We start from the raw sequence: 271,511 nt of genomic DNA, 5'->3' as shown, positions 1-271,511 counted from the left end.
ATTTGGTTGCAGTTTTTATTGACTAAAGATTTTAGGTCAGCACTTCTGGTGATTCACTGCATACTTTTATTATACAGTCAGAGGTCATTTTCTATACTTTCTCATACCACAGAATTCACTGTTTTCCATAATACTGCAGCAGAAACACGTTCATAGATGTTTAGATCCTCCCCAGACAAACCGATGCTCAAATTATAAAATAAAATTAACATAATTTATGTATTGTCATTGGCATTGTCATGCATTGTTGAGCATGACGTACATAATGTTAAAAAACCGCAAGCAGAACAACTATTGAACTAACCTGGACACTTGTATAAATGTACAATGAAAAGAAGTATAAAATTGCATAGAACATGACTTGCCTTAAAATGTTTTCAATGTGATTGTGTTCCTCTTGTGCCATGATTGTCATCCGTTTACAAAATACTGTCAAATTTGTCATGTACATGGAAATGGAAATGATAACCAAGGTCAATAATGCCTAAAATCAAAGGAAACGTGTATGTATGATCTCCTTCCCTTCCTTACTGACCTAAAAGCATTTATCTGCACAGTATGCATTGCCTCAAAACTACAAGTCTATCTGTAAGAGAAAGCCATATTAATGTGACAAAATGGTATCAGTCAGTTGTACCCTTTTGAGGCAGTGTTAGTGTAAAACTCACATCCCAGGATATGGCGGTTACCATGGTGATCTCATCCACTTTAATGGATGCTACAGAGGGAGTGTTATCAGGGTACCCAGACAGCAGATGGGAGACTGAGATGTGGCATGCTAGTGTCTTTTCTTATGTTTAGCTGTTTATGCATTCTTTCACATCTAAGCCAGAATGACACGCTGGAGCATCTGTGAATAGTAGCTGTGCAGCAGCATGTATGTACATATTATAAAGGTAAACAAAAGAGAATAAAACATGCATATGCTGTGAGTTCTGCATCAACTCCCAATGGCTTGGCACTAGTGTTAATATTTAAGATCTGAATTTTGCTATAACAGTGTTGTTTATGTCCTCAAAAACGTGATACAAACGGATAGCAGCTTATGGTGATCTGACCGTGTGCCATCAACTTGTGAAGCTTGTATCTATAGTGCGGTGCCAGCTGGACTTCTGACGCTTCTCCTACAGTCTACCACATTTAATTACATATCTCACTTCATTTATTTCTTTATTTATTACCAGTCTGTGCTCTGCAGCCTTATATCAAAACACTCTTTGTAAATTAAGACTTTCTCTATGTTTAGTAAGGGCAGAACCACAAACTTCATGCGTAATTGGAAAAAAATAAGTTATGTGGAATTGTCAAGTTCACAAAACTTAATTTTTTCAATTACGTGTGAAGTTTATTTACTTTTTTTAAGTTAAGTCAACTTAGCATTTTTTACAGTGTTTTCTCATCTCCAGAGTGTAAATGTGTGGAGGGAACCGCAGCAGCGCTAAAGCCCTGTGAGTGTGTGCGGCTGTCTGAGGTAAAAGCGTCTGAGAGGCTTTAGTAAGCTGACCTCGTCTGAAACCTAAGATACTCATACTCTGTGCTGTAGTTTCAACACCCACTCTCTCTATCACAATCACCTTATTTCAACCTTCAATCACATTCTAGATGAAGACTGTGACTGAAAGATTTCTGACACAGTATGGACACTCTTTTTGGCTTAGGATGAAATACATGATATGGACATTTGAGTTTATGCTTGTATACTTGTAAAAGCCATAGAGGTTCTTATGACAAATGCACAGAATTAAAGTCATGTGCAAAAGAAAGTTCACCCTTTTGAATAGAATATAGTTTTATAGGGACATAAAAAAATTCATAATAACAAGATGAACAACAACACATGACATATTACACCATAATGGTTTATTTAATAAAAACTAGGCCAAACTGGAGATGCCATGTGTGACAAAGTACACCTTTGCTGCTTCCATAGGAATTAAGAGGGTAAGTAGAAGTCAGGCACTGCTAATCAAATGCCTTTCATTTAATTGATCATTAGCAAGCGTGATCACCTCTATAAAAGCCGAAGTTTTGGCAGTTTGCTGGTGGATCATTCAGGTGTGTGTGTTCACACAATACCAAGGAGGAAAGATATCAGCATTGATCTTAGAGAAGCAATTGTTGCTGCCATCAATCTACAAGGCCATTTCCAAACAATTTGAAGTCCATCATTCTACAGTGAGGAAGATTATTCACAAGTGGAAAACATTCAAGACAGTTGCCAATCCTCCCAGGAGTGGAGGTCCCAGCAATTCCCCCCAAGGTTAGACCGTGCAAAGCTCAGAGAAACTGCAAAAAACCCAAAAGCTAAATCTCAGACTCTACAGTCCTCAGTTAACATGTTAAATTTGAACGGCCATGGCAGTATAACTAGAAAAAGATGGGACGAGTATGGCATGTCTGGAAGGGTCGCTAGGAGAAAGCTTCTACTCTCTTAAAAGAACGAACATGGAAACACGGCTTAGGCTTGCAAGGTTGCATCTGAAGAAACCTGAAAACTTCTGGAACAATGTCCTTTGGACAGATGAGACCAAAGCTTTGTCACACATGGCATCTCCATTTTGGCTTTATTTTTGTTAAATGAATAATGACACGGTGTAATATGTCATTTGTTGGTGTTCGTCTGAGGTTGTATTTACCTCATTTTAAGACCTGCTAAAGACCAGATGATTTTTTAATATGTCCTGTTACATAAAAACATACATTTCAAAAGGGTGTACTTTCTTTTTCACATGACTGTAGGCTATATGTTAAAGTCAAGCCTCAAAGATTATTGCTGTTTGATTGGTAAATTATATTATATTATAGAAACAATAAATCCTGCGCTGAAAACTGGGACTGCATTGCACTTACACGGGAGATCCTATCTGCAATACAGCACTAATGAAACACATGACTTATGAGGATTAACTGCCAGTTGTTCGTGATGGATCTCTTTTAATATAACAGCCAACTTTAGTTGCCACATTTCCATTATTAAGTCTGACAAGCCTTTATTAAGAAAAATAATTCCTTCTATGTGTTCACAACCCTCTTTGTAGACTTGTTTCTGACGGACTGACTTATAAGTATATTGCACAAAAGTTTTACAGTGCTGGAAAAGCAGTGCAGCCAGTGCTCAAATTGAGGGGGGGCTGGGGGGAACCTGGACCCCCCATATTAAGGACCCCCCATAAGAAGTAAAAAAAAAATAGACTTAGGGGGGTCCCTCAGATGGTTTTATTTTAGTAAAAATAATAATGACAAATCTGATTAAATGCATGCAATGGATACGGTAAATTTTGTGAATTATTTATTAATTAATTATCACAGTGTCACATCAATCATACAGTTGTTTTTAGGGTAAATACTACATTGGTAAATAAAGCTAGAATCACTGTTGGATGTACACTACTTTTCAATAGTTGAAAAGTATCTTCTGCTCACCAAGCCTGCATTGATTTGATCCAAAATACAGTAAAGGCAGTAATATTATGAAGTATTATTACAATTTAAAATAATAATACAATAAAATCTAATTTATTTCTGTGATTAAAGCTGAATTTTTAGCATCATCACTCCAGTCTTCATCACATGATCCTTCAGAAATTATTCTAATATGATGATTTGATGCTCAACAAACATTTATGATTATTATCAATGTTGAAAACAGTTGTGTACAATTATTGATCATCAAATCATCATATTAGAATGATTTCTGAAGGATAATGTGATTTTTGGATTATTTTATTATGTATATCTATTTTAAAAAGTATTGAAACCAAAACATGGCATAGTGTGCAGGTAAAGAGGACCTCCACATGCTTGTACGGGTCTTTAAGTGCCTTATGTAGTGCCCTGGTATATTTGCCATAGTTGCCCTTTAAGGTCTGCTGCTTTGTCACCCTCTAAATCCAGTATTACTTTAGTAAGTAATTTAAAAGAAGAATAGTAGTTTATCTCTCTGTGTTATATAACATTGGACTGAATATGTATGTATATATATATATTAGCTATTCTTTATCAACAGTTTTTAATAAATAGTATATATTTATGCGTATTATGATCAAATATATTGTATATTTTGTATAAATTGTATATTGCGAGGCTAACCAACTAAACAACCCCCCGCCCAAAAAAGTGAGTCTGAGTCATCGTGCTGTTTTAGCAGAGGGACAGCGAGCGCCGGCAGCGAGAACGAGAACATGGCTCAGAATTTCCACTTGCATTTATGGGACTTCCACTCTATCACTGCAGCCTCTATATTATTATCAGAGAAAACCTTCTTGTCTAAGTACTTACTCTGTAACTTGGTTTTAAGTGTCAGTGAAATGACATGAACAAGTGACACTTTTTAACAAGGTAATAGCATATGCATGCTGTGAGTCTTGATTTCACGTAAAATCCCTAACTGTTACAAAACTGTTACATGAGCAGACATTCACCTCATAGAAACAGAATGTACCTCTATTAATGTGTTTGGAAATAGATATTGCTCTGCACACATATTTAACTGGAAAATACCAGTAGCAGAGATAGAAGTTGTGTCATCAACTTGTTTCTGAAGTTCCGAAGCAAACAGATTTCAGTTTGGCTACATTAGCCAAGCAGGATTTTGTATTTGTGTGTATTTCTCATCGATTTGATAATGACAGGGATAAGAATCTCTTAGTCTCTGCCACATTTCCAGCTGAATCATGCTAAGAGGTGTAATGCTAACCTTTGGGTCTGCAGCCCACAGACTTTTTTGAGTGACGATGAGCCATACTTCAGGAATCTCTTCTGAATTTTGCGAACAAATCCTTCTCCGATAACATTTAATGAAACAGTGATGTATCTGCGTAATGTTAAATGACCGTTTAGAACAAAATTTACCTTGATTAAAATATTTTATCTTTTCAATATTTGAACTAAATCATGTTTTTGAAAATGTAAAAATGCAGAGAGTTTTGTTGATGGGTGGGTTTAGGGGTAGGGTTAGTGTAAGGGGGTAGAATATACATTTTGTACAGTATAAAAACCATTACGAATATGGAGAGTCCCCACAAACATAGTGAACCTGACATGGTTTGTGTGTGTGTGTGTGTGTGTTGGACACCATTCACCTTTATTGTATAAAAAGAGAAGCTATAGGACATTCTGCTAGATAACTCCTTTTGTGTTCCACAATAGAAACAAAGCCACTTGGAGACAATATGAGGATGAGAATATGCTGACAGATGTTTCATTTTTGGGTGGACTGTCCCTTTAAGAGTTAAGAGTAACTACAGCGGAGAACATCATCAATTACACTAAACTGTCTTCTCTAATCTCCCTAATGATATAAACCTCTGTTTTGTATTGTTCTGTATTGACAGATGTCATTGGTATCAGAAGACAGTGACAGAGACTCGGATATAAATGGACTGTCTAGCTCCGGGTCCAGTTGTCATGGCTACCATTATGCTGTCTGATGCTCAAGTACATTTTGTGTGGGAAATTTGTTCTGTTACCCGGTGTTCAAACCCAGCATGCTCTCTCTCTCTCTCTCTCTCTCTCTCTCTCTCTCTCTCTCTCTCTCTCTCTCTCTCTCTCTCTCTCTCTCTCTCTCTCTCTCTCTCTCTCTCTCTCTGTGTTCTCTCCATTTGTACAGACAGTGTTCTTGCTTCTGTATGACCATTAAATGACGTAGCCTACATTGTGTAACAGATGTTCCAGACATAAATCGTTTTTTGGAAAAGAAAGCCACTCCTGCCCTGCAAGAAATCAGTTAGTTAGATACGTGAGTGGGATTTTATTTATTTATTTGTCTATTAAGTCATTTAATCGTTTAGTCACGTAGAGAAGAGCTGAAGAGGTGGATGGACAGTGGAGGTACAGTCTGTAGAGCCGGTTGCCATGGAGACTCTTATCTAGCTGTGGGTCGGCCCGTCGGGGGTATTTCTGGATGGAGTAGCGCCTTTAGGGGAACCCTGGACGGAATAGGACAGAAAACTGGCTTATGACGATCAAACTGCCCCCGGATGAATATTGAGAGTTCGGATTTAACTGTTCTCCCAACACCTGTGTGATGTCCAAATCTGTCTTTGCAACTTACATTGAATAAAAAAAACAGCAATTCTTCAACTCAGAGCCTTCTTCTTATACCGCATGTAAGGGGTTAAATGACTATCAGTAATATGGCAGAGTCACTGCACTTAAGTTGTCGCCTGTGGGAGGTTCTGAGTCACTCAATCATTTACATTTCTCCTCCACACTCAAATACTCTGATGATGATTCAGGTGCACTTATTCCCAGCAGTCCACCTCTTTCAGCCGCTCTTCATTTCTGTCTATTTAAAGATATCAGCTACCTTTATACACATGATCAAGACATGGGGATTCTGTAATGACATTTCACTCAAATAATCGAATAAATAGAATACAGCATGATGCAGCACTTAATATATGACTCATCTGCATGCTAATAGAACAAGTTTGGTTTTCCTAAAAAAATACTTGTTGAGGGAAAAATAAGAATAATAAGAATAATTATATACCCCTCATATATACAATATATATATATATATAACTGTATGACTTTCTTTCTTCTGTATGAAGATATTTTGAAGAATGTTGGTAACCAAACTGTTTTGGTTTGCATAAACTCTCTAACCACTTTAGGAGCAATATCTGTCTGCATGCCTTCAAAAAGCACAAATCCATGCCCGACTCTCAGAGCATTGCATAACATGGATTGACTTCAGTGTAAATATAGTTTTAGAAATATTCAGAAGCAGCTAATAGATTTAAACAGTTCAAAAGGTATAGAGGAAAATCCAAAGGTGCCTTGGATGTTAACTTATGTAATAGCGACATCAGTGGAGAGTCTCGTCCCCTGCTGTGTTAATGTAAAGCCTGATCTGGGGCCACTTATTCGAGCACTCTTATTCATAGAGACTGGGGCCAGTTGCATCTTAAGATCTATGACCCACTATTTAGTCAAGGGGCAGTCAGTCTTAATTTTCTGTATTAAATTTTTACGTTTTTATGTAACTGACTTAAAAAAGTTATGAACAGTCAAAAGAAAGAAAAAAAACGATTTGATGACTAACTTGTATTAGACCAGTCTTGGCGGTTTATGCAAGGCGGTAAGCTTGGAGGTGGAGAGGGACATAAAAGCAGTAGAAAACACTGGATACTGCATCATCTCACTATACTTGATATAGCTCTTTTTCTCTCCACCTTCCTCAAAATCAAATTCTCATTTGTCAAATACACAATGTTACTCTAGGTTAAAAGTACACACTCCAGACATATTACTGTACATTTAAATACAAATAGAAGAAAAACAAATATTTAGAATAAACATTAGAAATATGTGGTAATATAAATAAACACATTTATTTGGTGAAAAATAGCTGTATGGGTGTCTACTATTAGTCCATACAAAATTATGTCAAATATAGTTTTAATAATTTCATTAATTTCCCTTCTTTGTGAGCACACTTTCTCAGATATCTACAACAATGCACTTCACTGAGGAAGATGATTCTGGAGGTGGACTTCAGCAGGGGTTGTGTGCGGGGCGGGGCCTGTGCAGATTGTGGGCGTGGTCAGATGAATGGAGCAGAATGTCATGCAGCTCTAACCGGCAGACAGCTAAAGGATATTTTCACACGGTAAGCTCTGTTTTCATTTCTGTATGCCTTCACAAATACAAGTGAAACACATATCAAGAATGTGATTGACAGTATAAGTTATCATTTGCTGTAAGATTTCACAGTGAGGTTTTGAAGGTTAACGTCTGTTTTAAAAAACTTTAGTCTTGCCGGAGAGAATTGACATCTTCAGTAACTTAAGCCCAACGAGAATTAAAATACCATTTCGGTTCCTAATTAATAGTAATGATTAATACTGATACAATAACTGTAAATATGTCATAATTACAGTTCAAGGACTGTTATCAGCTTCAGGCTTTTGAATTTGGATGGTCTTTACTTTTATGAAAGTGCGTGCGTTTCAAAACCTCGCTGCCTGCTGCTTAGAAAGCTCAGAAAGATTTGAGACACACAGCCAGTATTGATTTCATCTTTGCTTGCGTCTAATTTAGCCTAAGGATGTCGTCTAATCGCTCCCTGGTGTGCGCACTCTCTGCAGAGCACATAACGTTAGCTGTATGCTGGTGCAGACGCGGATAGTCCAACATCTATTTTTATGCGAAAAATACATAAAGAGGTCAGGCTTGTCTAAATGACGTCAGTGAGATATCACTCAGTCACCAGTCGTCCGTTATTTTTTCATTGGTGGTCAGCGTGACATCATTAAATACCGGAGAGGAATACCGGGAGACCTCAGAGGTTTTGATTTAGCGATGAGGATTTCCTGTCGGATGCGGCAAACCGGCATCATTAATCTGCAGATATTGTAACTGGTGAGCTTAAAATGAAATTGTTCGTGATCTGTCGAAGGGTATCGCTATATAGGTAGGTTTATAAGGATGTGTGTATTTTAGAACCGTTTTTTTTTCTCTGTTAAACGGAAAATAGACCAAACAAGCAAATAACGTTAGCCTAAAATGCAACATGACACTTTTTAAACGCATGCGTGTTTATGTGGTAAATTAAACTGCTATGTATAATATGCTGAACATAAAGTCTTTGTTAGTGTTTCTCGAGCTGTGTTTCTGCAGTGCCGCCCAAACGAAACGATACGCTCAAATGTTCAAGGGCTTCTCTTAGCGCGATACAGTTTATTTTCAAATAGCCTAACGTTACGTCTGTGTACTTTTATGCTGTGTAACACTCTTGTCCACTATATGAAACACATGATGGTAGAATATTGCTGTACGATATTTGTGTGTACTGCTTGTGTTTTTATGAATATCGTGGACACTGACTGATTGCAGCAAAAGCTCTCTGCATAAGTAGGCTAATATCCGACGAGCTGAAGTGCTGCTGTTCTTCATATCAGCACGACTGAAATGCCGTAGAGACTGTACGTTTGATATTACTTGCGTTTGATTAATTTCCCATTTAAATTTAATTATTATCTTAAAATGAAGGGCCACTATATATATATATATATATATATATATATATATAGCCTATAGTTATTTGGCCAATTTGTGTTTTAAAATATTTGATACAACCGATGCTCGTTAAATGATAAAAATATGTTTAACTAGAATTAAATTCGAATGGATAAGTATGTGACCCTTTAAAATACCTACATTTGTTTTGTTCTGTTTTATGCAAATAGTATCATAAACAACAGAACATGAGGATTCACACACTTAAAATACCAATCTCACTTAAATAGGCCTACAGATTAACAAAAATAAAGAAAAAACTGTGCGACAAGTACCCTAAATGCAGAGTTTCCATAAATTTTTGTGACACACGCACTCCACTAACTTCATGGAAAGGAAACCGAAATGGCAGAAAGTGGCATCCTGTTTGTTTTCTTTATTTCACAAAAGCACAATGTTTTTTTTCCCCTCCAAAGTTGGAGTTAAAAAACAGACTGAAGGATAGAGGGAGAGTCTGGTATATCTGCTGCAGGTCAATCACATTACATTAAACAGAGAGATCGCATCAGCCAAGCTTTTTTACAGCGGTAGTTTGACATTTTCCCACAAATTCTTAGAGATTAAACTTCCTTAGAATGCATCTATGCATGTTTGGAGTTGGGCCATCAGTTGGGCCATCATGGCACCCAAGCAGTTTAAAGGGGAAAAAAAGATTCAAAAGTGGAAGGAGGAAATTTCAAATGAAACGAAGGGAATAATGAACTTTGTGCACCCACCACTGTCACCATATGCTAATCAACTCTCACGCGCAAAGAAAATTACAGCATAGGCACAACACGTTAATCAAACCAATAAGTTTGAAAACAGCGGCTGTTGCATTTTACCGCACTGCGCTGGTCAATCTCTCAGAGTAACAAACCTGAATGCATTTTTATTTCTTTATTGGTTACCTTGTTTATTTTCACCTTTGTTTTGTAGAGAGCTTGGGGTGGTTCTGGAAGGACTCTATCTGTAAATTAAAGCCATGGGGAAGGATTACTATAAGATCCTTGGCATACCTGCAGGCTCTAATGAGGATGAAATCAAAAAAGCCTACAGGAGGATGGCCCTAAAGTTTCATCCAGACAAAAACAAGGATCCTAATGCTGAAGAGAAGTTTAAGGAGATAGCAGAGGCTTATGAAGTTCTGAGTGACCCAAAGAAGAGAGTGATCTATGACCAGTATGGCGAGGATGGTGAGTATGTTTGGTTCCATATACAAAAGAACTACAGCCATACATCTCAGTACCTTATCAGATTCTATGACTCATTATTGGGGCATTATCAGTTTTCTGGAAACAATAGTAGTCGGTGTTAATGGCATTACGCGGTGTTCGGCTGTACACTGATTATGTTACTTGGCCACCACAGCTCCACCTCCACTGTCGTTTTGCTTTTTAAAGAAATAAAAACCATTTAGTTCAGTTGGAAAGAGTTGACAAATATCTTGTAAAATGTGAGGTCAGTACCGCCACTCCCTATACATGCGTGTTTGTGAATTTGATCTCAAGCGATTTCAATACCCAGCATATTCATAGCGGCTACCTGATGCCCGCAAATTATCGGCCTATACACGGAGTACGTGTGATCGCCAAAGTGAAAAGCAGCGCTCCCCCTCCCCGGTGTTAATTACCAGTGTGAAAAGTTCCTAATCATTGGTCTAAAATAGTGCATTGTACTTCAACATATCTTTTCTAAGAAAACATTACAGATGCTACAACAAGACTTCATGGACCCAGGCACAGTTCTGTGTTTATACCAGATAGGACAACCCTTAAAAGGATCTTGTCGTGGCTCACGTGGATAGACCACTGTTCTTTATACACTGTCAGTGCAACTCTACCACCTCTGCTTTTTCCCAACAATCAAAATAACTCCTTCACACTGCAGGATGATGCAGAAAAGTTCTCTGACTAATGCAAGGACTATAAATATGGCACTGTTCCAAAATAAGAAAAATGTCTGTGGAAACAAAGAAGGATTTCAAATGTTCCCACTTATGCCAACTCCAGGCTAGATGCCAAACTAAGCATCGTTGCACTGAGTAGTACACCTTTGCCAATTCCTCCTTCACTGAAGTTACTCCTGAATTGTGCAAGGACTCCCTTTATGTTTTTAGAGTCTTTGCATAGCCTAATTCTTTTCTGTGCACCATGGCGTGGTTCCATATTGCTTGTAAAAAGAGCCAGTGGGTTCCCTCAAAAGGCTATGGCAGCAGCAGAGAGCTTATTTGGCTCTATTAACACACTGAAAAATTAAGTTTTTAAGTCTGTATTTTAAGATGAATCTGTTATTCCCAAATGACCCACTTTAATAACCATCCCCTCATTAGCTGTTTTGGCCTGAGGAGTTCGTTGAAATTACAAAGAATGAAATGGAAACATGTTTTATAAGATGTCCTCATTAAGTATAGAGTTGAAGATGTGAAGTTGCAAGATAAGTCAGCTTGTGTCCTGGTAGTTAGAAGGAGTGCATTTGTTACAAGCCATCAATCATCCACCATAACACATGGATGTTAATGTTTTTTTTTAACAGAACTGAAAAACAGTCAAAAAAGTTTATTATTGTTTGATCGTAATTGACCTGCTCTTTTTATACTTCTGTTTTTGTGCAGAGGACTGTTTTACAGTAAAACTCATAACACAGTTCAGACACCTGAGCTTAGATAACACATTCACCGTGCTATGGCCTTCCACTCATTCAGGATCATTAGTTCCCCAGGATTTGTTCTACTTGTTCTTTTCAGCCCATTTTTCAGAACCAGGCCACCAAGTGAAGCCAGCTAGAAATGTAGAAGACTGTTTGTTTAAGAGAGCATTTCTGTTCTTTGCCCAGCAATTTGAATCCGTTCTTTTTGTAACCAAACTGAGATAAAAAAGAGAAAGAAAGACTTGGAAGGTCTTCTGTTGAGCTTTACACCTCAAAATGGTGATGTGTAAACAGTTGCAGACTAAATCAAGTTCTATTCCATGCTACGTCATGGAGTACGCTAGTACTTGATGCAGCAGGACTATACAATTAACTCAGTTTCCAATTATAGTGTGTCTGTGTAGAGCTGTCAGAAATTCAGAAGTGGCCTACTCAGTATTTTCCTTTTTTTTAATTAAACAAATAGAAATTTCATATGAGTTTTTTGTGTGTGTGTGTGGCTATTTCACTTTTTGGCTGTTTCAAATAATTGTTATGCAAATAAATAGACTGTCCTCTTAGTAATGTCAAGGGAATGAGTCAAAGAATCATTTTGGAATTGACATACATTGGTATTGGTAAAGAGGTCCAACTGGGCTGTGTGTCAATGTACAGTACTTGCTTCTTTTGAGAAAAATTACACTTTACATTGAGGAATATACATTTATACTAGAGCCCGACCGATAAAGGATTTTTAAGGCCGATACCGATACAAATATTTGGTGATTTAAAAATCCGATATTCCGATATATCGGCCGATATATATATTTAAAAAAAAATTCCAGAAACGCGTAACAAAACATGAACAGATTTCCCTAACATTAGTTATTTGTCGTTATTTAAGAGTCCTCAGCCTTAGTAAAATAATATGATAATGCAGTTTAAAAATAAACTTGTTTGTTTTATTGTCACAACAGAACACAATATATTAAAGTTCTGATAAATATAATGTATCAAAATACAAACTTAAGATATGAAACTTAAAGTCCTTTGAACAAAAAAAAGTCAACTATTATTATTAATATTGACAGTAATAATTCAATTATGTAATAATGTGTGTGTGAAGAACTGATAAGATTGTAAATGTGTACCTTGAAATGCAATGTAGGCCTAAGTCGCTTTTCATAAAAGCGTCTGCCAAATGTCAATGTTACAAGCTACCTTATAATTACAATGTCAACTTGCTTATCCCTATGTGACTCGTTAATGCTGCGGCTAAACGAAGTCAGCAACGCACACTTGGATTTCACACACGTGTAAAAGAAAAGCTAACTTTTATGCACAGGCTATGTTTGATACTTTTTCTCTCTGTCTAAATATTCACTCCTCGCGTGCCTAACTTACATTTTACAATGCAGAGACTGGAACTACAGATATGCTAGTTATAAATACAGTAATCATTACTTTATTTAGGCAGAATAAGTTCGTTGTGATTTCCAAGCTCATTGATGTTAGCGATCTTCCTTGTAGAGTGCCCTCTGGTGGACAAACTATGCAGCGCCAACACTCATAACATGGTTGAAGGGTGTTTCGTCCGCTTTTATTTTATTTTTTAAATATTCATTTATCAGCCATTATAAATGCCGATACCGATAGTTTGGAAAATGCCTAATATCGGCCCGCCGATATATCGGTCGGGCTCTAATTTATACAATCTTGAATTCTTTAAATAGTATGCAGTAGGCATTTAAAAAAATATATTAGAAATATCATCACTGAAAGCTAGAGAGTTTCTTGAAACGGTCACAGAAGATGCTCACCTGTGGAATTGGGCAGAACTTAAAATAACTGGAAGTAAATGCAGAAAACCCTAATACATTGTCCCCCCTGTGTATTTCCATTCAGGTTTGAAAACAGGTGGCACAGGCTCATCTAGTGGACAAGGGACTACATATCACTACACCTTCCATGGTGATCCACATGCCACCTTTGCATCTTTCTTTGGAGGCTCCAACCCCTTCGATATATTCTTTGGCTCTGGACGCCAGCGAGGAACCACTAATGGCTTTGCAGACCATGGTGACCATGACAAGGACATTGAAATGGATGGAGATGATGATCCTTTCAGTTCCTTCAGCCACTTTGGCTTTAATGGTATCAACGGTTTTCATCATGGTGGAGGTCGAAGACATCGTAATGAGCCCCTTCATGGCGGCCGGAGGAAAGTACAGGACCCTCCGGTAGTACATGAGCTTAAAGTGTCTCTAGAAGAGATCTTCCACGGATGTACCAAGCGGATGCGAATTACTCGCAGACGACTGAACCCAGATGGAAGGACAATGAGGACAGAGGACAAGATCCTTAACATTGTCATCAAGAGAGGCTGGAAGGAAGGGACCAAGATCACCTTCCCCAAAGAGGGTGATGAGACACCTGAGAACATTCCTGCTGATATTGCATTTGTGCTCAAGGACAAAGGGCACCCACTCTTCAAAAGGGATGGCTCCAATATCATTTACACTGCCAAGATTGGTCTTAAGGAGGTATGTGGTCTTAAATCTTCACGTTTTTGACAATCAGTTTTCAGTCAATTTTCCACCATGTATTTTTACCCACAATATATTACGTTGTTTCCCAACCCTGTTACTGGAGGAAAACCAACAGTACACATTTTGGATGTCTTCCTTATTTTACCTATTCATTTCAGGTCTTGGAGTCTCTTCTAATGAGCTGATGAGTTGAGTCAGGTGTGTTTGATTAGGAATTGTTCGAAAATGTGTAGTGTTGGTGTGCCTCAAGGAGCAGGGTTGGAAAACACTAGCTATGTTTCCTTTCAAAGTTATGAATTTAACTTAACAAAATATCATTGGTGCAAAATATCTGTAATAAAAATGGAAGTTGCTACTATCGGGGAAGCCACCGTGGCTCTTTTTTTCCTACATCATAAATGACTTTTATCTCGGAGCCACAGACGAAACACAATAAATGCTGTTATGTCATCATGCATTTGGATACCTGGTGTTTGAGAGTGCAAACATGAGAGACACTTCTGGGAGGTCATTATACCAAATCATTCTGGTGACAGTCTTTGGCTCAGGCATTTCAGATCACACCAATATTTGGGATGCTGTATAATGAAATTGGTCTGCTGGTTAGACCAGTTATCCAGACACATTCACTGTTGACTTTTTTTGTTGCGCATAGAGGGATTTATTCTGTAATGTGTTTGCACTGTAGTTTACGAGCATGTCTTCTCATTGGATAAAAAATGATCCGCCTCAATTGAGTGCACATGTATTTTATGTGCATTCTCAGAACTTATGTGCATCTTGGCATTTCCATCCAGCGTTTTTTTATGCGGTATTCCAAAATGCGCATAAAATAGGTGGATTGAAAGCTACTGATATATTGGTTATTGGCCAGAAATTCAATATTGTGCATCCCTAATTGACAGTCAGCTTTTTGCACCTGTGGGCTTTTTCCCACTATTCCTTGACATTCCCTTACTGGCCGTCAAAGCAGACTGGGTTGTTTTATCAGTTGGCTTCTGTAGCCCAAGAATAGACAGACCCAGACTTAGATTAGACAGGTTTACGACAGTCTCCACAATGGACCACCCTTTGGCCTTTGTGCCCTCATTAACATGGACTTAAAGGGTAAATTAATGGGCTTCATTTGGTATCAAACCCCACTCCAAAATAAGTGCTGACCTTGTTAACCTGCACAGCTGCTAAATTTGGCTGCATTATTCTCCCAACGCAAACCACTGGTAGTTTTATTTTCCTGCAATGTCTGTGACTAGGGCTGCATAATATTGTTTCAGCATCAACATCACGATGTGTGCATCTCTGATAGTTCGATAGATAGATAGATAGATAGATAGATAGATAGATAGATAGATAGATGTCACATAAGCTTGTGATTTGATCGGAATCTTGATTCAATATCGATTCATTTGGATAAATATTTGTTACAGTAGCTACATTTTAATTTCTCAAATACAGTATCTCAAAGCAGTAAACATACAGGGAGCCCTGTCTGCTGGTATTATTATTAAAGGTTCAAATTAACAACTCAAATTAATATAATGCGTTTCTGACTGTCACATCACATCACATTTTTGTAATGAGATTTCATAAAATTTTTATAAAATTGACAGAATTTGAAAGCTGAGACTTTGTTTTTAAAGTAACCTGCTGTCATGAATGTCGGTGTCAGTAGCTGCGTTTCCATTACAGATTTACGCAAAACTTTTGCGATATTTTGCGTTATTATTGTGAAATGACGGCATTTCTCCCTCCTATCTGCTTCATTGTCTTGATAAATTGCGCAAATTGAAATTGCGAATTGAAAATACGCCCAATGGAAACATGTCAATTTCACAAAAAAAAGTTTTTACGCTCGCATGAGGTGATTTTTCAGCCAATTCGAAAAATATATATTTTGCAAAACTGCAATGGAAACAGTTTTTTCGCATTTTCAGGTCACCTGACGTAGATGGCACGGTATGTTTGGACAGAAAACGAGACAGATTTCTTCATTAAACTCATAAAAGACGAAAGTATTATGGGAATACTGGATTCTAAACAAAGAAATGCCACAATTTATCTAGACCTTGAAGCAGATGGAGAGGGAGAAACACCTCATATTTGCCGCTCCCAAGTGTAAGGGTCTTTCCTAGCCATTAATGCTTGGATAACATGTCTACATCTCCTTCCATTAAAAACAATGGCTAGTGTGGTGGCTGGGATATACATAAACCCACCAACATCCATCGCCATGATTTTTGGAATGGCGTTTTAGTCTCATAATTTCGGTTAATGGAAACGCCGCCATTTCGCAATAGTTTTGGAACGCGGCTACCGGCTAGTGTCAGTTGCGTGAGTCTCTGAATGCGTGAGAGTTGGCAGCCCTGCATTCTATAAGTATCCATTCTTTCCCAATTTATTGAAATCATCTGGTGAAATTGTTTTCATATTGCAATATATAAAGCAGAAAAACAAAATATCGCAATGTCAGTTTTTTCCCAATATAGTACAGCCTACCATATATCTGTGACCTTCCATTTCATTATGAATATATTCATATATTAATATTATTGTATAACATTATAATGTGTATATGGGTAAATGTACCTGAGCATGCCCAGTGTTGATCTACCATAGCTATAGGACTCAATAGAACAAAATCATGCTTGGTGACTGTAGAGTCTCTCCATGGCTCAAAGGCATTGCTGATTTACTCTCTCCCACTTCAGTGTGAGAGCACAGGAATGTCATGTTGCAGTGTCATACGCCAAAGCAGAGTCCTTACTTTGAAAAAGCGAGTTGAACTCGCCGTGAAGTTGAACCGCACATATAAAATTGCCATGTGACTGAGCCAAGCATGGTTTTTCGGGTTGCACATGGAACTTTTAATTTTCACGCCTGGAACCAGAAGTATTGCTGATAATATAGTTTGTTCACAATAAACAAGCAGATAAAAAACAATCATAACTGGAATTGAAAAGTTAGATTTTTGTGACTTGTATTTCTGTTGTATCGTGGCATACTGTAGTTGTGTTTTCATCATAAAAGTTCAGTAGTTTATGACAGCTCACAGTGATGCAGTGCTAGCCTGAGGGGATCCAATAAGAACCTCAGAATATTCTGCCCCAAGTAATTAAATGCTGGAACATGATGCTTTTCTAATCAGATTTTTAGGATTTTAAGAATTAAACAATTTTATATTAAACAGTTTCTTAACAATTTTAAGAAATGGCTTCTTCATAATCAACAATGTGAACATTAATGCTGCTTCCTCTATTATTATTAGGGGTGGAACAGTACATGTATTCGTATTGAACCGAAACGGTACGGGCGAGAGAGAGGAGGGGGGCCGATCGAAAAAGTCGTAAAATGTTTACTTATATTTGTGTGTGTGTGTGAGGCGCAGGCACAATCGAACAGTGGAAACATGAAAACATACTCCGTCATTTTGTTTATACGGGAATCAAGTGTTTAAGTTATGCCCCCCCGGAAGAAAATTTTAAGGAAAGCAAATATATTAATCTGAAATGTAGCAAATTAATTTTAAATTCATTCAGGTACAATTACCAAACATATAAATTTATTCATTTAATTAATAAAATAATTATATAAAACTATTGTCAGTGCACTACAAATAAACTGGTTCCGTGACCAGTTCCGAACCGTGACTTCTGTGTACCGTTCCACCCCTAATTATTATTAATAATAATTTCATTATAATTAGTAATATTTAACTCATAACAATGTCTTTTTTATCTTTCTTTTTTATTATGTATATATATATATAGTCTTTTTGTATAATATGTTTAATTGTATTTTACAGAGTTGTTTACAAGTTCTAGTTCTATTATTGTTGTTATGTTTTACCCTTTTCTCTAGTTTTAGGCCTAATAAGGGACTACCGATGAAAACTAGCCTTCGGGCTAATTTGGGTATATTTACATTCACGAATGATGATTAATGTACACTGTCCCTTTTCAAAAAAAAAAAAAAAGTTGCCTAGATGTAATGCGATTTTCATGGGCTGAACCACTGAGGATAACCACAGTAACTGCATATATTTATTAGTATAGTGACCTAGAAAACCACAGTCAGTTAATACTTTACAGTGACATCAGCAGAAATAGCCTTAATGTCAGTCTTGAGTGACCGTGAAGTGTTTCAGAGCACTACTGTCATTAACGGCAAATAAATGTTCTTGTTTTTCTGTTAACTTAACTTTTGACAACTTCTTAATCGGCAGCTCAGCCAAGGCAGTCAGCTGTCAGCTGTTTCAAACAATAATGTATCCGTTAGATTTCCAGCTCTGCAGCGTAGGTTCCTTTGCCTAAAACAGCATTTTGGCTTTTGTAATATGTCAACCACAGATCTGAATATCTGAAAAGATTTACAATGTCTGTCTTAAATGAGTACTATTGTCTGAGATGTTTTCAGAGCATTGATTTACTTTTAAAGGTCTTGCTCATTAGATGCCCAGAATGAAACTTGATAAGTGCCAGTGAACATCACAAACTGTTTTGCCATCTGGTACCATCTCATGCAAACTGATGGCAACTCGCCACACAAATTTCATCTGTTCTCATGAGACTGTTCTCATAGGAACATTGTCTTCATTTTTAAAATGTTTATTTAGAGATGCTCTTAGTGGAACCCCAAGGCACTGCTTTAATTTGAGCTCTGAGCTTCTTTAATTGCCTGCTGGTAAAGACCATGGGTTTGTACAAGAGCAAGACAGCTATAAGGTCCTTGTCTGCTGGTATAATTTCCATACCCAATTCACCTAGTAATTACTCCTCAGCAGTACTAAAGAGCCCTGTTAGCAGCGATGCTGAGGAAACGCAAGGCCACGTGATGATATCTGTATGATGATGCTGGATTATTCAAGACAGCTCTAAATGTGATTTTGCATCAAGTTAATTTGTTAATGTGAGTATTGTGTCTTTTAAAGGTGCATTCAGTAGTTCTTTACTCTGATACTAGTGAGAGAGTGTTCAATGCGATAATTAATTCCCTTTTACCCGTCCAACAAAAATAGAAGCAATTTGGGCATCACTACTAGGATTTTCTCTGTCGTCAACTCGTTCCACCTTGTGTATGCCATATTAATTTTGCCTTTGTCTGTCTTTTGGCTTCAGAGCTTTCTGCTTCTTCAGCCATACATGAACTGATTCTCTCCTTGTCGCTGCTGATAATTAAGCTCGATAGTAAGTGTCTACATAGAACATTGTCTAATTGTTTTTCTTCGCATCATCAAGCATCACTACGCTACTAGCATACAGATGTGGAAGCCAATGAACGTGAGGATTCTCTGATGTTTAGTAAAACCGCAGGTCATGTCATTTCAACATAGCGAAATACATTTAGGGGGGCGACATGCACCATACATAATTAAAACACTTTTTATAGAAAACATTTATGCGTATAGTCTACAGAATTGATGACACAAAACCACAATTTATTTCTTAATGTGTAAAACTTTGACCTAACCCTAACTACTGAATGCACCTTTACAGCATGCTGAACCTGTATGTCTGTGTTTACACAGTAGAACAATACAGTTGTCAGTCATTTGGAGGTCTAAATAAATAAACCATTTAGGGTATTAAAAAGAGAGTGCCAACTAAATTGTCAGGGCCTGAAATCGAATTTTGAGAATAGTTGCATTTGACTAACTTTTTGCCTGTGTCATCGTTGACATACTTATGGAATGATCTCCTTGCTTAGTGGATTTGCTAGTGTAGATGTAGCCTATATTTTTCACTAGTTGTAATGTTCTGCAAACTTCGTACTGGTGCCTCGACCTATAACTTGCAGTTTAAGGTGAAGGGGTGGCAAGTCCAGGCCTTGAGTTTACACAACTTAGTGGGCTGTATGAGTCTGCACAATGGTTGCAGATCAGTGACAAACCTTTTTGTCACACCTAGCTATAGACCATAAAAGAACATGTTTCATTTTCAATCTCCTTTAACAAGACTATCTTTGGAAAACATCATCATTAGCCAGAGTCAAGGAGATGCCTGGCACCTTGTCATGTTCAACTGTTTTGTGAGAGTATCAGCTACTCCCTTCTTTCCATGAATCCCCCTTCTCCCATCCCCCCAGCCCACACCACTGCTGTCTGTAGGAAGGAGCTGATGTCATTGCGAACACATTTTCTCGTCCCTTGAGGCAGCTGCTAAGCAGAGCTGTCTGGCAATGTTTGTGCTTGGTATTCACAGAAAGTTCATGAAATGCTCTTTCCAGTTAACCGTAGGCTTTTCACTGCATACATTTAAGCTTTAATCTTTAAAGTCTCGACTTTTTCCATTTCGTTTTTAATATCCTGATATTTAGTAACTTCAGCTCTGTTGGAAGATGAAAATGAACTAAATCTGACATAAATATATAAATACAGAAGGATCTTGTTCATATAATCCTATCAATTACATTTGTAAACTGTCTTAGCAGCTATATTTATTATTATTATTTTTACTAAAATCTGTATATCTATGCTTTTATCCGATGGTCCAGTGGGGTTCTTAAAGCTACAGCCCATCCATAATGGAAAGCGTGGCAAATCTGTTTACATTCATACACTGCAGGATTATATGAACAAGTGAAGTCATAAATTCTTGAATTATTTTAGGCAATAACTTTACGAAAGAGCTCAGAGCATCTCACTAACATCATGAATGCAATGCACTCAAGTACCATGAAATGCCAGCAACACAAACATATTCTCAACATATAAATCGTCACAAAATATTCTGTATCTAAGATTGCTTCCGCTTCCATTTTATTTACTTTTTTTTATTTTTTTTTATTCATTCAACAGACACTTTTATCCAAAGCAATGTACAAATGAGGACATTATTGTGATAGTATGGTTTGTGTGTACACTGATAAAAATGATCCTGTGGTGAAGTAAATGCTACAAAAAACAAAAACAAATGTAATTTCTACATTAAGTTAGTTCAGGCAAGAATTTAAAGAAACAAAGTAAATTCTATATTAGTGCTCAATTCAAGTTTGTAGAAATCAAAGTGTAAATATCAACGTAATAAAATTAAGTAAGACCTACTCAACTTTCTGATATTGGTGTTCCCATCATGCACTGGGGCATGCACAATTAATAATGTCACTTTTTTTGCTGTTTTCCAGCTGTATTTACACTCTTTTATCATTGTTAAGTTTAGTAACTTGTTTGGTGACATCTGGAGTTCATTTTCTACTCAAAATGATATTCATACTCAAATGATCCATCAAATGTTACCATTATTGTGTACCAAGTATTGAGGTTCGGGTGGGTACTACTGTCACAGCGCTGTGTAGATGATCAAAACGAAGATGAAGAGAAAAGTTAGTCTTTATTTAATCCAAAGGCATATATCAAAAACAGAGAGAGCTATATACACACACGTAACATAGACAATACCCCAACAAACTAAAGAGTCAAAGACATGAACTTAAATACTGATGACAATCCAATCAACAAAATGTACTTAAAACAGAGCATTGCACAATGAACTTAAAATGATTAAGTGGAAATTACTCAACAAACTCTTAACTGGCCCAGTTAAATGTACTTATCCTCTTGTGAAATTAATTTTAAAAATCTGCATTCATTAAGTAAATTTTACTTATCGTTTTTTTTATAGTTTTGTTTTGAAAATTCTTCCTCTTTAACAATTTGAAAGTGTTCCATCTGTGCCTCTGGACCTATGAAATCCTACTTCAGTCTCTTTTTTATCCATAGCAACTTCTGATTTGGGAATCACAATTTCATGTCCTCAGCTGATTTTTCAGTTGCTTCATTAGCTGTGTGAAATGAGAGCAGTGGCCAGAATTAGCTTTCTGTGCACTCAGCTACTCCATCTGCAGCATAACACACACACACACACACACACACACACACTTACACACTTTTTAATCAAATGTGAATGAAGTTATTGTGTAGATAATTGTTGATCAAATACATTTATTTAGAATTTTTTTTAATCTCATTTATTTGTTTTTCATTTTAACTAATTGAATAATCAGAAATATTTGTTTTCTTAAATTTTTTTAACTAACATTTTTTTTATAGTGACAGTAAATACATTTATAATGTTGCAAAATAAATATTTTTCAAATATTAAATTAAAAGTTTAAGTTAAATTTGTAAAACTTAAAATGTTGGGTGCATATTTTTTTATGGTAAAGTTCTGGCAACCACAGCTGCCGGTTTTTACTGTAAATTTCAGATTTTTTTTCACAGTGCACTATATATACACTATATGTACACTATATGTATATAAACTATATCTATACTTTACATGTGCTCTCTGTGCCTGTAACATCATAGAGGCATCTTACACCAGGTCTCTATGTCGCCATGTAGAGTTTGTGCTTAAGTGTTGAAATACCATCAGCGTCTCTGGTCCGCACTGACTTCACTTTGCTTTTTTGCTTTTTGATAGGCTTTGTGTGGCTGCACAGTGAACATTCCCACCATTGAAAACCGAGCCATCACATTGCCCTGCAACGATATCATCAAACCAGGCACAATGAAGAGACTGCGTGGAGAAGGCCTACCTTTCCCAAAAAATCCATCCCAACGCGGGGATTTGATAGTGGAGTTCCAGGTGCGCTTCCCGGACAGAATACCACCCCAGTCCAGAGAGATCATCAAACAGCACCTACCACAGTCCTAGAGGAAGTTCAGTGGATTCCCTTTATGCTTAAATTTTTCAAACACGTTTTCCTTAGAAATACAGACACTGATTTAAAGAGGGACAAATATGTCGCAAGGACCAGAGGCTCATTTGATATTTTGTTACAGTTTTAATTAACTTATTATAAAATGTGGAACGCCCAGGACTTTTTTTTTTAAATAATCTTTTATTATTTCCCCTTAACAGTTTTTATTCTCTATCAACATGTTGAAGGCAAACGGTTATAAAGAAAAACAAAATGACTGATTTGTTGGATGGAAGGTTAATATTTTTGGTGCACTGATGGAGATGAGGACAATCCAAAAACAACCGGCTGTTCTGAAATTGAATCTGTGTTATTTTGTTGAATTGAATCTTTTCCATTGTAATAATCGATAAGCTTGTTTTGAATGTTGATTATGTAAGACAACTTAAGTGTCGGAGACTTCTGGATTTTTGAGCACCAGCAGAGCCATTTGGTAACGATTTGATATTATTATATATAGTTTTTGAAGTACCAGGTACTGGCATTTCTGGTAAACATTTAGTGATGTGATCAAGGGATTTTTTAGGTCACAGAAATTTTGAGTGCCTTAACGTGGCAAAGCAGCTGTTTTATTTTCATTAGCATAGACACAAGGCGAGGGTATTATTGAAACAAATACTTTAATCAGATTATTTTGTCATTTCAGTACCCAAAAATAATATATTGCATTAACATCATTAAAGGGATAGTTTACGCCAAAGGATAAATCGGTGATGTAGTCATTGTCATGGTGCTCATAACGTGTCATTGTTTCTGTGGAACACACGAGTTAGCGAGCAGAATGTCCAGGCTGTTTTTCCAGATGATGGTGACCGCGTCTGTCAGGCTGTCTCTTAACCTTCCAAGTTGTATAGCTTTGTGTCATAACTGAAACAGACCAAAACTTAAGCCGCTATTACACCGCTGTGTGCCTCGCCTCTAGCGGTCTGTAAATAAAGAAATTGTGTGTTGTGGAATCACCAGCTCTGATTGTAAAAGAATGAATAGGAATGAGAAGAGAACGTTTTTTTTAACAAACAGAAAAAATAACAAAAATATATATTCATCATAGGCAATATCTTATATATCATATGTGTGTTTAGGTTTCAGTCATATTCGTCAATCCAAGTTATATTATACAATGATTTGGCACATCACACGTATCATACAAAACAAAAAACTTTGACCTAGACCGTCTTGGTCAAATGTCCTTAACATTTTATAATTTGGTCTGACAATTTTTTTTTTCTTTCTTATTAACAGTTCTTCATTGTTTTATTAACTGAGAGCAGGAAAGTTTCAGTGAAGAACATCAATTCTGGTCTGTTCCTTATGTCAGGATGTTTTCTGTCAGAATTTGACTGTCAAAATTGACTTTCATTGTATAGAAAAGAACAGCCGGGTCATTCTGCAATATAACTCGTTTTGTGTCCCATGGAAAAAGAAAATGGTGTGGGTAAGATAATTGTTAAAGCAAATTTCACTGAAGCAAATAGCTATTGGAAAATGCTCATTTGTTTATTTTAATATACACACCACCCCATACACTAGAAGAAACACAAGCATCCTCCAAAGTGCAGCATGATAGTCTCAGTATATTAAGATGAAAATATCATTTTTCATCCTATGAGCAAATGGAAGTGAATGAAAAACTGTTACCTAATGTTGATTAGCGTTTGAAGATTGGTCTGTGTGAAACTGAGAACTGATGTCAAACGTTTTTCTTTTTTGAAACACAGATCTTCATTGTTCAGTAACCACAGCTACAATTATTGCAAACTTTTTTAATGAAGTTATGAGGGTGATAATGAAGTTATAATATCAATTATATTGATTCGTTTTCGAACAGCTTTTTACTACAACGGTTTCAGTATTTTACACTTTTAACTGTGTGCAATGTGAGATAAACTGCAATAGTTGTCTGTATTTTAGTTTAGATTTAAAGCACAGAGCCTCCTTTCAATGGATTTGTGATGTACCATCTTTCTACTGTAACAACAGCATTTGAGTAACAGTATTTTCAATATAAGCAACAATTTTCACTTTTCCAGGGATCCATCTAGGATATCTCTTATACAGCCATTACTCTGTCATTCAGTTATTACTGTATTTGGTGATACATTGAAAGTATGGAAAATAGTTTCATTATGTACTCACAGGACTTTTGGACATCCAGTCACTGTTTTGAATTTGAATGTCAGATTTGAAATGTCTCATGTTTATGACTTCTGTCCTCATGTATAAATCCTGCTCCCTGTGTCCATTGGGAGGATAAATCAATGTGTTGATTTCCTGTGATTCAGAGAGAATCGGGCCTGCAAGGGTGTGTGTGTGTGTGTGTGTGTGTGTGTGCGTGTGCCATGCTGTTGATGTTGAACTCTTTTATTTTCAATAGCTGCGGTTTACATTTTTGGTGCTTTATGAATGATTTACAAGAACAAGTAATAAACCAAACATACTGACAGAAAAGGAAAATAATAATGATCACTGTTTCCGACTGAATGAATTGTAGACAGACTGACAGCTTTCCAAGTGACATGACGATGTTGGGCACACAAGGGAACTCCACAGATCAATGCTGGACTACAGTTTTGAATTTCTTGTTGTATTTAAAATTAATGTTCTAAAAGTATCATATTTAGGGAAAAACGTTTGCTTTTATCTATTTTAAATACATTATGTAAAGTCTAAGTGACATGAATAGAGAATGCCTTCATTATGCAGATATGTCTGAAAAAATGTCTCATGCCACATCGCTTGACTCAGAAATGAATGATCCTCATCCCTCTGAAATTACCCTGTGAATCAGACCATTCTCAGTCACCAAGAATAATGGACTCAATCAACTTCCTTTGTCACACAAAATGCATTATTTCACAAGTTAATTAACTAAAGGTGTTAATTCAATTATTTCTTCACAAAGTTGAAGTATGAATCAAAGTCCCGTTGATGTGTACTGCTGATAAAGTACAAAATCTCTCTGTGATCATTAAGCATAACTACACATTTGATGGTGCATGTCTCGATGGGTCTGATTATCTGTGTCACAGACATGAGCTCTTTTTAGGCTTTTTTCTCATTTGGTTTTCCTTGGGGATTTAAAAAAAAGTATTTGTTAAAGAGTGACCAAACCAAACATGTGAATCACAGCATTATTGCCCCTTTTTTTCAGTAAAATATTGTTTTTATCTTGCATTTGATCGATTTGATTGAGTCGTCATAGTTGGGTAAACTTCTATAGTGGTAAATTAGAGACGACATTGAATATATTTTTTGTGTTCCCATTTGCTCAAATAGCAAAAGTAAAACTCTGTAATAGTGTTTTCACAACTTTCCAAAAAAAATGGAGAGATTGATATAGGTTACCTTAATTGTCACTCAGCAGCGTTAACTATTTTTTTTCTAATTTGATGCAAAGGTAATATAATAATAAAAAAAAGTATAGTGTTATAAATGTACATACATTAAAAAATAAAATTAAAAAAATTATATATATATATAAAACTTAGCAGGATTTACGATGCTGATGACCATTAAACGCATCATCACAGTCTGTGAAAAGGGCCCATTGGTCAAAAAGACACTAGACTGATTCTCTGATTGATTGGTGGAGGGTTTTTTGGGGTTTTTTTGCTGAATCATGGGTAATGTAGTTTTTCCACCAGGAATTCCACTATTAAGCATGATTATTTAAAAAAATAAGTGGAAATAATGTGCACTGATGGCTTCAACAAAAGTATTTGTCATCATTAACAACCTCTTAGCTCACAGTAGGTATGTCTTCAACAAGTTTATAAGTTATTATTAAAAATGTGTTCCCATATGGAGAAAATTAGATTCTGTTGCACTCTATTCCTTCAAATTTCCTAGTCCAGTGACATCACAAGACTTTGTGACATTGTAGACATCTCTGATCAAAAATACAAGAGGACGAAAAAAAAAACTGTAAATGTTTGAGTATTGTTACGTACTTTAAGTAAAACGGCTGTTCTCCTTTAGGTTTTAGTCATCCATCTGTTAGTCACTGAGAGGAGAAACAGCATCACCATGTATGATATCACTGGTGCATTTTGATTTCCACTGGCACCTGAACATATGAAGTTCCCTTGATTATTCATTGTTACAAAGTTTTATCTGGATTGTTTGACATTGTTGAAAATACTACTGAGTTTTCTGAGTTGAGATGGAGAGCATGTCTGTAACCACCATAGACAGTTAGGGGGAAACATGGCCCCCAATTTTCAGATTAGTCTCAAATATTTGGAAATAGAAATTAGGCCCCTTGAAGTGCATAAGAATTTGTTTATTTTCTTGTCTTCTTTTCAACTTTTTGAAACACCCATGAGGCATTTCCTCAACTTAACTGAATAATTCATTGTTTGCACTCCCAGAAACGTTCCCTCACTAATACTGTGGCCTGATGTCACCCAGGAGAATTATGTCTCTCACTGATTAATACCATAATACATATTCATAAAAAATAATCAAGCAAAATTCTGAGGCATTCTGGTGGTATTTTGTCAGTGGGTCAAAAGCACATCTTATAAATATTTTAAACACTTAGGTGCAGAGTCAGTTTCAAGTTTGAATCGTCTATAACATTGGCATGGACTAGATGTCATTGGCATGGACAAAATGCTCTGATTTCTGCCAAACTCCTGCAGCTTTGCATCTCATACATGGGAAGCACATCACATCACAGAACAACACTGAGGCAAAAGCAACTAAATAGAAAAAAACAAAAAAAAAACAATTAAGGGGTTGTTTACACAGGACAACATTTTGCATTGCAAGGTTCCACATCCCACAATGCTTTTCCATTGTTTTTCTATGTAAACGTGCGCTAGATGGACATATTTGACCGTTGTGCTCACATCTTGTGTCTCTTTCAGCATCTTGCACGACACACTGATTTAAAAACACTTGAACTCATATTAAAATAAGTTCAAAAATAGAGTAAAAACAGTAATATTGTGAAATATAAAACAAACGATCCCCTGTACCTTGCTTTTGTCATGCCCCTTGTCATGCCGACTCACATTTTTAACTCGTTCTCCCCCAACATTAAAAATAAAGTTGCCAGCCACCCGCATTTTAGACCAATTTCACAAAGTTTTCATGGCCCCCAGAATATTTTGTTGTATGAATATCTGAACATGATATCAAAAAGAACAGAGCCTGCTTTAAAAAAAGAAAGAAGTTTTATTCTAGCTTATGCCTTCTTTTATTATATCAACACCTGAATATGGTAAGCAACATTTTGAGCAAAAAGCTGAGAAAATCGCGTTTTTGTCAAACTACATCCGGATCGGATTCAGAATGATGATCAAAACAGATGGAGGGGATTGAGTCCATTAACAATCCCAAAGCTTCACAGTCCTACAGCTCGTCCTGGCTGGGTCGATGTTTCATTCAGTAACATTAGGCAGTTTTGATTTATATGCTGTTTAATTTTGATGATCGCGTTATTTATGCATTTACTTACAGATATCGCTTGTTTCTGCATATTCTTCACATGTATTTTGATCAGGAGATTCAGTACTCTTTCAGAAGATGCGTAATAGCGCCCCCTAGCGTATAACAGTGACGGAAAATTCCGTCAATGGCGGGAAAAGAGTTAAAAGATAAACATGTTCCGTGTGAATGGCTCCTAAGAATGTTTTGTCAAAATGTCATTTTATTTAACTTTAATCAAAGCTTTCACATCATAATTTTATCAGTTGCCTAACAATATATATTTTTTCTCTAATTAAAATGAACCTCCCATTGCCACATAGCCTACCCAATGAGGAACAACAAACACTACCCACATTTATATGTATTACAACCGTTCAGAGCTACCCTCACTTTAAAATGAGCCATTGGTGCTATAAGACTGCAGTGAGTCCACAATCAAGAATGTTCTTCAGGGGTTTGCAGGGTTTTCCCTCTCTGTAAGGTGACTAAGACATTTCTTCTGCCTGACCACATAAGGGAAGTGGAGTGGGCCTTGAGTCGAGCGCGCTGCCAGGTCACAACACTTGGAGTAGTCATGAGGCAGACAGTAATAATTCGTTGGCTCTATATTTGTCCAGCAGGAGGGCCGTGACAGCTGAGAGCGATAAACCTGAGCATGCCAGAATGTGACTGACTCTAAACTGTTTTGATATACGGCTCCATTGTGAAAACATCCAGAATATAAACATATGCCTGACTCTCCATTCCCCCCAAAGCCACACTGACAAGCAATGACATCAATGCTGTTTAGCAAGATTAAATGAAAAAAGATTGTCTGAATGAATGTTCATCAGATAGCTGTAGCTGTGTGCAATGTGCATGGCTTTCGGTTATTTATTGTTCAAGCCTTTTAGGAAATGAGTAAACAAAGACTTTGACCTTAGGGTATATAACTCTGTAACTGTGTCAGTCTAAGTCTGCATACTGGAAAGGTAAGATATGAACTAAATCTTTCATTGTTATGTCAAATGTTTAATTTTGAATGTTCAAACTCACTACAAAAAGTAAACATTTTATTGTATAAATAGTTCATTTGTGTTGCACTGTGTGCAGTTAGTTTTGTGTTTAAATGACAATATACAACCATTAATACTAATTAATAACTATGTTTTTTGTTTAGTTAGTCTAGTTTTTATGATTAACAAAAATTATATTCAGGTAATTAGTTTGGCTACTCTGAAAATGTCTCCTTTTTGTTAGGAAAACGTGCTCTAATTAAAGCATGACAGAAACAATCACTCTCTCCACGGGTCAGCAGATGCCATCGGTGGGCCTAGGAACATGGAAAAGTGCCCCAGGACAGGTGTGTAAACCCTTTCCCACCCCATCATGTGTCAGACAAACCAGACATTAGCTGAAAAAACTGTCAATTTTTTTTTACTTCTGTACAGTATGTAATAGTAGCATTTTCTTATTTCTCCATGTTTGTTAGCTTCTTTATTATGAATTGATTGTGTCAGAACTGGATTGGATTGTGCCGTACTGTAGGTGAAGCAGGCCGTTCTAGCAGCGTTAGACTGTGGCTACAGGCACATTGACTGCGCAGCGGCTTACGGCAATGAGCGAGAGGTCGGAGAGGCCCTGACTGAACTACTCCGACCAGGAAAAGTACCTGCAGATAAAACTATATACATAAAACACATAATTTAGCTATAATTCAATATGAATCTATCATCAATACAGCTCACCATCACGTCCCACACATTGTACATGTACTATTTATGACTACCATAGTCCCTGAGACGAGAAGACATTTTTGTGACCTCCAAGTTGTGGAACACCAAGCACCATCCAGATGATGTCGAGGAGGCCTGCAAAAGGTCCTTGTCAGATCTGAGGCTCTGTTATCTGGACCTGTATCTCATGCACTGGCCAATGGCCTTTGAGTAAGTCATTGTGTTTCCATACCATACCTAGCTCTTGAATAGCAGAGCAATTTTTCTGAATGTCACCAACATACACTACCATTCAAATGTTTTTGAAATAGGTCTCTTATGATGCATTTATTTGATCAAAAATACAGTAAAACAGTAATATTGTGAAATATTATTACAATTAAAAATAACTATATTTGATTTTATTAGGCTATATTGTAAAATGTAATGTGATGGAAAAGCTGAAATGGTTCCTGTGATGGAAAAGCTGAATTTTCAGCATCATTACTCCAGTCTTCAGTGTCACATGATCCTTCAGAAATCATTCTAATAAGCTGATTTGGTGCTTATTATTATCATTGTTAAAAATAGTAATAATGTTAATTATACTTTTTCAGGATTATATTGAAATAGAAATATTTTGTATCATTGTAAATTCAATTCAATTTACATTTATTTGTATAGCGCTTTTCACAATACATATAATTTCAAACCATTGAATTATATTGAATTATAAATGCCTTTCTTGTCACTTTTGCTCAATTTAACAAAATTCTTGGGGAATAAAAGTATTAATTTCTAAAATTTAAAAAAAAAAAAAAAATGTACTGACCTCAAACTTTGAAACGGTTGTGCATCTGAACAGAATAAGTTTAGGTTGGGATAAAGCTGTGTAAGAGAATCAATGAAACGAGGCTGTATTGTGCAAACAAAAGAAGGAATCATTTTAGCAGAATGGTTTGATTGTTTCATGTATTTTTTTCATGTTTTCAATATGGTTTCATGCGTGCTACAAAATATTATAGATAGTGTGTTTTAAATACTTCCAGGAGAGGAGATGAGCTGATGCCGAAGAATCCTGATGGCACTATTTGGTATGATGACACTCACTACAGAGACACATGGGCAGCCATGGAGAAGCTGGTGGACCAAGGGCTGGTAAAAGCCATTGGCTTGTCAAACTTCAATGCCAGACAGATTGATGACATTCTCAATGTTGCCAAACACAAGCCAGTGGTCAACCAGGTATGACAACTGCACACCATAAGACTGGATTGTCTTTTCATTCATTTGCCATTGACAACTGATAGGCATTCAAAAGGCATTATTATTACACATCTTTATCTGTATCTATGTGGCTTATCCTTTGACATGTAAACTAAAACCATTATAACTATTCTATTTTTTTATTTATAAATAATAAATACATATTTTGAATATTTATCATTTAAAATGTTATAAAATAGCTTTTTTCTGTATTCTGTATACAATATTTTCAGGTGGAGTGCCATCCATACCTGGTTCAGACTAAGCTGGTATCTCACTGTTGGAGTCGAGGGCTGACAGTAATAGCATACAGTCCTCTGGGTTCTCCTGATCGTCCATGGGTTACACCTGGACAAGCCCGTCTGCTGGATGATCCAAGAGTGGTCGGTATGGCCAAGCACTATAACAAGAGTCCTGCTCAGGTCATCAACAGGTGAGGACGGTAAACAGATCCAAGAATAGGTTCACATTTACTGCTGAGAAGGGGTTCCTCCAGAACTCTTACCAAGTTTTATATTAGTATTATTAGTGTATTTTTGGGTACATGTCCATTATGCACTTCTGAATTTGTTTTTGTCTCATAGATGGCACATACAGAGGGGTGTCGTTTGCATCCCCAAAAGTGTCACTCCATCCAGGATCAAACAGAACATTGAGGTAGGTTAAAAATACTTTTTTCAATTTTAAAATACTTTTTCCTGCCCCATTTGAACATGCAGATAAAATAAGAGGTAGATTTTCCTGAAAAGCTGTGGCTCTTTGCTGTGACCCTTTTCACATTTCCGGGTTTCTCAGAAGGGGAAGTCGTCATAGTTGGGTAAACTTCTGTAGTGGTGAATGAGAGAATATTAAATATTATATTAAAAACATCAAATATATATATTTTTTTCCATTTGCTCAAACAGTAAAATAAAAACTCCCCAACAGTGTTTTCACAATTTTCAAAACAAAAGGGGGAAAAATATTGATAACGGCAGTCAGAAGAGAGAAAGATGTAAATTCAACCATTACTCCCACAGCCACGCTGTATTAGAAACACCCTCACCGCAGCGTTAACAAGTTTTTTGTAATTTGATGCAAAGGTAATATTATACTAAGTATAGTGTTATAAATGAACAAAAAAAAAAGAAAAGAAAATATTAACAGTCCATGAAAAGGATTGCTTTCTTTGTTGGGGCATCCACATCAACCAATCACAGCAACACTGACTCAACCAATGGTGGGAGTTTGGGGCGGGGCTATGATTTTGTCCACCCAATGAATGATGGGGGGAGTGTTCAGGAAACCTGTTTGAAAAGAATTATTAATTATTTTTGTGCATCCATTTGGACATGCTTGTGACAGAAATTCAACACTTCACTTCAGCTTTAAAACGTTAATATTCATCCTCCGTGACATTCTCTATGTATTAGCACATGCAGATTCACCTAAGCTCTCGCATCTCAACTTCAATGCATAGGTTATTTAACAACTGAGTCTACACACTTAACCAAATTACTAATATAATGCCTGGAGGGTTTAAGATAGGTCAGTCATCATCATTCTTGTTCAGAATGTCAACAGAAGAGAGGGCATACAGAGACACCTGGAGGACAAGAGCTGTAACGAGGAGAGAGTTAATGGGATAAGAGTTCACCCTGAAATGCAATGCTATGTTGTTTCAAAGAAATTAAGCTCAATATTCAGTGATTATCTTTCTGTCCACTGTTTCTCTCAAATTGTGCTCTCATCTGAGATTGGTTAAGAGACATAAAACCTGTCAAACCTGGTGTGGCACATTTTATGAACATGTTTAAATGAATGAGATTTGAGAGCTGCAGTGAAGATTATGTAAATGTAACCATTGTTCACTTTTGCACACAGGTGTTTGATTTTAAATTATCGGATGAAGACATGAGGCTCATCGAATCCTTCAACAGGAACGAAAGGCTTATTGTTCCAACTATAACGGTAACTACGAATAGTTAATTGCAAAAAAAAAAAAAAAAAAATCATTACTGCATTGAAATGTCTATTGTGGCTGAAAAAAGTTTGTTGCTCCACAGAAAGATGGACAAAAGGTTTGGAGAGATGCAGGACACCCACATTTTCCCTTCAGTGATCCATATTAATAAAACAGTGGAAAAATAAAATTGTAAACCTATAAGATCTAAAGGTGACATGTTTATTATCAAAGTTAATTTAAATAAAAATCTGCATTTAAATCACTGTTTCTTTTGAATTTATGTAGACCCCACCCAAGGTGTAATACACATGGCATTTTATATGAAACCAAGTATTTAGCATATACAACCATTGCAAGTACAGTGGTCATTGTCTGTACATGTGCACAGATCCCAAACTTCTACAAATTAAACACCACAAAAATCAGGTCCATTTCGTGAATTTTATTTAACATTTTTCAAACTTGTAATACATTATATGCTACATTCATAAAAAAATGAAGTCATTAGCAATTATTTTTTTCTTTTTGTTGTTTTTTATCATCCTTCCAACAGCCTAGCATTAAACCCCACCACTAAAGCCGTTCGTTTAGCTTGTGAAGTTAATGAAATCCCTATCGTGTATGGTTTTTACTGAAATTCACCCCCACCCACAGAATGTTAAGATCAAAGTTCTCAGAAATCATCCTTTCACAAACCAGAGCAAAACACAAGCAGCTACATGCTTTTCTCTATCAACAGAGGGGGGTGGACAGAAGGGGAACGAGGCGAATAAAAAACAAGGGGAATGGACTCGAAAGGAGAAGCAGAAAATAAGAAACAAAAAGCACAGTCCTAAAAACTTGGAATTTTTATTTTTCGTCTTTTGTACACGGAGGCCTGTACGAAGAGTGGCCTGTGAGGGTCAGCCACGTGGTCACATTTATCCATAAAGATCATCATCGTTGTCCTCATTGAAGACTGTGCCTCCGCCACCACCAGAGGAGCCCTGACTTGGTCCACTTCCTCCTTGGTTACTGGATGGGAATCTTAAATAAAAAAAAAAAAAAAAAAAATTTGAAATCTTAATGAAAGAAAACCAAATGACAGCATCCTGAGACAATGTTAAACAGTTGATGGACCCCACTGACTTCCATAGAAAAAAAAGAAAATAATAAGAAAAAAAAAAATATACTATGGAAGTCATTGGGGTCCATCAACCGTTTGATTACCCATATTCTTCAAAATATCTTGTGTTGAGCAGAACAACAAAATTCTTACAAGTTTGGAACAACTTGAGGGCGAGTAAATGACAACTCTCACTTTTGGGCAAACAACCACTTAAATATCACAAAAGCTGCCACTAAACACTATGATTTAAGAACCCACCTGAAACTGCCAAAGCCTCTGCTTTGCTGCAGGGTCTGTGCGAACATCTCATATTTGCGGATGTCGTTATCACTGACGGAGCGGCGGGCAAAGCGCATGGCCTCCTCGAAATGGTCCTTCCTAATCTCAGGCACAGGGTCATCCTCCTCCACTTCCTGAATATACAAGATCAAACCAACCAACATGTTAGAAAATCTAAACGGCCATACCAATTTAAATGCAGGAACATTAAATCAAAACACGACATAATGCCATCATCCATTTGAATTTGCCAACTAGGATGTTTTTTTTATTTATGTATAAGTAGTACTTGAATGGTTCGAGAAACACTACATTAGACAAACTGAAATCTCACCATTGCAGAAGGGTTGGTCTGCCTCTCGCGTTCCCGTCTGATCTCGTTCTCAATGGACTCACGGATGGCCAGTTTACAGGCCCTCTGACAGATCTCAGTCAAATCAGCACCTGAAAAGCCATTGGTCATCTTGGCCAAGAAGTCCAGGTCCACGTCCTAAGGAAGGACGCCATTTTAATACCAATTAATAAAAATAAAACCCCAAGAAAAGATAAACCATCCAACCTCACCTTTGAGATTGGAGACTTCCTGAGATTCGCTTTGAGGATGGAAATGCGAGACTTCTCATCAGGCAGTGGGATGTAGATAAGTTGGTCCAGTCGGCCAGGTCTGAGGATGGCAGGGTCAATGATGTCTGGTCTGTTGGTGGCCCCAATGATGAAGACGTTCTTCTTGCTGGACATACCATCCATTTCTGTGAGGATCTGGTTAATGACTCTGTCAGCTGCTCCACCACCATCACCAACGTTTCCACCACGAGCTTTAGCAATGGAGTCCAATTCATCAAAGAAAAGCACACAAGGAGCAGCTTGACGAGCCTGGAGGACAAAGAGAGACCCAAAACCATTTTAAAATGCATCCTTAATTTACATGTCAAAAAAAAAAAACAAAAAAAAAAACAATAGACCCATAAGAACTGAAAAGCATCATTTTTCTTTACATTCAACATTCAAAATAAAATAAACAGGATTGAGTTAGAAACCGCTTAGTCGAAATTACAAGATCACATACCTTGTCAAAGATTTCACGGACATTAGCCTCCGATTCTCCAAACCACATAGTGAGCAGTTCTGGGCCCTTGATTGAGATGAAGTTGGCCTGGCACTCATTGGCAATAGCCTTGGCCAGTAGGGTTTTACCACAACCTGGTGGTCCATAAAACAGCACACCCTTGGATGGGGTCATGCCAAACTTAAGGAATTTGTCTGGATGTTCCACTGGGTACTAAATAGGATAGAAAATTTAGTAAGCATTTCAAAATTCCGCTGTGTGAACAATTTATATTCATTTAGTAGTCAACAAAATGTGAATAAGACTGTGCTCAGTACCTGCACCAGCTCCTGCAGCTCTCTCTTGACATCATCAAGGCCACCAATATCCTCCCAGGTGATGTTGGGCACCTCCACTACGGTCTCTCTCAGGGCAGAGGGGTTGCTCTGGCTAAGAGCCCACTGTTAGGTAAAAGAACAAAGCAATAATGTCTTGTTACTGAATACAATTCTCACACTTAATTGGTTTGAATGTAGTAAGAGTTGCTTAGATAAAGATTCTTACCCTGAAGTCATCCATTGTAACAGCCAAGGAGTTCATAACCTCTGCGTCAATGGTCTCATCCTCCAGATCGATGAGGTCCATTTTCTTACGGATGGCTTGCAGAGCAGCCTCTGAGCAAAGGGCGGCCAGATCAGCACCCACATGGCCATGGGTTTCATTTGCCACCTGAAGACAAATGGAGGATGGTTTAAAAAAAAAAAAAAAAAAAAACTAAATTGTGTGAAAATGCACCCATTTGAAAGGGGCACTAGCCACAATGACTTGGTGCCCTAAATTAAACAAAACATTAAAAAGGCCATAGTTTTCATTTAGTGTGCAATGGGACTCAAATCCCTGAGAGAGCGATGTGTGTCGTATCGGTGAGTATTACACATCAAATCTCTTACGAGTGGACACTATAGATATAAGTATTGCAAATCTACTAGTATTATGATTCGACATTGCTATGTATTGTGATTTGTTTGCTTTTTTTTTTAGAGAGAGAGAGAGAGAGAGAGAGAGAGAGAGAGAGAGAGAGAGAGAGAGAGAGAGAGAGAGAGAGAGAGAGAGAGAGAGAGAGAGAGAGAGAGAGAGAGAGAGAGAGAGAGAGAGAGAGAGAGAGAGAGAGAGAGAGAGAGAGAGAGAGAGAGAGAGAATCGTGGGTGTATCGCCCCAGCCGTATTGATCAGTAATGTCTCTATTCCACAGACGAAGGGGAGGAAAAACAACAAAACGAAAGAGACACTGAGACATTCTGAAAATGCCTTCTTTTTGGGAGGGTTGCATTTAAAATCCACTTGGCTCAAAATTCTGAGGGGGCAGACTTAATGCGCATGATGCTTATGCCATTGCCTGATTAAGGAGACCCAGTTTAAACAAAAATGAATCACCGAGCACTGAATGTTCTAACATTCTCTGAAACACACCTGCTCCAGATCAACATCATCAGCAAGCTTCATGTTCTTGGTGTGAATCTGAAGTATCTCAAGTCTTCCAGTGGCGTCTGGAATGCCGATGTCCACCTCTCTGTCAAAGCGACCTGAAATCAAGAGTCAGGACATCAGCACAAGATGTTCCTATCTAAGGTGCAGTGCATGTAGCCAAAATAGCCTGAATATCAACTGGAAACATCTTTACAAAGCAACACTTGAGCAAAGAGACATCTACAAAGTGATCTCACCAAATCGCCTGAGAGCTGGGTCAATGCTGTTGGGTCTGTTAGTGGCTGCCATGACTATGACATGAGCCCTTTGCTTCAGTCCATCCATCAAAGTCAGCAGCTGAGACACAATGCGCCTCTCCACCTCACCATGAGTCTGGAAAAACACGATAGTAACACGGAAAAACATTTATAGTAAATGCTAATAAGGATAAGAAGTAAAACAAGAGGAAATAAAGCTTTTACAGCACTACGGCTGTCAAATTCAAATTTGAATATTTGTCGTATTTAAAATAAAAATAATAAACTATGCATAAATACATGCCATTTTGTTCATAATTGTTTATGCAATTTACAAAATTATAATTTACAATTGCTTCTCTGGATTTATTCATGAGAATGAACTTTTAACCCAATCACTGTGCTGCATTACACATGGGATCAATTAAATTGAGAGTGGTTTCTGCCCAGAACGCTGCGATGAGTTTAACAACGCTCGCAACACGGATCATATACGGACCGGAGCAAGCGAGTTTCAAGTTATTGACACATTTCATATACTCTAGTGCTATAAACATGGGCTTGCACCGTGTATGTGCACGTCTTCTTCCAATGAAATATATGTGCCAATAATGTCTTTCGAAAAAGAGTAGGGGCCAAATTTGCCCATAGGCCTGTCCATCATGGCCTCCTATCAGCCCCATATACTGATTGGCTTCATCATTCTCTCCTCTCCACCAATAAGCTGGTGCGTGTTGGGCGTTCTGGCGCAATATGGCTGCCGTCGCATCATCCACGTGGATGCTGCACATCAGTGGTTGAGGAGATTCCCCCCCCTTTAATGTGTGTAAATCGCTTTGAGTACCCAGAAAAGCACTATATAAAATGTAACAAATTATTATAATAAATTATTAAGGACACCTTTTTAACATGACACTGTTCATGACACTTTGTGGTGCATTCATATTTTGCTCATTGTGCCCTCTTGTGGCCTCAGAAGACAAGCCAAAAGCTTTTTTTTTTTCCTAACTGAAATTATGCCTTTCAAGTTCAAATATTACTAATATTTAAGTATATTTAAGTATAATTCAAATTTAGTTTCAGCCATTTTGACTATAAAGCACCCAAAAATGCACAGGATTTGGGGAGAGAAATGTCCTGTAGAATAGCTCATACAAAATACATTAAACCAGTATGTTTCCAAGACAACATTTCATTGTAATATTTTCTTATTTTTAATGTAACATTTATTTTAATTAACGAAAACAAGGATGCAGTGTCTTGTCTTTCACATTGCAAGAGCAGAAAGATAAAAAAGGCAAGAATTTGTATCCATGATTAGACTGAAAGCTATTAGAAGTTATTAGAATATCAATATGTAAAAAGTGTTACAGCTTAAAATATTTTACTGATAAATAAAATAATTTACAACTCAATCAGTCAAAGTAATGATTATTTGTAGAAAGCAACTGATGTGATTGCTTTTGTAATGGAGATTATTACGCTCAGTCTTACCTTCTCTCTTTTGGGAGCAATGGCATCAAGTTCATCAATAAAGATGATGGCTGGTGCATTCTTCTCTGCTTCCTCAAAAGCTTTGCGCAAATTGCTCTCAGATTCACCAGCCAGTTTACTCATGATCTCAGGGCCTGGGACAATTAAAAGAATTTACTTAAATTTTCCTCAGGGTCATAAACTTGCACCGATAAACAAGCATAAAACAAAACATCAAAAGCCATAAATAATTCATTTAAATGGTGTTCTTGCATCCCCACCATTGATGAGGAAGAAGAATGCTCCAGTTTCGTTTGCCACAGCACGAGCTATGAGTGTTTTTCCAGTTCCAGGGGGTCCATAGAGCAAAATGCCACGGGGAGGCTGAACAAAAAAAAGAAATGAAGATTTGTACCTCGGACTACAAACTCACAACACTTTGTGTTTAAATCTCATAGTGCAGACAATTACCTTCACTCCAATAGCCTTGAAGAGAGCTGGGTGTCTAAGAGGCAGCTCTACCATTTCTTTGATTTGGGCGAGCTGTTTCCTGACCCCTCCAATGTCATCGTAACCCACCTCGTTCAGAGACTCTTCCTCATCCTGCAAACAGGAGTGCAGACGCATTCATACACACCGTTCCTCCACAAAACCCATTTTAAACCATGACAAATCTTGAAACATCTACTCGCCTCTCTCTTGATAGGTTCCCCCTCACAGTGGATCACTGTGTCTGGGGCCACAATACAGTACGGGCTGGGGTCAGTCTCCACCACTTTGAACTCCACAGCACGCATGCCTCCTCTGACCAGAAAAATATCACCTATGGAAATCAAGCCAAACCAATGTTATTATCAAATCACTGAAAAAAAAAGATGATTTACACACCAATTACACAACCTTTAGTGACTGAATTTCATGCTGCTTTAGACAAACCACAAACTCTTTCTAGGTCCTTAAAGGGTTAGTTCACCCAAAATTCTGTCATTAATTGCCTTCATGTTGTTCCAAACCCGTAAGACTTTAGTTTAACTTCGGAACACAAATGAAGATCTTTTTTATTAAATCTGAGAAAATTCAGTCTCTCCATTGACAGCTACGCAACCACCACTTTGACGCTTCAAAAAGTTCATAAAGAGATCGTAAAGCTAATCCACATGAATTGAGCGGTTTAGTCCAATTTTTTGCAGACTCGATTGCTTTATGAAGAAAAGACTTCATTTAAGATTTTATTCACATGAACATTTATCAACGCACACATCAGTTATGATAAACAGAAGCTCAAGCTTGCTTGACGTGCAAGAACCAATAAGGTTCATTCTAGTGTGTTACGCAGCACGTTTGAGCTTCCTCGAAAAACCAATGAGATTAATTCTAGTGTTACGCAGCACGTTTGAGCTTCCGCAACAACCAGTGATGTTTGTTTTCATGCTTCAAGCAGGTTCGGTTGAGCTTCTGTTTGTGTGCACTGATCAATGTTTATATGTTAATAAAAGCCTAAATTAAATCTGTTAATCATATAAAGTGATCGAGTCTCTTCAGAACATTTGGACTAAACCACTCAATGGCGCTTATAAATACTACTTTATACGGAGGCAAGAGGAAAATAAAGGAATAGAGGAAAATAAAATGTTTTCAAAACTTTCTGAAGACAGTCAGTTCCTTTCAGACATACATTCATATAAACCCCATCAGCAATTACCATTTACATTTTTCTTCCTAGTTTTCTATTTTGAGCATCGTGAACATTGAGCGTGTTGTGCCTGGTACAGTATTTGCCTCTGTGTTCTCTTCTTTGCATCTGTCTTTAGCGTGTCCCGTCTCTGGCCTGTGTTAACATCCGGTTTATAGATGTCGCAATATTTCCACACAAATGACACTTTGGGAAATGATTGGAATGCAAGAGATCAGCCAAAATAAAATTAAAAAACGATTTATGGCTGGTCGACCAGTGAATGGCCCCTTTCGCACTGCCAGTAGCAACTCTGAAATGATGCAAGCCATACTTGTTGTTGTGACTTTTGACAGCGCTGAGAACGCCAGGGGCTGCAGCACTCCCATTCTTTGTCTTCGTTAGTTTACGATTTAACAGTCCTGTCTAATATATTATTAGATAGAACGGTTATACAAAGAAAGTAGATCGTATATGAAAAAGTATTAGTGTTTGCCATGTGGTTGATGCCTAATGTCGCTCGCTGAGCAGAAATACAAAATCATGTGTGGCTTGGTCCAAAATTGCGTTGGATTTGAGAGGCTCATCTATTACCGGTTTCCATGTTTGTAGAGTTAGTGGAGTAAATATATAGGCTATAATCTGTGTGTACAAGTCTTTTTTTAAAATGGCGGGTGCTGGTGTTTCACGTGCGTTCGGCCAATCAGTGTACACTTACGTCACTGGTAGTTCCTATTGTGCTGGTTTATTGGCCTACTCTGAAGTAGGAACTAATTTAATTCCCCCAAAAGGAGTTCCTAGAACTAAAATCGCTCCTAGTTCCTGCGGTGCGAACACGCCAAAAAGCAGGTACCGCCAGTAGTTCTAGGAACTATGAAAAGGTTCCTCCGGTGCGAATGTCCCTAATCTCTAGTAATCACTATTGTATCCACATGTAATATGTAACAATGTGTATATATGATAATATGAAAGATGACACTAAAATAAAGTTTCAGTTTAAATTTTTTATTTTTTTTGAAAGACTCTTATGCTCACCAAGGCTGAATTTATTTGACCAAAATTACAGTAAAGGTAACATTGTGAAATATTACAATTACTATTTTTTTTTTATTCTCTAATGATTGGGCAATTCAAAAGAACAGGATTTATTTGAAATACAAATAATTTGTAACAAATGTAAATGTCACTTTTGATCAAAGTCCCTATTAATTTCTTAATTTCTAAATAAATCAAAATTACTGATCCCAAACTTTTGGATGGCAGCTAACATACATTTAACAAAGATCTACATCTCACATTAATCCAAAAGTGAACAGAATAAAATAAATAAAAAAACACCATCTTATTACTATTATAATGAACACTGGAGGAAATGGTTACCTTTACGGATTGGCCGATAAGCCTCCAGGAAGTAAGGCTTGAGATAGACCTCAAACAGATTGCCTGTGATGCCTTCTACCGTGTCATCGATTGGCAGAACGTGAATGCGCTTTCCATACTTCACATCTGGACATGGCTGAATACTGAAAAGCAGAAAGGGGAACAAATGAATGATCCATCCTGCATTTAATAGGAACATTTTCGAATAACTAGTATTTGAGTCCTGTCAATCAGAAAAACACCCTAAAACTGTTATCAACATTATCAAGATAATTCAGTTAGCATATGCAGAGAAAGTTTAAGCAGAAAACAGTCTAACCTGATAACATCACCAAGGCGCACCCTGAGGTTGTTGCGGACCACCCTGTTCATGCGAACCTTTTCGTCAGAGCAGGTGTCATCGGACAGGACGATGCAAACAGTCTCCCTCCGTTTCTTGCCCTTCAACAGCACTGTGTCCCCCCTAAAGAGCTGGAGCTCATCCATCTTTGCCTGAAACGTAGAGAAAATGTGATGGGCACATGCAAATGGACATTTTTTATACATTTATAATCTGACTGAAGATTTTACCTGAGAGAGAGACACAACACTGTTGTCTTCATTGATGGATTCATCAACAATCAACCTATTTGGCCTGTTCTTCTGCTTCAGAATGGCAGTGGAAAGATCATCATTTTTGGATCTGTGTGGAAGAGGAACATTTTAAAGCAGTGGTTCCCCTCAGAGGCCCCCCATTTTCCAACACAATATTCGAAGGCCCCCCATATTGCTGTAATTATGACAATACTGCTCGTTTTAAAACGTTGATATTAAATTTAGCATGATAAAATTTGCGATTCAGGATTATGATGCATGTTCTTTAAAAAAACGGTTATTGGGAAAACGTGTTCAGCATTTCAATTATTTATATTTTTTATACATAAAATTAAATTGTTTTAATTCATCCTGTGGCAACCTTGGTTTTCTGAGGCTCTTCCGTGGAACAGAAAAGATGATGCTCGGCAGAATGACAGCCTCTCTCACAATTTGCTTTCACTGCATTCATTTTTTCTTTAACCATAATGGTAACCAAGGCTGTTATTGAGCAAAAACTTTTTGGAACAAAATGGGTGCGAGTAAAGACTACTCATTTCCGTGTGAGCTGTCCCTTTAACAATCTTGGCACTTCACAGGTGGTTATGTGAGACAGATAGTTGCTATTTTCTTTCTTTCAGTATCACTTGAGGCGGAAGTGAAAGATTATTACATTTCATATTACGTAGCCCTTAACATATTAACCTGTCTGTTCCGAGAGAATAACACGATGGAGTCTATGGATAAGTGCACGTCTGCTCACATGTACGTTTGTCAAGCTCAAGTTACTCTAGAGCTTTCCACTAAACACTGGACTGAAAGCCGTAATGATCCGCTAGATTTAGGCCGGGATGCGGTCGTAAGCAAGGCCTTAGCGTAGCGGATCCCGCAGAATACAACAATTTAAGCTGTACACTGTTTAAATTGTTTTGTTTTTTTAAGGAAAATAAAATAAACTAAACCAAAACGGTTATCAGACACATCAATAGGCAGAGGCCAACAGCGCGTGTGTAAATAAGCTAACAATGTACATACTCGAAGCTAACAGACAGCAAACGTTATATCTTTACATACTACTGACCTAACGTATACAATTAACTTAGCTTCATCACACAAGTCTTAGTTTTAGTCGTGTACACAACCTAGCCATATAATGTTCAGGTTAGATGGAAGTATGATTTGTATTCCTCTCAAGAGTGTGTGATGACGACGAGCGAGCTAGCAGCAGTTAGCCAACTCCAGCTGCCAATGACACAGCAAATGCTCCTGTGTGACATGTGAAGCCCAAACCGCTGAAACAGTTGTATTAAAGTGCTTATAAAAGCTCTGGGGTCTGATAAGTTACATTTATCATCTAACGTTTTAAATGACATATAATGTCAGCGGTTTTTGATTTGATGGCTGAAATATCTAGATCACGGGATTTGTCATCATCATCACCTGCTGCTGCTAACGTTCTATGCAAGTTACGAAAACGGTTAGCTCGTTTTGAAGCTTATTCGCGGTTTTAATGCCAAACAGAATTAGTATTTTTTTATTCTATGGACCGATATGCGGGTCGTTTAACGGTGTTGTACGTGTTTTTGTTCCGAGCAGTCGCCGGTGATGCCGGTGGGCCGAAAGCCTCGATCATGGGAGATGACTCAGTCCGGTTAGCTTACATGCTAAACACAGCTGATCACAGTCTCCTTAAAACTCCCGCAGAAGTTTTAATGAGTAAAGAGAACGTAAGTACCTAAGGATTAAAGAGATTATATCAATTAACATGTAAACTCGGATGAGAAATCTGTAGCAGTGTAAACTCGCTCTTTTCATTGATCACCATTCATGATGCGTTCGTCTTTTAGCTTAACGGCTAACGTTAACTGGCACTCAAAAGAAAACAAAACAACTATCAACAGACTACATAACTCATCAATAAAATTGTACTTACTCTCCACCCGAAGCCATATTGCTTCTCCCGCAAAAAGATACAAATAGTTTATGGAAATGAGTAGCTCTCTTAAGTGACCGATTCCAACCTTCACACTAGCTTTTTACCTCTGCACTGGATTAGCCTGCTAACATCAACTCTGCGGAGAAAAAGTTTCCTCGCCCATTTTGAACGTTAGGCCAATCAGAGAACACGTCGCGATTTCTTGCGTTGACTGATTGGCCCATCTTGGACCGACTGTGGAAGAGCTTAAACATAATTGGTATCTTTCACGGTTCATTGCGATTGGTTTATTTTCTGCTGCGTTGTGAATTGTCTCTTTTGGATTGGCTCGGGAGAGTCTGATTAAGTGGTTACTCTGCTGATCCGAAGTGTCAAAATGCCAACAACTCTATTGCCAAATAGGCAATGTTGGTTAGGTAATACATTTTAGAATATAAAATTTAGATAATTTAGGAATGAAGTCAGAAGTCTGGCATGGGCTTAATTGGTACTTTGGCACCATTTAAGACCGCATGTGTTCCAAATAAGCCTGCATCATTATTGATTCACAAAATATAAAAAATAATTGATTTTAAAGAAGTAAAACATCAATATATTTATTCAGTGACAGAGAAGTATAAAAAAAAATCCTTTTGCTAATGTTTGATTAGAGCCCTGGGTGGGATGGGTAGGTGTTAGTGGCCGGTGGTCTGGAGCCTTAAGTTGGTTTGACTGGAATTGTAGCTGGAGTCAAGCTGGAAGTTTGACCGGGTGTATCTCGAGAGCCAAGCTGAGTTGGGGCTCCATACTCGGGGCTTAGGGGGGCCTCCTAGTGGGCCCCCCACACCGGGAGTCTGGAGCCTTAAGTCGGCTTGGCTCCCGAGTTATGCCTGGTCATAGGTGGAAGTTTAACCGGGTGTATCTCAGGAAGGAAGCCGAGTTGGGGCTCCAGATTCTGGGGTTTTGGGTGGTCTCCTAGTGGGCCCCCCACACCGGTAGTATGCAACCTTAGGTCGGCTTGACTCTGGAGTTATGCCCGATCAAAGTTCCACAAGAAGTGACCATATCTCTGGAAGAAAGCTGAGTTAGGGCTCAATACTCCCGGCATAGGGGGCCCACTGGGTGACCCCTCCATGCCAGAAGTCCGGAGCCCCAACTCGGCTTGGGTCCTGAGTTTTCCCCGGTCAAAGCTGGACAGGAAGTGGCGGTATCTCAGAGCCGGACGGTCCCAGGGGCTCAGGACTGTGGGGAATGTAGGGTCCCTCTGGGACCTCTCCATGCCCGGAATCTCAAGCCTTAACTCAGCTTGGCTCCCTTTACACATAAAGGACTTTAGGACAAAACGGGCTCTATCTCATTTGAATGAATGTGTGTAATTTGTAGGCCTATCTAAATATAGTTGTAAATTAAGGTAGTACGTAAGGTAAGGTTAAAAGGGTTAGTAAGTTAAAAGCACACAGAGAAATGTTATCATTAAACACTTTCAGAAAATGTATCGAAGTTTGCAATTAGAGGGATTCCTCATTGAAACACATAAGGTGAGCTTAAATGGTTCCACAGTTGAGTAATGGTGAAAAAAGACAATGTTTTCCTTTAAAAATGTAAGATATGTTTACAAATACATGCATGGAGCTTAAATATACTGTGGACTAAGTATCATAGTAATTTTCATTGTGCCCACATTGAGAAATGTTAAGTTTTTTTCATTCAAGTTTAGCTTGTGTTGGCTCTAGTTTGCATGCGTTTTGTGGCACTGTACCATTTAAGCCCATCTTAAAAAAGTTAATTTATGAAAATAATCTTCTCTACAAAACAATTTATGATGTATTTATTTGTAAATTAATGTAAAATGAATCACAAAACATTTATTGTTTGCAGTTCACATGCTTAATTCTTTGGCAGTCTAGCCTTTCTGTAAGGCTAATGGTTTGACCTAGAGATTAGCTTTGAACGTAAGCTAATAAAACTCATCTTTCCATTTGAAGGAAAATTATATAAAATGAAAGTACAATTTGTTCATACACCAAAAACAATACATTTATCTCTTATTTATAATATCAATATAGTTACCAAAGAAATGGCTGAAAATTGCAGAAATGTGTTGATTTCTGAAGGGTCCCGAAACACCAAAGTTTTGGGGTGACTTTGTGTGAGGTCCCATGAGACAGCATGCACATGGGTGGGGCTAACTCAACATTGCCAAATGTGATTGCATGCAATAAAAAAATGCCAGGGAAGTAACAAATCACTGGACTGGTTAAAATAATGAGCAGCATAAAATATAATTTTCTCCTTTTTTTAATTTGACTTCAAAGTTGAAAGTGGGCTTAATGGGTACATGGGCTTAATTTACTGTTCAAATCAATGTGACCCACACTGGCATTATTCATTTTCAGTTCAAACTTCAATCAAACCAATCAAGAGGAAACAAGCAGTTCAGAAAAGAGGAAAACACACACACACACACACACACACACACACACACACACACACACACACACACACACACTCTATGTCTCAGATAATATATAATAAAAAAAATGTTTTTAATAATAATTATTTAAATGAGCTGGAATGCAGAGCAATGTGGTGAATGTATATATAATATTACTGTCATAATAAATAGGTGCGTCTGAAAAAATCTAATATTGTGGAAAAGTATATTTTTCATCAAGTTAAGCAAGTGACAATATTAATATATTCTACACTCATAACACGTAAACTAAAATGTTACAAGCATCTTTTAATGTAGATTACGGCCTATAGCTAAAAAAAAACCTCAAAATATTAGAATATCTAATTTCGAGTTTGATTAAATTGTGTCTGTTGTATAGCCTGAGGAAGGCTCTTAAGCCGAAACGCTTTTGTATTTTTTAGAAACTATTAAAGTTCCCCTTACCACGAGTGCTGTTGGTTTCCCTTTTGTATTTTTTATGAGTTTGATTAAATTACCATTCATACAGTATAAATACCAGATATCTCTCTGTCTAGTTCAGTACACACAACCAAATCATGGGGAAGACTGCTGACTTGACATTTGTCCAGAAGACAATCATCAACACCCTCCACAAGGAAGGTAAGCAACAGAAGGTCATTGCTGAAAGGGCTGGCTGTTCGCAGAGCGCTGTATCGAAGCATATTGAAGTTGACTAGAAGAGAAAAGTCTGGCAGGAATAACCGCAGCCTTGAGAAGATTGTCAAGCAAAGCCCATTCAAGAACTTGGGAGAGTCAGTGCACCAGAGACACCACGCACAGATGTCTTCGGAAATGGGCTACAACTGTCACATTCCTAGTACCAAGCCACTCCTGAGCCAGATATAACATCAGAAGCATCTTACCTGGGCAAAGGAGAAAAAGAACTGGACTGATGCTCAGTGGTCCAAAGTCCTCTTTTCAGATGAAAGCAAATTTTTCATTCCATTTGGAAATCAAAGTCCCAGAGTTTGGAGGAAAAGTGGAGAGGCACACAATCCAAGTTGCTTGAAGAACAGTGTGAAGTTTCCCGTCGGTGATGATTTGCGATGCCATGTCATCTGCTGGTGGTGGTCCACTGTGTTTTATCAAGACCAAAGTCAGCCGTCTACCAGGAGATTTTAGAGCTTCATGCTTCCATCTGCTGACAAGCTTTTTGGAGATGCTGATTTCCTTTTCCAGCAGGATGTCACACCTGCCCATAGTGCCAAAACTACTACCAACTGGTTTGCTGACGATGATATTACTGTGCTTGATTGGCCAGCCAACTCGCCTGACCTGTATTGTCAAGAGAAAGATGAGAAACAGACGAGCAGAAGGCCGCTATCAAAGCATCCTTGGCTTCAATAACGGCTCAGCAGTGGCACAAGCTGATCGCCTCCATGCCACACCGCATTGATGCAGTAATTCGTGCTAAAAGGAGCCCTGACCAAGTATTGAGTCCACAAATGAACATTGTACTTTTCATAACTTGAACATCTCTGTATTGTAAATCCTTTTTTGATTGATCTTAGGAAATATTCTAATATTTGGAGATACCAGATTTTTAATATTTTGAGCTGTAAGCTGTACTCATCGAAATTAATACAAGGCTTGAAATACTTCACTTTACGTGTAATCTAGAATATTTGAATTTTGAATTAAATATACACTTTTCCATGATATTAAAAAAAAATTATGCACCTATAATATACTTACATCATATCATGTAAGTTACATGCGACTGTGCGGGTTGAAATAAGGAGCATGATATAAAAATTAAAGGAATTATTTTTTAATAAAATAATTGTTTATACATTTCAAATCCTTTTCATTAGTGAACAAACTCCATCGCACACCTGTAAGTGATAGGTGCGTAGGATAATAAGACCAGGTGGATCGTTTCAACAGATAAGCAATTCCCGCACACTATCGTAACTTGCAAAGAAGTAATATTTATTCACACAACGTTTCGGTCACACGACCTTCATCAGGAGTACTAGGAGTACTCATCAGGAGATTACTTCTTTGCAAGTTACGATAGTGTGCGGGAATTGCTTATCTGTTGAAATCCTTTTCATTAGAAATGTTGTTTTCTAGATAATAGATAAAAGGGGTTAATTTCCATTCCAAAAAGATGCTAATCAGAAAATCCCCACTATTTTAGACTTATTTTGTTTAGCATGTATAAAATACATTTTGATTCCAGGCTGGATGCTTTCTCTTTTCATTCTGACAAGTGGAATGCAACCTTATTGGAAATGGTTGAATAAAATGTCAACAGAGACATTGTAGCATGAAATCCTGCCCTCGGATTAGCACAGCTCTTTAATTTTGTTTTAGGGATGACACTTCAGCTACAGTAGTAGGGGTATTACTATGCTACATGGTTACATCTGACAACACAATTAGGAAAAGGAAATTAAAACAGTCTTTTTTGTATGTAGTTATGCACCAAAAAAGATGACATGGTGCAATTTATAATAGAGAGCATCCTCATCTTATGTCATTACATTTTAGGCATGAATGTATTCGCCCATTTTCTTCTTCAAGTCAGTGAAGTCAAAATCTGTGTCCTCTGGCCACGCCTGCAAATACAGCGGTAGGTTTCTGTAACGCAAGTCAAAAAAATGACTGAACAATCATTACACCAGTTACAGAAATTATAGATTGCAATGATGTGTGACTTTAATGTGTAAAAGTCATAGTCTGACATATAACTTGTCCAATAGCTTACATTGACTTAGGTGTATCTGAAGTACTATGGGCTTCTCTCCAGTTAGCTGATGCTTCCTCTCTACGATCAAGCCTCCACAAGACCTCAGTTAGCCACATTTTAGTATTCTTACAACCTAGTGAAATTCAATTCCACATTTAAATTTGAGAAGGACAGGGCAATGTATCAGACTAAGCACAATTCACTATAATGAAAGCATATCAGCTGAAAACCTGGTGTCATCTGGAGACTGAGATGAAGATCTCTCAGGGCCTCCTTCAATTGACCCCTTTCCAAAAAGCAGCGCCCTCTACCAGCTAGTGCTTGTCCTTTTGCTGCTTCCAAAGTTACCATTCTTTCAACCATTGCTTCAGTGTTTCCAAGATGTTTTTGTTTCCAGTCTAAAAGTTAAAGATGAAACCATTTAAGTAATGATACATGAAAGAAGACAATAAAACAAGTTCACACATCAAATGTGGCTTCAGTAAGATAAAAATTGGAAAACAGCTTCATCTCTTGAATGCAGATCTGTCATAAATAGATACTGGATGAGAACCCTAGGATAAAAATATTTGTGTATAGTTAATTTTATCTCTTAAGTCTGCGTTTTTCAACCTGGATGATACTTCACAAACAAAGACAGACAAAGCTTAGTATGATTCTGCAATCTAGAAAGAAAGAGATTACTTACCTTTCTGTTTAATAAACACTTTCACCAGCTGATTAATCGCTCTGAAAGGAAAGAACAAGAGAGCATTTGCATAAAACATGATTTGCCAACAAAGCTAGGTACTGAATGAAACTCTCATCACATCGTACCTTGTGAAGTTTGTAATAGCCTCTTTGGTGTCCTTCAGTTTCCAGTGGGCTTGTGCTTGAAGGAGATGGGCCGCACCAGCCCATAATACAAAGTCCACATTTTCAAGTATGACATCGGAATCAGATTTTTGTTTTTCAACAGCATCAAGTAGCAGCCTCTTGGGAATGAAGTCTAAAGTGCTAGTGATGACCTCCTCGCAGACCACAAGAGCATCACTATACCTTTGAGCTTTCAACAAAGCAAATCCTGCTTCAAGGTAGACCACTGGGATTCTGGGAAAAGAAGTGCCATCCCCTGTGGATACCTGAAACACAGACAGGTTGTTGTCTCATATTTGATGAGGTTTGTGTCACTGATCAAGTTATTTTCCTCTTTATTACTGTGGAGTTGCTTTGAAACAATATGTATTGCATAAAGCACTATATAAATAAAGGTGACTTCACTTGAATCAGTCACATCACTTTGTATGCATTATTTCTGAATCTGATGCATGAAAAAGTGCAGTCCTTACAAGATCTTTGCCATCTGACTGCAGTGATGCCAACAGATCAAGATAGTGCTCAACACCATCTGAAATACTGATTGACAAAAATGATATATATTTTGTTTTTCTAAATCTGATTGAAATATTGGTATTTGATCAAGCATTGGCCCTTTTTGAGGGATCACTTGCCTGCCATTGAACACACATGTGTGAGCCAAAGTGTGCAGAATCAGAGAGGAGGAAGGGACTCTGCTAATGAAGGTCATCTGTTCCCCACCAAGCAGTGTAGCTGGAGAGACCAGTGAAGCACTAGATGAACTTTTATCAGCCTGCAGCTGGACTGCCTGTAAACAAAGCAAGAGAAAAGTATTGTTTAACAAACACATTTTAAAATGACACGACATAACATGCAGGAAATACATTCATTGGATTATTATGAAAGAATGTGAAACATCCTTTACTGTTTGAAGCGAAAGCAGAGTCTGTCTAAGGGTGCTTTCACATCTGTAGTCCGGTTCATTTGGTCCGGACCAAGGGCGAAAAATGATACTTTGTAGCATTTTTAAGGCGTTTTGGTTCCTTTTCACACCACACTGATCGCTCTGGTCCGAATCAGTTTATGAGTTGATAAAACGAACCAAAATGCAGTCACGTGACAACATCCACATCACTCGGAACGCATTTCCATAACTGCACTTCGTTTGGTCAGAATTAACGTGTAGACAACAACACGCCGCTGTTTACTATGGAGAGACGACTGCGTGGGCTGATTGTATCCTTGGTCATATTTTATTAGTTTGTCTACACCACTTTAGACAAACAATAATATTTGAGAATGAACCGAGGATGCGGCTCGAAAATATTGTTAATAATAATTTCTATCAGGCTCCGCACCTCCTAAAAACTCCAAATTTGTCCGCGAGCTGCAAACTGTCAACAAACATTTCTCCTCATCCTATAATGCACAGCGCAGCTGATTACGGCAACTGGCTTAGTCCAAAAATGCGCAGTTTTTTGGCAGTTGGTTCTGTTCGAGGTCGGATCACGTTCTCACCACAAACGAACCGCTCCAGAGTTCGTTTGAAAGCGTACCGAGACCACCTCTTCCAGGAGGTCTCGGTACGCTTGTTTGGTCCGCGTTTGGTGCGCACCCGAGTGCGATTGCTGCATTCACACCTGCCCAAACGAACCGCACCAACGGGGAAAACGAACTCTAGTGCGATTCAGCCGAACTAAACGAGGCAGGTGTGAAAGCACCCTAAGTGATGTTGGGTGACATCACTTCTTGTTGATGTTTAAAGTATTGTCAAACAAAACGGAGGCTAGCTAGACCCTCCCTCCTCCTCATCCGCGCACTAACCCCCCAAACCCCACCCCAAATCCTTCTCGTCGGTTATTGGCTGGAACGGTTTGTTATGTTTCGTGGTGCGGGTTATCCCAGTTTGTTTTTGTTGTTTGTGGAGCCTGGGCTGTCTGCAGAGACCGCGTTTTTTTACAGTGTGTTCAGGGGACATGCAGCTAGCAGATAGTGAGGAGATGTTTGCTGTATGTGACAAAAAATGTTTTGGCCTTAAAAACGTGTGACATCGCTTAGAGCACATTTAAATGTATTTGTTTTAGGTCTACTTTGTTAATGCTAGAAGACAGTCATGAGATATGGACCTTTGGTACTTATTTGTTTATTTATTAAGTTGGCTTGAGAGAGCCAATACTATATTGTTTTTAATATAGTAGTAGTATAGTAATATCATTAGTAATGAGTTGTTGTATGGTCAGTGTGAAGTAAGGACAGCAATTAATAATTTGTTATCAATGATATCTCAAGCTGTTAATGATTTTGTGTAAATGCACCTCTCATACATGCCGTAAAGCACAAGGTACATTGCATAAAATAAAATAAAATAAAATAAAATAAAAGAGTTAATAATACTAAGAAGAAGAAGAAGCAAAAAAGTTGTGTGCAGAATGACTCACTGAGTAAAGAAGATGCAGGGCCTCAATTTCTGCCTTTGAATTGTCAAGCTGCCTGAACACCACAGCACTTTGATAAAGTGCACTATGGCATGCACAATCCAGCTCCACAGCCTTCTGATAAAAGTGGAGAGCACAATGGGGCTGACCCTGCACGGACATAAGAAACAGAGCCTCAAGAGACTAATTATGACCCACCACACATGAATCAGTTAAACAAACTCAATTAATCAAATATAAACAGGAACTGATTCAGGAACTGTTGATTCAAGATTTGGTCTATTTAGGTCTATTAAGTTCAGGCCAGAGTTCACTGGATAAAGGATTGGACAGAGCTTCTTACCAGCTTAGCAAAACTCTGGCCTGTAAGAGTGTAAATCTGTGCCAAGAGACTTCTGGGACTTGGGAGGCCTTTAGCCTCCTGAAAAGCCTCAAGGGCCTCGGAATATTTCTCCATCTTCATCTGTTCCACCCCTAAACCAAGAAACACATTTTAGGACCAATGGCAGGTCTACTATTTATTGTTTTAAATTGCAAAGAAATTTAAAATTACATCTATATTGTGTCTTACCTAAATACAATATTTTATCATAAAACAACACTTACATGTACTGTATATTTCTTCTGACATTAATATAATGATCTACATAATGCATAAATAATAAGTTAGTTCAGACGTTTCATACCTTGACATATCACAGTGCAGATGTGCAAAAGATCCTTGAGGTCCTTTGCTGCCATGGCAACCATTAGTGCGGAGTCTTCTTCCATGCTCAAAGCAAGGTTTCGTGTTTCTGTCAGTAGATTCACAGGTGCTGAATGCTCTCTCTGAGAGGAGATGAGGATGACAGCAGTATAGCAGTCAAATATACATTCTTAAAATTAATGTGTTTTTTTTTGTTGAGATTATCTCTATGTATTAGTATTGCAAAACTCTCAACCAGAGGGTCGGACGCTTCAGCAAACTTCCAAGGGGAGTATTAACATTATATTTATTTATAAAGATTATAAGAACAATACCTTGTGTTGGTTAGTCTGTGTCAGAACAGTAAGAATTCTCTCTAACTGACAGTGCATGAGCCACAACATCCACTGAATCAGCAGAAGCTTGTAGACATACGGCACAATGGCTGAGGAGCCAAAAGTCTGAAGAACAGCCTCCCACAACTTCACTGGATCAGAACTGGACACCTGAGATCCTGCAGCCTCTAAAGCTACAGAAAAACAGAAAGATTGAGGGAACATAAAACATACAGCATATAAATCATTAATAATACAAAAAAACAATGCTTCAATTACCTCTTAATAATGTGTGGATGAGACTCTCCTCGACCTCACTGGGGTTGGAGAAACCCAACGAGAATAAAAACGTATTATATGAAACTGTCATTTCAAGTTTGAGTCGTTCAGTAGCTGCTGGTATTCCTGTGTAAACACAATATGATTATACACTTCTGTCAATATAACCACACTGTGTAAGCCATCAAAAGTAACACATGATGACAGTACCTTGAATTTTCTGAAGCAGTTTAAGGCTTTCTGAACAGCATCGCTTCCGAACATCTTGATTTGGCTCAAGGTTTACTCCGTTTTGCTGAAACGGTAAACGGTACGTGTATTTATGCGTAAGATAATTTTACTGTAAACGATCAAAAAGATATTTTGCTACAGTAAGTTACCTTCCAAGTCAATATTATGTTGTTATTCTCCTCACTCCATCTATCAACTAAACAGGGAATAGTAGACATGTCAAAGACTCGAAATATAGGCAGTCAACAGATACCTAACATTTCATGTGTACTTTATTAAATCAAAGCTCATGCATATTTCGGATTCGGAATCACTCAGTCCCCTTCCTCATCTGATTCGAACATTCCCTCCTCCTCTAAGTCTAAACAAATGATTAGTGATACAGCGCCACCTGCTGTTTAGGATGCAATAGTCTAAAACTTAATGTACACTGTTGAGAACGTTCTAGTGATCATTTCTGTTCATTTCAAATGTCACAGTTGTATTATTGTTAAAGTAAGATTGTTTGTTTAAATGCTTGATTGCTTATTTGTCAGCAGGCTATATCATCTCTGTGTGGGTCATTATATAGTGCATTTTATTAGGTAAAGAAAATTGTGTTGAATCTTAATGCCTTCACTGTTATGCCACACAATCTCTGCAGAACAAAAGAGCATTTCACAATTTTGGAGATGGTCCTCACTGCAGAACATGATATCCACGGGGAGGAGTCGGATCCAGATCCAACTCCTCCCACCTTACATATACCTAAACCTACCCATCTCCACCCCTTAATCCCTAAACCCACCCCTAAACCTACCAATCTCCACCCCTTATATCTGGATCCAACTCCGCCCCCCCCCGGATCTCGTGTACTGCATTGAGGTGCTACTGCAATTTTGGGGCGTTTTCAAACGGGTATAGACCACGGATGTATATAATGTTCTCTATATCAGTGGTATAGACCTTATTCTGAGCAGCACCAAGACAGGTATGAAAGCGAGGCTGTGAGGGATAGACTTACTGTGTTTTAAATGGCTGAAGTCCCCGACCCTCTGGTTGAGAACCACAGTTTTATACCTCATTTACAATCAATCAGCGGAATCACAAACTCAATATTTTTGCATCTGTGATTTTTTTCTATGTGGATTTGTATCTGTGAATAGGCACATCCCAAGAGATAATCAACCCAAAACTTAGGGGAATAATAATTTCTTGCCCCCATAAAAAAACAAAACAATCTCAAGACAAGCCTCAAGCCTGAAATGTTCTGTATGCACACTATACTTAGGTATCCCCCAACAAGATTAAGCACTGAGACCCAATACCTTCTCAGAAATTGACCCTAAAAGTGGAAGAATTTGACAATGTTTATATATGTATGTTCATGTACATTGAAATGTACTCTAGAGCAGTGTTTCCCAACTTTTTTTTTTTTTTTTTTTTTTTTGCCACGGCACATTTTTGATAAGTAAAAAATCTTATGACACGCCACTATAACAAAATTGTTTAAACAAGCATTGCTTCAAATGGCATATTATTAAAAGTAGTACTCACATTAAATGTGAAACTTGAGTTTAAACATAGTCCCTTTATATAAAGTCTTTGGCAGATAGGTAGGAACACAATAAGGTCATTGTGTGTGATATAGCCTATTTCATATTGATGTTGTTGGTGATAAAACAACACCGTCTTCATAGTTGTGCCTTTTTATAGATATGGTCAGACACTTGCACGTGTCATTATAATATTAACATTCTATGAAAAATGTACAGGCACGGCACATTCAAAATGGAGGGGGTTGGAATTATGAGGTTTGACTGACAGTTCGAGGAGCCAATGGAGTTATGAGGTTTAATCACCTCTTTTTAATGCTTTTTATTTGTTACATATTTGTAAAACCCACATACAGACGTAAAGGATGACCAATAGCATTCATTTTATAAAACAAAAATGACAAAATAAAGAGATACAAGGTTTCGTCCGATGATATAGGCTATTCTTATTTGTAGCATTTATTGTTTGGAATTCAATCATTTTCTACGCCACACCTGACAACCTGTCACGGCACACTAGTGTGTATACAATTATTGATTAAATAAAAAATAAAATAAAAAAATGTTCCATCTTATTTTTTTGTGATGGGGTACTGTCGTTGAGAAAGTAATACAAATAAACACTAACAATATTGCCAAAAATGATAGACACTGCACATTTTGTTAAATATTTAGTAAGTGATACAGTGAAGCGCCTCAAGGACACGACAAATGCTTAGTGTATGATATAAATAAAACATTATTTTATGATAAAAATTCTTTCATTCCAATGGGCATACCGAAGTATTTTGAAAAGCTTTTAACATTTCATTTTGGTGAACCACCACTTTAAAAAGTTTGGGGGACTGAAATATTGCTGAGTCCCTGGAATGACCACATACTCCTCTCTCTCGCTGTTGTGTTCTGCGCTATTCACATATTTTGAAGGATATCTTGCAGCTTATAGCACGAGAAGTCGAAATGGTCAAAAGAAAGATCAGACTACTGAGGGATCTTTAATATAGAAATCTTTTATAAACCATATTTAGCCTTCTCGTGCTTTAAGCTACAGGTCTTACTGTAATAATGGATGCTCTTCAAAATATTGATTCTGTGTTTAAGTTTCATTCACAAATGAGGAGAAGTCATGATATGACACTTTTATTTAAACACACACACACACACACACTAACACACTTTACACAGGTTCTTGGGATCCCAGACAAATGAAAGTTTAGTCTGCTCATGCAATCCCAGTGATACCAGCCTTTGCAACTGACACATTCAGTCTAAAATATAATAAAATGACATTTACAACAAACCTGTGTTATTAAAATGTTAAAAACACTGTCATGTCAAATCCAAGTAAAAAATAAACTAAAAGTTTCTGCTTTGTCTGGTGTACAGGGATATTTATAGGCACAAGTCCTCTCTGGAAAAGAATTAAGGCTATTAGTAGACATTACATAGTTATTACATGGATTATTCATCATGGCCTATTAAGATAAAAATGGAAATATATTTAAAATACATTAACTTGTTTTCATGCATGTGTGCAATTTTGGAAACATTTACATAACACATGAAATTCAAGTCTACCCAGAATAGAAGTGCTTCTACAAACTAGTAATGTTTACTTCTGCCTTCACCACAGGAGTTTATAATGAATATTATTATACTACCATAAATTTCGGCAAACTTTTAAAACGATACGCTTTACTGACTCTCAAGGTAAAACAGAAACATAGCCTACTTAGACGCTATTGGCTCGTTTTGCTACACCTCTAGCAAATCATTGGCTGTGATCATATCAAACCGCTAACACACGATCATAAAAACAATATAGCCTATTCAGCATAAATAACAATTAAGAATATAAGCTTAACTTCGTTTAACGCTGAAGCATAGGCTAATTACCTTTATGTTAGCCGAGGAGCGTGCGTTAATTATTTTCAGTCGCTTTAACACAATACAGGAAACTTACATGAATATCATGTAAGCGCCGCTCAGTCATCGAATGGCTGACTCCCTGATCAGTGTCCTGACTAACTGAACTAGGGAGCTGATTGAGACGCACCCTCAGACACCCGAATATTTCACAACACCGGTGTGGCGCAGTTTCTTTTCCCCCTCTTTTTTACGTTTATTTCCAAAAATGTACATGTAACATTTTAAAAGATACAAATATTTCACACATAATGCTCTAAAGAATTACATATCATCATAAAATATTAATAACATTTTAGCATTCGTATTGTATATGATGATGAACGTTGAGGATAACATGTGTCGCAGTTTCTCCAGAGCGGTTGAGCGAGCTGAGATGACGACACAGCTGTCCCACGATTGGCCGGATTCACCGATGACAGCGATCACGTGTGTTTTGTGTTCATTCTGACCCATTCTGACACCTTCAGTTCCACACTGATTCTCACAAATCTGTATTTTAACTACAGTTAATGCTCTTTTCATGTAGTCGCAATGTTATATTGTGTCATGCTTATCAAAAAAAAAAAAAAAACATATACTATAGGCTTATGTTGAACTTTAATCTTGTACAAGCAGACGCTGTATTAAGCAGTACATAAAGTATTTGACGAAAACGTCTCTGAAACGTCTGTGTATTTGACAAATATTGCATTTAATTCAGCTGACACCGCACGAGCGTCACTACGGGAAGCAAAAAGTGTCCCACTCCGTTTTCAGCTCCTCCCCGAGTCCGACTGCAAGCGGCAACTCTCGCCGATCGGTTACATCCCTCCGCAAGCGAAGTCGAGCACACCTTATGTGTCGCAGCATAAACTAAGATTCGACGTCACACCATCTCTCTTTCCCCCAGGTCCTCAAGCGGAGAGGAGCAGCGATCGCAGCGAGAGGCCGTCCTAGATTTGGGAGCCATTCGCAAAAATGGTATGATATTTCACCCCGTCATTCACTAGGGCATCATAAAATATGACTACAGCTCTATATTAAAACATTTGTGTACATTTAGGACGCATTTATTCAGTCATTTAGGCTATGCAATATTTTTTAATTCTGATGTCAATGACGTAATGACAACCTGCTAAGAAGATTCTCGCGTTTATAGCAACCTTGAACATGAATTATACGAGCAACATTTAATTTGTCTTTATTTAAAATAGTCAGGGAAGAGAATGACGCATTGAAATAATATACATGTATGTATTCGACGGGAGATAATAAAGTTTGCCATGTAACAGTTGTACTACGCATAATTGTAAAGCACAACCGCATGCGGTATGTTGGATCTTTGTTTTTAAGTAAAAGTATGCCTCGTATTTTGGGGATATGGCCCAGCACAGTGCACGCGCACGCACTGGAATAACGTTACCGCGATATAAATAGCGCGTTCACGCCCCCACTGTTCTTTCAATGCGCGTATTAAAGTTTCATGCGCAGAGACCGAGCAAGCCGTGCCTGTGGAGGGCTGCTGGGTGGACATAGTGTTATTATAGTGACCAGGTCGCTATGTTGTTGTTTTTGAGGGGGGAAACAACCCAACATTCTTATCAAGCTAAACAGCTTGCTATGTTTCCATCCACCCATTTTTAATGCGCATTTTGGGATATCCTATAGCATCAAAAACTGCTGAATGGAGACGCCAAGATGCGCATAAATTCTTAAAATGTGCATAAAAAAACTTATGCGCTCGCTTGAGTCGGATACATTTTTCATCCGTTAAGAAAACATGCGCGTAAACTACAATGGAAACACATTACCGAATAAATTCCTCGATGCGCATCAAAAAAGACATGTGACTTTGCGCGATGCTACGACATAACTGGACTAACCAGCGGAACGGTCTTTTTGCTCAGCATCTGAAATGGTGTTTTGGTTGTTGTGAAATGCCTGAGCAAGTCTGTCGTTAAAGTGGTTCGGTATAGGCCTAATTACCTTCGAGAAGAAATCTCTTACATGACTGCGTTCCCAAACAGCAACATGCACCCCCGAAAGCAAGATAAAATAACGTTTATTGGTTTTGGTCTGCGCGCTCTGAGACGCAAGTAACTTATACAGTGGCTTCTCCCACTTTTATTTAGAGCCAGACAGTTTATCAGGAAGTGACGATTTTGTTCTCTGCGACTCACTGGTTGGAAACGGTGCAGTATTCGCAAATATGTATACGATATTTCAATTTTGCGCACAAGTTAAATTCGCAACTTTGGCTGGAAAACATAGGCTGAGTGTATCGCTGGGCAGCGCTTGTGCTTTGGAGACGGAGACAGCAGCAGCACAACAGTCAGCGGACACCCAGACACTGCGCACTCATGGTGCATGCGGTGCTTCACTGCACTTGTGAATTATGATACATTTAAAAAGCGTTATTGAAATCAATATTTACTGTTATTATATAATTAATTAAGGTTGAAAGCATGATACATAGTAAATGCTAGTAAATATTAGACATTTCAAGTCACTTTACCATATACAGGTAAAAATAGGCATTTAAAATAGGTCTATATTAGAACGGGCTATATTAGCTTTAGCTATATAAGTATGAATTGCCTCAATTTATGGCGACAGTGATATTCTCAAAATCAAATATCACCATCACATTTAAAATTTGTTTAATTGTAATATTGTTTTAATTCACTGTATTTTACATCGCATTGTTATGAATGTTAGCAGCATTATTTTAGTCACGTGTCAATTTTGCTGTTAAAATGATTTTTTGAGAATATACAAAAGTTTTTAAATTATCTCAACAGCTTTAAAACTACTGATATTTTAAAAAATATATATTTATATGAAAGGTTGCCCCACCTGACATTTTTGGGGGTTAAAGATAAAACAAAATAATATATCTTATTTAAATGTACTACAAATGAATTCAAACTAAATAGGTTTTATAGAATAAAGTGGTATATGTCATGGATTTATGAACTTATTTTGAAAGGAAATAATGCACTTAGACACAAAAATATGCATGTCATGTCTCTGACCCATAATTCAATGGCATATGCAGTTCCAACTTTGAAACTTTTTTTTACTGTAAATGTAATCTAAAAAAAACAAACAAACATTTATTTAGCCTTTATTGAGAAACTAAATGCATGAGCTTAGTTACACTGTCACAGTTCCTTTTTGTAGATTCCCATCCTCTAATGAGCCAGAGGCATTCATTTGTTTTGACACCACATATTGTCCCTCACCCACAAACACTTATATTTACTCCACAATCAACACTTGACAAACTTGTCTCTGTTCCTCAGGTGAACTTTACAGTAGACCAGATTCGGGGGATTATGGACAAAAAGTCCAACATCAGGAACATGTCTGTGATCGCCCATGTGGACCATGGCAAATCTACTCTCACTGATTCCTTGGTGTGCAAAGCTGGTATTATTGCTAATGCGCGTGCAGGGGAGACCAGATTTACTGACACCAGAAAAGATGAACAAGAGAGATGTATCACTATAAAGTCAACGTAGGTATTCCTATTTAAAAAGTCACTATTTTATTATTAATCATATTGATGTCACAAAGAGCTATTGTACAGAAAGCATTTGTCAGTAGGATGAATTTTAATATTATATGGATGAGATCTTTTCACAATCTATTGAACTTTCCCACCATTTTTGACCAGTAAAAAAGGTACTTTTATTGAAAATGCACCACCATTCAAAATTTAGACTTGGTACGATTTTTAAATGTTTAAAAACAAGTCTGCATTTATTTGTTCAAAAATATTATGAAATATTATTACACTTTAAAATAACTGTTTTCTATTTAAATATATTTTAAAATGTATTTTATTCCTGTGCTGGCAAAGCTGAATTTTCAGCATCATAACTCCAGTCTTCAGTATCACATGATCCTTTAGAAATCATTCTAATATGATGATTTGCTGTTAAAAAAACATTTATTATTATCAGTGTTGAAAACAGTTGTGCTGCTTAGTTTTTTGTGGAAACAGTGATATAGCCATTTTTTCAGGATTTTTGATGAATTAAAGGAAGTTTAATTAAAATTAAAGGAAGTTTTTTGTAACAATGTAAAAGTTTTTATAAAGCTATGTGTCTCTTATTCTATTCAAACAAAATCGTCAAAGGAAACACCAAAATGACTTTTCACACTCACTGAAACCCTTTACATGTATATTTCACTTACAGGGCTATCTCTCTGTATTATGAGCTGAGCGAGTATGACTCAGCTTTCATCAAGCAGTGTAAGGATGGTTCTGGCTTCCTCATCAACCTGATCGACTCACCGGGACATGTTGACTTCTCATCTGAGGTGACGGCAGCTCTCAGAGTTACAGATGGTGCCCTTGTAGTGGTAGACTGTGTATCAGGTAAGGCAAAATCATTTTAGGATATCAAATTCACACTTCTGTTCTATAATTAAGGCAGTATACTTTCACAGACATGCATCAGGTGATTTTAGAGGCAATTCCCTTTAAAGGTGCTCTAAGCGATGGCATGCGTTTTTTAAGCTGAAAATTTTTTGTCACATACAGCAAACATCTCCTCGCTATCCGCTAGCCGCCTGTTCCCTGAACACACTGTAAAAAAACGCGGTCTCTGTAGACAGCTCAGGCTGAACAAACGGCAACAAAAACAAACTGGCCCAACCTGTACCAGGAAACATAACAAACAGTGTTCCAGCCAATAACCGACAAGAATGATTTGGGGGTGGGGGTTGGGGGGTTAGTGCGCGTGCACATGAAGGGGGGTGTGAGGAGTGGAGGAGAGAGAAGCATGAAGAGGGAAGTTAGCTAGAGGAGAGATGTCCTAGACAACGACTAACATTATAATTATATTCTATTGAATTTTGATATGGCCGACACAACACGACCAATGAGACGACGTTCCAATGAACAAATAGCAAAGAAGAGGGAAAAGGAGAAGGAACGCACAAAGTCCCGAATTTACATCGGAAAAGGGAGGGGACGGGATGAGGGGGAGGGAGGGTCGAGCTAGCCTCCGTTTTGTTTTGTTGTCAACAAGAAGTGACGTCACCCAACATCGCTTAGAGCACCTTTAATGTAACAAGAACATTTAACAATATTTGTTAAACCATACAAATAGTTTCATCATGAAACCTTAAGGGACACGATTTCTGTGCCGGACCAAAAAGTGATTTTAAAAAAAGGTGAAAGCTGACTTGTTCCACAGGTGTGTGTGTGCAGACTGAGACGGTCTTGAGACAAGCCATAGCAGAGCGCATCAAGCCTGTGTTGATGATGAACAAGATGGACCGTGCCCTCCTCGAGTTGCAGCTGGAACCCAATGATCTTTTCCTAACCTTCCAGCGGATTGTGGAGAACGTTAATGTCATCATCTCAACCTATGGTGAAGGAGAGAGTGGACCAATGGGAAACATTATGGTAACAGTTTAGACTGAAAAGTCAACTTTGAGGAAAATATTTGCTTTTATTTATGTGTTTCCTACTGCACACATATATACTCAAACGCGCATACCTAGACTAAACACGTAATATGCATGTGCACACCGTCAGAGTTCTCACAGGTTTGCGTTTTTGAAGTTTGCGCAGAGATAACTTTTTTTTCCCAAAATTTTTTTCAAGGCTTGCACCTTGGAACCTATTTCAAGGTTTGCGTTCTCGAGCCACCTGGCACTGTTGTTGTGCCAGTGAGCGGGCCGGAGTGCGTTAAGGGTTTTCTAGCGGTGTCGTGTTAGCGGCCCCTAAGTTAATAACTAATGATCTTTGCAACGGAAGTGAATCAATCAAAACTAACTTTAGCTGGACAATAACTTTATTCTAGAGCTGCTGTAAAGCCAAAACTATCTCTGTTACTTTAATTTCCTATTAAAGCTGCTTTGAAACAATCTATATTGCTAAAAGTGCTACATAAATGAAGGTGACTTGACTTGGTTTCTGGGGTACCCTAGGTGGATCCTGTGGTTGGGACTGTGGGATTTGGGTCAGGTCTCCATGGCTGGGCTTTTACTCTGAAGCAGTTTGCTGAAATGTACGTGGCCAAGTTTGCTGCCAAAGGAGATAAGAAAAAAACAGACCTCTCTCCAGCAGAACGAGCTAAGAAAGTGGAGGAGATGATGAAAAAGCTATGGGGAGATAAGTAAGTGTCTTGTGTTATAAAGAAGACATTTGATCACAAGGACACGAGTAAAAATTACCCATGGAAGTTCCAGTGTAAATTATGTGTATATATATGAAATCTCTTTAATTCAAAGCCATCCTTTTCAGGTACTTTGATCCCGCTTGTGGAAAATTTAGCAAATCATCAACCAATGCAGATGGCAAGAAGCTTCCGCGTACTTTCTGCCAACTTGTCTTGGATCCCATCTTTAAGGTTTGTTTGAATCAGTTCTTCTTGCCACTCATCTCCTGCTACTACCACTCATTTGCAATTACTCTCTCATTTGAACTCTTTCCACAGGTATTTGATGCCATTATGAATTTCAACAAAGAAGAGACCCAGAAACTGATTGAGAAACTTGAAGTAAAGCTTGATGCAGATGACAAAGAAAAAGAAGGGAAACCTCTACTTAAGGTACAACTCAAAATAATGACTTTTAATAACCTGCACCCTAATTAAACTGGTATTGTTGTTGACACGTGGTTTTTCGAATGCTTCCAGGCTGTGATGCGCCGCTGGTTGCCTGCAGGTGATGCTTTGCTCCAGATGATTACCATCCATCTTCCTTCTCCTGTCACTGCCCAAAAGTACCGCTGTGAACTGCTTTACGAGGGTCCTGGAGATGACGAGGCAGCTATGGGTGAGTCACTACATTGCGAGGTGTTCTACACTTCAGAGAGATGTGCTTTTTTTCTACAACTTTTACATATTCCTCCTTTGACTTTCAAGGTGTGAAGAACTGCGATCCTAAAGCTCCTCTCATGATGTACATCTCCAAGATGGTGCCTACCACCGACAAGGGTAGATTCTATGCCTTTGGTCGTGTCTTCTCTGGTGTTGTTTCTACAGGACAGAAGGTGCGCATCATGGGCCCGAACTTCACTCCAGGAAAGAAGGAGGACTTGTACATAAAGCCAATCCAAAGGTTTGCTGCTGTCATTTGCATTTACAGTATAAGTCATCTTCACTTGATTTAATTTGATGATCATTACTCAATGGTCTCCCCAGAACTATCCTAATGATGGGTCGCTACGTAGAGCCCATTGAAGATGTGCCATGCGGGAACATTGCTGGTTTGGTTGGGGTTGATCAGTTCCTGGTCAAAACTGGCACCATTAGCACTTTTGAACATGCTCACAACATGCGTGTTATGAAGTTCAGCGTTAGTCCTGTGGTGAGAGTTGCTGTGGAGGCCAAGAACCCAGCAGATCTGCCAAAGTTGGTGGAGGGTCTCAAACGTCTCGCCAAGTCTGATCCCATGGTTCAGGTGAATATCTTGGTGGGGTAATAAGACGGTATAAACAGAATTCAATCTTTCCAATAATAAATACAAGTTGTTTTCCACCTTTTGCTAGTGCATCATTGAAGAGTCCGGTGAGCACATTGTGGCAGGTGCTGGAGAGCTTCATCTGGAGATTTGCCTAAAAGATCTTGAGGAAGATCATGCCGGCATCCCTCTGAAGGTAGCGCTTGGATGAGAATACTAAAGAGTATACAGATATGCTTTATTCTATTCTTCTCCACTAATAGTTTTTTTACTAATTTTTTTTTGTTGCAGAAATCAGACCCAGTTGTGTCATATCGTGAAACAGTCAGTGAAGAATCAGACCAAGTTTGCTTGTCCAAGTCTCCCAACAAGCACAATCGTCTGTACATGAAATCCAGGCCCTTCCCAGATGGCTTGGCCGAGGACATCGATAAGGGTGACGTGACCTCTCGGCAGGAGCTCAAACAGAGAGCTCGCTACCTGGCTGAGAAATATGAGTGGGAAGTGGGCGAGGCCCGTAAGATTTGGTGCTTTGGACCAGATGGCACAGGGCCCAACGTCCTTGTGGATGTCACAAAGGGAGTTCAGTATCTGAATGAGATAAAGGACAGTGTAGTGGCTGGTTTCCAGTGGGCAACAAAAGAAGTGAGTCACGTTAACTCATGCTTGGACATTCATACAGTTGAGTTTACATTATAATAATGAGATACTTCAACAGAAACAATTTTGTGTCACCTTACCAGGGTGCACTCTGTGAAGAGAACATGCGGGCAGTCCGATTTGACATTCATGACGTCACTCTTCACGCTGATGCCATCCATAGAGGTGGCGGTCAGATCATTCCCACAGCCCGAAGAGTTCTGTATGCCTCTGTGCTCACTGCACAGCCAAGACTCATGGAGCCCATTTACCTGGTCGAGATTCAGGTATACATGGTGGATTCCTGGAACAGAAAAACTAGAGTGCAAACTTGATGCCGTTAATGTATTTTCTTTTCCCCTCCAGTGCCCAGAGCAGGTTGTTGGTGGCATCTACGGTGTCCTGAACAGAAAAAGAGGCCATGTGTTTGAGGAGTCCCAAGTGGCTGGGACACCTATATTTGTGGTGAAGGCATACCTACCTGTAAATGAATCATTTGGTGAGTTAACACTTCAGATTTGACAGCTTGTTCAAAATGACAGCAATAGGACATTGATGTAATTTTTATATTCAACAATAAATACATTAGTTATAGCAGTTAAACATTTTTGAATGGTGCCAAATGTTATACATTTCTGAATTATTATATTGTGGACATTAAAACAAGTCCTCAGTAACTTAGTGCCTATAATTCGCTTGCATTTTTTTTCTGAACAGGTTTTACAGCAGACCTGAGGTCTAACACTGGTGGACAGGCCTTCCCTCAGTGTGTGTTTGACCACTGGCAGATTTTGCCAGGTGACCCCTATGACGTAAACAGCAAACCTTGCCAAGTTGTGGCTGAGACCCGTAAACGCAAAGGTCTGAAGGAGGGCATCCCACCGCTGGACAACTTCCTGGACAAACTATAAACATCTGTGGATTCTATATAGTGATTGAAGCTATTAACCTTACCATGTTAACGTAATGACTCTGAAGTGTATGGCATAATGTTTACACAAATAAATAGACTTTAATTGAAATGAAATCAATAGCGCTTAATTTAAATATTCAAAGCTGCACAATCTTGCAGAAAATAAAATCTGAGCAAGTTAAACTTGTGTGGATGTGTCCATACATAAAGGACAGCAAATACAACAGCAATCTGGACATAATATTTAAACTTGAAAAATATATTTTTCCAGATGAACATGACATAATGCTTTAATCACTGTGTATTGATTTACATGTCTTAGGATGTACATGTATCATCTTAAACTGTACCCTCATTTGTGCAAAGAATTCAAGATTCTCAACAGCTTTACCTTTGCCATCATCAATGGAGATCCATGTCGATTAAAAACCTCAGCCCTGACCAAGAGGGACAATAAAAGCACTGTATCAACATTTACAGCACATCATTGTTTTGTTTTGTTTTTTACATCAAAATATATGGGCATCTTTGAATCAAAATAGTACACAAGTAACAAGGAGGAACTTCTATAAAAATAAAATAAAAACAAAACAAAAAAAACACACCTTCAGACTGTGTCAAAATGAATGCATGTTGTATGGCTCATAATCATAAGTCAGCCCATATAAGATGACTTCAAACTGCGTATCTATCAAGTAAGCCATTAATAATAAACGCCAATTTCTAAAATAACAATTTTTGTATTTCATGATCCTCATCCTATTATATCAAAACTTTTATCCATAATCTTAAAAGAACAATGAATGGCCTCATTTTCATTTCATGCAGTTGCTGGTTTTATGACCAAGAACCATGCAATTAGACAGATTACTCCCTTAGTTTTATCAACAATCATATTATAGTTTCTGAGGCGAATATGTTAGATGTGTTAAGACAGCAAAAACAACTTCCATATAAAATGACAGATCAAAAATAGGTTTACTGCATCAGCCACAGGGAATCTGATGGCCCTTGAGCAAATAACCACAAATAACCATAAAAAAAAAAAGACCTGTTGACTCATTCTACCTTGATATCAGACCACTAAAGTTTTTTGAAATATACAACAAACAGTTTTTATTGCTGCAACTGAAGTTTTGTAACAAAACATAATTGTACTGCTGAAATCGAAGAGACATATAAAGTGAGCTGCCGCTGAAAACCTGCTTTCGTTTCAACTGCAGAACTGCTGAAGCAACACACAATGGAGACAAGAGTGCAGTTATTGGAAGTGTCTAAGCTTTCCAATCCACTCCACTCATTTATGCAGTTTGTTTTGCTCTGCTCCTCCAATGAAATAGCTAATGAAAGAGTCATTGTGCAACCGATAGTTTCCCCAATTCGAGGGAAAACGGCTTAATTCAGGTTTGCATTTTAAAACGTTGCTGAACCACTCAAGATATTTCCTTCTGGGTCCTTGTCGAAACAAGATTCTTGAGGTCCATAGTCAAATGTCAAAATTGTTTTTACTCAGCTGACTTGACTTGAGTGTAGTTGTTTTGGTGACTGGCCAATAAAGATGCACCAGGAGTCAGTCTAGAGAGATAATGTCTGATAGGCCTGAAGATCCTCCCGTGATCACACCCGTCTCATGACTCGAGCTGCTGCTATGGGTTGCCGTCTCGTACTGTGAGGATGAGGAGACCAGGCTGGCGCTGGTGGTGGCACTCTGAAGGCTGCTGGAGAGATTGTCTAAAAATATGGGGCCTCTGTAATGTTGCTGAAAGAACAATAAAGGAAACTAGAGGTAAACAGCAGTGCAGACTATATAAATATGTATTCATGCATGCAATCTTAATATTTCTTTGTAAGAATGTTTCACTCATACCTGGGGGTCCCCTTGAATCAGAGAAAATAAATCAAGACCTTTGGGAAAGATGTGTGTAGTATGACATGTTAGTATTCCTGTAAAAGCTTGAGCATAAATGAAAGCATGTTTGATTGGATGGCAGACTGGATAAGTGCATACTTTGCATATCTGTGGGAATAGTGGATAAGGTTGAATGGTGGAATGGAACCGAGTAGTCTGCTATTGAGGAGGTCAGGTATGAGGTGTCCAGCGCCTGGACATTTGGCACCCGGACAGTTGAAGGCTGATAAGTCAAGACTCTAACACATGAAAATAGGATCATATGAAAACCAATAAACACAAAGCAACATTATCATAGAGAAACGTTAGTATTTGTTAATGTTAGTTAATGCACTGTGAACTAACATGAAAAAACAATGAACAGCTGGATTTCTATTAACTAACATTAACAAAGATTAATAAATACTGTAACAAATGTATTGTTCACTGTTAGTTCATAATAGTTAATACATTAATGTTAACAAATGAGACCTTATTGTAAAGTGTTACCATAATAATAATAATAATAATAATATTATTTCTGGGTAATAAACATTTTAGAGTGCAAAATAAATAAATAATAAAATAACTTTCCATTCCTTTTTTAAGATTTTATCAACTTACATTTTACATGCCCAGGTCAAGAAAACAACATTTTTAAAACTCCCTAATTTTTAGGTATTACCATCACCATGGGCAATTCAGTGTTTTTTGTACAGTTCAGGGCTCATTCAAAATATGGTCACAAAAGGGCAAGGCTTATAAAAGATGTACACAGAAATGCCTGGTCTGATTTGTATTAAATGAATGAACACAAACCCTTTGTTGTGCATCTCCTCGGCCTTTGACATGTAGACACAGCGCTTTTTCAGAGGAGGATCGCTATCCTCATCATCATCATCATCATCATCCGACGAGCTCTCTAGCGTAAGGTCAATTACGTCTGCCTTTTTTGTACTGCTGGTTTCTGGAGGTGGCACCACTGCACTTTGTCTCACTGTGACAGCACCTAAGGGGCCATGAAATGCTTTCAAAATGCATCAAAAATGGAAATCCTATTTACAATCAATTAAAACCTGGCACGCAGAGATAAAGCTCACACACTTATAAACGGTAATGAACCTTACAATCAATTTTTGGGATACATGGAGATGACACTTTCAACGTCTCCTTCTTTGGTCTCATTGGACACCAAGTCCCATCCTCCTGAAACTTGATTTCATCAACATCTGTGCAGTCATTGAGTATTTCCATGAAGAGCCTGACAAGTAGAGTGCCCAGTTTATTACATGCATATTAACTATCTCAATAAAGGCAAAAATATTCAGGGATTGTGGTTTAAAATGGCACCTCAGCTACAGTGAAAGTAATCTCACCCATCTATAATCAGACTCTCATATGTGGCTTTTTTATCACAGACGGGACAGATCCAGGTGGGCTTCTTCTCATTCATTTGCAGGTATAGAGCAGCATCAAAGCACTGCAGGTGGGAACAGGTGACAGCTCGACAGGGTACCGTAAGGCGCATCTTGCCAAGCTATATAAAAAGACGACTTATTTGGTCACACAAAATTCTTTTTTTTTTGCCATACTATATCAGACCACCAAACAAAAACTTAAACCTGTTGTTTAAAATGACATACATGAGTCAGTTAAGATCTAGTAGATGCAGTAACTTACTGGGCACATGAGTGAGACTCGTAAACTAGTTGTGGCGATTTCACTGTCGGGGTCTGCCGTGAGTTTTTCTTTAACTGTTACAAGAGTAAAGAAGGGGTGGATTTTGTACATTATTTCAATAATTCAGTCAATGAATTATATATAAGGATGAAGAAGCTAAGAAAAAACAAAGAAAAGACAATGAACACAAATTTGTCAAGTGTAATCATATTTATATTAATAATTAAGATTACATGGGTATCTTTTTTCTCATAGAGGAAAATGTTGCCTTACTTAACGCTCTGGAGTGGTCAGGGTTTCTGATCCCCTTCATTCTTAATCTCTGTAGTAACAGTGGGGAGGTCAGCTGCCGCACCAAATAAACAGACATGGAGTATGTCTGCAGAAAACAAGATGGAAGTACATACAACGCTTAGCATAAAGAATAGGCTGAAGCAGTGCTGTGGAAATGTGTATTGGCACTTTACATACCTTCCCTATTTCAGGTGCCCATGTGACTACTATCTGATTGGGTACAGCAGATGACAACCTGACCAGCGATGTGATGTTCAGCGGTCTGCCGGGTCTTTTCTGCTCAACACCATTCTTAGGAGGTGGTGCATATCCCTATGTGATAACAACATCAGATATTATACAATTATACAAATGTACAGTTTGAATTCAGCAAGATTTTTAAAAAAGAAATAAACACTTATTCAGCAAGGATGACTAAACATTTTTTATTCTTACAAAAGATTTATACTTCAAATAAATGCTAAAAAACAACAACTTTCTATTAAAGGTTGTATCAGTGATTTCAGGCCCAAACATAAATGATCACATTCATCTAATCTTTCCTAACGATCCGCTAGCTGCCCGCCCCATAAGCAGGCCGTCAAAAAAACGCGTCTCTATAGGCAGCTTAGGCTCTGAGATCTGCACACAAAAACAATTGGTTTCACCAACCACTCAAAACCAAAATAAATAGTGTTCCAACCAATCACCGACAGGGGGTGGGTGTTTTGAGGTTTTGCGCTCGTGCACGGCTGCATGCGAAGTCGGAGAACACAAGCTCCTTGGGCGCGGCAGCAAAATGGCTGCTCCGGGTGTGTCCGTTCAATTGCTGCGTTCCAGTCCAAAATTCTCATGCCCTTCACTGGCTAACTTCCCTCCGTCTCGTTCACTCGGATGTACGTCATTGCTTATGTTGCACAATGCCCACTACTGGCGGAAACTGCGGTGGGCTGAATTGGAACGTCCTAAGCCCTTGATCACTTGGAATCAGCTATGGAGTTGATTTATTATTTACATTTTTTTCCCTTTAAGAATTTGTTTAATGCAGCATCCAAATGTACATTAAAAAATATATATAATTAATATATCATAGAGTTGTCTGTTGTGGTGGTGATTAGACGAGATTTGTGGTGACGTCACAGTCGTACTGCATTGTGGGACATATAGGTGCCTGAAGTGTACATATGAAGTAGACTCGCTCCCTCGGTCAAAATCGAGGGAACGAGGGTCTGTCCATATAAACTTCCCTCATCCACTTCACAAAGTGGAACGCACTTCAAAATGGCGGCAGGGATTCCGCCGAGGGGAAGTGCTTAGGGAAGTTTGCAAGTGCGTGTCTAAAAGTGGACTGGAACGCAGCCAATGTTTGCAGTGTGTGTTGCGTGTTCACTACTCACTGCTCCTAATATGTGTGCCTTGGATGGGTTATATGCAGAGGACAAATTTCGAGTATGGGTTACCATGCTTGGCCTTCACGTCATGTCACTTAAACAGCCATTAAAACATAGTTTGAATAAGATGTACAGTATTACGGTCATCTTTTAAATTTTCTATGAGCAATGTTCCTGTTCAAATAACAAATTATGCATTTCATCAGTAATCAGCTAATCTCTATTTTTTTGTTTTTGGTGGTGAACTACGACAATTGTATTCAATATTTTATTTGTTGAATATCTCTTAGTGAAACGGAAGTTCAGAGAGTCTTTTCTTCCCTGATATGATGCATATTAGAGTGAAACTGCTCCTCGAACAAGAAAAAAAATGTAGGACAGGACTTGATTTTGTCTATCAGGAATTGATTGAATGGTTGTGTTAGAAACTAGGGCTGGGAATCACTGGGTACTTCACGATACGATACGATACACGATACATTGTTCACGATACCGATAATATCACGATATGGCGATACTGCGATAATCGATATATTATCAGTAATAACTCACAATATATATTGTTTTTTGGATGAAACACAATAACAAAAACAACTTGTGTCTTATCAGTTGCAACAAAACAGTCACAGACACTATTTTTGTTTTGCTCGCAAATGATTTTTTTCACTCGGGAGAAATCGAGTGGAATCGGTGATGATCGCATGGTCACGGCTCGCAGCGTGTGAGAGGAATTACAAGCCGAGCCGAGCACGTTACAAGCACCTCCCGACCTCCCGATAATTTTTAAACAAAATTCGGGGAGTCGGCCCGATTTTCACCAGCTGTCCCCTATTGCCAAATCATACACAACCACGTCGATGGGGCTATACCTCAGTGGCAGCAACCATACAGCGTGCGCATACACTGTCACTGTCTCACTCTCACACACACACACACTTTTCTCTCTCTCTCTCAAGTTTTTATGTTGAAAGGAATGGCTACTGTTCTCTGCTTTTCAACAAATCATTTGCACACACATTTATGTCATTTTTCTATCTGAAGCTTTGCCTGCATGCATGCAACATGACGGTCTCTGTGTTTAGCGCGAAAGCTCACGTGATTGCTGCCGGCTCGGGATAAAATTCATGCAGGACAGTCGTGCCGTGTACCAGCTGCTTTGACGCGATTATCAGTTAAACTGACTCGCAACGTGTGCAATATCTCACGACCTCCCGAGTGTCCGAACTCGCACTGTGTACCCCTGCCCTAACGGCTTTTAAGATCGATACTTGGCAAGAGCGCATCGAGAATCGATCGCAGGAGTAAATATCGCGAGGTATCGCCATATCGATATTTTGGCGCACCCCTATTAGAAACTAAGTTAGAAACAGTTAAACATTTAAAATGCCTCAAGACCTCTATAATTCATATACATTTATAAGAACTAGTTTTGGAAAACACATTAAACAGGTCTACATACAGGGAGGGGAAAGAGCTTTCCATTGACTTTGATGCACAGGCTGTTTGGATAATTGTCCTCTTGTGGACAACTGGTCTCTGCTAGACAAAACCTAGAATCAAAACAGAACATCAAAAGTTTAAAATTGAGATTAAGGATGCACGATATTGGATTTTGGCCGATAGCCGATATGATATACAATTATTTTTCCCTTTTTAATTCTGTTTTTTGAGTTCTGAGGTCTCCTTACCAAAAGGTTAATTGTTAAAGATAAATAATGTTAAGAAAGTTATTTTTGTAATAAGAGTACATTAAAAGCTCTGAAAAAAACATTAATAAAGTCTGTTACGTTTTTCCACCCCAGACGCATTTGTAACCTAAATATTTCATTTTTGGATTTAACATTTGTAGATTATCTAGAGTGCGGGTGGCATGACTTCAGCTAATGCTCTCTTCAGCTTCAAATAAAAATTTTACAATTATTTTAGAGCTCTTTGGATTCAAGTTATTTTCACCACCCATTTGATAAAATTTTATTACAGATTAAACTGTGTATAAAATTATTTAATTTACAAGTCTCATGCTTGTGATTTATGACATCAATTAGGCCTACTGCTTTATTTATCCAGAAGTATTTATTGAACAGAAGTAACATCAAGTTATTTGAGTATTCTACTTTTCATACGATAATATTGTGCATCCCTAATTGAGATTATGGTGACAAACATCTTTGTATATGCTGCAGAATCTGCTATACAAATGACAGTATAGGAAAAGCACAGTGAGTTGGTTCTTACCGCAGCTGAATTTGAACCATGTAGTCCCTTCTTCCACCTGGAAGAAAGTCCCTATGCAAAAGGTTAAGAACAACAAAGAGCCAATAAATTTCAGAAAAGGAGTAAAAGACACAAGTCACATTATTTAAGTCTCATTTAAGTCATTTAGTTCTTACCGAGAAATGCAAACTTCTCTCACTTGTTGTGGAGTCAATGCAAATATGAAGTACTTCTCATGATGAAACCTCTGAACGGCATGGGTCCCTTTAAAACACAAGTCATAGGGTGTATAGTTTTAAATCTAAGACACAGGCAATGAGGAAATCATGCACAACCCAGTTGTTCACATACACTACCGTTCAAAAGGTAGGGGTCGGTAAGATTCTTCAATGTTTTTTGAAGAGGTATTTTATGCTGATCAAAAATACAGTAAAATAGCAATTTTGTAAAAAAAAAAAAAATTCTACATTTTTAAATATATATATTTAAAATGCAATTTATTCCTGTGATGACAAAGCTGAATTTTCAGCATCATTACTCCAGTCTTCAGTGTCACATGATCCATCATAAATCATTCTAATATGCTGATTTGCTGCTCAAGACACATTGCTTAATATTATCAATGTTGAAAACAGTTGCGCTGCTTAATATTTCTATGGAAACCGTGATACATTTTTCAGGATTCTTTGATGAATAGAAAGTTTTATTTAAAATAAAAATTCTTTGTAGCAGCATAAATGTCTTTACTGTCACTTTTGATCAATTGAACACATCCTTGCTTGCTGAATAAGATACATTTCTTTAAAAAAACAAACAAACATTTTGACCCCAAACTTCTCAATGTTAGTGTACCTAAATCACACTGTTACACAAACTCTAACACTATTTTTCGTTTAAGTTTAAGGCTATAAATATATTAAATGTGCATTTATCTCTATAAAGCTGTATTCCACACTCTAATCAAAAGTTTATTCATTTATTTTTTAATTTCACCAAGCATGGAACAATCTAGTCATTTTGAATAAAATTACCTAAACTTGATGGTTTGATCAAGACATCCAGCACATCGTAAAATGGTAGGGCCTTCATCTGCACGTCCGGGTGGACGGGAGCCATAAGCGACGTGGGCTGCTGCATATTCATCATGGGCTTTAATTCATGTAAAACAGGTGAATCGCAGCTCACCTGCTGCTGCTGCAGGAGGTCTGAATGGCCGGTTTGCAGAGGAAGGTCTGAGCTCACAATGGTGGCACCACTGTCTATGTGAAAGTAGGATTTAATGCTTGACTTTAGAGCTGCCAAATCTTGAAGACCATCAAAAGTCCTTGGGTATCTCCGACAATACAGTTCCTTTATTTTGATCTGCACGGCAGGACCACAACCACTCCTTAGTAGATGCAAAGCCCTCAGCAATAGTTCATGCTTGCGACCGCTCTTATTCCTTCCAGCAAAACCTAACAGTACCTGGAGCTCTGAGACACGGAAACTTGATACCATATTCTGCAAAACAAATCCAGACAAGCCATAAAAGACTTTGAGACAGCAAACATGGAAAAGCATAGGTATGGGTTAGTAAGAAAAAACACCATCTGTGCCATGCTGACAAGTTTTGCACGTTTTGCATTTATAATAATATATTAATAAGAACCAAAAGGTGTAATTTGAAAGCAGATTAATTAATTAATTTCAGAATTATGTGTGAAGTGAGGTGACAACCCACCCAAATACACCCATTCCAGAAACCCCAGAGAAATAAGAAAATCTCAACTGACCCTTCATTACATGGTCCATGCTTGATTGTTCTTATGTGTTAATCCTTTTTTCTTTAAAAATCCTTAACAAATGACCGAAATGCATCTAAAATGTTGAGAATAATTCCAAGACCAATTAGATGAACATCAAGAGCATAACAAAGGACAAAACACAGATGTTCACTTTGATCCAGAGAGAAATTAACTGAACTGCTGAAAAAAAAAGCTGAGTTTATAGTTATGTGGGATGTTTCTGAGTAATTTACCAAACAACATGAATCAGTCAAATAATGGCAATATAATTAGTACACAAAAGCAGGTGTCTAACTTTCCTGTATCCAACACAGTCTACATTTGTTATTGCAGGATTGTGTTGGTGCTCATACTGAAGTACAACGCATTAAATTAAACTTTAGAAAGATGGTTTATGTACAATGCCAGTAAAACAAATTATCTTGAGAAAAATGTGGTGATGAAACGGTCACAGTGACAAAAATCAAGTTTTTCTTCAGGCTTGTAAATAAACATTGTCAATGTGCCCCTCTTTAAATGTTTAGCCTACTTCGCAATTTAATGTAAAACGTGCGTCCACTTACATCTATACACACACATTAGGACACACTGGTCTACACATCATTTACCCATGCAAATATAGGTTATACATCAAACTACACCTGTGAGTACATGTAGACATTGTCAAGTGCTCGGAAGCTAGCTAACAAAAGACCAACCAAAACAATTCGAGAAATTGTAACGTAAAAAACTTTTTACCTGCAGCGAACAGTCGTCAAGTTCAGTTAGGCATTATAATAAAGCGTTTTCATGCAGTAAAAGATGACAATGAAAGCAGTGACATTTTGAGGCTGTTCTTCAATGTTTGTGTAGCAGCTCGAGCGCTAAAAGAGTACGTTAGCTGGTTGGTGGCTAACAAGCTAAACACAATCCGTCTATCGGACTGATGTGACGTCTCTCTATTAACTATAAATAAACTAACCCATGGGCAGCAAACCGACCGGTTAAATAGCATATCAAAACGGTAACTGCAAAATATCTTCAGAATATGAAAAACGCAAAGAAGTAACCAGCTATCATTGCACTTTCGCCTACCCGTAACTCCTCAAAATCCGCCATTTTCTGGCTTCGATCATCCTGGCCAGTCCAGAGAATATCGGGTCACGTGACACAGTCTGGGTTAAAGGGGTCATATAATATTTGTTTTCTTTTTTATAATGTTATTATAATGTCCACTTATAATGTTAACTTTTTTCTTCGTCAAAACAGCCATGTTTAGTTTTAGTTTTGACCATTTCCCACGCTCTCTTTGACCGTTTATTTGGGCTGCTGTGTCTTTAAGAAGTTTTCCTGGGAAGAAGTTCATACATATGTGACTTTCATTGATTTCGGCATTTCGGTGAGCTGTTTACTTGCCAAGAAGCATTTTTAAACCAAGGCAAACAAAATGAAGTGCAAAGGCTGCGCATAAGCTGTATAGGTTATGCCAGTGGTTCTCAACCAGGGGTCCATGCACTCACTTAGGGCCTCAGCAGACTTCTAAGGGGGCCTCACGATGACTTAAAATGATTTTAAATAAGACAAAGCAGGCATTAAAATAAAAACAACAAAAACAAAACAAGGTATATCTTATTTTAATATTTTTTATATCTTTATCCTTAAGCCCAATTCACTAAATCACAAACAACGGGAAAAGTGGTGGGAAAACTTTTGGACTGTTATGCTATTTATGTATTTTATCATTTACAAAAAAAAATTGGTCTTATACAGGCTAAATTAGAAGTGTTTTCTAACAAGCTTCATTGCTATATTCTCCATCAAAATCTTAAGACGCAAAAAACAGTAGGCCTAATTAAAAAGGGAACACAAACGTTCTTGAACATATAAAGTTTGGTTTATTTCATCTTGTAGATGTCAGTGTTACAATTTTCCATCATTGGACATTTTTACATAGGATATAAGATTAGGCTTAAAGATCAATGAATCACAAAAGAAAGCAAATGTTTACCACAATTATTTGAAGATTCTGATACAATTTTCAATTTCACAATTGGCTGGTGAAGTTTTTTCAACCATCTTGTTCAGAAATATGAGAACACATCAGTTATGCCATACCATTATGTAGGCTATAACTAGTATTTAAAGGTAATGAATGGTAAAGGATCTGAATTTCACAAGCATCTGTCTTTGTTACTGAACTACTGATTTTCTGGATGACAGTTGCAGCCTGTTGTCCAGCAGGTGGGGCTCAGAGCAAATCTACCATAACCAGGTTCTGTTTATCACAGAGGTTTTCGTTCCTGATCAGTTTTATTTCTAATGCTTAAACTAAAAATCTTATGTTAGAGCTGGCCCTGGACCAGAACTGATGAGTAGTGCAGAAAGCTTGCCTTTAAAGTGAGAAATGTTGTAAATTGTGAAATTTATGACATGATACTGGTGATATTTACGCGATGAATTAGTTTCCTTGTATGTTGCCCTTTAAAACTTTTAAAACAATTGTTGTAATCCACTTGTTTATGTCTGAACCACTGTCAATTTTGGTAACACTTTATTTTACAATGTCCTTGTTACGCATATTACATGTACTTATTATAGTAATAACTAATGCATAATTACATGCAACATACCCTACATAGTAAGCAGATGATATTAATTAATATTACTCAGTACTTAATTGTATAATTACTATAACAAGGACACCTTAAAATTAAGTGTAACAATTTATTTTGATCCATGTTCCATATTCTGTTTATATGATTAGATTTATAAGAACCCATTTGAATACCTGCTGTACTTTCTCTAAAATCTGAGACAATTTTCTGACAGAAAGACAAAAATAATCTCTTTGTATTTCTGAGATATTATAGGTATTAAAAAGTATATAGCTAAAGCTGCATGACTGAAATGGGTTGTTAACTTGGAATGACTTTAACAATTTCTAAATCATTTTCAGAATGCTTAGATTAGTATGGTGGCCTCAAAGTTTTAACTTTCAACTGTTCCAGTGGGCTAACCTCAGTATCACTGCTAAAGAGATTAAAGCTACATATTTACATGACTCATTCAACTGCCACATCATTGAAAACTATACATCTGGACAGTTTCCCAGAGAAGTGCATGTATGTGCATGAAATAAAGGCAAAAAAACCAACAACAAAAAAAACGCTATCGATTAATCTTTCTAACCTCTAAATCATACATTTGTCATGTTGTTTTTAAAATTAAATGATTTTTTTTTGAACTTTCAATTGGGGCTGTTTTGCACCACAGTGGCATTTCCAGTTTTACCCTTTACTTTAAATTTATCAGTAGCTAACAGCTCAATCACAATTTTGGATTAAAACAAAACTTAATATCACAACAAATATAAGAATAAATACTATATCAGATGGCAATGATTGCTTAATAAGAAACTGTCAGTCTCAGTGAACTGTTTGTGGAGTCAAATTTTGTTTTATGTAAGAGACACTGTAATGCAATTCGAATAAATACAATTGGAAGTAAATCTTTAATATCTAACTTGTGATTTATGAAAACTGTGTATGACTCTGCTTTGTGCTGTTTCACAATACAAGGTTAGCCTATATATTTGTGATTGAAGAGGTTGAAGTGTGTTGAAGTCCATGACCTAGGTAAAGCGCCCATGGCATCTAATTACCCAGCCTTTCCCACTTGAACAACCTGCCATAAGAAAACACTCACACATACAGACACATAAATACCTGCCATAGAAAAAAACACACATAGAGGCGCACAAACACCTTAGCCTTTATTAACCTTAGCTCGTGTTATTGGCAGTACTAGACAGAGACAAGACCCCAATTACTGTTGAAATCAAAGTTGCTACCGTTAGGGCTGCGGTGGAAGCGTGTGGAGGTTATAGCGCTGGAGTGGCTTGTTAGTCCACTTAGTGCTCGTCCATTGGGACTCTCCGTTTCAAATACCTGTCTCTCAGAGCATTGTTATTCAAACGGAAAATCGAACAGCCCAATGTTGCTCTGGTCATTCTGGCAAGTACACACCATGCTGTGGGCAATGGTTAACAGTAAATTGTAATTTAGACTCAAGTTCAGACACAACACCATTTGTATGTTTGCCCCATAATCTGGGACAGTGTGGCATCATCACATGTTAATTAATTAGAAAAACTTAAGTTTATCTAATTGTACACTGATCAGACAGAGAGATCAGTTGACCGATCTGTTGACAGGAGTTGAAAAAAATGATAATGACTGGCTTGCTACATATTAAGCTTTGCTCTTAAATCACTAATTCCAAACCTTGTCTTAAAAGCTAATATAATGCATTTATCTGATGCATTCCAAATATAAAAAGCACAAACCATTCATTACCATTTGAAGAAAGGTACACAGGGAGGTAACAGACATGGGGTCTGGGCTTGGAAGAGCATATCTACATCATGGCAAGATACAACATATTTTATTTAGACAGATTCAGAGTGGCTTGTAATCTTGCTTTAGGAATTAATGCCCCCGAATGCATAAGTGTCACATGTTTAACAACAGATGCAAGGATTTTATTTATACCTATTAGGCATGCATTTATCCTCCCAGTTAAGCTTAAACAAAACCAAAACAAACATGGTTTAAATCTTAGACTGAAAGGATTATATCCTACCAAAATATTGGTAGGTTATTTCACCTGTCCAAACTCTAACGGTTTGCTTAGTGGGAAAGTATAGGCTATCATTCATTCACCATTTCATTCGTATACAACTTTTAGTGATTCTATGGACCAGCTCTTGCCATACATGGGAGACTGTCCATGAATTTTCTCAGCGATGATTTTTCTAGGGTAGGTCGCTAGGTCTTTAGCAAACCCTCCAAATTACATGGCTTGGGACACACACACACCTCTGAAAATTTCAAACAGCAACAAGATAGTGTGTAGCACATAACACACGAACAATACCTGACAACTGAAAGGAGCACAAAGTGGAACTTAAATTCACAGTGATAATGACAACATAAATAGGTGTGATGATAGAATGAGTGTCCATGATAACTGACAGGAAACTAGGAACTGATGAATGCAAACTAAAAGTCCATGAAAATGACAGTGCCAGCAACGAGCGGCCAGTTGGCTGGAGGACTGAGGTGATGCCAGTGTGAGTGAGGACCCCCATGGAGCCTGAGGGATGGAGGAGCCCGACAGAGCCATAGGGTTAGTGGGATGGAGTGCAGCCGACAGCCCTGAAATCTGTGACAATGGTGGAGCAATGATTGACTGGGGCGGAGCCAGTGGGACGAGGGAGCTGAAGGGACGATGGTCCTAGGTGGAGCTGAAGGGACGATGGTCCCAGGTGGAGCCGAGGGGGTGAGGAGCCAGGGCGAAGCCGACTGGTTGACAGTCCAAGATGGAGCTGAGGGCTTGGAGGGACGAGGCGGAGCCAGGGAATCCCCATGCCAGGGCGAAGCTGGTGACTGAGAGCCCCAAGGCAGATCTGGGTTGCGTGCTCCGCCAAAGGGCTGAAGGAATCCAGAGAAGGCAGGGTCTAGGGAATGGCTGGCTTCGGTGGAGCAAACAGGAGAAGAAGGTTGAGTGCGAAGACAGACTTGGTGATAGACAGGGATGGTGGCGACGAAGACAATTCTGTGCTGGACGGGACCAATGGTGATGAAGAGACATTAGTGCAGGAGGGGACCAGTGACAGAAGGTTTGCGGGTGGGAAACACTACCACCATATTCCAGTCTATTAGCTACTCTTCCTCTTCCAGCTCCACTAAAACTTCCACAGGCATGGATGTAACTGCCAGCTCACACAACTTATCAGACAGGGACAGGCTTCTCTTCCTAGACGGACTTTGCAGCTGGCACTGACTTCGTTGTGGGCTTTGGCTCAGGCATGATGTCCATTGTGGGTAATGGCTGGGTCTCTCGGTCTGCGATGGGTTCTGGCTCCCGGCTCCCTATCTGCGGTGGGCATGGTCGCTGGGTCTGGCTCTGGGGTGGTGACGGATGGTGAATGGGACTGGACCCTGGTGGCAGGATCCTCTTCTAGCTCGCCCGCAGTAAAAGAAGATTAGTTGACCCAGAGGGCAAAGTTTATGTGTTCGGCCAGCATCCAGCAGGAGTTTCCCCGAGGCATCACCAGCCGGATCTCATCATTCAGTCCGATCCAAAACCCATCCATAAGTGCAATGTCATTGCAATGGGTGTGGTACTGATGAATTCCTCCACATATTCTTCCAGGTCTCTACCTCCCTGAAACATAAAAATCGTGGCCCCATTCGATCTGTTAGAGCTCCCCATTGGGGTGACATTAATGGAGGCAAGATCCATCTTCATTTCGTTTAAGGTCCGAAATTCTGTAACATTGAAAGTCTGATGATGAAAGGGAGAGGCAAGAGAAGATCAAATATAAGTCCTTTTATTTAAATAAAGGAAACTCAGGGAATCCAATGGGTTGAAACAGCAATGAGACAGCGTGTAGCACACACGAACACTACCGGACAACTGAAAGGAGCACAAAGAGGAACTTAAATACACAGTGATAATGACAACATAACAAATAGGGGTATAAATCGGACTGCTCATCACAATACGATACAACATCGATTCTCTCAGCCAGCGATACGATATTTGCAGATTCCTCTCAAAAGTCTGCGATACGATTCAATTCAGGGCTATATCTATTGATTTATCGATATTTAGATATTATGTGCCAAGTTTACACAACCAGTTAAATTTTTACTCACAAATACAACCAAAATATATAACATGAATGTTTAATTAAACTGCACACCAATTGGGACATTTAAAACATAAGTGTTCATTTGAAAAAATAAATAATTTGTTCTTGTGAGTTTTCATAAATCATATTTTTATTTATTGTGCATTCCAAGTAATATCAAACAGCAGCTGTTTTCTTTATTATTTTTATTAATAACTCAAACAAAAAAAACAGGTAATGTACAAAACTAAAAATCATTTAAAGTATTTTTTTATATATATATTAAGTTTATTTAGCAAAAGCAGATAACTCCAACAGTTGGTTTTGGGCAAAAGCAAATAACTCCACATTTCATGTTTCAGAGTTAAACAAAACCAAGTAATTGCTATGATATAGAACACTCGGTTAATAACGTTAATCTCCTCAGCTGACATAGATGCCAGACAAACTCTATTGTTGTGATTTTTACACGCAATACAAGTTGCTTTTCCCTCACTACTGTAACATGCTGCTTTATCAAGGTTATAACCCCGAAGAAGATACCTCAGGTTCATCAAGTTCGTTTAAATGAGCCAGCCATCCTCGATCACTTACAATGGGTTCACACCGGACGCGAATAGCGCGTCAAATTCGCGCCTGCCGCGTCTATTTATACGCTTGACCACTTTGTGTGCATTCGCGCGTCAAGAGCGAAATTGACGCGCGTAAAATCAAAAGTTTGAAGCGAAATTTACGCGCGTCACGCGCGTCAGAGGCGAAAGTTTCGAAACCTGTTGGCGGCCATCTTTTTTTGGTTTATCGAGCATTAACATTAATCGAGAGAATCACCCCTCGTATATGCTCTGGAGAGCAGAAACAGCTGCGTAGGGGACATCGTCGCTGTACTCGGGTCCACCAAACCCTCCGGAGGGCTCCAGGAGGTAGGTTTGGTGGACCTAACGGTGAGGACGCTGACGAGGACAGCGTAGGCCGTATAAGCCTCGGCCTCGAGTGGTCGCTGCCTGACGAGCCCGCGCTGTACAGTCCGGCGCGAGGTTCACCCTCGCCCGCACCTAATCTGTGATTTATTTTTGTTTTCATAATAAATGTAGCCAGCCTTCAAAAGTGAAACCTGTCCTGTGATTTTTGTTTGTTTTTATACACTAAATTGTGTTTGTTGTCTTTACATTAGATTAATAATGTTTCATATAATCTAGAATAGATATGGAATAAATAGCATTCAATACAAAATGAGTATCTCTCATATATTGAAATCGAGTTTTATGTTTTTATTTGCTTTATTGTGCATTTTAGTCATATTACAAAATAATTTATTGAGGCCAAACATAAAATAACATTATAAACTGTCACTTCACCACGTGACAGCAGCATGCAAGCAGGCTCCTGATTGGTTAACGCGGCGCGAATTGACGCAGAAGTTCAGATTTTTCAACTCGGGCGCCAGACGCGAATTCGCGTCAAACGCGTGAATGCACAAATAGCACTAATAAAATCATTCGCGCGTAACGCGCTTAACGCGCCAGACGCTCAATTCGCGTCATTCGCGCGAACTTGACGCGCGAATGAGGCGAATTCGCGTCTACCGCGCCGCGCTAAACGCCTCATTCGCGCCGCAGGAATTTTTTACGCGCGTAACGCGTCTTTGCATTGACTGACGCCGGTTTCACACCGCAAGCGTCAGCGGCGCGTGAGCAGCACGTATTTTTTTCGGCGTCCATGTTATTCAATGAGTGCATTCACATCGCACGCAGAAGCGGCGCGGCAGCGCGTAGCAGGAGCAGAGCAGGAACAGCAGTGCAGCGATAGTTTCGGCGCCCAGTCTATTTTTAACGCGCCGCTTACGCTGAATTAAAGTGACACGCATTGATCATGGGCAAAATACACCGCAGTGTTATCCAAAAAGTGCATTGATGATATCTATTGTGTTTTAAACAGTCACTCAAATGACCAACAGCAATTTAAAAAGAAAACAAATGTCCAAAAACAAACTTGTTGCCCGAACAATAAAAACAAAGACGAATCAAAAGTTACATAAATGAAATGATTAATAAAATAAGCTTCTTGACAAGTCTTTTCTCTTAAATGTATTTGAAAACGAAATAAAGCAATGCCAACTTATCCATTATAGAGTACTCTGTCTGTACACAAGCCGCGGTTCAGCCGCGCGTGACAAACGCTGCCAGTGTGAAAGCAAAACGCGCGTGTCCTGCTCCTGCTCACCATACGCACTGCTCCTGCTCTGCTCACGCTCTGCTATCGCGTGCAGTGTGAAACCGGCGTTAACATTGAAATCACTCGCGCCTGACGCGCTATTCGCGTCCGGTGTGAACGCACCATTAGTCAGCTTTGACGAAACTCCTCTCAGCTAACGCGTCTTTCGAAGTGACTATAGCAGCCTTGTTACCTGACCTGAATAATGCGCGTTGATTCGCTAAAACGCACTTATAGGGTTGTGTTCACAAACAACAAGGGTGCTTGTCGATTTATGCTGTTAAACATGAACTCGCGATGCCTTGACAGGGGACAATAACGGCTTTTGTGACAAACGTGTTTAGGGTTCTATTTCAAATGACGAGATTAATGTTACAAACAGGCATTAAGGTGAGTAAACGAAAATGCACGCTTTGAAGTGCATAGACGGACGTTATGTGAGGACATGGAGATTGTCAAAATAAGGTACTTCATGTCGCTATTTTACGTGTGGCATCGATGCATATCGATATATGTGATGATAGAATGAGTGACCATGACAACTAATGACTGGCGGGAAACTAGGAACACGGGAAACATGTAGCCTAACTGATGAATGCAAACAAAAAGTCCACGAAAACACTGATCGTGACACAGGGCCTTTATTAATGTTGTTTAAAATGTTAAAGACAATGTTTTCAATAAAACAATTTTATGATTCATTAAAGCAACAATATATAACTTGAGAAATAACAAAACGTTATTAATGAGAGACTGCAAAAAACAAACAAACACACAAAAAAAAAAAACACTTCCAAACCAATAATATTTTAAAAATAAATAAACCTAAATAATTTATATTTTAGAGTTGTCGGGAATGATTTTGCAGAAAATTGAATAAATACGACTCACCTGTTTCATATAATTTTCGTACACAAAGAAATGTAGCTCCTGCTGTGGGTAGCTTGAAGCTGAAATTGTGACAACTAACAAGAAAAAGTTATGGCAAATCACTGACTGTTAAACAAAAACTTATTTGTTCATCTGCTTTGATAAGGTGTCCTTCATCCATGTGTACACTGGTGCCTTTAAAACACATTCATCCATACAGAGGAGCAAAGCCAAAAGCACAACCAAAACAAAGGCTGCATCTGAAGTTGCATACTTCCCTATATAGTAGGCGGAAAACAGTGTGACAAAAGGAGTAGATTCAGTCACAGATATAAACAGTCAAAGAAGAGCTTTATTGACAGCAACTGAGCAGATTGGTGATAACAGGTAAGTAGGCAGTTCAGAGATAGCCTACTTTAGAAGCAGAAAATAACTTGGTAATGTGAATATTTCTTGTCTTACAGGTTCAGCAGATCGTGGATGGGAAGACTGGTGGCTGATGGAACACACACACCTCGACTGGATGGGTCAGTTTGCTGGTATGGTTACTTACAGGTGTACACAGAAGACTTGAGGGAGAAGAAGATGCTGGAGAATGATTGCGAATGAATGGAAATTACCAAAGGAGAATATTGCTGGAGATCAGGTAAGTAGTCCACTTCATTGAAACGAGACCGGACATTCAGCTGAGACGAGGTGTGTGCATTTATGGCTGGCTTGATGAAGGTGCAGATGAGGTACAGGTGTGCGTGATTAGTATTCTGGTGAGGAAGCGCGCTGTGATTGGCAGGTGTGAGAGCCTGGCAGATCCGTGACAGATACTTATGCTATTGCGCTAGATAGAATATTTGCACTGTGTATGAAACGGAATACTTTCCTACTATATGCGAAAAACAGTACGCCAAAAGAGATCAAAGACATTACTATGTCAAAATTCATAGTAGCCTATTCGAAAAGCAGTAGGCAACAAGTACACGGATGACCTACTTTCACCGTGCATTCAGTGCACACTTTACTATTCCATGAGGCCACGGGAGAGGATTTGTGAATGGCAGTGTAACAACGCAATTGACACTGGTATATGGGAGGCCGGATGGGACGAAACACATTGAAACACTTGCACGTTCACATTAGACTTGCACAGACATGTGAAACACGGACGAAACAAAATGAATAATAACGAGATGTTATGTCGTTAAAATGATTTAGGCTATTTTTTCTCGTAATAAAGAGATATGTCCTTAAACTACATATTTTCTAGGCCTTATAAGGACATGTAGGGTGACTAGACGTCCCGAAAAATTCGGGACAGTCCCGAAATCTAAGCTGTTGTCCCGAATCCCAAATCCGGCCCTAATTGTCCTGAAAATTATACTAAAGCAAAATCTTGAGTAGTTATTGTCTGATAAAACATTAAAAACTGTCCGTGGAGGTTGAGTCCCTGCCGGCTGCAGCATCTTTTTTTGAAGTTCGACAAAGATACCGTAGGCGCGAATTTATATACATTGATAAGCCAGCGCAAGTTGCAGCAGCCGCGAGGACAGTGAATGTGCAGCCAGTCATAAAGAAGTGATTGATTGGTCGCGGCACTGTGTGCAAAAAATACTTAGGCCTAATGTCTGATGTCGGGTTACACAAAGCAAATCATCACAAAATTACTTCGTTTTCTTATTTAATGACCGACAATTTAGTTGTAATAATAATTTTGGCATAAGGCTTATTAGCGTTATAGCCTGAAAGGTCTGATTTACACACTGTTACAACAGTCATTGTTTTTGTTTTCTTTTCACAATGACATTTGAGTTCATGATTTTAATGTTGTTTTTTTGTGGCAGACTAAAGACTAATGACAGACTGTTGATCTTTGAATAAAAATTTGTTTGGTTCAGGTTTGAAATTCATTATCTTTTATTATAGGCTAGTCTAATGTCATATATGTTTATATTATTATTATTATGTGCATTTTTATGTTTTTATTTACAAACTTATTTATGTAGCCTATATCTGTCACAGTGTCTGGTTTGTGTTCCCTGGGTCACCACTAGATGTCCTCCTTCCCCACGGTGTCTGTCACTTTCTTGAACTACATTCCCCATGATTCCTTGTTTGTTCCCATCACTTGTGATTACACCCAGCTGTTCCCATTTATGTTGTTAGTGTCTGTGCATAAATACCCTGTTGTGTTAGTTCATGTCACGGAGTCATTATTGTATGTCACTCGTCTACACTAAGTTCTTGTTCTTGTTCTTGTTCTTGTTCTTGTTCTTGTTCTTGTTCTTGTTCTTGTTCTTGTTCTTGTGATGGATTAAATGGTTTTTGACACTGGCATGGACGACTACGATTCTGATTATTATAACTTAGACACTTGCATGGATGACGATGATTTGGACTGCCCTGAGTACTGTTGCTGCATTTGGATCCACCCATTTTTCCGCTAGCAATCATGACAATATCACCGCTTATGGGCGGGGGAATGGCTCAAATTTTCATTTGTTGGAAATATGAACTGAATTTAGAAATGCTTTTGAAATGAAAAACTTTGCATTTAATAAACAAAATATTTTTTTTAATGAAGATGGCGTTTGGAGTGGTAAAATATTTCCCTGTTCCCTGAATCAAGGGCTTGATATGAGGAAAATGTTTAACGTGTAATTCATGTGATGCGTTCATATTCTGGGCGTTCATCTGCTTTTATGTACATAGTATGGTTTATTAATAAGGTGTGTACAGAATTTGATCTTTTAATCTCACTGTCTCATTAAGCCATGTTAATCGTTTTTCACGTTAAGCTTTAGGATGTCCTGCTACTAATTGCTTTCAGCTTTTCTAACGTAGAAGTATGATAAAGGCATGATAGGCTATATACATTTTATGTGGATAAAGGCATATTCTGTACATGACTACACATGTCCTTATTAGGCCTAGAAAATATATTGTTTTAACATAACATCTTGTTATTACGAGAAAAGATGTCATTAAAACGACATAACATCTTGTTATTACGACATAATTGAGTGGAAAAAATAATATATATGTGGTAGCAATGCAGCACCGTAGTTTCATATATATGCGCAAATATATGTTTGTACGCGCAAGTGTTTCAATGTGTTTTGTCCGTGTTTCACATGTCTGTTACCCTGGAAATCCAGAGTTCTCGCGAGAGCACAATTTGAATTTGCTCAGCGAGTCACTCTGGCATTGACCTTGACCTTGTAGCCGAGCTGCACCAATCACATCGGTGTATCTGATATAGGCGGGCCAGAGGCAAGCTAAACAGATGACAGCGCAATCACGACAGCGATTGGTCGTAGAATTATCCAATTGCGTGCAGTGAGATTTTCAAATGCATGCTTGGTGCCGCCCCTCGAGTTGGGCGATTTTCATTACTCAATGCCAGACCCTTAATCTTTCGGATTTGGGTCTGGATTTCCAGGCTACATGTCTGTGCAAGTCTAATGTGAACGTGACTACACAGTGTTTCAATGTGTTTTGTAAGTGTTTCAATGTGTTTAGCAAGTGTTTCACATGTCTGCACAAGTCTAATGTGAAACCACATGTGTTTTAATGTGTTTCATCCCATCCGGCCTCCCATACTGGTAAGTCACTTGACAGTAACAACATGGCGGATGTAGTACGTCCGAAATTCATGCATACTACCCATATTCATGCTATATAGAACATACTTTTTTTTTAACAGTTGCTAAGTTCAAATTCACATGTTGTACCTACTCAGACAGTCATTGATTTCAGATGCAGTCTCTGACAAAAGTTACGCGGCAAAAAAAAGATCCGCTATCGGAGCTGCAAAGTTATTTGATGAACTGCTGTTCCGTATACGTGGAACGCTGGGCAAGAACTATCCATGTAAACTGTTTATTAAATTGTTATATTATGCATTCTATGACATCATCTCAAGGACTGGCAATAAAACCACCATTAAAATGGCTCTTTTGTAATGCAGTAATGGGGCAGTAATATTGTTCAGGACTGCATTTGTAAGGCAAAACAGAAAAATAAGCAAAGTACTAGCGTGGGCCAGCTGTGTTTGTTGGGATGTCAGCATGTTAGTGGCAGCACATTCATCATTGTGCGACATAGCTTTAGCTCTGCTTTGTGTGTTTTGGTGAATTTGCATTCTAAATGTTTCATATTATCTTCACAAAGGCAGGTGCAGTGCTGGCTTGGTAGGATTCAAACACCTAGTTTCACAACAAGCAGACATACAAAAAAGACGTTACCTAGTAGGCTATTCAGTGATTTATCTCTGTTGATTTGGCATCCAGAAACAGCGTGATAGTCATTGGCTTCTGATGTGAAGCGTGACAATCCTGATGACACAAAATGGAAAGCAGAACTATACATACAAATATCCACATTGACAACATCAACAGATTTTTCTTTGTTTCAAGATAATGTTTGGGCTACTCTAAACAGCCACTGACTTTCTCAATAAGCCATGAAAAGTCTTTTGTTATTTTGCTGAGCTGCGGTTTTGCCCTGATAAATTGTGCCAAACATGCCAACAATTAACTGAAAATATCAATGCTGCCATTTTACACTGCTTATTTATTTGTTTGTTTCATTTTTTTTAACCTATGCACAGAAATAAACCAGAAAATGCAGAACAAGGAAATCGTCATATATCATTTTATCATTTGACTGATGTTTGGTCAGTAAAATCCACTATAGACTATTATCAGTGGAACTATGGTAATCAATAGATGATTTGTGTATTGACTACATATCCAGTTTCCATAGCTTTTATCCCTATGGCAACTAGTGGTTTTGTGGCAAAACTACCATTTCCTTTCACATGAGAATATTTCTGATGGCTTTTTAAGTACCTACCTGACCATCACATGGTCAATTTTATAAGGCAGGTCATGGACTGTGACCTAGATAACTGAGGAAAATAATCCCATCACAATGCATTAGTGCCTGACGAGTCCCTTCTTAATAAAAGGAATGCACAACCCTTCCCCCATTATCTTTCATTCTCACCATGTCAACGAACAAAGAGATGGACATCCAGTCTATGTTCTTCCTAGTTGAAAAGGTCTATCAGATGAGGAAAAATCATCTGAATGTTTCACACAAATGGAAATAGCAAGTCTAATGTGAAATCTGATGTTTGTTGTTCACCATTTAAAATTCCCACATTTAAAAAGAAATCTTCAAATGCAAACTGGACTGTTTTACAAACAGATTAAAAAATCTAATGCTACAGAAATGGAACTGGAAGTTAATTGTAAAATAGACATATAGATGTGCAAAGGTTTTTTTTTTTTTAATTAATTTTATAAGTGTTTTTATAAATAAGTTATATTAATATGCTAATTTCCATACCACCGAGGTTTTTAGTATATCACACATAATGGATCGTTCCTCTCAGGTTGCTTTTGAAGCGACACTCCCTTTGAGCCTTTGAGTAGCCCAATAAATTTCATCTTCATCTTTCATCTTACCACACCCTTAGGCAAACATGACAAAAGATACAAGCCATCTGATCCAGGATCAGCAAAATACTTATACAAAATATCACTTTGCCTGAAGGTTTTTGTCTTGAAGGTACAATGCCATTGATATGTAAAAAGAAATGAATACGATTCTCAGAAATCCTTGATAAAACTGATCTGGTGCACATAAAGGACGACAATCCCGTTTACACTCTTGATGGGATAGTTCACCTAAAAAGAAAATTAAGTCATAAATTACTCACCCTGGTGTTGTTCTAATGCTGTATGTCCTTTTTTCTTTAATGGACCACAAATGGAGAAAAAAATAATTAAAAAGTCCTGCTCGCATTCATCCATATAATGGCAGTGAAGGCCAACCAGCATCAAGCTTTTTAAAAAAGATGCAAAAGTATCACAGAATGATCCCATGTGACACATGTTGTATATTCCCAGGGGTTCTGGGGGTATTTGATATGTAATTTAATATGAATATCCTGTCCTTTGTCGTTGGTCTTTAGTCCATGGCTACACAAACATGCACGATGCGAAGCCGTACACCGAAGACCAACGGCCAAGTTTTGAAAAAGCTTGATGCTGGTCACCATTCACTGCCATTATATGGACGAGTGCGAGCAGGACATTTAAAAAATAAAATAAAAAATTCTCCTTTTGTGGTCTGTAATAAAAAGAAGGGCATACAGAATTAGAACACCAGGGTGAGTAAATGGTGACTTAATTTTCATTTTAGTGTGAACGATCCCTTTAAAATAGCCATTTGTGGTTCCCCAAAGAACTGTTCAGTGAACAGTTTTTAAAGAACCATTTCTCCTTGGTGTGAGGAATATTTTAATAATCTAAAGAACCACTTTTCCCACCATAAAGAACCTTTTGTGCAATGGAAAGGTTCCATTGATGTTAAATGTTCTTTATTGAAGTAGACATCTCTTACATAACTTAATTAACTTTAGAAACAAATCTTTCAAATGTCTTGAGATCAATGGTGAATGTTTCAAATGATAAAGAAGTTATTCATATTTACTATTACCAGTATTACCAGTATTATTGGTAATAGTTTACCAGTTGTATAGTTGTATAGTTTATTATATATAATACATTATTATTTATAATAATAGTATTATTATTTACTATTACCAGTATTACCAGTACCATGCAGAAAAAAATACAGAAGCCAATTATGCCTCTCATAGTAATATGTAGTCACTATTGTTCGAGTTTTCCCTCAAAGAAAAAAGTTGTGAATAAAGTTTTTCTTTTATGAAATTACAAAGTTGGAAGCTAATTAATCAGTATTCAGAACATGATACCATCGCTGGTATATGCTGTGGTTGCTGATTGGTATTGGCAGCCCAAAGCCGGTGCTCTTAGATCAGCTGAGCTAATCATCTCTGACAGCCATGAGGTGATTCTAGTGAGGAATCCTGCTCCTGAGGTCAAAGTTCACTGCTGAATCAATGGTCACTAGGACAGCAGTGGATGAAAACAGCATCTTTGTTGTTGTTTCTCTTATCTATAGCTCATCAGCCAGTGTGTAAGATGAGTGAAAACAACCCACAACATAATCATGTGGCTTCATTTGATTTAGGTGGGTGAGTTTTCCCTTTCCTTAATCAGGAAGCCTCGAAGAAGATGGTGATCAATTACACCTGATAATAAACATCACTGTGCTGTCCATGAATGACAAATCATCATATTCATAATTAATCTTATTGACTGACATTATTCTCTTGCTGGAACAGAAGTTCAGGCACTAAAATGAAATTAGACAACAGGTAATATGCAGTCGGATTAGATGTTCTCAGATGACCCAAGGCAGGGTAATCTAACCTTTTGGACACATGACCAGTTTAATGCCCGTCAGTAATACTGGTCTAAATTTATAATAAAAAAAACTGAAATAAAGAACATCTCTGCTAACAGTCTAAGACATGACTGGCCTTTTGAAATTAAAGGATAAATATCAGATCGATCCGTCTTTACTGTTTTTAAAGCATTAGTTCACTTTCAATTTTTTTTTTGCTGAATTTACTCAGCCCGATGTCATCCAAGATATCCATGTCTTTCTTTCTTCAGTCGAAAAGAAATTAAGGTTTTTGAGGAAAACATTCCAGGATTTTTCTCCACAGAATGAACTTCAATGGCAACCAATGTTCGAAGAAGGTTCAAATGTCCGTCTCAATGCAGCTTCAAAGTCTCTACACAATTCCAGTCGAGAAATAAGGGTCTTATCTTGCAAAACGATCGGTCATTTTCTAAAAACAATATATACAGTGAGGAAAATAAGTATTTGAACACCCTGCTATTTTGCAAGTTCTCCCACTTGGAAATTATGGAGGGGTCTGAAATTGTCATCGTAGGTGCATGTCCACTGTGAGAGACATAATCTAAAAAAAAAAAATCCAGAAATCACAATATATGATTTTTTAACTATTTATTTGTATGATACAGCTGCAAATAAGTATTTGAACACCTGTCTATCTGCCTTTAAAATGTCCACCTCCACTCCATTTATTATTCTAAATTAGATGCACCTGTTTGAGGTCGTTAGCTGCATAAAGACACCTGTCCACCCCATACAATCAGTAAGAATCCAACTACTAACATGGCCAAGACCAAAGAGCTGTCCAAAGACACTAGAGACAAAATTGTACACCTCCACAAGGCTGGAAAGGGCTACGGGGAAATTGCCAAGCAGCTTGGTGAAAAAAGGTCCACTGTTGGAGCAATCATTAGAAAATGGAAGAAGCTAAACATGACTGTCAATCTCCCTCGGACTGGGGCTCCATGCAAGATCTCACCTCGTGGGGTCTCAATGATCCTAAGAAAGGTGAGAAATCAGCCCAGAACTACACGGGAGGAGCTGGTCAATGACCTGAAAAGAGCTGGGACCACCGTTTCCAAGGTTACTGTTGGTAATACACTAAGACGTCATGGTTTGAAATCATGCATGGCACGGAAGGTTCCCCTGCTTAAACCAGCACATGTCAAGGCCCGTCTTAAGTTTGCCAATGACCATTTGGATGATCCAGAGGAGTCATGGGAGAAAGTCATGTGGTCAGATGAGACCAAAATAGAACTTTTTGGTCATAATTCCACTAAACGTGTTTGGAGGAAGAAGAATGAGTACCATCCCAAGAACACCATCCCTACTGTGAAGCATGGGGGTGGTAGCATCATGCTTTGGGGGTGGTAGCATCATGCTTTGGGGGTGTTTTTCTGCACATGGGACAGGGCGACTGCACTGTATTAAGGAGAGGATGACCGGGGCCATGTATTGCGAGATTTTGGGGAACAACCTCCTTCCCTCAGTTAGAGCATTGAAGATGGGTCGAGGCTGGGTCTTCCAACATGACAATGACCCGAAGCACACAGCCAGGATAACCAAGGAGTGGCTCTGTAAGAAGCATATCAAGGTTCTGGCGTGGCCTAGCCAGTCACCAGACCTAAACCCAATAGAGAATCTTTGGAGGGAGCTCAAACTCCGTGTTTCTCAGCGACAGCCCAGAAACCTGACTGATCTAGAGAAGATCTGTGTGGAGGAGTGGGCCAAAATCCCTCCTGCAGTGTGTGCAAACCTGGTGAAAAACTACAGGAAACGTTTGACCTCTGTAATTGCAAACAAAGGCTACTGTACCAAATATTAACATTGATTTTCTCAGGTGTTCAAATACTTATTTGCAGCTGTATCATACAAATAAATAGTTAAAAAATCATACATTGTGATTTCTGGATTTTTTTTTTTTTGATTATGTCTCTCACAGTGGACATGCACCTACGATGACAATTTCAGACCCCTCCATGATTTCCAAGTGGGAGAACTTGCAAAATAGCAGGGTGTTCAAATACTTATTTTCCTCACTGTATATATATACTTTTTAACCACGAATGCCATCATTGTACCATCTCTGAGATGGTAAGGTCACGGAAAAAATAAAAAAAATAATAATAATGAATTAAAACAAAGATGTCGGACGATTTTGAAGTTGGAGGAGAAAATGAGATGACATTTTTCGCCCTTCCCTACCTTTCTGAACCGGAGTACACAGACAAATAACTTAGATAGATGACGTGACGCGTGACCTTTCCAACGTGATGGCGCAATGCGTGGCACATCTCAGAGATGGTACACAACAAGCATTTGTGGTTAAAAAGTATATATATATATATTTATTTTTTTTAGAAAATGACTGATCGTTTCGCTAGATAAGACCCTTATTTCTCGACTGGGATCGTGTAGGGACTTTGAAGCTGCATTGAGACGGACATTTGAACCTTCTTTGAACATTGGAATAGTTGGTTGCAATTGAAGTCCATTCTGTGTAGAAAAATCCTGGAATGTTTTCCTCAAAAACCTTCATTTCTTTTCGACTGAAGAAAGAAAGACATGGATATCTTGGATGACATCGGGGTGAGTAAATTATCAGCAAAATTTTTTTTGAAAGTGAACTAATCCTTTAAGTGGAATTTTCCTACAGAGTAAAAAGTGATCAGTTGACTTAACTTAAAAAAAGTGAGGAAACCAGTTGCCTTAAAATTATTAAGTAATAAACTTGACAAGTCCACATAACTTAATTTTTTTCAATTACGCATGAAGTTTATTTACTTAATTTTAAGGGAACTGGTTTCCTCTTTTTTTTTTTTTTTTTTTTAGTTAAATCAAACTATCACTTTTTACAGTGTATGACTTTTTAATGCAACTTAAAGTTTAACAAGAGAAAGTACATGGCCTGGTTTCACAGACAGGACTTAGATTATGCCAGGAGAAGGCCTTAGTTAAATTAGGACATTATAGTTTTATAAACATCAACGTGCCTTAGAAAAAACCATTACTGTTGTGCACTGACATATTTTACAATGGCACTGCTGTAATTGTTATATGGATTGAGACTTTAATGCATTTTATTGTTTTTAAAGTAAAAAAAGGAACTTAACAAACAATACTTTGGCTCCATTACACACTGGCCTCACAAAACTCTTCGTCTACCTGTCCTGAACTTGAATTGATGGTCTTCCTGACTTTATAGTACCTACATTGATTGTGAAGGTGCTTGTCAGTGATGCATAAAATTAACACTGTGTTATAGGGCATGGATTTCTGTCAGGCCCTGACAAGATAACCCATTATTGGACGACGCTGCTAATTTGTTTTTGTTTATTCCGAAGTGTAATGTAACACTCCTTGAGCCTCAATGATAACTCTATTACCTGCAAATCCCAGGAAAAACCATTGACAGACACTAATCTTGGCCCTACTCCTAATTACATCAGGTTCTTGGGTCTTAATGAAGCGATCTTTACTCCATTTTAGCTGCTTAATGCTGCACACCCCCCCTGGCATCATTAGTTTAATTGCCTGTGTTTGCAGTGCGGGATTTTGACCTTTGTCCAGCCGAGTCAACTTTTTTCTGTCCCGGTCTTTTTCCATTTGTTCTTTGTGGTTACTGTGGAAACGAATTGCTGATATTCGCTCTATAATGCAGAGCAGCTGTTCTTTTAAATTCAAGACCATTTGCTGTTTCCACTCAATCTCATTATGTTTTAATATGAACATAATGAGATTGAAGGCCGTCTTGCGCTATATACATCTTGTCGATTAATGAGCACTTGTTGCTCATTTTGCCTTTTGAGTGGACAACTTTTTAACACAATCATTTGTCAGTAAACATGGGCTGATCAACAATTAAGTAAGCTTTCATTAGTATTCCACTCTGGAATAAAGTGTGGATTTTGTCAAGTTCTTGTTAAAATCATTTGACATTAGCTTTAGATAAAAGCATCTGCCAACATATGCAGTACTGTTCAAACGTTTGGGGTCAGTAAGATTCTTTTAAAAGAAATGAATATTTTTATTCAGCGAGGACAAATTAAATGGATCAAAAGACATTCAGTAAAGACATTCATAATGTTACAAAAATATTTCAAACAGCCGTTGTTTTGAACTTTGTATTCATAAAAGATTCAACAAGAAAAACGAATTAAGCGGCACAGCAGTTTTCAACATTGATAATAAGAAATGTTTTTTGAGCAGCAAATCAGCAAATTAGAATGATTTCTTAAGGATCATGTGACACTGAAGACTGGAGTAATGATGCTGAAAATTGAGCTTTGCATCATAGGAATAAATACATTTTAAAATATATTCAGACAACAGTTATTTTTAATTGTAATAATATTTCACAATATTACTGATTTTACTGTATTTTTGATCAAATAAATGCAGCCTTCGTGAACATGAGACTTTAAAAAACAATCTTTTCTGACTCCAAACTTTTGAGCGGCAGTGTAAATAGGCATCAAATATTAGACTTTTTTCCAATAAGACTAATAATTACAGCAATTATAAGAAAAACTCAACTGGACATTAAAGTGGAAAGCAGTACTTTATTTCTAATTATGCTACAAGTCAATGGCAAAACAAACAAACAAAACAAAAAAAAATCTTTCACCAGTTTTTTTTCTTCTTTTTTAACCCCTGAGCACCACAATCCAGCTTTCCCATAATGCACTGGATTTATCCAAAGTGAATAAAAGGAAAATAAGCTTCATACACAGCATATAATAGGATCTAAAATCTACCAGCATAGCATCGTTGACATAGCTAAACAAGGTAAACAACATGTTATTCTTTAAGCACATGAGTGAATATTTTTTTCTTAACCTTTATTAAAATGATAGTCTTTTTATGAACAAATGTTCGTCATCAGTAAGCCTGTGAGCGTGGTTTCGTAAAAGCTTTGGTTATGGAATCACTCCGATTCATGTTTTTGCTTCACAGTCAGCAAGCACTCCAGAGTTCGTCCAGGATTTGCTCTAGAAATAAGAGCAGTCTCTTCATAAGCTGATCAAGAGGTAAATTACATCGAACAACAGGAATCAGACAATTGTGCATTGATTGTGCCCTCTGTAATTCCACATAAATATAGACTATATATTTCCATTAATCCTTGCACCTATACAACAACAAAATGATGGTCAGGTTTTCATTAATCGTTAGTTGTGCTAAAAGTCTGGAAACTGCTATTACATTCTTAGATTGCCATTTGTGCACTGAGACTAATTGAATATACAGCTTGGCTTTTTTTTGTTTTTTGTTGAACATTTTGATCCAAGTGGATAAAATCAAGTTTTGCTGCAGCAGGATCAAATGAAACCATTTCTCTGCTGTTTGAGATTAAAAGCTAGGAATGACAGTATTGGTTGGAAATTGTCAACCCAACAACATTGTCACATCTTTGGTATTTGTAAAAATAAGCCATGTTCTGAGCATGTCTCCACATTCAAATAAAGAGAGTGTGAAAGAAAATAATGGATTTTTTAAAAAAGTTTTTAGTTAGTTTTGGTTATATACTTTTTGAAAGCCACATTATGTTGTGAACAGAAATGATGACTCAAACACTGGCATCAATGGAACTGCTGCAAAACGTGAGCTAAAACACTTAATTAAATGCTAAAGGTTGCAGCTTAACTTAAGATATTTTTATAAGATGTTTTCAAATCTAATTCAAACATCTATTCATACTATAAAGAAGAACCTCAATCAGATCAATATTGAATTGATTTGAGCAGTTGTATACATAAAATAGAATCCTTCTGGTATTTTTATTTCCCTCCGTGCATAAAAAATGCCACTGACATAAACAAACAAGCAAAGCAAATGACGCTGTGTTGAGCCCAGTGTGGTCCAGCCTCTGGTTTTGCAGCACAATCCACGCAGGCAAAAGCGAATTTGGACCAGAAAGGCTATGATTAAAAACTGGCTGCTGTGAATATGTTGTTGGCACAGTCTATAACAAATGAGGTAGATGTGTGTTCATTATATATTTCCCTTCTTTGGTAAAACAATACAAAATAGAAAGAAAAAAAATCCAGTGATTTGTTGAAAAACAAAACAAAAAAAAAACATTTTTTTCAAGTGGCTTCACAATAAAAATAATAGAAATGAAATAAATGAGGTATATCTTGTTTTCATAATCTATTATCTGTGTACAGGTTTGCAGGATTTGTGAGGTATTAGGCTGTAATATGACTTTTTTTCTTTAAATAAATGTGATGTTGCTAAAAGCACTGAAACAGCCCAAGATTAAACATGAAATGAAGAGAATAAAAGTAATAATAAATACAACATGAAATTGTCTACTGAATCCTAAATAAAATGACACAATAAAATCCTCCCATTTCCTTATCAACAGAAAAGAGAAGGAAAAGAAATAAAAAAAAGTGTGAGCAAAAAAAAAAAAGAAAAGAAAAAAGGAGAACGGAATAAAGGACGAGAGGTGAACTCTCAAATGCAAGTGCATTGTTGAAAACTTGATGAAAATTGGATTCTATTCACAACAAAGATCCCACCTCATGATCTGATGCCTAAGATGAGCCATATTCAGCCTGTTCACGGCACATAATCTTCTTCTCAAGAGCCTCTCTTTTCTGGTAAGTACTCGAACATTTTATTCAGCTCACAGTCACACGTCACAATATCGTTTGACCCCCGACTTCTGAAACCTGTATTAACCAGTGTGACCCGTTTTTCCGTCTACTAAACCATTTAATGAACACTTAAAACACTTTGCAATAAAACCCAAGCTGAGGTGGTGGAAAATCATTAAACATTGTCGACAAGTGTTCCCCAAATAACTCACTAATCAATAGAATATATTTCGCCACGGCCACAGGCCAAAACCAGTCATGAGAGAATAAAGTACACTTAATCCTGTCTGCTTTCTTCAATATCAAGCTATACATGGCTGATCTTCCACATACGGCAAGCATTCACGATTCTCAGACTTTTAAAGATTGTGTAGATGGATAAAATGATGTTTTTTCTTTCCAAACATAAATTTAAGCAGTGATACAGTAAATAACTTTTCTCCCTGACAATTTGTATTCAAGTTAAATGGGATGTGCTTTGCTTAAAATCAAGATATTCATATTTCAGCTTGATTGAATTCATTATGGTGACCTTCCATTGTTGTTTTTTTTCTGATGGTTTGCAATGGCATTTGATATGTGTGATGGTTGTGATAAAACGGCATTAATCTAGTAGGTTGCTCTTATTCTCTTTGGTAATAGCTGATAATAGCTCTTGCTGTTTAATTCAAGAATGCAACGAGTAAAGATGAAGAGGAAGGACTCCTGTGCCAAAAATTAAGGATCTGTGTAGGAAAGTGAAGAATCTTGCTTTGATGCAACATTCAAGCAGGCCAGCGCTCAGTCTGAGGAACATCCCATCCCCTCGAGCGTCACACCGCTCCTTGTGTTCATGGCATTGTCACGCAATACGTTTTAGTCACTCCACAATGAATAACACGTCCTCAGAAGAACAAAATTACAAGCTGCAACTTGCTGCATATGTAAATGTAACACATTTCAAATGTGAGGCTATCAGCTGTAGGTGCTCAGCCTTTAATTTTAATGGAAGTTTTTTCGGTGATGGACACTCCTTGTCCTGATTGCAGGGGGAGGGTTAGAAAAACAGTAAAAAGTGTACATTGTACATTGAAGGAGACAGAAAAAACTGGTCCAACAGTATGACCTAAAGACCCTGCCTTATCTGACGTCGGGGGAGAGTTGAGCGAGAGAGGTGTTGTGGGCTCAAGGGGAGGTGGCTGGTCCGTGTGAGGAGGCGGTGGAGGAGGAAGAGGAGGACGGCTGCATCTGGGTGCTGAGCCCTGGGCTGCTGCTCTTTCCCTGAGAGCTGTGTTGGTGATGGACTCGCTGGCTGCCTGGCATGAAACCAATGGCTGGCTTACGGGCAAACAAGACCCCTGGAGTCAGCAGACAAATATTTAGTTCAAGTTAGATTCAAGGAATATAAACACCAAAACCACCCTCACATAACACAACATCAGCAGTTCACTTACTAGACCAATTTGTTGTTGTTTTTAAAATGCATTAAAAATATATATATTATTATGGGATAAATATTATGAATTATTTTTATTACTAATATTTTAACGCAATAATAGAAACCACATGTATAAGTCAAAAAACGTTCATCTAAAACATTTTATTTGTATCATTCTTACAAAAAACTGACAACACCCCCTTGCTCAGTCGGTTTCTATATTTTTGTGAGAATTTTTTTTAAGTAGCACAATTCTATATATGTATATTGAAGTATCTATTTTTTTGTTTAAATCCATATGAAAAAAATGTGCAGATGCTCACTAAAGAAAAGCTAAGATATTGAAAAGAGATGAAGACAATTAATAAAATAAATGACATGGTATGCTACATGAGTTTATGCTATGTGAATCAAATTAATCACTTAATTGCATATATAACAATATATTCTATCAATGTTCTGAGAATATGTGCCCAAACTAAGATAATTGCAGATATTATTATGGCAGGCAAGTAAATTATGGAATAGACATTATCAAAAGCGGCTTTAATATTTTATTTTTATGCCTCTGAACTTGTTACTGTCTGAGTTTGTCAATCTGTCCGAAGTAGACTAACAGTGCTTTGTTCAGTGTTATGCACCACGACAGCAGGATTTAAAAAAAAAAATCATATAATTTTGACATGTTAATTGGTTAAATTTTTAGCCCTAGAAAAATATTTGATCTGTATGTTCAAGGGCTGTACATCATTACAGGGAACAAACCTTCAGTGAAAAAAAGGATGCCACTTCAACTTGATCTCCTGAACTGTTCCCAGCAAGCTTATGAGCCATCTTCTGGTAATTACTGTCTCTCGCACATCAGGCACAAGCACTGTATCTAGCTAAGGCGGAGGGCCTTTCTCTCGGGCACGAAAGACAATAAGCTCCATCGACCTCCTGGCGCCCAGGCCCAATTTTAAGATATTTAACTTTTTTAACTCTATTGGACTTGCCACTTCATTACGATGGATTTTATAGCAAAGACATCAAATTGTGTGGAGGACTAAGCGAGGGGGTGCTGCTATAACTTATTGAATTTCCTGCCTGCAATTACATCAGCAAACGGCGCTCTATTTACCTGTGTAGACAACCCCATTTATTTCTATTGACATGTTGATGCTGCTAATGCCGTTGGTAGACAGGTTCAATGCAGTCTCTTGTCTATCATCTGTCAAGAGAGGAGCCAGAGAGCGAGGAAGAGAAAAACTCAATATGAGCATTTATAAAAGGAACACAAGAAGCAAGAGAAGCGTGCCACCAACTATCGGTGATAACTCATGAGTGACAGGATAAGGAGGGGTTTATTAAAAGAGTTTAAGGGGGGAGGGAGGTGATAACTGTCAAAAAGATGGGGCTTTCACTTCTCTAGATAGGGAACTGCACAGAATGTCTGTGCCATAAACATTTCTTCACTGCGATCAAACATTACACACAAAGTATTCAAGAGAAATATATCAAAAGGATAATTCTCCCTAAAATGAACATTCTCTCAATATTTATTCACCCTCGTTACAAACCCATAAGACTTTTGTTCACCATCAAAACACAAATGAAGACATTTAATGAAATCTGAGTTTTCTGTCCCTCCATCGAAAGTCTATTCACCTAAAACTCCACTTCAAAACATTCATAAAGAGATCCATTTGAATCATGTGGTTTCTTCCAAGTCTTCTGAAGAGAGATGATCATTTTATACGATGAATAGGTTTAATTTATTATTTTATTCACATATAAAGATTGATCAGCAAACATAAACAGAAGCTCAACCTTACTTGTTTGACCACAAGAACGAACCTCCTTGGTTCTTGCAGAAGCTCAAACATGCTGCGTAACATGAGAATGAACCTCATTGGTTCTTGCACATCAAGCAAGGATCATTGAGCTTCCGTTAACCAAATTGTAATGCTCTATGTAGGTTCGCTGATGTTTATATGTGAATGCAAGCCTAAATTTGATCTGGTGATAATTTCTCTTCATAATTCTTGGATTAAACCGACCGATTCATATGGATTTTTGCAAACGTTTTGAAGCATCAGAGATTTAAGTGAATAGACTACCAATGGACAGAAAAATATCTTCATCTGTGTTCTGAAGATGAACAAAAGTCTTATGGGTTTGAAACAACATGAGGTTGAGTAAATGACTGAATTTTCATTTTTGTATGAACTATCCCCTTTAAGTAGCAGACCATTAGATTCATTTTCTAAGTCAAAAAAGGGATAAAACACATGGGGATTCCTATTTCAAAAAAGTTAGCATCTGTCAGGACTTTCAGTTTTTACTCTGTCATTACTTTGAATACTTGTGTGCAGGTTACACAAAATAACCTTTAATATAATCTTTAAATTGCAGAGTATTTCTGTGTGAAAGTCCTGCTCAGCATTACAGAACTATGCTACATTGTCCCGCCATATAACGAGGCTCTTGGTTTTGTGGGTGGTATAAGAGTAACAGTCACGTAGAAGACAACAAAACATTACTCATGACCAGCCTGCAATCATGACACACTGTCATTAAGTGATGAAGGTGCACTGAAATCATTAACATCAGACAAACGGCCCGACAGAAATCACTTTTCTTCATCAGTAAAGTTTCACCATTTATTCACAACTAATTAAATAGATGTTTGTTTTTTGAGAACGTCTCAAACTGTTATCATTCTCTTTGACACAGGAGACACCTTATCATAGTGTCATAAAACAAAATAAAATGTGTCATTCATAAACAATTATTCATAAATAAAATGTTTTTCATAAATTCCTTCAGTATTGTTTTGAGAATGTCTCAATCCTCTCTCATAGGTGACCCTTATCTTAGTGTCATAAATAAATAAAATAAAAATGTGTCATTCATAAATTATTCATCAATAAAGTGTTATTCATTAATTACCTCAGTTTGGTGAGGGAAAATTGGAAGGTTCATGTTTTGTCATGCTATGTGTGGCAGTCAAACCCGAGGGCTGATCCTTACTCAGCCTAGAGTAAATAAACTCTTCTGCCCTAATCTACATTATTTGACCCATAATGCCCTCTCTCATCTCACTATTGACTAAGTCCACAGGATTTTATGGGTCACTCTAGGGCAGGGATGGGCAACTTCGGTCCTGGAGGGCCACTGTCCTACAGAGTTTAGCTTCAACCCTAATCAAACACACCTGAACAAGCTAATCAAGGTCCTCAGGATTACTAGAAAATTACAAGCAGGTGATTTTTTCAGGGTTGGAGCTAAACTCTGTAGGACAGTGGCCCTCCAGGACCGAAGTTGCCCATCCCTGCTCTTGGGAAACACTTCACTTTACTGCCATTTATATTATATTTACACACAAGTTTGTGTCTTACTTTTTTTGACACTAAATAAAAATAAAGAGATTTTTTGTAAAAACATATACAGGACAAAAATGAGAGATGAGAAAAAATGAGAACCATCTTTGGATTCCTTGCCCCCACCTCTGTTGTTCAGTTTGATGTTCATGGGTAGCTGGGTTGCCATGGCGAACAGATTCTGCTGCAATGCATGCTGCATTATCCTCTGCTGCTCCTCTGCCATGAGCATCACTTTCTTCTCCGGTGGCTCTCCAGACTCCAGCTTCTCCCGTAGCTGCTCCAACGCGGCCGCCTGTACAGCCGCTGCAGCGGCAGCCTGAGCCGCTGCAGCCTGGGCCGCACTGTGGTGGCTGGCCAAAGACACAGGGATGCCCACCCTGTTAGTCAGGCAGCTGGACAGCATTGAGTCCTCTGTGGGGCAAGATAGCATCATGAAGTCTTTGTATATGCGACTATAAGACAGTACTTCTCAAATATTTTCAGGTGGCAATACACTTTTAACAGAAAACCAAAAATAGTGGACCACCTAGTGGTGGAAATAATTATTTGATCCCCTGCTGATTGTGTAAGTTCGCCCAGTTACTAAGAAATTAAAGGTCTATAATTTTTATGGTAGGTTTATTTTAATGAATAGAGACAGAATATCAACCAATAAATCCAGAAAAACACATTATATAAGGTTGCAAATTGATTTGCATTTGATCGAGTGAAGTAAGTATTGATCCCCTACCAACCAGCAAGAATTCTGCCTCCCACAGATTGGATATGTGCCCATGTGAAACACAGATTAGTCCCGTCACTTTAAGAAAGTACTCCTAATGTCAGCTCGTTATGTGTATAAAAAACACCTGTCCACAGAATCTGTATCTTCCATTCCAACCTCTCCACCACCATGGGCAAGACCAAAGAGCTGTCAAAGGACATCAGGGACAAGATTGTAGACCTGCACAAGGCTGGAATGGGCTACAAGACCATCAGCAAGAAGCTTGGTTGGTGAGAAGGAGACTTTAGTTGGTGTGATTATTCAGAAATGGAAGAAATACCAAATGAAAAAGCAATTGCCCTCGGTCTGGAGCTCCATGCAAGATCTCGCCTCATGGGGTAAGGATGATCATGAGAAAGGTGAGGGATCAGCCCAGAACTACACAGGAGGAGCTTCTTAATGATCTCAAGGCAGTTGGGACCACAGTCACCGAGCAAACCATTGGTAACACACTACGCCGCAATGGATTTAAATCCTGCAGCACCCACAAAGTCCCCCTGCCCAAGAAGGCACATGTAGAAGCCCGTCTGAAGTTTGCCAATAAACATCAAATGATGTTTATAACCCCAAGAACACCATCCCTGCAGTTAAGCACGGAGGTGGAAACATCATGCTCTGGGGCTGTTTCTCTGCTAAGGGTGCAGGACGACTTAACTGTATTGAGGGGCTGATGGATGGGGCCAATTTACCATCAAATCTTGGACGAGAACCTCCTTCCTTCAGCCAGAACACTGAAGATGGGTCGTGGATGGGTCTTCCAGCATGACAATGACCCAAAACATACCGCCAAGGCAACAAAGGAGTGGCTCAAGAAGAAGCACATTAAGGTCTTGGAGTGGCCTAGCCAGTCTCCAGACCGTAATCCTATAAGAAATCTGTGGAGGGAGCTGAAACATTGAGTTGCCAAGCGACAAAGAAACCTTAAGGATTTTGAGAGTATCTGTACAGAGGAGTGGACCAAAATCCCTCCTGAGATGTGTGCAAACCTGGTGACCAACTACAAGAAACGTCTTACCTCTGTGCTTGCCAACAAAGGTTTCTCCACCAAGTACTAAGGCATGTTTTGCTTGGGGATCAAATACTTATTTCACTAACTGAAATGCAAATAAATTTATAACCTTTATATAATGTGTTTTTTTCTGGATTTTTTTGGTTGATATTCTATCTCTATCCGTTAAAATAAACCTACAATAAAAATTATAGACCCTTAATTTCTTTCTAAGTGGGCAAACTTACAAAATCAGCAGGAGATCAAATAATTATTTCCCCCACTGTAAATCTTGGGGAAAGTAGCAACTCCTTGAAACATTTACCATTATTTCACAGGTAGATGTTAGCCTGATAAGGCATTATTGCATACAGTACTTCTACCTGTTCCTATAGGTCAGTATTTTATGTAGTGTACAATTTACCCTTAGTTTACCATATATCTTTAAATAGCCTCACTTTTGCGATGGATAATTTTGCCAGGCTGCTGTTTCACATTTATTTAATTTTCTGCTACTTTGAGCTAATGTAAATATGAGCTGACTTTTCACTATCAAAGAAGTTAGACCAAACACTTACATAAAAAGTATAACAGTTGAGAAAACAATGCAAAAGCAATGCAACACCGTCTTTAAAGGGTTAGTTCACCCAAAAATGAAAATTCTGTCAGTAATTACTCACCCTCATGTTGGCTCAGGCTCACTATTGGCCAGCATCACACGCATCACATACATGACCAGTGTCGGCCAATAGTGAGCCTACGTTCTGACGTACAACCCAGAAGCTGTTACACTACGTGAACTCACTCAGATGCCCACACAGAAGAAAATGAATAGTTAAATAAAGTCGTTATTTTTTTTATTTTTTTTTGCGCACAAATGTATTCTCGCTGCTTGATAAACTTAAGGTTGAGCCACTGTAGTCACTTGGACTATTTTAACAATGTCTTTACTAACTTTTCTGGGATGGCAGATATTGATTACCTAGCAGCCTATGAAGGAGTGAACCAGCTCTCAGATTTCATCAAACATATCTTAATTTGTGTTTCGAAGATGAGCAAAAGTCTTACGGGGTTGGAACAACATGAGGGTGAGTAATTACTGACAGAATTTTCATTTTTGGGTGAACTAACCCTTTAAATCATGGTAATATTTTGAAATATTATTATAATTTAAAATGACTGTTTCTATTAAAATGTAATTTATTAAAATGTAAATTACATTTTAAAATGTAAATCCAGTGATGGCAAAGCTAAATTTTCAATTACTCCAAGTCTTCAGTGTCACATGATCCTTCAGAAATCATTCTAATATGCTGATTTGCTGATTTTTATCAATGTTGAAATCAGTTGTGCTGCTTATTTATATATTTTTTTTTCCATGATTTGTTGAATAGAAAGTTTAAAAGAACAGCATTTATTTGAAACAGAAATCTTTTTTTAAAATGATAAAAAAATATGTATATGTCTTTACTGTGACTTTTGATCAATTTAATATGTCCTTGCTGTAAAAAAGCATAAATCTTATTATGGGTGTAACGTTACATAAAACTGATGGTTCAGTACGGTACAGCAAAACTAAACATAAAATTGCTTTTTTTTTTATTAACAGTGATTTACTTAACAAATTGTGTCTCTGTCTTTAAATTAATTCAGTTATAAATAAAAGTTTCTTTTAAGGATAAAACACATTTCTCTGCTAATGCTGTAAACTATATAGGGAGCCATTAACTGCACATTACTATAATATTAAAGGTTAACAACAGCCCAAACTTTTAGTTTAAATTCAGTTGCAATTTATTTTTAGATACATAATCAACACTCAAATAACAACAAATTGTAAGCAAACATGTAAACTAAGGCAGTTTTTGCATTAACTTCTAAATTTAATTATATGTTTTTACTCCAATTCGTTGTTGAAATATAATCATTTACACACTGGCTGTCATTTTCTTGACAGACATTTGAAACCTAGATTAAATAATCAAGACACCACTAACAGGTTATGTAAAATATAATGATTATATAGGCTAAAATAGTGCATATATTTAGCGAAAGATTTAATTTCTCTAGCTGAATAACAAGCTGTTGACACTTGCCTGAGGTAAATGTAATGCTACATTGGATATTGTTTACAAGCTGTTTTATCTTGTCAAATTGCCCCTGACAGTTAGACAACATACGCTTTTCGGCGCAAATGAGAGCAGCTTTCTGGCAGAGCGGGAAGGAAGGATTTGAACAGAGAGATATAAGGCGCGGCATGTTAAGAGTGTTTTGGATTGCATAAAATAATAAAAGAAAAGAACAAAATCATGGTGAGTGAAGTGGTAGACAGTAGAAGAGGCGATTGGGATGATTTTTGATGAAACTTGGGAGGCGGATGGCCGTTACTCTTTCTTGCATCTTAGCATGTGGTGTGTGCATGTGTATGTGTGTGTGCATTTATATGTATGCATTTGTAAATGTGTGCGTGTATGGAAAAAAGTCTCCTAAATGAAAACTGTGCATCCCAGTGTCACAAAAAAGACTTTTATATATGTATTATAGTTCATTTTTCAACTTTAAAGTGTTTCTTTTGTTTGTGATTTTTCAGATTTTTCTAAATAAATGTCTAAATTTTGTCTATTCAAATTCTATTTACAAACTCACCACACACAGTAATGGCCAATAACTGTAATTTATTGAAAGCCATCTTTTTTTCTGAAAAAGATGACACCTTGCACTTGAAGACAGCACATTGTTTTAGAATTTTACAGTCAAAAAAACAAAATATGTGAAAAACACCTATTTTAGCTTCAGGTTCTAAATGGTTATCTGACATTAATTTTAATACTATAAACCTAATACTTTAAAACTGATTCTATAATTATTTTTTTATGTAAAATGGTTTTGCAAATGGAAAGGACGTTGCTCAATCTGAATAGAGCTTTTTATTCTACACATTAAGATTTAGAAATAACATCCCGACGGGGAAGTATAAGTATGACTCAAGTCATGCATTAAGCACTGAGATCTATTTAAAGCTGCTTTGTAAACACTATAAATACTATCAGATTTGTAAGGGTCTTTGATCCTTAAAGAGTTGCGTGACTTGTCCTTTTCCATATGGGCACATTACTGAATCATGAAGCAACCCATGTCCCTTTGTGTTTCATTGCTCCTGCTGTTGTGATGCGGAAACTGGCAGAGTGGGCAAGAGGAAGTCCTGCAAGCTGTTTCCTGTCTGCTGTGATGACCATTCACGTCAAAGCGTGAGTAAGAAGTGCACTGTTATTGTGTAAGAGAGATGACTTCTCCATTGGAGGATCTAGGTTGTAATTTAGATGGTCTGCAATAACATTCAATTTCCTGATGATGAATACCATTTTTCTTTCTCTTTCTTTTCAAAAATCAACAATTAATATAATACTATTAGTTTTAGTTGGTTTATAATGGTTAGATTATACCTCATTTAATTTTCATTTATTATTTTATTTATTTCTCCTTGATCTATATTATTTCATTGACACAGTAAAGAATTATTGTGCAAGGGAGGAAAATAATGTATGTTCAGCTGTATTGTTAAAAATACATTAAATTTCATCTTATTATTAAAGTATTTCAACAGAAAAAAAAACTTTTAAGTAGTAACAGAAGTATGTTGTGCAAAATGGAAATACAAGCACAAACACAAACACATACCATTCTTGATAACAGAGGTCTGATTCAGGTGCCCGCCGTTGGGCATGCTGGGCATGCTGATGTGGGGCATTTGGAGTTTGGGGGAAGACAGCAGTGTGGGGGTGCCCACAGGGGAGTAGTTGAAGAGGGTGGAGCCATAACTCTGTCTCCGCCCTTCACGACGATTGCTGTCGATAGCTGCCTGAAGCTCCCCGGGAGAGCTCAGTCCCCGCTTTTCACATTCATAAGGATAGAGGTACTTCATATACCTGTAGAGAACAAAAGACAGAACATGAAACACGTTCTGTGATGTACAACCCAATCACAATGACACTACAGCTAATAAACAGTAGGGGTGGGAGAAACAAAAAATGTATTCTCCTATGCATTGCGATTTTCTCTTAATCGATTCAGAGAATTTAACCGCAGATGCGAGATGGCACTATGTGAATGTGTCTATGTGTCGAAAAGGTTGAATTACAAGGGTAATCGTGAACAAATACATTTAAGATTGAAAGAATCAAAAAAAATTTAGATCAATAATCATTTTGGAATCGGACTGCGAGATGCCTAAAGATTCACACCTCTAATAAAGTGTTTGGACGCTAAAGTCACATTGAAAAAGATATGAACGTCATTGTATTAGATGCACCGACCGACCGGCCAGGGACCGGAATCGGACGTTTTTCCGCATGACTGGCCTGAACCGGTGACCGGCCAGTCTCACATCTTACCGATTCTGAGCCAGTCCATTTTGTTGCCAGCGGCACAGGCAATAACGTCAGCTGCGCGTTCTCGCTCTCTTCTCTGACGGCAAAGTGACATACACACACATCTCCTCTCACTCACTTGCTCCGATTAAATAGTGCTTGTATTACGCATAATTTTACAAATTCCCGCAGATTTCGCGCTCACACCAAAGAGCGTGCACCACTGATCTATACAAGTATCTCAGTCTCAAGCAGTTTGTTAGTCACAAGTACCAAAATGAGAGGCTTACTGCACTTAAATGGTCAAATACACACAAAATGATGTCAAAATGCCCATTTTGGCAAGTATTCAGTTAAACACAGTCAGTTTTGAAACATAATTAGTTGAGAAAGATAACGCATGTTGTGTAACAGTATACTGGATCCGTGCACAAACTCTTAAAGTGACAGCAGCCTAATATTCCTGCTGCTGTCTGTCATGTTAATAAAAGAACAAAAGACAAAGAAAATCACTCTCTGCTCTTGACTGAATATCTTGTGTAACTAATTGTAAGCATTAATCTGTATTTAATTTTTTACAATGAAAACTAACCAGTGTTATTTCACATTTGATTACATTAACATCTGAAGTATTTCTTACCTGAATATACTGTATACCCACTTAAAAAAATCTCTTTTTACTCTATTGCATTTATTTGTGTTGTTGTTTGAAATTTGTTTATTTGTTCTTTTTATTACTGTCTTTTTACTTGTTTTTTTATTGAAATAAAATTTTGCATTGACAAAAAGTAGATTTTTGTTTGTATATACTGTCAATTATAGTTTTTTGAAAGAAAATCGGAATCTGCAAAAATCGGTATCGACAGGTTATAGTTACAGAACAGAACTCATCTTAAACCTATGCATGTTCACCCAGATATCATTGAAAAACTTAATATAGAGGTCTTGCTTAAAGAATTCATCTGCATTACTCAGAAGCACCAAACAACATTTGAGTATCAAAAGGTAAGATGCAGGTTTTTGCGCTGCCGCCGAGTAGTGAAATATACAGTGTTTTTAACATTTATTTTTAATCATGAGTTCTAAGAAAGCTCATATAACTCTGTCCTTGTTTATTTGTATGTTATCTGTATCTGTATGTGTTATTTGGGCCGTTTAATATTAGGATTTTGTTTAAAATCCCCCACCGCGGCACTACCCCGCAACATCAGGCCCCCTGCACCTCCCTGATAAAATATGTTCCCACTGTATGCACAGGTGTAATAGCAGAGTAACCAAAGGTGTAGTTCATCACATTAACTTTATGTTCCACTAAAAGCTGACAGAAACAGAAAACTTTTGTCTTTCTTTTCGAACAGTATATCTATTGTTTTAATAGTCACCCTATTATATATTTAATGCATATATTTACTGTCATTTACATTTTTGAAAATAAAGGAGGGGGGAACACTACACCATAATGTAGTGAGTGCACATTCTTGCTCTCAACAGTGCTGTGAAATCTAGATTTCCTGCATTCCTCTGTTTACATAACCTTTTGTTTTGTTCAACAACCTTTTGTTTGTTCAACTGTCTACATAAAGAGCATTTTTTAAACAGGCTCATAACTGTTTTAAACATTTATAAGAAAAAAGAAATATTTCTTAAACACCAAATCAGCATATTAGATATGATTCCTAAAGGATCACGTGACACTGAAGAATGATGCTGAAAATTCAGCTTTGCCACCAACAAATTACATACAGAGAAAATGGTTATTTTAAATTGTAATAATATTTTACAGTATTGCTGTTTTTACTATATTCAAATAAATGCAGGCTTAGTTAACATAAGATACTTCTTTCAGAAGCATTAATAAATCTTACATTCCCCAAATTTTTGAATGGTAGTGTGTATCAATATATCAAGAAACTCCCCAAAATGAATATAATTTCAATACATTTGTGTTATATATTGTGTTAGATGAGGAAACCACTGGATAAACAAAAAGCAGCTTTAGAAGTTAATATATTGTCTACACCAATGCATTTTGCAATCAAGTGTGTCAATGTGCACACAGGGATGTGGGTTGTTCACACAGGAGTCTGACATATTTTTAAACATGGAAAATATATTTGGCCACTGTGTTGTTTTGTGTTTTTAGATTCTTCCACCATGAATGCTGCATTTGAAGTTAAATAGCGAGCCCTAGTCTTTATTAAATTCACAATGTGCTGATTCAAGAAAGCGCAATACTTACACAGCATTATTGTTCGCTTGATGGATCTCAATTTTGCTGAACAAATGTAGCCTATCTTTGTAAAACCTCTTTCTAACTTTTACCAAACACTGTAAAATACACAGTCTTCACTCTCTCTATTTTAAAAGCAGATAATTAAATTGGACAAGATAGACAAGAATCAACTGGCAGTTATCAACAAGTTGCTCTCGTCTGAAGTTATCTCACTCACTGTGTTCGGAGGGTGAAAGCCGCGCTGGTGATGGAGGTAGGGAGGTTCAGGCCTTTGGTAATCTCGCGCCATATTTTCTTATTGATGACTTCCACTAAGCCGCCTTTTTCGGTGACAAGCTTGTAGAGAGTGTAGAGATCCAACACCTGCTTGGCCATGATAGGAATCCGATTCACTGGAGTCCCTGCAGGAGCCAGGGAAAAAAGCACAATATCCACAATCAATGCCATTAACTCAAGCTTATTGACGAGCCTCTCGGCCGCTTATAAGGCCAATCAGTCAGGCATAAGTAAAACGTCCGACAGCTTCCCACTCCACTTAGCAAAAATATCACTTTTTGCCTTCAGTCAAAGTCACTGTTTCACCACCAGTGAAAAGAAAGATTCTGGCTTCCATGGCTTCTTATTTGTAGAACGAGTGTGTTTGTAATAAGAATAAAATCTCAATTAGTAAAAATTATTTCACACCGTATAGGCTGATCAACTAAAAAAACATTTACCATGATCTAATAAGTACCATAAAGCCCTGTAGTTGGAGATAATCATTTTGACAATAAACAGCAAATGGCTTTTAAAAATAAGAACAAAAGTTGCCAAACATCTAAACTCTCAGATGTCGATGCTTAAACACTGCTCTCCTTCCAATTGCCAGTTCATTTGCTGAATGAAAAAAAAAAAAACCTTGGTGATAATTTGTACTCACGATTTAATGTTAGGTTGTAATGTGTGAAGAGGATAAGCCCTTTGTGTGCATCTGAGACCGCCTGACCTCAAGATAATTAACCTGTATTTTGCTGATAGAGTTCTATTGTGCCCATTGGATTTGCCATAATAGCAATCAATACGCAGAGAAATATAGAGCAAACAACAGCAAGCCAAGCCACAGTCTGAAAAGAGCAAGGAGAGCAGAGCTATGGTCTATCAAGGTAAAAACACATCAATTAAGACTTGTAATTACGGCTTCATTTTGCCTCTCTGGCATGTGAACTAAGAGACACTATTAAAACTAAAGATTTATCTGCCTTCTCTCTGAGACAATGCTGGCATTAGATCTAAAGTAGCACAAATGTCTAAAACAATCGATTGATGTTTCTAACTTCTCCTCAAACTGACCACACAAGTCACTGAAGTAAAAGTAAGTATCAAGGGTCTTGATTTGAAAAAAAAAAAGAAAAAATTAAATAATTGTTTAGAGCAGTTAGTCTTCTAATAATGATCCAACACAATACCAACATTTTTATTGCACAGAAAAAATAAAGAAAAGGTCTTTAAAATCACACAGAAATGTATTAATATTAATAGAATATGACATAAAATAATAATTAATTGAAATAATATTAATCTCTGCAAAGAACACTTTATCTATATCCACTATATATCCCTTTATCTGTTGCAAGTGACATTTTGAGTGTACTGTATGTATATACACAGTAGTGGCTAAAATGTATGTATTTTGCCTTCATTCAAACATATTAAAATGTATTAAAGCTTTTTTAAGCTTACTGCATAGTTGTGCTAAGAGTGTAAAACTAATGTACGCTCTCTGCTTTCAATTGTTTGTGATAACACAATGAAACATGCAAAATTGTGCGGACTTTTTTTTTGTTGCTAAAATGAGATTCAAAGTTTGTACTCATTATTCCCTCCCTATAATTCAATCAATCACTGTGGCTGGCTTTCACTATATCATTAGACATTATTTTGTTGGTTTTAGTGAAAATGGCCAAGAGGAAGGAGCTGTCCTCTGCAACCAATGAGGATAGTATCAAGAGTGTCAAAATGCCATTGATTGAATTTCATAATAAAATGGACAGAATTTGAAAGCCGAGACTTTGTTTCTTATCACAAGTAACAAAGCACAAAGCTCTTTGCGATTATTCGATGGGAGGCCCACTACAAATAATGTTTGGTCAAGGGAAAAAATGGGCATCTGGCAACCCTGGCTTGAACTACGGGTCAAATAGAGCCTGCTTTTATGTTGTTGTTGTTTTTTAATTGTTAATGCATTATTGTCTTGTTAACTTGCCCTAAATTCAACACAACACACATTTTCTTCACACACAGTACGAGTTGCAGTCTGACACGTTTTTCCACCCCCTTTTGATTGATAGGATATAATCGGCCCTGATCATCGGCTGTTTTTAATGGCTGATAATAATTGCTTTTATCGGCCGATCCCGATTACTGGCCGATAAATCTGTGCATCTCAAGTATATATATATATATATATATATATATATATATATATATATATATATATATACACACATGCTTTATTTCCTGAAAGTATTTTTTGGTAACTCTTTAGTTTAGGGTCCAATTCTCACTATTAACTAGTTGCTTATTAGCTTGCATATGATTAGGATATTGGCTGTTTACTTATAAAGCACATATTAATGCCTTATCCTGCATGACCATATTCTTTTTCCCTTAATCCTACCCAATACCTAAACTTAACAACTACCTTACTAACTATTAATAAGCAGTAATTAGGAGTTTGAGACATACGTCGTAGTTAATAGTTAGTTAATAGTGAGAATTGGATCCTAAACTAAAGTGTGACCCATTTTATTTCAATGCATTTTTTGCATAGTAAAATAAAACCCAGATTTCATGATAAGCTAGTTTGCCTGTTAAATACCTCAACCAAGTTTAGTGTGCTCTTCATCCCAATTCAACAAACTCCTTATATTTTGATGGTTTAATTAAACTTGTATGGTAATTAAAGGCAAATATTGTACAAATATCCCCTTCGGTCATCACTTTTGGCCACTACTATGTGTATATATGTACGAAGTTAAAACACAATAATTCACAAATAATTATTTATTCCCATGCACAAAAGGCCAAACGAAATGAGGCTGGAGCAATAAATAAAACCTGACTATACAAAAGCCACCTTTGGACTGAATCTAAACCTGGATAAGCGTCTTTAAAACAAGATTTACGAGCGCTCGATTTCCGAGGTGATGTATTCATCTCCTCTGGTCCCCTGAATAAGATGCAGTGAATAAAGGCCAGTACAAGCTTTTGTCATCCCTAACAATTTGATCTGCTCATGCATCATTATGACAATGAGTGATTATGGAGTGCAGAGAAACACGTTTTGCCAAGCTCACATAGCTGCCTACTGTTAATTGCTCACTGGCTAAAAAGGTTTAATTGAAAATGTGCTGAAGGCAATAAGCCGGTGTTGGGGCCAATCATCTATGTGGCTGCCTTCATCAGCAGTCTGCGTTTTCATCATTCACTTCAGCCAGATAATGGAAGGACAACGTGTCTGCGATTGCTTGCTCTTCCGAAGCATGAAATGAAGGGCTAATTTGTAAACAGAACGGTAGAAAAAAATCTTTATCCATGTGTATAAAACAGGCAAATTGCACTGACCAACAAGCTTGAGTAAGTCCTCTATGATGTGTTTGTCATGAACAGTAGGTAGCTTTACATTACATTTATTCTTTTCGCAGATGCTTTTATCCAAAGTGACATTTAAGAAACACTTCACGGTTTGCAGTGTGTGTGTGTGTTCACTACTCACTGCTCCTAATGTGTTAAATGCAGAGGACAAATTACGAGTATGGGTTACCATACTTCACGTCATGTCACCGTCACTGTCTGCAAAGGCAAAGGGGCCTAAGGGGCCAATTAAAGGTTTGCCTATATTCTTTCCATTTTATTATAAAAAAAATGTCAATCTTCTACCTAGGTTAAAAAAATGTTTCACCCTTTGTATTGTGCATTAATAATGAGGTTCTATACACTGTAAACAAACGTTTTGCACAAGTTTACATAGACAAACTGAAAAGAAACACTTCATAAAGTGGCCCATTGTAGTTAATAGTAAGAATCTAAATCTATATTTTCATTCTAGATTATCTTAGCAGAATGGCATTTCCACACACTTCAGGGTTGTGCTTTGAGAGTGTTATCAGCCTGACTTCCTTCCAGGTAAATTAGAACTGAAAATACGAGTGAAACTAAGGTTGCTTTCACACAGGCAGTTCAGTTTCGAAACGGGGCATGGTTCGCATGAAAAATGGCAAATGTGAAAGCTGTCATGCGCACCGGGGTACCGAACCCGAGGCTACCTGAAGGAGGCGGTCTGTGTTCGGTTGCTTTGCGTTCGCGTGAATGTGAAAGCAACATGGACTCGGGTTTGCACAAGTAACCTGCGCATGCGTTTTAGCCAATGACGATGTATTTAGTTCAATAAAACACATACTGTATAAGGGATGATGGTGTTGATGATATACCTTGGATACGAGCGAGAGTGAGCCTGCAGTGTATTCGAGTATGGCGAGTGCAATCGGGGCAGCAAATGAATGGCAATCCGCTGTCTCCTCTAAAGATTCAGTTTGCAACGCACATACAGTAAACCCAAGTGTAATTTACTCTGCTGCATATAATAGCACCAAATTAAAAACAAACAAAATATATTGACCATGTTTTGTTTTCTATTATGCGGCGTGCATGTTTGTAATGACGTAAGATGAACGCAAATGCACCAGGGTTCAATAGAATCAAGTTGAGTCAAGTGTAAAACCAGACCAACACTGCGGGGGGCGCCGGGAACAATTGGCCTCGGACCGCAGCGAACGTGCCCGGTGAGAAAACGCCCTAAAAGACTTGTTCTTCAAGTGGCCTTTCATTCTCTTCATTAGTATTTCAGGTAATTATGAAAGCGTCAAATATTGATTTATTCAAAAGAAAGTGCTGATGCTGCCCTAAGATGTGATCAATTTATTGTTGCCTCCCTGTGGGAATCATGAATCAAAGTGGGAATTTATCAGTTTACAATGGGCAATAACACTCGCATTGTTCCTATTGCTTAAAGATCAGGGGTCGTAAATGAGCCCATCACTCCAAGTCTCTTCCACGATGGATGTATTTATTCTTTAGAAGCCATCAAGGCAACTTAAAAGAAAAGGATACAATTAAGTGATTTACATCAGTTGTTTAAATCTCATTTCTCTTCATATAATGAGACAACCATAGTAGAGCTAGTGTCAAACAAAGAGGGTTTCATAGCAGCAGCACCATAAAACAACAGTCTGTTTCTGAAAACTTCTGGAATCACATGATATCTCCATTTTGACAGAGGTATAATTTGCAGTACACGTTTCATTTACAGGTCTTAAACAGCTGGTCATAAATACTTCTCTCTATATAAAGCTCTCTGGGGGGAGCAGGGAATATCATCTACATTCTTCCATGAGCGGAGTTAAACACAGGACTGTTTGTGTTGAGCTGTGAAATAGAGGCAGCCATTTTGATGTGAAAAAAGATACGCCATCTCAGTACACACAGGGGCTTGCGACAAACGATTCGTATTTGACAGGTTATGATTGATGATGGCAAGGTCCGGGGGACACTGGGAAGGCCAATGACCTCTGGTCTCAGGCCAGGCCTACAGGGGACAACAGTCCTGGCACGAATTCACTCGCAGCGGGGGAGAACCTTTCGTGTATTGGTTTTTAATGTGTTCCGGACACATAGTGAAGCTGAGAAGATTTCAACCAAAGTTTTCATTTTCTTACTATCGTCAAGCTGTTACTTGATCCTGTGATGTGGAACTTCTTTCTGGGAGGGAAATCTTTTGCTTTGGAAACATTTTGCATTTGCAACTATTAAAAATTCTCTCTAACAGGAAAAACAGTAATATTGTGAAATATTATTACAATTTCAAATGTTTTGTTTTTAAATATATTTCAGAATGTAATTTAAACTTATGATGGCAAAGCTAGATTTTCAGCAGTCGTTATTTCCATCTTCCATCTCACATGATTCTTCAGAAGTCTTTTTTTTTAATTATCAATGTTGTGGAAACTGTGACATTTTTTTCCAGGATTCTTTGAAAAATATAAAGTTCAAAAGAAAAGCATTTATTTAAAATAGAAATATTTTGTAACATTATAAATAACTTTACTATCACTTTTAATCAATTGAATGCATCCTTGGTGAATAAAAGTATTAATTTCAATCACTTAAATTTTGGCTGTTCCTTAGACACAGTTATTGTATGGCTTAAAAATATAGACTCATTTGGATTACTTTTCAGGGCCATTTGAACTACTTAAATTACATTTTCTTAAATATGATAGCTCTAATTCTTCCCTTACTTTATTGGTAAAAAAAACAACAAAAACATGAGGGTAAATGATGATAGATTTTTCATTTTGGGGTGAACTATCACTTTAACCCTCAGAGAGTCTTCGGTCACTTCTGACCGAAAAATTTTCTGTTTTGAATTTTAAAAAATCACAGCTTCATCGGAAGGTTATGATACTTGGTGACTTTTATGGCATTAGGTATGTGTATGCAAAAAAAAATTGAGGTCATGATCCGAGCATGCTAAGTGGTCGTAAAAAAAATAGTCACACTCAGTGCCTTCGGTCAAAAATGACCGACCCATAGGAAATGAATGGGAAATTTACAAAAACACAAAAATTCTCTGAATTTTTGTCTGTACAATCTACAAATTGGCCACGATTCTAAAAAAAAGTACACCGCAGTAAAGGGGTGACACTCTACAACATCAAGAGTGCAAAAAATTCACACCCACCCACACACACACACATAGAAACACACTTTTATACACATACACACCAATAAATTCAGATTACAAAAAATCTGTTTTGAATTTTTAAAAATCACAGCTTCATTGGAATGTTACGAAACTTTATGACTTTTCTGGCATTAGGTATGTGAACACAGAAAAAAATTGAGGTCATGATCCGAGCATGCTAAGTGGTCGTAAAAAAAATAGTCACACTCATGGTCTTCGGTCAAAAATGACCCCCATAGTAAATGAATGGGAAATTGACAAAAACACAAAAATTCGCTACAAATCGGCCACGATGCAGAAAAAAAGTGCTCAGCAATGAAGGGGTGAAACTCTAAAACATCAAGAGTGAAAAACATAACATAATTAATAATTATAATTAATATATATATATATATATAATTAATATAATAATTATTAAAATTATTAAAATAATAATTAATAAAATGTTATAAACCTTGGCAAAAAGTATTATTTGAGAATTTCTAAAAAAATACAATCAATCCACATCTTAAAAGTAAGTAATTTGGTCCAAAAACAACTAGAATTCACAAGCATCTCCATTTAGAGCTATTACAGGCATCTAGTGGTAAACCCATGCAATAACATGATTTATTTAATTTTATGTTTAATAAATTGATTTATTTTTTTATTTTTATTTTTTTTCTGAAAGCCTAGTCTCTATTTTAACCGAAAATACCGCATAGAAAAATAAAAATAAAAAATAATAATAATTAAAAAAAAAACATTATTTTCAATGGCAAAAAATGGACTATAAATATTGCATAAATATTAATAAGTTCAATCAAATTGTCTCAAAATACTAATTTAAAAAGAATAAATATTATAGAACAAAAATAAATTGCATTGGTTTTTACTGGGATGGAGGAAGTTTCATTTTTAGGTGTCCGGTCACTTCTGACCGGGAAGGCACTGAGTGTGACTGCTAAACGAAGACTCTCTGAGGGTTAAGATTTGCTAGAACCATAAACTGTTTTTAATAAATGTTAAAACTCAAAATTGTTGCATTTTAGATATGTGCACAACATTCTGTGCCAGTCAACAAATATGACATTATTCACACTGCATGTCAAAATACTTTTAAGATGCGTGTCCTACTTGTATTCTGAAATCTTTGCTAGGTTGAAGCTCAGATTGCACAGTAACCAATACTTGTCAACGATCTAAATATGAACTTGGTATCACTGATCATTGACCTTTCCTCTATTATACTGTACTGCAAAAATGTACCTACCAAAATAATGGCAGGTGGATCTTTGCATCCAGTCATTAATCTTGCTCATGTCAAACACACAAAAAAAAATCAGGCTATTGATCGCTTTACAGACATTTAGTTAATATGCAAATTTAAGAGAGAACTGATGACAACAAAATGAATGGCCATAGACAAAAAGAGTAAGTGAAAGCCCTAAAGCAGAGGTTCAAAGCCTTTTTATCAGCTGAAACCTTAAGACATTAATTATTTACTTGTATGCCCTGATATTTTTAGTTATGCTAATCTATCAATAAATATAATGAATTTTAGACATGCATGTCTACAAATGTTACTATAGTTATACAAGTGTCCATTTTTATATATATTTTATTTATATATAAAACATATTGTATATATTTATGTTTTTTTTTTAAAATTAAGATGTTTCTATCACCATCTAATCAACTTCCTGCAATATTATCAACCCCTAGAGATTTGTGAACCCCCAGCTGGAACAAAAAAACCTAAAGTAAAAGGCAAAATCTTAATCACAACAAAACCTGCCTGATTACAGAATGTCAGTGATACAGATAGTATTCGCCAGGGAAACCTGTTGTCAACGTTGTCAAAGAGCTGCGATAATAAAGTTCAGGAAAAAACTCTCAGCAAGTACAGCTTTTAATAAGAGCTGTAATGTGATATTAGCTGTTTGTGTTTTCGGCTCAAATTGCAACATGCCATTAATCTTATTCAATCCAAATATGTCTTGAAATGTCATTTATAATATGCAGTATGTCGCCTGTAATATGATCCCTACCAAATTTTAAACAAGAAAAACCACTAACGATGTGCTGCATTGAACACCCATGTCAGTGAGGGCAGCATATTTTAAAATTTCACCGGAGCAAACGATTTTGCTCTAGTACAAAAAAGTACACTCAGGATTATCAAATTATCACCTGTCCCTGTTGAAGCACACGCAGAAATTTGAAGCTCCCGAGCGAAGGAAAATGGACCTATGACAACAACGTGTACAGTCAGATCTGAGGAATTTAACCACAGTCACTGACAAAATATCCCATAGTACTACTGTAACTTTGACTTTCTGATTGCCAAAAATAACATATATCCATATGCAACATCTATGTTTAGACGGTAGGTGTAGACTTGCAGAGGCACAATCTGTTTCTATACTTCGGCCTCATAAGCCCCAGATACCCAGTGACCCAAGAACCGCCCCGGTCTATTAGCATCTACTGAGTGAACATGTATCGTGAATCTCTGTCACAGTGGTCTCATCTCAGTTAACAAACAGCTCCAACTGTCATTCACAAATCACCATAATGAGTTTCAATACTTAATATGGAGAATGTTAAATGGGAGTTCCCATTCTATTCACGCTGTCAGTGTGATAAAACAGCTATGAAAGCCACTCGGTCTTTTAACACCATGGAAACATGATTGACAACACAACACAACACAACAGTAAAACAAGTACAGCAGGTAAACCTGGATTATGTGCTGAGAGATTCATTTATAGGCAGATCCATAACATAAAAAAAGCTTTATTCTAAAACAATAGGGCAGATTTTTTTTTTTTTTTTTTTAAATTAAAGTGTCAATCACAGAAAGCATGAACTGATAGTTAAATGAATGTTTGTTTAAAATACCCCAGGTGCTTTAAAAATTGTATAAACATTTACATGTTTTATCCAATCTGTATAAAAGTAAGTGAACCCTTGCATTAGGTGTTCTATACAGATCAATACAGATTTATACATCAAGCATAAGAACAGAGGCTGATTTAATTACAGTATATTTGATCTAATGCCTGAGCTGACGGGAAGAGCTTCACTTCGCTGCATTCAGGCATTTTTATGTGATGGCATCACTAGACTGGGTGACTCCTCGTTGGCTGTCTCAGATGGATTAGCCCATGGCGCAATAACAACAGCATGAACCGTGATAAAACCTGGCCTGCATTCCTGTCATCACAAATTCAAACAGATGAGACAGAGTTAAATGACAACTCAGTCCTCTCTGTCATCTGTTGCCTCGCAGGAAAAATACATCAGATATCATGTGACCTGTGACTGCATCAAACATTAAACCAAACCACCAAGTTCTGCTAAAACAAGAAAATCTGTTGCAAAGATAGTTTGACTAGTCAAAAATGGCCACACGTGATGTATAAACAAAGTATACTACAAAAAACTGGTATGGAAACTGTGACTGCTATGGAAAGCTTCAGAAAAGATTTACTGTGTATAATACTAACTAGTATTATTTTGATGATCGATTAATCTGACGATTTTTTTACGATTAGTCGAATAATCTATTGAATTATTTTCTGATCAGTCGATTAATCCTTTACTTTCCCTAACAATAAATAATAACTGTAACTTCTGCCATTAATATTTCAATGTTTTATTCAAACATTTTCTAGATAAAAGATTTATCTAAGTGCAAAGAATTAAAAGGCATCTATCAGTAATACAAATGTCCATGATGGCTGCATTCATAGTCGCTGTTTGGGATGAACTGAGTCTTGAAATGTCTCGTTTATTCTGCAGATGAAAGTATCTGCTTGAATACATATCTGTATGAACGGACAGCTGAAGTCACAACCACATTCTGCGACAGTATCAAAAATGGCGATGTCCATAACATCTGGAGGTTTTGTCACAATTGACAGTGTGTTATTAAATAACAGTCGAGTCCAATTGTTGAGGCTTGAGTTCATCCATAAGGTATCGAGTTCAGAGAATATATTACTATGACAGTCTTATTAAATCTTGAACTGTATATCATTAGAATAACTTGTGGCTCTATAGCTTCAATATTTGACCACTGTATATGATAAAAACAGTTAACAGTGACAGTAATTTCTCTCAGAAATACACATCAAACATGCAAAACCATACCAGTTATTGGTATTTCAAATGAAATAACGAGATGTATTCAATCACGTCTGCTCCTTTTTATTTGTGATCACATATATCAAATATAACATCCATTATGGCTTTTAGTCCAAAAGTGTGCACATTTGGGAAAAAAATTATGGATTCTCATGTTTACTTAATATTTCTTTATAAATAAATGTATTTATTAGGGGCCAAGCACAGAATGTGCGTAGGCACCTATTGTATCTGTTGGCATACCAAAAATAATTATTCTTCTTCTTCCGCTCTGGGAGTCTATGGCAGCCCATAGAACCGCTTGCGGGAAAGTTATGAAATTTGGCACACTGATAGAGGACAGACTGAACAGTCACCATAGCAAATTTGGAGTCTCCAACTCATTCCCTCTAGCGTCACCAGCTGTCCAAATTTGCACTCATGTTTATGCTAATAACTTTTGAACCACAAGGGCTAGAAACAAAATTCCTTTTTCTTCTGATTCCATAGCTCAAGACGATTCGATTGCACCCTATGACGTCATTTGAATTTTGAATTTTTCGAAAAATCTACTTTTTCGAACTCCTCCTAGTCCGTTTCTTCGATTTTCACGAAAATTGAACCAGATCATCTACAGAACCATGCCGACAAAAAGTTATGGAATTCAAGTTGATTCGCTTAACAGTTTTCGAAAAAACCCACAAACAAATTTTACGTAGCGCTTGCGAAAACAGACGTAAGGCTGTATCTCCGCAACGGTTTATCGGATTCAGACCAAACTTGGCACATGTCATCACAAGCATGACCTGAGGCTACATGCTGCGTTTCGGCGCAGTGCCACCTACTGGTCCGGAGATATGAAAAATGGCTATTTTTGCTTATAACTTCGGAACAGTTTGTCCAAAAATCATAAAAGTGGTCTCGTTAGATTCAGGGCAACATGTCGAGTCGACTGATATCCAATTTTACCATATCAGCCATTTTGATTGTCGGCCATTTTGAATTTTGTGCTAAAATGCTGTATTTTAAGAACGCATGAATGGATTGTTACGAAACTTGGTATGGGTCATCAGCACGATGTCCTGAAGGAGCGTGAGAAGTTTCGAAACAGCGCCACCTAGTGGTGATTTTTTTTTCCAAATGCTTATAACTTTGGGTGTGGTCGACTTATTTTCACGAGACTCATCTAATTAGACTCCTGAATCCTTGCCGAGTCCTACGATACCAAACATGCTAGGTTTCGCCTTACGGTTTGTGTAGCGTTGTGATTTAGCGCTTATTTGGCTTATTTAAACATTTGGCTATATCTTCGAAACCGCTTGTCCGATCGAGACGAAACCACCGTCAGAAGTTTGGAAACATAGGTCGATAGCTAAACGTCAATGCCCAAATGCAAAAATATTGATAGTAAGGGGTAGTAAAATCCAATCAAAGTCATGTGTCAGTCATTTTTTACGTGTTTTTTCATATAAATGTCTATAACTCCAAAGTGAATTGAGATATCTTCACCAAAATTGACACACTCAAAATTGGTCTCACTCTGAGGACACATAAAAAAAATTGTGGGACTGAGCCTCTTGGTGGCGCTATAATAGAACAAAACATGAAATTCCCATTGACTTCAATACAGTTTTGTGAAATAAAATGCTATACTAAACAAATGCATTGGTGTAATTTAATGAAACTCAGAATGTGCCATCAACACCATCCCCTGAAAGTACCCAACATATTTCGAGACAGCGCCACCTTTTGGTCAAAAGTTATAAGAAAATTTCTAAAAATGCTAATAACTTTTGAATAAATCTGCCTATTGAAATGCCCCTGGTATTAATAGATTCCTTGGGTCAAGCTGAGAACATAGATACCAAGTTTTCCTTATTTGGCCGAACTTCCTGTCCGCCATCTAGATTTACAGTGAGGAAAATAAGTATTTGAACACCCTGCTATTTTGCAAGTTCTCCCACTTGGAAATCATGGAGGGGTCTGAAATTGTCATCGTAGGTGCATGTCCACTGTGAGAGACATAATCTAAAAAAAAAAAATCCAGAAATCACAATATATATTTTTGAACTATTTATTTGTATGATACAGCTGCAAATAAGTATTTGAACACCTGTCTATCAGCTAGAATTCTGACCCTCAAATACCTGTTAGTCTGCCTTTAAAATGTCCACCTCCACTCCATTTATTATCCTAAATTAGATGCACCTGTTTGAGGTCGTTAGCTGCATAAAGACACCTGTCCACCCCATACAATCAGTAAGAATCCAACTACTAACATGGCCAAGACCAAAGAGCTGTCCAAAGACACTAGAGACAAAATTGTACACCTCCACAAGGCTGGAAAGGGCTACAGGGAAATTGCCAAGCAGCTTGGTGAAAAAAGGTCCACTGTTGGAGCAATCATTAGAAAATGGAAGAAGCTAAACATGACTGTCAATCTCCCTCGGACTGGGGCTCCATGCAAGATCTCACCTCGTGGGGTCTCAATGATCCTAAGAAAGGTGAGAAATCAGCCCAGAACTACACGGGAGGAGCTGGTCAATGACCTGAAAAGAGCTGGGACCACCGTTTCCAAGGTTACTGTTGGTAATACACTAAGACGTCATGGTTTGAAATCATGCATGGCACGGAAGGCTCCCCTGCTTAAACCAGCACGTCAAGGCCCGTCTTAAGTTTGCCAATGACCATTTGGATGATCCAGAGGAGTCATGGGAGAAAGTCAGATGTGGTCAGATGAGACCAAAATAGAACTTTTTGGTCATAATTCCACTAAACGTGTTTGGAGGAAGAAGAATGATGAGTACCATCCCAAGAACACCATCCCTACTGTGAAGCATGGGGGTGGTAGCATCATGCTTTGGGGGTGTTTTTCTGCACATGGGACAGGGCGACTGCACTGTATTAAGGAGAGGATGACAGGGGCCATGTATTGCGAGATTTTGGGGAACAACCTCCTTCCCTCAGTTAGAGCATTGAAGATGGGTCGAGGCTGGGTCTTCCAACATGACAATGACCCGAAGCACACAGCCAGGATAACCAAGGAGTGGCTCCGTAAGAAGCATATCAAGGTTCTGCCGTGGCCTAGCCAGTCTCCAGACCTAAACCCAATAGAGAATCTTTGGAGGGAGCTCAAACTCCGTGTTTCTCAGCGACAGCCCAGAAACCTGACTGATCTAGAGAAAATCTGTGTGGAGGAGTGGGCCAAAATCCCTCCTGCAGTGTGTGCAAACCTGGTGAAAAACTACAGGAAACATTTGACCTCTGTAATTGCAAACAAAGGCTACTGTACCAAATATTAACATTGATTTTCTCAGGTGTTCAAATACTTATTTGCAGCTGTATCATACAAATAAATAGTTAAAAAATCATACATTGTGATTTCTGGATTTTTTTTTTTAGATTATGTCTCTCACAGTGGACATGCACCTACGATGACAATTTCAGACCCCTCCATGATTTCTAAGTGGGAGAACTTGCAAAATAGCAGGGTGTTCAAATACTTATTTTCCTCACTGTACATTCAAAACCTACTTTTTCGAACTCCTCCTACACTGTTTGTCCGATTTTCACCAAAATCGAATCGTATCATCTCCAGACCGTGCCGAATAAAATTTATGGATTTTGTGTCGATAGACAAAACCGTTTTCGTATAGCGCAGCAGCAAAGTTGAGGCATGATGCTAATAGCACTATTCAGGCTTTATCTCTGCAATGCCTTGACATATTGACACCAAACTTTGTATGTGTCATTGTCACTTCACTCTGACCACATCACATCAGTTTTGTAACTGCGCCACCTATTGGTCGAAAGTGATAATCCATTAAATCATATTTTTAATTATTGTTTCTATGATTTTTCAGGCATTTTGCCTAAAATCCTCTTTAAATGTCTTTACTTGCTCATTGTTGCAGTTGGTCTGACACTTTCAGACATGTTGGCATGTCTTGTCGTCTTATTCTGCTTGGCCCCGGTAATGGCTGCTTGCAGCTATATTTTTCTTTATTTTCATTTTTCAGTAAATTATGATATCCGTCCGATCTGTCACTCATATTACGTGTCATAACTCCCACCATTCTATGACGAAAATCCGGTAGCTCTGCATTCTGTCCTCGTCACTAAACTAACAGATAGAAACGTTTGTAAAGATGAAACATCAAGCTAATAAATATGTGGCTAGTATAATATAGTACCAAAATGAGTGGCTTACTGCGCTTAAAAAGTCAAATACACACAAAATTGGCAAAATGGTCGTCTTGGCAAGTATTCAGTTAAACACAGTTTACGTTTTGGAACGTAAATAGTTGAGAGAAAACGCATGATGTGTAACAGTGTATTGGATCCGTGCACAAACTCTTAAAGTGACAGCAGCCTAATATTCCTGCTGCTGTCTGTCATGTTAATAAAAGAACAAAAGACAAAAAGAAAATCACTCTCTGCTCTTGACTAAATATCTTTTGTAACTTTAATTGTAAGCATTAATATGTTTTAAATTTTTACAATGAAGACGAATTATTGCGCCAAGGGAGAGTGACCAATAGAAACCGGTCTTTCATTCTGAAGAGCAGCTTCACTTGAGTTCAAGACATTTCAACCTGCAAGCAAAGGTTTTAGAGTCACAAACAGTGACAGCAGAACAGAGAGCAAATTTGTGCGCGAGTGATGAAAACTACACAAAGACAAACAATAATGTACTCGCACTGCAAAGAGGTTTGCTATTAATTACTTTATTTTTGTAATTAAAACAGCTTTAAGAAGACTTTTTATTTGCAATATTTTTTTTTATACAATATAATTATTTTTGCTCTCAAACACTGTATGTTTGACTGATTAAAAAAGACACAAAAGTAACTAATTATAATGGATTATAATTAGTAATGCTACGATTGCATTTTCATTTTACTAGTAATTTTGACTTATTAAAAGGCTTATTATGAGTTTATTTTATGACTATTTTCAAAATCTTTTATTTTTTATTTTTCCTCTATTAATTTTAATGCGGCATCTTTTTGAAAAGGGAAACAACATTTATTAAAATTAATTAAATTATGAATAAATATATAATATACTCATTTATTATAAAAAAAATAAAGTAATCCAATACTGTACATTTTCAAACACAGACTGCTGAATATCTCCCCTTCTTGGATGTAAAACTTGTAACAACAACAACAACATCATAGCACTAATATGTAGTGCATATGGACAAAAGCATGAAGTGAGCTCTGAATAGCCAGCTGTCACAATGTTGTGAGCAATTCAGTAATAATATATTGTATTACTGAAAATCTGCAAGGATTTTATTGAGATCCTGCCAAGTACCTTTAGTGTAATGTGTAAGGAAGCCAGAGTCACAACTGTTAGAAAAGCACATCATTGTTCATGGATTAAGAGAGCGTTTCTTGCTCAATTCTTCTTTCTCAGAAAACAATCTGCTGCATTTTCTGTTTGTCTTACAGACCACTGCACCTGACAAGTTCATAATAAAACTTTTCAGTCAATCATACTCAAAGCACATTTCAAACAAAAGTGGTGTGATATTGGCTGTATATGTTATATTACAGCTACGGCTTTTAATGTACAATAAAACGTAAAAAGTAAACTTTTTAACACTAGAACTGCCATGGCGGTCATTTTGACCGTTTTGAATTTTATATCTGCAATAACTTTGTTGAAAAAATAAATAAAATCCTGCTAGTACAGGGGTGGGCAAACTACGGCCCGCGGGCCACATACGGCCCGGCTATTTAATCCGGCCCGTCGAGTATTTAAAAAATTGTCTTAAGATCGCATTCATTTAGCCTTTTTCTTGCAATACTTTGCGTAATATATATATATATTGCGTTGCATATATTTGACAATCGGAATATCAGATATTGCATGCCATAGCTGTAAAAAAGGAAAATATGACATGAAAGCAGATCATAATTCATTCAGCGCTGTTGTGGCTGCGGTGTGTCACGTAACAAGCAATGACGCGTCACCATGGAAACCAAACAGACAGCGACTTAAGCGCATAGACTTGTTGCACGTTAATGTTTTTTCCTTTTTTGGAAACTCACAGAGAAAAAAAAATGTTTGGTAACCGCTTGCACACCTGTTTAGTTTTTCCTTTGATTTGTCTGCTATTTAGTTTCTTTGCTCCTCTGGATTTGTGGATGTATCCTGACTGAGTGATTCCGTTTACCGACCTTTATCGCCCGGTTTTCGGCTACGCTCCCCTGTCTGCCATGTACAGAACCCGTTTTTTTTTTCATTAAATGTTCTGATCTGCCTTTGCTTTTTATGTTTTATTTTATTATTCTTAAAATAAATTTGTATATTCGTTTATTCCGTTTTTTCCCACAAATGTAGCCTATGACTTTTTGAAGTGCAAATTGATTGCCATATGCAGTTTTAATAAAGTTGAATTAACGTAGCCTAACCTTCTGTCATTTTTACTCTTCTAAGTGTACACTTTCTAATTTACTGTTAGGACCATTAAATAATAATAAGGATAAACAATATTTAAAAAGTATAGGCTATAATTATCTAACATATGACTAATTAAAAATTAACCTCAAACATTTTTGGCGTATAAATGGCACGAGAAATAAAATTCGTGGTATAGATACACACTTTCATGAGATCGTGTTTCATAATCTGCTACTGGGCCGGCCCTCTGTCAAATTTTAAAACCCAGTGTGGCCCTTGAGCCAAAAAGTTTGCCCACCCCTGTGCTAGTACCTGACTTTTCCTAAAAGTGTCTGTATTTTCATTTAAAATGTTTTTCATATAAATTACACATAAGGCAAAAAAACAAATGAACATATTTACCTATTTCGGCCATAGACGGTCAGATTGACCGCACTGAATTTCGTGGTATTATTATACATATACCAATATACACAACAATAAAATGTGGTAGAAAATACACAAAACATATTCCACAACAAATCATTTAAATGTAATGATATTCAGAACAGAACAAGAATGAAAAAATAACTATAAACAAGCCAAAATGAAATAGGCTACTTTCAAGCGAAAGTGAAAGTAAGCGGCGTTGGGCTCACATAACTCTCTAATTAGAATCAAAATGTTTCAACATTTTGCGATGTATTTGGATGGTAAACTATTCTTTATTATAGGCTTTGTAGGCTACTTCACTCACGTTCCAATATCGATGGAAAAAATCATCCTCTTCACATGCACAAAATGGTACGAATTGTACTACTGACTATATAAACAGAGCAGTGGAATTTTTATATGTTAGGTTGACTATTTTATTATTATATTTTATTATGGCTATAATGAACAGGCTGCGATGTCAAGATTGCAATTGTGGAATATGGTGTGTGTGTGTGTGTGTGCGTTAAGGCGCGGGCGCGATCGAACAGTGTAAACATGAAAACATAGGCTGCTCCGTCATTTTGTTCAGGACATCTATGGATATTATTATTTATAGATGTATAATTAAACTTGTTTAAATGTACAGTTTGGTGTTGTTTTGTTTTTAAAAGATATCCTAATACAATAAATGCATTAATCTCTCAATTGGGTATTTAACATTAAAGATATAGAGTTTGGAATCTAGCGGTCAAAATGACCGCTTGCGGCAGTTCTAGTAGTTATGGAATTCTGGCACTTCTAGTGTTAAAAGTAAAAAGATCAATTTAAATGACAACTAAAAGGAGGAAAATCCTCTGAAGAACAGAATTATATATTACATATTCTATTCTATTTGGAAGCTGATGTATTACTTTGTTTACATACCCTACCATTCAAAAATTTTGGGCCAGTTACGATTTTTTACCGTTTTTGAAAGAAACCTCTTATGCTCTCCAGGCTGCATTTATTTGATCAAAAATACAGTAAAAACAGCAATATTCTGAAATATCACTAACTTTTTCTAATTTAGCATATATTATATATTTATTATTATATTTTATTTTATTTAGAAATATATCATCTTTATATTTGATTGTATTATGAAAATAATCAAACACATTGTTTGCTCACATAGATACTACAAAAGTGTAACAAGTTTACGGAAACCAAATCAACTTGGACGTAAACCAAAATTACAGTGAAAATACACCATATTACCAAAACAGAGGTTTTGTAACATATTACAACAAAAACAGTCCTGTGTACTTAAAATAGCTCTGTCCTGTCTTGGAAACACCATATTACCAAAACAGAGGTTTTGTAACATATTACAACAAAAACAGTCCTGTGTACTTAAAATAGCTCTGTCCTGTCTTGGAAAGTCTTCAAAGGCTGCAAACTTCCTCATATTATGCAAGGCCATTAATGTTCCTCTATTTCCTCTATAAAATATCGGAGACTGATGTCGACTAAAGCACCTCGGTGGGAAAAACCTATCCGATGATGTACCTCCCTCTTCAATAAAGCAAAAAAAAAATCATTATGCTATGGCGGCTAACATAATACCAGGATGCTGCCTTCCCCACAGTGGCAAGGTCATCCCCTCAGGGATGTTTTCACATAATCTGAGAGTAATTATAAAACAAACAGCAGAAGCCGTTGTTTCAGATAGCATCAGGGGCAGAAACACGCCACAGTGGCAGCAACACTTCAGAGAAATGGACGGTTCAAGCAGGAAACCTGAAAAAGCCTATCACAATAGTATCTACACATTCTCAGCCTTTACCAAAACAATAAACTCTGCATTTCTATTGTTGGCAAGACTGCAGATGGGTGCTTAGACATTTATGATGCTTTGTTTCCAAACACAGGTGGCACACAATTATATCAAACCTACTTATTCCAATTGCTCTTATGAAATGAGATCCTCGTTATATTAATTCTTTAAAAAAAGATTATTTTATTTATTTATAAAAACATTTTTTAAAAAGCTTGTTTTGTTAATTGCTTTGCTATGAAGATCGGTGAATAAAATTTTATGATATGGAATATGGCTACCAGCAAGGACTATAATTACCATATGTGAGCCTTATCACCTAAAGGCAACATGTGGTTTTGCAATGTGGGTGTGAAGGGGTGTGTGCTTCTGCCATTCGTGATCTGAATAGCTGTACATAACAAGACTCACCTCTTTTTTGCATGAAACTGAAGAGATCGTCAAGAAACTCCTTCCTCTTTTCATCATCGTCCAGTTCGTATAGCTGTGAAATGAAAAAGAAGATGCTTTTTTAGTATTGTGAGGATTTTGCTTTGAGTTATTACAGTTATGAAGTTATAAAATGTGAAGCATATGCATCTATCGTTAAATGCATTATATTAAGGCTGGATGCTAATACATCCACACCAGTGGGAAACCGCATGCATTTTAAGGGCGCTTTTCAATTTATTGGCATATCCATTATGTTTTCTCATCCTGTCCCCGCTCTCTGAATGGACATGCTCAAAAGAGCCTTTTAAAAGCCATCTCGTGAAGGAGAAGACTGCAACCTGATGGAAATATGTCCCTCAACCTTCACTTTCAATAAGTCTTAGGCCACGTTAACAGGCGGGCAGGTCGATACAGGAAGACAGAGGGATGACCTTTGGAAACAGCGGGGCACATGGAACAAGGCCCCGGAGATAATAACCGATCATTTAGGAGTGTATTAGCTGTCACCAATATTAAAGGACCAATGCAATCAATGCCTCGGAAAAAGGTACAGTGGGTTTAAAGTGTGAATACGACACAACAGGCTTTTACCCATATGTGACATTTCCAAGCCTGCAGCACGAATAAAACATGTTCTGTTCGAAATACGACAAGCAAACAAAGAAAATCGTATGAAAGCAGCTCTAAAATGCAGTAAAGTCTGTCAAGTTACCTGCAACTGATGTCAAAATCTATGCGCTTCATAATTTCAAGATGTATGGCAATAAAGGTGACATTTGAATCAGTCTGTTCATTTAAACAAATCTACCCTTGCTAAGTAAGTGGTTGTCCATATGTGTGGGTTTAATCTGTTTGTGCAGATCAACTGTGTGGCAAGTTGTTGAGCGACATAACGTAAACCCTAACGAAACAGGCACAGAACGTGTAACATGAGAATTCGGCTCCTCTTATTTAAACGCAGATGTTGCGCAAGTAAGACAAGAAAACATTCTGGGATAAATCAGGGAAAATATACATTCCAAAACCCAAATTGGTTTGAAATATTTGATCAAAACTAAAGAAACATTTTAAAATAGCATTTCTCATTTTTAAACGATACCAGGTGAATTTTTCCACATCTTAAATACATTGCTCACTTTTATCTATCCACCACTCTGCCATCTTCACTTGAAGTGCCAGGAGCTATAACAGTAAATTAGAGATTCATTAAGATTGAGGTGATGTAATTGTGACACTGTCACTTTCAGAGGTCATCACTAAGCTAGGGTGACCAGTAAAGGGGTAATTAATGACGTCTACAATGTTGCATTAAATATTAACAGATGGAAAATACATTAGAGCACTGCTTCACCTTTGAGTGGTCCATTACGGTCATATTAGGTCTATTCCCAGCATCATGACTGCAGGAATGCAGAGCACTGATGCATGTAGTCGTAAATCTAAATCTAGGTGTGACTGACATGATTTATATGAATTTGAAATCACTGATTATATGGCATAATCTATTTTGTTAAATTACATACAGTGTTGTCCAAAAGCATGTCACTGCACTGCTGAGCTGAGATTCAAAATCTAATTTATACCCGAAAAGGGACAGAAAGATTTAGAATTTAGTTTATAACGTAAATTATAAAATGAATCAGAAATATTAAAGATTCTCCACTATCTCTAGGTCACTATTTAAATAACAGATATTCTCAAACCATGCTGGAGAATATGATAAACAGGTTTTAAACAAACATGTGGAGTTCAGCTGCTTGAGTGCAAAGGGACAATGGGAGACAATCCAAATAATTCACTTTCCAATTGCATTTATTGTGCTAATGACATAATGTGTGATACAAACTGTGTATTAAATTATAAAAATGATAAATATAACTAAATCACTAGTGTAAGCAATTGTTCATTGATTTAAACCTCCCTCGTTATCTGCACACAAGTCACGTCTATGTCATTCATAAGCCATTCTGCCGATCCTTACTGATCAACTCAGTTGCTGAGCACATGTGTATGATCATTATAAAGCATCTCAATGATTCCTTGTAGTTTCGAATGACACAAGCTGCTTATAGTGTCAATCCCCCAAGGCTGCTGTTACACTGTGTTCACACCCTGACTCAACCTTCAGCAACTACTGGTTCAACATGTATGGACACAAAAATAAAATGGATGAATTACAAACAAAATATGCCAGTGACATACTTGCATGTTTTATAATCTAATTTATTTGCAGAACTCATCAAAAGCAGGAAACACAAAGTAAAATATGCTTTTAATTTTGAGCTCAGTATATCGCTCTTCTTTAAGTGTTAATGCTGAAAGAAGTATCTCGCCGGGATATCAGTAGAGGGAGCTCTTGACAACACAATAAATGATCACACACAACTGAAATGTTCAGCTTCTACCAAGACATTTTTACCAGGGCTTTCAGGACAAAACCAGACCTCTCCTGACTGACATTGAGGGGTCCAGCAAATCAGGGACACTGACTCCCAGATTGGGAGTAAGAAAAAAACCCTACTTTTTTGTGTTGTACAATTAATGTCCAAGAGAGACATGTTTCACAATCCTCAAATCAGGTACGTGGGCTGGTGACAGGGTGACATTCTTTGTGACTGAAAACACACACACACACACACCGCTCACTTTGACAAAAGCGATGAAGGGGGAGCTGGGATATGACTTTGAACCCAGTTAAAATGGAGCTTCAGGCAGTCTAGAGCTGTTACATGCCATACTAAAACCTGGAAGCTCAGCAGAGACCGACTGTTGACCTAAAAGTTTGGAAATGTTTTTACTTCTATACCTCGTGACCTCTGAGACACTGCAAATAATACACACTCGGTGTTATGCTAATGGGCGTGCTCATTCAAAAGCTTGGCTAGCAGCACAGATGTAAGGGGAAAATAAAGGCAAAGTAAAATAACTTAAGGTGTAAATATTAGTGCCCCTTTAAACATATTTTTATTATGATCTTTCCAAAGAGTAATTTATTAGACGCTCTCACAAATACCCGATTCTGATTTGTCAATCGTGGCATTCTGTTGTCAATTTTTTTTGTATTATGGCCCCCATTATCCACAAGTAAAATATTACAATTTCTACCTGATAAAATATTTTAAAACTTGGCATAACTATAAAAATGTACATTCATAAAATCTATAAAATGGCTAAATAGTTACAAGATTTCATCAATTTATATGACTTTGCCAGTTATAGAAATTACACTTTTAAAATAATTCTTGTTGAGGGGGTGAATAACAATAAGAACTATCTTGATTTTCAGTTGTTGTAGCTTATTTTAACACTTGCTTCCTCTTTATTTTGAATCATTTTGAGTCATCTTGTGGCCCCTGGCTGAGAACCAGTAAACTGGCAAAAAACTTCCTAGACTGGGCTAGTTTCATGGCTCTCAAAGCACTCTGCAGTCTCTTTATTCTCACTAAAATACTAATTAAAATCGATATTTCATGTCCATTTATTTTTTCATTTGGAAAACAGCTTACTGAAAAATTAGATAATATACACTATATTGGTCATTATCACAAAATAAACTCCTTCAAGATGATCTGATCACCCTGTGAGGGTATATTTTGCAATAATGACCTACATTATCCCTAATGTAAGGTTAAAACAAGAGTAAAAGTACAGAATTTGTTTCTTCAGAGTGCTGTTTATATATATATATATATATATATATTACAGACCACTGTCCGTAACTGGAGATTAAGAACAAAAAGTTAGACGAATATATAATTTTGAAGGTAACAATCACCATCTGTGCTAACAACAAACCACTAATTAACAAGCATCAATACTGGGGAAAAAATCCCATGACAACAGAATCGATCACAAGAAGCTCCCTCGTTGTGTGTGGCACTGATAGTGTGTGTGAACACGTGTGTGTGTGTGTGTGTGTGTGTGTGTGCACTGGGTGCCGGAGCTCCTGGGAAACTGCTGGGCTTAATGTGGCTCTGTGTTTGAATGTGAGTGTGTGAGAAGCACAGGCAAGGGAGCAGGAGTTAATTAGAGAACAACAGGACTGGTCACACTGGCACTGGTCCAAACTGGCCGACTGCCAGTGCTGCTTTCATTCCATTACACACACACACACACACACACACACACGCTCAGCTGACATAATGAGATGTGTAAGCTAATATGAAGAGCTGATCTTTGTCTTTCCTTGATGGAGTTCCTCCTAATGGCATTTGATCGGGTACTTGAGCTGACGGACTGGATTAAGTGGCAGTGAGTTGAGCATGTACTGGCAGAGCTAAGTGTTATTTTACAGGGCCAGTGCAGGATGCCTCTTTAACTCCCATGTGGGAGGTGTGAGAAAGGCCCTTCTGTGATGAGCATGGACCTTTGCCCAGACTAAATCAGATTGTCATGGTGTAATTGTGTACGAAACTGATTTCAAAAAGCTGTGTCGCACTTGAAATTACATTTACATTTACGCATTTGGCAGACACTTTTATCCAAAGCGACTTACATTGCATTTCAAGGTACACATTTACATTTTTATCAGTTCTTGCTTTCCCTGGGAATCAAACCCATGACCATGGCATTGCAAGCGCCAAAGCGGAAACCAGTTTAAAATGTAAATGTGTATTAAAATGTAAACAAATTAAAATGTATACATGTCACATCACATGTTGTATCTATTAAATGTTTTACAAGGTTGTATTACAGGCTAAAATAAACCACTAAATTGAGTATCATGACAATATTTCAGCTAATTTTCAAAAGTGTAGCTTTTCAAGTAACAAGCTACATTTTCAATGAATGCAAGAGTGAAATCACTTTTTTTGTCACACTGTATGGAACAGTGGTTATTTTTTGGGCCGCCTATTAACTATCCAAGTCACTCACTGCACCCCATCGAATAAAATGAATATCAAATAAACCTTACCTGAACATTATTGTGAATTATTATTCTATTATAATAAATATAATAAAATATTATTCAAATATTAAAACATTTAATAATTATAATAAAAATTATAGGTAATAATTACAATAACAACAACAATAAATATTATTATTATGGTGTCATTAAAAAGCATGTCATTGAATGCCAAAGAACATAATTAATTTTGATAGTGTTCACGTTATTTTACATATACAAAGTGTTAAAATATTTACAGCAATGACAGTCATTTTATTATAAATGATGCTGTTAATCAATAACAAACTCAAAGCTTTGCTTCAGAAGGCCTTTATTAACCCCCCGGAGTCGTGTGGAGTTCTTATATAATGGATGGATGCACTTTTTTGAGCTTCAATCTGATGGTTGCAATGCACTGCCATTATAAAGCTCAGAAGCGTCAGTGTGTTTATTAATATAACTCCGATTGTACTCGTCTGAAAGAAGAAAGTCATATACACCTAGGATGGCTTGAGGGTGAGTAAATCATGGGCTAATTTTCATTTTAAAGTGAACTAATCCTTTAAGCCTTATTTGGACGGGACTAGTTACAATTCTCATCACTCGACGTCTGTGATTTCATGTATCGATTTGGGCGGGACTAACACCCCCGTGTTTATTACAGAGGTCTAGTGTGTGTTTTATAGATGTGGGCGTTACAGAAGGTCATGTGCTGTTCTTGCGTGCATCATGTATGAAGTATGTGTCTTTTAATTTATTATTTGTTAATATAATTTTAATTTATTATAAAAACCCTATTTAAGTAAACTTCACGAGTTTATAGCAGCGGTTGCTACTCAGTACAGACAAGTATATTACTCTTACCTGACACTGATCTTAAAATGGACAGTTCGCAGTTTCCACGATTTGGCTCTATTTATTGATCCTTTTTTTTTTTTTTTGTCGGATACCATCTATATTGAATCAAAATGAAAGCATGCAAAAGACTGGTGTGTAAACGGTAGCTCAGGTAGGTCAAAAAACACATTAGGAGAAGCATCTATCATTCTCTCTCTCTATCTATCTGTCTAATTTTAAAATAATCTATAGTTATCTATTCATTCAGTTTCTTCTGTTTACATTTTCACATGTTCGGATTGGTCAGTAGCCATCATATAATGCAATCCTGGCTCAGAAATCAACCATCACTTCTGCTTTCATCAAGAGAATGTGGGGATGGTCCATTAACTGTCTTTCACCATTTTGTTTTACGGTGTGATTCGAGGACTAACGCTTTGTCCATGAGATTGCATAAGACGTCTGAAGCTACTCTGACTAACCTCAAATTCCACAGAGATTATCAGATGTAAAAAGGCATCTGAATAAGACCCTTTTTCAGTCTTTGCATCTGTTATTTCCTCACATCTGCTTCTGATAATTTTACCTTTGCCATTAATGAAATTCACTGTGCTAGTACCACAGATTGACCTCATGTAGGGATAAGAGAAAAAAAGAAAAAAGAAAGAGAATGTCGGCTGTCTGACAGAATTTAAGACACTTTAATGGCAAATCCCCATAGTGCAATTAAGGGATTAGGCTTAAAACTGCTCAGCACTCACATTTCACTCTTTAATTACAAGTGAAAAACACAGCAAATCTTCATAGTCACTCAAGCAGAGCCCCATGAATTATACATAATCTGACCAGGACATTTTCTGTATGTGTGTTTTCCATCAATAATTTAAATGTAAAAGAATGTAGCCATCTTTCAAAGGTTTGTATTTCCTTATGGCAGTACGCTGGTCCCGGATTACAGACAGTGGCTTCATTTCTATTTTCAAACCTGACCTTTGAGAGGAAGTATAGAGAACGTAACAGCCTGAACTGGCAGGCGCTACATAATGGATTTATCAGCTTACACATACAGTATCATACAGGGGTGATTGTTGCCTCTGTCTTAAAACTATTAAAAGTGAAAGAGTCATAAACACTATAGTGATGACTGAGGAGCAACTGATAAAGCTTTATTATACAGAATAAAATCTGAATGTACCCAAACTATACATTGCATTCTTGATTACTGATTAACTATATAAAGCAATAAAAAATGCTTTTGAAATCGTGGAAACTTCACAATCAAAGATTTACAGGTCTTTTGTGGCGCTTCTCTCTATCTGATGTTGCGAATAAGTGAAATATAAATATGTTTCGATATGCTGTTGCGGGAGTGGCATATCTATACTAGTCTCAGCTGCAGACGGTCCGTCACACACAAAACTTGAAAGCTTGCATGATCTGGCAAACTCTAATCTGACTGACTGTCTTTATGCACACAGATATTTTATCTATCTATATAAAGTATTTATCAACTTATAAGCTCTATGTATCTGTCACTTGTGCATAGGCATGTGACGCTATCAGATTTTCTCATTACAAAAATTGCTAAAGCTTTTATCACAGCATACGTAGCCTGTTGTTTTTAAAGGGGTAACTGTGTTATTTATGCCTTTCTGTAAGTGCCACCATGCTTCTCATCCATGCTGGGATTGTTTACATCTGAGTGCACATGCCTCTTTTACACAATGGTTTTAAAATTAACCAGTTATTGGAAACAAAGCATTCTAAAAACACATTCTTAAAACCTAAACTATTTGTGCAGTTTGACAGAGCAAACTTAACTTGCAAGTGTTACGATGCCTTAACCTGATATAGCTTTAACTCAATATCAGTAGTAGTAGTATCAGTAACTTAATTGCATCACACCATTAATTGAATGCGTCTTTCAATTATTTGTAAAAACAAAATGAATTGTGATTGGTTGTTTTACATCTCGGTCAGATGTGTCTTAGGGCTTGGCGCGTTTAGCTGTATACGTATTTTTTTGTTATCGTATTCACGTTTCACCCAGACGGATCTGGCGTTTTGGGAGCCTGAAACCGCTATTTTTTTAAACCGGGTCCCAGAGTGGATAAATCTGAAAACTACACCCTTGCATTTTCGTGTGTACAGCCAATGCGTATATTTTGTGAAACGACGATGTCATCACCCCACGTGTCGACCCTAGTCAGACACCGCTACGTCACGTAACAGCAACAACAACTGTGGACTTTGTGCTGCAGAAGCTACTGAGCCTCTTTTATTTCTTTATTTATTATTTTCTTGAATGTATTTTTTTTTCTTTATTTTACTTCATTTATTTATATTTTATTTCTTATGCTATGATGCTTGTCTGTTGTCTGATTAAGACATTTCATATTTTGTTCCAGGTCATTTATGGTTGTTTATATTGTTCAATAAAGTAAAAGAAAAAAAGAAGAAGAGGCTACTGAGATTATTGTATACAGCTTGCAAGCTTTATGGCAGAAAGGCAGCAATGCAAAACAGACCTTGTGCCACTAGTGAAACATCAGTTATTTTTTGTTCTTCACTTATGGCGCTTTTCCACTACACAGTACCAGCTCGCCTCGGCTCGACTCGACTCGGCTCTGTTTGGTTTTCCACTGTGTAAAAGTTGTACCTGTACCTGCTTCCAGGTACTTTTTTTCGTACCACCTCCGGCGAGGTTCTAAGCGGGCTGAGGCGATACTAAAATGTGACGTGAAAACACGACAGATTGCTGATTGGTCAGAGAGAATCGTCACTATTCACTGCGTCATCATTGCACGCGCCAGACGGAGTATCCTGAATAAAAAAAACAGCAAAAACAAAAACAAAAACATCCAAAAACAGCATACACTCGATTTCCTCCATTGTCCTGTGTGTGTGGGTAGCGGGTGTGTCTCGCGCGTCTCGCGTAGACGATTAAGTCACGGCAGTTTCCTGCGGCGTCGCTATGACGACCAGGTACTATTGTGGAGGTACTATCTGCAATGGAAAACGGAGCGAAAAGCGAGCCGAGCCGAGCCGAGTCGAGTCGAGCTGGTGCTGGTAATGGAAAAGCGCCATTAGGGGTAAAACAAAGTTTGAAATACCTTTGCAGTGATATACTGTTAGCAAATATCCCGATGCCGTCCACGCTGCTGAGAGTGACGTTTAGATAATATGTGCTGTGCGCTTTCCTCTCAATAAAAAAAATAAAAAGAAGATAAAAACAGAAGTTAAGAAAGCATATGATGTGGATATGTTTGACTAAACTCTGCAATTCAGCACTCTAGTCACGTGACATCAAGTTTATTTATATAACACTTTATACAATAGATTTCTTGTCGTGTCAGTGTCTCTTTCAGTTCAATTTCTACTCTAAAGCAGCTCTCCAGTGTGTTCATGTTTTTACTCGTGTCTGACCTCGATAGAATTTCACACAGCAACAGAATTTGGTTGTCAGTCCTGTATTTGGGTCCTTTATACGGTTACGTTCATACACAGTTCAGTTATTTAAGGGAGATACGACTGTATTCTATTACCGAACTCACACCAGTCAATTTTCAGGACTCACAACCGCATTCTCAGAAAACTTGCGCTGTGTGAACTGAACCGGACTGGACAACTAGTTGTCTGTCTGTCACGTCACACAGTGCGAGAGAGAGGCTCTGCGCTGCACAAACACATGCACCGTGTGTCACAGGCTACGCTTTTCACCCAGATATAAAAGCTGCTGTCGGTTAATGAAAATTTGAACTTGGACAGTTTTTATGGATGCTGCCATCTTTGATATTACTGTAGCTATGGCTACTGGTAAGAGAATACGGGTTTGACTCCTGTTGAACGTTCATACAGACAGTATTCAAGACGTTACTATAATTTGCTGTGTGAACAGGACATTTCAAGACTCACACCTGTAAGTAAATGCGGTTGTCAATCCCAAAAACTGACAGCGTTCCCGTAGCCTCAGGGTACACCTATCTATTACATAATCACCATGGTCAATGGTAGTTTGAAGGCGTTTACCAGCCAGACTGAACTTTTCCAGAAAGTTCACTTTGGCAAGATGTTTTGAACTCCTAAAATGAACTCCAACTTTGTTTGGCCTAATTTTGTTCGAAATGACGTCCCACCAATTCTTTGATTTTACTTGAAGTATATCAGGCTTTAGCTACGTTGAGAATACCTGTACCTATGACACCTCTACATTGTCTCTACATGTTGATGCTCATGAATCATGTGACCCTAACTCAGTGAACAACATAAGAAAAACCTCCAACATTGTGTTTATACTTTGTTGGTTATAATCAAAGTTTTCGCAAGCGTGCAGGACTCGCGCCAAACAAAAACTCTGCCATTCTGGGGAGTGTTGAATGGATTCTGTCTAACTTAAACACATCTGATTGGCCATTATGTTCACACGCTTAACATATATGTCTGTGATTGGTTACAAAGCTCAAAGCTGCAAAAACGTGTTGTAAATATAAACCTTTGACGCTCTTCACAGAGTGCAAACATACCAGTACGTATGCAGAACGGCCTTTGACGGGACAAAGATGCATTTTGGCATGCCGCCAAATTATTATTTCAATGAAGGAAAAACCTTGCAAGTGTATAAAAGAGCTTTCCGTTTACACGCACATGTATGAAAGCTGTGTGTGTGAGCTGTGTCTGGAAAGGTTGAAGGTTAGAGTAGTCTACCAACCTCTCCTACTCATTCATTATTTTTTCTAGTGTCGCCTTCAGTTGTTATACAATGACTCAGCCCTATTATTACCAGCTTTCCCTTCATCTTTGCTTCTTCAAAGCCACATGCCCTCTGGTCCTGTATAATACAGATTTAGTCACACACAAAATCATTTGTCAAAATCATCTTATTATTGCTGTAAAAAAAAATTATCATGAGAGATATACTGTATGATGTTTCTTGTTGTAATTAGCAACATAACAGACCTCTTTCACATGTCATTTCTCACCACTCCCTCAGAATTAATTACGACCCACGCTAACATATCATAAGCTCTTATGAAACCAGGTAATACAACATAACATTCCACCTGTCTCCCATTACCTATAAAAATGGGACATCTAATCTTGATAGATAAGCAAGCTTCTAGACATTTAATCCAACACTGGGTTAATTCAATTATTCAATGTGTCCCCATAAATGGGCTCAAAAGAGCTCCTTTTGAGTACAATTAATGTGACAAATGTGTTGGGCGTGTGTTTGATGGATGGCGTCCACACCCAAATAGTTTCTTTACATGAAAAAGAAATGTGTATAGGAGTCATGTTTTCAGATTAAATGGCTCATAACGCAAATCATAAACGGAAATCTGATGATAAATTAGCAATCACGGGTTGGGACTACACTGGAAAGATAATACAATGAGAAACAAAACTACACCACCTGGCGAAAAAAAAACATTACGTGGATGACTCATGAATGAAAGTTTCAGAGATACCAAAATTAAATGCAGATTATTAAAACAACTTAACCACTAATCATTTGCATCACCACATTCAGGCTTAAAAAACATGCCATTATAGGTTTATTATTATAGATGACTATATATAATTATAACTATATATATATATATATATATATAATTAAAGAGTTGTCGTTTTTTGTGGTATAATGTACCACATGGCTGAAACACAAACCATTTTTCTCAAAAACACTTACAACAAAAGCCATGCTGATGATCAAATTTATAGTATGTGTCCAGTACTAGTTGGGAAAATAGACAGAAAACAGGCCATGAGAAAATATATCATATAGATTTGCCTTTAAAAGCTAATCAATAATTGCATCATTATGCTGTAGCGATGACCCGCACAGCATAAACACAAAGAGAGGCTGCTGACATAAAGACTGTACCATTGATATATTGATCGGCTCCCCCAATCATTAATTTATGGAAAAATAGACTCAGCACGGTCTTGTGAGAGGGCTTTGTTTTATACTGGAGCTGAGGGGAAGCGGTAGGGCTCTGTAGTGATAATAATGTCATCTGCCTGCCATCATGGTCTTCAAGGTAGTCATGAGAAATAAAGGGCTAGTGGTTTGTGTGTGTGTGTGTGTGCGCGTGCATGTGATGGGGGAGCATTGTGATCTCTAATGCAGACATGACAGGAGAGGAAGAGAAGCTACATCTCTGGCCTTCACCTGTGTTTGAGCCAAGACAAGGGTCAGGCATGATTTATGCAGTAATGAGGATGCAAGGAGTCTTTCTGCTATCTGCATCTGCGTGAGTAAAGATGTCACACAAATTGCAAGCCAATATATGGGTCTAGTCTACCACAGAATATTGAAAACTATATTTTGATTAATTAAATTTATTAAATGTATTTATTTTACATTTTTAGTTTTTTTTTATTATTGTTGTAAAGTAATTATTTTGCTTGAATTTATCATTTGTAACTGAATACAATAGAAGAGTATTAATGTTACCACCTTTCATTTGTGTTCAAATAAAGCTCACATACACACACACACGCACACAACTAAAGTGATTCCCCTCCCAGTTCACACAAAACAAATCAATGTACATTAATACTTTATTAATATAACATTCTTGATAAAAAAAGAAAAGTGTTATAAATACAGCGGATAAATGACACAAATTAATATAATTCATCATATTTTGTGGGATAGTTTAATAATAATGAGATGTGAGTTGGGCAGACCCTTCTCGACCCAGTAATTCAAACACTGACTTAAAAAAAAAAAAAAAAGAGAGAAGAAAACCAAGTTTGTTTGATGATCTACATGAGAATCAATGGAAGGGAAGAGGCACAGTATGATCGGCTGACACGAATAGGCCACGCCCTGATCTCTGTCCAGTGACAGCCTCAGAAAACAATGTTGAGAATGCCTGTGTGTAATTTTGCCACCGAGCACATTTAGAATCCGATCCTACAACTGATAAGAACATTGCTACAGCTATAGGGGACTTAACAGAACATTCAGTTCTGTTCTGAGTAACAGTGTCTGTTTGTCTGGACAAGTGGACATATACATGAGGTTTCATTTCGGAGTTTGGCAGTTAGCAGTGGCGTAAGCTCATAGGATCTTGAATCTCTTTGGCCGTTTCCCACACCATCCCGTCATTAAAATGTTCTGTCCCTCATCATTTCTTTCGTCCAGTGACTGGGGCCCCTCCTCCATCCTGTTGTAATTGTGTGATGTTTACCCTCCAAGCCCAAGGCCATGTCTCTAATTATCCCCACATGAAAACTGGAATGTCCAGCACTGTCATTAAAAATAGAGCTAATACCCAGAGCCCCGCTAGCAGCAAAAACAGGTGTGATCGTTATAACCAAACCCCGAATCCTTTCCTATTTAACTTCACACTTTATTGTTGGGTCGAGTAAAAAAAAATCGAATTCCCTTCTTATACATTTGTAACTTTTGAAAGTTTGTGATGCTAACATGCTAGCTATTCAGTTTCACTGTACGGCAAGAGAGAGCTCCTTCTAGCTCAGGTCAATAATGCATGCCGAATGCAGGACTAACGAAGCAGGCAAATGTTTAATCATTGCATACAACACAAATGGCAGAATGAGGCCACATCCACAGAATAGTGCAAATGCAACCTCAGCAGAAGCACTCAATGGCCCAAACAATGAGGGCTTTCGTTCCCCGGCTGCATGGAAGCTGCTCCATATTTCAGTTTTGCTGATGCACAGGGGTCAGGTCTGATTCAAATGAGCCCCCTCCCCCTGCCCTTCACTGTATGTTATGGGTTCTATGCTCTGTCACAGGCCCAGATGCATGAATTGAGGTTTTACTTAAAAAAATTGCAGTTTGCTTAAAGTCTCTCTGAATTTAAAACATACAGTGATTAATAAATCTAAATGATTTGGCCAATAATTGTTTTCATCGTATGGCCTGATAAATGGCTTATTACATTTTTATAATACTTTATCTAATATTATTCAATCACAGAATACCCAATTTTTTTTTTTTTTTTTACAATTTATCATTTTAAATGCTTCAAGTAAATTTTGGTATCAAAATGTTAAAATACTGTCTACAATGTGAAAAATCGATATTAATTTTAAGACTTGCAAAATAGACTACATTTAACAGTGTCAGTAAATTACTTGTATCAAATATGACTTTAAAATATTTTAAAACATATATTTTAATTTAGAGCTAAGTGAGCGTTAGGCAGCAGCTAAGGCAATCTAAATGTTAAAATATAGAAAATGAGAATGCACAATTAAATATCCAATATCGATATGTTGTGCATCCTTAATGTAAAGTGACACTAAAATCACTATAACAATTGTACTGCATCAATTCGGGACAGTACAATGCAGTTAAACATTATAAATGACTATTTTAATGACTCCAATTCCAGTTCATTAGATTTACCGAAGAAGCTAAAACATTTGTGAGCATTCATCACTATTTTCAATTATAATAAGACTTTAAGGAGACCATATCACCATATCTTTTCATAAACATACAAAAGACATGACCAACTAGAACCTAAACCACATGCTAAATTATAGCCAGTTCCTCTGAATGACTAACCTGAGCAGGCACAAAGAACACCCTGACCAAATTAAAATGTTAATAAGTGTTCGAGAATCAACGATAAAGCATTTGATATTGTGATGTTGTTTCACGCTAGCTTGCCTGTAAAGAATGCAGGCTGTGCTTAATGTCCTCAGCTAATTCTGTTTCCCCCTCAAATGCTTCCTGTCCTGAATGAATGTGTTAGGACAAAAGAAAAAGGTTAACACTAAATGAAAAGCATGTGATGTCTGGACAAGTGTGGAAAAAGCATAGTTAGTAGTAATTGCTTTCCAAGAACACTGAGGATGTTAAAGCAAGTTTTTGACCTTACATTAAAGATCCTTCATCTTTTAGTATTTTCTGGGCATGTACAGCACTTCTTAAAGCTTTTCTTAAAACAGAATGAAGAAACCTGCATTAATGCAGTCACTTTAACAGTCCTACTTATTTATTCTCAGTCTTAATTCTCATGGACAGAACAGTGGAACGGCAATGTGCCTTGGAAAAGATCATTTGCTTTCGTTGCAAATGAAAAAAAAGATGCATGGGTTGAGAGAAACACTTCAGTCTGTGTGTGGGCATCCTGTTTGATTACTCAGTCTCCTTACAGTATATAGCAACTGAGAGGATAAAGTGAGAAACCGCTGTGATATGTTTTTCAACATTTATGTTGACAAGCATTACAGTCATGTGAAACCATGATAACGGTAATAAATAACGGTTGCAAAATGAAGAAGTGGGTAAGAAAGTGTCATTGCAGCTATGGCTACATCACATGGTTCAGTTGATAAGGGAGCAGCAGTTATGACCAAATTGGCATTTTTCTTTCAATAGGTGTTAACAGCTAGACAATTTTTGATTGCTGTTATCACATGAACGATAACATGATCAATTACAGGTTTTATTCATTAACACATGACTTTTCTGTGCCCTGTTTGTGCTAAATAAGAGTGTAATTACACCTTTGCCATTAATATGTTTATAAGCAACTTGAGGAAGAGTAAATGATGACAGCATTTTCATTTTTGGGTGAACTATCCCTTTAAGCTGTAGGAACATTTTGTGTCTGTGTTTTTTAACTGAACATGAATTCCAGTGTCTCAGTATTTGGTGTGTCTGCCTTTTACTTTATGACAAGTTTGTGTAACAGATCATTACTTTATTATTTATTTTTCATGTTTAATCCTAAAACTTTCTATGGTCTCAACTCAATTAGATATGTCTATAATATTCAAACACCTCAATTCTACAGTTCTAATAAAAAGGAAAAGGTTAACAAAATGACAGCATTCCCAGTATATTTACCATATACAACCCAGGAGCCTGAAAAACCACCCATCCCCCATTAGAGAGATGTAACACGTCATATGTCTATATGATACAACCAGCAATGCAGACGTATGGGGTTTTAACTCTGAAACACTTCAACTGGGCCCCTTTCATATAATATAAATACTCGTGGGGCAGAGCACCAATGAAGACAACGTTCAATGGCCTGCAAATCCCTGCATTGGGCCCCTGTTCACAAAACTATGGAGTGTAGTTTCTATGTTTAATGAGCAAAAAACCCTCCATAATATGTCTAAAAGAAATATTGCCCTTGTCGAATAGAATAACTGGAATAGCGCATATCCAAATTGTGTTATTGCAACCCTACACTCTGATTCCATAATCAAAATCACTTATCTTGTTTTTGTGTCATGCCTATCTTCATTTATACTGCTGGATACAGCTGTTCCATATGCAATATTGTATTTACAAAAAACAATAGTTAACAACTTGTAAAGCACTGAATCACTCTAAATTGTACACACTCTATTAAATCATGTTCCCAGAGCAAATATGTTCTTCTCCACTAATGTTTTAATTAAGTTTATACTAATGAGAGCCTATAGGCCATCAAAGATCATTTGCTGCTGTTTAAACCCAGTGACTCTAGGCATTATTAGTGACATCAAAGCCTTCCGCTTTCTGTACATACATGTGTTTTTGAGGCCAGTAACATGACAGCACAGCTAAAGCATTCATTCAGCCTGCCGCTTACCTTTATCTTTTTTTTAAGGGTTCACATGCAGCGTAGCTCTATCAGGACTCATGCAACTCAGATTGGAATAAAAAGTGTATTTTGAAATGCACATTTTTTTTTTTTAAATACATTTTCAGAAAAAGAGAATTCAATGCTTTTAAAGTTTACACGCTTACATTACAAATTCATTTGATCCCCTCCAGCCCAGTATAAAAGTCAACAGCCCATTGAGTGTGAGTGGGGCCATTGCTTTAGCAGGCAGCTTTAAATTGTCTAATGGTTTAACTCCTAAATTCAGAGGGTGGTTTAATGTGCTGTGATAAAATATTCATTCATGTGCCTCATACAGACCATTAAACCTAAAAAAACAAACAAAAAAAACCTGTATGTCTTTATCTGAAGTACACACTGACCTCTGCTTCACTTAATAACACTAACAATTTATACTCAAATATTAACCTAGCTGACCATAAATGAGTGGACTTTCATCATATTATGCACTGAATACATGTAAATGTATGCAGGAACAATCAGAATGGCTTCCATTTGATACTACTGGTCTAACACAACAATTAAGTCCTCCTGCTTTGTGAATCAGGCCTTTGAATAACACTTTTTCTGATTTTAATGCTAACCGAAAATATCAGGGACATTGTCTTGCTTCAGATGGATCTTCAAAATGCAGTTATTATTAACAATAAGCACAGCAATACACCATCACAATGAAAGCACATTTCATACATGAAAACTGCAGCAGAGCAGAAAGGACAATAAAGCTCCATGGTGTTTTGTGCATTCCTGTGACAGAGGTTTGAGCTTCATAATGACTTTATAGAGAATCACATCATTATAAAACATGCCTCACCTCATCACAATCGGTTCTCATGATACATACTGTTCTCTGGAAAGCCTTACATCAGTGCCTGATAAGAAACAGGGCTTTTTTCTTAGCCTGTCACCAAACAATTTTATCAAAAGGGAACTCAGCATGACCTTAACATACATATTAATGTTCATTTTCTGTGACAGGAGCAGATTTCAAAGTAAAAAACAAACTGAAATGACAAATTAATCCAAATGATTGAATAGCTGCAAGTACTTCAGGACAAACTACGTCTGAGTAAATTATTATTATTACATCACTTTAACCCAAAAAACACAAGTCATGTGTCTCTAATTAAATTTTAAAAAGGTGAATAAATCAGAAGGGCTGTACATTTTATCAAAATTTTAATATGCAAAATGTTTGTGAATATTAAACTGCAAAGATTGCTATTTAAATTCTGTGTGTTCTGTGTGTCTCTGTGAGAATAAGTGGTGTAGTTTCTGCTACACATGAAAAATGAAAGGAATCATTCAAATTTCAATAAATTACATTTTAAAAGATTAATTAAATTATAAAAGCTTTACGTATTCATTTGATTGACAACATTTTTGATGATACATTTTTGGGGTGGGCAATATAACTAAAATCTTGTATCACAATATCAGTACTTTTTTGTTCCACGATAACGATATGTATAAATATATATATATATAGTTATTTTTGATTTAAATAAGGTTTTTATGATATCACAAATAACTAATAGTAGCCTAAGTAAAAAAACTCTCAAACTTACTGAATACAATTAAACAGTCAGTGGAGTCAATTTACTGTGTAAATTAAATATACATCTATTCTTATTAAAATTACAAAAGTGATTCACTCAAGAGCAGTGAGAGATTTTCTCTCTTTTGTTGTTTGATTAACATTAATGACACGGACGTCAGCAGGTATATTAGGCTGCTGTCACTTTAAGAGCGAATGCACAGATCCAATTTACTGTTACAGAGTCTTTTTACATTCACTAAGGACATAAATGACAGTGTTTGCACGGATACTTAAAGATGGGCATTTTGACACATAAGTATGTGTATTTAAGCGTTCAAGCCCAATTAGGCGGCAAAAATAACTCTCAGACAGCCTTCAGGCACTATTATTGTTTTAACTTGAACAAATTATTAAATTAATGCAACATACTTTTTGGATTATTAAAATTTAATTTAAACCATTAAAACCAGGAATTTTTTTAAATGGACAACATGGAATTTTGGGGGAAAATAAAAAAGAAGAAACCAGATTTCATATGGCCCTACTCATTCAACTAAGATGTCTATCTTATTCCAAACAAGATGCAATTCAACAGAGGCTAACTGATAAACAATGATTTGTTTACTGTGCATTTTTGTATTTATTGTGGGAAAAAAGTATCCATTCAACACAATCACAAATCAGCTGGTAAAGGATTGTATTCTATGGCTGGGAAAGGGAATGCTTTAACTTTGTGGTCAATGCTCTGTGCTCTTAAACTATTTACCATTCATGTCTACACAGGAAAAGCTGGACATACGAATTCCTTATCAGCAGCCTAGATAATGTCTTCTGTGGCTGTGCAGAGGATGGAAACCAGTCAATATGCTTCTGTCAGCGTTGGAATGTGAGCAACAGTAATTTACTTCAGTCTAGTACCACATCGGCTATGTTAGATTGCAGAAAGCTGCTGGTACGAAGTTCCAAAACCAAAGCACCAACACACTGTGCTTGCCTCTATAATAATTAAAGCAATTCTGTTATCACAATACACATAATTGTATGGGCTTCTCGCTCTTTGTGTACATAATATAGAAGTTTAGTGTGGAAGTTAGCCAGAAAATAATATACATCTTTAATATACATCTGAGAGAAATGCTCACAGCATTAAAGATTAACACACTTAAGTACAGGAAAGCACAACAGACTTTTCTTCGACCCTCATGTGTATCTTTCAGCATATTTGGAGAGATTTTTAATTTCTCAAATGAAATCTAAGCCTCATTCACATGAATGGGAACAACTGCAAATGGAGGATGTAAACTGAGGCTACAGGATGAGACTGTGGCTAATTGCACTCCTATAAAAGCCCAAAACAACTATCCAGACCAGAGATTTGGTCAGTTTTCCCAATTCTCCAGGAACCACACCCACACACAGGCGAGTCAAATGCTGCCTGCTACAACCATAAACATGCCCCACATGCTTGATTGCTTCTCAGTGAATACTTAACTTAGCAGTGATAATGGAGGTGTCTAGTCTGGAGGTGCAAACGGGGGATGTGTGTGTGTGTGTGTGTGTGTGTGTGTGTCAGTTTGGAGAAAGAAGGAATCCAATCAGACTGACGGCTACCAGTGGTTTTTATTTCATGGCTTTGATGTTTACGGTTGGACTCTTTTTTCTTTTTTGGTAAAACTCAATGTAATTCCATTCTTTAATGATGTTGGCTGCAAAATGTCAGGCACTCTGACCCACTTCGCTCAGACCTTGTATTAAAAAAACTATGTCTGGATCTAGTAAAACTATCCTCTGTACAATACGTATGTTACAGGAGATTGTAAGGTTGCGGCTTTAAAATTCATAGTGCCTATGGAAAATGAAAGTTACATCTCACATTGTATAAAGCTTTCTGAAGTTTTAAATGATACCCAAACACATTGGAAGGTTCCACTAGAAACACTCAGGTCTTCCTCCCTGTCTGGCTCTTCAGCCTGCTTGTTTGAACACGCTCTCACTGCTCCTTATTAGAACACAATAAAAGACAGGAATGGAATGGGAGGCCTCCCCTCTCCCAAAAGAGCACTCAAAGCCCTGGAGATGGAGACCAGATAATTAGGTCTTGGTCTTTGATGCTCCACCATGGCAAAAGGTGAGTTACCGGCTCATTTGTAACACAAAAGTTGGCAGAGCAATGCAGGTTGGAGTAAAGCGAGGGAAGAACAACAAACTGAACGGTCATTTAACTGCATCCCATTGAGGGCCTGACACTGAAACTTCTGGAATGTAAAGGCTAAAGAAGTCCACTTTTACTTCTGTGTTACCCTGTGGTTTAGATGGTGTTGTAAGCCCTCAACTTCTGCTACCGCCAACCAAACATTCTGTTCAGACCACTTCTTCAGAAGTACAAAGATAGAGCACAATTCACAAGCAACTGCTGTTTGCTAGTAAACAAAATATGATTATGAAGAGTGGATTATTCACTGTATTAAGGTGTTTTATTATAATATTTACTATAATATGAATGATTTGGATAGGCTGTGTGCATTTAAATAACACACGTTTTTTGAAATATAAACATTTAAATGGTGGCTGTTGTAAAAACATGACGAATTTAATTTATTCAAACACATTAAATATGGAGGAACAGGTTAAGTAAATTTAGCTAAATTTATTTATTGTTTGATTTTCATAATAAAATGGATAGAATTTGAAAGCTGAGACGTTGTTTCATATCAGAAGTAACAAAGCACAAAAGTTATTATGATTTATTGGATGGTAGGCGTGCTACATAGTTTTGTTCAATCATCAAACCGAGAAACTGGTATTTTTAGCCCAGCCCTATACTAGAAACATTTTAATAACGATTCAATAGGTTGCAAAAAGTTGAACATGGACCAAAACACAAAAGTAAATCCTGCTAGTCCTGGGTAGAATTAGATTATAAAAAGACAGCACCCCATTTAAGGGCCTCAAGAGTGACTTTAAGACCTGTGCTGTTGGGGCCTTAAAATTTGTGTGTAAATCCAATAAACGTCAGAGTAGTAGTTAAGAAAATGTGCAGGGCTTTTCTACGCCGTAATCCTGTACCAGTCATCCGGTTCTTACTAGTATAGTACCTGAGATGTTCAAAGCATGCAAACATGAGTTGAGAAAACTCAACCAAATCCAAAAGCAGACAAACAAATCTGTGAAGCAGGAATGCAAACTGACAGGCATGCAAACAAATCACAAAACACCAAAAGCAAACAACTCAACTTGTCAGGTCACAAAATGGTTGTCTTCAAGTTACATGATAAAAACTTAATTTTATTCCATGTAGCATTTGAAATTTGATTTCTGATACATTTTTCTTAAAATGTTGTTTAAATTAAATAATAATAATTTTTACTTTGGTTTTTATGCTCTGCATTTTTTTCACAGTTGCACAAAGCTGCTTTGTTAGCATCTATTTGGATCTGTGTGTGATCTTTGATTTGTTTGCAAGGTTCAACTACACTGAATACTACACTAGACCAAAAAAGGCAGAGGGAAAGTCCAAATATTTCGCAAAAAAAATGAACTTTGAAATGATAAACATTCCAAAGCCACGCCTTCATAGCGCCCCTCTTCACTTGCTTCTAGTAAAGACAAAGACCAGCAATCCATAACCCTCCAACCCCGTGTGTCTCTGCATGTATTTACTCAGATGAACACAGAGGACTCAATGTTTTTCTTTTTCTGCCTCTGCTGACAGGTCCTTCAACAAAAGGAGCCTGCCATAGTGGGAGGTCTACTGTGGTAAGTGGCTGCCCTCGCCTCTGTGCTGTCAGCCTTAGCGACATGTCCGCTCGCCCCCTGACACCCGGGAATAATGATATTAGTGGAGGGTGAAGGAGACAGGACGTCAATGGGCAGATTTGTTCAATTTAACCCCCCTGACCCCGTTCGTCCCTTCAATCTGTCAGCCAGACCCTTCCCTCTCGTGCTAAGCAGCTACAAGGGGACGGGAACAGAGAAGGCAGAGGAAAGAAATAGAAATAGAAGACTAAAAAAGATACAGGAGAAGGCAAAAGCAAGCAGAAAAAGAAAAAGGGAGGAAAAGAAAATGAATGAAAGGACAAGAATACTGCTAGATACTAGGGACAGTTCACCAAAAATCATTATTTACTCGCCCTCATGTTGTTACCTGAATGACTCGCTATAACAAATCAAACTGAACTCATTGACTCAATAGTCTGGTCAAAACGGTTACAGATTTTCAGTAACGAATCATAACTTAAATGGTAACATTTTACGTTAAGGGTACATGAATTATCATGAATTCATGTATAAATTCATGCATGAATTATGCATTCATTCATGCATTAATATCTCATGAATCATCAGGAACTAACACGAGTTCAACGTTTCTCATTCATGACTTCATGGATGAACAACACCTTAATTAAAACATTAACTAAGAGGAGTACATCATCATGAATTATGATTTATTATGCATGATCATGATGTTTTCTTTGTTCACAGTTATGCCACCATTAATATCACATTGTTCATCAGTGTTTCAAAGGACCTAGTCAACACTTTAGTTGAGGGGCCACACACATGATGAAGTCATTGATAGATAATGCTTAGTTAATGATGACTATACTGTATTTGAATGTCAACAGAATTCGTGTGCTATGAGCTGTGATTGGTCTATTTTGGGTTCTGTCCAATACTGTATAGTCATCATTAACTAAGCATTAGCTATCAATGATTGAATGCATAATTCATGCATGAATTTATACATGAATTCATGGTAATTCATGTACCCTTACCGTGAATGTACCACTTAAATTTTAGCCTGTTCATCATCATATGACTTCAGAAGAATTTGAATAAAGTGCATGGTGTCATATGGACCACTTTTAAGATACTTTTATACATACTTTATACTTTTCCCATTTGTTATAACCACATGAACACATTAAAAGTTAATCTCCTTTAGTGCTCAACAAAATCAAGAAAGTCATACCGGTTTTGAACAACATACATTATGGGCGAGTAAATAATGACTGAGGTTGTCATTTCTGTTATCAGTCGTTCCTTTAAACATGTACAGTACCATTCAAAAAAATTGGGATCGTTAAGTTTTTTTAAATGTTTTTGAAAGAAGTCTCTTATGTTCACCAAGGCTGCATTGATCAAAATACAGTAAAAACAGTAATATTGTGACATAATATTACAATTTAATTTATTCATTTATTTCTGTGATGGAAAAACTGAATTCTCAGCAGTCATCAGTGTCGCATAGTGTGTGACTAATATGCTAATTTCGTGATCAAGAAACATTTATTACTATTATCAACGTTGAAACCGGTTGTGCTGCTTAATATTTTTTGTGGAAACCAAGATTTTGTTCATGGTTCTTTTATAAATAGAAAGTACAACAGCATTTATTTGAAATATAAATCTTTTGTAGCATAAAAATGTACTGTCAATTTTGAAAAAGTCCTTACTGAATAAATAAAATAAATTTCTTTCAAAAGAATAAATAAATAACTTACTGACCCTAAACATCTGAACAGTAGTGTAACTTTGCAGCATAATCTACCTAAACAAACTACAGTTCTGAATAAGAAAAGATCTGCAAACTTGTCCCCATACTATGACTTTTCGTCTATGTTTACTCAGTCAAATTTCAAGGCAAGTCAAGTCAAATTTATTTGTATAGCGCTTTTAACAATACACATTGTTTAAAAGCACCTATATTTATTTTATTTTTTTACAGAAAATCATGATGTTAATGTTTATAATATCTTAATATCTTATTAATAGCAGATTAGGGCTGAGCTATAATATTGCTTACATTTTGGGACATTAAAAGCAATCAAACATTTGAGATGTGCTATAAAATATATTTCACCATATGCGAGTATACTGTATATACATGGAAAAAGTATATATCCACCTTGAAACAAAATGTAAAAAAAATCAGGCAGTTGAGATTTGCTTTGCAGTGTATATAGCTTTATGTGAATAAAAGTTGGATATAACAAACTCAGCAAAAAAAACAAAAAAAGATATGATCTTCAGGATACTGTATTTTAAAGAAAATTTTGTAAAATCCATATAAGTTGTACAGATCTTTATTGTAAAGGGTCTAAACAATGGCTTCCATGCTTTTTCAATGAACCATAAACAATATTGCACATGCACCTGTGGAAAAGTCCTTAAGACACTAACAGTTTACAGGCGGTAGACAATTAAAGTCACAGTTCCAATAACTTAGGACACTAAAGAGACATTTCTACTGACTCAGAAAAACACCAGAAGAAAGATGCCCAGGCTCCCCGATCACCTCCGTGAACAAGCCATAGCCCTGCTGCAGCGTGACATGAGGACTGCAGATGTGGACAGAGCAATAAACTGCAATGTCCGTAATGCAAGGCGCCTAAGACGGTGCTACAGGGAGACAGGAAGGACAGCTGATTTTCCGTGTGTCCACGTGTCCCCTCAGACGTGTTTGAAAACTTGCAAGTGCCTTGGTGGAATAATGGAGTAACACCTCTCAGCAAGAACTGGCAAATCTGGCTCAGTCCATGACGATGAGATGCACTGTAGCACTTAAAGCTGCTGGCCACACAAGACACTGACTGCTACTTTTGATATTGCCCCCGCCCCCCCCTTGTTCACAGACTCATTATTCCATTTCTGTTCATCAAATGTTGGTGAAACTTGTTTAGTTTATGTCTCAGTTGTTTTATGTTCATACAAATATTTACACACAAAAAGAAATTTGCTGGAAAAAAAGCAGTTGAAAGTGGGAGGATGTTTCTTTTTTGCTGAGTATATAAGTTTATATATACAAGAAGAATGGAAACACAGAATACACACACACACACACACACAATCAAATGAAGAATCTGCTCATTGGCTATTCGAACAAAGCAGTGCACCTTGCTCACAGTGCTTTGTTTGCGTCCTCTCCATTCTCACTTTCCTCGTTTCTAAAGCATGAATCCTACTCCATGTCTCCAGACATCTGTAAGAGATTGTCTGCATGCTGCTGTAGCACCGTCAGCCAGCTGGAGCCAGGCCAAGTAAACGCTGCCAGAAAAGTCAGCAGGCCACGCGTGTGAACAAACAGTATGGAAAGAGGTCAGAGAAAGTGTTGTGTGACGCAGACCTTGGAAAAAGAGGGGGATTGAAGGGTGGGAGGGGGGATGACAGAGACTCTCGGCACATGAGCCTGCTTTATTTCCCCCATTATGACGGATGGCTTCTTCATTCGACGGCAGCTGCAGCTGCTTTTGGAGAAGCTGAGCAAACATGACACTATTGAAGAGGACTGACTGAGATAACAGCCAGAAAAAACCAGGAGCATGGAATTACAGTTATCTCACCACTCTGTTTGGCACTACTTAAGGCCAGAGATCGATATGGAGGTGTAGGACAAGAGTACATATGTAAATGTTCACTGGTTGACATTGTTCATGTCACATTTGTTTACTGTTGAACACGAATGTAATTTTACTGTTTATCATAAAACAAGGGCAGCTAATCAAAAAAATTATATATATATATATATATATATATATATATATAATAATTCAATTCAACTAATCACATACAGATATTTGCTGAGAAACCCCCTAAATAAAGATTCAAGTTCCGATAGTGGAAAATTAACTTATTGCAGAATTTACATACAGATGGGGAGCACTATTAATTACAGGGAATCCAAAAATCTAAAATAAACTTCAAAATCTTAAAACTTTCTGTTTGTTCCAGGTTTAAATTAGATTTAGGGCTTCTCAAATATGTAAAAACCCCATTTGTTCTAATGCCACTGAATACATGATATTTTATCGCTGTAAAAATATAATTCTTAAGCTTAACAAGGAACTGTGGTCGTTAAAACCCATTAATGAAACAATATCTCTCTGAGATCTGTAGATTATTAGCAGGAACTGATTTCTAAATTCAGCACTCAGAGTGGATTAGTCATTAAATGTGCTCTTCATGAGTGCCATATGGCTCTAATACACTTGGGTCCATGAACAGTTAATCAAAATGGTAGTATAACTCAGACCTCGCCGATGGAAATGCACATATCCGCCTTTAAACCAATATAAAGCTATGTGAATAAATCATAGGTAACCAACGTGAGGCAGTTGGAAACGGTTCTCTACGGACAAATAAATAATGCAAAACAACACGACTAAGCAGTAAAACTAAGATATCCAGACTCATGGATACATGTTCAAAAGATCAAAATGGCCCTGCATGAGACTTCAATTGGAGCTAACATGAACTATCAAAACTAACTGTGCTGTATGTGATGTTTATGTTTACTTGGTTAAAACGGTAATTGTTTTATGACATGAATAGTTGAGATTACTGGTTTTATTTATTTAGAAGTACTAATATCATTATTTCAATTCAATATATCAATATTTTTTTTATTTTTTTTACAATTTGTTGGAGAAACTGTATAATTTATATATATATTTGTATAATTGAAAGAACAGTATGCAGGTTGATGGTTCTAGTAGAGATCTAAAACTCCAAACAAACAAGGACATCAAATACATTACATATTACAATATGGCTTTATATTACACATTCAAAATGATGCCATTTAAAGAAAAAGTTGGGGGTCAAGATTTTCTAATGTTTTTGAAAGAAGTCTCTTAAGCTCACTAAGGCCGCATTTATTCCAGTGATGGCAAAGTTGAATTTTTCAGCAGCCATTATTCCACATGATCCTTCAGAAATCATATCTAATACGCTGTATTACTATCAGTATTGAAAACAGTTGTGCTTCGTAATATTTTTGTGGAAACAGTGATGCATAAGAACAGCATATATTTGAAATATATATATTTTTGTAACAATGTAAAAGCATTTAAATTGAATGCACCCTTGCTCAAGTTCTCAACAAGGAACACTGGAAACAACAATGATTTTCACTAGTACTGTAGTACTAAAGCAATGCAGGGGATGCAATTAGCCTGCACTACATGCTCTGAATCAACGGAGGGGCAGGACTCGTTATGTCAATCTTTTATTTTGGTTACGTCATCTGTCAACCGTCATACGTCAACTTTCATTTGCCCTCGTACTCAGGGAAACTGAATGATGTTGATAGCCAGTGCAGTGATATTGGGTGCTTACAAGTACCAACGAGCAGTAGCATCACTGCGTCTCTAGAATTTATTACCCGAGACCACCAGCACTAAGTTCATATCACTTTCACCCAGAGTAAAGTTGGGCTGCGGCCAACACTAGCGAACAAAGAGGGAGCCGGAGCCCTGAATAGATCTGTGATGGATGAGCTTGTGTTGACTGCTCTGTGTTATAAGATTTGGTGTTTGTGTGTGTGTGTAGTACAGGGAGAGAGAAAGCGTGTGTGTTTTGTGTATGTATGAGTGGGTCAGGAGGGGCTGGTGTTTCCCACAGCTTGTGCACGCTGAAGGCAAGGGGCTCTGTCATATCAACAGTGCAGCTCCTGTGTGAGCTAACCTTTTATGGTCTTTGACAGCCAGGCTCAAGATGGCTACCATACCACATAGAGCCATCTTTATTGACCAAATGCTAAAGCAGACCACATTACATTAGCCAAACAACCAATCCAACATCACTGACATAAGCGGTATTAGCATTACATGTAGATACTACACACAGAGGTAACAAACCTAAGCCAGTTCTACAATATGAGCCATCTAACCTTCTAATAACCTGTTTGTTTGGTTTAAAGGATTTGAAGTTTCATTTCTGTCCTTATTGCTTGTATTGTCAGCTCCGACAGACACATTTTTCATGTAGGATACAGTGAATATACCTCAGTCACGTATTGTTTGATTTAGCAGACCTTACAAGTGGGTGAAATGTGTGACTGGTGGCAGTGTGTGTGTGTGTTCATTGCAAGCTCTGCAATTCATACAATAATGCTGACGTTAACACAATGCCAGCAGAGTAAAAGATGATGAGGCAAATGACTGTGTCTACATGTCTAGTCAAAAAATGACTACTCCTCATTTTGTATCCCAAAATCCCCAAATAATTTGCAAGTATAATTTGTTAACCAGCAACTTTAATTTAAAGCATACATACTGGGCTGTGCATCAAGGCAAATTTCCTGAGTATATATACTGCGCTGACATGTGATCTGCATTGCACATGACTTCTAAAAGTAATTCTGATTTGTTTTGTGAAGTATTTTTTTCTTTTTTAAAGTTTAAGTTCACCTGAAAATGATATCACCATTGATTCACTCTCATGTCATTCCAAACCTGTAACTTTCTTTTTTATGTGGAACACAAAAGAAGATATTCTAAAGAACGTCGGAATACAAACAACATTGGATCCCACTGACTTCCAGTGTATGGACCACAAAAAAAAAAAAAAAAAAAAAAAAAAAAAAAAAACACACTGGCATGTTTAAAATATGTTCTTTTGTTTTCTATAGAAGAAAGAAGTCATACAGGTTTAGAATGACATGAGGGTAAGGTGATTTTCATTTTTGGGTGAACTATCCCTTTAGGTGTATTCCATCATTCTATAAGCTCTATCAGAAAGGCACACAACTCATCTAATTGCTATCTAGTTTCTAAATCTGTACTTAACCTGCATCTGCAATAGTTTAACTTCATTATAATAACCTAATTTATATAACAGATGATCACGAAGCACACCATAAATCAATGGACATATGGAGCAAGTCTTTAAATGGAAGGAAATCGCTAGCTTCATCCCATCAATTCCCTTCATATGTCACCGATCACAAAGGGACAATACACACCGTCACATCACAGCATACGGCCGAGGGGGTAACACATCCACTGGGCTCTTTTGTAACAAATTCTTGCCATACAACTAAGATGGATAAATAATTAAAGAAAAAAGGTCAGTCCTGAGAGAGAAAGGGAGAGAGAGGAAGGGGTTTATGAAGGGATGGAGAAGCAGAAGTGGGGAATTGGGGGGGGGGTTAAGCTATTAAATTTATGACTCAAAGTGCCACATCATCAGTGGGGGATGCCATTTCCTGCCAGAGGAGGGGGTCAAACCAGAATTGCAAAAGCAGATGGTGAAGATATCACCACAAATTATACCTCCAAACACAACTCAAGTTTTCTTGTTTAGTGTTTTGGTAAAAAAAAAATCCTATCTGTGTTGTTCATCTAATAGGTTTGAATGTTCAAAATGTAATGCTAACTAAAACCATTTCTCTTATTGTAAATATGCTGATATCAGTGGAATCATGATACCACAGACTAACTGAAATATTTAGTGTTAAAACCAATATTATCACAACTTTTTTAGCATTTCTTATTCAGGCAAAAAGAAGAAGTGCAATTAACCATAGTTCTTATTTGAAGACATTGCTAATAGCCATCATGCATCGCAAGTTCCCTTAGATCACTTATACACCATTTAAATGTTTGGGGTCGGTACATTTTTTTTTCTGTTTTTTTTTTTTTTGATGAATAGAAAGTTAAAAAGAACAATAAAAAAATAGAAATAATTTTGTAACAAAAGCCTTTAATGTCACTTTTGAATACTTTAATGCATGTTTGCTAAATAAAAGCATTAACACAAAAAAATCCTACTGACCTCAAACTTTTTAACGTTAGAGTATATACAGTATATAGTAGTAGTTTAAAGCACTACATAGTAGCTGAAATGTTAACAATGCATTTACTTGTTATAATCTTAACTATGTCTTTAGAATCCTTGTCACGCTCAATTCTCCTTGTAAAGACCATCTGGAAATGATCTGGTGAACAGCACTGGCCTGTCAAATTTACTGTTTATCATAAAACATTTGTCTAAGCAGATGATACACAGCAGGACCACAACGTATAAGCCAACAAAATGACACTGACAGAAGAGGACTTTAAGTAACAACTTTACAGCACTAGCTCTGAATTATTGAAGAGAGGGAATATGAGTCGTGGTCAGACTCAGCTCTGAGGAATCCGGCACATTTCTCCTGCAATCGACAAAGAAGTGGAACAAACATGAGCTTGTCAGAAATACACACTGAAGCTATGTGGAGACACAGTTGAGCGGTGAGTGATGAGGGGTGAAAGGTGAGCACTATATATACACACATCTACACACACAACACGCCAACGATAGACATCACACCTTCCTAAGAAATGCAGATCCATATAATTTACTCCATATATTTCAATTGACAAATGACACACTATCGTACAGGTTTTAAGAACGAGAGGATTGTTCTACCAATCGCCTTACGGGATAGTGTGTGCCACGGCTGATTTCACTAACCCTTTGATCTCCTTAATGATCAATGACCAAGTGAGGAATCTATGCACAGCAAGCCTAGTTTTATGGCGATGAGAGGGGGTGAGGTCTACAAATAGGTCAAAGGTCATCAGATTCTGCTTATGCTAAACAGAAACGAAGAGTCAGCAAGCTTATGCTAGATTTCACAGAGGCAAATGCTGATTAGAGAGGATCATGTTTCTCTGGGAGCCATCTTAAAGTGACAGTAACAATTTTTTCTTGATTTGGAAGTGTTACAGTTCTGACTTGATATTAAAGGGGTCATATAATGGTACATGCACTTTTACAAGTTGATTGTACTGAAATGTGTGTTGGCAGTGCCTGTACACAACCTTTTTTTTTTTAAATCTTCTTATATGTTTCCTCCTGTCTCAAATCAAGCTGTTCGATATTGTGACGTCACAATATCGACGCCCCTCCCACGATGGCTGATTGACAGCAGCGTTTCAAACACAGACCCGCCCTCGCGCCCTCGTGAGCGAGCTGTCAATCATAGCACGCGCCGACCGGCGCGTTCATTGTTGATAGCTGGAGTGCTGAGCAGAATGGCGTCTAACGATTGTGGTGTTCTGTTCTTGGGTATAATAACGAACAGATGATGTTTCTAAATCCGTACAGCTGAAGACGCAGTGGCTGAGTTTGTTTTCGAAGGGAATATTCCCCACGATCAACGTCAATGCTGTCATGTTTGCGCGAATCATTTCACCAGACTCGAGACTGCTTTACAAACGAGGGTCAGCATAAAGCTGTTTTTGCTAAGAAGCTGCTCCAGAAAAAAGGATCAGTACACTGTAAAACCCAACAAGTTAACTCAACTCAAACCGATTGAGGAAACTGATTGCGGCAAACCATTTAAGTTTAAAAATAAATACATATGAGTATTGTGAACTTATATATATTGATGACTGAACCTCCAGAAGAACAAGTGAGTGTAATGTTTTATTGACCTTTATATTAATCTTTATATTAATCTTTATATTAATCTTTGCAAATCGCTTGCACGCTTCACGATGAATGTGGCTATTTTTACACTCAGGGTACATTATGGCATGTTTTCTATGTACGACGTTCTCAATATAATTCATAATCCCAAGTTTATAATGAACAACGCGTTATGGTTTTTGTATTATTATTTTAAACGGTGTACGCACAGAACAGAGGGGCGGGGTAAGCAAAGCTCATTATCATTTAAAGACACATGCACTGAAACGGCGTGCTCAAAACAGAGCTGTTTTTGACCAGGTAAAATGACTGATTTCTTACAATACTAATGAGAATTTTTAATTAAAGTATATTACAAACTTTTAATTTAGACCCTAAAGAATCATATTAGCTTGTACAAAAATGACATTATATGACCCCTTTAATAATAAAACATAGTCTGACAATATAGATCATTTACAATATTGCTGCTTTTACTTTATTTGAAATCAAATAAACGCAGCCTTGGTGAACGTAAGAGGCTTCTTTTAAAACCATAAAAATCGTACTAACCCCAAACTTTTAAAAGGTAGTGTGCCTCGCCACGCAATTGTGTAGCAAGGTCGCTGTACAAGCTACTTCCTCTCTGCTATGTGCTGTAAATTTTTATTGGTCAGCGACCACCCCCTGAGGAGGGGCCAGATCTAGTGCACGAGCTAAGAAGAATTCAGTTCTTGTGCCTAGGAGGATCTAACTCAAACCCAAACTATAGAGGTCTTCACTGGATGTTTCTTTTTTCTCAAAAGGGTTCGTTATTGATCTCTCATCTCCCTTGTGAGCAGCCTTGAATAATCTGTTTCCCTCTTACTTCTTTTCTACACAGTTTATCATGAGCGCTGAGGGGGAGAATGCAAGGAAGGAAAACAAATCCATTATCTTGTCAAAATTCTATTTAACTTCATTAGGCCTCATCCTCTGAGAAGTGGATAATGTCTTTGGTTGATAACATTGACCACACTGTTAAAAAGCAGCCAATCATGATTGGACAAGTTTCGACCCCAACAGCTTCATCAATACACAAAAATGATGCATGACTGCACTTTTATTAGTATACAAAAAAATCATCTTACATTATCTGTGATTTCAGCAGCACAACTTTTACTGCTTTTTGTTCACTGTATAAACAAGTTGACAGACACTTGCTCTGTTGCCCAATTTCAATGTGCTATTTGGTCCGGACAAACCAAAGTGAGGATGTACAGCTCTCTAGGTCAGCTGTGGATCTATGGCATTATGAGATATATCTGGTTTCTATTGATTTAGTGAGGACTTCAATCAGAATTGACTGATTGCTTCCCCGTACCACTCTGAGGGAGGAAGGGCGCGAAATGATCTAGAGTATTACACGGATATGACTTTAAGCTCTATTAATCCAATTGTGCACACGTGTATATAAATTAGATACTAGCTGGACTGGCTATTTTAAGGAAACAATTCTCACCTGTGAAACAAATAGAGGGAGAAAAAAGTATGATTTTTTTGCTATCATAGCAAAATATCAAATCGGCATGCAATTCGCATCCTATGCAAGAAGTAAGGGTGCTCCAATCAGGATTTTTTGGGCCAGTCACCGATCACAGGAAGCAGTATCGACTGATTCCGATCACCAATAACAATCATGGAGTCTATATGAAGCCTTCTTTTGATCATATAGCATTATTTATATGAATGCTCCAATCAGTATTTTATTCCAATCAGGCTTTTTTAGACTTTTTCTAAAAAAAGAAATAAAGTAAAATAATTATGTCACCTAATGTTTGGTCACACAATGCGTTTTTGTTTTTACAATGGGTCAATGTTGTTGCACAATAGCAAACTTACAGTACAAGCCTGATTTCAAACTTTGAATTGGATTTACAAAAAAGGCAAGTAAACAAATAAACAAATTACAAGCAGTAGCACAAATAAATGAAATAGAATAAAGATACAAAAGAAAAATACAGTGCTTTAAGTACAGTGCCTAACAGTAGTATTCACATAAGAAATACTACAGAAATTTAATAAAGAATAAAATGTAAAATAATACTGAATAGTCTTCCCTGAATAAATTAAATACATAATAATCATTACAATTAAAGTTACAAAAGTTCTTCAGTCAAGAGCAGCGATTGATTTTTCTCTTTATCTTTTGTTGTTTGATTAACATTAATGACACAGACAGTAGCAGGTTTATTAGGCTTCTGTCACTTTTTATGCACAGAGTTTATGCACGGATCCAATATACTGTTACACATGCGTTTTCTTTCTCAACTGTTTACGTTCACTAAAGACATAACCGACTGTGTTTACGAGGACACTCCCCAAGACAGTAATTTTGTACATACCTTTGTGTGTTTTTGACCATTAGTGCAATTAGCCACAAACAGAAGAAATTAGTTTGATACTTGCGAGCTGTTTTTGAGACTGCTTTATGTGTGTACGCTTTGAGTGTGCAAGTGTTTTAGAGAGTAAGCAAGAGCTGAATGGTTTAAACACGCTACGCTTATTGTCACGGTTCTGTTTAGTTAGTTTCATTTTTATGGACTTTTAGTCTGTTATTTTCCGTCACATGTGTTTCCTTCGTTTAGCTTCCCGCCACTCATGAGTTGTCATGGTTACTGATATGATTAGTTCTCTTAGTTAAGCTGTTTCTCCTTATTAACCTTGTTTATACACTGAAAAAAATGATTTGTTGAATTTTAATTGAAATTAATAAAAAAAATTAATGTGATTAATATTGTTTTTTGATTTTATCTACATTTAAACAAATGCATTAAGTTGAACTTAATCCATTTTAGTTCAACTTAATGCATTTGTTTAAATGTAGATAAAATCAATTGAATGCAACCACTTACGATGATTTTTTTTATTCATTTCAACGAATCATTTTTTTCAGTGTACCACTACTTAACTTCCTTTGGAGCCTCAGTTCATTGTCGGTTGTTATTTGTGGACAGCACACGGTTTCGTATTGTTGGAGTTTCTTGTTAAATAAATCCTGTTATTCTTGTAACATGCCTTCATCTTCATCATCTCTGAATCAGCGTTACACTTATAGTGCAGATGCGATGTGGTGATGTGAAGACATTTGCACATTTTGAGAGAGAGAGAGAGTACAGATTCGCTCGTGCTGTTTGTGAAATTAAGCATTAGAGAAAGTTTTCAAATCACTAATTTGTCAAAAGTTATTTAATAAAGATGTATGAATTGAACCTCACCTTCAACATTCTAATTATTTTACAAGTGCCGGATAGAGACTGTGACGGCGCTGCTGCAAGCATGTCATGTAGGCTATGCTGTACCTCTCACGGCAAGTGTGTGTCTTTTTGCGTCATCAGCCTGAGATTGGTTTCTGAGATCGGCAAATTGAGAGATCGCCGATCGAGTGATTAGAAGCGATTATCGGCCGATAGCGATCGTTAGCCAATCAATCGGAGCACCCCTAGCAAGAAGCCCATTTTAAGCTGTCCCTTCCTCTGCGGAAGTGCTGATATTGAATACAAGTGGAACTGAGTTCCGAATAGAATGAAACAGAAAATGAAGTGTAATTGGTACCAAGTGTGCCGCACAAGCCCTGAAAAGTGAAGCCAAAGCGTCTCGATCGCCCCCCGGTGACTGGTCCTAGTATAGGTCATAAGCCCCGCCTCCCCGTGTTATTCAACGGGACGTGAGACCAACTAAACAAGTAAATTACACTTCAAATATCTTTTTTCCAAAGGTGGTTTCTTTCATTTGCTGTCGTTTTTATCACGCTGATGTAAGTTCAAGTGTCTGTTTCAAAAATAAGTTGGTTTTTAGTTAGTTACGTGATGCGGTGGTGTAACGTCATGATTGACAGCTGTGATTGACAGGTTCTCTGAGCGAAGTAGTCACTGAAGCACCAACGGACATTTTTTTCGGGATCTTCGGAGGACTGAGGAGATTGTATTTACTTTATTTTAACAAGCCTCTTGTCGTACTGCAATCAATTTTTAAAAAAGTGTGCAGAATCCACTCTCCCTGAGTGCATTCGGCGAGAGTGAGGGCGGAGCGTTGATTTCACGGCTTTACTTCCTGCTCACTACTGCGCAGGTCTGGTCCCGAGATCGCTACTGCGCAGACTCAAGTTCCAATATGTCAGCGCCATATCGAGACTCTGGCGGCTTCAGTTCTCATCAATGGAAGAGAGCGAAGGGGCGTTGTCCATCTTTTTTTACAGTCTATGACTGGTACACATGCGCTACAAGCATTCAATAGTCACTATCAGAGAATCCCGATGCTCTTACACAATATTGAAATCTTCCACAAATGGCATGGACAAAAGCAGCCTCTGCTCTTTACTTTTATTGTGACCTGAAGTTCAGAGTCCACTTTCTTTTTGCTCTGCTGACAGCTGGAATTTGATTGGTTCACAGTTTGTTGTTACCGTAATTCACATAAAAGGCAGCAAACAATCTGAATTTCCTTACAATCCATTTGTGTTCCTTGATTTCTGGCTGGAGTAACTTGGTCTTTGACGCTATACAGTAGAAAATATGGATATTTCTTGAATTCAGACGTGTTTTCTATGACGCCGTATATTTATATGGTGATAAACGCATCTCACTGTTTATAAATTAATATTAGTCTTGCTTATTGAATAAATCACTGACAACCTGCATTCAGTGATACCAAGCTATATATTATTTAAAGACCATTAGAAAACTACACTACAATAACAAGTACATCTCAAAAATGACTAAAAATTAAAAATAGAATTTACTGGACTTTTTATTTAAACCTCATCAAAACATAATAAATGTTTAAATGTAAAAAAATAATAATAATCATGTGTTCACTAGAACTGGCAAACTGGAGGAAATCAAACCTTCCTGCTTCTGAGGCTATGTGCTTGACGAATTCTCTCCAGAGGAAAACAAAACAAAACATCAAAACTACAGGCATTCAAGACGAATTTAAAAATACCCACATTATGTTTCTTCCCATTTCTTCACAAACCACATTTATCTGGCTGTCCCCCAGAGGTTAGTGTTAGTGTTTAATGTTGCTTTTTATTTTAAAATGTGAAAATATTTTAGGTTTCGGCCTTCTTTAACAACAGAACCAGATGGAAAAAACACAAACCCTTGTTTTCATTTCAAATATTTCATAGTTCCCTTCAGACCTGATAAATCATCTTTACAGCAACAGGAAAGGAATTGGGTGCAGGGCAAATTCTGTAAAACAAACAATCCCTAGGATCCAGTGGCATCTGATGCTGTTTCAACTATTAATTGTTCCCTGTTTTTTCACTGCCATGGCACCAGCAAGCAGAGGTTTCTTTTACTGACCTGCGAATCTTTTAGCACGGAGGTGTGGAAGTCAGTTGGAAGTCAATGACATCCATGGCAATAGTACTGAAATGGCTCTTGTTAAATGAGTGAAATGATCAACGGCTTTAAAACAGAGCTGTCTTCTGCATTAAAGCGTCTGCTGTAATTGAGGTTTCTTTCATGAAGGTGGGGAATGTTGTATCACATGCCTGTGGAATTCAGGCTCTAATTGACCCTTGAATTCATTGCTGGCCATTAAAAACAAAGCAGGCCTTCTATGCTGCATGTGGGTTGTGAACTATGTAGGGCACTGGCCGGTCAGTTGAGTAGCACTTATTCATGAATTCAGCACTGGATTAAATTGGACCTTGATAGTATCACACTTTGTAGTTAGGACAGACATTACTTTGTCTCACAAGTGGCTTGTTGATGCTTTGCTGCTGAATTAATTCTTCCTTCAAATAAATGAATCAGGTTACATTAAGTGGTTTCATGGAGTTTAAATAAAAAGTTTACGTTCGTGCATGTGTTCTACATCTACCTCTTTTAAAGGGATAGTTCACCCAAATATGAACATTCATTCATAATTTACTTACCCTTATAACGTTCCATATCTATATGACTTTATTTATTCTGTGAAACATAAAAAAAGATATCTTGAAAAATGTCTGCTTTTTTTTTTGTCCAAACAATTAAAGCCAAACCATACTAAAACATTTTTTTTTATTTTTTTTATTCGAGTGAACTATCCCTTTAAATGACTTGGGAGAGTTTGTACAAAGATTCCACACTGGTCTTTGTCTTTAACACTATCATCGAAACAGGCGAAAGTTCTCCAGATTGTCACTACTGTTTGGTTGGAGGGGTTGTTACATAGAGGCCTGAGGCCAGTAAAAGGGGGTGTGCGTGCAATTTGAATGAAGATATGAGGAATGGGGGGTGGGGGTGATTACTGACCTCCTGAATCAGAGAAGAGCCACCGCCACCGAAAGCAACACTCGAATCTTTCAGCTTCCTTCCTGGCCCGCTGCCTTGGCCTGACTGAACACATGTCAAGGGCAAAACTGAAATCACGGGCTGAGACGTAGAAAGAACTACATTTGACTCATGCTAATGAAGTCAGCAATGAAAGACGGCATTTGTTTTAAACAAAGTAAAGGTCATAACACAAAACATTCTGGTGTTAGTTGCTTTAGTACCAGACATTGTACTAACAGGCAAGTGAGTTGGATTAGCCATACAATTTTATATTTGCATTCATATTCTCAGACAACAGCCCTTTCATTTTTCTTTCCACCCCCATTTTACCCTTACATACTTCTCCCTGTCTATTCACTTTTTTTTCAACCCCAAAACCTGCCGTCTGTGCTCCATTATCTTAAAATCTCCCGTGGGATTAAGCAACAAGCTAATTTACTAATGTTACATGTGATCTTTAGCCCCATGTGTGTCTCTGAATCAGACTGAATGGGTCAGGCTGAGATTACCCTCCATCTTATAAATGATTCAACTGCTGAGGAAAAGGGTGTTACTACTAGCATTACACTAAGAGTTTACATAAACAGACTAAACTAACACAAAGATGTCAAATAGACTTGATCAATTTGGTTTCAAAATGCTATTCAGCTTAGAGAGCACAATCATCAGTTATAACTGTAAATATTCAATGATGTTCCCAGCAAATTTAAAAACGACACATTTGACACCAGCTCCTAATCGGGTGTGATGCAGAATAGTAACGAGCAAAAAAAAAGTTAAGTAGAATTCATTTAGTTTATTATTCTCATAATTTTTTTATCATTTTGGTCATTTTGTTACAATAGCTTATACATAGCACAGGAAGGCTTTACTTGAAACTGAACTAAATATACAAAAAAAAAAAAGACAAGTAAACAGTCAGTAATACACTAATAACAAATAAACAAATTGCATACGATAGCACAAATAAAGAGATTAGAATAAAGAGACAAATTAAATGAACAGTGCTTTAAGTTTTTCAAGTGGGTATAACTATTCAGGTAAGAAACACTACAGAAATTAAATAAAGTATTTAAATGTAAAAATTACACTAGATACTCTTCATTGTAAAAATGAAATACAGATTAATGCTTACAATTTGTTACAAGAGCATGGATTGATTTTCTATTTGCATTATGTTCTTTGATTAACATGTAAGACAGCAGCAGGAATATTAGGCTGCTGTGACTTTAAGAGTTTATACATGGATCCAATTTACTGTTACACAACATGGATACACAACATCAGTGCCAGATGGGCATTTTGACATAATGTTGTGAGTATTTGACCGTTTAAGTGCAATAAGCCACGGAAAAGAAGTACATTTGGTACTCACAAGCTGTATGAGAGGAGGCTTTATGAGAACGCCACTTGTATAGATCAGTGGTGCACGCACACGCATTTGGTGTAAACGTGAAAGCTGCGGGAATGACTAAAATTCTGCGCAAAACAAGCACTATTCAACTGGAGCGAAGAGAGTGTGAGAACATGCAGCTGGTATCGGTGTATCAATAATGCAGAAAAGTGGTATTGGAACCATTTCAGATATTTCAGTATCGATACATATCGAAATATAAATATTTTTGAAAACACTAATTCGTAGGGATGCACAATTTGGCCAAAAATGTTGTGATTATATATCAATATGACTAAAAAATATATTATTATTATTTTTACTAAATAAAATTTAAACTATTTATATATTTCCCTGTACAATAAAAAATACTATATAATAATATTTATGGCAGTCTTAATTTCTTCATTTTCAAACATTAAACTATCAAACTTTTATTTGGCAGGAACCCCTAAAACTTTTCTTTTGTTGACTACAGACGGTTTATCCAATTTTTTCATACACCCCATGACGCTTTGCGCAAATTATGGAGGTAACTTAAACTGTAAACAATCAGTGAAAGGTTCGATCTATGAACGCAATAATACGCTTTTTTATAAAAACTTGGTACAATGAAGTGACATTTTTCTACGCACCGTTCAACCATTGAACATTAAAAGGAAACTTAAAAGTGTAAGAGCATTAACATTACTACAACACACCATAAATAACCCCAAAAGCTTGATTCTTTCCGCAAGAATATTAAGGATGGGTTCAATTTCACTGTAGTAATATTTGTCTATATTACGTAACATGCGTTGTCTTGATCAAAAATGTTTTATTAACTTTAGAATTGACTTGAGTAATAATATTCAAACATGCTTTCCATCATTTTGACATAACAAATATTCTATTTACCTGCTGTAGAAACTTTCCAGTTAACACTGCTAATAGGGATTAGAAGTAAAAAGTGGAGACAATTACATTTTTAAAGCATCCGTGTGAAAACAAACCTGGAATGAAACGTGAGGATTTGGGGAGAAAAACTAGGGATTCTTAGTAAATTAAAACAGGAGAGCAGACCACAAATGTGCAGTATATGTTGTCTTGTCATACTATTAAAGAGGAATACAAAGGAAAAAAAGAAAATAATCAGAAGGAAAAGAATGCGGCCACAGATATTCTTATATACGCCACATCACATTAAATTACCAAGCGTTACGTTATTCTTCTGATGTCTGAAAATAAAACGGAAATTGTACACCTCATTCAGTCAAACTGGCTGATAAAGCTTATTTGTAGCGCAACCTTATTATTTGAAATGATTTGTTTCAGTCTTTTTGAGTAGAAGTTTCCTAAACCGAAAGTGCCTCTGGCTCCAATAATTCAAAGCGCAATAGGCTGTCAGGAAAAAAGTGGATAACCGCTTCTCATTGCAAGTATGGGAAGATGTCAAAATTATACAACATTCCCTTAAGCCAGATTACACAAATAGTCCTTCAGACAAGCCACCAACTAGTCAGTTTTGCAAATCCCTAGAATTAAACGCATCTTCTGGATGTGACTGTGTTACATCATGCAGCCGTTTTGTGCAGTGTGGTCAGACAAATTGCTTGCCACTGGACACTTGTTGCATCACACCTAATTAGAACACAATGTGTACTGTATGGACATATCTAAATGCTTGACCGAACCAATCAGACAGTAATAAACTCATATAAACACACACAAAAAATGTGTGTGTGTTTTGTGAGGGATCAATAGGATGGGGGGGATGTGCTGATGAAGCTAATCCTGTAAAGAGAGTATCTGATTCTGACCGTAAGCCTAAGACACTCAATGCTTGATTCCTCCCTATCTTTCATTACAACTCTTCACCTTAATGAACGCTGACACGTGAGGCCATATGGGCCGAGACTGATGACATGAGACCTCAGCTGCTGCCTGCTGCCATCTAATACTCACTGCACTGTATGTGTCTTACTGATACTGACACTGACACAAGGAGAAATGAAAACACTTCAGCACCAAAAACTAAAATGCAAAGCCAAAAGCAATATGATCTAAAAGTGTTTTACTGCTGAGCTCCAGCTTAGCCTAAACACACTGCAAAAGATCAGGCATTCCTTTACTGACCATTACTCTTGAACTGAAGGTAAAACGGCTCTGTATGTCCATTAATAGCTCATTTACTTCAAGTACCAAGAAAAATGTATGATGAACCTTGCACAGAGTGTGCAGTAAATGACCTTAAAACAATATATCACATGTATGTATAATGATAATATGGCATTGCTGCACTCAACATGAAATAATACAAAAAAAACCTCTGCTCAATTACTGCACCATATTCAAGCGTGTCAAAAGTTATCTACTGTACAATCTGTGAATGTTTCTACTGGTTCAGGTACTGTATATAGATTATGTATTTGAAGTGAACAGAACGTTTTGTTTATATCCTGGACATAATGTTTACACAGACTATGCCTGGCAACCATGATCACAAAGTGTATTGCGAAACCAAACCACAGTGACTGCTAATAAATGAGCAATGATATTCCCATGTTTTAGACAACAGTGATTGAAAGTTTCTCAGACTTAATGAAGCTAGGCGTACTTATCAGTATTTTCCTGATCTAGAACTGATAAAAAGATAACAAAAACATATTATTACTAGAATATTTCACTGCAAAATTCACAATTCACATGGGCTACCTCTGATCACTTGACTCCAGCATACAGGAAACCACGCAGGGCACATGCACTCTAAATTGTGTGTCCAAATGATGCCATGTGTTCTACAACTGCTTGAAATCACACCTCATTCTTCAGATTAAGGGCAAAAGCTAGTGTTGAAAAGCTATGGAGACCATTAACAGGGTAATGTTATGTATTACAGTGCCACGCAAAACAGAGTATACTTGTGCTCGGAGAAGGTGTCACTTCTTATAACCACACCATATTAGTATTTGCTGAGTTTGTTCACTGCCCTATGAATTTTGCAAGCTACACAAGAAAGGCCAAGTTTCCTGTAATTAAAAAGTGACATCTACATTAAAAAGGCAAGTTAAACAAATCCATCTCCCTGTACAGATAAAAATACAGATAAGCTGATAATTATTATGTTATGCAGTGTTTACCATTCATTAACTAGATTGTGGCGGCAAGCCAGTCTAATCTGTCCCGCCAGTTTCATAATGAACCAAAAATATATTTAAACTTCTCTATATAACATAAAAGGTCTTTAACGTTGTGTTTTGCACCATTGCTTTGGCAAAGTATATGTCAAACTAACTAAAATCGGAAGCACGATATGGCTTAATCCCCTTATCAAATTGTAAAAGGCTACAACTTAACCAAGTCTGTTTGTGCTGCATGTTTCAAAACAATGCGCTCACTTTGTTCATGCGATCAGCTCATGGACAAGTAGTTGCCATCTAAAGTGTTTAATTTAGAGATTTATATTTTTTATTAATTTTTAAATTATTTATTTCAAATTTATTAAATATTAGGCCGCGATTATTTTATGCGCAGCTTGTCAGTGCAGTGCGGCTGATCGGTAGTAAACGCTGCTTCATCTGAACACCAGAGGGCGTCTCACGCAGACACGCCAAATATGCCCCGCCGCAGATGTACGATAACGCCCGTCATTCCAGGAAATCCCTATCGCTGTAGCTGAATAAACAGGAGATTGAAATGCTTTGATTGATTAAACATGACCAATAAACACACAACTGCCTTATTCTGTGTAAGAAGCCACATCATCTCACAGAAGGATGCTCAACTGTCATTATGAAGTGAGTTTGGATGTTATTAAATGTTGTCTTTTGTTGGACAAGAGGTTATTAAATGCTTCTCATGTTTGGAAAGCTGTTTGACGCGTGTTGCTTTTTCAAATGCACGTTATAAGTGATTCAAACTCACAGTGCTTTCAGAAGAAGCAGCGCTTACAGAGCCGTACATCAATGACAAGCTGCGCATACAAAATAATCGCAGCCTTTGCGATTTCAAAATAGCGATAAGCCATCTCGATTTAAGTGCGATTACATGGAAATTGTGATTAATCGTGCAGCCCTAATTCAAATTTATATAAAGTGTATATATATAGCCTATATATCGGCCATCAAAAAAACATTAACGTTCGTCCACCACTCACTGAACGGCTCAGTTTACAGTGAATGAATGCAGTGAACTCCATCTCTGTATGTGCTGTAAGTTTAGCGTGCAATTGGGAACGCAGCAGACACCAGTTACGCTTTATTTTCACTTTCACATAATTTCTAAAAAACTTTTATGGGCAGATGATTACAGCATTTCACTTCATTTGTAATGAGAAGTGTTTGCTAACCTGTTTTCACAGAAACTGCAGTTTTCCACCAAAATAAAAGGTCAACTGCAGTTTCCTTCAAAATAAAAGCCCTATGGTAATCTCTTGCAGTTTTAAGTGTCGAAATTAGGACAAATGTAGTGTAATTACCCTACTGTAGTGTAAAGTAAATTAATATACTTATGAAATGTTCCTTTATTTTACAGTGCATTTGTTTTAAAATATATGGCTGTCATGGGAATAATAATAATCTAAAAATTATTATTATTATTATTATTATTATCATTATATTCTAATTGTTTAGATTTCTAAAACACCAGTGTTAAATTAATGTAGACTGAGACACTATATCACAACTAAAAAGAGGGCTGAGTCCCCTTTAAATTTCAGGTACAAGTCAATTCACCGTCTTTTTCCTTTGTTCAATTTGCACACTGAACATGGGTTGAAGCTCCTAATTTTGAACTCTCAAAATGAACCAGACTGATGAATTTAACTTTAAAATGTACAACATTTTCTTCCATGGCCCTGGACCCCCCCTAGAGGGACTGAGGTATACCCACCAGTCCCAAAATCCTGTGAGAAACACTGTTATGGACAATATTCAATACAAAATTATAGAATATATTATATAAAAATAACAATAAAACATACTAGTAATAAAATTAATAGTTTTACAAGTGAATTTTGGCATAAAAAAACATTAGGCTATAAGTACTTAATTATACAGTATTTATTTTGAGATTTGCTGAAGATTACATTTACATAGGGTAAAGATTACATAGGGTAATCTAAATGTAAAAATAAAGAAAGCATATACACAATTCATATGTCTAAATGATACCATGTGGTCTACAATGGCTTGGGTTGAGTAAATTCATCTATATCAGAGCTAAAAATTCAATATTAAAACTGGTATGATACTAATATATTGTGCATTTCAACTGAATACGATAGGTTACACCAATGAAAATATAACCTTTTTAATGATAAAAAAGCATTAAAATAAAAAAGACCCATTTCTCAAGATATACTCAAAAAGATGCATACATACGTTCGATGACCGAGACAGTGGCAAACACAGTGAAAGTGGAACGCTCTCACTTTGACGTGACACTGTTTTTGTTATTATAGTCAGTAAGCAAGATGATATAGCTCTAGGTGTGGGCCTGTGGTCAGTTCTGAATGTTAAGAATGGTTCATGTTCAGAGCAGTCTTATCAGATCTCCTCAATTCTAGCAGCTGATGACATGTCAAAAGGGATTTTATAACAACCCACCAATTGGACACAGCTAAAGGAGGCTCTTATTTATAAGGCAATCTAAAACTGAAACGACTGAAATTCTATTCAATATTTCCACTGACAGCACACGTCCAAAATGAACCTGCCACAGCTGTCGGAAGGCCTGGGTTAGCTCATACCACAGAACAGAAGGCTAACGATAGCGCTGCTAGGTAAAATCACAACCTCTGTGCCATATGGAGAATTAGCTCCATGCATGTGTTTTAGCTTGAGACTTCATGCTGGGGCACTTAATGGCTCTCAGGATCCCAAAACATATGAGCAAAGCAGAGCAATCAAACAGAAGGGGATACCGTAGGGGTGGAGCAGGCCTGTAAAGTCAAGGAATGTCTTGTGTTGACACCGGAGTTACTGTGTGTGTGTGTGTGTGCGTGTGTGCATGTGTCGATTTCAAAGAAGGGCTCCAAACATTTTTATGATGGTATTAATGGGCTTGAATTGAAGTGTGTTACTTGAGAAGACTTTAGGACTGGCCATTTAAATATATCAGTAGACTATCCGCAGAGGCTCATGGGTTAAGGCTGTTTTGGGCGCATATAGCCTCTGTCTCTCACTTCCACAAGTTTTTTTTTCCTCTTCACAAAAGTATCCAGCAAAACAAAAAAGTGCATATGTTTAAACCCCTGCCCACTGACAAAGTTTGTTTAACGACAAAGACTACTTCGCCTTCCTGGCTGGGGGGGAACCTTGTCTTCCTTTCAATGATTTCACAATTGCCTCATTTCCTATTTTCTCCAAGAGAAGTTTTGCTTAATCGTGAGTGTTTGAGTAAATTAGGTCACAGCTGGCTGCCTCGATACTCGATAATCTGCTTGGAACTGCAATTATAAAATGCAAACAGATTATTTTGAATTTGCACAGGTTTCAAACCATTACTTCTAGAGACTGAAACAGTTGATATGTCTCTTCTGAGCCTTAAAACAAACAGAGTTCAGAGTTTAGAGAGTGCTAATATCCTCTGAGGCAAAAAAAAAATTGTATATAAAAAAATTCCATTAGACTAATTTAACTAAAGCGGACTGAAGAAGGAAAGAGAAACCTCCTTTTCCACAAGCTTATAGTGAAACCAAACACCACTGCCGGGTTTCCTCCACCCCGTTCAGCCCTGCCCAGCCCCCTCTATGGTCCTGTAAAATCCTTGTTATGGGAAAAAGCCATTATGTGAGTTTTTTTCATGTTTGCAAAACATGGCAGAGAGAGAGACGGGGGGGTAGGGTGAAGGGGGGGATCAAACATACGCCCCGAAACCAAAGTGGAGGTCGGACTGAGTAATCAAAAGAGTGATATTTGCTGAGGGGAAAAAGTACACTCTGTACCTTTAGTGAGCATTTGATATGTGCTTCAAATAGGTTGAGATATAGAGCCTGCTGATAAAGCATATTTACTCTAAAGTGGAGCCAGTTTGATAAACCATACACTATCGTTCGGAAGTCTGATGTCAGTGTGGTTTTTCAAAGAAATGAATACTTTTATTCAGCGAAGATGCATTAAATTGATCAAAAGTGACAGTAAAGATTTTTAGAATATTATAAAAGATTTTAAGTAAAAAAAATCAGTTTCAGAAAACACAGTGCTGCAGAAAGCAATAACATTTGTGCAAACAAACACTAAATAAATAAAAGTAAAAGCAATAAATATTTAAGTGTACAACAGAATGTGATTCTCTTTGTGGACACACACACACACGTTTGTCTGGCTAGACTGTGGTGAAGTATGCAGTTTGTTCCTATTTCGTAATGGCTTGGCTTCGAGCCGACCCATACGCAGCCTGAGAGGGATATCCCAGCGTTATTGGGAGGGAGCCAGGTTGGAATGCCACCAGGTCTAGTTTCCTGCATTCCTGCCAAAACTCTACGCAACTACTTGCTTTCTTCCCCCTCTCCCCTCACTGTTTTTTGACAATAAACGGCCATATGGCAACCGGTCAAACTTAGTCTCTTCCGATCCTTCCCTTTCTGGCTCTCTTTCCTATCTATTCTGTTTTCCTTTGTTGAATGACTCATTTTTAATATCAGTGCAAACAGAATAGCTTAACTGAAAGAGAAATTAATTCATGACAAAGTGCAAACAATGTTACGCATATATAGCTTTTTTAAGACCTTATATTTAGTTTTCATAATTGAGTTATTTCGATCTTTGGGTTTAGTTTTAATTCCGAAATATTGTACAGAACAATTTGAGCTGACTTTGAAAGTACTTTCTATCTTTAGCGTTTTAATTACTTTCGTAAATAGAGACACCAGGAATTTGGTCACACAAGTTTAATGCTTCAGTCTATTTTTACATTCCTCAAAACAGCCATTCTTATTTCAAGAAGGCCTTTATAGCATTTAGACTTTTTTTTTTAAAGTGTTGAAAACAGGCAGTACACTGGCTCCAGTCAGTCTGCCAAATGCCATCGGCATCCTTTCATTGTTTCTGCATTTCACTTGATTTGTCCAAATAGCGATTACAAAATGCATATCCTAGACTTCTGCAAAACAACATTAATTGTTATGTAACACTGTTTTTTTTTTTTTAAGAAAAGATTGTGGTTGGTTGGTATTAATCTTACATGATAAATTAAATTAATATAATATAAATTAATCTAAATTAAAACCAAACTATCTGTTTACATGATGACAACTGCAGTTTAAATTTCTTCTGTTGAATTAGTTTGAGATACTTTTGATGCACAATTTTCCTCAATTTCATCAATGTCAATCAAAGCAGATGTCTTTATTCAAACTGCATTGTATCCCTTACGTTAAGCCAGTGCTTACACTAATGCAGACACTAATGTGCATGTCTCATTTGGCCAGGTCTCTGAATGATCTATCATAAATAAGGAATGACAAGTCCATCCAGGCTCGTTCCGTATAGATCTGCGTTTGCTTAAGAGCCTCACTCTCAGTGTATCACTCTAAATTATCCCCTGAGAATACAGTGGAACTAAACTGCTGCAGCATAACTCAGAAACATTCTCACTCGCACATAAATAATCCTGAATTTACAGTTGTTCTAGTTGACTTTGAATAACTAAAACATCCAGTTGCAATACAAAAATCTGATTTAAAACAGTCAAAACCAATTGAAGCCACACTAGTATTTTGTGCTCACACACATCAACAGCAAAGACTCTAATAAAAACACATTTGTTCTTTATGTACTCTGCAAAAACACTTTTAGACCTAAATTATGAAATGTTTATTATTTAAATAATTTAAGCAAGTATTTAGGCAATTAATCTTTCTAAATCCAAAGTAGTCCAAAAAGTGTAATGTACTAACTAAACCTATTACTGCAGTAAGTTTGATTTTACTTAAAAATGTAATGCAGTGATTAAACTTCATAAGTGGGAAAAATTTACAGTGCAGGCTGTTTGTCTATGCATGGTAATGATGAAACTGGACACTAAAGCAGCAATTAAACACGATATTCTCAATATATAATGTCAATGTATGAATCAAGAGTCTGGACTGTATAGTTTACATTGAGATCAAGCATTAAAGTTCTAGCACTGCCATGTCGTTTCCTCTGGAAAGTTTTTTTTTTTTGTTTATGATGACGACTAGCTGTTTTATGAAAGATACTGGGACTTCAGCAAGTAGTTTCACACAGGACTGAACCCAATCTCACTTCATGCTTTTAAACTTTCTACATTAGTAATCACCATATGGTTCACCAGAGTGCACATTCAATGGTTATTAAAGTGCATTTCTAGAATCTCACTCATGGACATACCTGTTTGAACTGTTCCTCATAAGTCCATTCGTGGTGCTGCGATTGTGATTGTGGTGCCAAACCACTCGGTGATTCAGCCTGTCCTGGACCTGGATATGGAGGCTGGATTCTGGATAGATGTATCGGGGTACTTTTTGGAGACTGCCCCGCACTGGGATAAACAGCATGGCGCGGTGGGTAGTGTGCTAGGGGTCCTTCCAAATCTTCATCCCCTCCACCCTCGTTCAAACTGTCATCTTCATCCAAGTCGCGCTCTTCATCATCCATGCCGCGGTCCAGGTCTAGGTCAGCATCATCATCATCATCGATGTCGGAGTCGGCTGTGCGCTCATTTGGGTGGCCGGAGCTCGAGTTCGGAGCTCCCGCAGCGAACGCTCCCCTGACAGCTGCTTGATAGTGGCGGAATGCCAGAGCTTGTTGATGAATCTGCGACTCCACCATAGACCTGATGTCTTTATCTTTTTCGGCTTGGCGGATCTTCTCCTCCAGGGCGAGTCGAGCCGCCTGCTGTCGCTGCAGGTTCTCCATGACCGCCTCAAGCTTCATCCCGCCGCCGCCGCTCGACTGACTGTGGGCGCTGGAGGAGCTGACCAGCAGAGGAAGAGTGCTCGCCGACGAGAAAGCGGCTTGCTGTGTGCAATACAATACAAATGTTAAAATTTAGCTGGAAGCGTGGTGCGAATTATGGGGGTTTAGTGGAGTCAGACCCCCGTTAATTAGGACTTGAGCCCCCTGCAAAAAGATGCCAAAATATTTTGTTGGGGATGGGGGAGGGGGAGTAAAGTAGGCTACATATTTTTCATACAAGTAGGCTAGTTGGCGTTTTTAGTAAGTATAAAAGTTACATTTTAAGTTAGTTAGAGCACGTATTTTCACCTATCATCAAAAAAGACGGTAACGAACAGAAGGTAGGCTATATAAATAGGCTTCACACACACTCAATCAGTTTCAGGCGGTAGCCTACAATAAAACGTAAAAACATTTTGTATAATTTTATTGTAGTTTTTCATATCAGAACTATACAAAAACTATAATCTACAAAAACTAGTTTTTACTTTATTTACCTAAAGTATTTTAGGTTGTTTAGCTTGTGATAAACTAGTGGCGCCAAATTACAATGTGCCCAGACAGATTGATCACGAAAATTAGCCTACATTTCATAGATTTAGGAGACGTTCTTTAAAATGTATATGTAGAAAATATATGTCAAAATTTATTTAAAAGTATGTCGAAACTTTAGTTGAAAGTAATTTCCATAGGCTACTGGTTGAAATAGTTATTTTACTAAACAGCTGTCTACTAGTAGGCTAGCCTAAAAAAGGAAAAACACTGTAGGCCTATTTTTTTTTATATAGAAAAATACATGACTGGTGCACATTGTAAAAATCTTCTCATCAATGTCCTAACTTTCTTTCCACCCATTTAACTTGTCCCGTAATTTATTATTTTTTACTATTTTTTCTTCATTAGCAATTAAAGTAGGCTAGTTGAAAAACTGAACTCATCACTGCAGGTAACTTAGGCACCGCTTTAACTTAATTTATGCAGCAATTCAACTTTTCAATTTAGTGGACTAATTTTTATGTTCGGATGACATTACCGATCGAATCAGTGCAGCAGTTCAGGATAAAATAACTTTGCATGTAACTTACTGGGTTAGGCAAGAATCGTGGTTTCCTATGGAAATTATTCCACTAACAAGATCAACTTGTACATAAACCTGACGGTCAGCATCAATGAAGCAATGTCACATTTCTGATGCGATGTGCAAAAAACCACCTCGAACTATTCAATGACAGAAATATGACAATGTATAGCCTATTGCTATTGACGGTACAGTAGCTATAGGTCGAAGGGCTGTGTAGGCTAATGTAACGTAATGATTGCATGCGGTAATCTATAAACAGTTTATAAGTGCACTAAAGATCGAAATACAATATTTAAATTAATGTAGCCTACCGAGTAAACAACTCTATATTCTAGCCGAGGAGCAAAAGCGCGTGCTTACCAGTGCAGATTTAGTTGCTATGCTTGTGTTGTCAACCATGCTTCTCCCGTCAAATGCGACGAATTTGCTCAAAAGTGACCTTTTTCCCCCAAACAAAGTCAGAAGTGGTTGTATTCCCGTCTCAACATCTAGATCTGTGTCGTGAAAGCAAAGAAATAGCTCTTTATGAAAGCGGTTTCGCGACGCGCTCGCGGTCTCTGAGCGATTTGGCAACAAGTGGCTGTAACTGTAGCGAGAATGACCTCTGAGAACTAGAGATCATCAGATCAGTCCCTCTGCCTCCATCTGCTCTCTACACGTCAATAGACATGGATATAAGGCAATCAGGGCAGGGTCTGCACTCAGCCAACAGAAATACAGCTGAGCAGCTTCCTGCGCGCGCTTCTCTTCAAATACTACACTTTCAACTTCATTTGAAACTAATTGAACGCTTTAACAGTTCATATTTAACACGAATTCTCCGACTGAGAGCTGAAAGTGAATAAGTAGAAAGAGCTATTCAAAGGTCGAAGATGGTTTTAGCTTTGAAACGCAAATGATTAAGTAGGCTATAGCAATAATTAGGCTATAGCTATGATCTCACTCGCAAGATGTTCTTCAAAACATATGCGCGCATACATTTCTACATACTATTTATGTGTTTCTGAACAAGAGTAGCGAGAGACTGTTGGAAATTGGTCAAATACTTTACGTTTGTTGAAAATGTTTATTTGTATGATATATAGCTGCCTAGTATAAACGTATTAAGGAGTCACTGAAAATAGTAAAATCCCAGATTTGATTTTAAGATGTGCAAGGCAGTGAATTAAATGCAACTGTTTTATCATTAATGTAAAATGCAGCCAATGTTCATTCATCATACAGAGTAAAAGTCAATCTGTTGCATTACACCAGCATCTAGACAGACTTAAATAGTGCTGATAAATATCGAGTGTTATAGTCTTCTGTAAATACACCCTTCTGACTGCAGAACATGTAATTGCCATTCGCCCTGCAATTATCCAAGATTTGTAATTATATGAACCGATAAACAGACTTACAATTGAATTCCATATAATTTCAGAAAAGTAGGCCTACATTAGTCATTACCACAGTTTTTAGGGTTTTAAACAATTTTGTGGTAATGAAACCAAAGCCTTTGCAGCATCCTCTGAATCATGGCTGTAAGATAGAGAGAGAGAGAGAGAGAGAGAGAGAGAGAGATAAACAATGTTTGACTGTCATACATTTGATGTCTGAATAAGTCCAGATAGCACTGAACAGCAGGTAATTTCTCCCATGACCCCACTGCTCTCTGATTATGATGAAATATCCCATTATCTTTTGACCCCAATAACTCCTGCAAGAATCCTGTGTTGCTTTATGCCCTCGAACTGTTGAGCAAAATTGATAATCATTCCACGGTTACAATCCATTCAAGTTAATGCAAGGCTAAGGTCTTGAACTGACACTGATTAGGCTAGAATGATGGTTAATATGTTTGACACAGTGAACTGTGCTCAGAGAAATTTCTCAATGACAGGATTGAAATCACACACTTTACACAATCAATAAATTATAATGTGTGCATATCTTAGAACAAAAGTGAGACTTTTCTATTATAACTAATAAAAAGAAGATACAGTATTTGGGACACATGCCAAAGATCTAATGCAATTAACTTTAATTAACTTTATCTAATGCAAAACCTAGACTATCAAACTGAGGTTACCTTTGTCAAAGTTATGTAAACATAAGCTCTGTTCTAACAATGTGAGATAAACTTCTAAGTGGATTAAAATAAATGTTAACCGTTAATGGTGTGAAAAAAATTGTTTAACATCCCCACCTGCTGTTCATGATCGGTAAATACATCAAAACAATATTATAATTTAAGAGCCATTACTGAGCTATATGCTCTTTATACTTTAGTAAGAAATGAATGCCAAATTTTAAAACAGGATGAATGTAGTGTTCCACAATGCTAATGCTATTTATTATCATGACATTTTTCATGATCCAGTTTCAGCTATAAAATGACTTGCATAAAACTTACTGTCAGATTATTTTTCATGGCACTCACATCCTCAGAAACACTTAGCTAATGAAAACATGGAAGTGTTTGTGCTTTGCATCAGCTCTAAGACAGCAACTGAGTGAATTCAATAATACTAATACATTGGCTGGCTTAACAGATAAAGCACAATGGTGTGATTGAGAGGAAAAATAGCAGCAATAACAAAATTACATCAGTGTAGCTGAATCACTTATTACATTCATCATGACAACAAAATCATGACTATATTCAGAATTTAAGTCATGAATGTGCCATATGCAAAGTAATAATTTTCATGCATTTTTTCTTCGGCTCACAATAGGTAAAAAACTGTATAGCAAGTTCAGAAATTCTCAAAAGACATACAGAATACAGGTAGCCTACATCACATTTATATCTGAACAAATTCTACCCTATCTGACCTTGGTTTGACTTTAGTGAAAATCTAATTTGTTAAAAAATCAAGCATAAATGTTAAGTAGGGGAGTGCGGGGCACAACGTAACACGGGGCTAGTTGTAACACACTTGTTTTAAATACTTCCACTCATGCTAGCATGACGAAACTTGGTGTATTTACTAGTTGCCATATCAACACTATAAAAAATTGCGCCAAAATATATATATTTTTCTTTTGGAAGATATCCATAGACATTTATTAAACCATAGCAAAAGTAAATTTCTTACTCAAGTTAATTTTTCATCTATATTTTTTGTGTTTATTTAAAATTAGACAAATCTGATATTATTTTAATCTCCAATATGTTATTTAACAGTTGAGATTGTTCTTTAATGCTTCACTAACTAGCAGAAGACACTAGCAGGGTTTAAATCCCAGTTGTGCAGGCGGGGCATGTTGTAACACTGCGTTACAATGTGCCCCTATTAGAAATATGCTATTATATTCTGTACTTTTATTAATTCTATTGAGAAAACATGAGAAAAAGGTGAATAAAGACTGAGAGTCAATGTTCAGAAATGACTAATTATTTATTTGTTTTGAACTATGTTGTATAGCTGTGTTTTTCTGTTCGTAAAACTCAAAAATGAGTTTATATTTAATTATTAAAAAATGCCATTATTTTATATGAAAAAGTTAATAATTGTATTTTATTTAGAAAATATTTTAGTTTGTCTTGTATTTTTTTTTTAAGTTCAGATCAGATTTATTAGATCAGATAACATTTTAAGCTGTCATATGGTCATGTTACAATGTACCCCACCTATGGGGCATGTTGTCACATTTCACTTCCATTCTTTCGGGGTATATCAAGAAAAAAGTATATACTGTATTAATAAAACAAAACCACATAATTGTACTAGACATGTGGGAAATTAATGTGGGAAAAAATAAATACTCTGAACCATAAGTAGATTTACAAAAAGTGAGAAAGTCAAAAAGCGTTACTTTGTGCCCCGCTCTCCCCCATTTCAAAAGTGTTCAAATGTCTTTTTTTTTTTTTTTTCTTTCTTTTTTTTTAAGAATACTGATCAAATTAGTGTAAAGAACCAACGTAAAAGAGAAAAATAGAAGCATTCCATGCATTGGAAAGGCTATGCGAGTGATTTGCTCGCAGCACCTGAGAAGCTCAGAGTTGGAGTAAATCACTCCGCAGAAGTAGCAGTGCTTCGCCTTCTGAGAATATAGTTCCAGTATGTATACGGTTAGAAGATGGCTGTGTCTCATGTGACCTTGTTATTCGTACACGCTGTGACTATACAAATCACAACATGAAAATAGGAAAATGTTAGCGTTATTTTCTGTCACTTACTGGGAGCAGTATGCTAGCTGGAGCCGTTTACCTCCAGTCTTTGTGCTAAGCTAGGCTAGCGGTGGGTACGTCAGACAGAGTTACGGCACGCACGGAGATGAAAAAGGGTATGTATGGACTTATCTAACTCTGGGGGATACGGTGAATAAGCTAAAGTCCCAAAAAGTCAGCGTGTTCCTTTATCGTAAACATATGTTCTCGTTGGTATTGTTCATTGAAGCTACAGAGTAGAGACAGAGTGTGAGAGATCAAGCGAGCGAGTGTACAGCATTTACAGATATAGCATTTTCCTTCAGCTCAGTCCTATATTCGTAATAAACAATCCGTTTGAATGTCCCCTGGTATATCTTGTTGTTTTAACTCCGGTGTTTCAGCGATTACTAATCTTAAAGGAGCTGTATGTAAGAAATGTATTTCAATTAATCATAAAACGGCCCTGATATGTCACTAGACATTAAAAAATCATGTTCATTTCAAATACTTATATCACTGACAACAGTAGTCCGGCCAGGATATTGTCATTTAAAAAGTGAAGTTGCAGCCCTCAACTGATGTTGATGTTGTCATCTTGTGTTTTGGCCTGATGCTCCACCCTCCACCTATCTACCAATCACAAAGTCAGTTGTGTTTCAGCATCCGGGTTGCCAGCTCTGCTCTAGTCACCACAGCTACATAGCAGCCTACGTTCCTGCTGGATCCTGCAGCCTATCTGGCAACCTCGAGTCAGGGGGGAGGGGGAGGGGATACACCGCTCTACAGTAATTTGAAAGTGATTGCAGTACCAGTTTTGGCCACAATCTTACATACGGCTCCTTTAAAGTCCAACTGAAATCAAAATTGACCCTATTTACTTTATTAGCGCATATTACTAGTCTTGTGGTGAAAAATTAATCCGTACAAGTTAATACACAGAAAAAAATTGTTTGCCGTCGTAATCTTTAATCAAAGTCTGAAAAGTTACTTCCGGTCTGGAATGGCTGATGATGTAGGTTTGACGGCTTGGGTTGGGAAACGCTTAACCACTCCCCTCAAACCGTTAGTCTGTTATGAGCAGAGATGGAGAGGAGGAGCACTAGAGTAAAACCCTGCCCTCTGTTCAATCTTCCGTTTCACTCAAGTATAGGTCTCTGCAGGACAGTAATAGGAGTTACCAGATCAGTGGGTGAGGCCATAAACAGAGGGGCGTTTTTGACCGTGTTCTCTGATTAGCCTACGTCACAGTGTGGGTAGGGTTTAGGGGTGGGGTTAGGTGAAGGCCATTATTTTCATTGCATGATTTATATACACCCACCAGTTTGAAAACACCCACAAATTTAAAAACGCCCACTTTTGTTCCGCAGAGACCCCATACTCGTTTCACTGGGAAATACGTCACAACACTGGAGAAAGGTCGTTTGCAACTTCCGGTTCACGCGGACTTTAATACCTCTGATTGGCCATTGCATCTCAACATATCGTGTGTGATTGATTATAGTGCGCAACGCTGTAACCCGTCTAAAACACGTAAAAAGTATGATGCAACAAAAGCAGATCTAAATTTAATGCCCCAAGCCGCAATCGACACTAATTTTCATTTTCACTTTATTACTAGATTTAGTTTAAATGTGCAGGTGCATTTTTGTTCCAATTCCCCGTTCATTTTTGACCCTAGAGATGGGGTACCTTCCATAAGATCATCTCTCACTGCAAATCAAACCAGCTATTAGGCTAACTGAAATAAAATCATGCCAATCTCTAGGTATGGTGAAGGCTATGTGATGATGTGGGGCTATTTTAATTCCAAAGGCCAAGGGAACTTCATCAGGATGCATAGTATCCTGGATCCATGAAGTAACTGGCCTTTAAAAAGAAAAGTCTGCCTGCCTCTATGGGAATTTAACATACTGTAGGGGTGTCCTGACTTAAGCACCCTGTATTTTAAGGAAGAACATTTATTTATTTACGATACATTATTCATTCACAAAGAAAATTGGTGTCCTTAAAGGTTGGAGTTTTCCTCATTTTTTAAATTAAGGCATTAAGATCAATTTCCAAAAGATTATTTTTTATTTCTCTTTTTAGTCAACTTTAGCATGGGTGTGTTCACTTATGCTAAGCACTGTATTACAGCAGATAAATCTACCTGTTTAGAGATTATAAGCAACAGCTGTTTAATGACATACATAAACATGAGAGGAAGTCAACATGTTGACCAAGAGCTGCATAAGTTAACAGTTGGAAATGGAACAGCAGATGATTATGATAATTATTGTGGGTCTTTTTCTAATGCATTCCAATTATTATTTTGCATTGAATGCAATGTGAGTATCGATGAATCACATTTAAAAAAAAATTATCTTATCAGTTCAAACTACATGATTTACCTATATGATAATGAACACATGAATGCATTATTTTATTCATAAGTTTTTGAAATATTGTTAATCAATTTCAGCTAGTGTTTTCCTCCTTAATATTATGTCCAATAACACAATTATCATACATACCTGTGTGTGTACTTCTGCAAATGTCTGGAACAAACTCTTAATTGATGTACAGTTTGATGTCATTGTGTTGAAAAGTCTAGCTACCATAATTACAGCTCCTGCCCTCTATGTGGGTGCATTTTATTAATTATTAATAAAAGACAGCATTATTGCACTGGTGTGTTGGAAAATGCAGCCAAGGCTATTTTAAAATAAATCAAATGTTTGTAATTAAACCTGTCCTTAAGGTGCATGTGTGTGTACAGGTTTGCATGCATCCCTTGTGTAGGCCAAATGAGTTTATTTTGCTCAGCTCCTCTGTGCATATTAATGTGGTCACCAGGAGTCGATTTTATATGCAATGCTGAGGAAAAAAAAAGTTAAATGATTTCTGTTAATCCAGTGGTCAAATGCTTTGTGGCCACCTGACAATATATATATATATATATATATATATATATATATATATATATATATATACAGTGAGGAAAATAAGTATTTGAACACCCTGCTATTTTGCAAGTTCTCCCACTTGGAAATCATGGAGGGGTCTGAAATTGTCATCGTAGGTGCATGTCCACTGTGAGAGACATAATCTAAAAACAAAAAATCCAGAAATCACAATATATGATTTTTTAACTATTTATTTGTATGATACAGCTGCAAATAAGTATTTGAACACCTGTCTATCAGCTAGAATTCTGACCCTCAAAGACCTGTTAGTCTGCCTTTAAAATGTCCACCTCCACTCCATTTATTATCCTAAATTAGATGCACCTGTTTGAGGTCGTTAGCTGCATAAAGACACCTGTCCACCCCATACAATCAGTAAGAATCCAACTACTAACATGGCCAAGACCAAAGAGCTGTCCAAAGACACTAGAGACAAAATTGTACACCTCCACAAGGCTGGAAAGGGCTACAGGGAAATTGCCAAGCAGCTTGGTGAAAAAAGGTCCACTGTTGGAGCAATCATTAGAAAATGGAAGAAGCTAAACATGACTGTCAATCTCCCTCGGACTGGGGCTCCATGCAAGATCTCACCTCGTGGGGTCTCAATGATCCTAAGAAAGGTGAGAAATCAGCCCAGAACTACACGGGAGGAGCTGGTCAATGACCTGAAAAGAGCTGGGACCACCGTTTCCAAGGTTACTGTTGGTAATACACTAAGACGTCATGGTTTGAAATCATACATGGCACGGAAGGTTCCCCTGCTTAAACCAGCACATGTCAAGGCCCGCCTTAAGTTTGCCAATGACCATTTGGATGATCCAGAGGAGTCATGGGAGAAAGTCATGTGGTCAGATGAGACCAAAATAGAACTTTTTGGTCATAATTCCACTAAACGTGTTTGGAGGAAGAAGAATGATGAGTACCATCCCAAGAACACCATCCCTACTGTGAAGCATGGGGGTGATAGCATCATGCTTTGGGGGTGTTTTTCTGCACATGGGACAGGGCGACTGCACTGTATTAAGGAGAGGATGACCGGGGCCATGTATTGCGAGATTTTGGGGAACAACCTCCTTCCCTCAGTTAGAGCATTGAAGATGGGTCGAGGCTGGGTCTTCCAGCATGACAATGACCCGAAGCACACAGCCAGGATAACCAAGGAATGGCTCTGTAAGAAGCATATCAAGGTTCTGGCGTGGCCTAGCCAGTCTCCAGACCTAAACCCAATAGAGAATCTTTGGAGGGAGCTCAAACTCCGTGTTTCTCAGCGACAGCCCAGAAACCTGACTGATCTAGAGAAGATCTGTGTGGAGGAGTGGGCCAAAATCCCTCCTGCAGTGTGTGCAAACCTGGTGAAAAACTACAGGAAACGTTTGACCTCTGTAATTGCAAACAAAGGCTACTGTACCAAATATTAACATTGATTTTCTCAGGTGTTCAAATACTTATTTGCAGCTGTATCATACAAATAAATAGTTAAAAAATCATACATTGTGATTTCTGGATTTTTTTTTTTTAGATTATGTCTCTCACAAGTGGGAGAACTTGCAAAATAGCAGGGTGTTCAAATACTTATTTTCCTCACTGTATATATATATACATATATATATATATATGTATAATCAATTATGAATGATTTGCTGCCATTGTGTGAATAAAATGTAATCATGTAATTAATAAAAAGTAACTGTAGTCTGATTATAAGTATTTTAAAACATAATGATTATTAGTACTTCATTTTTTAAATTTGATTATATAATCCAGATTACATGTAATCTGTTACTACCCAGCACTGTATGAAGAGTTCAGATGCAAAAGCCTCTAAGTGCCATCTGAAATTTTCTTCTAGAATGATCATTTTTATCAAGCTCGTATATTTAAGTTCAGTAATTTCACTTAAATGGCAGTGCAAATGACCTATTAATTGTCATTTAAGCTTGATAAAAATGATCATTCTAGAAGAAAATTTCAGATGGCACTTAGAGGCTTTTGCATCTGAACTCTTCGTATATAAATAAACTTGACTTGATTTATTTATGTGCAAATGTTTAATGAGAAAAAAACTACTGAGTGCACCTTGAAGAATTGCTGTTTCCTTGGATGCCTTTGAGTGAAACAGCCAGTAGGTGTCTCAAAAACACATCTGTAGCTCAGCAACAAGTCAGCAGAACTCATTAGAAAGGCACACACACACTTACAGGTATTAAAATGAGATGAGATTAATTTATAATAATAGCTAAGACAAGAGTTGTTTTAGATCAATTTTGAGACTGGATACAGTACTTCTGGAAAGATCCACTATTAATTTGGAGACTATAGTTATCATCCTGATTATGGATTTGTAGTTATGACTTTAGATTTGTCTTAGATTAGACTTCAGATTAGCTACTTGGGCTTTAGATTTTTTTTAAAGTTTTTTTTCTTTCATAGTGTCATAATGCACTTTCTGAGTGTTTCTGCTTGCAAATTAACTGATGGTGAGAGTCAAAGTAAATAATTTTATACTGAACTAATCTAACAACAGAGCAATTACGTATGTGTCTATTAACTTTACAGATAACCTTACATTTAACGAATTGAAATACTTTTCAATAATGTTTTATTTATTCAGGTTCTTTCTGTCTAAAATTAAGTAGCAGTTGAAGACTTTCAACGTTCAAAAAGTGGCTTTATATAGGAAGCAAGAGGCAAACATGTTTTTACACCATTGTAAATTGATGACGCAAATGCAGTTTGCTGTTGCTACATGGTTCAAAAACATTTAACAAATTAAAAGGAAGTGTGAGAAAAACAGCAACCCATCCACTCAAAGTTTACAGTTACCTTTAAAGCGAGGAATGAGGTGGCACTTATGCATGACATCCGCTGGCTATTGGAAACCATGACTTTGCCGGCCTTGAGCTGGAGACATTAATAGCATAATCAGGATTAATGCAGAACACAGCCCTTTTACTCACACTGACAGATGGCTTCAATTACGTGAGCACTTTAATACATTTAAGAGAGTCATAAACTCATCGATTAGATTAGCAAAACTCATAACAAGCATGGGTCTATTCCAGGAATTACAGAAAAATTTATACATTTTCTTAGGGAAAAAAGAGGTACAAATCTGAAAATGTAAGACTTTAGGATTACAACACACTCTGAAACATTTTTACACTCCAAAAAATTTAGTACATTTTAAAGCTGTGAAATCAATTAAATATACTGTATGAATTGAGTAAATGCAAGTAAAAAAATTAAGTAAATCTGAGTAACTGCATCTGGTAGGCTACATTACCAAATAAAATTGAGTAGAAATAATTTAGCATTTAAACATTTAATATTATATTTAATATTAACTTTTTTTATTTCCTCTAAACCTTTGTAAAATAGTATTCCATACAACCACCAGTATACATGACATTGGCCTTTATTGTCGATGAGTAAGTTACAGCAATACAGCATATTTTACACTGTTTTAACATGTATACAATATTGCCTACATTTAAACTCATTTAACAAACATTTTAGAAGTAAAAATGAAACATTTAAACATTCAGGTAGCCTAATTCAAGTGTAATCAACCAGTCTGTTATCCAATTTCCACCGGATCATCGCTGGTTCTCGTGCCGGAGACGGACTCGTGCTCTGCGGGTGAACTTCGAACTTCAGACCGCCGAATTAAGTGACCGAATTAAGTGACTTAACTGAATTAAGTAATATTTTTGATCAACAGATCAGTTTAATTCTCCATCCTCAAATATATTGATAGAAATTTCACAAATACATTAAGTGTATTATAAATAAATAATTGGTTAGTCAAATACTAAATTCTTTTAGTGAAAAAAACTTAAAAATAACTGTAAATTTTAGATAAACTCAAACAATCAAGTAAACGATATTCAGAGATTTTATTAAGTTAATAAAGTTAAATATTACTGTGATATTTACTAAGCCACAGAATTATTTTTTAGAGTGCATGACTTACACAAGTATAGCATGTGGAATTGCACAAAGATAGAACATAAACAGAATTATCCAAGTTTTAATGGCTATGGAGCATTTTTGGAAACATTTTCTGATTCAGTAACCATAGCAATCCCGTGGGAGAACTACACCCAGGACCACAGAACAAAAGACACTCTCAGCATATTGCATCTCAGGAAATATGGAGTCTGATATTTATGTGGGAGTACTAGGTCTGCCAGGACTGTCGTTGTACTTTGGCCATTAGCTAATTACAGGGACGTACTTCACTGCAGTTCTCTGAATGGATCTTTTAGTTGCTGTTATCTTTATATCCGTTTGGTTTATTCAGCCAGAATGTGTAATACCTATGGGGGCAATCATAGGAGCTGGGATTCAGAACAGTCTCATCGACTGAAGCCACAGACTCAGCGCACCATTTAGCAGTGACGTGAATAAGAAATATTACATCTGGAGAGTTTGGCTGAGCCATTTTTAATCTGCCGCTAAATCTGTCCTGCTATAAGGCCTTCTTATTCTGAAATGTGCTTGCTCTTTCTCTGAGTCATACCATTAAATGTACACTTTTGTTGCATTATTATTTATACATCTTTCTAAGTATTATACAGATATGGTTATACAGAGCAATACTATACATAGTATAATATACATATACATTATATGCTATACATATAATAATATTTACTAAATATAATATAATATAACTAAATTACATCAATTTTCAAAAACCTGCATATTATTTAGTCAAATCTGTGATGTGTTGGTCTAATTCTACCACTAGATGTCACTGTGATAGTGCTTAAACAGTTGAATAAAGCTTAACGTTTGCATAGATGGATATTGTTGCAGGCCCAGACAGAGAGAAGAGATAAGAAGATTATTGATTGAGGATTTAATGTTTATTTAATGACTTAATGATTTAAATTCTTTAAATTAGTTTATAAATCTCTTACATGGACATAAATACCATCATTTGGAGTCAATTTTGGTTTTACATCACAATGGTGAACTATGATGAGCTATCTGCTAACATTAGTCAGAAGTTTGTATTAAGAACATTTTACATGATAAGCGGGTCATCTTGCTTATGTTTTTCAACACATCAAAGACTGATATACCCACTGCTGACTACTGCTTCAGCTCAAACATGTTGCATAAATGATTATTGTAAAATTGCAGTGTTGCTTAAGTGTTAGCTAATAAACAAACAGCAAGTTTTATTTCACCATAAAATTATAGATTAACCAAGAAAAAATATCTTGTGGGAACCACTGGTGTGCCCAAAATCGTTAACTCATTCACTATTCCCTTTACAGTGAATATCACATAGTCCACACTACAGATATGGAACATTTTGTTCCTTCGTCAACCCAAATGCAGTAGCAAGTATGTATAGCCTACTTGTTATTGATGCCATGAAGTATGATTTTGGATTTATGTCATTGCACTATAATGCAACAGTAATGACTAGATTACTGTATGAAGGCTACCACAATCAGCACTTGATTGATTACAACTGGTGCAAACTGCTACGGCTAGATTTCTAACTGGGACTAAAAAGGGTTATTCCCCCTGTTTCACAGACCAGGCCTATATATTAAGGCTATATAGTGCTAAACTAAAATGCCGTATTGAGATGTTTTAACTGAAAACAACTTGCACTGACATATCTTAAAATATATCAGTGCCATTGTTTTGTCTCAAGATGCACACACAGTAAAGTTTTTTTTCTAAGGCACGTTTATAAAAACTGCTTAAATGTCCTAATTAAACTAAGGCCTAATCCTGGCTTCTGTGCCTTTTATTGCTGATTAGGCATCCGATTTTATTGTTGGGTTATAAAACAATAAATATAAATTGTAATTGTAATGTGTGAACACTATATCTTGATCATTTAACCCAGACTGAAGTTGTGGGCTGTCATGAATTGCGACACTGTAGCTTTAAGGAGGGGGCGGGCTGCACAGCGATGACGCAGGAATAATAATGAAAGGATGCTTGAAAATTCCTCCTAGACTGCAGCGTGTGTGGTGACCAGCCACTTCACACATCCTAACAAGAGTAATTACACAGGCAAGCGGAGAGTTAGACAGAGACTCAAAGAAGACTCCAAACAGGGGAAGAGAGAGGGGCTCTGGAGAGACTTGCAGAAGAAACATAACTCACTTATAAACAGAGAGAGTGGGACTTTGCCATACTTAAGTTCAATTAAGGATACGTCTTAATTTATATAGCAATCTACTTGGTAGAAAAAAGAAAAAAAACTTTAAAAAGCGTAGGCTCTTTGCAAAAAAAAAGAAAAAAAAAGTTATTCGTTCATTGATGTCAAAGATGTCATGTTTCATATCACTATGTCTGTCCATTTGGGTAGTACTCATGATGCCTGGCAGGACAAGTGCACTGAATGACAACATCGACGTGATGGTCGTGTTGCCTCGCAACAACACATACTTGTTCTCTTACCAGAGAGTTTCTCCGGCTATTGAGTACGCGAGAAAAAGCCTCGAGAAATCAGAACTGTTTGCAGGCTTGAAATTCAATGTGAGCTATGAGAACTCCGGGTGCGGGAATGACGCTCTCTACGCGCTCGTGGACAAGCAGAGAGAAGAGCGTCCCGACCTGGTCCTCGGTCCGGTGTGCGAATACGCGGCCGCGTCGGTGACGAGAGTTGCAAGCCACTGGAACATCCCGGTGATCTCAGCAGGTGCTCTGGCCACCGGCTTCAGGGAGAAAAACAGCGAGTACTCGCATCTCACACGAATCGCACCAACTTACCTGAAAATGGCTGAGACGTTTCTGGCGATATCCAAAAATTTCAATTGGAGAACGGCATATTTGATTTACGAAGATGATAAAGACGAGAGAAACTGTTACTTTACGATTGAAGGTGTTTTTACAGTGCTTACAGACTCCCACATCGCCACAGATCACGCTGTGTTGAGCTCGCACGAGGAGAGAGTAGACACCGACGAGATCATCAAGTCCATCTACGGGAGCGAAGGTACTCGTTCACTCGTCCGTCAATTACTAAATGCTTTACGCAAGCCGTTTTAACATTTATTCCTCAAGACGAATTAATATCCATTTTGTTTCTGTACACTTTTTCTTTAGCTTCAAGTATTTTTTATTTTATTTTAATACTTATAGATACTAGTATGTATTTAGTTAGTCACTAGTAGCCTACAATAACCGAGTAACAAGTTGCAGGTCTTGGGCATTGAATTGCATGGGGTTCTGAAATTAAGTAATAGTATTCACTTCAGACTAGTATGTAGCCTATTCCAATTGTCGCTGCTGCCTATTTCTCATTTACTAGTAACTATTCATTAGGTGCTAGTTTTGTTTTCTTCTATAGCCTACCAATAGTATGTAATCCGCCTTTACAAGTAGGCTACTCCTGATTAATAGTTTTAAGGAATAAAACGGCTTGCCATAGATGTCAAAAGTGTCTTACATACATTTGTTAAAAGCACAATCCCCTGGAGAAGTTTCTTGGCAGAACAGGATAATTTGCACAAGTGGAATGGATGGCAACTTGCTGGGTTTGAGCCTGATACTTTTCAGTTACTCTAAACAGGCAAAGGTCTCTGAAGAGAGAAAGACACCTTTCAATTACTAGACTAGATCTTAACTATTAGACTACACCACAAGTGGTAGTAATCCACTTTGATACTAAATAGCCTAGATAAGACTGCATATTTCCAAATGAAGGAATTTCAGTATAACATGATGTAAATGGGAGACATTTCAGATTTGGTGACGATAAAGGGGTACTTAAATGGTTTGTACTTTAGGGGTACATAACGTAACTTACAAAATGTTTAGAAAACGTAGATAATGGCTTGAAAAAAATTCTGAAAATTCTGTGCAGTTAGATTTCTTTTTCACCAGTGGCTGTTCTCTGCAGTAAGTTGTGACTCACTTCTATTCACAGGTCAAAAGGGTGGATTTGCAAAGTATTGCTCTTGGTCAACACATTTCCTTATGCTATTAAGTCTCTTTTAGTTTAAACTGTAACATAGTTTTTACGGAAGTGTTGTATAATACCAAATGATAATGCATTAGTAATCCTAACAGCAATCCCAGTCTGGAGCATGTTGCAACAGACCAATATAGAACAGAGCAATATAGAACATATATACAAACGTGTTAAATGCAGATATTTTCCTAACTAGGGCTGTTTTGATCCTTTCCTGATCTCCTCAAGCTCCCCTTCTATAAAGATGGGTAAGAGGTCAGATGCAGTCCATAAGAAAGCCTGTGGAAAAAATGATCAGAATTTTGACAGGCAGTCAACACTGAGCAAGAGCTGTAGGAATTTTGGGGAGCAATTGTAGGCTTTAGCACTCCCCTAGACATCCTCAAGCACTTTTTAACAGCTTTTCTCATGGCGGGTAAAGTCATGCACTGTCTGCCTGGCTGATTCTCAATAACCAGAGAGGATACACCCTCCCTGGAGCTCACTCTGCTACTATTGGTGTTGGATACATTGTGGCTCTAAAAGATATGCCTGCTGTGAAAACTATGAACTGTCTGCAGTTATCCTTCTGTTATCCTTCTTTCAAACATCATATCTGTCTGCCCCAAATCTGTGGCATTTCACAGAAAGTCTCCTTACTGATCCTGTTTCATAAACAGTGCATTTCTCACATTCCTAGCAAGGATGTTGTCGATTTTAGAAAATATACACATATACCTCAATACAGGGCCCTGTATCACTTTCTTTCCTAAGACAGTCCTGTGCGTTGAAATGAACATCTTACGTTTCTTAAGCTAATGTTGCATATTGCGTGAACGCTGGGAATTAAAGGAATGTTTCACCAGTTCTGAAAATGTCAGTATGGAATGACTGAAACGGGGTAAGAGGTTAATGCTGTCTTGGGGCTGTTTTGACACCAACAATGACAGGGTAACAGCTCTTGAGGCCTTTTATAATTCTTTCCTTTTTCTACCAGTTCACAGCAGCTAGAGGTCCTCAACATGTTGCGATCCCTCACAGCGGCTATAAATGTACAAGTATGGAATGCTCCTCGTATAATGACATATACTTCCTTTGATCTGTCCATCACAGGCCATGCAGAGATTTGAATGTGGAATCTCAGTGATGGGATGCATTTTCCAGGCCACCACCCAAACACTCAGGGCAAAATTTGACATCTGTTTCAAGTGTCTTCTGAAGGATAACATTGAACTGCACAATTATAGTCACAGAATACACTCAGTGTCAATACACAAGGTGTCATTTCTCTGCAAAAGTAAGAGTATTTTATGAGAAATACTGCCATTTTTATATTGTTTACATTAAACAAGCAGTGTGGCCAAACATTTTTCAACTACAGTATGCACAGTTTTTTTTTTTTTAAGGATGTGGGTATTTAAAGCAACCTGTCCACAGGATCATCACCATTGGGGGACTCTGTGAGGGTCAATCATTCAGTCTGCTTAATCTCCGCTTCTTTTCTTACACTCGACTGCAAGATCGTATTCAGATTAGCCTCAATCCAACAGCTGATGGATAGATCCAAGTCCCCGTCATAATTTTTTTCCTTTATGATAATCTTTTTCACTCAGATGTACATCAGAATACTGAAGAAAAGATCTGTCGCTACTTCCGTAACATTGCGACTTTAAGCGACAGCGCTGCCTTATCATGTCAGCATCTGCTCTCTGCTCTTACAAAAATATATAATATAATACTGTTACAGTTTACCAAATACCAAATACAGTTTTATTTGACATCGGCATCAAAAGATATGGGAATCTTTTCTTCTCTCTTTTAAAAACTGGTAAGCCTATTTATTTGGCTATCCTAATTATGCATGATTATATGGTTAGTTGCATTGTATTATTGGGATTTAGCATTGCTACCAAAACAGACCTGTGACCCACCAGGTGAGAACACAGCCATAGAGCAGCAGTTCAATGTTTTTAAGGAGCTTGTAATAGTACTAAAGCAGCCATTTTTCCAAAATAAAATCTACCAGAATTGGTCTGTTTCAAGAAGGGAACATCACGCAAAAAAAAAAAAAATATATATATATATATTTTTGAAAGCTTTGTGACAAGTGACCAGATAGTTGGCTATAACCCTATGAGCATAAAAGTTTGTGTTTATATTACCATCAATTTCTGACATAAACTGTATAAATTAGCATATATTTGAATGCTAAGTGATGCAGCCTGTTCCATGAGGTAGATTGCTGGCATTGAAATTAGTATTCCAGGCATGGTAGATGCTTCATTGTTTGCTCATGAAAGGCTGCAGTGGTGTAAGTACTGTAGTAGCGAGTGCTGATACAGTACAGATGGCAAATATGCTTAAATGTATCTGGGTGTCAAAATAATAAATTACATTATGAGTTTGTACATATTTTATCTACTTGTCACTACTGATTTCCTTTTTGTTAAATATCATTTTAACTTCAAAATGCAGACTGCAACTGTGTTCAGTGGTCAGTGACACAAGCATGTAAGCAAGTTGATTTATGTGGCTGCTTATAATAACAGCATTCATCAGTATCTACTCTTTCACACAGTTTCTCATAATATCAATCCAGTACAGCTTTATAGGACGTCATTGGGATATTCTCCAGCGCCCGTGACGCCTGATTTGATTCATTGGCCATTGCAATGCCCTTGTTTTTGTTGTTGTCAGTCTGCGCTATGCAGTTTTGAACCTGTTGCACAAGGCTGCGGTGTGTCGGTTGGCACAGCTGAGGCAAATGTAATAAAATACAGATAACTTTAATGACATATGGCCAAGCCTGCACATGAGCGCTGATAAAAATAAATAAAAAACAGCACGGGAGTGTTTTGTGCTCAATATCAGGTACAAATCGGGTATAATTGAAAGATGAGTGTCAACATTGGTAACAATCCGCTTGTTAAGTCATGACATAAGAAATACCGTTTTCGGGTCCAAGCCTCTACTAGTTTCAGCTAAGCTTTTAAAAACACAAGGTGTACAATACAATCTCTGGGCTCACAGTGTCCCGGACACCAATATTTTAACGATTCATAAAAGATGAATCGCTGGCCATCTGAGATTTCGGTATGGAGATAAAGGTTAGGATTAAGATGTTTTTGGCGGTATCACAGCACACCATGAGTTTATATTAGCACCATTTGCTGTTTGCTTTTGGCATCTGATAGAGTGTTTGGACACAGAAACGACACCTAGCTGTTGAATGTCTAACATTTAAAAGATGTAGTAGCTGTAATCCCTATTATAAATACTACTTTTTTTAACATCATATCCCTAGTGAAAAAAAAAAAAAAACTTAATTGTATTTGAAATATATTCCCTTTTTCAATAGTACTTTGCAAAAATACTAACAATTGTTTTTACTATCTTTAATATATGCTAATATGTATATTAGCATCATGCTTTTACCTATTTTCACAATACAACTTTTAACACACTTTAAAATAATTGTACTTTAGTATATTTTCTAAAAATATATTTTCTAAAAATATACTTTAAGTGAAAATTCATTTCATCAATTTATCAATCTATTTTTTAAAAGTGTATTTATTTGCACTTTATTAAAAATATATTTTAGGTATATTTTAACTGTGTGCTGGAAATGATCATCATAACAATGCATTGAAAGTATACTTTCAATATACATTATAGTATACAATAGTATTTTTTACAAAGTATAGCTAAGTATTATTTGTTTATTAATGTGCATTTGTTATTGAAGACAAAGTGAGCAATTTGTAGTATTTGGAATAAGCCAAAGGTATTACTGAGTATATACTTTTTACTCAAATATAATACACTTATGGTCGGCGCCGATAGCCTCGTGGGCAAGTGTGCCGACATGTAGCGCTGTTGTGCTTCGGGCGACCCGAGTTCGAGTCCTCACAAAAGTTCACTAAATACACTTAAAGTTATGCTTTACTACAATTTAATTACAACTAAAATATACTTAGTACAAAATTAGTTGTTTCAAAATAGCACACTTCTAGTTAACTAATCATTAACACACTTGAAGTATACTAAATTAGTCTGGCTGCAAGTATATTTAGCTTTTTTTTTTTTCACCAGGGATGTCTAAGCTAAACGTACCGTATATCTATTTTGTCAGATCTCCTCACCGATGCTAAATGTCAGAAGATAACATTTCAATGAGGATGGAATACGGTGTTGCAGTGTTTTGACAGTGAATGACGTGAGCACAGAAGCACAAACTGGCTGAGTGGTCCTCAGGGAGTGAATTTACTAAGCCAGACATATGTCATTATGGCCCTGCTTATTTTGCATTATGTGCCATGCTGCCAAAGTTGGACAGAGGGGCAAGACAGTAAACCCTTATACTATGTAGCGATATAGCACAAGTTTGCAAAGCGATATTATTTCCATGTGCACGTTCACACTATGCGTCTATATAGACCCCCAGGTGCATTAAATGTGGCACAACCAACGGTAAGTGTGCCATGTGTTGCCCCTTTGCATTCCTCAGCTCATTTGTAACTAGTGTCAGTGGGAAAAATCCAGATTTTTGAAATATTGCTGGCTGGAGCTGTACCCCATGGAATCGCTGGAAAGCCAACACAGGGCCTGTAGTGTGCTGTGCGCTCTGTAATTAAAGGGTGCTATAGTGCAGGAATACTGAGGTGAAGTTTGTCCCACTCAGCTGAGGATATTTCAAGCAGCGCATTACACTGACTGAGCTGTGGGGAAAGTTCCAATCCTCTGAATCTTCCTATTTATGGGACACTTTGCGAATATTATTATTATTATTTTTTAAACTCTGTTTGCTTGCTTGTTTGTTTATTTATTTTTTACCTCCTTGCTCCATGGGAATATATTTCATACCTGAGACTGTGTTTCTGTAAGACCAGGTCTAAAATAAGCTTTTCTATGATACTTAAAGGCTTGTGCTTACATAATCGAATCAATGCCACATGTTCTTGTGAAGCTGGCCAGTAGCAAAAAGGTCATAATTAATCTTAAATGAACAGCACTGAACGTGTTCTCAGGATAAAGACGATAATACAGTAGCCAACCTTAATGTGCATGTTGGAATCATGGTCTTTAAAACTCTTATGAGGACACAGTGCTTTATTTTCTCTGCTATAATTAAAAAGGGTAAAAGAAAAATGATGATTCCGGTTCTGGTGCATACAGTATTATCATATTAGGTCTCACAAGCCTTTACATTGTACTTGTGCCTTTACTTGTGGTTCAGTATGTGAGTCAGATTCATTGAGAAACAGCTCCAACTGTGTCATAAGTTGTGATTCATTAAAAAGAACCAGTGTTTTGCTCTGGAATTGTTTTATAATCAGCAAAAAGAACCTGCTCAGAAGAGTCGTTTGTTCTGTATGTTTCGTGCTGAATAGTTAGGCAGGGAACACTTTCAGAGTGTTTTAGGTCTGTGTACCGTCGTTATCATTGGAAGACGCGTGCGAGAATCGAACGCAATAAAAATCATTCATTCGCGTTATTTTATTTTGTTTATTATTTTCTTGGCTCCCCAACCTAGACATAAATGCCTTTTGACATAACTGTATACACATAACCCAGGTGGCAATGATAGCTTAAAGTTGTTGTTTTGAATGGCAAATAACACTCTGTTCCTTGTTGTTTTGCAGTGGTGATTATGTGTGCCAAGGCGGACAAAATACGAGAACTCATGCTGGCATTTCATCAACGAAAATTAACCACCGACAGCCACATCTTCTTCAACATCGAGCTCTTTAACTCCTCTTCCTATGGTAAAGCTGTATTCATGGTTGTTGTGCACTGATTATAGAGCTTATCTCTATTCTCAAGATGAGCCATAGTCAGACAAGATAGTCCTGTGACCCTGTTGCACAATGAAGCTATCTGCAGGTCTTGTGCTTCATAGAGATAACATTCAAGAGATATTTGGCTCAACACAATAGCGCCTGGATATTGTCTGGTGTGCAGGTCCAGGATGTTCCACTGATGTTCCTGTGTATATCTAAAAGCCCCATTGTTGCAGAAAAAGTAACAGGGTAGATATTTTACCCATTGTCATTGAGGTTTTATCAGCAGAAACAGGCAAAACATGCTTGTATAATGCCCTTATCCTGAGAGACATACTTTTCTATAGCAAATCTTGCAATATGTTCATGTGAACATGAATTTATTACAATAAAAACACAATATTATTTCACAGGGGATGGATCCTGGAGGAGAGGAGACAAATTTGACAATGAGGCCAAGGCTGCCTATAGCTTTCTCAACACTATAACATTGCTTAGGTCCACTAAGCCAGAGTTTGAAGACTTCTCCATGGAAATGAAAAAGTCACTACAGCAGTCGGGCATCCCTGTTTGTGAAGACTGCAGTGCTGTACGTGAGTCTTTGAAACTAAAATAATGTTAAAAATATACTTTAGTATTCAAAAGCCAAATATAAGATCTAAAGACCTTTGTTTCTTTTTTATCTGTTCATATTGGATATTTTATTCACGTTTCACCTTTTATTTTAACTTTATATTTTTACATAAAGTTAATTATTTAAAAAAAGTTATATATTTAATTTGTATATATATATATATATACAATGGAATATATATATTATATATATATAATATATATTATAGAATATTTTATATATATATATATATATATATATATATATATATATATATATATATATAAATATGCAGAATCTTCTTGGCTATTTTACAACACACCATCCTTTTGTCCACTGTTAACAATATACAGGCAAATCAGCCAGTCAGTCAGTCAATCAATCACATTTTTCTCTTTTCTTTTCTCTTATCCATTTTGTGGCCTGCAATATTCAGAGAGCTGCTGATTCTTTTATTCACACAGTTTAAAGTCAGAATACAGTGCATTCACACTTTAAGTGCTTTTGAATGGAGTGACTTGGCGTTCCGTATAGGCCCCATATTTTGGTCTGGCTCTTTGTCCCCATCATGTCAGCTTCCTTTGAAAAGCCATCAGAGTTTTCTAAGAAAGACAGTGGAAACTGTCTTTCTGAAATAAATAATTGTGGACGAATTGAAGTGCCAAGGTTAATAACCTCAGTGGGGGCCCTGACACTTCTGACTGGCTCAATTGCTGTATCAACTGGAGCCACAAAAGATGTGAGCTGGACCTTTGTGGGGGACCACTACCATATAGAAATGTATTTAGACACAGCCCATTCCCTCCCAAATATGAATGTCAAGACTTCAGTGTGCCAAGCACAATTATTTCAATGTACGAGTACACTTCCCAGAGAAGCCTTACCTGACAGAAGCACAGGCTAATGTGATGTTTCACAAACTTGGCCCTTTGCTTGTAGCTACCGCTTGTATCTGCTCAGTTTTTTTCTGACGGCGGTGTTCATGCGGAATTAATGAGCTGGATGAAGAATGCTCACTTTATTCATTAAGGAAGGTGATACATTTTTTGGAATTGGCTTACAGTGAGTGGTGTTCTTATGAGCATCTGCACAGATTTAAGCAATTCATACTAGCTGCCAGGAAATGCAGCCATACTCATTTGCAAAGAGTCCCCCATATGCATAACGTAAATCTTCTGGATAAATGACAGTTTCCACTGTTAACATTCTAGAAGCTTGGCTGTATAATCCAGCTACAAAGTAAGACCTTTAAAAGATTCGTGAAATATGGATATTTAAAAAGTGCCGTTTTAGATCCAAAGGTGCTGTCAATCATATGTCCTTAGTGACTAAAAAGTCTGTGAAAAATGCAAAGTATTTTTATGCACTGATGACCAGTAGGTGGGTGTGTTGGATTACCACAGTCATTAGGAACATGTTTTATGTATTCAGTATAATGTATTTTATGTTTTATGTGTTTGATTGGATTTCTCCAAAGTTTCTTCCATGTTTTCCACTTGCAAAATACTCTCAGAAGAAAAGGTTTTAAAATTATCTTAAAAACAGGCAACATTCTTCAGCATCATTAACTGTTTCTAGTTGAGAAACGTCATCTCTTCAAAAGAAGGAAATTTGTGAATTTGGTCAGACTGACATCTGTTGAAGAATGTCATCTGTTGGCCCAAATAGTTGTCATCTGTTGGCCCTCAGGTTTATCTGTTACTTATTTTCATCTAATTTTGGCTCGCCCGTCGTCGTGCGTCACTGCAGATTATCAAGTTCCAGCATGACAAAACCATTGAGGCTCAAAAAATCTCTAGAAATTCTTTTTGTCGAGATTTAGCATTTATAAAATACCTATCTTCTCAGGTGTGTATAATCCAACCACAGCTTCTTAAATCAGGTGATTTGTGTTAAAGTCGAGCAATTTAAGGTCAAATTCCAGTAATGAGGTTTTAATGCTTGGTGACTGACTCTAAGATGTATATTTACGTCTGTTCTTGAGTAGAACTGCCTCAAAAGAGGATCAGTGAAGCAACTAGGCGCATTCATTAGAGATGATCGAACTCAATACACTAGACTGCATATGAATTTTAGGCCACCCATGATTGCTTCTTTCCTTTCCTTCTTAACAACCCTTATCTAGAACAAGATATGCAGTCAACCACTTTGCTGACCATTAAGGGTCCCTAAAACCATCTCACAGGATCTGAACACACTGTGGCCGATTGGTTAAACTGAGACAAACAAAGGAAGTCACAGACTTATTATAGGCAGTTCATTCCGCTTCGTCTCCATTTGATCAACAGTGGAGGGTTTCACTGTTTTCAGAACAGACCTGCGATAACGACCAATATAATTCTCTCATGACAGCCTTTACTTTATCACATCTTATAATTCATGCAAAATAATGCTCAAGGAATGTTTGATCAGAAAGAAAGGGGAGCTATGGAGGACTAAATATTAAAATATATAAATGAAGAATACATGACTCAATGAGATGAAATGTATTTTTGAATTGAATATACTTATCACATTTTCATTAATCTACTAATTGAATAATTAATTTCTGCATGTATTTATTTTATTTATATTGTTTTTGGATTTTCTTCCTCCAGTATAATAAGAGAACTAAACACATGTTGTTGCCTCACCTGTTGCTTTAAGCAGTGCATTATAATTTAATTGTGGTACATGGATAAAGAATAAGATCTTTATATTTCTGTGAAGATTTTCACAACAGGTCATCACAGAATATATACGACTCAGTCCTTGCAACTGGACTCTGATTCTTATCATTTGAAGAGGTTTCACCAATCATATGAAAGGCTTCATCATGTAAGGTTTTCGAGTGGTCTTCAATCAACGAGAAAAAGTTATTCTGCAGCGACTGAATTCTAAATGACTACAAGCTCTTCACGTACAAAATAGATGATGTTGCTAATAAGCATTGCATTGCATTTCATTATGAAGAATATGAAATATTCATAAAAATATGAAAATAAGTAAAATCAAATATTACATATAGATATATATAAGTGAAAGAATTCATATTAATTAATAGATATAATATATCATTGGAATTAATTAATATATATAATATTATTGCGGAAATTATTAAATCCAGTAAGCTAAAAATAAATGAACATCATTAAACATCATAATAAACATAATTTCCCATTGGGTCATTTACATTTTTTCCTTTCATTTTTCATATTTGTTTCTCCATATATGGTGTCTTAAAAGTTCTGTTCTGGCCTTTCTGTCATTGCAACATATCTGGTAGTGACAGTGAGACTCCACTGGGTAATTTTTTCACCAGGGTGAGGAAACTGACATGCGGTTGCACCTTTTCATGCCATAGCCTGAAGTTAATCAGCCCAAATAAACAGAAACAGGCTTACGGGTAAAAACAGTGAGTCCAGTGAGCCCTGAGGATGAGTTACATTCACTCTAATGATGCAGAGCTTGTTTGGGTTTAATCACTGCAGTTGGGCCAATTATGAATTAGTCCCCTTATGGAGTTTTCTCTCCCCACCCAATAACTATGGAGCAATGTAACACATAAAAAAATAAAATAATAATAATTATATATATATATATATATGTGTGTGTGTGTGTGTGTATGTATATATATATATATATATATATATGCTATATGCTTTATAAATAAGAAACTGATTTTAGTTTTATGAGATAAACAAAAGTGAGATTAAGATTAAGATTGTGAGACTTAAAGTCAAAAATAGCCAGGCTAAATAGGTCATAGAAAAAGGGAAAAAATCTTAGTGGATTTATTAATTTTTGTATAAATAAATCAAAAATATTTTTTTGCAAGAAATAACTTTATCATTTAAAGATGCTGCAAACTGTTGAAAACCACAAATCTCAACAAGGGTGACAGGCCTTGAGACCTCTCCTTTAATATCTTAGTTAGAATAATAGAAATTTCATCAAACTATCTTCTATATCTCTTTCATATCACATTCTTGAACTGAGATGGCATCAGTTTTACACAAAATGTTAGCAATAGTGCCTGATCTTAAATATCAGCAGGGTTTGTTTCGCAATGAGAAAGCATGACATTTTTTGCATGAGGAATGTTTTGTCCGATACATTTTGTTGCTGAATCACAAGCTGTGCTCTGTATGAAAACACGGCAGGGTTTGTTATGCTCTGAATGCTTGGAGATTTCACCTCTGTTCACGCTTCCAAAAATGAATATGTATATAAACAGTCATATGACTATATCAGCTTTTCCTGCTGTTTCACTCTTATTAGGCAGTTGAGGGTGAATGTAAATATACAGTAATCTTGGCAGCCGGATATCGAATCTCCCCCGGGCTGCAGACTGACTAAGCCCCAGGTTTTACTATTGTTTGCCTTGGGCTGCGCACATGCAGCATGCGGCTCTGTGGCAGGAACGGACCATTAATCCGTATTAAAACATGAGCATCTACTAGTACGTGCTTTTCAGTATTCATGGCGGCTGGGTAGCCCTTATTATTTTTTAATTGGTTAACATTTCATTGAACAAGACAGTACTGTTTATGGATCCTTTCCATCTTTTTCACTCTTGATGTTAGAAGACTCTGCATGCAGTTTTTCATTCATTTGCAGTTTAACTAAAATATGAAGTTGATAAATGAGCTGCTCTTGGATTCTCTCATGATAACCTTAGCTTTATCATATTTGTCTACTAATGTCTTATAATTCTGTGTAAATAAAATTTGGCCAACATTTCTTCAGAAAGCAAGGAGAGTTATAGAGGGCTTTAATTATTTATTAAATAAAAGACTGACGAAATGTGAAAAATAAATGGACGTGTACTGTAATAATCCACAGAAGCAATGTATTCAAAATTTGTATAAATTTAATCATCAACTGTATTATCTTAATTTACTCATTTATAAAACCATTTCTTAAAAATATTGAATTATGTATTTAGATTTATTCATTTTATTTCTGAAAAATACTATGCTCTATTTGAATAAAAATATTGTTGTAGCCGATAGCCTCGTGGGCAGCACTCCAACACCTAAGTTCTAGTTGTCCTTTCCTGATCACGTCCCCCTCTCTGTCTACCCTATTTTAATAAAGACAAAGACATCAAAAATACATCTTATTAATAACAAGATATTAGAATACAAAATACAATTCATATCAAAGAGAGTGTAAATGTGTGAGCCCTGTGATGGACTGGCCATCCGTCCAGGGTGTCCCCTGCCTGTGGCCTGAAACGCTGGGATAGGCACCCTGCATCCCCGCAACCCTGCAGAGGATTTAGGGGTTTGGGGATGGATAGAAACATTTTTATCACTTCTCTATTTCTTACTCTAATATGCTTATGAAGGGTTAAAGCCTGGATATTGGCCTTTTTCGTTGATGAATAGAGGTGTCTCTCTCAGAAGCAAACATCATTTTGATTAAGAAATTGCTGTCTTCACCTAGTATTCCTCAGACCTTGCTCTTTTATTGCATTGCAGGTCAATATGTTTATGGAGGGGTTCCATGATGCTTTGCTTCTGTATGCAATTGCCTTGCGTGAGGTGATGAGTAACGGTCTGACGAAAAAGGATGGACAGGAAATCACACACAGCATGTGGAACAGAACATTTGAAGGTAATTAGGGGGAAAAAATGCTGTGCTTTTCCCCGCAAAAGTACTATGGATACTGGACTGTGACAGACATAATTTGCATTTTATAACAAAAATTATCGGGAGCTGTAGTTCTAAAATGCAAATATACACTCAGAAGTGGGAGAATTGACTGGTTCAATTTTGTGTTAAAGTTCAGCGACAGAGAAGGTAAACAGTGGCAGCAAACTCAGCAGTAATCAAGTGAAAAACCTTGCACTAGCCAGACGGTGTCAGAATAGGATGGTTACATGAGAAAATAAACATTACACTTGCATAACCCTTTGGTTAATCAGGCTGATTTTGCATGTGTGCATCTGGGGTTGGGATGCAGCATTAAATTAACATAAGGCCCTGAATGTGTTCACTGCATAACAGAGCACGTTCTATGAATTGCATTGATTTTATACATGAGACTTTGGGAGTACCCACAAAATATAACATTACTTGCAAGGAAGGGATTTGAAACAATATAACATGATAACAGTATGCACACTCAGTTTGTAGTATGATCAATTTCCTGTTTATTTAAATTATACAAATTATGTTAATTGCATAAGTACTCTATCAATAGTCACAATAGCTGCAAATTACATCTTTTGACCACTTTAACCTATTTACTATCAACGGACCAATACACTGTATACACTTTCATTTAAAAGTTTGGAATCAGTAAGTTTTTATTTTTTAAAGAAATTAATACTTTTATTCAGAAAGGATGCATTAAATTGGTCAGTATTGACAGTAGTAAATGCTTTTCTTTTAAACTTTCTGTTCATCAAAGAATCCTGATTTTTTTTTTTACGGTTTCCACTAAGAAATGTTTCTTGAGCACCAAATCAGCATATTAAAAATAATTTCTGAAGGATCATGTGACACTGAAGACTGGAGTAAAGGACCGTTCACACCAAGAACGATAACTATAAATATAACAATAACTATATTGGCGTATTGGCGACACCAACGCATGATATTGTTCTGTTTATTCTAAGCAATGCAGTTTTGTCGTCTTCCACTTTAAATGCGTGATTGGTTGTCAATGTTTTTATTGTTCATTAGGTGAAAAAACTGTTCTGAAAGTGATTCTAACGATATTGTTAATCTTTGCCATTATCATTATAGTTGTGGCATGGACTCTGCTATTCTTTTACATTTATAATGATTTTTAGAACTATATCTTTATTGTTATTGTTATCGTTATAGTTATCATCCTTGGTGTGAATGGGCCTTAATGGTGAAAATTCAGCTTCATCCATCACAGGAATAAATTACATTTTACAATGTATTAAAATAGAAAACGGTTATTTTAAATTGTTATAATATTTCACAATATTACTGTTTTTCACAGTATTTCAAATTCATGCAGTCTTGGTGAGCATAAGAGACTTCTTTCAAAAAAATAAATAAAAAATCTTACCGAACCCACATTTTTGAACGGTAGTGTATATAGCAATTTTCAAGAAAACATACTGTATAAATTGGTTGGTGGTTTGGAAACACTTTTGTCCTTTAACAAATCAACATCCTATTAAATGATATTTTACACTCTAAGCTTATTATTAAGAAAATAGTAATGCATATTTTGTGCAAAAAGAACAGTGGAATCTGAACACCGACCAAGTCCCATTTTATTCCCATTATTATTATTCACCACATTTGATTCCCATTATTGTAGTTGCGAACAGAGGGTTCGCCAGTATGCGAGGGTTCGCCAGTATGCTTGCCACTGTAATTCATTAAACTTCCCTTACAAAATAGGTGCTCAGACATGTCTGCAGCCCAGACCTGTCTCAATGACCACAGCAAGACAACTAAATGTGAAATAACAATGTTTTGCTCTGCCAGAATCATCAGGAACAGGGTCATGTTTTCCTGTTAAATTAAATAATATTTTAAACATCTCAAGAATTCAGGAACACAGATGTACAGATGAAATTACCATTTCTGCAGTTAAAGCCAACAAAAATGGCAGGAGGCGGATGAGATTTCCTGTTGTATTGCCCACCCGGAATTTGCCGATTCTTGCTGGTGTTTTCCTTGGAATGTTTGACTTTTCAAACTAATTAATTTTCTCATTTTTCACATTCCGTTATACAGGCATTGCTGGCCAGGTGTCTCTAGATGCCAGTGGTGACCGAAATGGGGATTTCTCTGTCGTTAGGATGACAGACCCAGAGGCAGGAACGCACGAGGTATGCGCATGTAATCATTTCTGCTTTATTTGATCAAAAAAGTCAGGGCAGTAAGTGAAATTCAATCATTTCAAACTAATTTGCAGGATTTGGTTTACTATGTTTGTGCCAGAATTATGTCTGAAGTAAGGAAAGAGATGTCTTTTTATGCCTTTAGACTATCATGAACTTTTGCACCAATGGAACTTTCAAAACCATGCCAGGCTTTAAGAGGGAATTGTTCTCCTTGCGAACAGCACCAGAGCATCCAGCCCCAAAACACATTGAACCATCATGTAAATTACCTCTACTTCTTAAAGACTGACACTTTTTTGTAACAGCATGATATGCACATGTGTCATATATTTATTATTATAATTTATGTGCAGCTTTCCTTATAAATGGTTTCATTTTCTTTTCTAAGCAGGTGGACTAGGTGTATCGGCAGTGACTGGGCTAATAGTAGGGGGAATTCTAGGAACAGCTCTCCTCATGGCATTCTACTTCTTTAGGTAAACACCAAAAAGATTTTTTTTTCTTTCATAAAATAGGTCAATGTATTAAAGTCCCCCTGTAGTCAATAATTGTATGCCTTAAAACTCATCTTTGTTCACCAAAATGACACATTAAAAAAAAAAAATTCCTCTGAAAAAAAAAAAAGTTCTTAAACGGGTAGCCCAAAAATGTCTACGTCTGTATCGCTCTCTACAACGTCGAACACATAATGGTAATTAATATGATTAGCCTTTTACTTGACTACGTTATCAAACAGCTAATAATGTGTTGCACAAACCATGTTCCCGTTTGCCATCTCAGTCTGCCTTCTAAAAATCAGCATCCTTACAAATATTTTGAACAACTTAGAACATCAGTGGAGAAAGGCATATAGTTCATCATAACACTGTCAAATACATCATATACATAATTCACCCGCTATATTGCTAAATGTACATTATTTTTTATATTGACAGAAAAATATACCAGGATAACCTGGCTTCTCTTGAGACTCCCCTGCTTCAGTGCATAGTTAATGATATGCTAAAGCCCGTCCGCATGTTTACGTGATTGGTTACAAGGTAGTTTGTGATGTAAGGAACACCGGCGATCATAAAAACTGCGTATTTGAGACTGTATTTGGTTCGCTGCAGTTTTAAGGAGAAAATACTCAGCAATGGTCTCAGTAATAATAAATCTCAGTACTCTGTTACTAACATAACCTCAGTTCCCTGAGATAACGGGAACGAGTATTGCGTCAAGACACTTTGAGAAAACTCCTTTTTCTCTAATACTGAAGCCTTATTGAATCACGCAGTAAAACTGCACAAACCTATGGCTGTGCAGTGAAACTGCAAGAACATATGACGCTTGCAAGTCACCCACTCGCTTGACCGATGCTAAGGATAGCAGGAGGGCGGTCTTTAGCGAAAGGGGGCACAGCTCAGCCGACTGGAGTGGCTTGAAGGGATGGCCCCTGAGGTCCCTAAGGACCGTAGACAGGTCCCATGTTGGAATAGTAAGGGGACAAAGCGGGTTCAGCCTTTTGGCCCCCCTCAGAAAACTAACAACTAAGTTGTTCCTGCCTATAGACTGGCCGGCCACAGGAGCGTGGTACGCTGCTATGGCCACCACATAGACTTTGAGCGTGGAAGGGGTACTCCCCTTGTCTAGCAGCTCCTGCAGGAAAGACAGTACCCACGAGACATCAGAGGATGTCGGGTCTTCACTCCAGACTGCACACCAATCAGAGAAGACAGACCACTTAAGGTTGTAGAGCATCTAGTGGATGGGGCGCTAGCCTTAGACATATTGTTTAGGACTCTCGTGGGGAGGCCCGTAGGCTCCCGTTGAGAGGCCAGACATGAAGGGCCTACAACTCGGGTTGAAAGAGGTCGACCTCTGCCCTTCCGAAGATACTCCAGATCCTGTGAACCATCTGGGGATGGAGCATCCATTATCCTGAGGTCACATTGCCCTTTCGTTCAGTCTGCCTCGATCTGAGTCCACCTTTGTGGTTTATGTTGGACACCACAGCCATGTTGTCCGAGCAGACTAAGACATGGTGCCCTGTGGCGTCTGTGAGAATTTGTGAGCAAATTGAAGCGAGTAACCTCGATTGATTATGTTCAGAACCCATCCTGACACTCCGGGGATGGCCTCCCAAGCCTTGGCCCGGGTGGCTAGGGACTGAAGTAGTTCGGGTGACAGGCCGCTGTGCTGGGACAGGGGACTGGCGCCCGTGGTATTGGGAAGAGGAAAAGGGCTTTCTTTTTGAATGTTTGTTTTTTATTTTGTTCGCAATATATAAATATATGTTCATCAATTGCGTGGGTGCGTGAACATGAACGGTCACAATGCTTGCAACAAACACATCGCCTCAAACACCCGGAACTTAACAGGGGGTTGGAGGCAAACTCTAGGCTTTTTGGAGGGAGGCTCTCCTCTAGGCTCTAGGCTCTCTAGGCTCTAACTCTAGGCTCTCCTCTTCCTTCCTGGAGGATCAGGGCGGATTCTGTGGCTCAGGATTCAGCCTTATTTTTTGACAGGGCCTCTGGCGCTTAGGAAAGGGGTAGCGCTTGGTGGAGCGGGAGTGCTGTCGAGGCTCAGGCTCTGGCTTGAGCTGAGCGGTCGAAGGCGCAGGCTTCGCGGGCTGCTGAGTCAGCACGCTTCTCTGGCGAATTGAAGCTGCTGCAGAGCTGGAGGGCTTGGGCAGGAAGTGGTGCATTGCCTGTGACGACTTCTGTGCTGCGGTGGTGTCGGCGGGGGGGAGTCATCCTCTGAGCCCAAACAATCCTCCGTGTTAGAAGCCGCCAGTGACATGTTGTCATCGGGGAGATCCTCTTCAGATCCCCCAAATGAGACCAGGTCACTTTCTCCAGAAGAGGCAGTGGAGGCAGAAAGTGAGGCATGCGGGATCTGCGCTGACGTGAGCTCACTCGTTCTTTCTCCTAGGTTCCTGGGAGGAAGAGAGCGGGAGAGCGCGAAGGGCAGAGCCGCTCTCTGAAAAAAAAAGCTAGCGCCATAGGTTTGCGCAGTTTCCCTGCGTGATTCAATAAGGCCTCAGTATTCTGAGAAAAAGGAGTTTTCCCAAAGCGTCTAGCAACGCAATACGAGTGAACCGTATCAATAGGGAACTAAGTGCCCAAATGTTTATTGAGATAATAGAACGTTATTAGTACTGCTTATACTTGACATCTAAATTCATGATATTGTTCTTCATCGCTCCTCAGGAAGAATTACAGGATAACCATTGAACGGAGAACACCTCGAGAAGTGTGTGACATCGGAAAACACCGTCAGTTGCGGGAAGACTCCATCAGATCTAACTTCTCTGCAGCGTAGTCTGCAGTCGTAAGTCGACTGCTGGGGTGTTCGAATTCGGGGAAGGTGCATCTCAAATGGGTCTGTTGGCTCATCAAACACCATTCCAGGAATCCAGAAATATTTATAGACATGCTGTAGTGTTTTTTCCTTGTCAATTTTTCTTGCTCTTCAATTCGTAAACTCAGGAAAGTTGAATTTTTGGAGGAGAAGTGCCCGCAAGGCTTCTTGACTCTCTGTAAAGAAAAAGGGTCTTTGTTTATTTAGCTACAGACCTTTTTTCCCTGAAAAAACTTTTTCCCTTTTTTCCTTGTAGAAGCCTGTCAGTTTTGTAGAAAAGAGTGGGCTAACTTGAGTCCTGTCAGCTGCTGGGCCGGTGGGGAGAAGCGGTTATGAGATATTAAGAACTGTTAGAGTGAAACTCAGAACTTAAACTTACTTAAAACCTAACACTCTCCCCAGTGATCTCGGCATCACTTTACCTTCCTCTTCTTCGATTAGAGAATGTCCAGTAGAACACACTGATAAACATCCATTCTTTCTTCTTTGTAGACTTGGTTAGGAGGCACTGATGAATAAAAAATTGATGTGAACTTTAAAATGATGTTCCTCTCTGTCAACACGTATCTCAACAAGCTTTGATATATCAAATTTGGCTGCATGCTGAAACTGAAACACTGAACTGTTTTTATTTATGATTATAAATTCTGATTTTCTACAATAGGTTTTAGTCCCACTAATTATAATAATCGAATATAATTTCAACTCTCTGTCATATCTTGATTTACACTGCTATGTACAGTATCATACATGCTGCTGGGTGCCTCATAACCAAATGTTGTCTGATGGGTGTTCACGGTTTTGGCTTCAAGATTCAATTGATAAAACCGACTGTTGTAAAACTTAACCAATCTAAACTATGTCCATTCATGTCAAGATGTTTAAAATAGGAATAATTTCTGCTTTTGAAACTTGTCATGCTTTGATAGCAGCAAAAAAGTCTACTATAGACCTCCTCCACCATTACATTTTTGTGTCAGTCATTTTGTACAGCCCACTTTATATTGTTAAACATCACACTTTTTGAATGCTAGAAAGAGTATCAAAGAAGAGATGATTCTGCTCAAAACATGCCTAATTCTTCATCGTCCTGCACTTTGTTGCATCTGTTAAGGTGAACTGCAGAGGCAAGCAATTTGTTTGGTTTAAAAAGATAAAAAGGATGTTGTGAGAAAGTTATTTAATAGATATATAGATATGTCACAACATGATTTCATACACAACAGAAGCCGGTCTACCTATCAAAGAAAGATTTTGAAAAGCTATGTTCAGTTTATATTGCACATGTACATTTTTTAACTTTATGTCTTTAGATTGTCTTTATCAGGAGGTGGTTATCAATAATCTATCAGTTTAATAGCATATTATAAATAATATTTTTTAACTTTTGTGATTATTCAGTAATGAGGATGAGATGTAAATGTGAAATGTCACATTTAAAACCACCTCTATGGTGTGCGCGTCAAAAAAATATAGGGTTTTATTCAGGCTTGGTATGATGGCAATTGTATACTGATGTAAGTAAATGTATCAACATAAGATGTGATGTTATTTATTGATATTTTTGTAGAGGTTTCATTTTTCTTAGTGTTGATTTTAACATTGTGTCTTGTGTGAAATATACAGAATCATTTTTGTAAACAGTATATCTGCCTTGTCAGAGCAAAATTTATCTGATAAGTATATTTACAAGGCTTTGCAAACACTCAGAAGAATTGTAACTTATTTAGATTGATACATATTGACAAATTAAAAAGAAAATTTATGAAATGAAATAGTTTCTTTGTGTTTACCACTAGTGCCTCTCATACAACTTGCAAATGGTCCATTCTGGGTAGGCCGACTTTAGTCGCAGCACATCTTTTGCTCTTGTAATTTAGTGTCTAAAATTCATAACCAACAGTGTGGATATGTTTTCCGTGAGCTTGTGTCCATTCAGTGGACCAATGGACTATCATAGCTGTGGTCTGAAATTCCTCATAGATCTCCAAGAGAGTGTGTGCAAATGATCCCAGACTGCAGAGACACTATGTGAACACAGGTCATGTAGCCAAAGCAAACACAACTCACTTCCTTTGCTGCTCATCACAACAGGTGTCTCACACAAACCATTTTTCCATTGCTAGTCCATCTATACAACTCCTCCTGAACAAATTTTAATGCTAAGGGATTGTTCACTCAAAAATGAAAAATCTGTCTTCATTTACTCACTCTCATGTCATTCCGAACCTGCATGGATGTGTGAAACACAACTGATGGATTTCTTTTTTGGCTGAACTGTTCCTTTAAGATTCTCCTAAATGTTTATCTCACCAGACACTCCTCAAATTACCATCAAAATTATGAACCAATAGTCCGAAATCATGACTCTTAATGTCTATTGGAGTACAGTATGAGTTCAAACACACTTCAAAGAACCATGAAATCCAAGCTGATACAAAGTCATTCTTTGACCTCACATCTGGCAATGGAAAACCACATGGAAAAATTCCTTGAATGCTTCTTAATCAGAAGACTACAGACTACGAGGCTGAACCTGTTGACTAAGCAAATACCCTTTAACAGAGAAGAAAATGTACCTGTCTGTATACAAACACACTACAGCTCAAAATCTTAACAAACTGCTATTGTAATGCTTTTCCTTTTTCACATCTTGTTACATTGTCCTAGTCTAACACAAGGGAAGCAGATCTATTTTCAGCACACTTTGATGGAATGCATTTTTCTTTTTTTTCTTCAGAAATGCAAAGGTTTCCTGTAATCGTGTTCAAGTGTTTTCAAGAGGAATCCATTATTCAGTGCCTCTGCCATAACACATGTTGTAGTTGCTGGAGTGAATCTTAAATATTAGTACAGTGTGTGTCTGTTGCAGGAAAGTGAATGACCATTTGTAGTGATTTATGAAATGATCTTGTAAAATTCAGGGATATAAAAGCTGTCCGTTAACATTAACATTCAAGGATATTGGTACAGGTTTTTCCTTATGATTTTTAGCGCAATTTTCCACCGGACAAAATTGCGATTGTTAACTCATGATTTCTGTTCTGTCTGTGCGCACCAATCTTGCACTTCTATCTACTCCTCAACCAGACCACCTAGAGACTTCGGGTTTTCGGCATTATGTTAAGGAAGGTCTAATCTCGGGAACGCACAAAAAAAATCCAGGAAAAGATTTACTATATCTTAGTGTTGTGATCCCATGAGGTCAGAAAATTGCGCTAAAACACTCAACGAGTTTTTATTACTTGTTTTGATCCAATCACTTGAGCAACAAAATTAGTCACTAGTAAACTTACGATATAAAATATTTTTGTCACAAAACATGTCTACTTTTGAATGAAGGAGAAAGATGGAGTAGTTACAGCATTTGCCAGCAGAGGCTAACTGCCAAATCTTGACCCCTGTGAGAAATCTAGCATTCTTTTTGACATCTGAAGACATGACTTTTGTTAAATATGGCATACAAATCATATATTATTACTTTTAGTATGTAAAACCTGACATACTAGTTGTAAGTGGCTGTTTTATGATCTGAAGTGATACCCACTCATACTGTTGTTTAATATCCCACACCCAATCCATGGCCAGAGCAAACATTTTTTTCATTCCTTAAAATGAGTTGCTTTCTCTTGTGAAATCGTATCAGTCCTTTGTGACATACCACTGATGAAGCTTGAACAAAAGTGTCAATAAATGAATGCAACAAAATATTTCTTGAATGCCTTTACTGTAAAAAAGAAAAGAAAAAGAAAAGCCTGTTCATTTTAATCAGTTTAAAGTATAATGATGCATGCTAAGATAACTCATTAGAAACTTGCAGGAAAAATACAACCACGAAAGTGTTTAAAGTGTCTTTTAGATTCTTAAGTTCTGAAGAAGTTCAAGAAATTAAAATTTTGAAGAAACCTGATGCCACTTTTAAACGGCATGTTATGTTCAGAAAACTTGTTTTAATGTAGGTCTTAATGCACAACTGAAAAGAATATGAAAACATGCAGCAAAGTTGTTGGTGCCAAATCAAATTAATACATTTAAGTAAATTCATTCTAAATAAACTGAACTAGCAGCAACCATATACCAAGTTTTACACAACAACTTCATATTTCCAAAAGAATCTCATTATTTTCCCTGAAGAATTAAAATGCATATGAATATAAGCATGATATATTTCAGAACATGCTGTTGCATATACTGAATACTAGAATTATTTTTAGGCCATGCAGTTATTTTGTTTAAACATCTTTTAAGCAGATGCTTTTAAGCAGATTCAATAAATAAGTTGTCTAAATACTGATCTTACATTCCTTCTCTACTGCACATAAAAGCACGCTTAAAATTCTAACAGCAAGCAGCTCTGACATCCATTGACATCGCCTCTAAAATTCAGATTAGTGGTCAATCAATTTAGTTTTTACCTTTGGCTGAATATTTGATTATCATCAGTTTTAACTCCATTAAATTAAATCTATATCAATTATATTCTTGAAATCGTAACAGTCTTGAACTAAGCCTCAATGCAGAGGCTTAATTATGAAGAAATGCTTTATAAAACCCTTTACATAACATTTTTATCAGAGTAACAAACTTCAGCACTCAACGGAATGCTCTCCCTTATTGCACAATTGCATGTGATGTTGGATAAATATTATTATCCAGGCGGGATGTTGTGAGGGATGCTTTCATTAAATTTACTCAGTGGCCAGATTAACATCTGTGCTGTTACAAACAATACAGCTCTCTGAAACAGCCTCAGTATCAACACTGCCCATTGCTCTTCCAGTCCTCTCAGACTGCTTATGACCCCTGTGGCCTTAGTACGTCCTCACAGAGACGTCAGAGTTTCCTTATCAGTTGTGATTCTTTGTCCCAGAGCCCCCTGTTTGAAGTTCATACACATTTAAGTCTTGAAGCAATTTCAGTCTTCCTTCCTCCTTGATGCAGGGTTTCCTTTTCATCAGTCTTGTTCAACTCTGATCAATTTCACTTTCCTGCTACTCGGCCGTGCAGCGCTGTTGATGTTCAGGCTGAGGAACAAGCCACTGGGACTTCTCACAATGACCTTCTAAGGTCTGTCACAGTCTTCTTGAATGTTTTGACTGATGTTAAAAACTGTTTGCAATCAAAACCTCTGTGTTAATCTATTAATCATCTGCAAAATAATCTGCCTAAAATAACTTGCTTTATGTGTGACGATGCAAATCTAAATATGCTCTTTGTTCAACATTAAAAGGAAAATATCAACATTTCATTACATTAGATTTGGTTAGAGAAGTCAAGCTAAGCAGCAAAGCATGAAGTATTATGTAATGCAAGCATTAAAATACCACTTGCGATCCTGTTTCCATAGCAATAGAGACATTTGAACAGTCCAGAAATCTGTCTCAGACCTTTTTTTTATTTTATTTTTATCAGAATGAGTTGATGGAGTGGAGTGGAGTTAAAAGGAGAAATGCAATCTCAGTGCAAGAAACCAGAGCCAATACTTCAAACCTTACTGTGACTAAAAAACAGCACTGATGATGTGAGGACCCCTTACGGAACAACAATATATGGGAATATACTGCAAAATATAATGCGATATATTACATAATACATTTCCATATATGGGAAACTAGTGCTTATATTTTTCAATATACTGCAATACATGCATTGACCAGGTATGTCTATATATTAATGAAGATGAAGACAAAAATAGCATTACATGTAATATTCACAAAGTTGTATCCTTTACAGTGTACATATATTGCACATACATGTTCCCATATAAATGTGAATGTATGTTCACATATATATACACACACACATTCACAGAATGAGTTACATCAGATTTCTAGTTCCCAGCATGCTTTGCTTCTGACTGTTAAAGGAGAGTAAATGTGTAAATTGAATGTGTTTTGCGCAATATTAATATAGGGGGAGATCTGTTAGTTTTTAATGCTCTATTATTTTTTTATTTAAAAAATGTTTTATGGTATGTCTGAGTTTTTGGGGTTCCCATTGTGCTGAAGAGTAGAGCCTGTTGTTCGGTTGACGATTGTCCGAACACCATTAAGACTTTAATTGCTACATTTTATAAGCAATGTCTGTGCACTCCTCAGTGCAGTGATAGTTTCTTGGCTAAAAACTTTAGTACATGCAGGTGTGCTTGTGCTATCAACTAGCTTGAAAATATGAAACAACTAAAAAAATATAAGAAATATATTACATTATATGTTTCTCTATAAATGTGTTTATGTTGCATGAGAAAATATATCTGCAAATTATATTACATGTGAAGTACCATATCTGATCACATATACATCTATATATTATGAAGAATATTACTGAATATAAAATTACATACATTATGATATATTAGTAAATATATTGCATCCACCATAATATATCTAATGGTAAAGAGAAAAACTACATGATAAATCAAAGTTCATAACAAGCAGCTTTTCAAAAAGCAGAGTTCCACACAGTGTCATTTGCACAAATACAAAACACAAAATGATGTAATAAACATTAATTTACCAACATAAGATGTTGCATAAATCCATATATAACTGATAAGAAAAAACTAAGAAACATAATCATTAAAATGAAAAAAACATCAAATGTGAATTGAAGTGTACTTCCAAAAAGTACACTTTCTCCATATATACAGTTAAAATTACATAACTTACATAAATTACATAATTTACAGTGTAATTTTAGGCAGAAAAAACAGTCCATTAAAGTCGTCATAAAATGAAAGTCGTATTAGTTTTTTTTTTCCTTTTGTGACTTATATTCAAGTGAAACGGCATCTTGAACAAGAAAAAATTTAGGGCAGGACTTGATCTTGTCCATCAGGAATTGATTGGATGGTTGGATATGTAGCGCTAATGTCCAATGAAGAAGAAGATGAAGAAGAACATAACACACAGGGTTTATTAGAATAATCCGAATACAAAACCAACATGCAAAACAGCGTGTAACACAAGACACGAACAATACTGGACCAACACTGAGTGAACAGGACAAACTTATATACACAATGGAACCAAACTAACTCATAACGATGTGTGACCATGGAGACGAAAGACAGGTGGGAACTCGACCAAGGGAATACATGTGATGAATAACAAAGAAAAAGTCATTTAAACGAAACTAAGAATGAACATAACCTAAAAAAAAAAACCTAACGTGACAGGATAGTTGTGGTTTGCTATTGCTGTGATCTCATGCCCTCACACCATTGAACACGTCATTAGAGAAGAAATGTTGTTGCAAGAGGGAAGGGAAGTTATTTTGATTAAAGATTACAAGGGCAAATGAATAAATAAAAAAATAATGATGTGCTTTACATTTATAAAAAACAATTCAATATTCTATAAAAAACAAGAATTTTCAATTTTGATTTCATGGTGACTTTAAATTTGACATCATGATGTTATAAATAAAGTAATCCAATAGGTGGTGACAAGTGACTCTCTTTAAAGGGTTAGTTCACCCAAAAATGAAAATTCTGTCAGTAATTGCTCACCCTCATGTTGTTCCAACCCCGTAAGACCTTCGTTCATCTTCGGAACACAAATTAAGATATTTTTGATTAAATCTGAGAGCTGGATCACTCCTCCATAGGCTTCTAAGACATTATAACTTGCTGGCCCAGAAAATTTATTAAAGACATCGTTAATATAGTCCAAGTGACTACAGTGGCTCAATCTTAAGTTTATGAAGAGACGAGAATACTTTTTGTGCGCAAAAAACAAACAAAAATAACGCCTTAACGCAGTTATACTACGTGAAAAAACTCGAGGCCCAGAGAGAAGGAAATTAATAAAGTCGTTATTTTTGGGGGGGTTTCCGCACAAAAAGTATTCTCGTCGCTTTATAAACTTAAGATTGAGCCACTGTAGTCACTTGGACTATATTAATGATGCCTTTAAAGGGGTGGTAAAACACGATTTCACTTTTCTAAATTTAGTTCGTGTGTAATGTTGCTGTTTGAGCATAAACAACATCTGCAAAGTTACTTTCAAAGTTTAAAGCAAAGGGAGATATTTGCTTTTAAAGAAATCAATTTCTAAGAACTACAAAAAACGGCCAGTAGGGACTACACGACATTCCTGCGGGCTTGCTGACATCACTAAGCCCAATATTTACATAAACCCCTCCTCCGATGAAGGATTCGCACAACGGCTAGTCCTGAAAGATGGAGCAGTTCCAACTTTAAAAACAGAAACTGTTTACGGGCCACAACCTGTAAGTATGATTTATTTTTCGTCGTTGTGTTTTCCTGTAATAGTTCGTATTGTTAATTGTACGTTGTAGCAAGGAAGTAAACGAAGGACAACGCTGTTTGGCTCCACAAACCAGTTTGTTAAATGCTAACGTTAATTCATACTTATCCGACAAACACATACAAACTTCTGTTTAATGTCACCAGCGCAGCGAACTTGGAATGTTCGTGGTTGTTGTCGTTTATGTGATCAGTGTAAATTATTCTTTGATTATAGCTTTTATGTATTGTTTATCTACAGGCATGCTAAACATGGTTTTGTGTTTGATTTGGCTACTGTTGTAAAGCCAATGTTTAGTGTTCGTATTGGATTAATAGTTCAGGCGACAGATATTTAGCTACAATCGTTCTAAATATACAAAAGTAACAGTGTCATATAGCGATCTTCAAAAAACATACCTTTCTGAAACGTCCTTTAACAGCCGTTCTTGAACAGGTTCTGCTCGATCCTCTCCACTAACATTCTCTGTGTCTGATTCGGGCTCAAACTGGTATGGCAATATTGACGCCGTTCTTTACTGAAGCACAAACTACCGGTAAAGATAAGGGGGCGTGATGTGTCCGAACAACGTGCACTTGGCGGTTAGCAAATCACAACACACTGGGCCAGCTAACCAATCTGAGCCCATTGTGTATTTTGAAGGGGGGGGCTTCATAGAAAGCGGAAATCATCCGACCGTTTTTACAGGGAGGGACAGAGCAGTGTAGAATAATGGTTAAATATGTGAAAAATAATGCGAATTTTTAAAAACGAAGCATGAACACGTGTTACAGTGCACCCCACAAACACAATCAAGCCTTCGAAAAAAGGCGTTTTACCACCCCTTTAATACATTTTCTGGGCCAGCAAGTTATAATGTCTTAGAAGCCTATGGAGGAGTGATCCAGCTCTCAGATTTAATCAAAAATATCTTAATTTGTGTTCCAAAGATGAACGAAGGTCTTACGGGATTGGAACAACATGAGGGTGAGTAATTACTGACAGAATTTTCATTTTTGGGTGAACTAACCCTTTAAGAGCGAGTAATTTAATCATTCACTTAACCGATTCTTAGACAAACACTTATTCAGTCAGGAACGAAACAAGTGACTGGTTTTAGGAATAAGTCATAAAATCATTAAAGGGATAGTTCGGCCAAAAATGATATTTAACCCATGATTTACTCACCCTCAAGCCGTTCAAGATCCATATGTCAATCTTTTTTCAGACAAACACATTTTCAGTTATTTTAGAAAATGTCTTAGATCTTTCAGTGGTTATAATGTGAAGCAATGGGGTCCAGCTCCTCCAAGTCCCAAAATGTGCATGCATCCTTCACAAAAGTAATCCATCCGGCTCCAGGGGGATAAACGAAGGCCTTCTGAAGGTAATCCGTGCGGTTTTGTCATAAAAATATACATATTTAAAACTTTATAAATGAAAATAACTGGCTTCCGGTAGCGGTCGACGCGCGTTCACAGAGATGGATGCGTCGTGACGTAGAACGAACGTGACAGCGCAGCCAGAGAGCAGAGCAAAACAAAACTCGACGTTCGTTCTACGTCACAACGCTTCCTACGCTACGTCCTACGTCATACGCCAGCATCCATCTCTGTGAACGCGCGTCGACCGCTACCGGAAGCCAGTTATTTTCGTTTATAAAGTTTTATATTTTCATTTTCTAAAATAACTGAAAATGTGTTCATCTGAAAAAAGATTGACATATGGATCTCGAACGGCTTGAGGGTGAGTAAATCATGGGTTAAATATCATTTTTGGTCGAACTATCCCTTTAATTCAAACAATTTGTTATAAAACATTGATTCATTCAATAATGTGTGTTTCTCGAAGATGGTTGATTCTGTTGTGGCTTTGTTTGAAACTATTTTCGTTGGCAGAGCAAAAAAACAGTAACTTGCAATATTGTGTCTAAAATGAAAATGACTCAATACTTATTTCTTTGTTATTGAACAGCAGCATAAAAGTTTCTTAAAAAAAGGATTAATTTAAGGATAAGAAACAAACAACAATGTGCATGCGCCAGTCTGTGTCTGAACGTATGGTTTTGTAAAAATGTGCAGACAGCAGTATGATGGTTTTACTTTATTAACCGGTTAATTCACAGTTTGTTTAAAAAATTTCCATCCTAGACCTCACTTGACAAGGAATGAAATTATAAAAACTGAAGCTCCTATTACACAAGCAAAGGAAACATTTTTACTCGAATTTGGCCTACTTCCAAAAGATCTGGATGCACGTCAAACCACGATGGTTCTCAGCTGTGTTTCCGTCTTTCATTCCCTTTAGGTACTCCCAGCACAGATTTCAGTAACTGGATAGACTTTGAGAAATACAGGCCACACGAGACGTGTTTGTAGTTTTAAGAATTAGCCCTGTACGTTTAAGGGCAAGAAACAGGAGCATAGTCATCAGGCTCAAAAAAGATCCTAAATCCATATAGTAGATTTTCATGTGAAATGTGTCTGGTCCTTTACCTTTACAAATTGCCTACATTTCTTGTGACATACATCAAAGAATATGGATGTATTGACAGCATCTAAAGTGTTTACGTATGGATAGCCTTAAAAATATTAAAATCTTTATGAATCATCACTATTATATTTATACGATTAAGTTACATTTGACTAATTTAGCCTACAGAAATTTTTAAAGAATGTATGAAACCGTTATGTCAAATTAGGTAAATGTGCTGAATAGGCAATGACATTAAACATATTTAATTAATGCCATTGATTTAACTCAATAAAATTAACTTATTCATTCCATGAATTTTAAAATTTAATGACCAAAATTCGTAAACATTTCTACGTTTTTAAAGTCATTCATACATAATGTGTTAAGATGCTGTCACAACGTTAATAATGTAGCTATGTTTCCATGTCTATGCAATCATACAAAAATGCATGTGTACTAGAATCAAACTTTACTTGTGAAAATGCTGTCCTGTCCTGTCCTGATGACATTATTTATTTGTAACACTTCCAACTATTGATCTTCTTACATGTCCTCTGTTAATGTAGTGGACGTGTGGCATTTGTGGATAAGAAATATTCATAATAAACCTAAACCTACACCTAAGCCTAAATCTTCAGGTGATGAACAGGGTTGCGTTTCCCAAAAGCATTGTGAGAAGTAGATTGTAGAAACCATTGGTGGCAATGGTTCTATGATGTAGCCTACTTAGGCTCACAATGCTTTTGGTAAATATAGCCTAGCTCTGTGGACATGTTGCTGGGCAACGAATTTAGACAAAGGGCAACGAATTTAGACAAAGGGCAACTAATTTGAGAAGTACTGTGTCTGTTATCATAGTTTCTGTTGGACAGGCTTTTGTGTCAAACCAATAAGCCCTGTTTAAAATCAGCATGTATCCAGTCTCAGTTCTCTCAGTTTGCCTAAACATAAGAAGCAAGACCTCAATTAAATAGTCAACAATATATACTCATTTCAAGCACTCACATAAAAAATAGCTCTTGATCTGAAGTTGACAGACTGAAGAATACGGCACAACTCATTCAGCAAACTGCATGTTTTCATTTGTAAAACACAAAAATTCAGATGGCTTATTTTCTTATGGAAAGGACTTCAGACGAGGAAAAGAAAACATGGGAATTATATTCATAGCAATGTAATTTGATTTATGCCCAAATGTTCCATAGAGAGTCATGCAATTCGTGTCTCGGTACTCAGCTGGGGCTGTTTTCAAGCTTTGAAATGTTCTTTTAAAACATGATCTTAATTCAGAGCAACCAGCACGCCACACCATCAGACATCTCGTGGGTACAGCAACTCTGATGTCAAACTCCATTTGCTTCAGATCATTTGAGAATTTCATTGAGGAGTGCTCCCTTGCTCTCCTAAAATACTTGAGAGTGAAGCCTGGGGGGAAAAGACCAAGCTTTAACATTTAAAGCAAATAACATCTGACTTTAAAACTGCATTATGGGATGAAAATCCGCAAAGTACTCAGACTTTAAGAATGTGTCTGATCCACCCTGTTTTATAGCCAGGCTGTGCTTTTTTGTAGAATGAAGTTCTGGAAGGTTTACCTGACACATTCCCACGATGGCCGTGGTTTGGATTTTATTAAAAGTGCATGGGAACCGCCTGGGAGTGGTCAAGATGTTTCAATTAAATTACATCCATACCCTTCTTTGTCCCCAATTATTAATATTTATAGCAGGGGTAGGGTGGAAGCACAAAACTGGCCCAGCCTTAATCACAATCCCATGTAAATGAAAAAAGTGCCACTGACACTTTTGGGCATGATCTTGCTTAGAAGTTTCTGATTTATTTCTTTTCAGATCAGTCTGTGCACTTTAATTCAAATCTTTGGTTATACAACATTTTAGACTACACGCAATTCCCCAGAGTCCTCTCTGAGAATATCTTCGAAAACATTGCACTTTTAATGAGGAATCAGAGTACAGAAATACAATGCCTTCTAACTAGTGATTATCACATATAGACTTACACATATAACCAGATACCAGTGTCCCCCCAGATGACACAACATACCCCCCTAATTGTATGGTCATTCAGCAAACTTACGATAGAGAGTAAAAGCGTTATTTCTGTGGACTTGGCCATTCATGTATTCCATAACAAAATGTCTTGAGCAGCATTTAGCTCACAGGAACACTAATCTCTACAATGGTAACTTTAAATAGCATATTATCTTCAAAAATATGAATCATAAATGATGCCTTAAAGTTAGGCGGAGTGTGTGTAAGGCTGGGCAAGGCTTACCTTCCCCTGGCCACGGACTTGAGACTAGTGTGAAATTTTCTCACTCAAACCACTGACTGCTGCTGCTTCTGATTGCTTTTATCGGGAAAAGCTGCCCATAACTACTGGTCTAGGATTAGTTTTCAGCGTAATATTAGTACATTGGCATAACATATTTGTCAAACGATCCAAAACGTATTTGTGTTTGTGCTTTAAAGCAGGGACTTTCAACCTTTTAGGACATGCGCCCCCCATGTTTATCTATTAAAGGAATCCATTATCTATTTCAGTAAGCACTGTTTCTGCAATTCCTGAAACGCCTCGATTTCTAGTCTTGAGTTTTCTTCCGGGAACATAAATGTCACAATATTCCACATTTTAATACTTCCCGCCCAAGGAATATGCAAAAAAAAAAAAAAAAAGCGCAAGGCCTGGTTGAGTTGCATTAGTATTGTGTTGAATCTCACAGTTATGGTAAGGGGTGTGACATTACCAAAACAAAATCAAAGTAGTTGACCAATCACAACACACTGGTCCAGCCAACCAATCAGAGCACATTGCACTTTACGGAAGGAGGGGCTTCATAGAGACAGGAACTAAACAGAGCATTGATGACAGAAATTTGTGAAAAATAATGTGTTTTTTTAATGTTCAAGGATGAAAACATTCTAGTAGACCCCAGAAACAAAATCAAGACTTTGTATAAGGGCATAATATGGCCTCTTTAAAATACTTTTTGAGTGTGGGGCAACTAAATGACATACAGTGTTTATAGGCCACACATCCTTATTAACATAATTTAATTTAACATAATTTAATCACCAATTTCAAAACAAAATGGGTTTTCAAATTGTGGATAAAGTACAAAAAGCGAGCAAAGGCCACTTCCTTTTTAATCACCAAAAGGAAACACATCGCTCACTTTAGTGTAGCAGGATCTCATTGAGTTCCCTATCTGTCAGTTCCGTTCGACGTTATGTTCAAGACTGACAAATGGGGTCTCACTTGGGAGCCCCAATCACCTCTGAGTTTTAGAAAACATGGCTAATGGATTTGAAGCCCTCTTTCTGGTGGTCTACGGCACATTCAGCGGTGTTTCACCAGCAACAGTACATGGATAAGTGCAATGATTCCCCTCTGGGCATTTCAGCATAAACAGCAGTTTCCCTAAAAGAGCAAAGTGGACAGTGAGCATATTATAAAGATGCTTTTCCATCTCTGTGTTTCTGGATGCAGTCGTTTCCTGTCCACATCTGACAGCCACGATCGTTGTCTCACATGTCTGGGCCAAGAGCACTGTGAGAATATGACAATGAATATATATGAATATGACCATGCACAAAGCAGAGCCATGAACATGGTTAACACCCTGGGAGATCTGAGGGTTACGGTGGAAGCATTTCCACCGGGCCACTCCCCACGGCCCTCCCGTTCCTCTAGCATGTCATGTGCTGTCGACCTGCAGAGTGATGGTGTGGGTCCTTCTCACAAGGGACCCATGTCATTCAGTGCGCTGAGTGAGGACCAGATGCCGATAGCTGCATTGGAGAGCGGGCTATTGTCCTCTGGAGTGGAAGAAGAGGCTGAGCTTCCCCCTTCGGGGGTGATTGCTCATGCCGAGTCGGATTCAGAGTTGATGGCTGGATGATTGGCTCCTGGATGCGACACGCGGTTCACAGCCGCAATCCACCTCAGTGCTTTTCTCCTCAGAAGTGCATGACGAGGTTCAGAAGTCATGGAAGGGACCTTTTACTGCCCAAAGCCGCTTCGCAGCCTTCTACACTCTCACTACCCTTGATGGTGGGGCCACCAGGGGATACGTGGAGATTCCCCAAGTGTAGCGTGCAATTGTGGTGCACTTGTGCCCGCAAAGTGCCGCTACCTGGTGTAAATGTATGTGTCTCCCATGTGACTGTAAGACGACGACAGCCCTGGCTGCTAAGGCTTACAGTGCCGCTAGACAAGCTGTCTCTGCCTTGCGATGGCCATCCTGCAACTATACCAGACCAAAAGCACTGAAAGAACTGCATGAGGTTAGCGCCATCCCAGCAATTCTTGGCAGTCCAGAAGCAGATGGAGGCCTTGATGGCCCATCCAGCCCCGAAATGATACCTCCACCACCAGGCCACCTGGTCCCCAGTCTGCTCGTCGCCGAGGGCGTCCCCCTGCTCTGGGGCAGGAAGGCGATGCAGCTCGTCCCTCAGGCTGCTAAACCCTCCAAACGTCCATCGAAGCAGACCTTGTGGCCTGCGTATTCACAACGAGTACAAATAGCAATGCAGATTAAGACTAGGTGATTTCTTAGGCAGATATTGACTTCACCTGTGCTTCACCCCAATATTTTTTTTTTGGATCACTTTTACTCACAACATGCTATCCGGCAACAAAGGATTCCATTCATTATGCTAAGCTAGCGGCGGCGCGGCCAGACTAAGACAATGCATGCACTGAGACAAAAATGTGTTTGCCCACCTATCTAAATATAGGGGAGACGGTGAATAACCCCTATTTAAAAAAACGGTGGCGTGTTCCTTTAATAATGAGACATTTATCTTTAAAATGATCATTTGTATTTTTGTAACAAATATTTAACAATAAAATAAATAAATATCTTATAACAATATTTTACATTTTTTAACCTCCTCTTTATTCACAATTTAAAATTCACATATAATTTGTTTTTGTTTTGCCACATGTTTTTCATAATAAAAATAATTGGGGAAAAACATCTGTGACTATCATGTGATGAAAAATCCTGTCTGAACTTTTTTGTTGTAGTTTTCACATAATGTAGCTGTTGTTCACGCATACATGTTTTGAAACTGTCATTGTAATTTCATAGTGAGCAGATGATTGGTGCTGAGATAGCAGCCTATTAATATAAGCAATATTTAGAACAGCATGTCAAGAGTCATTTTTGTTTATATGCTGATTAAAGTCTGCAGAAACAAATCACCAAATCTACAGAAAATGTGTACAGCCTGCATAAAATTGTACTTGTGATCTGGGACTCCCCAGTCAGACAAATCATAATATTTGTAAACAAAGACATTTGCAACTCCACTGGGTCGACAACTATCACCCAGCAGCCAGTCTACACAGGAAAGAAGGGACAACAACTGGGAAATGTATAAAATCAATGCCCTCTTTACATTGACTTTCCATTCTAAAACGAAAAAGATAAAAATTTTATTTACTTTGACTGGCCATTCAATAAATGTACAGTAAATTGCTTTAGATAAAAAGTATCTGCTGAATGACATGTAACTGGAGTGATAACAGGTATGTTGTTTATTGATCTGGGCAGCAAGTAATACGATATTTCAACTGCATGTTCAAATCAGGGATGATAGTGTTGGAATGCTCAGTCAATCCAGACAGTGTCAGAAATCTGCACTGACACGACCAAATGTTTCTTCTAGATTGTGATGTCTGTGGCTGTACAAGCAGCCAATAGGAGATTAGGATAAACAGAGAAATGAAAATTAGTCATAATGGCCACAGTGTTATTACATAAAACATCAGCAAATGAGTTTGCATAACCTGAAGTTCAGAGTAAAATGTAATGATTTGACATGAAAGCTGTAGGAATAGCCACCTAAATATGCATATATGATGAAAGAGCAATAAAGGAGCTTAGAAACGAACACAGAGAGTTGCAAGCATAGTTTTTAATTTGAGATTGTGAGTGTAATATTTTTGAATTTGTAGTACCCAAACTGTAAAACAAGGAGCAAGGAATGGAGGTGAAGATGAGGATATATGTGCAAGAGGTTTATTAGAAATACAAACAAAAGACCAACTAGGATCATGGGGAGCACAGAGAACAGGTATCCACATGAAAACAACGACAGACAACGGAACAAGCAAGCACAAGGGCTATTTATACACAGGGGGTAACAAGGCAAACAAGACACACCTGGAAACCATCAGGGACCTAATCAACATTAAAAACTACAAAAGTACAAAAAAACTGGCACCGCAAACAGGAACACAACCTTCAACATAAAAGTCCCAACACGCCACAGGGAACATGTAACATAAACATGTTAATTGTAATTTAATTTCATTCAGATTTTGACTAAGTTAATTATACTATTTGACTGACTTAAAGAGAACCTATTATGCTACTTTTTACAATATGTAAAATACGTCCCCAGAGTGTGCATGTGAAGTTTTAGCTCAAAATACCCCACAGATAATTTTTATATCAAGTTAAAATTGACACTTTTTGGGGGTGACCAAAAACGCGCCGTTTTTGTGTGTCCCTTTAAATGCAAATGAGCTGCTGCTCCTGGCTCCCTTTCAAGAAGAGTGCGGAGCTTCAAGAGCTAATTCTCCGGGATACCAGCAAAAAAACAGGACAATATCACGCAATAAAATGTCAGAAACTGTCCTAGACAGTTCGGTTCGAACCGGAGTCGGACAATGATGCCTACAGAGCCAGAGAATATATGCTGCGTGGAGATAGGACAGGTATGGTTTAGTTTTGTTTATAACTTATGTTGTCACCTTGCTTTTCCACTACAAGCTTGTTGTAGCAGAGTAGACCCCATCCGAATGATGGCCAAAACTTTACTAATGAGTTTATTGTTTATTGTACATCACACAACCAAAGATGGAGTGTCATCATTCATTATCATCAACATACACAGTGAATTACACGAAACCACTTGTTACAACTAACAGTAGACAAATATATACAGACTTTATGCCTTTTCAGGGGGTGCTTAATAAACTGGTAAACTTTATACCCGTAAAACAACTCCTATGAACTGTAATAAAGTATGCGCTCTCCTTTTCATTACTGCCATGACCAGTATCGCTCCGGAGATTATAAGCTGGATCACGAACATTTGGTACTGATCCATCCTCGAGTAACAACTTTTTAGCAAAGCCTGCCTTGTATTTCCCCTCGTTCACAAAGCAGTCTGGAGTGAAATGATTTGCGCAGACATAAACAAATTTAGGTTTTATTTTGGGGCACATTACCTTCAAAAATAAAACTAATCCACTGCATCCTCAGTGGCTCAGATGTTGGGAGAAAATGAAGACTCATATGTTCACTCTTACATCCAACGACAAAACACCAGGATTGCCTATGAGACATTGTTGTAGTTACAGCTGCTCCAGCGCTGAGAAAATTACAGATAGTGTACAACTCGCTGAGGGTGGAAACTATGATAATGCAGGACTGTCGGTCAGTGGCTGTGGGCGGGGCCTGAGCAGTATGATGTCACACTGCTCAGAGAATCAAAACGGCATGTTTAATGAGACTGCTTTGGTTTAATGGGGATTTAAAAAAAAAGGAGTGGGTGGATTTTTTATCATTGTAGGGTGATTGTGTTCACACACTGCCAACACACATTTATGTCCAAATAGCAGGGTTGAGCGGAGTCTGTTGCCATGGACGCTCGAGGCGGTGTGCTGGAGTGAGTTGCCGGGAGACAGACGAACTCACTGCCAGCCGCCTGGGTGCTGGAGCCTGCTGCCATTGGCCATGATGGGGAGGAGCAGGGAACTTTGTTACAAAAATATATTCTTAAAGTTTTGCAGCCCATCCTTGACCTAAACACAGCATCTTCACCACAATGGGAACCCCTGTAAAATGCAACATATCAGAAACCCCTATAAACCCCAACATAACAAAACATTAAACACAAACACATCTCTCCCTATATTATTCCTGTGCAAAAACACACAAAACAACACTTCATTTTAACACTTACTCTCCTTTTACAGTCTGTTGCAGCGCATGCTGGGAAATCTGCTGCAATTTGTTCAGTTTAAATTCAGCGTAAAGGGATGGTTCGGAGTAAAATCAACCTAGGGTCCTTTGCACCATGACCTCGAGCCAAACAGCCCCCCAGAAGCCTTTTTTTTCCCTTGGCTGAACATTATTAAAGTTAGAGCTTATTTAGAGAAATCAGCCGGGCGGCTTAGTGCAGGCGCTAACGGATCCAAGGATGTATCTCTTAAATTACCCCACTAATAATGCCCAGAATGGTACAAAACTTATACAATAGTACGAATAGGTTCTGTACACATAAAACGAGGCACTGGAAAGTTTGTAAGTACATCAGGAGTTTATTTAAATAACACTTGCCTGACGGCTCATGCTACTGCTAACCCGCACGTCGACGTCACTTCAGGGGTTTGGGAAAAGCACGTAAAAGTCCTGGCAGAAAGCGATGCATAAGGATGTAGTGTAGTGTTAGACAGTATTCTAGGTTATTACATGAGGAAGTTTTTTGTCCAATAATTATAATCTCGTTTTTTTCAGAATTAAGTAGTAGGAAGTTGCTAGTCATCCAGTTTTTTATATCAGCTATTCATTCCATTAAATTTGTGAATTGGTAAGTTTCGTCAGTGTGTGAAGAAATATAGAGCTGAGTATCATCAACATAATTGTGAAAACTAATGCCATGCTTCCTAATGATATCTCCCAAGGGTAGCATGTAGAGAGTGAACAGCAACGGTCCTAGTACTGAGCCTTTTGGTACACCATACTGAACTTGTGATCGATAAGACATCTCTTCATTTACTGCTACAAACTGATAACGGTCAGATAAGTATGATTTAAACCATGCTATTGCAATTCCACTAATGCCAACATAATTTTTGAGTCTATTTAAAAGAATGTTGTGGTCGATAGTGTCAAATGCAGCACTAAGATCGAGTAACACTAATAGAGAGATACAACCACGATCGGATGATAAGAGCAAATCATTTGTGACTCTAATGAGAGCTGTCTCAGTACTATGGTACGGTCTAAATCCTGATTGAAAATCCTCGCAGATATCATTTCTTTCTAAAAAGGAACATAGTTGTGAAGATACTGCCTTTTCTAGTGTCTTTGACAGAAAAGGTAGATTTGACATCGGCCTGTAATTGACAAATTCTGTAGGATCGAGTTGTGTTTTTTTAACAAGCGGTTTAATCATAGCCAGCTTAAAAGTTTTTGGTACGTATCCTAATGACAAAGATGAATTAATGATATTAAGAAGAGGATCTATGACCTCTGGAAGCATCTCTTTCAGTAGCTTAGTCATTATAGGGTCTAACATACATGTTGTCGATTTAGATGATTTAACAAGTTTAGAAAATTCTTCCTCTCCTATAGTAATGAATGAATCAAATTTTTCCTTAGGGAGACTACAATGCACTCCCTGATGCGATACTGTAGTAGACGTTTACTTAGTGTTGTTTAACTCCAATAGAGTTAAGAATGTATTTAAATGCCAATTCCAATGCATCTTTTTCATTATCTACATGTATATTAAAATCACCAACAATTAGGACTTTATCTGCAGTCAGTACTAACTCAGCAAAAAGTCAGCAAATTCTTTGATAAAATCTTTATGGTGCCCTGGTGGCCTGTATACAGTAGCCAGCACAAATCTCAAATGTGATTTATCATTTACACTATATATTGTTACATTAAGCACCAACACTTCAAAATAATTATATTTGAAACTAGACTTCTTACTAATTCTGAAAATATTACTATAAATTCCTGCAACACCTCCACCTTTGCCTTTCAGACGAGGTTCATGTTTATAACAGTAATCTTGTGGGTTGGACTCATTTAAAGTCATGTAATCGTTTGGTTTTAGCTAGGTTTCTGTCATACACAGCACATCTAGATTATAGTCTGTAATCATATCATTAACAATAAGTGCTTTTGAAGTAAGGGATCGAATATTCAGCAACCCAAGCTTTAATCATTTGCTCATTTGTATTACATTGTTTTTTTATTTGTAGAACATCAATTAAATGTTTACCCTTAGATGGGTTTTGAAGTTTTTTGTATGTCCTAATTCGGGGAACAGACACAGTCTCTATATGATGATATCTAGGTGAAAGAGGCTCTATGTGATGGGATTTATCTGACCTTGGTGACGTGAGACAGCTAGCAGACAGTCGGTTTAGCCAGTCTGTCTGCTTCCTGACCTGAGCCCCAATTCATATTTGAGCTCTAACACTATGTGCCATATTACTAGAGAGAAGAGCAGCACCATCCCAGGAGGGATGAATACCATCTCTTTTCAACAGGTCAGGTCTGCCCCAAAAACTTTTCCAATTGTCTATGAATTCTATATTATTTTGCGGACACCACTTAGACAGCCAGCCATTGAATGAGGACAATCTACTAAGTATCTCATCACTCCGGCGAACACGAAGGGGGCAAGAGCAAATTACAGTGCCTGACATCGTACTTGTGAATTCACACACCTCTTTAACGTTAATTTTAGTGATCTCCGACTGGTGGAGTCGAACATCATTAGTGCCGATGTGAATAATAATCTTAGAGAATTTACGATTAGTATTAGCCAGCACTTTTAAATTTGCTTTGATGTCAGGTGCTCTGGCTCCCGTCAAACATGTGACTATGGTGGCTGGTGTCTCTATTTTCACATTCCGTGTAATAGAATCGCCAATAACTAGGGCACATTCAACAGGATTTACAGTGGGTGTTTCACTGAGAGGGGAGAACCTGTTTGATGTTGTAATCGGAACGGAAGAGCAGTGTTTTGTCCCGCGTCTACAGCGTCTCACTGTCACCCAATTGCCCTGCTGCACGGGCTCTACTACAGCCAGACCCAAACAATGTACAGAGTTCACTAAGCTAGTCGCATCCAAAGCAGTATCTAAAGCCCTTGCACTCTTACAATTAACCTTGGTTAAAGTTTGGATGCGAGTCTCTAGTTCTGAAATCTTCCCCGCCAGCCTGACTATCTCCCTGCATGTTACATGAAGTGCAAGTGACAATAAGAGGAGAAGATGACATGACTCACCGTGTTTGTTGACTGATCCTACTCACCTAAGGTTTGATGACCTCGTAAAAGGCGCGAGTGTACGAGAGAAAAAATAAATAAAAATAAATAAAGAGTGCACGGATGGCACACTAACAGGCTAGCGAATTACTAGCGTGTTGTGCTAGCAATAACGATTTAGATTGAAGCTAGCGATGTCAGGTTAACGTGTGATGTTGAGTAAGCTATATTTAGCAGTATAATCAACAAGGAATGATAGTAAATAATGATTCTAAACAGAAAGATATTCGAAGCTCACAGACGCAAACCAACGCAACAGCAGGAGCAGCAACGAGGCAGACAGGTGATTGGGGCTCTGAGTTTTAGAAATACGGCCAATGGAATTGGCGAGTGGAATTTGCCTGCCGAGCAGTATTAATTATTATTCGTCACCGACATTTTTTCACAGATGAAAATGAGACGATAACTAAATAAAAACTAGTTTTGAATGACAAAAACAATGACGAAAATCTATTGACACTTTCATCAACAAAAAAAAAAATTGGACTAAAAAGTTAGGGAGAGACAATTTGGGAAGAGATCCAGTCAGCACTGATGTCCTGTGTGTTTGGTATATGCACACATTTGAATTGTAACATGCTGATCTACCCGGCGGGACATGAGTTGGCATGTGCTTGATGCATGTCTCATGAAACGTTCAAAAATGTAAACGTCTGGGAGAAAGAGAAGAGCATACATATGGATAGATCGGAATAAGCATGACAACACAAAAGAGTATAAACAACATTCGGTACTATTTGGTACGGTTTTCTGTGCTCACACACCCGAAGAACGCAGCCATGCACACAGAAAGCAGCGTGCAAGTACAGAATTGAGCTCACTTTCGCGCCTGAATGGACAAATACACACAACATTATGTCAAAATGTCAGTTTTGGAGAGTATTCATGTAAACACAGTCGGTTATGTCTTAAGAGAATGTCAGCGTCAGCTGATAGCAGAAACTCTATGCCTATGTGGCCTGCCTGAAATTAAGCGTAGCGTCAGTTCTGGCATGTCACGTTAGTCAAGCTCACATCAGCTGACACTCAGCTGATCCACATCTATAGGAATACAACGCCTATCACTGTAGCTCCTTCAGTATTATCAGCAGCTATCGTGTTTCTTAGGAGCTAATTAAATGGTGAAATTCGGCAGGCAAACCACATCATCTCACAAGGAATCGTGCAATCGGGAATTTAGCAAGAGGAATTCATTCCCCACAAGGATTTCACCTCAGATTCATTCAAGTTCGTGAATGTGAGATTTTCCGCATTGATCATAAGTTGCCTGATTTGGAAGTGACCTCAGTCTGCATTGCTGCTTGCATCGCTGCATTATTGACACAGGACTCGATGTGATTCACACTGCATTCATCTCTGAAAGTCTTCACGAAGCTAAGCTAAGTTCCTTTTAATGCTCATTGCTAAAAGCTATCAGGGTATTGGCAACATGCTTGTTGCTAATGCAATCCATGTTGCTTGGGCTTATCTAGTCTGTTTCATTAAAATGCTCTTGCTAGACTTGCTAGATGCAATCATATTAGCTATGTGCATTACTTATCTGTTGTCATTGGCAACTGCTCGCTGCACATGCTGTGCTTTTATCATTATGCAGAACAGATTCAAGCAGCTTGCGGTGATAGTTAGGAAATAACTTCATGGTGCAAACGGAATCATTTCTGCTGTGGCACAGCTCTAAAAAGATAGTAAACAGTCACTATTCAGTTGAGTCAGTTCAGTGTTGATTCTGTCGGGTATCAGACACGCTTGGTCTATCTAGTTCTTGGAAACACAGCGTTCTTAAAGCTATAGTGTATTGGAAATATACTTGCTCTAAAGGCTATCTGTTGTTATTGAAATATGCTTGTCCTTAAGGCTGTTTGGTAGCTATTGGAAACATGCTTGTGCTTAAGGCTATCTGGTTGCTATTGGAAACATGCTCAGATTTTTTTGTTTAAAGGGGAGCGTGAACAAAAAAGTTTGAGAACCACTGCTCTAAAAGCTGTTAGTGCTATTGGAAACATGGTTGTTTTAAGGTTATTTAGCCCAGTCTTTATTTGGAACATGGCTATGTTTTAGACTTATATCTGGTGTCATTGTCACATGCTGTGCTAAGTTTATCCAGGTATCAGCAAAATGCTTGTAGTTGTTTCAGCAACATCAGTACTGAACTGGTTGCTAATGCAAATGTTATCGAATATATGCTTATTACTTAGCCTTCTAGTATTATTGTGCATACTGTACTAAGCGACATGCTGTGGTAATCAAAGTGTTGTTTTAGGCTTATCTGGTTGCATTGGAAAAATGCTCATTCTTTATTCTAACCAATTATTGCAACATGCTGTGTTAAAGTTAGCATATGCTTGTGGCTAAAGCTTATCTAAATTATTGGTACATATTGTGCAAAATACACATTAGGTATGTTCACAGCAGAGGGCTGTCATTCAACACTAATAACATCGTCATCATCTTCCCCTCCACAACCAATGGAATTCAGTACGACGGGAGCAGAAACCATTTTCATGAATGAGGAAGCACACTGTACTTCATTGCTTAGCTGCCCACTGCATATGACTCAGAGCTACAGGGCGTATGCTTCCCCTACCAAACTACACTAGTTTTAATACTAGTCCTATGGCTATATAACATGCTTGTTGTAGCAGATTTTGTTGCCGCTAGTCTGAGCTATTGCTGTAGGGTGTATGCTTCCCCTGCCAAACTACACTAGTTTTAATACTAGTCCTATGGTTATATAACATGCTTGTTGTAGCAGATTTTGTTGTCGCTAGTCAGAGCTATTGCTGTAGGGTGTATGCTTCCCCTGCCAAACTACACTAGTTTTAGCAATATTTCTGTCATTATACAACATGTTTGGTGTACCAGTCGTTGCCGCTAGTCTGAGCTATTGCTGTAGGGTGTATGCTTCCCCTGCCAAACTACACTAGTTTTAGCTATAGTTCCGCAATTATACAACATGCTTGTTGTATCAGATTCTGCTGCTGCTAGGGGTGTAAGCTTCCCCCAATAGATCCCATACACTGTTAATATTATATATTATATTATAGCATATAATAACGCTAATATTAGTCTCTCTATTTATCCAGAGTGTGACGTTTCTTTTGTTTAATATTCATTGTATTCTATTTATACATATTTTTGTTAAGGACTTTTATTTTGGTGTTGAGTCCTCAGAGAAAGAGGATGATGTAATGAGAGGGGAGGAGTTTTGGGGAGTCAAGGAGTTTTGTGAGGGAAAGAAGTGTGGTATTGCTCTGCTCCCCAGTTCTAACACACTGCTCAATAAAAGTTATTAGCCGTCAATATTTCAGGGCCATCGTCTTTATTGAGATTAATCCATGGACAGCCAAACCCCACGCCTTACACCGAGGTTTACCGCAGTCCGCCGGATCCAGGCTGTATCCAGATCTGATGAAGGACCTGCGCCTGGACACGATGACAACGCAGTCCTGAAGTGTCAACTAGTCTCTCCCCCCTGTTGGGGGATTGTGTAGGTTTGTGCAGAGATAACCGATAATCGTTTGCACCTTGGAACCTATTTCAGGAAGTGCGTTCTCGAGCCACCAGGCACTGTTTTGTGCGGATGGGTGGCCGGAGCGCGTTGAGGGTTTTCTGTTAGAACGGTGTCCTGTTAGCGGCCCCTAAGTTAATAACTAATAATCTTCGCAACGGAAGTGAATCAATCAATCAAAACTAACTTTAGCTGGACATTAACTTTATCCTAGAGCTGCTGTAAAGCCAAAACAATCTCTGTTACTGTAATTTCCTAGTATCACTGTAACGCTGCTTTGAAACAATTCATATTGTTAAAAGCGCTATATAAATGAAGGTGACTTGTCTTGACTAAATTGGCTACAGCAACACGCTTGTTGCAATGTGTCCTTGCTTGCTCCAGCTTGGGTTGATGCTTCCCCCATTAGATTGGATCTATAGCGTTCAACATATGCCACTAACATCAGGATGTATTAACCATTCTATCAGCATCAGTCGTGTTGAGGGTAGTGCGAAAAAAAAAAAAAGGCATCCAGAAAATTCACTGTCAGTTTGTGTTGATCATTGGATATTGGTATATGGTTTTGTTTTGGGGGGTTATTGCTGCTCTCCCTGCTCTTATCTAGGCTGCATGGATGCGCAGGGAGTTCTTGCCCAGAACAAAAACATACCACCAATCCTAACTGTATGCAATTGCCAATCGTATTTGAAGATAGTGGTCCTGACATAAATTAAACGTAGCTTCAGTTCTGGCAGGTCACGTTAGTCAAGCTCGCATCAGCTGACACTCAGCTGATCCACGTCTACCTATAAGAATACAACACCTATCAATGTATACATATATAAGCGCCTTCAGTATTATCAGCAGCTATTGCGTTTCTCAGGAGCTAATTACCCTCCTCCATCCCCAGCTCCTCCTCTCGTCAGTCAGTATGGCATTCTGATTCCCCTTGAATCAGAATAAATTCTTGAATTCTTGCCCAGTACAGAACCACACCGCCAATCCTAACTGTATGCAATTGCCAATCGTATTTGATGATAGTGGTCCTGACAGAACTAATGCTGCGCTCAATTTCAGACAGGACCACTTTGGCAAGTTACTTTGAGTTTATTAACCCTCTGGCGGTCGGCGGTCACGCCGGCGTGACAATCAGTGCAAAAGAGACTCAAAAAAGACAATTAAAAAAAAAAAAATGTTATACATCATTCAAAACTGTTAATGTCTTCTTTTATTTGTGTACACTCATAATAAAAACAAAATGTTGTGTTTTTCATAAAATAAAGAAAATAAACATGATGCGCGTTCTGTCGTCTCTCTCAATGTGAAGTTCATTCTGAAACGCAACAGAAAATGATCTGTAACTCAGTGAATGCTTGTCACACAGACTTGAGACATATGTCTTTACAAAGCTTGAAGTCTCTAGTTTTAAATTATGTAAATTATATCTATCAAATATTCTCTGTTTAAGTAATCCGTATGAAAGCAATGACATGTACAGTTTCTCCAGCTCGTGCCCATTAGCTCTAATGTGACCACACCCACACGCCCCGTGTAAATGCCCCATCACCTCAAAAACAAAGAATCAGAGACTTCAGTAGGTTACTCCTCTGCTTTTCATTGAGTTTGGAAGACACGTTGTGTTTGTGCTGTGCTGTTTACCTTGGATTTACCTCAGAAGACTTAGAAGAACACGATTTGAAGGGAAGAAATTTGCACTCACATAATAGTAAGCTTGTCATTGTTGCATAAACTTTACATTGTAGCTACTAGTTAAACTGGTGCCTGACTAAAATGGAAATGACAGGTATGTACTATGTTTCAGGAATGGCACAAAGTTATGTGATTGTTCAAGTCTCTGTCTTTAGATCAGTGTGTTCAATAATGTGCTTTTTTGTCCTTGTATATTTGTATATTTGTATATTTGGATTATTTGTATATTTGTATATTTGTATATTTGGATTATGTTGTGTTGTAAATAAATCCAAACAATCAAAAAGCCATTCTTTTTTAAATCTCTCCTCATTCTTTGTTTATAGTTCCCTCACAATCCCACCTGATAGGGCCATTATGGGAGGGTCTTTGTCTTTCTCAGGTGTGAAACACATCAGTATTCATAAAGCTTTCTTACACAAAACATGTCTTACAAATGTTAAATCAATATATTGTTTTATCTGAATGAGTACGCAGGATGATTTTCACATAGTTTTGAAGCAAATATTCTAGGCTATGTGATACAATTTTCAAAAGTCTTGTGAAGAAATAATCAGTATGGGTTTCATGACCTTATTTCAGTGACAATATTTTTTTGTTTTTTTTTCACAAACCATGAATAAAAGTCATTATCTCAAAACTACAAACTTTTACATATATGCTGCTTACATATTTTTGTAGCAGAGTTTGTGCTGAATACAGTGTAATCAGACTTCAGCCATGAAAATGTCACAAGTAACAGAAATAAGCACAAATGTCAGAGCATGTCAGAACACCTCCAGGGCCCAGAAAACACCTCAGACCCCAGAGGGTTAAACACAATTTATATTTGGCGGTATGGTTCCTTATGGGGATTCTTGCTCCATAATTAATGACATACAGAGCTTTAGCATTAACACCCCAAACATGATAAGAGGTAATAACTGTCCGAAGAAGAACAAAATGGCAACGTGCAGTATCACAGACCAAAACAAAAACAAACATTCCAGCCTGGAAACGCAATTTCAAAGTAAAATAATTGGCTGTAGAAGTTTTTTTCAGAGAAACGAGTATGTGAACTTAGAATGTTTCCTCAATATATGCAAACATATTATGTTATTTTTATGCTTCAGTAGAGTAAAAAAGTTACATAAAGCACCTTTAAGTAGCGAGGGGTGTTCATACCTCGCTGGGGGATTAAACAGCAGGCCCCTGCATATATAGCAGCAAAGGGGTGTTCTCGCAAAACAGCAGGCCCCTTTTTTTTATTCTTTTTATTTTATATATATTGTAGTAACCTGGCCCTTTAAGTCCCTTAACTACCTCTACTGTGTTCTTGTTGCTTATTGGTTGTTCAGTTACACACTCCTTAGTATGGAGTGTGAAGTTACGCTGGTAATGTCAGCTGTTGTTATTAGAGGTAGCTCGCATGCTCATCGCACGTCGGAAAACTGCTGTTCAGTGCCGGAGCAAGAGCGCCTATCAGCTACATTGACTGAATATAAAGTCTGAGTTCATGAATATCACAATGTTGGTGAGTGTGCTGTGAACTGAAACTTACATCTGTGTCAGAAGAAGTTCAGTAAAGCTTGTGAAAGAATCTCTTTGCCATGGCTCATTCCACCCACGTTTCCATGTGCATTAATCTAAATAAATGGCACGACAACTGGTGTCAGAAGCGGGGATTTATCTGGATGTGTTTGAAACTCTGTGAATTAACCCAGAAGAATATCGGATATTGACAAAATAACATATATGACGTTAGTGGATGTTGCAGTTCATCCTTCTTCAAGACCAGGCCGGAGGTGTGAGTTGGCTGACATCATCGCAAACGATGAGAACCGTGTTGACTCAACTACACTGAACTGTCAGAGACATTAAGAAAATCAAATGCTCCTGGAGGACATCTGTCAAAATAATTGACTGTAAAAAAAAAAAAAGAAGATATATATCATAGAAAAGCTTGCTATTTTTGATGGTAGTGCGGACTGGCAATCATTTCTAGTTCCATTTGAATGGCAGGCCAGGAAGTATGGTAGGAGTGGAGCACACAGGGTGGATTATTTACACGAATGCCTGAGGGGGGCAGTAATTAAGTATGTCTGTTCACTTCCTGAGCATATTCGTGAGGACTACACTCTTCTGAAAGAGCAGATAACTCAACGTTTTGGTCAACGAGACCCCCCAACCACAAATAGAAGAAAGCAGGGAGAACTCTGCCAGTTCAAAGAGTCGGCGGCAGAGTTTGCAGAAGAGGTACAACATTTAGTCACCTTAGCCTACTGGTGTGGACCTCGATCTGCAAGACCAACTTGCCACAGATTTCCTCCTCAAGGGGCTTCGCAACCAAAAGGTTGCTTATGAAGTAATGAACAAGGATCCTCTTTCATTAGTGGAGGCTCAAAGACTTCCAGAGGCCCATGAGCACAATTATCGAGCCACCATGGGGCGTGATGTTGATGCAAAGAGCAGTGCCATACGTATTTCCTGGGCAGATGATGATGACATGTCCGTTGAAACTCCAGCAGCCTCACGCAGGGTGCATAGGGCGAGATAAGACAATAAACAGCGGTTTGGATGCGTTGTCAGAGCTTTAGATAGCTCTTTAGTGTTCACTGGAGTCTTTATTTCTTTTTTTGGGAATTTTGTGCAGCATGGACATGAAAACTTTGGGTGACTGTTCCCACAATAGCTGCAAACATGAAAACATTTACAATTATTACGGTATAGACATTTACATTGAAATTATAACAAAGAGGAGTTTGTCTTTCGGGCTTCACCTGTTCTGGCGCCAAAGCGCTAGTGTCGTGAGTTGAAGCGGTCTTAGGGCAGAGAAATGCAGTATGGGAAAACGAACCGCAAAGTGAGCATGACAGCACTTGGTGGCCCGTAAAGTGCCTGCTAATGAGAGCAAGATAGACCACGGACCTGTCTAGTCGCTTATTAAAGTGTTTTATGTACATTGCCGCTTTAGATGAAAACTAGGTATTCGTAAAATAGTGTGCCTCCATAAGACATGTTGAGATCCGAAATTATGGCTAGATAGGCATCTAGTTCCTTTCTCCTGTCTGGAAACACTTTGCAGATGATGTTTCTGAACACGGCGAAAACGACGTTAAATTTGACCATAGTTAAACTTTTAGTAAGTCTTGGGTCACTATCTTTTAGAATGACTGATATATCCCTGATATAAGTCTGCCCATCAAACATCCACCGCTTGGATCCTGTTGTCCATGTCGGAAAGGGATCCTTGGATTGACAGCAGCACGGAGAAAATCCTGTCATCTCCCTGTTGTGCTGGCGCTTGAGAGGAATGAGATGATTTTGCTTCTTTTGGAATTGGAGACGCCTGGTAGGTGGAAGTATTCCTCCTTTTCTCTGTGGCTTTACAGCCGGTGGCTCGGGGAAGAGAAGGCACTTCATTGGTAGAAAGGGGCTGCGGGTCTTGATTGACTTCTTGTAAAAAGTTCAAGAGCTGATCATGGCTCAGATTTGGAGGAGCTTGTACATTGAAGGAGTACAAAGTGGACAAGATCCTTTCTTTGGGCCATTCATTGATGGATTCCTCACTGCTATCCTAGAGCTGCGTCTCACTAGCTGGGTTGGATCGAGGTCTTCAGTGTGACGATCCTGAATTTCGTCCGGGGAATCGTCAGAGATTTGTCCTAGGATATCTGAAGTTTCCATCATCAGGAGCCAGCAGGTAAGATGTGATAGAAATAATGTAAACGTAATTTTCATGCTGAGGTTAGCTGTATTGCAATGCTTGCGAGCAGTTTGAGCATGCTTTCCGAGCAGTAATGGCATGTATATATATCCTCCCGGTCTAATAGGTGAATGGTAGTGGTTGGTGCAATTTATCAGCTGACCGCGTCAGCTGATAGAAGCACTATGCCTACGTTGCCTGCCTGAACTAATGCTTCGCTCGATTAACAGATATTTTCTTCAGGATTATGTAATGGGTTTGGAAATTTTAGAGAAATTCTAAAATAATGCATTACAATTTAAATTAAAGCTGCAAGCAGCGATGAAAGGGCCCTCACACCGGTGCTACCTCCACCAAGTGGTTTCAGGAAAACAGAGCACGATAGGCAAAATGCATTTAAGTAGGTAAATAGAGGAGGACTATGTCAAAGTCATTTTTATTTGCCACATTTTCTGCTGCCCGCTGGTGGCGTCATGACTATGAACTTGAAAACGTCCAGTTTTTTTAATGTATTAAGAAATTTTGTTTCTTGGTTAATGTGAATGTTAAAGGAAAATTCCATTCAATAATTTTGAAAATGTTTTGAAAACATTATTTCTGAAAGTTTTCTGAACATTCAAAACATCCGTTTTTTTTACGAATTAAGAACGTTTTTTTCTTGGTTACAGGAAAATTCCATTCAGTCATTTTGGAAAGGTTATGAAAACGTAATTTCTAAATGTTTTCTTGACGTTCACATTACCCTGTTTCTATTTATGTTTCTATAGATAAAATAGATGTAAGCAATTAATTTCTTACAGCTACAGGTCTGGATTTCAAAGTAACAGGATTTTTAAGTACCAAAAACTGTGTTGATACATTTGTTCAGAGTGTTTACATTTTTCCAGAGTTTCTAAGTGCATTAAATATTTGAATTACAAAAATAACAGCTAAGACTTTACTTTAAGATTCACATTTTACTGTAGTAGTACACACAATTTTGTACAAGTCTCTGGGAAGTACACAGTCCAAACAACTGAATCATAAAGAGCAAAAATTACATTTTCTAAACCAAAAATACAACCCCATCACAAGGGAAAAAAGAACACAAACTCAAACATAAGAGAGAATGACAATGAGAGAATTTAGTTTAGAATCAGATGAAATGATGTTACTGAAGGGAAATTCAAAGTCCTGATTGATTAGTGTAATGCATTAGGTTCAATCCCAGCTAACAAGGAACCCAACAAACACAAAACTTTCCCCTAACGTTCCCATATGGTTCCCATTTGGTTATTTTTTTGGGAACCAAATAAGAACGTTCTAGGAACGTTCTCTGTAGGTTCTTTTTTTATAACCTAAAGAGAACTTTACAGAACTTTCCCTGCAGGTTATTTTTAGGTTTTATTTTATATTTTAAAGAGAGCTTTCCAGAACGTTCCTTGCAGGTTAGTCTAAGGTTTTATTTTTTATAACCTAAACGTCCCATAACATTCACTAACGTTTTTTAAAAGTTATGTATAAATGTTAGGACAAAACGTTCTTAAAACATTTAGAAAAATCTGGACGTTTTGAACGTTCAGAAAACATTCAGAAATAACGTTTTCATAACATTTCTAAAATTATAGAATTGAATGTTCCTCTAACTTCACATAAACAAAAAAACTGATCTGTTGTTGTGCCAATAGGTTAAATCCTCCCAGACCGCGCCTCATCCCCTCCAGGGGATCTCTCTGTGGTTCTTTCTGGTCTGCAGAGAGCTCCCTTTGAGCCGCTTGAGTCAGACAGTGCTCCTGACTGAGCTGACTTCCATTAAGAGGATGGGGGACCTCCAAGCATTTTTGGTAAGGGAATCGTGCCTTGAGTTTGGATACGGCCCGGATGCATACCCAAAGTTCCTACCCCTCCACCAGGTGGTGAACTTGCAAGCACTGCTCCCGGAGGAGGCAGACCCAGCCCTTGCATTCCTGTGTTCCGTTCGCACCCTGCGTGTTTATGTGGACCGCACGCAGAGCTTCAGAAGCTTGGAGCAGCTTTTTGTCTGCTTTGGAGATCAGCAGAAGGTAAAGGCTATCTCCAAACAGATGTTGGCCCACTGGATAGTGGATGCCATAGCCTCAGCGTACCAGTCCCAAGGCAAGCCATGCCCACTTGCAGGGCTTGCTTGGCTTGGAGGGCTCACTCCAATCTGATGTTGACGACTCCTGGGCGCTGGCATGTAGAGCCTCTTTGACAGACATCTGCAGAGCAGCTGGCTGGGTGACACCTAATACATTTGCAAGATTCTACAATCTATGGGTGGAGCCGGTTTCTTCCTGTGTGTTGGGTACAAACACGTAAAGTGTGGCAAGGCTGGCTCTGTGTCTTGCTTGCAGCACCATTCCCCTCTAAGGGGGGGATACAAGCTCCTTCTTTGCTCTCGACGTCAGTTCCTCACTTGGCGAACCCTGGATTGAGTCAGTCGGTCAGCCCTTGTACTGTGCTAGATGCCCCATATGTTGTGATTCCCCCTTGGTAATCCTATATGTGTAATCTTCCACGGTACAGTTTCCCTTTCAGTAAACCTGTGTCTTTCCCTTGGCAGATTCTGCTCTGCCCCATCTCTGCATCTGTAGTTGTTCCATCCCTGTCTAGGAAGGACCTACCGAAAAGATCTTCCATATGTAGCACTGTCAGTCCATATGTGTATGTGTTTCTAATACTCAGAGGTGATTGGGGCTCCCATTTGAGACCCCATTTGTCAGTTGACATAATGTCTACGTTCCTTCCACCAGGGAAGGAGGGTTACATCAGTAACCAAGACATTTCCTGTACATAACCTATGGGATGTTGCGCATGCATGGACAATACAAAATGAACGAATCACTTTCTGAGACAACTTGTTCCCGAGTCATATTAAAGATTTGTTCAAAATGAACGAATCATTCATGATCAACCCATCACTAAAATTTGCGTTTTGAAAGAACCGACTGAATTAATGTTTTAAGGATTCACTTATAAACACAGACACCTGCCGAAACCTACTGGCATAACAATCTAATATGCAAAAAGAGTCCACCACTAATGCACAGACTAACGGTCTGTCTGGATTGTGCAATAATATAGCCTATAATCCATTTCACATGCCAAGAAGTCCTATCTTGAGGTTTGAGTTTGCATGAAATTGTTTATTTTATATTTACTTAGACTAGTTTACTTAAATGATTAATTTCTCCCTCAGATCCACATATCATCATCACAGACAGATGTGCCATAAAGACAGCGCTGTGTTTTACAAAGCACAGAAGAGAGTCTAAGCATTTTACTGGCTTTTAAAAGAAACATAAGTCACTGCTTGCGTGAGCCTTTGTACAAATGTTATTGTGTGAACTATCAAAAGGCTTGTTTTTCCACAAATATATCAATGCTAAAGGGAGGTGCTATTCCGTGAGATCCCTGGATGTTTCAAAATTCAAGACAACTGGGAATGCTCAGAAGTAAGTTGCAGTCAGGACAGCCTGTCATTTTCAGCATTTGAGTTGGACTCACAAGAGCCGATTGAAAGATGGTTTCAGATGCAATGTGGTTCTAATTCACACAGCCTGGGTTTAGTCATGTCTGAGAATGGCCTTTATCACACACAGTATTCAAAGCCTTTGCATGCCAGACATGCCCTTCCAAATGTGGTCCAACAATTTCTGTGGGTAATTTTAATACCTTTAATCAACTATGTTACAGTTTAACCCTGTATTGACTCTCTAGACTGATTTTATCAGCAATCTCAATACATGGACTTTAAAAAGATTTGCACACAACCTTTTCAGACCTGTTCTAGTTCTTCATGGATGAAAGCAAAACCATATGTTTCTCACATTTCAACCTGGAGCTATTTCACTTTACAACTAATGTGCTTGACTAGTCCCACATAACCATTTCGTCCACTGTGTATCAAGTCATTGATATATCTTAAATACTTCAATATGAACAGCATAAACACACTGTTGTATCATTATCTCCTTTTTATTATATACTTGGATCATCATTTATTGTGTATTTCTTACCCTAATTGATTTTCTGAAAGGTGGGAGCTTGTCCATTTGTACATTTTACCATTTGTATTACTCTTCTTGTCTGTGTTTGCACGTTTCAGACAGATCAGTCTGTGTATTAGTGTAGAGGATTTTCAGTGACTTCTGCAGGTTACCTCAATTCAGCAGTTGCTGGTGACCAGTGACCATACTTATAAGTGATTCATTAAATCATTAATTCCACGGATTTGTTCAATCACACTTATTTATAACACACTTTAGAACAAAACAAGTGACTGTCTTTTATGAGTAAATCACTGAATAATTAACTAAATTCATTCAAAAACCATGATGAAATGAAGCTAGCGCAAGTTCTGCCAGGAAGACTCAATCGTTCGCGTCATTAATTACCTCCTCATCTATCCAATTATATCACTTACTGTAGCTTAAAAGGGCAGCGCTTACACATGTCTGAGTTCGCAGATGCTGTCACTCCAGTACCTCCATCCTCCCCGCCTCCACCAAGATGGGATCTTTCCTCCAACTCCTCTACTCAACCAAGCTGGGTCCTCCCTCTATCAACCCCAACACCATCAGTCAGGCTATCCCTTCCATCCTGAAGACTTCAGATGTCTTTTCCTCCATCCACCCCACCACCACCAGATGGCCCCTTTCCTTACTCCGCCGGGGGGTGAGCGGCGCCCCCGCCTTCGTCTTCAGGCGGGACTCGCAGATTCAGTACCCTCTGAATGCGAGTTATGAACGGGGCCTACGCCAAAGAACCTGATTGCTTGCTGAGCTCCTAAATAAATGTTATTGTTACAGTATTAATTCTCCCGAGTCTTTCTGGTAGAAAGTGTTTTACGTTAGTGAAACTGTATATGTTCCATGTCTGATTTGGACTTTTATGGTACTTCCTGTCTTGAGTGCCATTTTTTAGTTCATTGTGGTTTTCTCGATCGTCCAATGTGGCGGTGGCGAGCGGTGGCATCCCAAGCCCGGTGGTCTCAATGCTTCCAAGCCAGGTGGTCTCACCACTCCCCAGCCCGGTGGTCTCAAGTCCACTGGACTCTGCGCTCCCCAGTCCGATGGTCCCAGCGCCGGTTGTCTGTCACGGCCTCAGTAGCAGTTCCTGAACTCTCTGCGCCATCTGTCAACTCTGTTATGGCCACGGAGGCCGCACCTGAACTTTGAGAGCAGAGTCCCAAGGAATCACAAAATTGCTTAAATGTTGAAGGGTTACAAATTTAAGAATCTATTTCAGATATGCTTCCTTACATAACATCACGGTGAAGAATATTGTATTTAGCGTTTAAGGTTGAGATAATGATTCTGCTCAGCAAAGTTGCAATTCCTGTTTTCTCCTTATTGTCTTTAATGGCTCTGGAGTCCCAGTTTCACTCAGAGCCACAGCCCAGACATTGAATCGTTGGGCTGATTGGATTAGCACATATGCGTTTGAATGGTTATGCTGATTGGATTGAGACTGGCAACCTGCTGGAGTCAGGCAGGTTCCTTAACCTGTATACTTAATTTGCATGCTTTGTTCAACCTCAATGTAAATCCCTCCCCCTAAATGTCTATAAATTTGCAAGGCAACTCTCTTGAGTTAGACTTGGAAGAAAACTACAGACTTGGAAGAACACTTCAGACAACACACAGTGAAGATCCCAATAAATCACTTCTGCTTATCCCAACGTTTCCTGGTCCTGCGTCGATCAAAGAAAACTTTCCAACAATGTGATGATTAGACTTTAACCCTTTAGAACCTGAAGCTAAAATAGGTGTTTTTCACATAATTTGATTTTTTGACTGTAAAATTCTAAAACAATGTGCTATCTTCATGTGCAAGGTGTCATCTTTTTCAGAAAAAGGTAAGCTTTCATTTAATTAATTAAACACCAGCACTGAATGTTTCAAAGTAAAGACGCGGTGCTGTTGCGTGTTTGCAGTTTGCAATCACCAAATTTTGATCTACTGCTGAGGAATAATAAATATTTTGTATAATTTATGTTATATATAGTATGGAGCTGTAAAATCGCATTTTGGCCAGAAAAGTTTTTATGGCATTTTCTTTTCATATTACCTCTGTATGCCTATAATAATGTAGTGCAGTGTTTCCCAACCACTGTGCCGACAGGTTGTCAGGTTTACCATGGAAAATAACCAAATTTCAAAAACTGTGTAAAAATAAATACAGAATAAGAATATATAATCGCTGTCAGGCCGAAACCTTGTGTCTCTATAAAATTTATAAAATGAATGCTATTGGTCATCCTTTACAGCTATTTGTGGGTTTTACAAATATTTAACCAATAAAAAGCATTTAAAAGAGGTTGTGACTAAACCTCTTAAATCCATTGGCTCTTCAAACTGTCAGTCAAACCTCATAACTCCACACCACCTCCATTTAGAAATGAAGCATATACTATATAAAACAATGGACGTATTGTCTGTGACATCACCCGTAGGTTTCTGAAGAGCATTTTTGAAGCCCAAAGTGGGCGGAGCTGGCTGTCACCATCTTGGCAGTGCGTGTCTCCCGGATAACCGAAAATGGGCAAAGAGGCGGGACGTGGGCGGAGCTGAGGTGCCTGGTTTTATACATTCTATGGTATTTACAGGCCTATTTCCTACACATATTTTGAAGGAAATGTCAACAATTAAAACAAATACTTCCAATATAGTCTGTGTAAGTAAAAGTTACGCTATATAAATAAATAAATTATTTAAAATAAATTGAATTGAATTGAAAATAAATTGAATAAATTAATAAATCAAATTATATTAGAATTTCACTCACTGGAGCCCAAACTTCATGGACGGTCTGAAAAATAATAAGGCGCCCTGTACAGCTATGATCAGCTGTTCGGCCGAGCATTCAATGTTGTTACGCTGCAAGCTGATGGTTCGTTGCTGCCGCGCTCTATCACTCGCACACCATAAAGAGCAAATTGTTTTTTAATGTTTCAATTTCGTGATTAAAATGACACAATTTGGAAGCGGATAATTTCTTCACAAACAGCTCATTATGACTCAATGTTAGAATGCTGCACCTACACTCGATAGTGTGAATAAGATCAGCGCAACGCAGACCACTGCATTGACAGCGTGAAACATATGATTTGTCTACGGCCAGGGCTCAGCGGAAGACAGAAAATGCCGGTCCAGCGCTGATTGAGGAATTCAATTTCGAAAATAAAAGACAGTTTGACATCTTTTTTCTCGCATCTGTGAATTTATTTTTTAATCATTTGCTCTGACATGAAGCGAATATATTTGTGCAGGAATTTCTCGCACTATGAAAGCTAACCTTGCGGGAATGGTTTAAATTATGCGCAATCCCCACATTCCCGCACCGAAATTCAAGCCCTGAAATGGCAGCGGGATGTGTAACTCTAGCATATGGCGCATATGTCATATAAAGTTAGGCAAGGCCAAACAGCGTTATCCATGTTATTGCGATTGCATCGCTAGAGTAAGCTAATAGTGAAACTGATAGCGTTTTTCATTTAATTACAATATGAGGACTGACGGTAAGCTATAAAAATCTGCGTTTCTGTGTAGGTGATGACAACCATCTTGACAGCAGCAATCAAAGCATCGCTAATTACGGTAGACCTTAATTTGAGATAGTAAATTTGTTCCTAATCAAAGGGAACACTCAACCACAGAACAGCTGGGTGAGTTTTGTATTGGCTTATTGGATACAGTAAATTAAAACTTCAATAGGCTACTATTTTATCACCCAAAACACTCCCCTCTCTGCTGTATATTCATAACCAATTATTTCAAAACCAACAACCAAGCCACATAAACAATGCCATTGGCACTAGTCTACATTGCAGACATGTCTCTTAATGCACACAACTTTTCACCTTTTTGCACAATCTTGAAAAAAGTACTATTGTTGAAATTCTCTGATGAAGCAAACTTCAACGCACCCTTATCCACTACCTGCTAACGTTAGTGCACTGCAATGCAAGTGCAATGCAAGCACACTTTGCAGTTCCTCCGGAAATGCATTTTTCTAGTTTAAACGGATGAGCTATAAAAAAAATCCCCCCCCCCCCCACACACAGTTGTCATGAAGGGCAAAATTAGCTATATAGACCAAAACCACTTTTTGTATCAGACCTAACAAATTATTTCTACTGTAAAGTTGGGCATTTTAACATATATCATATATCATATATCTCTGCTCATTTGCAATGCAATGTAATATAAAGAACTGACGTTTGAGTAAGTACAGTGTTTTCTTTACTCAAAAAGGCAATTATGTAAAAAGGGCAAAATAAAATATAGCACAAAGGCAAACATTGCACCTAAATAAAAAATTTTTTTAAATGAACACGGGTATTGTACTTCCTCCTACATGTGCCTCACTCACAATAGTTTTATGTTTAATAATAATAATGGTTTGATGCATTTGTTCATGATCTCATGTCAACAAGAAAAAAAAGTCAACAGGTATCAAAACCTGTAAACAAGTTTGTTTGTTTGTTTGTTTGTTTATCTGTCTAAGCTGAGTGGCAATTTGTCATACAAAGAAGAGGGACTTCAAATTTGCTGTTAAATATTAAATAAGACATTTACTGTTTTAAATATTAAATAAGACAATTAATTTAGTGTCATGTTATGTCAATCAAATCTTAGATAGTACTGTTTTTTGTTTGTTTGTTTTTTCAGGTTTGAGGTTAATTTGCACAAATTGCAAGACAAATTTAAAACATCTTCATTCTCTCTCTGAAGAGGCATAATTCTAACATTGTGTTCTGAACAGACACCAAAATATGACAGGGCTTCCTCAAAGTTTAACCGCAATCTATATAGCTTTTTAGTTTGCTGAAGTCGTATAGTTATGAAAACATTTAAGCCTAATGTAGTTGTTCATGGAGGTGCGCGTATTTAGAACACGCTGGCCAATATGTTTCCATTTTCAGTACAGCTAGACAGTTCAGTTAAAACAGAGAATTCCAGAAAAACCATAACAGGTGTATTTGTATAGGCAAATCTGACTATCATCTTATTTCCACAGGGATGTGTGGCCCAGATTTTTCCAGCCTCTCCATCATGGTCCACACGCAAAAGTCAAATCCTCTTATATCGAAAAGGATCTCTAGAGTAGTAAAATGAGAGTTCAGACACCCAGCCTGATATCTGAGAGTCTGCCCATTGGCTCCCAAGATTAGCCGCCCATTAACTGGCACATGGATCCCTTTAGGCCAAATATGTCAGTTCAGATTTCAGTTTTTCCTTTTGACAGCATTTTAATCTTTACTTTTAAGCATACTGCAGCATTTTTTACAAGGGCTACTTGGAAAGACATTTATTTGCAGTTGTAATAAAACAAATCAGAGGTTTTTCTTTGAAATTCAACAACTTTGATTTTAAAACATTGTAAACTTAATTATTTTATTGGCTAAGAGTTGACCAAACGTTATTGTCGCAACACTTGTGAGCTTTTTTGTCCAAATGACCTTTCAATAGGAAGGAATGCAAATCTTCATTCGATTGACAAAAATAGGCACTACTTTCTGCCCTGAAGCTAAACTATGCCAACCTCAAATTCCCTTTTGATTGCGTACAGGTGCCAGAGTCTCTGGCCTGGGAGCCATCCTGCTTTAACACAATCAGAACCAGAGGATCAAAGATCAGAGATAAAAACGTTTGTTGTTAGCTCGCTGCACGATTGCAACAAACAATCCCCCCCGGTGCCCCTTAAAACCATCAAGCCTGGTGCAATCAATAAAAATTGACCACCTGAGAACCACGTTTGAATAGCGTTCTTTTTTTTAAAGGTACACTGTGTAGTTTTTAAGTATTTTATTAGCTAAAATCAATGTCTTTATTCATAAATATGTCCTCATTGGTGTAAAATTACCTCTGCCAATGATCTGACTTCTTATCTTTATTTAGATTGGACGGGTAAGTCCAAGGAGGCTTCCATGTCGTTCCGCCATTTTGAAAAACTATAATATCATAGAGGGACAAAAAGCACTAGCCTACCTCAATGTGTTTCCACAATGCGTTTTCATTCAGACCCAGTGTCACGTGACTGAAACCAGCTGAAATAGACAAGGAGATCAGTGAGAGGCGCTTTTCAGTTTGACAATTTGAAAGGCTGCACTGCACGGTACTTCATAATGCAGGATTATACTGATGCTGAGCCACAGGAGAAGGAATCCTCATTGCCAAAAAGCAAAGAAAATTATTTAAAAGGAAACGTGACCGGCGAATTAAAAAAACGAGGGTAAATATCGGGATAGCTTTTCCCAGGTGGAAAGAGCTAATGAAGGAGAAAGACTTTGAAAGAGACGCTGAAGTTACCTGCTTCCTTCTCGACAGGTAAGTCAATGTTACGGTCTAAATTACATGCTTTTTTTCATTGCTTGGTTGTGTAATTCATTACATAGGCAGCATAACAGTAGAACATGTATAGTTAAACTCAATGAAGTTCTATTGGAAGACATGTTGTCATAGCTTCTTGGTACATAACGGCTACCATAGTTGCAACACGCATTTGAAAAAGCGAGGCGCTAGAGAGCACTATTCGTTTGAATGCAAAATACAATTTCACTGCAAGATGGGAGAAATTCCTACACAGTGTACCTTTAAGTCTATTTTGCTGCTATGTGCAAAAATCCAGCGAAACGTGCCGGCACATTTGTCGACCCCAGAGGGTTAACTTTAGCCTAATAGGAAGGAATTGTGATTAAAAATATATGCTCACTCAGATCAAGACGCAGCTGCAGTAGTGGAGTCCATGCAGGAGGAGCAGCGTTTGGCACTGCGTCGCTTTTCAGCGCGTGCTTGGAGAAGCTAAATAACTATATAAATGCTATACTAACTAGATGCTAATATACGCTATCCTGATCATTTTCAATACTCGCAATTCCAACTCCTGACTCGCTACAGTGGTTTTTACGGAACAAGATGTTTTTATACCAGGGGCTGAGCCTATGCCAAGGGCGTGGTGAGCTCGTACCAAGGGCGTAGTGAGCTGGTGCCTGCTTACGTCACGTGGCACCACAACTTCCAATTGGAAAATTCTGTAAAAACTGCAGTAGCCACCGTTCAACCTGAAGAGGGCAACACTCAGACGTTTTTACACCATATATTGTAGAATTAAAACACTTTATACCCAAATGTCAAAAAAATTACTTGAATCAATGAACAGCACTAATAAAGCCCCAGTCTTACAAATCATTAACTAAAAAAAGTTGTTTTAGGGTGTAGTTACTCTTTAACGTTAAAGACCATCTAGAGACTGATTATTTTCTGTCATAAATCACAATGCAATTCACTTCAGTTCAAGCGTTTCGTTAATTGAGAAGTCTGGCTGAGGTTCTAAATGTTGGAAGTCTGCTAAAACACAGCCAGGTTTCTCACTTGATCTCCCTTACAAGCGCTTTTCTCTTGACGTGCTAAGCCAAGCATGGCTAAAACCTGTATAAACAATCTTCCATCCAGTAAATCATTTAAGCCATGAGCAGGGAAATGAGCAATATAAGGGGATTAATTGTATGGATTAATGAGATATAATTGCACCACTTAGAGCTGATCAGATATTCCAGACAGGAAAAAAACAACATTTCTTCTGCCAGCCATCTGAGAGTGACCACAAACTGCGTAAGTAGACTCACATGTCCCCTGTCTATACCACATTGACCTCAGAGTATTAGTTCAATATTTGTACAAATTCCTACAAAGGAAACCCCCCAGGGTGAGACACAGTCCACCTTAAATGTATGTAAATCGGAGCAAAGCACTAATTGCCATTTTGCCATCTCAAAGGCACAGTTTTATTTAGTTGTATTTCATTGTTTTGTACAATCATTGAGAAGTTCCATAATTGTGGGGGACAAGTGTTGGGGAGCACCAGCTGGCAATTAAAATCCTCTTCATACAGTTCTTTGTGCATGGTCTGTATGGTGATATTAACTCTTTTTAAGTTGCCAGCCACCACCAGCATTTTTGCTAATTTTCACAAAATGTTTATGGTCCCCAGAATATATATATATGCTTTAAAACAAAAAACAAAAAAACATATTCTAGCATCATGCTTTTTTTTAATCAACGCTTGAATGTGGGTACGTTTCATGAAAAAAAAGCAACTTTTGAACAAAAAACAGAGAAAATTGCAATGCATGCAATTTATCTAGACATTCTCTACTCTTTCATAAGTTGCATAATAGCGCCCCTACCATACAAAAGTAAAAACATGGAAAGCCGGAAAATTCCGTCAATGGCGGGAAATCGTTGGAACTTCGACGGTGCATCTTGGTGTTGACGCTATGGGGAACGCCCTTAGCGTGACCGGTGTCTGAAGCACATGCCAACACGCCAAATGGATTGGCAGACGGCAGTCCATGAAGCCCGTGCATAAAAAGGGTGCCTGTGTTACTCGTCATCAGCTTTTTTGTCTTCAGGGGTTGTTTGTGTGTAGCGAGACGAAAACAATGGAGAGCAGAAGCAATTGTTTCAGGAAGTGAGTGCCTCTATGTCCTTGGGGACACCTGAGGACACCCAAAAGCTCTGTGTTATCTGTTTGGAAGCAGAGCACGTGCTTTCAGCTCTAGAGGGAGCTGGATATGCTCACTGTGACAAGCTCTCTGTTAGAAAGCTCCACTCTCGCTTGGCCCTCTTCTCGAGAGATGAGGGGCAAGTGTCTGAACCCAGCAGTTCAGCTGTCTCCTAAAATGTCCAAACCTTCTGACCCATCGACGGAGAATTCCTGGAGACAGGGAGTAAGGATTAATGAGAGACAGAGTAATTCCTACAAGGAGTAAGGAGCAGAGGTGGCACAATGCCAAGAGGAGGCGGCAAGATGGCTGGAAAAAAAGAACAGATCTGGGGCACAAGAGGTTGTTAAGCACTTACATCAGGCTCAGAATCTGGACTGATGATGTAAAGTGGCGTGTGTCGGAATGAAATGGGGTGACCTACTGTCTGATATGGTGCAGGGCAATGCTTGACGTGAGCACAGCTGAGGGTAACTGCCTACTTACCTAAGAAGAGTGGTTGCGGTGAGATTATGCAACCTCCTCTTGTTCTCAACTGGAGGTTTCGGCAGCAATAATTTGAGAAATAAGTTTGTACAGTATACCTGGGAGTATCTGGCAAACTGTTTGCAGAAGAGCAGTCGTGGTGATTTTTGTTTATCTTTCCTCCATCATAGCTGGCTGGTAAAAATAATATTGAAGAAGGGATTAAAGAATGATCTAATCTTTTTGGAACTCCTCCCTCCATTAAGCAGCTGACCACAAGTCACACAAGGGATTGGTGAAACCAATGTGGTGAAAAAGAGAAAAGAGACGTTACCATTTCTCATCAGTTCCCCTTTAGCATATCGGCTGAGAGGTTATGGCATGAGGATGGGCAGATTGATAGAATGTGGGGATACAAACCCAAATCATCATTCGTGGCCCCCTCCTGAGGGAGGTGTTGAACTTATTACACCGCCTTGTTGACTCGTGATATTTAGGCTTGGAGATAGAGCAGGCTATTGTTTTTGAAAGATTAAGAAGAAACCGCTCTCTGTCACATGTTTCTTTATTCGCTGAGAAGACTGCTTTTATGTTGCAATTATGTTGTGCACTGCTTTATTATGTTATGTCTAAGGACGTCCTTCTCCCTTCACCTGCCCCTCCAGGTTACAGAGAGGCATTTGTTAGTAGGACTGTAAATTGGTGGACTGACAGAGCAGAGGTAGATTGCCTCTTTTGCTGCCTAGATCAGTCAGTTGTAGATTTAAGTAGGGCTAAATGCTTCCCTCTAGACAGGTATCTCCTTAGGGTTAATGCAAGGTGAAAGGAATTATGGTTAGCATATAGCATCCCTCTGTCTCGTTTTCCTCCATCCCTAACTATTTGTTGCGGTTTAAAGTAGGGATGCATGCTTTCTCATCTAGTATGATCTATGTATAGAAGGGCTGACAGTAGAAGTAGATCGCCTGAAGGTCTGTCGTCTACTTTGCTTACTTTATTTTGGAGATTGCTAGCCATGACGGGTCGCTGGAGAGTGCCTTCACTTAAATCAGGGTTGATAAATGGTAAATGGGAGAGTTATGGGAGGATTAGGGTTAGCATAAGTGTATAAGTGCATAAGTGTTCTATTCTCTTATTTACCACTCTCTCCAATTATTTATTGGGGTTTTCAGTAGTATGAAAGCTCCCCTGTGATTTCCTTGGGGAATGGAGCCTGGTTAATGAGAGTTATTTTGGGCAAACTGTGTCCCATTCTACCTGATGACTTTCTGTGGTAGGGACATATGATTACCCTTGGATGGGTGGCAATTCTGAAGGTTGTAGCATGGGCACATGGGGAGAGTAGAGATGGACTGTATCATAGCAGTAGCTGTCCACTCCTCATCCACTGATTTCTCAATACTCTCAGGCTGGAGGTACTGACTACTGAGGTTTTCAGCACCCTGCATGCTAGCTTTGGTAGGCTGCTCCATAAAAGCTTCTCAGGTAATACTTGCAGAGGTGCTAGCAAAGCATATCGAAGCACAGTGGTGAACGAAGTACACAAATCAAGAACTTGAGTAAAAGTACAGATATGCATAATAAAAATATTACTCCAGTAAAAGTATTTAGTACTCCTTTTCAATTTTACTTGAGTGAAAGTACAAAAGTACTTGATTTTTAATGTACTTAAGATGAAAGTAGATAAAAAGTACTGATTGATGAATGTTTATTTTGTAATTTTTTTTATAGGCTAATTATATCATTTAATTTTAGATGATATATTTTATATAATCCTATACTTATGAATGATTTTGAATTGTCAGATAGCCAGCTCTAGTCAGTGTGGAAGATTAGTGAATGCATAATATGTAATGTGGGTTTACAAACAATAAAAAAACAAAGTTACAAAGTGAGGCTCCCGCACCGCCTCCTTCGCACAACCATCACCCGAATACTGACTTTCTCATTTGGACTTAATTTCCCATAGGCCCTCATTCCTGGGACTGATTGCACTATCACCTGCATTTCATCACACACACAAAAGTCTTGATTTGCCTCTGTGATCTTTTCTGAGCGTTTATTATTGTGGATTGTTATACCCGTGTTTGATTTGGACTGTTACTCGTATTTGATTCTTTGCCGCCTGCCTTGACCCTTGCCTGCCATTTGGATTCTATCTGTTTGCTACCTGCCCTGAACTCTGCTTGCCTTTGGACTCTGTATGTTTGCTGGCTGCCCAGACTACTGCCTGTTTCTGTTTACGCTTTTGTCTCGTCCTCGCTATTGTCATTGCTGTAGATTGCACCTTTACTGCATAACTCTGGTTTTAAAACTGCAGATGGAACCTACTCCTGTAGACCCGTCATTACAATAGGGCTAAATGCATAACATTGCCTTCTTGACAGAGGAAAGACAGAAAGTAACTTTAGGGCGCATTTGTATGGAAGACAACAACTCCCACAATGCACCACATTGCACAGCTCCAAACCACTCTCACTAATCCAGAACATCGCCTATGAGGTATCCGCCTATCAAAGAAATCACTCTTCCGTCTACAAGGCTAGCTACCACCAGAGCTTGAAATTCATTTCACACAAAATTTCTAGTTAGTTGGCGAACTCATTAGTGAATTACTCCTCGTTTGTATTTCTTTCGAAATGGTGAATCATTGCATGGTACCGGGATGTTCAGTCCGCGTTAGCTTAGCTTCCAAACAATATGGCAGATATTGCTTTTAGTTTCTGCAAATTAAGTTCCACCCACTGATCTGTAATAGGTCTGTAGCGTGAGTGGGTCCCACCCCCTGGAAAAATACGGAACGAGTGTTTGTAGTCTCAACCCCTCTACAAAGATATGGGACTTCCTGCTTAGAATGACGCAAAATGACGATTTTTACATCATTATAAGCAGGAACTGCAACACTGAAATCCGTATTTCTCAGGGGAAAATGAGGGAATAATGCACGACCATTCAACAATATGACTGGGTTTCTAACGATACAAAGCTTAATGCAAATGGGTGAAGTGTTCCTTTAAGTATACAGAATAAGGAATTTAACACAAATTGCTAGTATACAATGGCACATGAAATAACAGGGTATAGGACTGCATACATGGATGTGAAATAAACTGACATCTCAAACCGTATACTAGATCGCTTCCAATTATATCAAAATGAGTGATTAACAAAGTAAACATAAAAACATAAATAACGTATGTGTGCCTGATAATTAACGCATGGTAAATGCACAGTACTGTCACAATTTGGTTATGTTTCATGTTCCTGTTTCATGTCTGTCATGTGATCCCCTGTTCTAGTCATGTGATCCAGCCATATGTTCTGTGTTGTCATGTTGTCATTGGTTCATTGTTCACAGGTGTCCCTTGTCTTGTCATTAGTCCTTGTGTATTTAAACCCTCATGTTTGCCTTGTTCCTTGTCAAGTATTGTTTTCTGGTACCACTGCTGGTAAGTGCCATGCCATGCCATGCCATGCCATGCCATGCCATGCCATGCCATGCCATGCCATGCCATTATGACGTTTTGTAAATAAACTGCACTTGGGTTCTCTACAAACTTGCCTTCAGTGGACTACTTTTATAAGTACATAAATCAGTATTGCACAAGGATCCGAATGAAATCTGACTCTAAACTCAAAATACAATCAAACATAGTTGAATTATATCTTAAAATAAATTTACCTACCAACGATAACTATCTACAGCTATCTAACTACCGACAGCTATCTTCCATGCAGCAGACTGAAGCTGGTCTAACATTGACATCAAGTCACACCTGGGGCCCGTTCTTCGTACGTCGCTAACTCAGTTAGCTGGATTTGATTGTTGACGATTTGGCATGATCTTGGATTGTTTGGTTCTTCGAAGCTCATCCTGGACTTGCTGTCATAGCAACATGTGCGCAAACTTAAACCTGCTCGGGAGCAGGCTTATTTCATGTAAACATGATTAGATCGCGGCTTTATAAACGGAGCTGATACGGGAAGTCCAGCGCAGCGCGATAGTGCACTTTCTGAGATGTATATTTTTTTCTCGTGACTCGTGAGATTGTCGTTTACATTATTAATTTGTTGGAAACGCACATTTATTTTCGACTTGTCGGAGTCGGGCTTTAACTACAGCACAAACTGTTTGCATTGCCCTAAGATTATTTGCGAGTGGCTCTTTCCTTTACACTATTGGAGATGCGGAGAACTTGATGGAAAGTGCTGTCTGTCGTGTCATTCGGAGTTTACCTGACGCTTTTAGGTTTATGTAGGTTTTGTAAAAAAACAGTTTTAGGTTTTTTTGTGGCATTTCCAAGCCACTGAAGACCCAATGTTGTAAAGCAGTTTTTTAAAGCAGTTATTTATTTATTTATTTATTAGGCTATCATAATTTTTTATGAAGATCATTCAATCATGACCATGCTGATTACAGTAGGCTATATGTCACCCAGGCTTATAGGCTAGACCATAGACTGCCATCAAGGCCTCAATGAAGGGGATTATGTGAACAGAAAGGGGGTTCACAATGTAAATGTGCAGCCCAGTTATATTGTGATTCTTAATATTCCAGATTAATAATATTATATCAAATAAAAAAAAGGCAGTTGACAAATCTTCCATATCACAAATGCAAAATGGCCAGGATCTGTGCATGACTTAAGAATTTTCAGAGATTCACATTTATGCACATTATTTAAGTTCCACAATTAAATATCAAGCTCACTGTATTACATACACTTATGCTGATCCTAACAGAGCTGCATTTTTTCATAGGTGATTATGACATGTTCCTGCCTGCAGACAGGTGTTTTATGACCCCATTCCCTGACCCAAACCAGTTACAATGCAGCTCTAGCCAGGACAAGGGCACACAATGAAATGAACTTTGGCTGAAGGGAAGATTTCAGTGTCTGAAAAGTCTGAGGGTTGCACACCTGACAGGGCCTGTGACATTGTTGCATGTGCCATATTACACAACACTGCCAAACAAACAACAACAAAAAAAACACTTTTCATTAAATGTTTAATAAAATACAAATATGCTTAGTTCCTTGAGTTTTATTTCAATTTTTCTTTGTAAAGAAAAGCCAGTGGTCAAGTGCCTGCAACAAGAGATATTAGACACATGCCTCATGCAACAAATAAAAAGGAAAAGTTGTCTATACACTGCCCACCTGTAGGCCTATGTCTCCTCTGTCTGTGCAGACTCTTCTGTAGGCCTTTCTGTAGATGTGGAATCCTGCAACTTATATTGCAGCCATAAAGCATACAAATATAAATTAAATTATTTATGCACTTGTAAGCTAGTTCCTCCATATGACAGTTAATCTGAGAGGGTTTATTCACTGTCCAGTGCAATGGAAACAAATGGACATTACAAAGTCTTATACTTTCTTTCCTTTGGAAAGTTAGAAAATGTCCACATAGGCTACTGCACAAATTTCAGCCACCACTTTCTTGGGAACAGATACAAGTGTTGGTGTATTATGTAAAAGTGCACAAAAGAGGAAAACACAATGTCATTACAATGAACTACACTCGGGAAACATGTGATCAATAACTCATGGCAAAATATTTTTACATTAACATAAGTTTATCAGTTTTCACTTTCACAAGTCAAAGCAATTCATCATTACTCAAGATTTAACAGTTGAAATTACTATACAGCCTTAATTTAATGCAGCAAAAATGATTTTACAGTGTAGGCTACTAAGATCTTTTTTTTTTCTCATCCTTTTTCTTGGTTGCTTTTATAAACAGACAACCATTTATTTAACAGTGCTTTTTATAAAAGAGACTATAATTTAACTAAAAATTACCATTATGTAGAATATTTTTGTACTCACTTTTATTTGTTCCCATGTTCTAGTGTGGTGACTCTGACATTACAATGAACAAAGTAATTATGTAATTAGTGATAAAAGTGATAAAAACATCTAACATGGCCACTTCTAACGGATTTAAATTGTCTGCTACTTTTTGCCAGCCCTCTCTCCTGGCTTTTGCAGACTTTGAGGTGTTCCCTGGCGTTTTGATTAAACATTAAAATTCCGAATAAACTTCCACTATTAGTTCTTGCTCTGCTGAGAAGAAAAACTGAGCGCGCTCTTTGGCCACGCTGAGCAGCCAATAGCAGCGTTGCTGATCAATGTTTCTACTATCGATACATATCCCCTTTTAAACCAGCGCATGAACGCGCAGTTATCTCAGATAAGTCAATCCAGCGATACTAATCATAAACAACAGGTGTGTTCGAAGAACCCAATTAGCCGGATCATGATTAGCACGATGATATCATCTTGGATGTGTCATTTGATCTCGGATGTAATAAGCAACGTACGAAGAACGGGGCCCCTGGTCTCAAAGGAGCCATCGCATCTCTACTCAACATCACATAAGACAACAGAATGAATAATTCAATGACTCACTCATAATTACTTCACTTGTTTCATGGTGAATCAATGTTTTTTAACAAATCTTTTGATTGAATCATTCAATGTCAAATACATTTTTAAGTCACTTTTCACCACCTAGGTGGGTAACGATGTAATCGATACAACCGTTAATTGAAGTAGTTTTAAAATATGAGGTTCCATTTGTGCCAAAATTCTGTCGACATGCTGTCTGTCTATGCTATGTGTCGTCTTCCATGTCTATGTGTCTGTTCACTGTCTATGTCCATGTCTGTCTGTCTATGCTATGTGTCGTCTTCCATGTCTATGTGTCTGTTCACTGTCTATGTCCATGTCTGTCTGTCTATGCTATGTGTCGTCTTCCATGTCTATGTGTCTGTTCACTGTCTATGTCTATGTCTGTCTGTCTATGCTATGTGTCGTCTTCCATGTCTATGTGTCTGTTCACTGTCGTGATTGCCCACATGACTCAACTTTTGTCTTTGTCCACTCAACTTACTCCTGTCATCTGTCCTTGTCGTTTGACTGTCGTCTTGCGTGTAAATGCTGCATGTGTCATGTGTTTCCATTCTGTCGTTGCTATGTGTCGTTGCTATGCGTCGTTTCCCTCTGTCGTTACAATGTGTCGTCTTCCATGTCTATGCTATGCGTCGTTGCTATGCGTCGTTTCTCTCTGTCGTTACTATGTGTCGTCTTCCATGTCTATGCTATTGCGTCGTTACTATGCGTCGTTTCCCTCTGTCGTTAATATGTGTCGTCTTCCATGTCTATGCTATGCATCGTTGCTATGCGTCGTTTCCCTCTGTCGTTACTATGTGTCGTCTTCCATGTCTATGCTATGCGTCGTTGCTATGCGTCGTTTCTCTCTGTCGTTACTATGTGTCGTCTTCCATGTCTATGCTATGCGTCGTTACTATGCGTCGTTTCCCTCTGTCTTCTTCCATGTTTTTTAGTTCACAGGCAAAAAACGATTTTTTTTTTATTATTATTTTTTTTATTATAAAATACCCATATTATATTACCCATATTATAACAAATAGCCTAAATAAAATATATTTGGAAATTGCCCTTTAAAACGAAGGCTCAGGGTCCGTGTACTTTTTCGTTCATTCATTATTCTTTTTCGGAATGAAGATGAAATTTAAAAAAGGGTGCAGCTTGGTTTTTTGTTTATTAAAAGAAAAAAATCAGAAATGGCTGTATTTTGTTTTCCAGATGTATTGTTATCATCAAATATTAGAAAATTGGACGACATTTCCGATCGTTTTTTGTGCAATGCAATTGACCGCGCGGGCGCCTCCATGATTATTATTGTCTGTTATATTTGCTTCCAGGAAATTAGTTGATGAAAAATGTATTAAAATTAAGATACAATTTATACAAAACGAAATTCACTTTAAAGAAAGGCTTTCTACAAAACAAAACGTAATGAAGTGGTCAAAATCATGTCTGACTCGCTCCATGTCTCTCGATATATATTGCGCATCCTATCTTACTCGTGCTGTTCACTTTTCATAAATCAACATAAATGGAAAAAAAATAACATTAATATTTAAACAAATATGAAACTAAATGCGCTTACCTATTTAATGGCTACAACAGTATAGTAGGCCTACAGACTCTCAATTTGTACAAATTGCTGCACATTCATTTAATTCAGAATTTTGCACACACAAGTTGATAGGCATTTGTTCAAATCAAGTTCACGGATAATTGTGCGTGCATTTATTAATCATTATGATACTAAAATCATAACAAAGTAGGCTATGCTATATACAAAAAAATCAGATGAGCACAGAATATGAATGCAACGTTTAATTACACGTTAAGACTTCGCACGACGGTGTAATTTACTTCCGGGTAAAGATAGGATCAGTCAAATGAAATACAATAAACGTACAAATAAATCTTACAAATTAAAAAACGATCGGAATTTCAATTTTCTAATATTTGATGATAACAATACATCTGGAAAACAAAATACAGCCATTTCTGATTTTTTTCTTTTAATAAACAAAAAACCAAGCTGCACCCTTTTTTAAATTTCATCTTCATTCCGAAAAAGAATAATGAATGAACGAAAAAGTACACGGACCCTGAGCCTTCGTTTTAAAGGGCAATTTCCAAATATATTTTATTTAGGCTATTTGTTATAATATGGGTATTTTATAATACCCATAAAAAAATAAATAAAAAATAAATAAATAAAAAATCGTTTTTTGCCTGTGAACTAAAAAACGAAAAATCAAGCCGAAATCTCGTTTTTTCGTTTTTTCGAAAAAACGAATAAAGGGGCCGTTTTCTCGTTTCTGCTTATTTCATTTCAAATAGGAAAACAAACTATCAAAAGGTACAGATGACAGGAGTAAGTTGAGTTGACAAAGACAAAAGTTGAGTCATGTGGGCAATCAATCACATAGACATAGACAGTTAATAGACACATATAGACATGGAAGAGGACAGAGGGAAACGACGCATAGTAACGACGCATAGCATAGACATGGAAGACGACACATAGTAAGGACAGAGGGAAACGACGCATAGCATAGACATGGAAGACGACACATAGTAACGACAGAGGGAAACGACGCATAGCAACGATGCATAGCATAGACATGGAAGACGACACATAGTAACGACAGAGGGAAACGACGCATAGCAACGACGCATAGCATAGACATGGAAGACGACACATAGTAACGACAGAGGGAAACGACGCATAGCATAGACATGGAAGACGACACATAGTAACGACAGAGGGAAACGACGCATAGCAACGATGCATAGCATAGACATGGAAGACGACACATAGTAACGACAGAGGGAAACGACGCATAGCAACGACGCATAGCATAGACATGGAAGACGACACATAGTAACGACAGAGGGAAACGACGCATAGCAACGATGCATAGCATAGACATGGAAGACGACACATAGGGTGTTTCTCAATATGCGTTCTTCAGCGGTCTTGCGTCCTTGTGTTCTCGTTTTACGTCATCATTAACCGTCGAAGTTCAGACCCAATTCTCAAGAACGCAAGTACAGAGGACGCATGAAAGAACCCGGATGTGTTCTTGATACCGAGGATGCATCGAATGCAGACTTGAGCTAGTACTCGCCTGGTGTCCCAGAAGTCATTGCGGCCGGTTCCGAGTTCGTTCTTCCAAGGAAGCTTGGCAAGACCGGTCTCCACGAGAACACAAGTCCGTTCTCTGCGTTCTTGGAATTGAGAAACAGCCATAGTAACGACAGAGGGAAACGACGCATAGCAACGACGCATAGCATAGACATGGAAGACGACACATAGTAACGACAGAGGGAAACGACGCATAGCATAGACATGGAAGACGACACATAGTAACGACAGAGGGAAACGACGCATAGCAACGACGCATAGCATAGACATGGAAGACGAAACATAGTAACGACAGAGGGAAACGACGCATAGCAACGACGCATAGCCTAGACATGGAAGACGACACATTGTAACGACAGAGGGAAACGACGCATAGCAACGACACATAGCAATGACAGAATGGAAACACATGACACATGCAGCATTTACACGCAAGACGACATAGTCAAACGACAAGGACAGATGACAGGAGTAAGTTGAGTGGACAAAGACAAAAGTTGAGTCATGTGGGCAATCACGACAGTGAACAGACACATAGACATGGAAGACGACACATACCATAGACAGACAGACATAGACATAGACAGTGAACAGACACATAGACATGGAAGACGACACATAGCATAGACCAGTGGTTCTCAACCTCTCCTGCAGGGACCCCCTGACAGGCCATGTTTCTGTTTTAACCCTGAAATGGCACACCTGATTCAATTAATGAGTAGTTATTAGAGTAGGAAGAGTAGGAATTAGTCAATTAATCAATTAGTCAACTACTCATTAAGCCTTTAATTAATTTAATCAGGTGTGCCATTTCAGGGTTAAAACAGAAACATGGCCTGTCAGGGGGTCCCTGCAGGAGAGGTTGAGAACCACTGGCATAGACAGACAGACATGGACATAGACCGTGAACAGACACATAGACATGGAAGACGACACATAGCATAGACAGACAGACATGGACATAGACCGTGAACAGACACATAGACATGGAAGACGACACATAGCATAGACAGACAGCATGTCGACAGAATTTTGGCACAAATGGAACCTCATATTAAAAGGTTGCGCTAACGTAGACTTCCGTGTTTATATCCAAACTATAAACTTTTATCTTAGTACTTCTGTGATAATTTGGATATTTGTAATACAGAAATAACAATACTGTGTGGTTCACTTGCTGTCTCTGGCACAGACACAGGAAAATCGATGTCATTTGAAATAAGATTGCGTGCGTGTTTGAATCAAGATTGCAATCTTTTTACGATTAATCGTGCTGCTCTAATTTGTGTTATATTAGGGTGCTTTCACACCTGCCTCGTTTAGTTCGGCTGAATCGCACTAGAGTTCGTTTTCCCCATTGGTGCGGTTCGTTTGGGCAGGTGTGAATGCAGCAATCGCACTCGGGTGCGCACCAAACGCGGACCAAACAAGCGTACTGAGACCTCCTGGAAGAGGTGGTCTCGGTACACTTTCAAACGAACTCTGGAGCGGTTCGTTTGTGGTGAGAACGTGATCCGACCTCGAACAGAACCAACTGCCAAAAAACTGCGCATTTTTGGACTAAGCCAGTTGCCGTAATCAGCTGCGCTGTGCATTATAGGATGAGGAGAAATGTTTGTTGACAGTTTGCAGCTCACGGACAAATTTGGAGTTTTTAGGAGGTGCGGAGCCTGATAGAAATTATTATTAACAATATTTTCGAGCCGCATCCTCGGTTCATTCTCAAATATTATTGTTTGTCTAAAGTGGTGTAGACAAACTAATAAAATATGACCAAGGATACAATCAGCCCACGCAGTCGTCTCTCCATAGTAAACAGCGGCGTGTTGTTGTCTGCACGTTAATTCTGACCAAACGAAGTGCAGTTATGGAAATGCGTTCCGAGTGATGTGGATGTTGTCACGTGACTGCATTTTGGTTCGTTTTATCAACTCATAAACTGATTCGGACCAGAGCGATCAGTGTGGTGTGAAAAGGAACCAAAACGCCTTAAAAATGCTACAAAGTATCATTTTTCGCCCTTGGTCCGGACCAAATGAACCGGACTACAGATGTGAAAGCACCCTTAATGTTTTGTTATTTTTTTCTTCATACAAAACCTACACTGTAGACATATTGATGTAGACATGTCCACATTAAAGCATTTCAGTGGGCTTCAACAGATTGCCTTGAACAGCAGATTTAGTTCACAAACAACTGACAGTTGTGACCTAAATATGATTTTCAGTTACAATAATTAATCCTTAAATTCTACATTAGTAACTTACTTTTCGCCATCAATCGCGTGTGCAGGATATCCCCCAGTTCTTGGCTAATTTTCAGTCAGACTTGTGAATTCAGTTCACTGGAGACTCGCTCTGAATGGATCATTGAATCAGTGAGTTGTTGACTGGAAAACAGTTGCAATACGATTAGTCCAATTCGCAGATGAACTGTTTGATGTGATTTGTGAACCGATTTAACAGGATGATTGAAAAGAATCAGTTTGTGCACAAATCTGACACCGCTTTCGCGTCTCTGAGCATGTGATGATTTCTTCATCTTAAAATAATGAATAACGATATGTTTTATGAAATGTAGTGTAGTAAAAAGTACGATCTTATGCTTTGGAATGTAGTGAAGTAAAAGTAAAAAGGTAATTTCTCAAAAGACATTTCTTCAGCATAACGTAGTGGGTATTGCGTTCCTCAAAGCGTCAACATCAAGATGCAGCCTCGAAGTTCCACCTTGAAAGGGAACGTCTCTGGTTCCCGTAGAAGGGAAACGAGATGCTTTGTCTCGTTGCCATGCTTTGGCCATACCTGCACATCTCCATCATTCAAAAGAGCTGATGACATGTAACGCAGGCGCCCTTTTATATGCACTTCATGTGTGACGTCATGAACTGCCCTTGGCCAATGAATCTGGAATGTGTATACACATGCCTCAGACACGGGTCACACTGAGGGTGTTCCCCATAGCATCAAAACTTAGACGCAGCTTCTCATTCCCCTTCTCAGGTAACCGAGTTGTATCCACATCCTGAGAAACTTTGAGCATTACTATAGAAGAACCACTTTTGGGTTCCCCAAAGAACCTATCGGTGAACAGTTCTTAAAATAACAATTTTTAACCCTTTCTACTATAAAGAACATTTTGTGCACTGTAAAGGTTTCATTGATGTTAAAGTTTCTTCATGTAATAGTAGATGCTTTAAGGCGGG

General features: G+C 37.6%; 8 protein-coding genes across 17 annotated transcripts; 4 read left to right on the top strand and 4 right to left on the bottom strand.

Annotated features, from left to right (window-relative positions):
* The first annotated feature begins 7,538 nt into the window (after window positions 1-7,538).
* On the top strand, window positions 7,539-25,321 carry dnajb5 (DnaJ heat shock protein family (Hsp40) member B5). Of its 2 annotated transcripts, none has more exons than XM_084114260.1 (4): window positions 7,539-7,615; window positions 9,943-10,199; window positions 13,537-14,174; window positions 22,598-25,321. In XM_084114260.1, the coding sequence occupies exons 2-4, from the start codon at window positions 9,989-9,991 to the stop codon at window positions 22,829-22,831; spliced, it is 1,083 nt and encodes a 360-aa protein (XP_083970386.1). In that variant the 5' UTR covers window positions 7,539-7,615; window positions 9,943-9,988; the 3' UTR covers window positions 22,832-25,321. The 2 variants fall into 2 exon arrangements, with proteins under 2 accessions (XP_083970386.1, XP_083970387.1); XM_084114261.1 differs by lacking the exon at window positions 7,539-7,615 and adding an exon at window positions 8,195-8,367.
* A 3,880-nt stretch (window positions 25,322-29,201) lies between these two features.
* Window positions 29,202-33,506, top strand: akr1a1a (aldo-keto reductase family 1, member A1a (aldehyde reductase)). Its single transcript, XM_084113839.1, has 9 exons — window positions 29,202-29,284; window positions 29,553-29,655; window positions 29,841-29,960; window positions 30,087-30,238; window positions 31,057-31,252; window positions 31,507-31,706; window positions 31,858-31,930; window positions 33,137-33,223; window positions 33,319-33,506. Exons 2-9 carry the CDS (start codon window positions 29,575-29,577, stop codon window positions 33,382-33,384), a joined length of 975 nt encoding a protein of 324 aa, XP_083969965.1. The 5' UTR covers window positions 29,202-29,284; window positions 29,553-29,574; the 3' UTR covers window positions 33,385-33,506.
* Window positions 33,507-33,645: 139 nt separating this feature from the next.
* vcp (valosin containing protein) lies at window positions 33,646-44,558 on the bottom strand. The gene is made up of 17 exons (XM_084113838.1): window positions 44,405-44,558; window positions 42,469-42,580; window positions 42,218-42,390; window positions 41,899-42,041; window positions 39,539-39,669; window positions 39,318-39,449; window positions 39,128-39,230; window positions 38,868-39,001; window positions 37,374-37,509; window positions 37,120-37,232; window positions 36,215-36,379; window positions 35,989-36,111; window positions 35,672-35,884; window positions 35,170-35,478; window positions 34,940-35,095; window positions 34,585-34,739; window positions 33,646-34,244 (listed from the first exon to the last, which is right to left on the bottom strand). The coding sequence occupies exons 1-17, from the start codon at window positions 44,419-44,421 to the stop codon at window positions 34,139-34,141; spliced, it is 2,421 nt and encodes an 806-aa protein (XP_083969964.1). The 5' UTR covers window positions 44,422-44,558; the 3' UTR covers window positions 33,646-34,138.
* Window positions 44,559-46,686: 2,128 nt separating this feature from the next.
* Window positions 46,687-57,923, bottom strand: fancg (FA complementation group G). Of its 4 annotated transcripts, XR_014606132.1 has the most exons (16): window positions 54,509-54,722; window positions 54,339-54,423; window positions 54,129-54,254; window positions 53,850-54,043; window positions 53,516-53,657; window positions 53,173-53,303; window positions 52,833-52,979; window positions 51,048-51,202; window positions 50,886-50,952; window positions 50,374-50,678; window positions 50,246-50,286; window positions 49,788-49,955; window positions 49,576-49,690; window positions 49,352-49,448; window positions 47,386-48,137; window positions 46,687-47,152 (listed from the first exon to the last, which is right to left on the bottom strand). XR_014606132.1 is itself a non-coding variant. In XM_084113323.1 (15 exons), the coding sequence occupies exons 4-15, from the start codon at window positions 54,217-54,219 to the stop codon at window positions 49,355-49,357; spliced, it is 1,650 nt and encodes a 549-aa protein (XP_083969449.1). In that variant the 5' UTR covers window positions 54,220-54,254; window positions 54,339-54,423; window positions 54,509-54,555; window positions 57,791-57,923; the 3' UTR covers window positions 49,128-49,354. The 4 variants fall into 4 exon arrangements, 3 of the variants coding, with proteins under 3 accessions (XP_083969449.1, XP_083969450.1, XP_083969448.1); XM_084113323.1 differs by lacking the exons at window positions 46,687-47,152; window positions 47,386-48,137 and adding an exon at window positions 57,791-57,923 and having other exon boundaries at window positions 49,128-49,448; window positions 54,509-54,555; XM_084113324.1 differs by lacking the exons at window positions 46,687-47,152; window positions 47,386-48,137 and adding an exon at window positions 57,858-57,915 and having other exon boundaries at window positions 49,128-49,448; window positions 54,509-54,555.
* Window positions 57,924-58,247: 324 nt separating this feature from the next.
* eef2l2 (eukaryotic translation elongation factor 2, like 2) lies at window positions 58,248-67,261 on the top strand. Its single transcript, XM_084113317.1, has 15 exons — window positions 58,248-58,783; window positions 61,108-61,322; window positions 62,008-62,189; window positions 63,013-63,224; window positions 63,752-63,939; window positions 64,068-64,173; window positions 64,261-64,374; window positions 64,462-64,600; window positions 64,690-64,885; window positions 64,969-65,227; window positions 65,316-65,423; window positions 65,519-65,872; window positions 65,971-66,153; window positions 66,233-66,365; window positions 66,584-67,261. The coding sequence occupies exons 1-15, from the start codon at window positions 58,781-58,783 to the stop codon at window positions 66,775-66,777; spliced, it is 2,586 nt and encodes an 861-aa protein (XP_083969443.1). The 5' UTR covers window positions 58,248-58,780; the 3' UTR covers window positions 66,778-67,261.
* On the bottom strand, window positions 66,583-77,136 carry pias2 (protein inhibitor of activated STAT, 2). Of its 4 annotated transcripts, none has more exons than XM_084113319.1 (15): window positions 76,748-77,136; window positions 75,998-76,082; window positions 75,257-75,725; window positions 74,402-74,489; window positions 74,247-74,297; window positions 73,471-73,561; window positions 70,819-70,953; window positions 70,621-70,726; window positions 70,348-70,421; window positions 70,044-70,204; window positions 69,795-69,928; window positions 69,487-69,676; window positions 68,788-68,927; window positions 68,647-68,684; window positions 67,018-68,538 (listed from the first exon to the last, which is right to left on the bottom strand). In XM_084113319.1, the coding sequence occupies exons 3-15, from the start codon at window positions 75,720-75,722 to the stop codon at window positions 68,350-68,352; spliced, it is 1,863 nt and encodes a 620-aa protein (XP_083969445.1). In that variant the 5' UTR covers window positions 75,723-75,725; window positions 75,998-76,082; window positions 76,748-77,136; the 3' UTR covers window positions 67,018-68,349. The 4 variants fall into 4 exon arrangements, with proteins under 4 accessions (XP_083969446.1, XP_083969445.1, XP_083969447.1 ...); XM_084113321.1 differs by having other exon boundaries at window positions 77,084-77,122; XM_084113320.1 differs by lacking the exon at window positions 75,998-76,082 and having other exon boundaries at window positions 66,583-68,538; window positions 76,748-77,135.
* Window positions 77,137-98,333: 21,197 nt separating this feature from the next.
* Window positions 98,334-183,184, bottom strand: arid3c (AT rich interactive domain 3C (BRIGHT-like)). Of its 2 annotated transcripts, XM_084114254.1 has the most exons (9): window positions 182,860-183,184; window positions 180,852-181,481; window positions 170,106-170,189; window positions 132,744-132,816; window positions 113,015-113,198; window positions 109,876-110,123; window positions 104,570-104,857; window positions 102,202-102,291; window positions 98,334-101,001 (listed from the first exon to the last, which is right to left on the bottom strand). In XM_084114254.1, exons 1-9 carry the CDS (start codon window positions 182,896-182,898, stop codon window positions 100,829-100,831), a joined length of 1,809 nt encoding a protein of 602 aa, XP_083970380.1. In that variant the 5' UTR covers window positions 182,899-183,184; the 3' UTR covers window positions 98,334-100,828. The 2 variants fall into 2 exon arrangements, with proteins under 2 accessions (XP_083970380.1, XP_083970381.1); XM_084114255.1 differs by lacking the exon at window positions 170,106-170,189.
* A 12,399-nt stretch (window positions 183,185-195,583) lies between these two features.
* On the top strand, window positions 195,584-216,845 carry npr3 (natriuretic peptide receptor 3). Of its 2 annotated transcripts, none has more exons than XM_084114660.1 (8): window positions 195,584-196,555; window positions 203,158-203,280; window positions 203,709-203,884; window positions 209,374-209,509; window positions 211,622-211,716; window positions 211,874-211,991; window positions 212,123-212,207; window positions 214,923-216,845. In XM_084114660.1, exons 1-8 carry the CDS (start codon window positions 195,877-195,879, stop codon window positions 215,032-215,034), a joined length of 1,524 nt encoding a protein of 507 aa, XP_083970786.1. In that variant the 5' UTR covers window positions 195,584-195,876; the 3' UTR covers window positions 215,035-216,845. The 2 variants fall into 2 exon arrangements, with proteins under 2 accessions (XP_083970786.1, XP_083970787.1); XM_084114661.1 differs by having other exon boundaries at window positions 195,595-196,555; window positions 212,120-212,207; window positions 214,923-216,834.
* Window positions 216,846-271,511: the final 54,666 nt, after the last annotated feature.

The sequence above is a fragment of the Abramis brama genome, assembly GCF_963993115.1.
Source record: "Abramis brama genome assembly, chromosome: 5".
Taxonomy (NCBI): Eukaryota; Metazoa; Chordata; class Actinopteri; order Cypriniformes; family Leuciscidae; genus Abramis; species Abramis brama.
The sequence above is the reverse complement of the archived record's forward strand: the minus strand, read 5'-3'. Positions and strand labels throughout refer to the sequence as shown.

Excerpts from the sequence above, each read along its gene's own strand:
- dnajb5 (XM_084114260.1), top strand. The coding sequence starts at position 9,989 with ATGGGGAAGGATTACTATAAGATCCTTGGCATACCTGCAGGCTCTAAT. Across the intron at positions 10,200-13,536 it reads TGACCAGTATGGCGAGGATG|GTTTGAAAACAGGTGGCACA; the intron begins GTGAGTATGTTT and ends ATTTCCATTCAG. Across the intron at positions 14,175-22,597 it reads CCAAGATTGGTCTTAAGGAG|GCTTTGTGTGGCTGCACAGT; the intron begins GTATGTGGTCTT and ends GCTTTTTGATAG.
- akr1a1a (XM_084113839.1), top strand. The coding sequence starts at position 29,575 with ATGACAGAAACAATCACTCTCTCCACGGGTCAGCAGATGCCATCGGTG. Across the intron at positions 29,656-29,840 it reads GGAAAAGTGCCCCAGGACAG|GTGAAGCAGGCCGTTCTAGC; the intron begins GTGTGTAAACCC and ends GCCGTACTGTAG. Across the intron at positions 30,239-31,056 it reads CACTGGCCAATGGCCTTTGA|GAGAGGAGATGAGCTGATGC; the intron begins GTAAGTCATTGT and ends AAATACTTCCAG.
- vcp (XM_084113838.1), bottom strand. Across the intron at positions 39,231-39,317 it reads TCAAGGCTATTGGAGTGAAG|CCTCCCCGTGGCATTTTGCT; the intron begins GTAATTGTCTGC and ends TTTTTTGTTCAG. Across the intron at positions 35,885-35,988 it reads AGCTGCAGGAGCTGGTGCAG|TACCCAGTGGAACATCCAGA; the intron begins GTACTGAGCACA and ends TATCCTATTTAG.
- fancg (XM_084113322.1), bottom strand. The coding sequence starts at position 54,577 with ATGTCTACTATTCCCTGTTTAGTTGATAGATGGAGTGAGGAGAATAAC. Across the intron at positions 51,203-52,832 it reads CCCTGCATCTTCTTTACTCA|GCAGTCCAGCTGCAGGCTGA; the intron begins GTGAGTCATTCT and ends CTTTGTTTACAG. Across the intron at positions 50,953-51,047 it reads ACATGTGTGTTCAATGGCAG|TATTTCAGATGGTGTTGAGC; the intron begins GCAAGTGATCCC and ends TTTGTCAATCAG.
- eef2l2 (XM_084113317.1), top strand. Across the intron at positions 63,225-63,751 it reads GACCAATGGGAAACATTATG|GTGGATCCTGTGGTTGGGAC; the intron begins GTAACAGTTTAG and ends GGGGTACCCTAG. Across the intron at positions 63,940-64,067 it reads AAAAAGCTATGGGGAGATAA|GTACTTTGATCCCGCTTGTG; the intron begins GTAAGTGTCTTG and ends CATCCTTTTCAG.
- pias2 (XM_084113318.1), bottom strand. The coding sequence starts at position 77,107 with ATGGCGGATTTTGAGGAGTTACGG. Across the intron at positions 70,205-70,347 it reads GAGTCTCACTCATGTGCCCA|CTTGGCAAGATGCGCCTTAC; the intron begins GTAAGTTACTGC and ends CTTTTTATATAG. Across the intron at positions 68,539-68,646 it reads TGATTCAAGGGGACCCCCAG|CAACATTACAGAGGCCCCAT; the intron begins GTATGAGTGAAA and ends TTGTTCTTTCAG.
- arid3c (XM_084114254.1), bottom strand. The coding sequence starts at position 182,898 with ATGGTTGACAACACAAGCATAGCAACTAAATCTGCACTG. Across the intron at positions 132,817-170,105 it reads GCTCTTCTCTGATTCAGGAG|CTATACGAACTGGACGATGA; the intron begins GTCAGTAATCAC and ends TTCATTTCACAG. Across the intron at positions 101,002-102,201 it reads AAATGGGGTTGTCTACACAG|GGGTCTTGTTTGCCCGTAAG; the intron begins GTAAATAGAGCG and ends TGCTGACTCCAG.
- npr3 (XM_084114661.1), top strand. The coding sequence starts at position 195,877 with ATGTCAAAGATGTCATGTTTCATATCACTATGTCTGTCCATTTGGGTA. Across the intron at positions 203,281-203,708 it reads CTTTAACTCCTCTTCCTATG|GGGATGGATCCTGGAGGAGA; the intron begins GTAAAGCTGTAT and ends ATTATTTCACAG. Across the intron at positions 203,885-209,373 it reads TTTGTGAAGACTGCAGTGCT|GTCAATATGTTTATGGAGGG; the intron begins GTACGTGAGTCT and ends ATTGCATTGCAG.